This window comes from Calonectris borealis, chromosome Z, assembly GCF_964195595.1.
Source record: "Calonectris borealis chromosome Z, bCalBor7.hap1.2, whole genome shotgun sequence".
Classification (NCBI taxonomy): domain Eukaryota; kingdom Metazoa; phylum Chordata; class Aves; order Procellariiformes; family Procellariidae; genus Calonectris; species Calonectris borealis.
In genome coordinates this window covers 58,745,051-59,033,408 of record NC_134352.1, presented here as the reverse complement: position 1 = coordinate 59,033,408, position 288,358 = coordinate 58,745,051, and the positions used below count along the sequence as shown (strand labels likewise).

At 40.9% G+C, this 288,358-nt stretch overlaps 3 protein-coding genes and 4 long non-coding RNA genes across 22 annotated transcripts; 2 read left to right on the top strand and 5 right to left on the bottom strand.

Annotated features, from left to right (window-relative positions):
• Positions 1 to 46,527: 46,527 nt before the first annotated feature.
• LOC142075521 (uncharacterized) lies at positions 46,528 to 93,502 on the bottom strand. Its single transcript, XR_012670902.1, has 3 exons — positions 93,357 to 93,502; positions 70,408 to 70,492; positions 46,528 to 48,417 (listed from the first exon to the last, which is right to left on the bottom strand). It is a non-coding gene; the product is annotated as an uncharacterized LOC142075521 (long non-coding RNA).
• A 24,016-nt stretch (positions 93,503 to 117,518) lies between these two features.
• On the bottom strand, positions 117,519 to 121,185 carry LOC142075540 (uncharacterized). Its single transcript, XR_012670910.1, has 3 exons — positions 121,004 to 121,185; positions 119,331 to 119,535; positions 117,519 to 118,475 (listed from the first exon to the last, which is right to left on the bottom strand). It is a non-coding gene; the product is annotated as an uncharacterized LOC142075540 (long non-coding RNA).
• A 15,434-nt stretch (positions 121,186 to 136,619) lies between these two features.
• Positions 136,620 to 147,507, bottom strand: TMEM174 (transmembrane protein 174). 4 transcript variants are annotated; one of them, XM_075137644.1, is made up of 4 exons: positions 146,407 to 147,507; positions 140,822 to 140,885; positions 140,320 to 140,545; positions 136,620 to 139,358 (listed from the first exon to the last, which is right to left on the bottom strand). In XM_075137644.1, the coding sequence occupies exons 1-4, from the start codon at positions 146,455 to 146,457 to the stop codon at positions 139,256 to 139,258; spliced, it is 444 nt and encodes a 147-aa protein (XP_074993745.1). In that variant the 5' UTR covers positions 146,458 to 147,507; the 3' UTR covers positions 136,620 to 139,255. The 4 variants fall into 4 exon arrangements, 3 of the variants coding, with proteins under 3 accessions (XP_074993745.1, XP_074993744.1, XP_074993743.1); XR_012671022.1 differs by lacking the exon at positions 146,407 to 147,507 and having other exon boundaries at positions 136,620 to 137,125; positions 137,257 to 139,358; positions 140,320 to 141,417; XM_075137643.1 differs by having other exon boundaries at positions 140,320 to 140,885.
• A 144-nt stretch (positions 147,508 to 147,651) lies between these two features.
• Positions 147,652 to 160,955, bottom strand: TMEM171 (transmembrane protein 171). Its single transcript, XM_075137641.1, has 5 exons — positions 160,738 to 160,955; positions 154,840 to 154,968; positions 153,640 to 154,363; positions 151,770 to 151,911; positions 147,652 to 147,964 (listed from the first exon to the last, which is right to left on the bottom strand). The coding sequence occupies exons 3-5, from the start codon at positions 154,268 to 154,270 to the stop codon at positions 147,736 to 147,738; spliced, it is 1,002 nt and encodes a 333-aa protein (XP_074993742.1). The 5' UTR covers positions 154,271 to 154,363; positions 154,840 to 154,968; positions 160,738 to 160,955; the 3' UTR covers positions 147,652 to 147,735.
• Positions 160,956 to 160,997: 42 nt separating this feature from the next.
• Positions 160,998 to 195,411, top strand: LOC142075773 (uncharacterized). Its single transcript, XR_012671023.1, has 4 exons — positions 160,998 to 161,433; positions 170,464 to 170,564; positions 177,702 to 177,798; positions 195,044 to 195,411. It is a non-coding gene; the product is annotated as an uncharacterized LOC142075773 (long non-coding RNA).
• On the bottom strand, positions 184,025 to 277,633 carry FCHO2 (FCH and mu domain containing endocytic adaptor 2). Of its 13 annotated transcripts, none has more exons than XR_012671021.1 (28): positions 277,437 to 277,633; positions 265,516 to 265,607; positions 259,440 to 259,514; positions 257,922 to 258,063; positions 257,679 to 257,831; positions 253,472 to 253,576; positions 247,398 to 247,496; positions 246,185 to 246,281; positions 228,058 to 228,102; positions 226,831 to 226,903; positions 222,704 to 222,728; positions 215,123 to 215,177; positions 212,391 to 212,569; positions 211,804 to 211,818; positions 211,365 to 211,389; positions 210,569 to 210,611; positions 209,768 to 209,862; positions 205,592 to 206,101; positions 203,902 to 204,005; positions 201,272 to 201,401; positions 200,085 to 200,223; positions 197,384 to 197,495; positions 196,609 to 196,764; positions 194,306 to 194,438; positions 191,456 to 191,655; positions 189,218 to 189,282; positions 186,564 to 186,728; positions 184,025 to 186,326 (listed from the first exon to the last, which is right to left on the bottom strand). XR_012671021.1 is itself a non-coding variant. In XM_075137631.1 (28 exons), the coding sequence occupies exons 3-28, from the start codon at positions 265,566 to 265,568 to the stop codon at positions 186,304 to 186,306; spliced, it is 2,877 nt and encodes a 958-aa protein (XP_074993732.1). In that variant the 5' UTR covers positions 265,569 to 265,607; positions 276,593 to 276,809; positions 277,437 to 277,632; the 3' UTR covers positions 184,025 to 186,303. The 13 variants fall into 13 exon arrangements, 12 of the variants coding, with proteins under 12 accessions (XP_074993732.1, XP_074993729.1, XP_074993731.1 ...); XM_075137631.1 differs by lacking the exon at positions 200,085 to 200,223 and adding an exon at positions 276,593 to 276,809 and having other exon boundaries at positions 277,437 to 277,632; XM_075137628.1 differs by lacking the exon at positions 200,085 to 200,223 and having other exon boundaries at positions 277,437 to 277,632.
• A 130-nt stretch (positions 277,634 to 277,763) lies between these two features.
• Positions 277,764 to 281,920, top strand: LOC142075301 (uncharacterized). Its single transcript, XR_012670842.1, has 2 exons — positions 277,764 to 278,106; positions 278,213 to 281,920. It is a non-coding gene; the product is annotated as an uncharacterized LOC142075301 (long non-coding RNA).
• Positions 281,921 to 288,358: the final 6,438 nt, after the last annotated feature.

Here is a 288,358-nt window from a genome sequence, read left to right as displayed (position 1 = left end):
AATAAAGGCGAATCCAGCTGCAATCAAGATCCAACACAACGAAGACATTTTAATAGCACTCTATAAATTCCGGTCTCGGGTTGCAATAAATAACTTGAATGGCATATTGGGAACATTAGCATTTACATTCCACGCGCCCCTCCCCCCCCCAACTACATATATCAAACTTATCTGTATGAAACTGGCTCTATGTCATAAAAATTCCAAATCCTTGGACATTTAGCACCTTTGCCGTCCGCAAATGCCGATTAATAAATCATATTTCAATGCAGTTGGTTTTCTATGCACTTTTAAAAAGATTGAGTTATCTAAAGTGCTACACTTTCGGGGAGAGGGATGTTTTATTCCATCTCAAAGAGAGGAATAAATTGTTGTTTTCTTATCTGTACAATCTCTTGCAAAGATTCTTCTGAAATCTGCTTTCTACAACTCCAAATGTTGGAGATGTTTAGCTCAAATGAAATTTTTCCTTTTTTATAAAAACAGCAATAAAAACATCACACCTGAAGTATGCCCTAAAGCATGGGCTTTTTTTCCTCTGCAAAGGGGAAAAATCCAAGAGAAAGGTGATTAATAGAAGTGTGTGTGTGGGAGGGTAGTTGTTGAAGTGAAAAAATACTCCAGAGGAAGCAATATCGGCTTACTGTAGATAGATAAAGTTATGAATTTTCTGAATCATGCCAGGCAGGAAGGTCTCTTACACAGTCCATATGAGTTTCAAGTGCAGAAAAGTTCTGGATCTAATTTTGATTAGGCAGTTTGACAAAGATGTTGCCAAATTAAATATACTGGTTGCTAATCCTACAATCACTTAATTAACTCAGTTTGGTGTCAAGAATAACAAGGACTTTCCTCCTGATACGCTTTGGCCACTTCAGGCCTGCCAGCTCTTGGTACTCCTGCAGAAGACGAGGAGCATTTGGAGGTGGGCTGCGGTGCTAGTGCACATCCTGGAGCCTCCTGGCAGTGAGAGAGTTACAACACTTGCTTCCCAGAGCAGCCACTCAGAACCCGCCGGATGCACCCTGGTTTTATTTACCAGGGCTTTTTTGTTTGTTTAGTTTTCATGGTGCTGTGCCAGTGGGTTAAAAGAGTATGCATTTTTAATTAAGTCAGATTTCTTTACTGTATCTGAAGGCTCAATTATAGATGGAATGAATACCAGGCTCAGAGATGGAGCAGCTCCAGACACTCCTGTGTCAGTGGGTTATTGTGAACAGCAGCCTTGAACAGGACTAGGAGCAGTTACTGAAGGAACTGGACAGTCTTTGGGAAGCTGGACCCTTGGCTTTGCTCATGTGAAATTCTCACAAGTTTTTATTGCTGTTCTGCAGTAGGACCTTATCAATGAATAAATAATAATGCAATAACTCCTACTCTTCCTACTCTTTCAGATTTTTTATTGACACTATCTTAGACTGTGCTGCAAAAGTCTTCTGTGCAGGAACTTCATATCTTCTATGGCTATGGCCTCCTTGGGAGGTGCTTTGTGAAGTGTACTGCTCAGGACATGGTTTATGTGCTTGCCTCCTTGCTGGCGCCCACCAAAGATCCATGAACAACCGGCCAACTTGAGTGACTGCTGACTGCACCGAGAGTGCCTGGTGCTGAGCCTCGCATCCCAAAGTGGAGAGGGAAGGAGCTCCCAGGGCTTCTGTGCTGTAGCCTGCTCTGTGACTTGCTTGGTAGAGCAAGGAGGAGCCACTTAGCCCCTCTATCAGCTTCATTCCCAATGAATTGGCATTTCCCCCTTCTTTCTTACCTGCCAGCCAAGCTCTGGTCTGTCTTGCTCCTTACTTTGATTTTGCTCGTCCGGAAAGCTGGCTTGGCCATTGAAGCAGAAGATGTGTGTGTGTGTGTGTGTCCCTTCCCCGTTCGCTCCAGTGGTCCACGGAATGTGGATCTTCCTTTTTGGAGCACAAGTTCCAGGCATTTGCTGGCAGTGATAGTGACAGAGCAGGGAAGGGACGAAGGGCAACGCCTAACTGCCTTTTCCACAAAGTGGGATTCAGACTCAAAAGTCCTTTTCCTCGTCACACAACTGTGCTGAACCTGGGAAAAAAGACCTCCTGATAAGGCTACCTGGCAACCCCATCTCTTGTTAGTGCAGTGACAGGCAGAAACATCCTGAAGCACAGCTGTGCTGGGGAAAGGGCACAACTCATTTTCTTGGAAACTGCTGAAGATAGGACTAAAATTTGTGTTTCATTGTCCAGGGACATAACTCGTCTATTAAAACCAAGGGGTTAGTAGTTCAGTCCCCAGGGGAGGAGAGCTCAAAGAAGAAATCAGATTTATTCCCTTAATAAGATGAGTTCAGAGTACAGGGATATTTTCTTAGCATGGTTCCTTGCAGCCATCAAATCACGTGGGTGGTTTTAAGATCCGCTTTGCTCTCCCCAAGCTGTGCAAGTTCCTAGCGTTAGTCCAGGGCTTCTTACTGGGGAGCTTATTAGCATGGGAAAGCTATCACTGCAGAGGAGAGCCTGCAGCTCTCCATCCCCCAAGTACAATGCAGGGGGACAGCAGTCAAAGAAGCAAGGTTGCCAAAGAGTTACTGGCTCCCACCACCCTTTTCCATTAATAAAGCCCACCACAGTATGATTGGCTGTGGCCTCCTTTCCATTGTCATAAAGCTGGAATCAAAGAACGTGACTGCTTTTATAGGCAAAACTTTCACTCCATCAGTGACGTCAAAATGCAGAAGGCAGCTGACGGTTCACCAGCAGCTCAGCGCAGAGCGGGCTTTCTGGGTGAAAGGAGCCTTCTGTCAAGGACCCTCCTGAGACACTTAGGTTTAAGGAAATGTTTGTACTGCTCTAGAAAAAGAGCTGGCCGGGTGTTTTTCTTTTGTGCTTAGGCACTCTGAAAGGAATTCCTGTGGGCACAATTATCTCACATATGGCGAGTCAGAAACAAAACAAAAAAAAAAGGCCAAGGGAAAAAAAGGAGAGAGAAGAAGAAAAAAATCAAAGGTCACTTGGATACTTTGGCCGAGCACAGGAAAGGGGAAAATCCACGTTGGAGGATACAACTTACACAAGGAGAGCTGGAAACCCATGATCAAAGCAACAGGAAACTGAGAACAAGCAGCGGCCCAGTTAAAACCATTGAAACAAACCTCAGTCTCTGCAAACTGTAGGAAGAGGGTGTCAGCGTTGCAAATGAAACGGAAAGTGTATGTGTGTGTATGTGGTGAACTTCACGGGACTGTACCTTCTGCACCCAACAGCTTGTCTGGAACAAAACATAGGAATTCAATGGGGAAAGAGGTTGCTAAGGGGCAGCCAGCCTTGCCTTATCTGCACTACTACCTGCACTGTTCACAGCCAGCTGCTTAATGGGATCCTACGCAGATCTTATGTGATGTTGCACAAAACAGCACTTAGTCCTTGCAGCATCTCTCTGGCAAAGGTTAGAGCAAATTAAACCCTATGCGCAGAAGGGAAAATGAGGCTTTACCGCCAGCCAAACAGCCAGTCACAGGCAAGAAGAAAATCTACTGACTTGGCTCAGTCTCTGCTGATAGGAGGCAAAGCAGAATCAAGGAGAGGTGTTACTTCAGACAGATTACCTGGGCAGCGCAGTGGTACCAACTTGAATCCAGCAGGGACCAGTTCTTTTTCCCATGAAGAAGCTGTTACCTCTCTTAAAATTCAAAGATCCCACAATGTCTGGAAAATCTAAAACTTTTTTCAAAAAGGTTTTTAACCTTCATTTAAAAATGCATTGTAATTTTGTGATTAAGTAATTGTATATTAGGTCATAACTTGATTGATTAGATGCTCTCACTAATACTTGTGTTCATTCTTGGAGGATGGCTTGGCTACTTCATTACATCTAGCTTGTCATATGAACTCAAGTCTCTTCCTGCACTTGAATTCAAATTTGCTTTGTGTCCAAAGTGTTTCAATACCTGCCCACACTTCTGTGCAAACTCCCGGACTGGGAAAGGTGGGAGGAAACTCTGAACTTCCACAGTCTGTCAGTGCTGGCCACCATCTCTCTTGCTCCATATGGGCAACACCATCAGGCTTTTTCCTAGAGGACATTGATTGCGTGCCACAATGTACTGTGAGGCTGGTATCAACAGCAAGGGTCAGGGACCATGTCTGAGCCTGTTTTCTGGGCTGTGTTTACAGAATGGGTATGGATGAAGCCCTTGAATCAGAGCATCAGCAGATGCATAATGTTCTGCAAGGATATTTGGCCTCAGTGGGATCACACCAAGGATGAGGTGGTGTAAGACCAGCAGCAGGGAATCATGGTGTATCATAAGCCTTCCTCGGTATTAACTCTGCAAAGGACATTGCAGCATGTTTGAGTTCCTGCTCAGAGCAGTAGGGGGTGGATCAGACCACCAGCTTCTAAAGCTTCCAACAGAGCTTATTAGATTTGGTCAGTGGGGTATGTAGCACCTGGTAGATTATCAGTTTCTCTGGCATTTTTTCCCCCTGAGTGACAGCAAGGGCAAATCAATAGATATGGTAGATACTTAGACTGTCTGCATTTTTTTTTATTGTTTATTTTGTTATTTTCATTATAGGTAACAGAAAATCATGGATGTTTTTATTTGGAGAAAATATGAAACAAAGTGCTGACTCTTGCTACTTCATATGTGTTACCCCCCACTCCGCCAAAAAAAAAAAAGCCCTAGTTTGTGCTCTATAAAAACTTGATCAAGGGGCCAAATGATGACATATGTTTGTGCAGGCTCCCCCATTTCCCTAGGTCCCCCACCTTCAGGGGCACACTCCCGGGGTGTTGTTCCACTGCTGTGTGTGCCAGAGCAGACTGGTGAGCCCAGCCTCCTTCCCCTGCATGCCAGCTACTGCAGCCAGCCAAGCAAAGATGCAGAGAGAAGCAAAGCTGCCCTACCCTCAAATTCCCAGGAGATCCGGCGTGCAGCATAATGGCGCGCTGCTTGGACCCTCAGATGGGATAACGGCAGTAACCATTCATAATTCTTAGTCAGCTATGCCATCACAAAGCCCTGTGAAAATATTTTCATTAGGTCCAGTTTAGCTATGCCAAACTGCCTGTCACAAGGCCAAAAATCATCTCTGCTGTAACTACATTGACTTTGGGAGGCATGTGGTCAACCCCCAGTCATTGGGCTCGAAGCTGAGATAAAACCAGATAGCACACACATTTTTCCGCAGCTTTCTTTTGTCTGACAGTGGTTGTGTTCTTGTTTTGTTTTGATCCATTTTAGGAGTGTGAGTGTTTTATATCTCTGATCTCCTCAGTAAAGACCAGGGAAGACATGTTTATTATTATTTTTAGTAATAATTATCTGATTATTTTTATTCCAGTCATTACTTTCTGATCTGAGGAAAAAACTTCTGTGAGGAATTAAGCTGCATATAAGGAGTATAAATAATGAAGGCTGTGTGAAGAAAAGTCTATGGACTGATTCGTCTTCACTAAAGAGCTCTAATATGAAATACATGGGTTTGCATTAAAGCCTTTCTGTTATGATCACTAAATCTGTGTACCTCCGCTAGAAGTGCATTGGCTATGGTAGATGTATACAGATGCAATGGAAAGCAGAATTCACCTAATACTTCTGTAGCTTTGATCCTGTTATAAATATAAATTCCTTGGCTTTCAAGAACAGCCTCCCAGAAATCATAAGATTGTATCCCACATGTAACTACTGCGCATGTGTAGAGAAGTACTGTTTGTTTTTCTGGCACAGAGCTCACGTTAAAATGAGATTACTTAATTGAAGAAAACATTTCCTGACATGTTGCAAATCAGCATTTGAACCAAACCTTCTCCTTTTGCGAAAGGAGAGGGTGAGAGCACTCTAGCCTGTTTAATCCATGTGGAGCTCAATGAATTAATTTTAACCACTGAGGCATTTGATCGGTAAAACATAATGTAGCACAGTGTGAAGCAGTTTGCCATCAGTTAAACAGTTTTGCTCAGTCAGATTGCTTTGATAATTTTTTGTCTTGTGGGGGGTCTTCCATAATTCCTTCAGATAGGCTCTAGCTGCACAGAAAGAACGACACACCAATATAGACAGGGAGACTTGTTCAGACAGCACAGGTTTTTATAAACACCTATAGTCAATTGTTACCAAGTATATTGCCATTTGGGTATACTCTATATATGTTTATGCCAACTTTAAGTGTTTTCTAAGTATATATATACATAAAAATATAAATACATATAAATAAGTGTGTGTGTGTGTGTGTATGAATATATATTTACTAGAATCTCTTGGCAATAACATTTATAAATTTGGAATTGTGTTGGGTCATCTTCCAGACAACAGGAGATATCAAAAGGAGCCCAATTTATTGAGATCAGAAGTCTAAACAATATTAGAGTTTATTTTCTCTGGAGTCACTGCCAGTGAGTCAGCTATCTTCCATTTTGAGTTGTAGAGCAACAGAAATATGTCACAATTTGGAAAATATCCGGAGATAGGACGTGATGGAAATTGGGTCACCAAAAGGGATCTCAAGTCCTGAGTCCCAAGAGCATCCCTTGCCCAGGGTAATACCCCAGCATTTCCCTGGGTGCTCTTTCTGCTATCCTTTTTTCTGCCCCATGTTCCCATTTTTCTGAAGGACATCCTGAGGCATCCTGGTGTCTGAACGATCTTCCCAGTTGGGGCGACATTTTTGTTTCAGACTTGCCTTGTTTAACTGGTCATAAGATGGAGTCCCCAAGAAGTCACCTCTACTATCTTGTTTGTTATTGACTCAATTTTGAAATCTCACCCTTTCTGCTTCCCCATAGGGATGGCAACAGCCACACAGATCTCAGTGAAGGATCCTGATTGCTTGATTATAATCTTTCCACTACTCTGCCATGCCAGCATGAAAAAACAACTGACAATATGCATTATAATTTCAGCACATACCTTGTATTTTCTTCTGTTAACTGTGAAACAGGTGTCAATAGTTTTCACAATATAGTTTCTCTTGTTAGTGACGATAACCTGATTTTGTGAGGGCTTAATAAATGTTTATGGATAGATTGCTCTTATCCCCACGGAAGAGTCTAGTCAGCATTATTAGGCATCTCCACCCATTTTGTATGCAGAGGCTTTGCAAAGGTGGAGTCCAGAAGTCAGCCACAGAAGGCAAGGTACGCTGGGCATCAGAACAGGTTGCTAATAGAATAGAATCATAGAATCATAGAATCATTAAGGTTGGAAAAGACCTCCAAGATCATCAGGTCCAACTGTCAACCCAACACCACCATGTCCACTAAACCATGTCCCTAAGCGCCTCATTTACACGTCTTTTAAATACTTCCAGGGATGGTGACTCAACCACTTCCCTGGGCAGCCTGTTCCAAGGCCTGACCACTCTTTCAGAAAAGAAATTTCTCCTAATGTCCAATCTAAACTCCCTTGGCGCAACTTGAGGCCATTTCCTCTTGTCCTGTCGCTTGTTACTTGGCAGAAGAGACCAACACCCACCTCGCTACAACCTCCTTCCAGGTAGTTGTAGAGCGCGATGAGGTCTCCCCTCAGCCTCCTCTTCTCCAGACTAAACAACCCCAGTTCCCTCAGCTGCTCCTCATAAGACTTGTGCTCCAGACCCTTCACCAGCTTCTGGACAAGCTCCAGCACCTCAATGTCCTTCTTGTAGTGAGGGGCCCAAAACTGAACACAGTATTCGAGGTGCGGCCTCACCAGTGCCCAGTACAGGGGCACGATCACCTCCCTACTCCTGCTGGCCACACTATTTCTGAAACAGACCAGGATGCTGTTGGCCTTCCTGGCCACCTGAGCACACTGCCGGCTCATGTTCAGCCGGCTGTCAACCAGCACCCCCAGGTCCTTTTCCTCTGGGCAGCTTTCCAGCCACTCTTCCCCAAGCCTGTAGCGTTGCTTGGGGTTGTTATGGCCGAAGTGCAGGACCTGGCACTTGGCCTTGTTGAACCTCATACAGTTGGCCTCGGCCCATCGATCCAGCCTGTCCAGGTCCCTCTGCAGAGCCTTTCTGCCCTCGGGCAGATCAACACTCCCGCCCAGCTTGGTGTCATCAATAGCGGCAGTTTCCATTGGTTAGGCTACCTAATCAATGTAGGACATCTATATCCAGATTTAGTCAACTACAGAAGTTACTTTGTATTTAATTTCTAATATATATTTAGTTAGGGCTGTATTAAACACAAAGGATCTTTCAGCTTTTGCCACAAAGGGCAAAAGTTGGTTTTCAGTTATCTGTATTCAGAAGTGAATATTAACTTTACCTGACAGTATTGTACTGTTTATTTTTTTATAGGGGCATTCTTTCTACCAGCTTTTGTGCACATGGGCACTTTTATGCACACACATGTACACAAGCATGCACACAAATCATTCAGACTTTAGCCAGATGCATGCAGCTATGGGCTGAAGAAAGTATTTTGTTGGAATTCTGAGCAAACTGAGAAAGGAGAAGGGATGTTTTGTATTGAAATTCCTTTCATCTCTTCATATGGCATCACTAGTAAAAAAAATACAATCCCTACGCATTAAGTGAATAAAATGGATTCAGAAATATTCTGATATGCTAGGTGCAAGAGGGAAGAAGCAGTGAAGTTAGAAATGTTGTCCACAGTACAAAGCCGTAGAGGTTTTGTCTTCAATTGTACATTTTTTTCCTTTCTAAACTTTACACTAGATGATTGATTTCCTTAAGCATACTTTTTATTGATAATTCCATACCATTTCTGCAGCTTAAGCTTAGAGTTAACTTCACTGACAGAAACATTAAAATGTTTTACTGTGTGAACTCACTGAATACAGTACTTGCTTTACCTGTGCACATGGCATGATTGATACGATTTCCTCATCCAAACTCTATAAATCACGTCTATTGCACATTAAACCACCTCCAACTCTCAGTAAATTCCTTTACTAAAATGTAACTAGAAGAAATATAATCACTTTTGCCTTAAAATCTCCTGAAATGCTTCAGCCCATCTTCAGGAGTCTACACGCACACTCACTAACACAGGATCTGCTGAAGAGTGTCGTAATCATACCTTTTTCTTTGGAGAACCAAGAATTTGATGTTTCAGAGAAAGTTAAAAACTTCTGTGAGACTTCCTTTAGTTGAATAATTCTTTCAATAAAGAAGCTGGGCTTTCCCCCAAATTATGTACAGATCAATTGGTTACAGGGATTTTTTAAATTTCCAGAGCAAATTATAATGGCACGCAGGTAACACGCTGAAAACCAGCTAGACCAAGGACTCTTTCACTGAAGGCATAATTCAGTGGCAAATGTGTGGCAGGAACAAAGCCACAGTAAGTGTCTCCAAAGACCCAGGGTGGGGATGGTTCTAGAGAGGATTGTTCATGATGACTCAGATGCAACTTCTGGCTCAGGAAATCCCCAGGATGCTGGTTACCAGAAGATAAAGGATGCCAGAGGAGGATCACTTTATCCTTGCTCCGCTTTTCATACTCCTTTCCTCGGTATTTTCCCCCAGCCGGAAGCAGAGACAGACTCCTCTCTCAGCCATAAAAACCTGTGGGCTCATGCAGTACTGCACTTCTCATATTCATCTATCTAAATAGAATAAAATTCTGGACATTTTCCCTCCCTATTATAGATGTGCAACATTTCTGTGGTAACCAGAGCATTAATCTGCATATAAAAGTTGTTTTAGCAGAGTATGTATTTGTAGCTGTTTCTAATGCAGTACGTGTTTGATACTTCTTTGTATGTTTTCTTGCAATTTATTTTTCTTTGTTTCTTAATTTGCTGCTTTGGTATTGGCTAATTTGGTTTCTCTGTATCTCTCTCATGCCTGACTTGTTGAATTTCCCACTCTCCCTATGCCAGGCCTTACTTTGTGGTATTTAGCCACCCTGCATTCACTGGTGGCTTGAATCCCAAAAGCTGGCTCCACTCCTGCTTACTAACAATCCCCAAGAGACTGTGAAGCTGGATTCCATAGAGCTCCAAATTTATCTCTGCAATGATGACAGCCAAAAGCACAAAAGACAGCAAGAACTCTATGTTCCACTAAACCCACACCAGCTCCTAGCAAGTGGCTGGAAGTCACATGCTTGGAAATTGGCCTGTTGCTTGATGTCATGGTCCAGTCATCAGACCACAAGAAAAAAGAACAAGTATGTCAAGTATAATCCTTTTTCTTCTACCTCTGCTGATTTTGTAATATAGGGACAACATTTGTCTTGCGCTCTCTGATTATTTTGGGAGAGTCATTAATTAATTAGGAACTGAAAAATACTAATTGGTAATAAAACCCTTTCACATTTGAGACTTAAGATGCTTCTGCCAATGACATTTTCAGTTCCCAGCTGTGCCAAATGCAAAATAATACAATGTCATTGAGAGTCCTGTAATTACAGATATAGTACTTCTCGGTTTTCATGTGGCACATAATTTATAGGTTTAAGAGATATCAGTAATTGTAAAATGCATTCCTTACTTGTAGTTTGATGGCAAAAACACATAAGTAAATTAATCAAACCCAACCACTTACTGTAATGTGTTGACTAGCAAAGCACAAACCCGATACACAAACCTGTATAGCTCCCATGCAATCAATTATTGCTTCTCAGAGTTATGATGGTATAAGCAGCAGTAGAAAATGCTTTCTATAATTGTTTTCTCATCTTGTAAAATAGCATAACTCCACCTATCTCCTTACCCATGCTCTTGAAAGGCAGCCCTTTTGTTTTCCAGAACTTCACCAGATGAAGAGCTATGCTTGCTTATTCCATTTTACCTTCATGTTATTTGTATTTCTTTTCTTTGCAGATTTGACACACTGAAAAGGACTGAATATTCCAGCAGCAGGTGTTGGTTTTCTGCAGTGTCCTGAGACCTCTCAAACCTCTAAACTGAGGTTTAGAGCTTTCATCCTTTTGCAGGACACAGGCCAATGTTTGCAAAAATATCACAGGGTTTAATTTCTACCTGAAGTGTGATGCAATTACATCTTTTACCTGAAGTTTGTAATTATTCCTCCCTCTTTTCTTTCACTGTCTGTAACCATGCATCCTGATCAGTTAGCTATAATTTTTAGGGCAACAATGGCAATACCATCCAGCTGGCTATTGCTTTCTCTTCTAGCAGGCAAAATGGATCTCACACTCTCCAACCTCTTCTGTGTTTCAAGGCTTGAGTTCCAAGTCCAATTTCAGTGGCTGCAAGATTGATCAAGCTAAGTTTTGGGGATCTCTGTTTGTACTACAGTAATGCTTTGCATGAGGTTCTTGCTATACAAAGCACTAGCTGCAGGGAAAATAACAGACTTCACAACATTTGTAAAACAAAAAGACGCTTGTCTGGTTGTTTAGATGAGCATATGTAAAAGGTCAGAAACAACAACAAACTACACCTGTGGCAACACGCAGATGGGTACCCCAGTTGCAGTATTAGAAGCAATGGCACATGTTACTGCTAAAAGTCTCGGATCTGAAGACAAAGGTCCCTTTCTGACTTTGGCAGGTTCTTCCGTTTCTCATGCTGTTGATGGAAGACACGTCTATTACAGCATGACATAGCTAAAGCAAACACATGGTTTGCACCAATGTACATATAAGCTCCATACTGTAATTTGGAGATGTCCGCTTCTTGTTAGATAGGCTCTGTTGGATTTTCAAAGTAAACAGAAGGGAAAAATAACACTCCTTTAGAGTTACACCTAAGAGGGAGGTCTAGTACATCACTGGCTGACCAAAGCAAGCAGTTATGCTAGTGCTGCTACAGCCCTGACCAAATTTAGTCCTGCTAAGTCAAACTATCTCGTCATACACCCACTCCTGTAAGCAGCTTGTCCATGTGTCTCAGTAAAGAGATTGGAGGCCTTGGTGCCCTGTAGAAAACTCCCAGTTCACTGGGATGTGGGCATTGCCTTATCAGAGGTTTTTGTTTACGGCTTTCTCATTTTAACTTAAGCAATAAACTTGATAATCATTTACGTTTCTCTGCTTGGAATACACTGACAGTCGTGTTTGTGCATTGTGTATTTGTGTAAGTCCAAGATGTTAACCTGTAATTTCAGATCTGTAACCAGGGCTAGTTACTAGTGAGTACAAAGAAGGTGAGCAGAGAAGAAAGGGATTTTTTTTTTCATGCTTATGAAATACGAATTTCTAACAACTCCCGTCAGTTGCTCTCTTTTGTTAATTCATTTAAAAAAAAGACGGGAAAGAAAAGCCCTTTGTAAACTAGAGAAAGAGTACCTTCTCTCTCACTCGCTTTGTATTTCTCATTGACCCTTGCTCCAACAGCTTCATTTCCAGCCTCCATTTCTGTGTTAGACTGGCCAGCAGTTTGTGAAATCATGACTTCCTCAGAATTTTCTGATATCCATCATCAGTTGGCTAGGCAGTGGGTTACAAAAAAGCCAGGCGAGCCAGAGGTCTAAGCCTCAGACCAAGGTAAGTGAAGGAAGCTGGAGTTCCCTGCTCTGGATGGGAGGAGGATTTGCTGCGGGTGTTGTAACCGGATGGTGCAGCCCCGCTCCCCATCTGGTGGGAGGATCTGCTCTGAACCACTGCATGACAGCATGTTGACCTGCCACCGAGGTGCTGGCCTTGTCACCACAGTTAATTGGGGAGGTTGGGGAAAAAAGGGAAAACACATATGTTTATGCATTCACATGCACCTTTAACTTGTCTTTGAAGTGTAGCTTTGGCTTCAGATATGCCTTGAGAGACGCTGATGTGTAGGAGGCATAAATCTAGTTCTAGAGCCACATGATTTGAGATAAAATTAATACAATGGAGGTAACTTCCAAGTCCTTTAGCTTTAGCACCAAACAATGCTTGCAACTGAATACAAAAGCACAGAATGGTACAGAAGAGATTCACAGAGTCTGCTATGCTTAAGCCATGTTCAAAATGTTGCTTGGGCTTTCTTCCCAAAGACACCCACAGGCTATTCAGGAGGCCAGTGCAGCTGAAAGCTGAGACTGCCTGTGCAGGAGAGGGAGGGAGAGGGAGCTGGAGCTGAGAGGTGCTTCTTCCCTCTTTCATTCCATAGGAGTGCTGAGAGTGTTGCTTATGAATAGCAGCTCAGCCTTGGGCCAATCTAGAAAAAAGTTAATTAAAAGGTAACTTAGTCAGATGTGAACGTGAACTTGATTTCAGAAGTTACTTGGGATACGAGGTATGAAAATAAAATGAAAAGTGCAGAAGAGTCATGGTGTTAGAGGCAGGAATATGCATTTAGCTGTTTTGCTTTCACTGCCTAGGAGAAGGGATCTGCCATAGATTGTTTTTCCTAACGTATCTGCTACAGTCGAGTGAGTTAGGCCCCAACCCAATCTGTCTGGTGTTCTTGGGATAAAGTCATGAGAACATAAAATACAAGATTTACCCCGCCAGACCAAAGTCTGTATAGTCTCATGCTAAGGGAAGGGTAGGAGAACAAGGCAATACTCCCATGTGAAGCTCCTGCCACTGGGTTATCTGTGGAGGACCTAATGTGAGCCAGACTGATCTGTGAGGCACTCAGCTAGGTAGCTCACCTGCCAGGCTACATTGATCACAGCCTGCCCTGTGTTCAAAGGGTCCTGTCTCTGTGGTCTTTACAGGCAATCCAATTAGCCTCAAGTTTTGTAGTTGCTCTAGACCTTTCCTTACTCCAGTTCTGTGGGTGCCGTGGTCACTGGGATCCTCAGCACGCTGTTGAGGAGCCTCTGCTGGTCCCTGAGCTGTCTGGCCCTGGCAGGTTGCACATGTTTACATAAGCCCAAGCTCCTAGTTTTATAAGGGGCACTTGCTGGGTTTCACACGCTGCTCCTTCTGGCTTCAATCGTGTTTTTATTCATTTAATGAACGTGTTTCAGTGACAGGGTTAATAAGTAATCAGGTAATTAGGGTCTTTCTCACAATATATTCAAGGGGCAGAGTTAAAGTTGTGTGACCATTTCACAATTTGGAGTCTTAGGTTTAGAAACATTCTTTTAGCGTGACTATGCTATTCATTACTGCTGGGTCCTTTCTCTTATTTACTGTACAAGACACCACGGGGTCCATTGTCTCTAATACTAAGGAAGCTGGAAAAAGGAGGCTTCCTCGTAATATTTTTCCCTTCCTTTTTCTGAACTGCTTTCCCAAAACTATGATTGTAAGAATGGAATTTGTTTCTTGTGGGATTCCAATAGCAAACTGATGCACAGTGCGGAAGGCATGGAAAAAAAACGCCTCCAGCACAACCATCTTCAGCTGTTCAGTATTTTGCTCAGTACAGCTTCCACAGCATCTGAAGAGCCAACACAAATGAGAAAACCCCTGCACAAGAGTAATAATCCTACATATGACTTTTGACTGAACTTGTCTGACTAATGTGCTTTAAAGCAAAACCCTGTGCTTACCAAATCCAACTTGGAATAGTTTCTTTGGCCTCTAGTTCCCTGGCATTCAAGCACTGCAGCTTAAATATCACACTAAAGAACTCAAGTAATTCTAACTTGCAGCGGTTCCAGACTTCTAATGACAACATTGTTTTGCATTGATTATTTTTCTGAAAGACTGTTTCTCTAGGATATATTGAGGCCAAATGCTTCTATGGATTCAATCAGCACAGCATCACTGAACCCAGTGATGCAGAGCTAGTATGCCTCAGCTGATAATCTAGCACATTTGTATTCCTGTAATTCCATTTTTATGGGATTAAAGCAAATCTAGCTGCTCAGGTTATGGCTGAATGCCTGCAGATGCCAAGCCAGTCGACCACACCAGTCTAGGTCTTAAGGAACTAATTGGGGTAGCTTCAGAGCTGCTGTGCAGAGTGGTCAAGGGCACAAGGTGAGGCATAAAATACCCACTAAGTGAGAAAATACAATACAATAGGCAGTTCTTCAATGACTTTGAGTATGAGCTTTTGTCATTAGAAAAATATTCGCCTTTTAAAAGCTGCACCTGTAACTTTCTACGTCAAGATTTGCATCCTATTGGATATGGTGACTAGTCTAAAATTCAACTGCACAGAAAGAAGTGTTTGGTCAGGGCATCAGACCTGTCTTGTGAATGACATCATCAGTGGGAGAAAGGTCTTTGGCTTCAAATGAAGAAAAAGTCAATCTTCCACCAGTCATTTTACAACATAGACCTGGCTGTGGTTTTTTGGGTTTGTATTTTTTTTCCCTCTCTCTTCTGGTAACTCTTGCTCTAACTGTTTAAGGAGTTACAGCTCCCAGCTGCTCACTCCGCTCTGGTGCTGGAGGTTATTTCCCCTCTGGAAGAGCCAGCTATGTGCCCACCCCTTGACAGGTCCCCTACAAAGCCCAGTTATGCCACTGATGAAAGAGGGTTTCCCTGTAGGACACACAGCAGCAGCAGTGCCCAGAAAGCTGGTACCACAGCAGCGGTCTAAATTTCTCTGATGCCAAATAATATCAAAGATATTTGGTTAGATACTGTTGCAGTATCTCAATATCTCCATGGTCAGTCCTGGGCACCTCTCTGAGGCCAATTTTGTCTCTTTTCTGAGCGGCCCATCTCTGCCCTCCCTAGCCCCTGCTCCTCTCCACAGATGATTATAATTTTGGAGAAATTACTATTATGAAGGATTCAAGTGACACCACTGTTCCCTGCACCAGTCTGAAGAGGAGTGGCTGAAACCAGTGACAGCATCTACCTGTGCCGGCTTTGGTCTGGTATCTTGCACCAAGTGGAGGAGCAGTACCTTACACCTCCACAGCTTCAGAATGCAGCATCTGGGATGCCTTTCTGAGCTGCTTTCTAACAGCTGTAGGGAAATCCAGTGAACAGGAATGGAGAAATGAGGAGCTGGAATAAAAAAGATGAGAGAGAGAAGAAGAGAAAGAGAGAAAGGGGAAGAGAAAGGGAGAGGAAGAGAAAGACCTTGTACAGACTAGACTGAGTAACTTGTAACTATTGTTTTACTCATGCCAATTATTGGTCTCCCTTCTTCTCTCGGGGTATAGCTCACGCATCCGCCCCAATTTTTCTCAAGTTTGTCCATCGCTCCCAAGCACTTTAATGATATTTTTTGAAAGCAGCCCTTGAAGGAAGATTGTGGTCATCTCCACAGCTGTATCATGGGGTTAAATCAGCAGATACCTCCTTCTTTCTCATAGAGCATCTGCTTGCAGGAATTATGGTCTACTTCATCAGAGTGTTTGAAAGGGTTGGAAAAGCCAGCAAGATGAGGAGACAGGGCCTGGGCACAGGTGTCGGGTCACATTTTATTGAGTGGGGTTAGCACATTGGGCTGACGTCCTGTGCAAGACCAAGGGAGGCAGCGAGGAGGCAGGTACCAGCACCAGAAGTGCAGGAGTGGAGTGAAAACTGCTGTCGTCAAAGCTGAGCCCGTGCAAAAGGAAATGGAAGGGGAGGAAAGAAGGCGAGGAAGAACAAAAAAATAAGAAGACCATGTATTGCTGAAGAGAAAGAGGCGCTGAGTGGTCTGAAAAGCTAATAGTTTTCCCTCCTTTTCTGTAAGGTGGTTTTTATGGAGGCAGGGCAGCCAATTAAGAATGTGGGTATGAGCATGGAAATTTGCTATCTCTGAGGAGGAACATGATTCAGAGAGCACAAGGTGCTTTGGGAAGGGATAGTTTTTTCCTGAGTCCCCAAGGAACTGATAGGTGAGATTGCACTTCCAGGTGATGGGATCCTGAATAAGTGTGTTAAATCAAATCTGGTAGCATTTGCCCAGAGGAGAGCAAATGTAGTACATTTTTTTTTAGGAAAAGGGAAAGTGGTAATCTGGAAAACTAGCCCTTTTAGTCTGACCTCAGCAGTATGCCAGTTTTGCAGCAAATTTCTAAGACAAGAATAGTTACATATATGCAAGTTAGTGAAAAACAGGATTTGAGTTAGAAAAAGGCAAAACATGCCAGACTAAAATAATTACTTTCCTTGATAACTACATTACTAAACAGGGGAAATAAGAGTGATCTATTTTATCCCAACTTCAGTAAAGCATGTCACATGGTATTACATGAGAAATTATCGGTTTACGTGGAGAAGATATGGAAACTAGTGGAAGATCAACAAGACAGCCAAAGGAGTTATACAGAAAGAGTAAGCATCTGGCTGGCTGAAAGTTACTGAGAGAGCTCTTCAAGGATTAACCTTGAGCTAAACTTGTTTAAGCATTTAAACAATAATGACTTGGTAGCAAGCATGGGAATGTGCTAATGACATTTGTTATCAACACAGAAGAAGGGGGTATGGTGGTCAGCCAGAATATATGACAAGAAAACCAGAAATACTTTGGGTTTGAAGTAATAGAAATAGCATGACAGTCATTAGTGCAAATTGCAAGATTATGCATTTACTGCTAAGTAACAGGGATTTTGCGATAAAATTTAAGCTTGTCAGTTGAAAGTAACAGGAATAGAAAATAGATATGGGCATGATATAGCAATGAATAAGTCAAGTGTGGTTATAGTATGTGTCAAAAAAGACATTTCCATTAGATAAAAGGAGATCAATGCTAATCTCCCGGGTACCAGTGAGGGTCCTGAAAAAAACCGTACCTTTCTGGGCACTTGTATTTCAGGAAGAAGAAGTCAAACAGGAACAGAGGCCCAGAAGGGCTGACTGGAAGCACATTTAGGGGAATAGAGAACTGATCTTGCAAGAGAAAACTAGAATCACTCAGCTTGCTTAGCCCAGCAAAACAAAGGCTGAGAGATGATCTGCTTGCTGCTCAAGCAACCACAAGGGCTGGTGTATAAGAAGGAAAAAATAGATTAATGACAGCTTAATGGTATTCTTATCAGAAAGACACAAGTGTCTGAAACAGCTAGGAACAAGGCTAGACTAGGAACTGGAAGAGGTTTCCTCAGATTCAGAGGGATGTGGTGCTGTGACGGGCTCGTGGCTGGAGCAGGAGAACAGGACCATATCTGCTTTTGGGGGAAGCTTGCTCAGACCAAGAGAAGGATGTCCTGAGGTGCACCCCAAGACAGCCAGGGGTAGTCTGAGGAACTTTTTCCGTACTACTAAATCTGTTTGTTCCTACCAGCTGATGCCAACTGTTCACCTCCACACATAGGGAGCAGCCCTGGGGAAGAATATCTCTTAGACAGGCTCAATCTCTTTGGTTCTTCCTGTGTGGCCTTGAACTGCTCTCTATTTAGGGCATGTGGTGGAGCACCACAATCTAACCCAGGGCCTGTAAATGGTTTGCAAGAGGTTCCGTGAGAAAATTCTGTGTTTAAAATGTGAAATGTGTTTCAAATTTTCGGTGGGCACAGAGGTCATGTGACAACTGCTCTGCTTCCCAATTGGAGGACTGTACCTCCTAGAATTGGGTTTCTTTGCAAATACTTGTATTTAGGGCTCCAGCATTCATATTCTGAGAATATTCTGACCTATATTCTTCAAATTTGCTGCTTCCGCAAATATTCCTGCTAGCAAATTCATTCTCTACTCTTGAGCCAAAAGGGTGTGAACGCAGCATGAAGTAAAAACATTTTTTGTTCAAATGAATAGTCCTAGAAAAATTTTCAAGGAATACATTTAGGTCCGGGAGGGGCACAGGAAACAGAGTGCTAGACACTTAGGAAGAGCAAGCAAAGGAACAGAGAGAGACAAATTGCATGAGAGAGCCTGAGGCATGTCTGAGGCGGGCTTTAAAAACAACAAGGACAAATTTGAGTTGAATAGGGAACCAGCGAGGCTGCCTGAGGATAACATGAACATTGATCTCTGACACTTGTGAAGGAGAGGGTCCTGTGCATCCAGGCAAGGCCACACACAAGAAAATTCAGCTGTTGAACTTAGAGGAGCCGAGATATTACCAAGGTAGAATCCCAGGCTGTGGAGTAGAAGGGTGAGGTCCACAGCCGCTGAAAAACAGAGACAGAAGAAGGATTAAGAATGAGAAAGCATGCCGGTACAGCAGTCAGGAGGAGGTAAACCACAGGTGGGAGCTGAGAGAGATGGGGAAGAGCAAAGCTGCTCAAAATTTCAAAGTCAAACTGGAAAGCTGGCAAGATTTGTGTGGTTTCAGATTCAAAGCATGTAAAACCACTTGCACAGGACGTGTATCATTGAAGCAGAAAGCTTTTCAACTCTGAACTGAGTTTTGGGTTTTTGATCAAACCACAGACCAAGAAAGCAGTTCTGAGAGTGGGGGTGGGAAGCTGCATTTCATTGAGGAAGTTTCTCCTCCCTGTAAATGATGTAAGGGAGTGGAAAACTATGCTGGGCTTGTCTCCAAGCATTTTTCTGGATAGGATCCCCTTTATCACAATGTCTTTTTACATGAAAGCTTCCCTTTGCTTATGTCACCTCCAGTTATGAAACGCTTGCACTCTGCCCATATTCCCCCGCCGCGAGCTGGAGAGCTCCAGTGACCGCTCAGATTGCTTTAGTTTTTGTGTAAATCATGAGTGCAGGTTGCATTTTATTCCTCCTCAACTCTCTCGGATTGAGCCACTGGCATCTAGTTTCTCTGGCCAGCCTCTTTTGCACAGAGAGAGGGATCTTTAAGGATCTGAAGAAAGCAAGGGGAGGAAAGAGAATGATGATTAGGGACTTCTGAAAAGGGCAGTAAGGAATTAGGGACTACACCCTTTGAAAATTTGTGTGACACTCCTTAACGGTCCCTGCCTCATTTTCCACTTGGCTGCTTTATGACTGAACTGTAAACTAAAAATGACATGGGCTCATTAATTTGGCAGCAACTGGCAAGATGTGGCCATTTAGCATACCCATAAAGCTATTGTTTAAGGCTGGGTCATGTCAAAGGGCAAGCTAAATATGACCGAACCTCTGAAAGGCTGAGTCTAGGAGTCCTAGAGCCTAAACCTTCTCCCTAACCTCTGCTTGTCTTCAGCAGTGTGATCAGCTTGGGTTTTCTGGGGAAGGCTTTACGTAAAGCTGTCAAGTTACTAGCAATATTATGTCAGTTTGATTTTTTTTTAAAGCAGGCTCAATTATATCATCCTCTCTTCACATCTGACAAGCGCTGCAAAAAGTGTTTGCAATAGCGGCTTCAATGGAATGGAAATGCTTTGGTTGTGGGTTGCTGCTGCAAGTCCAGAGTACGAAGGGAATCTAAGCCCAAACACTTTAAAACGTCAGATGCCACAGAATCACTTCAGGACATTGGTCTGACTGCATTTGTTTGGTTTAGAGAGTAGGTGGTTAATCCCTACACTGTCAAAGAATTAAAGTGCATGGCAATTGGACAGATCTCATGTGCGCATTTGAGTTCCGTATTAAAAAGCCACAGCGCAAACTGCAGGCTGAGTATTCATACACATCTCTTCTTCAGACAAAAGAAGACAATGAGAATGAAAACAAATCAAGTAAAAAAGCAGCTTGTCCCCTTCCTTTCTCCCATTCCTCTGCACTACTGCCCCTCAGGTGCAGTGGAAGAGATTTTCTTTGTGTCTTTGGTGTGATGGTTTGCTCCCACTTTCCCTTGAGCTGACCCTGATAGAAAAGGATGACATCCCAGCCCACACTCTCCCTAGCCAAAAACTGTCATTTATTCAGGGGACTTTCAAGGAAGCCTTTCCCCAGCTGGTCCGTTCGTGCTTGGGACATCTACATCTGAAAATAATACCTCTGCTATTTATGCACGTGGTCCTGTCATGACCTCGTCTACTAGGATAGATTAACCGAATTTCTCCAATGTTTTCTTTACTTCCTGATGGCCACTATTGACTTTGCTGTGTGATGAAGGCTTTTGAGGGAGCTAAACATGCATCAGTGCAGGAAATTTGGCACGCCTGAACTTTGGGGTGGCTTGCTTTTCTGAGGGCTTTCAAATGTGATTTCTTCCCTTTTAAAATGAAGTCACAGTAAAGCAGAAGGGACAAATAACTTAGACTGGCATTTCCTCCTTGATAAGCAGTCATCTTAATGAATTTCACAGAAGGCAAACCACAGTTCTCAGGTATCAAAATTTAAGTTTGCTTTGTAACCAAAAAGAAAAAGGAAAACAGTTTGAAATTTAAATGTTGCAAACTGGCTTTGCCGTGAAAAAATATCTCATCCTGGCTTCTCATTATTGCATTTAAACTTAAAAGAGTGTAGTAATAATAAAACAACCTTTTTTTTTTTAAACTTCATATTCTGCTAAAAGTAACAAGCAAATGTTTTTCCATGCTGATTGGTTAAATCATCTTGAGAAAAAGCTCTTACTCATTTAAGTACTGTATAACTCAAAATCTGTTTTTTTTCCACTTCTGTGTTTCCAGTGATATTCTCCTATATATTTCTACTTTTTTTTTGTTGTTAAAACTTGTTAAAAGTTCATGTAGGGTTGATTAATTTTAGCAAGTTTCCAAAAATGAACTGGGCTTTTATGCCTCAAGGAAATTTTTTTTGACATTTAACAGTAAAGAAAACTATTTCCTCTCCCATTCAAAGCTAACCATGTTTAATTGGCCTAGAAATCTGTTGTAGTTTGGAAAATGTTTGTGATATCCCATCTGTTTTTTCATCCAGCCATTTGAGCGGGCCTGTGTTTACCATCTTGCTGGGTTTATATGTACAATGATGTTGATATGACAAGGTATTCCCTTGAAACAATGCTAGATCTTACAGGTTGTGTGACTCTTAATAATGCTTTGTTGCATAGGCAAAAACAACTCTGCAGTTTCAGTGATGGTTTCCTAAGATCTCAAGTTTATTTTAACTGCTTGGATGCATCAGCTGCATGAATAATACACACAACAACAGAGACATGCAGTCACACACAGCTGTGCTTTGGGGACCATTTGGAGTACTTAACAGGATCTGTTTGTTGGCTTCAGTGGATTCAAATGAACAGTTTCATATCTTTTGACCTCTGGTTGAAGTGAAATGGTTTAATGCAACAAACAACCTCTAAACTCATAGACTACCATTTGCATCTCCCCCTGCAGATCATTAAGAGACTTTAGACTTTAGGGTGACAAGCAATATATTTTGTAAAACAACAGGGATTTAAGATGCAGACATGTACAGATGTTGCGTTTTCCATACATTTTTGTGGTCAGATAGCAATGTTTGAAGATGTATGTGTGAGGTCATTTGAATTCACTTGGAGATGGGAGCTTCATAGGCACAGAGACCATCTGGCGATCAGATGTGGACTGCAGGTAGACCTATTTGTTTTTAACTGAAGTCACTGAGGAATGAAAATGTCAAGTACCCTAACACTGCAGAAAAATGATAATCACTAACCACCCAGCACAGCATCTGTTTAACCAGTCTCAAAAAAGTAATCCAGTCAATGAAGTAGGAAATTGCAGGCATTACAGCATTTTTTCTTTTCTGTGTGTGTGCGCACACGCGTATGTATGTATACAAGTGTGTATATTATGCCAAGTCCTTAATGGAGTGGTGAGATTTCTGGATGTCTGCTCACGGTGGTCCACACAAACAAAAAGACTGGTAATTGGAGAAATTGCTCTAAAATCACTTAGCCTGGAGTGTCTGACAAGCTGCAATCAGTCTCTGACATGTGCGTAAATCCCAATTTTTTGGATGTTATTTGACTCTGGTGGTAAAGCTTTCTGGCTAACTGCTGTGCTGTTGGTTTCAGAATTCGACGTTAGGCTGTGCAGGGATGTAATTCAGGATGTCCCTCGCACCCCTCTGCTTACTCCCCAACCCTGGCTTTCAGCTGTAGGTACTGGGATGGTGGCTGGGGGTATTGAACTGCTGCCACACAAGAGCTGATATAGGCTTATTTGCTTTCAAGGTGCCAGAGACCACATCAAAGACAGAAAAGAGTGAAACCACTGTGGAAAATGGGAATGAAGACAGCACCATGTTGCCTGAAGACAGGGACTTCCTCCACAAGCTTTGGATGCATTTTCAGATATAAAAATGAGCCTTTCAGACTTTCTTTGAAAGACAAAAAAAAAGGAACCACACAAATTTGTAAAAAATATTCCAAATGATGAATAACGTATGGCTTGGTGTGAGCACTTCCTGCACAAAAGTATAATTCAAAGCACAAAATCTGGCAGCCTGTCTTGTACCTACAATTACTTTAAACACCTCAATATCTTGAGAGCTGCTTGAAATTTGTGTCAGTTCACTAAATAAGGGTGACATATTGAACCCCCAGACCTTGTGCCACTCAATGTAATAGAATTTTGTTCTTTCTGGGCAAAGATTTCGTAATCACATACCAGCTGCTCATGGAACAGTGTCTATCCAGCAAAACCTGCAAATGGCACCCTGGTAATCAGCCTGGGCAAAGTTCAAAGTCTAGATGAGCACAGAGAACAAGCAGAGCTCTCAGACCTTAGATACATCTGCAAGACTTTGAGGGAGATACCTGAAGAGCTGAGCAAATGCTGGGCAAAGTCTAAGGCATGCTTTTTGACCCCTTGTGCAAGACACTCCTTTTAAAGTTATCTTGTCCGCAGGGAGCAAGTCTTACCCACCCTCTTTGTTCTCGCTCTCCCAGACATTTGAAATCCTATGGACACTTTTCTTTCTTTCTTTCTTTCTTCCTTCCTTCCTTCCTTCCTTTCTCTCTCTTTCTCTCTTTCTTTCTTCCTCTCTCTCTCTCTCTTCCTCTCTTTCTCTCTTTCTCTTTTTCCATCCTTCCCTCCTAACTTCCTTCCTTCCTAACTTCTTTGCTTTCTTTGCTTCCTTCCTTCCCTCCTTCCTTCCTTCCTTCTTTCTTTCTTTCTTTCTGAACATCCTTTCCAGATTTACCCAGAAGCTAGTGAGGGTTTCACTCCTTCTCACTTTCCTTCCCTTAGTCTACCTCCCTGATTCAGATCAGGACTGCATCTTTTTGGGATTATTTTTGTCTCGAGGAAGAGACAGATAGGGCACTGCACCCCTCCTTGTCTCTAGGATGCATCTAATCTTCCTTCATGTTCCATGTTGGAGTGAGGGTTCTGTCTAATCTTCCTCTGTCCTGGTGATTTCAGTGAGATTCATTTGTTAATTATTGATTTCTTCTCCAATTGAGCCTTTGAGCAGCATGAGGTTACCTCCAACCTAAACTAGAAATTTGACACCGTGGCACGTCTACTTCTTTTGGTGGAAGAGCTGTCTTGATGGCATTCATGCACTCTGAAATGCCTGACACTTGCAAGTCCAAAAAAATGTATTGTGACCTATATTATCACTTGGTGATAGATCACCAGGTGGATTATCAATGAACAAACCCCATGGTATTTCTCTGCAGAAAAACAATCTAGGGTATAGCACAGAAATTGCAGAGCAGTTTTACCATCAAAGTGTTGATTAAAAAAAATTAATTATCTACAAACACTTTGTGGAAAATGCTTTAAAAAGTGATTATGAAGCAAAAGAAAAAATATAGAGTTGATAAGGATCTAGGTGTTTTCTTATGTGGCTGTTATACTAATAAAAACCTGTCAAAACTCCAAGCTTTTAATAAATATTTTTCTTCTCAGAATGTTTGAGTCTGATTTTTAGGTGTAACTAGTTCTTATGCAATTAATTTTATTACTAGTTTTAAATAATCTGATTTTCTCTATGTGTAGTTGGCTAGTAACTACTTTATCAGGAGCAGACGGTAAATAAATGAGGAGTCTGAACATGCTCTCTCACTCTCTATTCTACCAAGTAAGGCCCCATGCAGCAGGAGTCTAGATCACTTTCCAGAGATGCAAATCTAGGCTGACCCTGTAACATAGCAATCCCTAATGGAGTTATTCCAGATTTATATCTGCATGATGACAAATGGAATAAAGCCTGAAAACCATAACCAACATGTTGTCAGGCAGCCGTCTCCCTAACTTGTGGACTGTGGTCTTGAGGCCTCCTTTCAGCACAGGATGATGAACATTGTGATGAAGTTTACAGGGTCTCCAGGCAGACTATCAGACTTGCTGATCTCTGGCTTGAGCATATCTACTGATCTGTCAGCCTAACCATCTATATCTAATCTTTGTCAGCTAAAACTAATAAGAGAAATACAAGTTTGTAATGAACACTGAAACCTTTTCTAAGTCTAGATCAAGAATTATTTGGTTTTGTATTCTCAGTTCTTTGTAGAAAGGGCATATTACAAAATTTCAACGCTTCAGTACAAGCTTAAGGAGACAACTCTAGATGTCTAGATGCAATAGAAATTATGTATAGATCTCCCAGGACTCATTAACAACAGTCGCAGTATAGGCAAACATGCTCTCCTCACAGGAAGACAAGAATATTATTCCTTCGGGATGATTTCTGTCTTGCTGAGGTTCAACTTGTGTCTGTGTGTCAAATTGGCTGATGCAGGACAACATGATTTACTTGAGACCTTCCCTTTGCTTTTGTGATGATCTGTGTTGGTGTGTTTGGCTGGAGGCAGGGTTTCTATCTCTGCATTTGGCTTCTATACCCAGCCTTATATAGTAATGCTCTCATCTGGCACACTTATTTGTACAGTGTGTCTTGTTATGGCTTTTTAATAAAGAACAAGTTTCCTGGCATTTTCTTTGCTGTCCTTAGGGTAGGAACAATGGACTGATCCTGAGTTTTCTCCTGTCGTTTTTTTACCCATGGAAGGCTACTTTAGTTGAGTTGATACCTGGCTTTCACTAGAGTATGTCAACTGGGACTACAGTCCCAATCCTTTCATTTCCATACACACTTATGATGAGTTTTAGGGTTTTTTTTTAAGCATTTGACTGTTTTACTTAGTAAGGGCACTGAGTTCATGAATAAGCTAATCTGAAAGAAAGTGCTGGTTTAAATAAACTGAAAATTAATAGCAAATGACACATGCCCATTTTTTTTAGGTTTTCTACAGGAATGAGTTTTAGGACTGGCTAGTAAAGCAATGATCCTTGATTGCATAAAGTGTTATTCATGGAAAGATGATCAGTGTATTTGCAGCTGAAGTTGTGTCTCATTAAATATTATTTGATGGATAATACAGAAAAGTAGGAGAAACATCAGAAGCATAATTTTCATTAACTGGGAACAGAAGCATTAACATGATCCCCTTTTGTAATTCCTTTGAAAATGATATGCATCTAAGCAAACATACCCATTATTGAAACATTTCCTCTAGGTATATTCCACTCTTCTTGATGTGTTTTGGGACTCTACCAGCATCCACTATTATTTCACCATGCTTCTTTTCCTCTCTTTCACACAGTCTGTGCATGGAACTGCCTTTTCTTTTGGACAAAGTGAGATGGACAGCCTGTTTTTGAAGCCCGTCAGTTCTGCTCTCTGGATTTGTCAGTGGAAGTCTGGGGATCGTGACACCAGGCCCTTCCTCTGCTGGACCTGGGAGTCAGTCTTGCCAGCAGAGTGCTGTTGTTATTAAGACACAGATGTGGACACAGATGTCCTTCTGCTCTGGCTCTGCTGTTTGCCTTCCAGCCGAGAAGAAAGCTCCAATGCAAAGAATGGCTGAGCACCTCCGGTGCAGTCTGCAGGAAAGCATTGGGTGCGTGGCAGGGCATAAGCACGGACTGCCCCAGACTGAGGAGGATGTGCAACCCATCTCTCTTCTTTTTCGGGAGGTTCACCAACCATCAACTATCATAGGAAAGGTGGGTGTCAACTCTTCCTTTTAGGCAGATTCAGGCGGAGGTCCCTAGTCACCACAAGAGCAGAGCTTATGGGATCTGAGCTACATGGCTGTTGCATACGTAGGCATCTATGGCTCCTTAAGAGCAAAGCAGTTGGGTGTGCTTTTGTGGTTAGCTCGCTTTTTCTTTAGTGCCTAAATTCTACCTAAACTACCCTTTGAGGGCTCTTCCAGGAAGCTCATTGTGACCTCCAAGTTTGACCCCTGGTCTTGAGCAGGCATTTACTGAGAGAGATATCCCACTGTAACTTGGTGACTTGTTTTAACCACCTATCTGTCCTTTCCAAATAAATACTGGATTGCTCTACCAATGCCCATGAACTCCACAATGCATTGTCTAGAAGACACTCATAGAAGATTATCCCTCAAGAAACATTTTGCTATATTCAGCAGAGCATCAGCCTTATTGCTAGGGAAAATTAGATATTCAAAACCATTTTTACTAAAGGAGGTATATCTGGAATTTTGAGGAACAAAGCTGCAGAAAGGTAAAACATGAAATGCACTATAATAGTAGGGATCCTTCTCGGCTGCTCCAATGACTCAGCCACAACATGTGGATAGCTAGTTCTCTTCTGCCAATAGACCAGAGCCAATATGTGCTCCTGTTGTTAGAGGTGGCTACCAGACTAACTGTTCTTCATCGCCGTGTCCCTTTCTGGTCTAGGTAGAATGACGCAGCCTTGTTCTTGCCTTTATCAGAATTTGTTTTCCTGTCATGACTGTGAACTAGAACTCCACGCAGGTGCACAGGGTTAGGTCATTTCCTCTCCCATCCTCACTGAAGTCTCTTGATTAATATTTCAGTTGTATATCTCAATGGGGACATCCCTGGCTCTGTTTCTTTGTTATAATCTCCTTAAAACGTAGTAGTATAACATTGTAAATTATGCATCATGAGAAATATTAATTGTATAAGCACCTTCTAAAGACTGATAATATTCAGTTTGCTCCAAGCTTTCCGTAAAGCCTACGTGTGTCCTGGAGGACAAAGGAGAGTTTTGAGGACGTACTTGCCAAGACTGCACATTTCCATCCTTCCCCTCCTGCACATACCCACATATGCATATACACACTTCATTAGATTAAGAGAAGTCCTGGGGGCTTCTCTGCCACAGCTGCCTACATCCTTTTCTAGTATCTAGCCTTCAGACCTAAATATGATAATACTTTGCACAAGCCCTGCCGTACCTAGAGAGCCTCAGACAAAAGATTGTGTTTTCTCCAGATCAAACCATTACTGAAGACACTGGAGTTACACGGCAAGAGCATGAAATCAGAATCAGGCCCAAACTTTCAAGGTTTGCTCTGAATTTCCTGGATTTTGTGGTTAGAATCCAGACCCTTAACATTATTTTAACATAGGTTTTGCATTTATATTTATAAACACAGAGTACTGCTGCCTATTTGAGTTTAGAATAGATTGTGGTATAAACATATTTCCTCTTTACACATTATAATCAGTGCACAATGGCCTGCTTTATGTAAAACATATCACAGTCTTTGCTTCTCTGCATGTGCTTGCATGCACATATAGCTTAAATTAACTAACTTAATATTCTCATGATGTGTTCAAAGAGGAGATCTGTGAATGAGGTAGGGAAAGATGGTCTTGCAGTTCCTATTTTGGAGTTTGAGATTAAACACTGTATTTAGAGAAACATTTAATGACGATTCATTTTAACAGACTTGGTTGATGACTTATTTATAATTTCATCAACCAAACACTTCCCTTGACAGAGTATGTTTTGGCTCACTGTTGCTCCTGACAGCGATGTAGAACAATCCATAGTAAATGTGTCCTTTGGAAAATTAGCCAAACATCATTCCAATGCAATGACTCTGTCGGCAAGAAGATGAAAATTATTAGTTACAGTTCATTGAATATTGCCCCAAACCTGTTCAAAACTACTGCTTGGCATAATCCCTGAGAAGGTGTTTTGGCTTCTTTCACAGCATCACTGAAACGCAGTTGAAATCAAAGTTGAGTTTTGTTTAAAGGGTGAATCAATAAAAAATTGGGGGCTGAATTTTGCAAGTGTTGTCTGCAGACTCTGACCTAATTCTGCAAGATATTTTGCTTAACTTGGAGCATGTGAATTTACTTTTTGGGGATTAATCACACTTTCATGTTTTTGTAATAAGATATTTTGGTTGATGCTCTTGCACAGTAACTTTACTTTCAGTGCAAACGCACAAACAGCAGCAGTAATAACAACACCAAAGCTACCTAATTCCCATATAGCATTTTCATATGTAGATCTCACGGCATTTGGCAAGGGAAGTCTGTATCATTATACCCATTTTAAGGAGAGAAAATGGAGACAGAATGTTTCCAAGACACTATGAGGTGTGTTGTCCAAGAGGTCCCTTGGACAACTGGAGGTCCCTCTCCCAACTGGAGGCAGAGAATTGAGGTCCCTTTAACTTCAGACCATGTCAGGACACCTTTACTCCAGTCTTGCTTCACTTGAGGTTCCCATAAGATGTAGCAAGTATGTTATTTGCTGACCACCAACAGGGGTGTTGGAACAGTGAAGTCTGTAGCTGAGGTGTCATCTACAACACACAAATGACGGCAGGATTGTGCACTGCTCATGTCAGGCACTGTGGTGCTCTCAGGCAGAGCAGTTGAAGAACAAAAATGCAATATCCTGTTGCCCTCTTTCAAAAAAGATCAAAAATCCAGAGGTTTTGGACAAAGTGTTTATTTATGATCTCTGCTGGGTGCCTATTCCCAGCCACATCTATTCACAGACTATTTGTAAGCCAAAAAAAGAACTGCACACTCTTTCCATTTTCCTAAGGACTGAACAGAGAACCGCAGTGCTGGGCGCTGGGCACACAGGCAGCTTCCCACTCAGCGACACCTTCTCCCCGCACCATCCCCCGAGTCCACGCCACCACCCATGGCAGCTCAGCACGACCGCAGGCTGCGGGGTCAATTTTGCGGTGCCCTGGGCTGCCCTCTGACCTGACAGAGGCTGCCATGGGCACTTGTGCTCTCTGCTGCTGCTTTTAGCAGCATTAATCCTGCTGCTTTCACCTGCAGATTGGCAACAAAAGGGGTCAGGACAGTGTTTTTCTCCTGGCTCGTTTCCCACCCAACCTTGGGTGCTCCGGGTGGCTTCAGGGACACAGCGCTACTTTCAGCAGAACATGAAGGGGGAAAGGTGAAGTCACAGAGGACATCACTCTTCCTCTTCACCTTCATCCAGCAGGATAACACTGCATTGTTCTGCTTGTCTGAACAAGACTGTGAAGATATATAATTTTTTTGTTTAAAATGCAGGAAAGATGTGATTTCCCAAGCAGTGGCTGACATGGAAGTTTGCATTATTATACTTACTTACATATGCTTTTGAACAGTATTTACTTTATTATAAACAGCAGTATATTTTTTTTACAAAATGCTCCACGGTTTTGTAAGAGCTGCACACTGTCTCCCAGTTTATAAAACTTGCAGCATGGATTAGGTATACGTAGGTCCATCTGCTCAGATTCTGAATCATTAGACAAGAGAATTTAACTCAATTCACTTACAATGCTGTCTTATTCCTTCACAGAGGTTTTTCTGAAGAGATGTCAGACTACTTTGGAGAGAGAGATATGCTATTAACCTCACTTTTCATACCCCAGACTGATGGGATTTGTCTGAAATCACTGCCTAAGTCAGCTGAAGAGCTGGGGTGAAAACCTCTGTCTTCTCAGTCCCGATATGAAAAATTATCCTCAAGTCAGCTTTCAAACTCAAACTGGTTTTAATGAAGATAAATGGAAGCCTTAAACCCTCTTAATACATTTCAGTATGTTAGCTGTAAGTCTCAATAGTAAACTTCCACCTGGGAAATTGCTGCATGTGAAAAAAGTGCAAGACAATTCCTCTCTGTCCTCTGTATGTCTGGAAATAAAGGGGTATATGGAGATCTACTCAGATGCAACGTACACTGCAGATACACTGCATTTTATTAGAAAAGTTACATTATTATCTCTCTCAGTAATTGACAAATACAATGAACACCTCATGTTTCATACCTGACTTTCTTTTTCTAAGAGTAGTTGTAAAACAAAATGTGAATAATTTCTCTTTTTTTTTCACTTTCACAGTGAGCTAAACTCTGTTCTCTGAGCTGTGCACTGTGTTGGTCCCCACCAATGGAGAAAAGAACAGGATTTGACTTCCCTTGCCCTCTGAAATTTAATCAGGGATTTCAGCATTATATGCAGAGCTGCCAAATTGTATCCCTGCTGAAAACTGTGATTAGCCACTGACTGCTCCCCTGCAACTCCTGGGTCCCCCTCACTTGTGTGCCAGAGGTGGGGGTCTGTGCCCCTGCGGGTCCTGGAGGGCTGAGGGTAGAAAGACTCGATCTGTCTGATGAAGTTGAGCATGGGATGAGTATGGATTTGCTGGGGATGTGAGAGGAGGCTTGCCTCCTCCTCCTCCTCCGAGGATTACACATGGTATCTCACTGTATCAAACAGCTGTGGCTGTGCAACCTCTTTAGTTAGACTGGGGCAGAAAAAGCAGGCTAAGTGGGAAGCTTTTAAAATTGCATCCCTCCACCACTCCCTTCGCATCAGGGAAAAAAAGGCATATGTAACACATGCTTTGTATATACCTGTGTCTGTTCCTGCCCCTTCTCTGAGTAGTAATTAATTTAAATCAGGGATGAAAGCTGAGTGAAATATAGTTTCTCTGAACAGTGCCAAAGATGCTCCAAACAGATGCCTGCTGTATTTGTATAATGGTTTAAACAAAATATCATAAAAACTCAAATTAATATCAGATCGATCCCTCCAGTGCTTAATGCACTCTACTACGGTGCTGAAGGCCACAGAATATCACAAATCTGGCATCGGTGAATGTAATAAATAGAATCTAATATTGTAAGAAGAGATCATACCTCTGCCAATTAATGACACAGAGCTGCTTCACAAAGGTAGAAAGTACCAGGAATTTGAGAGAGTCGTCAATATGGTGAAATGCACTAATTACTCTCAGCCAGATTCTTAAACACTCAGCTGCATGGAAATAACTGGTCTGAAAGAGAAGAGACCAATGTTAAGTCCCCATCTAGATTTTCCCCAGGTTTGCCCATGAAAGGCAGCCCAGGACTTCTCGGTAGTGTAGGCGGGATTGAATTGCTGCCCATGGATGAAGAATTGGACCTGCCAGGGGACAGGTTGCACAGCAAGGTTGAGGAGAGGGGCAAGGAAAGCAAGTCCTGGAGACCTCGGGTCACTGCTTTTGCTGCGCTTGAGGAAGGAGAGGAGGGAAGGGAGCAGGGAAAGGTGCTTTTGGAAGGAGCTTACCACCACCCCTGGCCCATGCCATTATCCCACTGCAACAACTGCAGCAGGAAGCCCAGCAGGAAGCCCACCCTTCCAGGACTCTTGCATCACTAGTGTAAACAGCTTAGCAGAGGACACTTTCTTTCCTGAAGGAGTCTTCTGCAGTGGGCAACTGCCTTGTTACCTGTGCTGAGTCAGCCCCACAATGAATTAGCATTTCTCTGCAGAAGTATCATTTTTTTTTTCAGGGAACAAGTAGGACAGAATGACTCCTGTTTAATTTCTATCTGTGTGTCACTCTTCTGCCATTCCTCTGCTGGTAAAATATTCCAAGACCTGCTATTGAATATAGTCTTTCAAACAAATAAGGGAGATAGATTGATTATTTCATTAGCAATAGGACGGGTTACATGAAAATGTTATTCCATCAGTAAGTTAAAGTCTTGCCACTATATATCAAAGAACCATTATGGGTCAAATAAAGACCATATGCGTCATTAAAATCTTGTTTTGTGAGCCTTGAAAAACAGTGTGTTTCACATTTTATTTTGGGGTCATTGTAGTTTATTTACTTAGCTGTAGATCTGGGGGGTTGGTTTTTTTTTTTTGGACAGGCATTCATCTGGAGGGCGAGCCTTGTGCCGAATGTGAGTCATTTGTATAGAAAGATTTCTTATGCAGAAATCGACCTTTAATTTGTGTTGGCTTTTTGCACATTGATTTAGCAAAGGCAGGTCTTGGCTTTGTTTTCTGCAAAAGTCCTAGGCTTTTCTTTTTATCTGGCTTATCTTTCCATACTTGTCTTTTTGAGCTGCAAGCTCCTTGGGGCAGGGGTTGCATTCACAGTGTTTAATGTGCCTTGCACAAACGGAGTCCTGAGCTCAGGCTCGTAAGTATCAGCTGAAAGCTAATAAGAAGAATGAATTCCGTCTGATCCAGCTCATTGCAGAAGCTGATCCTTAAACTCTAATCTAGTCCATTTTGCCTATAGACTTGCATGTTTAGTGACCACTATGGAATGAAAAAGGGAACATGATTTGAGGAAAACAAAATGTCAATAGGTAGCATTTGGTCTTCTCTGCAGAAAATGTGCTGCTTAAAGCAATCTTTCTTTTTTTATTATAGTTCTACAATAGGTGCTAGTGTTTGTTAGGACAATAAACTTGTCACATTGAATTATGGTAGTAAAAGAGCACAGATGCACTCAGAGCCAAAACCAAACCTCAGAGTGTTTTAATTCATTAGCTCAACAACTCATGTTTTAGGAAATAAGGAAGATGGAAAATTAGGAAATGGAACGGAGTCTTACGTGAGTGGAAGATACAGGAATCTGAATGAATCCAAACATCATTTATAGGGCAAGAAAAAAACTTGTGTTCGTTGCCAGATATTAAATCTTGTTTATCCTTCCTTAAACTAACCAGAAACACATTTTGTTCAAGTACTGTTTAACAACTGAGATGCTGCGGTTGTGCTGTAACTCTCCTCTGCTGCTTTTATCTTCTCTGAAAAGGGACCATGACTGCCAGGCTTGGAGCCTGGCTCCCCCTGCTTCAAATTCTTCAATGTGGGAAGCCCCGAGCAGTTCTGCCCATGGCCCCCCCTCAGGCTGAAGGACATCCCGATGTGCAACCAGTGGCATCTGAACAGATGTGTTATAAGCGTTTCTCTGAGCTGGGTGCAGTGTGGCCTTTTTTTTGTTAGAAGGCTGTGAGCCCTTGTCTACAAGATCTGAGTACTTCTGTTTATATTGCTGATATCTGTATCACAAGTAAAGATTATACTTTTATGAGGAAGGATCTGCAGGTTTTCCTTTCCTTGCTGTATAGGGCTATCTGTATATATTTTCTTGTATTACAGTAGGAAATTGCAGGTGTACATCTGATTTTGGATGCCAGCTGATGAGTAGGTAGCTTAAACCAATAGACACCAACATTCGAGACTAATGCATATGGATTAATATATTGCAATAATGTTTTATCTGAGGTATTGCTAGCTGCATAAAAGAGACACTCATCTCCTTGATTGACTTTGGAGTATCGATAAATAAAATGTGCAAAGTTGACTAGGAAAGCAGACAGCTATCTCTAAACAAAGAAAGTCTGAGCTGGTTCAGGGACCTGGAGAAGCCTTTAATATTTAGATGAAAATCTAGAGGCTCCAAAAGGAAAGCAAGCAGAATGCATGACTGCAAAGATAGGGACACGAGGGACATAAAGCTTGTTTTGTATCCCCTTGTTTTTGAGGCTGGCTTGCACAGTCGCAACTCCTATGAATCAGAGCAGCTGGTGGGAGACTCTGTTTCACACCAGCGGATATAATGGCTACCTCTCCTCCAGCACCAGCTTGTACCCTGTGCCTTTGGAAACGGCGTGACCTGGTAGCCTTTTTGTTGGCCGTGTGCCAGAGCCATTAAACTAGCACCTTCCATGATAGTCTTGGTCGCCTTGCCATGACACATATGGAAAGGCTCCTGTTTACATTACTCATATTTGTAAAACGGACAAACTATTCATGGTAGAACAAAGGTATTTCCTCATATTCCCCAGGCACTTCCTTATTAGCGCTTCGCTGCAGGCTACAGTCAGCCTATGAACAGGTCCTAACGGCAGTGATTTCATCTGGAGAAACCTGATGGAAAATGGGCTGCCTGGTTACAAGAAGGCTGCTCATCTCTTCTTTCTTTTCCTCCAAGCCAGAAATAAGTTTCAGTACAGACTTGGGAAAAAAACCCATCTTCATAAAAGCATAGAAAGTCCTTGATCAGGTTAAGGGAAAGGACTAAATCAGTTGACAGCACAAGAGGGGAGGCTTAATATCTGAACAATTTCCAAAAATTTCCTTCTGGATTATCAGATCCCAGCCAAAATGGTTCAGTGCTTACCCCTTTTTTAGTGTTCAGACCCCCTATTATTCTAATAAACTGCGTATTAGAAAAAGAGATGTTATTTTGTAAAAATAAATATCACTGTTGCAGCCTAAGGTTTTCAAGCTCACCTTGACTGCCAATTTGCAAAAGATTTTAGATCACTAGCTCAGGTTTACTGCATATAGTTTCCAGTAGCAGCATATGGGAGGAGCTGCATTTCTTTCATGCTAGCTTTGCAAGCTTAGGAGCCCTACTGAGCCACATGAGAGACATATCATTGGGATTTGACCAGGAAGCAGAGATCGAAAGAGGTACATAGAACGGCAGATTCACAGCTTAGTAATGGGCAGCACCTGTGGTCACGTTTTACTATCTTACATGCCTGCTAAAGGGGAATGATGCTATTATTCTAAAGAGCAAAGATATTATTAAGAGTAGATAAATGTGAACAGTCCTTATACAAGCATTCTTTTCCACTAGAACAGAGATATATCTTGAAATAATTGTGCAAAAAGGTTTTACGGTGTGGGTACTCCTTGTATATTTCAACAACTACTTCAATTACTTCTGAAATACAGCCAATGGTGAGGTGGAACATGACAGCTTTTTTAACAAAATGCAGCAACGCTACATAAGCTCAGGGCAGGAAATGAAGAAATATATCACATTTATGTATAAATTTTTGAAAAATTGTACATGGGCAAGTTTTAATTGCTTGAACAGGGAAATTGAGTTAACAACCTAGTTGTGGGACACTGTGTTCCAGGGAGTTAAATGATCACAAGCAGTTTGCATTTCATGTTCATGGCTTGTCAGACTGACAGTCTATCCTAATCAGCATCATAAAAATCCTTTTTTATCCTATCGAAGTATCAACTCAGTACTGTTTTTGAAGAATTATATTTTCTGAAGAATTAGACCAGGCTGGAGTAAAGTTTTGAGGGGTATTTAGAACTACGCAATTCTAAGAATGATTAGAGATGGAGACCAGCACTCTCAGCCTAGGCTGATTGAGCTGTAATTTAGTGACTGCAGTACTTTACAAATGACTGGTTGATAATGTAACTATGTCTGGTTGTAACAGATCTAAATACCAGAGCACTTGCCTGTAGCAGCTGTAAAGTTTTGTGAACACTTTTAAAAATTAATATATTTACACATTTTCAAGACTATGTTATGCGAAAGTGTTGAGATTTCAGTATGCTCCTTCCAAGGTGGAAATTTTCAGTCAAGACCTTGCTGAAAAATTGACTTTTTTAGGTTTTCTGCTTCCAACTTCCGCCAGCAACAATCACTGACTGTGTCATGCTGAAGAATCTTTTACTGTATTTATTTTGCCTTTTCCCCAGTTATCACTCTGTAACTTTTCAAACAAAATTGTGACTGTCTTAGTGCCATAATTTAGTTTTCTGTTGAAGACAGATCCAGAGAGAAGGGTGTTGCAGACTGAATCGCCATTACCTTCTGCTTCTGCCAGGCATTTTTCTTTTACAGGTGGTTTCCAAACAGAAACTGAAAAGACTCCTGCTGAGTATGCCAGTGTGTCAGTATTAAATCAAGGCATCCTAAAACATGACTAGGGGAGCATATTGTCATCTTTACCATGTTTCCGTGTGACACTACAAGTCACTACCATAATTCTGATTGATAGATATATAACTTCCTGCACACTCGTATTCCTGCTGCCTGCTCCCTACAGTTGTTAAAGGAAAGTTGTTCTGGCGAATTAAGTATGAAAATGTGCAGTTGCTTCTTCCAGAATCCAAAAATTTGGGCAAGGGTTTAGAAACCAATGGGAGCTGGGACACAGGCGGATACAGGGAGTCACTAGGACTTTGAGATAAGCATGTTACCTGAGTACCTACAAAAAGACAATCCATGGGGAAGTAATTAATACCAAAATATGAATGGTTATGGATAATTCTAAGATTCAGCTACTCATTCAGATGAAGGAGGCTGATCCATACCTCTGACCTGTTCCTTCAGCATTGTATTTACAGGTTCAGGGAGCTGATCTGTCAAGACTGTACACATCACAGCAGTTTTTAAGACTTTCTTAATGATTATGACTGCTTAACAAAACCTTGCCTTCTGGAGACTACCTCCACAGCTAGTGCTATGGGTAGACAACCATAGTATACAGCACTCCAAAATACAGGCTGATATAATTCATGCTAACTCCTTTCAGTTAAAGGCATATACATGAAGCATCCATGTAAAGAAAAAAGAAAAGAAAAGAAAATGTCAAGTAGTATGTCAAATCTTTAACTGCTTTATTACAAACTCCTGATTATTTGTTGGTTTTGTGATATTCAGTGAGATTTTTCAAGCCCCAGATGCTGGAATTGGGCAATTTGCAAAAATCTATCCTTTCTTTCTCCTTCTTTTAAGAAGAGACCACTTCCCCCATCCTTGATCCCCTTCTCAACTGTTCGTTGCACCAGCGAGTTACATCTTGTCTTAATTAGATTGCAAGCAGCTTCGGACTGCAACTATGGTCTTACCCTGTGCTATGTATTGGGGCCCAAACCTGAGTGGGGCTGCCGAGGGCTTCCATAACACAAACAAATATAATTATTTTTCTTTGTTCATAGGTGTCTCTCCTCTCCAGCTCCTACATAAACACTGTGGAGCTGTGGAGCTGAAACTGTAACTTGGCTGTCAGTGTGGGGAGCCAAGGGCTGACTGAGCATCCCACGAGATGAACAAATCTCTACCTTATGTGGAGGAAGAGAAAACAGCAGGGTTAACAGGTTCAGAGGTACTCAGAGTAATAAAAAAGCTCAGTATGGGTTGCAGACTCGACTAGGGATGATCAAGAATTTTTTGAAACTGTTTATTGACAGAAAATTCCTGTGCAGTTAAATGTATTATTTGTTTAAGTATCAGCTTTCTGTGAACAGTTTCAGTTTTTCAACAAGCTTTTCTCATACCCTATCCTACCCCCTAATGTCTGAAAATTGAAATATTTCCACACTGAAATGCTGCCACAAAGTTTCATGGGAGCTGTAGTTGGAAGCTGTACACCCGGCTCTCCTCTCTCAGCCAGGATCTCTGGTTACGCTTAATCTGCCAAAACGTGCTGCTGCCCGACTGACCTAAGCCACTGTCCCCTCCCCTCCCCACAGAGCAGGACCATCTCCCCATCTCACTGGGAGGAGTGGGAGAGGTGGGCTTGAATGCCCCATGCTCCGCCACGGGCTGTGGTGACAGTGTTTCCAGGTACAAAGAAATATCTGCCAATATTTTGGTTTTCAGCTCAGAGCTTTCCAGGTAGGGGGAGAGAGGGGTGGGAATACAAAGTCACCCTCTGACCAGTGCTAACCTCTGCCTGTGGACAAAGCATGGAGGTGTGCGGTGGTGTGAGCGCTCAGCCCTTGGGGGACCAGAGTGACAACCCTCTGGCAGCCAGCTCGTAAACGAGAGACTAAAATATCTCAACTGAGAAGGAGCAAATAGCACATAGGTCTCAATCATGGTGCTAAATGGCATACTTATATTGATTTTTACCTATTGACAAAGTGCCCTTTGTAATTCAAGCTATATCTTATAATATTTTATCTTCCAAGTGTCCTGCCATCTTGTCTGTCTTTTTCTCATCCATGAGTTCATTCCTGGGAAGATTGTGGGCAGATACTTGTTAATTTTGGTCGAGAGTCTAGGTAGTACCTCACTCCACAAACAGTCCAGTGTTTGCATAAGGCTTTTCACATAGCAACGTCATTTAAAAGGTGATATACAACTCCAGTGTCAGAGTCTGGCCCTCTGTCAGGAGAAGTGAGAACAGATTGTCCTGGCCATTACAGTCAGTATTATGAGATAGGCTGCTGAGTTTATTGGTTACGTTGCTTAATTATAAGTACAACTAATGAAATAATTATAAAAACAACTAATGAGCATTTTGTTTGCTTGCTTGACACATGAAATGATTCCTACCTGTTTGAGTATTTGGGTTGTCAGTGGGTATTTGTGAAAACTGCACTACATTTCGAAAGTCAAAAAGATCAATACCAATGCTCAATGATCTAGAAGCTAGTGAAAGAAATGTGTAACTTTGTGCTAAGACTAACAAGTTTTCCTGAATCCACAAGCATTCAACAAAACTTTTTGGCATCTCCTTGTAGCACACTGGAGCAAACCTTCATTGAGGTGATGCAGACCTGGATTTGGACCCTTGAAAGGAGACAGAGAAGGTCTAATTTTTCTCTCAGTGACATAAAGGCTAGCCAGGATAATCATGAAGATCCGTGGAAGTGCAGAGGACCACAGTCGGAAGGAATAGGGAGGGAGAAGTGCTGGTGTAATTTCATAGCACTACCTATTCGGGCCCCATGGCCCACAGCAGAGTCTACACTGTGCTGTCCGCTCTCCATACTGGTGCCACGAGCTTTGTGGTCCAGCTCAGAGGAGCACAGGTCGTTAAATAGTAGTGCCAACTGCACTGATCCAGGGGAAGCTTGAGGCCCCCTGCATTGCTGGATGGGATGGAATGTCTAGCACAAGAGAGAGGGAAAACTCTCAAATATCATGTCTTTCACTAACACTTGACTGTGCAACTCGCTCAGGAGGATGCTACTTGGAAAAAGTGAGAGAAAGAAAAGGGAGTGGAGAGTATGGACTTTCTGATACTTGGTTTCCCACTGGAAATTAAAACAAGACATTAAGCAACAGGGGTTTGCTTCACTCAGTTGACTTAGAACAGCTGCTCACCAATTTCTGCAGCACAGAGAGGAAAAGCAGAACTTTGCCCTGGGTCTGAGCAGCTTTTCAGAAGCAATCCAAGTCAAACTTCCACTCAATGACTTCATTCAAAGCTGGTTTACATCACGAAGAGAAACTCCGTTTATTTATTTGTAATAACTTCAGGATTTTATGGACCCACAAGAGGATGTAATTTAAGAAAACATCAGCAAGCTGTTTCAAATAGCAAGGTTTCAAAACGGGCTGTGCCAAAAACTCATCAATGGAAAGAGTTCATTATTAAAAATAAAAAAAAATGAAGGAAAATGTCTTTTGTAGATGGCTTTGAAGTAAAAGGTTCCAAAACTTGAATTCCATTCTGCAATAATTACATCTTTTTTATATGACTGAAGTCATATAAAGGAATGGACAGGCTTCCTCCAAGGGCACTGAACCAGCCGATGAACAAAATTGATAATTGTAAAACCTATTACCTCAAAGAAATGGCACAGCAAAAATGTTTTAAAACATCTCATCTCATGCAAACCAGCCAATAAAAAACCATGAGAGGTAACTTAACAATTTTAAACCTGGAAAGCATCAGTGTCTTAGTCTGATAATGCTTAGAAGCAATGGAAATTTTCTGCTGAGTGACCCAGGACAAATCACTCGGACTATCCATGCCAGGAGTGTAAAACAGGCTTAATAATATTTCCTGATCTGCAGCGGAGTTAGGAGACCCAATGGACCTCTGCAGATGTTCCATGATTCAGACATGACTGGAGGCTGCTGACTAGAATAAGGTCACCCATTTTATTTCTAATCCGGGTCTTAATTCACCAGGTCACATGGTATTAATTATGTCACTGGTTTGCCCCCTGGTATCACCCATTGCTGGAAAAACTCTGCAATACCTTTTGAGGTCTTCAGGCAGAAGACACACAAGTCGACAGGTTGTGGCAGCCTTGCATGGGGGAAGCAGAAGGTGGCGAGGTGACATGGGAGAGACGGGCTTGACAGCTGAGCCATGAGGACCCTTCCCCAGGCAAGGGATGTGCAGGGGCAGCATCTGCCTCCCAGAGGACCTCAGGAGGCCCCTGCATGTGTGCAGAGCAGAGGAGTGGCAAGAGCGGCAGTGGTGGATCAGGGAAGAAAGGTGGCTTGAAATAAGCCAGAACCAGGCTGAGGGAAGCTGGAAGATGGGGGAGGGAAGACTTTTGGTGGATTTACTGGATCCACATGACTAGCAGCTGCTCGGTGCTGGGAGGTTAAGAACAGAGGCTCTGAACGTGATCCTGGAGATTATAATGGCCCAGACTGAAGGAGAATGCTTGGCTGCACAGAGGGTGTTGATAGAAGGATTTTGGCTTCCTTAGCCACCAGCCAGTATGTTACAAAGGAGAATTGCTAGGCAGAAATGGGATCTCTCTGGTGCAAAGCTTCATGCAGGGCCAGGGTTGCACTGGCTTTGAGGGAAACTGCTGACATGAGCAAATGAGCAAAAAATAGAAATAGAGATCCAGGAAAAAGCTTAGAAGTAGGTAGTGAATGGGGGAAAATGAACACAAGAGGAGATAAATTAAGGAAGACAGCAAAATGCACTTTACTGATGCATCTCCAGGCAAATGCCAGGAATTTGAGGAGCACACTAAAGCAGGTTTCAGTCTTAATAAACCACCACGTGGTTCATGACAGCTGGGTTCACAGAGATGTAACAGAACATGGCAGAGAAGCGCAGAGGAGTTTGTATGGCTACAGAAGGACAGAGAGAGTGGTTGCTGAAAAATGAAGCTGCATTTTGTAGATTTATTTTAATTTTTATCTCTTTTTTAATTTAAAATTTGTAGATTTATCTGTATTATTTTGTAGATTTATTTTAAGAATGCAAGTATTAGTCCTATCAAGTATTGATATAAGAATTTAAATACTGGATATGTAATTATTTTGAAGTTCAGAGAGATGTATGAGGAAGCACTGTTGACTGTGTCTGGGGCTAGAAAAGATAAAATGTAACGGAAAGATGTAGCAGTGTTGTATTACAAACCATCCTGTTGGTGAGGAGGAAGTTGTGAAGTATATAAACCCCAAACCCTCCAGTATAGAAATATCTAAAGGACAGTTCCTACCACTAGTTTGCTTATCTGTTGCAAAAGCAAAAAGTCGTCCATCATGTTCCTAGCATATGTTGGAAATGGCAAGCCTTCTTCAGAAAATGCTTCAAGGGAAGGGACAATTATGGGGAGAGAGCGACTGGTTCTAGGGAAAAAGTGGTTGAGAATCTGAAAGTAAAGGAAAATTGACCATAGGATGAAAAGGAAGATTGAACAGATGGAAAGAAGTAAGAAGAGTGGCAGAATAAGGATACTAAATTTCAAAAAAGTAGATGATTAAACTGAGAGAACTGGTGCATCAGGTTTCAGGAGAAGATAAAGAATGAGGCAAAACAGTCTAGGCTGATGAAGTCATCTTAAAAGCAGGCTATGCTAATTCAAAGAAAACATATACATTGGATGCATTTGATTCATACTTGGTGTTGTATGGGATGCACCCAAGCAGAGCAGCTGTATGCTCAGAGTGGTTCCCTGTTTAGAGAAACAGAGCAACTGAAGTTGCTCACTGGGGTGCTGCCAGCAGCACATCCCTTGCAACGCGCGTGTGAGGTGGGCAGAACTTCGCTCTCTGCAAGTATGGTGAGCTCCTAGGACTGGTGACTGGCACAAATGTCATTGCTACGAAAGACATGACATGGCCATACAGCCCTGGGACTGTAACGGGTCACGGATCGCAGCATACGACACCTTTGAACTATGGCAATTGGTAACATACAGGCACCCTTTGGAGGATGTGGTCAGAATACAAAATAATCTTCGTAAATTGGAGAGACAGTGTGAAGTCTTCAAGATTAAATGCAATAAAGGCCAGAGAAATGTGTTAGACTTGCTAAGAAGAATCTAAATACACAGAAACAAGATAAGAAAGATTATGACTCTGCAGCAGTATTGTAGAAAGTAAACTGGAGGTCATAGACAATCACAAGAGCATGACTCGCTGATGCAATGTTAGGATAAAAGCAAATCTTATTCTTTGGTGCTTCACCTGGAATGTCTTGCCAGTGAAAAAAGTAGTAAGTATTCTGCTTTAGGCCACATGGGTAAGGCCTCAGCTGGTGTACTGTGTCCAGCTTTGGGAACCACACTTCAAGAAAGATGTAGACAAATTGAAGAGAGTGCAAAGGAGAGCAGCAAGAATGATCAGAGGTTTAGAAAACATGACCTACAAGAAAAGGTTGAAAGAACTGGGTTTGTTTAGTCTAGAAAAGAGAAGACTAAGCATGAGGCTCAAGGGAAGGGGGAGGAAGGGATAGCAATTTCCCAGTATGTAAAAGCTTGTTATGAAGAGGACAGTGATCAATCGTTTTCCATGTCCACTGGGGACAGAATGTGAAAAAGTGCACTACCTTGAGCAAAGAAGACAGATTAGACAATTCTTAACTCCAAGGCTAGTGAACAGGCTACCTAGAGAGGTTCACAGAAGAATCTTAATTTTTAAAAGGGGTTATCCAAACACCTGTCAGGTATGGTCTTTATGTACTTGAGCCTGCCTGCCTCATTTCAGCTATAAGGAATCCTGAAGTCCTTTCCAAATATTCAGTTCAATCTTTTTGGAAGTAATTTGCATGCTAATTTTCTAATCTGTTCAGACAGTGTGTGCTGAACACCTTTCACATGGGAAAGTGGGGCTGTCCCTAGCATTGTCATCATACAACCCTTGGAGCTTTATCACCAAAGATCCATGTAGTAGCCATGATAAATGTCTGCTGTTTGAAGCAGGTGAAGACTCCAAAGGTCACGTATCATGGTATTCTACCATTAAAACTTTGTGTGGCAGTGCTTCAGGATCCTTTACTTGTCACTACATTGTGGCTTTGCTTCTTGGGAATCCCAGTGTATACTCTAATTTCTTTAAAAAATACTTGGACATCATTTAAGGATGCTTCCACATTTGGTGCTTTTAAGTATGTCTGGCTTGACATAACTTGGACAACACCTTACTCCAACCCTATTTTGTATCAACAATATGTTTTGGTTTTTTTTATACCCTGCTAGCTGATCGGGTCTTTGTCTTTCAAATGGATCACCTCAATCTTCATATTCGTGCCTTTTTTGGGTTCTCTAATGTGGTTGCCATCAGGGCCACCAGTACAATGGATATCTCCTGTCTAGAAAAGAATAAGATGAAGATCAGTAATTTCACATAATCACTGAGATCTGTAGATGTTAACACTTGATCATGAATGACTTGACCTGTATTCCAACTAACTACCCAAACCTGGAAAAATTTGTGACAGCTTTCTAGTCCATCTGGTCTCCTGAAAGTGTCCTACCCTTACGTAAACTCACAAGTTGTATAAATAACTGGCTGCAGCTACTGTAGCTCAGTTAACTCAGACCGTGTAATAAGCTTGTTTCCTCTTACCAGATCAAGCAAACTTTGTGAATCAAATTTAGGTTTCTTGGTAATAAGGGAAGAGTAAAGGGGAATTTGGATGCAGAATCAAAATAGCTACATTTGTACATAGGAAGACTATATATGACATAAGCAGTACACAGAGCAAACTCTTAGTGAATCTTACCCATTGCATTAAACAAAATCATTACGCGTGACAGTAGCTCCAAGTCAGCACAAAGCAAGTTAGGGCTCCAGGCAGAGACTGCTTGCGGAATGAGATACATGTAGCCAAATTTCTAAAGTCAAAACAGATTTTTTATCTTATTTTCACTATTCTAAATCCGCTATAAATCACTTCTCCAAGTTTTTCTTTTACCATTTTTGGTAGACATCTCCCCGTGGTTTATATTTATTGGTCAATTAAATTCGCTGAAAATCCTATTTGTCAGCATGACCTGTTATGGTGGCTTTTACAATTCCGCAGCTGATGCACTTCTTCAAACAATTATTTGCATTTCACCATTTTTGGGACAAAAATGTCTGAAATTATATATTGATTTTAGACAGATTAAACATTTCTTCTTGCAGTTATTAACATAACTCCAAAATCAGTTTACTGACTGCATGGTATGTGACCTACATATGATAAATATTTCAGTAATATAGATGCAATACAGCTAAAGAAAAAGGTAATATTGCTAATTTCATGTTTGTTTTAGAATTACTTCTAAAGCCGGCCTGAGGCTTAGCTATAGAAGCTGCATCTCTTCTTGTTGCAGTGCACAGCTTTGCACGAAATGGTAAATGTAACTAGGATTCTGTTGGCTGTAATTACATCCAAGGACTATTGGACACTGAAATGTTTCCTCTCCTGGATCATTTAAGTTACAGAATTGATCCTACCTCATCTTTTAAACTGTATGCTTGACTGTTCTCTTCCTAAAGTAAACAGGTTTTAAGCGGTCTGGGATTTTTTTTTCCCCTGTGATGACAGCCAGAGCAATCATGGCACACTGCAGGAATATGTGCAGGTTGGGCAAAGCCAGCTGAGGGGCTTTCTCCATCCAATGCCTAGCAGCCGTTGCATACCCTGCCTACCTGCTTCTACCCCTGCCTGCAAACAGGACCCAAGGCGACACTGGGGACATTCCTGACTATGACATTCCTGATGCATCTCAGATGCTCTCATTGTGAATGACAGGAGCTAAGCCATCTTATAAGGCTTATTAGAGTTCTTCAAGGGGGCAGGCAACAGATGGGAAATGAATGGGTTCAGAAGCACTGGGAGAGATGAGTGGTGATACAGGCAGGGAGGCAGGTGGTAGAAAATAAACACTGCTAAACAGCAGGCTATTTTTTCTTCTGCTTTGTGATGGGAGAGAAAACCCCAGGACCAGCAGAAAGATGATTACTTTCTTGCAAATTACTCCCTTAAATCCGGTCAGAAGCCTTACCATAGTAATTTCCACAGCAGCATCAGATTTGTCAAATGCTGATGCAGAAACCCTCTCCAGTCCTCCCTGGGGCTGCTTGCAGACCTGTCAAAACGCACCTTCCAAACAGTGATGGGAGTACCTGCTCTGCACCATCCTGCATGCCCTGCCAGGCTGCAGGCAGACGCTCCTGCACTTTCCTTCCCAAGCTCCTCCCCTGCTGCTTTGGGACAGAGCGCGCAGCTTTCCCACTGGGATCTGCAAGGAAGCTACCTCGTTTGGGTTCGCAGGCAGGATTGTTTCCCCAGCAAAGCCTCAGCTTGGATAAGGCAGTCATATTATTCTTGAGCTTTCCGAGGCTTTTATTTTTCCATGCAAGCATCCCCCCACCCTTGAAGAGCACCTCACCTAGTGTCTGCAAGGCTTCTGCTTCTTGTTTGACATCCCTTATTTACAAAGCAAACAGAATGTTCCTTTTAACACACATCATGCTAAGTTTATTAATGAAGAAAACAATCCCAGGGGGTCAACCCAGGGGACCCTTGAAACCTGCCAGCAAAAACTCTTCAAACGCTCAACGCGTCAGATCCTCCAAAACGATATTTCACACAATGAAGTAAAAATAATATTTTTCTTTCGGCCTTTCCAGCCGCTTTTGTGGAGAGCAGACAGAAATTATTTTCTTACTCTGCTCCCAGAGCAGAGATCTGTATGAAGCTGCGTTTATTTGTTTAACACGATGATTTCATCCTAAATGTCTTGACAGCAAATAGTTGGTGGTTTAATAAAGGCTCTTTGAAAGAAGGGCCTAAGCAGTTATTTGTACAGGGAAAATGTGAAGTATGTGGCTCTCAGGAGGAGAGATAGAAATGCCTGTTGCGATTAGGGGGTGAGGGGAGGACCCTAAAATCCTCTCTGCCTTCCAGGGTAAGACGGTGACTCCCGTGGCTCTGTTTCCTTGCAGCCACCAAGCTGAGCCGGTGCATCAGACTGTGGGGATTGAAAATGGTCTGACCTTGTTATTAACAAGTGACTGATATGCCCTTTGCACTCCAAAGCAAATGCTCTTGCAGCACATAAAGGATCTGCTGTTTGTGCAGAACAGTTTGATTATGAAAGCAATAAACTAATGATAAACAGACTTGGAACTGGCTGGTGAGCCCCGTATGGTGGTCAGCAGGGAAAAATGTGTGCTGAGATGGCTAAAACTAAAGTTTGAGGGGACCTTTTCTTCATGAGCTGGATTTCCCAGCTGTCAAAGAGTCCCTGAAATGTCCACAGGCACCTGCTGTCTCTGCAGAGGCATCTCTTTGGGAATGCTTGGTGTGAAGTGGATCTCCCATACACTTTGTGTACATACATAGGTGTACATACCTACTGTAGGGAAGCTGTCAACACAGTTTTGGAAATGGATGCTGCAGGGTACCAAATGGGGAGCTTCTCTCCAAAAGGTGTGGCAATATTACATCTCAGTTGTATGTGATCTGGATTCTTTTCTTCAGCTTGTAAAATGTTTCACATTTGTTGTTTTGTTTTGAACTGAATGAATCATTATTCAACTGGTTCTTAATTTAGCATCTCTGCTGTTGAGCAAACATGTGTCTAGCCACAGCAACTGGCCCAAGTTCAAATCTGTATCAGGGGCTTGGGGTAGGCTCTGGTTTTTATTTATATATGCACTTTTAAGAGTGACAGATTCAGTGTAATTTTATTTTGGTCAACATTTCTAGATTTAGTATGTATAGACTAAAGAGTATAGACTATACTACATATAGACTAAGACTGCGGACACTATCCTCTAATGTTAATAGGTTTTAAAAATATTTCATGCAATGTATTTGCAGTTTCCAGTAGCTGGTGGTAACACTTATGGAGCCATATGGTGGTGCTCTGTTTCATATGTGTAAGCATCTAGTAACTCTGGTGAAGGTGGAGCCATAGTAGTGAAACTTGGACTAATTCATTACATGTTATGATGTTGTTGTTGTGGGCAGAGTTGTCCCACAGGTACCGCCATTCTAACATGATTTTATAATGAGTACAAATATTTTTATAATGCAAAAGAAAAAATATTTGTCTTCACAAAGCCATTTGTGAGTATTTTAATTGCCTTTTCTCATTCTACTAATGATATTACTTACACTAACTGTCACTGAAATTTGAAATGCAAAGTTAACTGGAGGCTTCAGTGGATTCAAGCTTTTATCCAAGGATCACAGGAGCACTTTGAAGTGAAAAATAGTTGTGGGCTGTCATTCATCTTCTTCAATATGGTCACATTGTGCAATGTAGTAGAGCAGGCTGGATGGAAGCGGGGAGGTTGCAAAATTCAATACTGGCTATGTAATATTCATCAAAACATATTACTACTTACAATTAATTAGTTATGATCTGAACAATAATTGCAAACAGAAAACCAGATAATTAAAAGAAGATATCCAAACAACGTGATTGTATTTAACTCTTAAAATGAGGAAAAACGCTTGATACATGAAATAAAACTGGAAATAGAAGGTGGAAAAAAAGGTTAAAAGATGGCACAGCTAGAGTGTAAAATCAGTGTGAGTTCTTTCCAAAGTAGACTGTGGACTATCTTCACGCTTTGCACAAAACCAGTGCAGCAGCACTCAGAATCTAGTCTCTTAATCTGAAATGTTTTTTAACATGAGCTATGTACTCCTTCCTCTGCAGATGCAAATTAGAATCAGAGCTTGCGGAACGCTACTAATTGGGCATTCAGATCAGCAAACGCTGGGGAGGTGAACTGTCTTGAAGAGACATTCAGCGACGTGTGTCTGGTGTTGAGAAATACAGAGTGTAGCAGAAGGGAGGCACCAGCTGCCAAATCTCCCAGCCACGTGCTCTGGCTCCCAGCCTGGACTGGACACACTGAGGTTGGTATAGAAGAAGCAATTCCGAACATCACTGAGCCTCTGGTCATCTCAGGTAGCATCCAGGGAAGAAGCATTTTGCACCTTTGCCTGGACCCACCGACAGACAAATAGCAGTCTGAGGTTACTGTCAGCTGTAGGTGATTTTTCACCGTCTCTTTCCAGTCTGTTTCCCACAGTGGTAGTAGCTGACTGTGTTTGTCCAGATTATTCAAATGACCTCCAAAGCTCTATGAATTGATGAATCTCGGTGAGGCAGAATATCACTGAATTGCACAATGACAAATTTGCTGAACATCCACATCCTCTTCTCCCCTCAGATCCAGATATTTCTAATATCAGCATTGCAAGCATCTAAAAAAAAAAAATCACTGCCTGGTGATTTCTATAACTCTTCTAACATTTTTACAGTGATCATCCCTGCATAACTGACAAAAATCATAGGGAAAGATAGTATTTTTATTAAAGAAGTTGACAATTTGGGCACACAGTCCCTTTATCAGACAGTAATTTAAGTTATGATATGTATGACTTCATGTGGCCAAATCGGCCTTTTTACTTAGGTTGTTACCATGCTGGAAAAACAAATCCTGCAAAGCAAGGCTGAGTGATAGGAAGGTGAGATCACAAGAAAACTAACCTGGCTGGTAGCATGTGCTATATGTCCTTTATGCTGCATGAAACTGCGGTTGATCTCAGGAGCAACTGAGAAACCCCACCACAATCATCATCATCATCATCATCATCATCATCGTCATCGTCATCATCATCATCATTACCCCAAGCACACACAAATACGCACACAATTTGGATCATTCAGAAATAGCAAAATTTTGAACAAGTCTTCGCTATTTCCCAGTTGTAAGCCCAGCTCAAATCAAAGTCGTTTCAGACAGGAGTGTTTCAAACATCTTCAACTTTTCTATCTGGAGATATATGCTGCATAAAAATAGATTTATCAGTTTTTAATGTCAGAGCTTACAAGTCCTGGTATATTGATGGAACCTTTGCAGCTTGGAAACTTTCCTTAAAACCTAGATGACTTTTCCTTCGCAAATGTAACCTCTGCGGTGATTTCCATGGTGGGACTTGCTTCTCCATTCTCAGCTCACTTTACGTCCGAGAACCAGAAATCTTGCTTTTCCTGAAACCTTTCATGGCATGCTGAAAGGGAGAAAAGCAAAAAATGTCCTCAAATCTCCCCTCTGTGGTTCTTTAACTAGAAATGCCCATGCCGGGAGAAGACACTCTGATCTCCTTACAAGGAAGAAGGTTGGCCATCAGATACTGCTTTAAATATCACCCGGTTCAGCACATGGACTAACTGATAAGCACCTTAAAATAGCAACAGGAAAGTAAGCTCTTCAACTGAAAAATCTGGTAATTTCTCCTTTCTGTTGCAGCCATGCAATTGGTGAGATTTTTGATTAGTGCACTGGGATTTGGCTTTGCATCTTTAACTACATAACATGAAACTGATACATATGTTCCATCTGTAATATAGGAATGAACAAACGAGTGCTAGGGGTTGAAAAGCTGTAAAATGTCAGTTATATGTGTGACACATTTCTTCACATGTTGATTGCACAGTCCTACCTAAGAATAGCATGACTTTCTCAGTAAAACCACAAAAGAATAAGTACTTACAGCACAATCCAAAATTTTTTTATTGTAATCAACACATTTAATTATTTACAGAGTTTTACACTGAAGCAAATGCTGAGGGACTCAGAAATCTGTTAAAAAGGTTGAAGATAATTAGAGCACAGAGAGTATTTCCAACAAGTAATGTGGACTATATTTAGCTGGACTGGGTTGCCTTACTTGCTAAATTTGCTTTGCACCACTCTGAAATTAGAGGGATGCCTGATGGCCTGAGGAAAAGGGAGTCACAGAGCTGTTGTGGCTCTCATTCCACTGCCAGGCTAGCCCCAAGGATCTGGCACCCACTGCTGAGTGGTTTAACCTCAGCCAGCAACTGAGCACCACACAGCCGCTCGCTCACTCCCCCCCTGGTGGGAGGGGGGAGAGAATCAGAAGGGTAAAAGTGAGAAAACTCGTGGGCTGAGACAAAGACAGTTTAATAGGGAAAGCAAAAGCCGCGCTCGCAAGCGAAGCAAAACAAGGAATTCATTCACTCCTTCCCATCAGCAGGCAGGTGTTCAGCCATCTCCAGGAAAGCAGGACACGTCATGTGTAATGGGTACTTGGGAAGACAAACGCCATCACTCTGAACGTTCCCCCCTTCCTTCTTCTTCCCCCAGCTTTATATACTGAACATGATGTCATATGGTATGGAATACCCCATTGGCCAGTTGGGTCAGCTGTCCTGACTATGCTCCCTCCCAGCTTCTTGTGCACCTGGCAGAGCATGGGAAGCTGAAAAGTCCTTGACTAGATAAGCACTACTTAGCAACAACTAAAACACCAGTGTGTTATCAACATTATTCTCGTACTAAATCTAAAACACAGCACTATACCAGCTACTAGGAAGAAAATTAACTCTATCCCAGCCAAAATCAGGACACTGAGGAACAGGAGACTCCTTTTTCCATTAAATGGTGAACATCAATCTGCAAAAGGATGTCCTACTGTGTCAGTGTCATCACAGCTCAAGGCTTGCTAGGCCACCATATCTGTGACTGATAGAATAAACATACCTCCAGCTGAGCAGATATGAAGACTACATTAAGTTCCACTAGACCAGGTTGCTCAAAGCCCCATCCAACTTGGCCTTGAACGCTTCCAGGGATGGGGCATCCACAACTTCTCTAGGCAACTTATTTCAGTGTCTCATCACCCTAATAGTGAAGAATTTCTTCCTAATATCTAATCTAATTCTATCTAAATTTAATCTAATCTCTTTCAGTTTCAAGCCATTACCCCTTGCTCTATCACTACATGTCCTTGTAAAGTCCCTCTCCAGCTTTCTTGTAGGTCCCCTTCAGGTACTGGAAGGCTGCTATAAGGTCTCTCCAGAGCCTTCTCTTCTCCAGGCTGAACAACACCAACTCTCTCAGCCTGTCTTCACAGAAGAGGTGCTCCAGCCCTATGATCATCTTCATGGCCCTCCTCAAACTAGATGTTCTTTAAGGTCCCTTCCAACACAAACCATTCTATGATTTTATGATTCTATGATTCGTGGCAGCTTAGATGAGTTTCACTAGGTTGTAATTTTTTCTGATGAAGTCAGAACATCTATTTTTGAATTATGATTTGAATCTTATAACATGTCATTAATTCTGTTGAGTGTCTTAGTGCTAGACCTACCCAACCAAGCCCAATGAATTGCTCTTCAGAAAGTAACTCTGACTAGGAAAAGTATCCAGCATGCTGTTTGACAACTGTTGCTGAGAAACCATCAAGAAAGCAGTCCAAGATTTACAGCCTTGGAAAAGGTGTATCTCACAATTTCTGTTGCTTTTTTTTGTTGTTTGGTTCCCGTCCCACCCCCCAAAGAATTGTAACTTTCAACTGTTCCACAGAGCAAAATCACTCAGGTCAAGAGATTCCTTTGCTGAGCCTATGTTCCTTGCTTTTCTGTGACTTCTCAGAAAGCCAAGTGAAGCTTGCACAATGGGCTTGTGAAAATGACAGAGATTTGGAAGGTCTCAGAAATTAGTTTAGGAGCCTAAAAGCATCTGGACAGCAATGTCGCATGCCCCAGGAAAAAGATCCAACAGGAGGTCTAAGCCTAAAGTGTATCCTCAGAACTTAAGACTGCAAGTAATGACCAGAGCTTACCCAAATTCAAGTGTCTTGGGTCCCAAGTTTGGGATGACTTACAAATTGCGTAAAGGTCTGTTGATGATGCTGTGGGTTAAGAGTGCAAACAAACCATATTGGGGATAAATAGCATTAGAAGGTAGTACTATCATTGTCAGCTACAGAGGCATCACATCCGTCTATCTCTATAGTGATGATTCTCTCTGAATTCTGATGATTTTTATTAGTACTTGATATATGCAAAAAAAAAAAAAAGAAAGAAAGATATGAGCAGCAATTGAACTCATTGCAACCCTTTAAAATTACTGATCATTAAAATAAAATAATCTCTTGGTCCTGAGAAGGAGTTGTAGACAGTCAACACAAATGAGGATTATTCATACAAGTAATTGTGAGATCAGTTATGTTAAGTACAGGGACCAAAGACTAACACATCCCCCGCAAAATGTTCAGGCTCCAACTCTAAATACTGTTTTTACACAGATAAATGGCCCTTTCAAAGCTCACACTGCTTCAAGCAGTATTCCATACACACACACAAAGTTGAGGTTTGCAAACCTCATGGACTTGTAAGTCCTTAATGTCTTCGGAGCAAGGTATCTATATAACAAAAGGGATGGGATTCACATCAAAAGCCAGCTCCATATTAAATGGACAGGCAGACAAGGCAGGCAAACCAAGCTTCTCTTTAGCCAAGCACTTAGATAGAAATGTAGCTGCCCAACATTTGCCATCCACGTTTGAGACGGTCTTAGTCTAATCATTCTCTTCAAGGTCCCCAAGGTAATGTTAGAGCAAAATTCAGACATAGGGATCCCTGGCTTTTACACCCAAACTGATACTATCATACCCTGTCACGCTTATGAAAAATTAAAAGAGTAAATAGAATATGATAAAAAAGTACAATTTTAAAGTGCGACAACTGGAACAAGTGTATGGTAGTGTGTATGGCAGTCATTAATACTTTCTCAAATAGCAATCCAAATGTTTACTATTTGTAGATTGTGTAACATTCTCTATTAGGTACATGAAAACAACTTTGTTTTACAACATGTTTTTCGTTGAGGTTTGTATTGTCAGTTAGCCTGATTTTTTGGCACTCATATAATAATAATGTAAGATTTCAGAAGCAGTTTCATTGCTTTAGCAATGATCATAATATAATAGACATAATATCTGGGAAAAAAAAAGCTAGTCTAAACCAAAGGGAAAATCATCATCCAGCCTTGTACAATTCATAAGAAAATCTTTCAATTTAATGCATTAATGCAGTTAAAGTAAGAAAGAAAGTTGAATTCTCTTCATTGCCTTGGCATGGTGAGAGATGATCTCTGATACTGTCTATGCTGCATCACTCTTGATTTCATAGTCTGTCTTCTGATTTAACCAGAGTTCATAATATAATAAAAGGATCAGTATCCTATCCATCGTTGCACAGCAACATATTAAGAGCATTTCTGGAAAAACAATGACACCACTGTTTTCAGAAACTGCCCTTCAGCAGTGCACGCATGTAAGCTGTTAGCAAACACCTTGATATAAACCATGGCACTTGCTGGAGAGAGAAGCAACCATCCACACAGGTGGTTTTAGTTAGGAAGTACATGCTTGTAGATGGCTGTGCAGAAGTGAAAGCAGGCTGTCATCTCATTTGAAAATAGATCTTCAAAGCATCTACTAGCCAACTGCATAAAAATCAATGGCTTATTCCACCAAGGATGTCTGTGTAATTGCACATGGATTAAACTTGGGTAAATAAAAGTTTTCACTTTTAGATTGCAATTCCGTACAAGAACAGACTCCTGTGAAGGATCTGTTGTCCCTTCTCCTGTCATTGGTGAACTCTTACAAACATCATGGACAAAATGCATCCTCTGTGCTATCATTTCAATGGCTTGAAAAATGGACAAGCTAAAAATTTATTGTATTTGAAAATATAGATGTCAAGAAAGTGTTTATGTGTTCCAGACAATATCTCTGTGATGGAGTATTCACTGTTCCTATTTCTAGGCTACAGAGAACTAAAATCTTAATGAGCTACTGCCCTGACACCACCAAAAGCTTTTTATTTTTGCAGATGTGATCTGGTGTCCGCTTAATTCCCCTGTGAGCCCAACCTTGACATTCAACCCAGGGTGATTATAGGATCTGGGCAATGTGTTGATTACAGATATTGTGGCATGATTCAAACTTGATGTACGGTGGAGGGAACCTGGCAGCTGCAGCTTGTGCCCCACTTGTGAGTGATGCTCAGGGTATCCTTATGTGCAGCAGGAGTGCTTTGCCCACCCTGCTCCTCTGTGACCCCAATACATCTCTCCCCATTGCCCCTGGGGCACAACACACCTACAGTAGTCTATTTTTGTTCATTGTGAAAATTAACCAAAACACCTTATGACTTAGATGATCAAATACTCCATTAAGTCCACAGCGTGATTTGCTGTTGTTATTAATGCTATGGTTGGTGTTGTGGTAGTGCTGAGGGAAAAATAGAGGGATGAATGGGTCACTGAATAAAGCATTGTAATGACAGTAAAGGGAAAGGAAAGTTGTGATTTGCAAAAGGTCAGGAGTGTCTATTTCCTAGAGAAACCTAGAAATCCTTCACAAAGGGTGAACACTTAAATTTACTGATGTATATGCAACCAATCACTAGAAGTTCTTCATGGTAATGTGCTGCTGGACTAACAAATCCGCTCAAGCTTCTTGACTTATATAAATTTGGGATTGCTACTATTTCAAACACCACAGGGAAAAAGACGTCTCTCAGTATTTGAAACCATGTTGTGAATTCCTGCTCATTAGATGCACCTCATCTGTAATCCTTGCTCCCCTCTCTTGTGTTCCCCCGGATTGTTTGTACTCTGCAGCTGAGCCATTGATTAGAACACCTTTGCTCTTATTTTCTCTGTATTTGCACAGAAAGAAAGGACTAAACATTAGCTGAACCATGGGGTTCAACACCCAGGAAGGTAAAAGCATAGAAGAGAGGGACAGGTAAAAGAAGAAGCAGAAGTAAAGCTGTGAAATAGTATTCCTTTCCCTAAAATCAATCAATTGCTTGAGTGCGTGGCAAAATGTGACAGAAACAGGCAAAAAAGAAAGTGGTTTAGAGTGGTTTAAATCTTGTCATATAGCACCATAGGCATGGCTCTATTTAATTACATCTTTTCTCACTTTTGGCTGTTTGAAAAGTGTTCCAGTTATTTTTTCTTGGTGTTTCTGTGGCTTTTTAATTATTGAGGGCTTTCTGACTTCTTTTTTTGTAGCTGTAAGGCATTTTGCGGGAGTAATATAGGTTGTTTTCCTTGCTGGTTTTCCTGTTAGGCAACTCTGAAGGGCCTCTTTGGTTTGGCAGCTTAGCACTGATTTTGTGGCCTATAAATGATTGCTTGTTTGCTTAGTTCTGACTTTGCCACTTCTTTGGACTTCTTGTCCTCTTCTGCTCTTAACACGTAGTTCTTTTTTCTCTTTCCCTGTGTATAGGCAATATCCCCCTCACCGCAGAAGTCGAGTGAGCCAGACTGACCTCACCTGCCGTGGGATGATACCCAGGTTCACAGGCGTGCCTGGGACCTAACGCTGCTGTGGGAACAAGTGACTGCCTGGCTGGGGAGCCTCACCCCGCCGGCAGCAGGCACTGGCTGCCGTGCTGACAGGAAGCAGACCCTGACTCAGACGGAGCCATAGAGCCAGCTGCCTGATGCCAAAACGACGTCTGTGTCAGACGCTCCCTCTGGACGTGCAGGCTGCCTCCAGTCCTATTCTTTGCCTTGGATCCTGCTCTCATTTCTGCGAGCTGGTTCTCTGTTTTTGGCTTGCTGTACAAACCACCAGCTCCTCTCACTTCATTTAAGTGACTTTCCTAGTATCATAGAGGAATTTTTTGGGACAGAGATGAACGACAGTGTTACAAGCTTTTTCAACCACCTTAACCTTGAGACCTTCTCTTTATAACTCTCCTGCCTTATTCCTTGCATGGTTTACAACTTCTCCAATCAATGAGGCAAGGGACCTCCTGACAGCAGGTTTCTTCAGTAAACAAGCCCGTTTTATCCCCCAAGTATCACATCGCATGCTCTGACTGATGCAATACTCCTGTGGGGTAAAAACCCAGCATGTAGACATGCAATTGGACCACCTCATCATTCCAACACATGAGGGGGGTGCATTAAGTTGCACAAGCTTCTTTCTTTCCTAGATTTTGAGTGCTTGGCTCTACAATCTTTATGTTTTATCAAAAGCGTAATTGCCTTTGTCTTTGAAATTAAGCCGACACCTTCCGGTTTGAAAAATTAATGGGACCAGACACTTCAAACCTTCAGCACAGAATCTTGATCACAAACCTAACGCAGCAAGCGTAAGGTCAGGCTGTCATCCTTTCATATGGGCTGTGCTATTGCAAGAACTGAGATGCAGGTTTTCCGAGGCCTTCACAGCCATTCTGCTGTGTGTGGAAGAATATGGGTGTTCAGGATTTCGTGACTCAATCGCAGCTTCTCAAGGAGAGTTTTTTTCCAGTGCTTATAACTCATATGCTCCTCTCCTTGCTTTTCTAATCTATTCATTCGTCCAACTCTTCACACACTAGTTTTCCCACTACCCTCTTCCTTTTCCTTTACATGAGTGGAATGAGTTAGTCTGCTTTACAAGTGAGCCCTGCCACATATATTTCCTAACTTTCAACAATCCTGATACTTTTAAATCAGCAGTAAACTCCAGGAAAAAAAAGCCAGTTTACACTGAGAAAGCTCAATCATAAAGCCATCTCTTTTTATATCTAGGCATCATTAGCCTGAACACCTCAGCTGACCTGTTGCTGTTGTGGATGTCTTCCAAGTGGCAGCGAATGAAAAGAAACATTAAGAAACCTGCAGGCATATATAATAACTTATATCGACATCTGTATGGCACAAAAATCAGTGCATGTCTACCTAGAAGTTTTTCGTTTCCCTTGTTGCCTCACAAATAGCCTTCAAATTTTTAAGAGGTGGATGCACGATTTTAGGACCAATGGCAATTGATTTATCATTTTATAGGGCAGGAATCGTAAAGCCCTTTTACATTGCCAATGGCAGGAGCAGGGAAGATGAGTCAGCAAGTGGGAAAGTGCCCTGTTTCCAGAATCAGTACTATTGCTAGGTCACTAACATGCCACATCGCCAGGTGTCTGAGCAAAGAAGAAAAGACTTCCTAGGAAATATAAAAAAGTTTACAATTATTTCTTGCCAGACAAAATCATGGCAGCCAGGTCATGTCAGGAGAAAGCTGCTTAGCCACCACACTGTCTTCTAAAGGTGCGGGGAAAATGGGACGGAGCTGCTGCAAGGGGTCTGTCTCCCTTACAACTTCGCAGGCACAGCCAGGTGCTTTCTCTGATCTCATGGTTGCAGTCTCCCGCAGTAAAGATCTGACTGGATTTGGTGGAAGTGTCTATTTTTTAACACAATTGTGATGTTGAGCAACCCAGAGTCACTGCTGAAATCAGTGTCCAGCACTAGGCAGGAGTCCAGCGCTGAAGGTGTGTGTCAATAGGCAGAGCTGCCCTAAATGAACATCTCTATGGCACTTACGTTCTTGCAAGCTCTCCACAAGAACTAAACCAATTGTTTGCCTTATCAGTAAGTATAGTAATTAATAGCATATTTAATATAGCTGGCTTTTTCCATAGGATCAGCAGCTGGCAGGGAAGGTACACTCAGCACCGTTCAACCAGTAGGTCCTACAGCTCACCAGCAAGTTCTCTGCGGGTCACCTGTGGCCTTGACCAGTTTTGCCAAAATCTGTGCTCTGCCCTGCACATGGGATGGGAGGACCCCTGCACCATATGTGGTCCCAGCTGCTCAGATGAGAGGGTACTTGAGGGAGGAAGAGAGACAGACTCAAACACAGATCTGGCAGAGCAACAGCTTGGCGCAGATCCTGTGGGCTATTACTCTTGAGGATGCCAGCTTTCTCTGTTTATTTCTTGATACAGACTGCCTCTCTTACAGCAATAGGATATTATTTAACAGCCTGTCTTCCTGCTTGAAACTGCTAGCGCTCATCACCACTTCCCTGCTTCTCCTCTGCCTTCACCACCACTCTTCTAGGCAGCTACATACCTTTTTCCTTCCCCAGAGGTTTTCTAGGTGGATCCCTCATGATCCTGTGTCTTTTACTGGTATCCAGCCACATTTTCTCCATCCAAGGCTCCTTTATTTGCTCTTCTCATTTGGAGTTTTACTTGAGTGATTTTACATAACATTCCAAATGACATTTTTATTGCAGTATTTGCACGGCCCAGCATAATTTGCCAAGGGAGGTGTTTTACAAATAATATTATTACTTTGAAGACTTAGTCCTGTGGAATCACAGAACATGTGGTTATGTTTAAATACATTTGTTTTCACTCTGTGTCCTCTATTATGATTTTGCCCTGCTGTGTGATATTGGTGCAATAAGTGCTATTTATCTGTGAGATACCAACATCGTGATCTGCTTCAAGTGCAACGTGTTGGCTTGTCTCCCTCTGAGACATGGAGGTGATATTTCAACATAACCTCGTCTGACCTTCTGGGGGGTCTTCTAAATCCAAGACAGAACTAGTGATCATACTGATTCAGGACAGCAGCCTGAGGAGGTCCTCATTATGTTTTCAGAACCAGCACTGACCAGGTGAGTTGGACCAGATCCTACTGAAGGGCCCAGTTTCTGAAGCCTCAGAAAGTCACCACATGTACTTAGGCCAGATTGAGCACCATGCATCCACAGGTATTATCTGTGTGCAATAAAAGAGCAAGTCACAGCAAAGTGAGCAGGGAGGCTGGCATGTCTCTGCTCAAGTGCTCTCTGCAAGCTGTATCTAGGTCAGCAGGTTTGGGGCTGCCGATGTGGGGAAAATAGTGATGCTGTTAACACACAGAAAGATTCATGATTTCTGTCTTCATTGGACTGGTTTTAACCATGTCACATCAAAGAACCATTACAGAGATAATTAGAATTAAATATGCACAAAAGACGGCATTGGCAATGGGCTAACTGCAGTTGAGACCCCAGGCCAGCCGGCTGCGGGGAGGAGGATGTAGAACAGTCTGAAGGAAGCTCAGCTGGGAAATAGTGGGAAACTTGTCTTCAGCTTATGCAGTGCCTCAGGTAAGAACAGACAATGACTCTGAGAAGGTTTCAAAGGCAGAAGGCCCTCCCTTAAATGGAAGGTTTATTCCTCTGGAAACAAATGCTCCTATAAAGAGGAATCTAAAAGGAATGGTCTATCATGACCTCTATTGCTCAGTTAAGTGTGCTTGGTGCTCTCATCGGGAATTTTGGTAACAGCCTTGAACCAACCAGTTAATTTTTTTGACCAGCTTGTGATCCACAGACCTATAGGTTTCTGGACTGTTTTAAAGCATCTGTGAAAGGTGACTAAGAAAAGCAGTTGTGCAGGATGCAAGGCTACATGTAGGGTTTAGTTATCGGCACAACCAGTGGAAATTTCTTTTTGGCACCACAGACTGAAAAAGGTCAAAAACTGTAAGAGCATGTGGAAGGTAATAAAAACTAATGGCTTATGTGCGTGTCTTCCTAAGGATATTGTGGTGACCAGAGCAAGAGGAGTATTTCAGCAAGGAGCTCCGTGCTCTCTGTGCAACAAACCTGTGCTTCCATGTATTTAAAACTTCCTAGCATGCATGCTGTTTTAAATTTGTTCAATGTTGTTGTAAATGATCACACTTCATAGATCTAGGCTTTGAGCCATACAGAACTCTAGATCCACTGAACACTTTGAAGGAAAAGAACTGATGTCTGGATATAATTTACAACTCTCTCCTAAAAGACCTCTAGGCCTCACAAAATGTATTTCTCTGGTGGATAGTTACTTTGACCATGTTTGGGCAGAGTTTCATCCTGTTCCAGTCTTATGAATAGTGGAACAATTCTTATTTAAATATCTTAAGCTCAGAGAAAATTAGGTTTCTCTACTATGGTGAAATATTCAAGGTTGCTTTCATTGTCATTTAATCGTGTCTGAACGCAAAGAAAGAAATAAGCATCTGTCTGGACTTCAAGAAAGGTATGGCTTCCATCAAAGGACAATCAGTTTCCTTTCTCCATCTTTGTATTTACAAAATCCCAGGCAGAAAATTGCCTGCTCCCGACACAGAGATGAACAGTTCCTAAGGCTCATCTGCAAAGGATGCTCACTGCTTCCAGAGACACTGCTGAAACAAAAACTCCAGAAAACCTTCCATGTGCATGTCCTTATGCCAGAGTAAAATGGCTTCTTCAGTTTTTCTCAAACCGTTTCCTACATACTATAAGGTTAAAAGAAGTATGTCAGAATACAAATATCTACATAAGGCCTAACAGTGATATAACTGTTTCCCAGCCCTAGCTTACATCTGGATAATTTACTTTTAGACAAGTTGTCACTCTCAGGAGTTGCCTATTTTCTTTTATATCAAAGAGCTTCAGAATGGATGGACTTCTCTCTGGTACCAGATCAGTAATGAAGAGGAACAAACCTCTGGAAGGTTTTATTTCCAGACATTCTGGGCACACTGCTGAAGTTACAGACCAGCTCCCCTATGCTTTGTAAAACCTGGCAAGCCGTTTTTCATGAATTAATGGATATCTGTGACTGTCAAGAGGTTATTTTTAAATGTGCTGTCTTTTGAGAAGGAAAAAATGTTTCCCAGTTCCCTTAACTTCCACTTTTTTGGTCTAGTTTTACATCAATCAACAGCTTTGAAACAGGAGATTTTGTTAACTCAAATATGAACTGTAGGAGGAATAGTAATTGCATTTGCTTATTCTGCTCTTTCTTTTATCTCAGCACCTTGCAATCTCTTCGTAGCCAGACTGCACACCAGAAAATCAGTGACATGCCAGTGCTCCACTGTCATTGCTTGAACTGCTCTCTCTCCTCCTTCATTCATGACTTTGTAAGTCTGTCAGTAGGTCCCAGAGTCCATAAATGAGCTCAGGCAGTTCCATCAATTGCAAGAGGTCATTGTGCTTCCCAACTCTTTGGTTTCACAAGCAGGGACACCTGAGATTTCTGCCTAGGTCCTCTTCTCTGTGACTCTGCCAAGGTTTATGGGAAAAACATCCTTGTACCAACAGTGACTGGAACCCTCCTCTTGGTTGCCAGAGGATGATCATGGGCATTTTGGGCCTTGCTGAGCTTCTGCTCCACTGCCTCTGTATTGTGAATGCAAGGCAGACCTGCATTACCACCAGTGTGTGGGAGACATGTCTTCTCTCAGACCTGGACATCTTACACCTGTCAGAGAAAGAGTCTTGGGCACGATCTGGCTGACACTCAGTCTAGACAAAAAAGAGTGAGCCTGGCAGGTAAGAGGAGACTTTAGAGAAGGCAGATACCCCAGGTGTTTCTATCAAGTTTTTGCTAGATGCTTGCTGAAGTAACAGCATTTTTTTTTTCTCAAGTCAAATTAAAAACTGGGGAAGGACATGCATTCTCGAAGTAACATTTCACTGTAACATTTCCTATTAAATTTAAATGAACCTGATATAAACCTACACTAAATCAAACCAAGAATATCCAGCTCAGTAAGTTGTATTTAATTATATCATACCCTTATGGTTTCCCAATGCAGTTCTCATCTCAGTTTCCTTTGCTTTTCAAACTGTCAGTGAGATTTTTGCAACATACTGTATTTAGGGAAGAACTTCCACTGAGGGGAAGTCTATTTAAATAATTTTGTCATGTCTTTCCATCTGTTGGTCCAAGTGTACACACAGTTTTTACTAAATATGAAGCAAACAAACTGCAATGTCCAAGGCTATTTTGCAGCCTAACCAATCTCTGAGCAGGACTCTGAGGTGCTTGGATTAAATAAGCTATTTAAGTATGAATTGTTATATTATCATTGTTATCAAGATGTTCCAAAGCAATCTCTTTTATACAGAGAGTAAAATGTGCCAGAATGGGAGGGAGAAAAGCATGAGGGCAAAGCAAGCTGAGAATGATACTGCCCTGCAATCTCCTAGCCTCCAACAACCGGCGCTTTAGGAATTTACTGCCGGGACAAACCCCTTGGTCTGTCCTGTCGTGAACTAAGCACGAATTTACCTCTTCGTTTTTTAACTTATTTACACTTCTGGGCTCCGAGGGCTCCTGAAGTGAGGAGTTCCATGTCTGCGCAGTGGAAAACAGACTTCTTGTGGGTGCTTCAAGCCCTCTTATCACTTTGTTGCTCTTGGACTCCTGAACGTTTCCCTATTTCCCTTCCCTGTGGTTTACAGGTGCCAGTGACTGACTCTCTAGACTCAAGACTATTCTCTTTCTGGCAGATGGTCCATACGTTGCTCTGTTCTTCTTTAGTTCTCCCCATAAGATGAGGAGACCAGGACTTCTGGCAATACCACGGCTGGCGTTACATGATGATGAGCACAGAGAGCAGATTAATTTCTGACCAAAACACCCATGTTGCACTTGCCCTTTGGCCAGTGCAGGACACCAACTAGACAACTTTGGATCCATCTCCCTCCACCACAAACCTACCCACCCCTTTTCTCCCTCTCTTTGTGATCGGCTTCTCTGTTATCTTGTGATAGCTTCTTATAAGACTTTTGATGAGGCCTGTTTTATACAACCACGTGCACTCGTCAGAACCTCATCACTGCCATCTGGTACTTGGTCCCCCAGGGACTCCTGTAGACTTGTGAGGCACCATGATCCCCCTCACACATTTAACAGGGCGCATCCTTCCGTGTTAATTACCATGACATCTGGAGGAAAAATAAATGTTTTCATATGAAAAAATTATATTCCTGAGAATCCATGACCACACAGCTAGCATCTGGGGAAATTACTCTCTCTGGGTATGCGGTTAGCATCTGCATGTGGACGTAAGCTGCCTCGCTGAAGATGAACTGGGGGTTTTGGGCTGGTCTGTGGGGAACTGCGGGGACCCAGCTGGTCTGCCCAGGTCTGGAGCCACCTGATGAGGCTCCCACACACGGTTTGGCTTTCTGTGACGTGAGCAAGCAGTCTCCTGCCTTGTGCTTTCCAGGCCAGCCAGGTGGCAGTGTGTTGGCATTGCAGCTCCCAGACGGAGTGACCCTGGACTTCAGGGACAAAATAAAAGCCTGCTAGATGGGCTGGGACTGGGGAGGCCTGAGCCTCTCTGGACCGAAGCATGGAGCTCCCTGGCCCCTGGGTGCCAGTCCGCTTTGTTCCCTGCAGGCAGGGTCCGGGTCAAGCTACACCAAGCCGAATGCCTGTGCCCCTCCACAAGCCAGCTCTTCGCAGGACCTGTCTGTGCTTGCAGGGGTCTCCTCTGAGCAGAGGATTTGCCAGCAGCACACCCAAATGGGGATAATCTCCAAGTCTCAGAAGGGGAGAAGACAGACCTACAGCTCTCCTGTCCAGCACAAAGCCGTGTGGGGTGGTCCAAGCCCTTCCTATGGTGCAGGGCACCTGTGCTGCTGTGTTTCCCCTCCACCTCCCAGAAAACGAGGTGTCCTACTGGGGAGGAAATACACAGTGCAGCCCCAAACACCAGACATGTCCCCATCGGGTAAGCGTCAAGAGCAGCTCACTGGCAGTGTGACAAGGGCCGAGCCTGCCCAGGGATCCAAGCTGACCCCCAATAAACCACTGGAAACGAGGGGGGAAGCGCCACCCCCTGACGAGGCTCAGACGTGTCTGTGCAAGCAGTGGCTCCTGCGCTGAGTTAGCTGGGTCTGAATTTCATGCTGGTCCTGGGATCCATCCACTGCCCCCAGGGCTTTGCCCTCCCGGTGCCTGGCTCGGTCCGGGCGGGCAGAGGGAGGCCGGCAGAGCTGGCTCCTGTGCCTGCGGGAGGCAGGGGGCAACCCGCCTGCGATGGCAGCCCGGCGAAGGGGAGTATACGACAGGGAGGGTCCCTAGGACCGTGCCCTGCTCCGGCCTAGGGCTTTAAAAAAAAAAAAACCCAAAACAAAAGCCCACCCAAAGAAACAATCCCCCTACCCCAGCAAAGCAACCATTTAAAAAAAAAAACAAACTGAAAAGTGAAACAAAACTTCCTCTCCCCGGTCTTTCCGGAGGGGAGCGGACCGGAGCGGGGCACTGCAGCCCGCGGCGGATCGGCGCTGGGGCCTCGGTCGCCCCGCGTGGGCCCGGAGGGGTGCAGGTCCCTCCCCAGGCCCGGGGGGCTGGGGCTCGGCCGGCGCATTGGGGCTCCGTGAACAGCCTGCGGACGCAAAATTAAATCCCCGTGCACAAGCCGCGGGGGCTCGGCGGAGAGCCCCGAGCGGCGCTCCCGACCGGCGGGGCGATGAGGGGGGCGGAGGAGCCCCCCGCCCCGCCGCCAGCGTGTGCAGAGTCCGGCGGGCGGAGGGGAGGGCGACTAATTCCCCTTTTAAAAACAGATTTGTCCCTGCCTGGCTCTTTTGTGCGGCCGAAGATGGATGGGGCCGCGGCGGCCGCCTCCCAGGTGACGGCTCGCTCAGCACCGCGGGCGCGGAGCGGCGCGGAGGGGCCGTGGTCCCGCTCGGCAAAGCCAGCGGCGGGGCTGGCGGTGAAAACTTGCGAAACCAGCGCTGGGTTTATTTCCTACGGAGCCGGGGAGCAAACGTCGCCGGCTGTCGGAGGGGACATCATTTTGCCGCCCCGGACGAAACGCAAATAAATGCGATAGCCCGAATTTATCAAGCGGTGCCCGTGACCGAGCATTTCTCATCGTGTGTTCGGTTTGTTTTTCCAGGACCTAAGCAATTTTTAATGTACTATATACTTCCCGCTTAATCCCCCTCGTTTATTATATAATTACGGTTTCAAAGTGATTATGTAATTAAAATCATGTTTCACTGCAGCGTACTTCAAAAGGAAGGCAACCTTCCCCAGCATTATTTGCCGGTGATGTCATAATTTCCCTGTGATATTTAAAATAAACACATTAGTCCAAGAATTCTAAACATGTCTGAAAGTATATAATGGAATTGATTGGCATAAAGCAACGGTGAAACCTATCACTAGTTTAATATATTTCTATGCTCCCATGCAGTGTAAATTATAGGATAATGGGGTGCAGGCGATGGTAAGCTCTGTTTATATAATCCATTTCTTCACACAAGTTCCCATTGCTTTTCCTTCCCTTTGCTGTATGTGGTGGTTCTCTGATCCTACTGACCTCAGCCATGTGTTTTCACTTTTTCTTCTGATCTCAATTCCATGACCAGCGGGGAATAAAATACAAATTGAATAGTAACCATTCACAGGCCACTCTTTTCAAACTGTTGTTAAGCCTTCTTTGTCTTGTCTAGCAATTGATAGATAAATGTGTCGTATTTTACCCGAGTCTTTCTTCTCTCCTTGTAAAGCTTTGTTGCCCCAAGTTCCTTAGTCCATCTTTCTCTTCTTTTTCTTTTTAAAGAAAATCATTTCATCGAGGCTTGCCCGAAAGGGACCGTTCCCTTCCTTGGCAGTACAAGGGGTGATGGTTAAGCAGCGGAATTAGACAAAAATATCAGAAGGGGGGGAATAAAAGAATTCTCCCAACATTTGGTCCCATCTATTCCCAGCACGACTCGAGGTTAATTTTAAATTTGACTTGTTTCTTCTGTACACGGTAAATAAAGTGCTCCCTGGGCTGCACGCAGCTCCTTTTTGAAAAGGGGAAAGTTAAGTACTCGAAAAGGGAAGAAAAAAACCCTCCTCTTTTCCCTCTGCATGCCTCTTTCACTGCAAACCTGCTTTCTGCGCTGTCAGGCGGGGCCGACGCTGTTTATTCAGCTTTTCTTGAAAATGAAAAGCAACTAAGAGAAGTTTAAACAATCTCTTGTTATTTTTGGGCTTGTTTTTCCAGCGCTCTCCTCCCCGGCTGCTTCTTTGGGGATATAATGCGAAAGAAAATAATTTTGGAAACCCATTATTCCATAGAGAAAAACATGTCACCAATCCCATGCCCTTTATTTGATCAAAAAACAATTGTCATGAAGGTTTCTTTCGTGATGATCTAAACTGCAGAACAGCAATGGTTATAATTATTACCAAACTGCCAACATGCTGAAGGCAGTTTGAGATTATTTAGCATAGATATTTTAAACAGCTTGTTTTAAATCTCCCTATCTTTTTTTAGAAAGGCTTACTCGATCCCTATAGCAAACCGGTTTTAGCTATTAGGAACTAGTTTAAAAGCGATGGTTGAAAAGAGACATCTTTTGTCATGCCCCTCTTCGAAAAACTCTTGGACATAAGCAAACATTTTGAAGAGCGCATCGGTCTCTAATCAAAATAATCCAGATTCTTGTGTGAAAGGTAAATATTTTGCAACCACATTACTGGAGCTGAAATAACTAAACAAGTCAGACACAGAAATCAGCAACGTGGCGAAGCGCGGGCAGTGAGAGAGAGCTGCAGCACGGAAGAGAAGCGCTCCTCTTAACCTGCCAAAAGCTGCCGAGGGTTTCTTCAGCGGAAACCGCTGCCATGAGGTTTCGAAGGAAATGCAGCTTAGCAGAAAAATAATTTTCGAAATTTCGCTGGGGACAACGACCGTCCGAGGCAAAGCCGCGTACCTGTAAAACGAGCCCCTGCATATCACATGCTTCATATTAAACTTTCATGCAGTTTTCCTTCGCTGTTTTTTTTCCAGCTAAAGGGTTCTTATAAACTTTCCTTCGTTTATTTAAGCCTGGTTTTCATTGCTGCAGTTTTGCATGGTTTGCCTTTGTTTAGTTTATTAACCCACAGGGTTACTTTAACTAAATATTTGGGCTGAATACTTTGGGGTTGGATTTCAACGTTTTCTAACAAAATTACTGAGTTTTTTGAAGCCACACAGAGAACTCTGTGTTGACTTTATTAGTCAATTTAACAGGCTATAAGGAAAATAAAAATAAGAAACATACTAGTGTATCCCCTCCAGTGAGGAAAGGGGTTGAAACTGGTCTCTTATTTAGTATTTCAGAGGCCATCGAGGCTGCGTTAACTTTACTAACGTTTTAATAGAAATGGCAAATGTACAGCACCTCTGCTTTGCCGTAAGCCTGCCACGTCCTCGCCCTGTGCTCGATGGCGACCGCGGAGCTATTTTTAAGGCCCCCCATGGGGAAAAAAAGGTGTGTGTGGGAACCCCAAAACAAACAAAAAAGCACCTCTCCCTGTGCTTGCCGCCCCACGCCTCGGGCGGAGGGTTAGGGATGGCCTGGCACGGGGTGGGCACGGGGGCAGGCAGCTCGCCCGGCCCCAGAGGGAGCCCACGGGGACACCGCGCCGCTCCGCGCCCGTGGGGGATCGGCGCGGCCCCGCTGCAGCACGGCACAGAGTCCGGGGGCTGGGGACCGGGGGTGAGCCCGGCCACAGGAGCTGCCCAGGGAACCTTCCCCACCCACACCCTGGCAGACGCTCCTGAAACCTCCTGTTGGGGTTGGCATGCTTTTTTGGGGTGCTTTTTGTTTTGTTTTGTTTTTTAATGTAAGCGCACTGCTGCCTGGCTGGAACAGAAAGTAAAACGCTAGCCCGGGAGATGGGAGCACTTGGAGAGCAAGCGAGCTGTAGGCAGTGATGGATATTGGGAAGAGGAAGCTCGGCTGCAGAAAGAAACCAAAGTCCCCCCGGCATGGTGCCACTTGTAGGACCACTGTGGCATTGCCCCCCTGAACAAAAGCAGGGTGGCAGCAAGCTGGCCAACCGCTTAGCGCAATGTGCTGTCAGAAAGAAACCAGGGGACTCCTCTGAGGTGCTGCTGTGGATACCAGCCAACAGTCCCTACAGGAACCCTCCCATGGCCATGGGTCTTCTTCATTAGGGCTCACATCTCTCCCAACAAGTAATTGTCCCAGCCCTGCACTGGGCACATCATGGACTGCTCTACAGACAGGGTCCATTGTGGAGTACTTGGGCTGGAGATGACTCAGTACTTGTACTGAGTACTCAGTACTTTTACTATTTTTACTTTTACTAAAAGTACTCAGTACTTTTACTATTTAAAGGCTAGTAAGCTCTCCCGGGCCTCCCCTGTGCAGCGAGTGATAAGTCCTTCACTGCTGACAGCTCCCATCCCCAGTGGTGATATGCAGCGGTGGATCATCTCAAACCCCAAGAAAAAGAGAGGAAGAATAGCAGGGTGTGGAGACTCTATGACAGCAATGAGACATGAAGACCAGGCTGGTGATGTCTGGTGCTTTAGAGAAACAGGAGCCAACAAAGAGATGTAAAGAGGGAAAAGGAGAGGGTCAAAGTGAGGAGGATCTTTGCAGAGCCCCTCTGAAGGAATAGGTAGAGACAAAAGCTGCATTTGTCACCACCACAGAAAAAGACATTGCAGCTTTCAAAATGTGAAACACCACAAACCAAAACGACAGCTATGCCTGTGCGGATGAATGAGAAAAACTCGATATAAAACCTGGATAGACATAACCAGGGAGTGAAAACTTGCAGAAAAGCCCAGTCAGAGCTACAGCCAGGTTACAGGCCTGGGAGAGACCCAGCAGGTCTGTGGACGAATATCAGAGACACAATCCAAAACTTTAGAAAAAGCACCAAAGTGTGGTGTTGATTCCCACTAACTACTCCAATAACTTTCCAAATCTCAGGCCTAGGTATTACAGGGGTGTGAGCTCCAAGACAGATATATATGTGCATCTATCAGGAAGATGGGCCTTCACTTGCTTTAGGCAGTTCTCAACCAGACTTAGAACAAAAATGCATCACTCTTACAATCCTTCTCAATCATAAATCAGTCTATCAGCGACGACCAACAATAACCCAGCAGCAAAAGTATGTCATGTCTGTCAACGGGATTAATTCAGTGCGAAAACGAAGTAGCCATTTGTGATAGAGCAAGTTACTGCCAATACACAACAGTGAGACAGTCTGCTGTTATCCTGATAATAAAACGTTAATATGTAACTCCCTAAAGCATGCCCCATCCCATCCCATCCCATCCCGTTATCATGACATGTTTTTTCTGATACCAGCATGAGAGGGTAAAAGAGCGAGTTGGTTTACTTATTTGCTTTGTTTTACTTACTTACTTTTACATCTTGCAAAATTTTTTGTGGTCTCTTGAACATAAAAGGGCAGTGCAGAAAGTCTGTGTTAGAGTTGGGCTTGGTTTTCAGAAGAAATATAAGCTTGGAGCTTAGCTAATAGTGAAGAAATAAGATAACTCTACAATAAAGGGCTAATAAAATGTTTACTCTGTTAAGCATTGCTATTATTTCTCCCTCTCATAAGTGATCTTGCAGTACTATTATGCCAAAAAGTTAGAATTACTGTATTAAAACCAGATTTTCTAGAGCTCATTCAGAATTTCCAGCAGCAGTCTTTTATTTCATTAAGTAATAAGAAGACACAAACTGTTACTTTGTTGTGAGAAGTTCCACGTTTTCCTTCACACAAAAAAGCAAAATCTGAATAACATAAATGATTGATAGTACCTCAGTCTGAGGTCTGGTGAAGTGTGGCAGCAATAACAAGTGACAATAGCAAACGAGAAACCCTGACATGCTGTGGAAAAGGGAAAGAATCAGGAGAGGAACAGATTAGAAGATGAAACGGGGAAAAAGACGCAATGAAGAAGAAAACAAGACAAAAGCTTTCTCCAGTAGCTGTGCAGCTTGATAAACTCTTCCATCACTATTTTATTCCCTGTTGGATATGGAGTTGAGAAAAACATTACTAAATCTCCACCACAGATTTGATGCCGTCAAAATCTTTAGATTTTGATCTCCTTGTTAAGGGTATGATACTGCAAAAGTCTAGGTCCCAGTTCTCAGCCCGAGCTCCCTGCTTTGCAGAGTCCCAAAACATGTACTTCAGCTCTGACTTCGTTCAATGTGTTAACTCCGGTTGCAGCCAACATTAATTAACAAAGGAAGAAAAGCTGAACCAGTTATTAGTTGACTGATGTCCCTGCTAGCCATGTTTGAAACCACCCTTAACAGCTATAGAACAAGAATGAAACAAAGAAGAGCATAACACTTATTATATGTAGGACTGAAGATATGTCTTCATGATATTGTGTATTAATTATTCCTTTTGATTTCAAGGATGCCCATTCACATCCCTTGGCACTATAATCAGTATTTAAAAGAAAAATCCTAACAAGAAGAACCACCCCGCAGCAGAACAAAACCCACACACAACAATAATAAATTACATAATCATCCAGTAATTTGAAGCAGCAATATATAGCCCACAAAATAAAAATTGTTCCCACACCCACTTATTTCTGTGTGCATGTGGAGGGGCGATAGATAGGCGCTATGTATATCCAACACGACAGAGCACTTATTCTCAGACACAGAGTAGAGTAAGATATGAGACTTTAACGCCCTGAGTATTTTCCTACAGAAAATTCTGGTTTTGGAGATGAGAATTCAGGCCTAGACTAATCAAACACATGGAGCTGTACAGAGTTTCATCAGTGCATTTTTTTTCTAGTGAATATTTTAGAGTGTTGAATATCTGTAATATTAATGCTTAAATATTTGTTATGTAGCTTTTTGGTCTGAAAACAATGAGAACTATGGAATATATGGTAGCACTGGTGGTGTGATGCAATGTAAAAGGTAGATGGGATTGACTGTCAGATGATCTGTGTATGATGACTCACATGGTGGCTATTTCAGAACAAGGCAGTTGTTTCATACATGTACCACGTCATCATTGCTACTTACTATACTTCATGTGCTAGTGGCCTTGATCTTGTCTAGAGGTTTCGATTGTTGTCGGCACTTGAGGATGTGGAGTAAGAGACAATCTCTGCAATTTAAACAGAGAAGACAGATGGTGAGTAAGACAGGACACCAGGGCACAGAGAGGTAAGTAGACCTCCCCAAGAGCAGGCAGCAGCTCAGTGCTGCCTTCCACCATTCTTTATTTGCCCTCACAGTAAACCCCTAGTTTTTTGTGTCTGAAAGCCATAATGAACTGTTTACATGGTGCAACACAAGAGGAAGCAATGCACAATTTCTGCAGCTGGCTTAATGGATGCAGGAGCAGAGGTAGTTCACTAGACAGCTGCCAATACTGTGAGGGTATGCCAGTGCCTTGAACACTATACTTCATATACATGACACCAGTGTAACCATCTTTACACAAAACATATAGGCACATTGACATTGTGGTTTCTTGTATAGTATTTTGTCAGATGGAGGGTTTATATCTGTTTGTATAAACACATATACATTCATAAATACACAGTGTATTGCCATCTACAGGGAAAGTGTGTACTGCTGTAGTTCCCCCAAACTTCTCTGGGTTGTAACACTCATTATTAAAGGATAAACAGTTGTTTCTGGGTATGTTCCATTAACTGGGTAGGAAATGAGTTGTTTGTGAAAAAGACGATGGCGGCACCATGTTTGGAGGTATTAGTGTAATCTCTGAGAGAATATTTCATTTTCCTGTGTTGTAGACATAATGTATAAGAAATTACTGTATAAGAAATTACTGTATAAGAAGTACTCTGGACACATTTTTATTTCCTTTTTTTTTGTGTGAAAGGGATACATTCACTGTCTTATACATAATCAGAGGGGGCTCCTGTAATACAGCATTGGTACTCTGATCACTTTAAAAAAAAATCACTGAACTTTCAGAAAAGCACTGTCAGTACAGTTGTGGATCTAGGTGGTCCAGAAGCTTGGCAAAGTAATTTCAACTGCTGGTTACAGGTTTTTACCTGCTTTATACTAGCAATCAGTGCTGATTTGAACCAATATTCTATAGTATATCTCACTGGTATTTTCCTATTGGTACTACTAGAGTTCTGCAAAAGTCCTCCTTTATAAAAAAGGTCTTCATTTAGGAGAAAAAAAAATCTTATGATTTTCAAAATAACTTTCCTTCATGTCAGTGTTGCGATGTGAATTACAGGCCTAGATTTACTCTGTTATACCTATGTGAAATGCAGTCAATTCCCAGTGTAATGACATAATTGACAGAACAGTGCAGTTCAAAAACTTGTGAGCGTGTATGAAATATTCCTTCTAATCTGTTAAATCTGCAACATAAAGAAAGACACAGTGAAAGCTGTCTTTACGTGTATCAGCTCATGACCATTTGGGAGGTGCTACCCAGCCTCCCCTGATTTCTAAGTTAACTTTATGAACACAGGCAAAATTAGGTACTACCACGTTTTCTCAGCCCAGATACTAACAAAAGGCAACATTATCCTCTCCTTCTTTCAGGACCCGGTGCTGAAAACCATCATCATCCTGACTGACAGAACAATTAGTGTTGTCAGCAGAGAAAATAGTCAGTGAACCAACTGAAGGCCAATGTGTTTATTTTCCCACTCAGAGACATAGTCTTCCCAGGTGGAGACTCTGAAAACATTCCTGCTAAAGCTGACATGGGTTTTACTTCAGTGAGGGATCGGTCTACTCTGAGCAGGAAATTAATCCAAACGTTTAAGAGAAAGCAATGCAAGCTGCACCGAGCGCAAGGGATACACAACTATACCACTGTCTCCACACAGAGACAATTCTCTCTCTTTTAGACCATTCACTTTTTCTGGTTGTTTATTTTCCAAGCCGAACACATGTAAATGATAAAACAGGGTGGTGGCTGTAAGGTTAGAAAAGCTGCATAAGGCAGCATGCAGTAATAGCCTACCGGAGAAGACTCGCAAATGGCATCACACAACCCTTTAATTAAGTTACAAAATGAACTCAGAGTTACTACACTGTCTAAACATCCTCTCTCACTGTTCTTCAGTTTCCAAATGCTGCTTTGGATAAACTACATATTACAAGTAACAGCACTGAGCCTCCTTTCTGTTTATGAAATGTACCTTTTCTATTGAAAACTATGTACAAATCTTCTGAAAATCAGTTCAGCTAAAAAAACCAGTTCTCTTTCTGCCACTGAACACTCTATTTCTGAAGCTACTTCTATTATATAGTATCATTAGATGTGATCAGAGAAGCAGCATAGGACACTGCAAAGAGAAGTTTCAACTTTCTTTTTTATACCTTTCATTGGGATACCACAGTAAAAGTGAATGCTCTGTGGTGTAGTGGCTTTACTTTTAGAAGTACGATCAAATGTTAGAAGGTCCTCCTGTTGTCATCTGTATCAGTAAGGACGAAGTAATTTTCCCTAGGGAAATCTGTAAGGAAGCATTAGCTAGAAGGAGCTAGGAAGGCATCCATGTATGAAAATGTAACCTGTTAAACCTGCAAAACAGTGTCATTTTGCAATAGCTTATATTTATCATTTGTCAAGATAGGCCCATACAGCAATGAGGAAGGGGTATCTACAGAAAAGACAAGGATTTCCACAAGCACAACCCCCTTCCAGAGTCTGTATTTGGTGGAAATCCTGAATACATAGAGGAGCTCACAAGTAGTCAACCAGCCTCTGTGGGCACATAAAGATATACACAATCTTAGCTGGTGGAATTTTATCCCCGCCACAGTAAAGCACAAGTGTTTGGGCACGAGACGAAAGTGCAGACAAAAACGTCATCAGAAGCCACTGGTGGCCCTGTGCTCCAAAAAAACCCCCTTCTTTATCAACTTTGGTAGAAAAACCTTCTTCCCTTGGTGGAAAAACCTGCTCAGGGAGGGTCTCCCAATCTGAAACGACTTTCTGAAATGTGTTGTTAGGGGTGGATTTGAAAAAAGAAAAATTTCTTCCTTCTCTCTTGTGACAGATGTCACAGATATTTTGTGTCACTGCTGTGTTTTGAGACCCCAAAATGCTGATAAAAAATAATGTTATACATGGGGCAATTCTCATGTTTTAAGATTGATGTGGGACAACTAGAGTGGATTAGGGAGAACACTGATAAGGAAAGCAAAATAAACAGTGTTGATTGTCTTCTGGCTGCTCAAAAGCAAGACAGCAGTCCCTCGCCACTAGACCCAGGGCTGTTCCCTACCAGATTCCTGCATGCCAGCTGCCCTGGGCACAGAGCTGCTGAGAGTTGGGGCCAAGGAGGGCAGGATACTTGGAGTGAGGAAGGCACCCAGTATGGGACGCTGAGCACTCATGTAGCTTTTTCACTTTGCTGGGAGAGCAAAACCAGAAAGGGCGCTTTGGCAAACTGTGAGGAAATCCTCAGTGCTTGTGGTGTTGCCCCATTATGCATTTTGCTTTGCAAGCAATAAAACATCTCTTGATTTCAAATGTTGCCTTCCACAGCTTGCCCACACCCTCAGCCCATAGTCTTAGCAGCGCTCGCCACTCTCCCCTGCAGCGTATACCCTCAGGTCTTCACTCTTTCAGAGGTGCTGATGAAAAAGAGTCAGCTGAATGAAGGAGAAATGCATTTGCCAAAAATGAAAAAGTGAAAAAAACCACCCAAAACAAAACTCCTCTTGTCTACAGAGAACGCATATGTAAAACTATTAAGAGACGTGTGCAAACATGCAGAGGTTTAAGTGAAGGAACCTGGGGTTAGAGGCTGAGATCACTGTGAATCCCAGCAGGATCTCTATGCCATGCCATAAAGCACTTCATGCACTCCACCACTGGCATGTCAGAGGGCATTTGCAAGGGCCTAGTGGATGTACAGAGAGCTTTTTTGTAAGATGAGTGAAAAGAGCATGTGAATTTGTCTTTAAAAATTGTTAGTGTGACTAGATGCATAAATTTCAATGATGTGGGCATGAAGAAATGACTACAGGTACAGTTCACCACTGCTTCTCTTCTCCCCATAGATGCAAGATTTCATCAGCATCATAGGACATTCATTGAGCTTGCTTGCTCTCTGCAGCCTATGACTTTGAGCATTTACTGTCTCTCCCCTCTTGTTGCTGTCCCTCCCTCCCACCCTTCTGTATTTGCCAGGAGATGTTCATGCTCCTCTGCGCTCCAGAGTGTGGCTACATCCTTGGGTGGTCCAGCTTCCCCCAGGGAAACCACAACCCCTTGAACAAGAAAATGGGAGCTGCAGGAAGGCAGATAAAGCATCTTTTCTTCCCTTTACTTAAAGTACAGCAGCACCAGCATAGTTTCCCTGCTTTAAACAATCTGGGGCTGGTGGTCTAGTCTGTCTGCTCCAGCAACTGAGCCTTTCTCCCCAATGCTGGTCTGGTGTGGGTACACATGCCTGTAAAATACAGACCAGCAATATGTCAGGAGCAGTGAGTAAAGCAGCAGGAGAAAAGTCTGTGTGCCGGTGATGGCATGTCATGTCTGCATGTTCCTGAGGACAGCAGGCATTTAAATGAGGGGAGAGGGGCATTAAGTGCAGGTCAATGGGAAAAGAACCCACAGCCAGGGAGATGTTGGTCCATCCTGCTGGGGACCACTCTGATGGTAAGCAGGTAATAATCACACTGGATGACATGATGGTGAGTCATGCCACTCCGGACCAATCATCCAAGCCCAGGGAAACCCAGTGAGATATGCTTACACAAGTCCTTAACACTAGGACAGAAGCAATGATCTGTGCAGGGTCAGTGGACAACCTGCTATCCCGGGAAATGAATTTGCTGTCCTGGGAACTGGGGGATGCTGCCCCACTCTTCTGAGCTAAAATTCATTTTGGTAACCCTTGGTGCGTTAGTTGAAGCTTAACACATGACTGGTGATTACACACAGGGCAGGGACACAAGCCCTTGCTGTACCGATGGCATTCCCCCTGGGAAATTAAACGTCTGGGTCAGTGGCTGTGCCTGCATTTACTTTCTCAGGACTGCTGCTACGTGGCCTGAGAGTGGCCAGCTCAGGGAGCCAGGCATGGGGGGATGGAAGGGAAAGTCATGCCAGGGGTATGGCAGTAGTAGAGCTGGGGCATTTCTCCACCTTAGGTCCAGACTGGGTTGTGGAGTGTGGTAAGTGCCCAGGAACTGGTGCCATGTCCAGAACAAAACAAACAAAACCTAAACAGGAAAGAGCAAGGGGCCTGAGAGACACCTGGGGTAGGGACTGAGTCAGGATTGCAGGATCTCCTCTCCTGCACCTTCCAGTGGCCTTCTTTGCTAGAGTGCCCTGAGCCCTCCTCTTCTTGCTCAAAAGTAGCCAACAATTTTCAAATCTCCAGTACTTGGAAAGCCAAAATCTCCCAGAGGGTCCAATTTGTATGTTTAGCATTCACGTCCTATTTGAAATGCAGTCAAGCTCCCAGCAGGAGGTTTCTGTCACTCTGATGCCTTGGGACTATCTCTTGTTGTCTGCTGCAGCTACACTTCAGTTGATAAATTTCAGTCTGGTGTGGGGCCTCTGCAATGTCTGGGGTGGGGGAACGACACTGCGGGTGGCCCCCAGAGATGGCTGCCAGCATGGGGCGGTGGTCCAAGGAGGCTCCTGCGCCTCTGCTGGGCATTACAGTGGCAGTGCCTGGGACCACGATGGCCAAGGATATGATCTCTCTTGTGGTTCATTTGTGTGTGGGGCGAGCCTGGTCCCTGGGGGTGTTAGTCTGATGCTGTCTTTAGTGGCTGGATGTTGATGTGACTGGAGGTCACGTGAAGAGCTTTGCAGCAGGTAAAGAGAAGTCCAAACCTGATAAGCATCAAAGTAAAGGAAAAAGTATGTGAGCTGAAACCACTTTATAACAGGGAGCAAAGGCTGCTGCGGGACATCCAGGAACCATGATTTCCAAGTACTACAGCAGGTTGGGAGTGAAAAGATCTGATGTAGAGACCCACAGACCACTGGGGGGAAGGTGGAGAAACAGTGAGGACACAGGAAACTCAGCAATTCTGCCAAAGTATTTTCCATTCAAAATATTCTGAGCAACACTGATGGGCAAAACTCACTGAAGCAAGGGGGAGCAAGACCTCCACAAGACCTCTGAGACCTGTCAAATCTCTAGTGTTAAGACTCCCATCCCCCTCATGTTCTCTCACAGCTAAGGTTGTCTTTCTCACATTAGTGCGTCGCAGTCCCACTGTCTCCCTCTCTGTCTCCCACAGCAGCTGTGGCTGCCATCCAGCTGTGCCCATCCAGCTGTGCCTCGCAGTGCAGTCCCGGGCAGGGGGAGTCTGCAACGCTGTGCCACCACCACGGGTAAGCCGCTGAGCCAGGCGCTGCCCTCCTCTGCTAAGCAGAGCATCCACCAGCTGCAGAGTGTGCCAGGACCTCTTCTTCACAATTTATCGTGATGTATCAGCACTCTGGGCTACAACATCATCTCACACTCTTGGAGGGAGGATAGCATTGGAGCGGTCTGCTCTGGGGACCTGGGCTGTAGTGTTTCCCAAAAACTAGCTCTGCAGAGGCAAAGTGGAGTGCATTGTTGCTAAAGAGGAGATAAATCCTCTATGGCAAGCTTTTGTAGATCAGTACACAAAACACTCGCTCTGTGCCTATCTGAGATATGGATAAGCATAACCCAGGATTGTGCTTCTGTGCTCATGGAATTTGCTGTGACATCCAGCTCTCATGCAAGAAATGTGCTCCAGAATCTAGAGTTTTGTTTCTATGTATAACACACATTTTTAGCCATGATGGGTATGAAAAGCCATTATTATGCAAAATCATTAAAAGCAGGAACCAAATGTAAATCTTTGTCACGCTGAGTTTGCAGGCAGCCTGGGAAAGAGCTCTGAAGTGCGTGAACTGTCTCATTCGTCTCAACAGGTTATTAACTTTGAAGCTTTCGGTCTAAAAGCATAAAAGCCAGTGCTATTAATGACTTACTCCCTGCTCACGTTAGCAGGCGGCTGTAGCCTGAAACCATCCTTTTCATTGCTTAGAGAGCAGCCATGGTGTTAGTTAGGCCTGTCTCCATATCTGAGCTTTTGCCTTAATTTGTGGCCCATCCAATCAATTAATGCACTGTTTTCCATTCCAGCATCCGCTGAGCACGGACAGATGCCTTCTGAGACCAGACCACCAGCAGAGAGCCCGCTTTCCTCCAAGAAGTTGTGTTGCCTCCATTAGGCGGGCTGGGTGGTTAGCTGTACAAACTCCAGCAGCCAGCCACTGAGGGGTGGCCAGAAGCACTCAGGGCAAAGGTAACCCTCTTTGGCTTTATGGTGGGACTGAACGGGAGTGCTCACACCTTCAGGGCTAGCAAAGATGCAAATGGAGATGCTTTTCCTCACTGCCTCTTGATTGCTGCCTAGGTGCACACCTAACCAACCTGAGCACAGGAGCAGGAGGAGAACAGGTATGCCAGGACAGGGAACTGACTTCAACCTATAACGCGGAGGTTTCTCTAGAAATACTGCACTGACTCTCTCCCAAGCAGCTGTCGTATCTCCCCGACAACATTTTTGATGCTGCAGTGCAGTTCTTATATTCAGACCTCCAGCATTTTGATCTTCAGATGGAAACTGACAGAGGAATTGAATGCTAGCTCATTGGCAGGGATGCTGCTGTTCATGTTCCTAAGACAATTCACCCCTCCCCACCCTCTCCACTTTCAGCTGTGAAGCTACCGTGGCATTTCTGATCTGTCTCCTCACACTGCCACAAACTCCCGGGTCTCTGCGGCGACACTTTAATGTCTCCTTTGGCAATGGGGAGAGAGGGGTCAGCGAAGGATAGCAAAGCAGGGGGGCACAGAGCGAGGCTGCACTCTGGAGAGGTGCTAAAAGGAAAATGGAGACTATTAAAGAACAAGCTAGTGTATCTTGAGGAGAGTCCATAGGGGACAGGAGAGTGGCAGAGGGAAAGGAGAAGAGCCAGAAGGGCACACATAGCCTGGGTTTGCTTAATACTTTACTTTCCATCCCAACCACAGGTATAATTAAAAGCATAGTTTAGTCCTGGCTTCCTTTTGCTCATTTTCTTTTTCTAGACCTGTTACACAAGTTACACATGCAAAGCATTTGAAATAACAAGGCAAGAGAGCATCAAAGAGGCTCATGCATATGAGGGGTTGCACAGGCTTTCAGCCGAGCCGTTCCTCGCCGCCGGGAAGCCCTCCGTTAAGGATTGGCCTGTACTGTGTGTGAGGCCCCGAGCAAAGAGCGGTTTTTGCAGACAGCTGGGGACTGGAATCAAGCTGCGACCGGCCTCCTCCTGTGCTTGCGCTGCTGGAGACAGGAACAGCCTGTGAGGAGCAGGGCTTTCACAGGATGCTAGACCCCGAGGAGCTGCTGCGTTTTAGGGACTCTCTGTCTGTCATTTATGTTGCGGGATTAGACCATGGTGGATAATCACCACACACAAAAAAAATAGTCATGCCGTGACTTATCAAACACACATGCAAGAACAAGCATGAAGCACTCCAGGCTCAGCAGTGGAGTGGATGTTGTTTGAAATGTAGGTGCTTGGGTAAGGAAGCACACAAGCAGAAAGGAGCAATACCGACTGCTGTCTAATTCCAGTGCAAGCTTCACATGCAGGTAGGGGACAAGGCAGCAGAGCTGCTCAGAGTTTGAGGCAATGATTTACTTCCGCTGTTTCTGAATCCACAGAGGCTGCGTAAATCATTCAGGCGATGGTGATAGATATCACAGGAAAGCTATGGAGGTTCTTGCTGCACGAGAAGCTGTTGGTGATAACAGCACAAGTGAAACCAAGAATGGCAACCTCAGAGGACCTGTAGGGCTCACCATCCTTCCTCCAGTGCTCCCAACCAGCGGTAAAGATGCTGACTAAAATTCGTGGAAAGGAGCAGGTGAGGAAATGATGTGTGCTGTTGGCAAAGTCTGAACAAATTGCAATTTTCTATTTTTCTTCTAAATCTGGCAATGACATTATTTCTCACCAGAGGAACATAGTGCTTTGTTCCTCTTTCAAACAAGTGTGGAGCCATTTCCAGCGACTTGTGTCAGCTGAGCTTAGGGCTGGTCAAATCATTTGCTCATCAAAGACATCCACTTTTCTGCTTATTGAGCACACCCCTGTTACAGACAACATTAAGGCAGGCTTCCTCTGGATCCTAGCATCCAGGAACTTGAGAGCAAACAGGTTTTTGTTTGTTTGTTCCAGAAAAAAATCTGTATCAGAATTTATCATGTTGGGACTTCCTTTCTTTTTTTCTCTGTTTTACTCTAAGGAATGTTCCTTATGAGAGTAAAATTCAGATCTTCTTGATGTCAGGAACTGCTCTACTGGGGGCTGCATTGTAAAGGGTGGGCAGCAGCAATGTTTCACCCCTTTGGCTATTAACAGGCACTGTGCGGCCCAGTCCTGGCCTGAGCAGCAGGTCAGGGAGTGTCTCATGGGCTGCGCAGGTTAGGACAAGGCTGTTCAACAAGAAGCAGAATCCACTCAAAAGAAACAAATCTTGTGTAAAAGCCAATGTGTTCTCGCTTCCTTGCCCACTCCCGCTCCCTTCAGCTTTCATGTCGTTGGCTCAGTTAATTAAAATTGCAGTAATAGGGAGACTGGATGGTTTAGCAGATTGGTAATGGGATATACAGCCTTTCACCTCTAGGTCAATGGTTCGACTGTGGCCCAAGTTGGTAGTGACCAAAAGTTATTAGCATCGAATGGCTGCTCAGTGACCTCTGTGAGATGCGTGGGTGATTTCAGTGCTCTCCCTCGCAGACAGGTGTCCACACCACAGGAACCACTTGCACGACTGGCACTAATTGGCACCTTCTTCGGCAGCCCCAGCAGCGCCTGGGGATGGCCTGGGCACAGTAGTGGCAGCAGTCCTCTTCCTGGTGGTCCTCTCCCCTGGGCTGCTGTGGAGCTGCTCCTCTTGCTCGTGCCTTGCTTTGTGGCTAGAGATGGTGCCACTACCCAGGCTGCCTGGGGATTACCTCCGCCTGGCAACAGAGTGAGTGTGAGCTGAACCAATGTGGTGTTTGAAGCAAGCAGATTTGGGGGAATGGTTGGCATTTTTACTCAATTTTTACTATGGGCAAGCAGTCTGGGGCAGTATACTTACTTTCTTACACAACAGAAAAGGCACCTGGCAGAGCTGCCTTCTGTCTGCTAGCGCCAGGCAGAAGATGCGATAGTCCAGGTGACATGAATGGCACGTAAAAAAAAACCAGCTGCAAGCCAGCAGGACCTGTCAGCATCCAAACCAACCAGCATGATGCATCATTTGCTTTGGGGAGGGCTTGGGCACAAGGCTCTGCAAAGGCAGGAGAAAGGGCTGGCCTGGGCAGCCCGTACTGAAGAAGAGCAGGCACGAAGATTTACAAGCTATTGCCTTTCAGAGCTCCACAGCCCCTGGGGAGGAATGAAGAGCAGAGCCAGGGGTGATGACCCATGCCAAATTCAGCTCTCAGTTTTCTGACCAAATTGCTATTATCTAATTAATACCTCATTTAAAATATTGGTATGGCCAAGTCTTCAGTGGGTGTGAGTCAGCAGAGCTGTTTCGGGCCAATTTACACCAGCTGGCAATTTTCCTCTCAATATTGGTGACTCTTGCAGTAGTCAGGAAAAATGCCATCCATGTTTCTATTTGTCATAGTTGCGGCATGACAGTTGAGAGAGGGAGGAGAAGAGCAGTGTTTTCTCCAGTTTCCCTCAGCACAGTACTTGGGTTCCCCACTCTCTGGCACATTTCAATCCTCACAACTCACTTGCAAAAGACTCCTTTAACAGACATGACATGCAAGATGACACAAGAAATATGGGGTGGGACAAGTCTTCTGATTCCCTTCTTGCCCCTCAGTTCTCCAGGAAAGGCCTATTCCAGTGACATCAGGAGTCCCGGTGGAACAGTTGTTTCAATATGGCAACCACAAACCTTTAGTAGTTTAGTAGTAGTTTAGTTGTGGCCGTGCCAGCAGAACCATTTCTGGTCCTAGACATGTGCCCAGAGGCGACCTTACACAGCAGCATCTGCCAAGCAGTTTACTGAGAAGGCAATACTTTTGGCTTTCTGTGTCCAGGACAATCTGCCAAAGCCCTGCCAAGGCAACAAATTTGCTTAGGAATTTGGCTCCCGCTCTCCCAGCACACATGTTGTTACTTGCAAGCAAGTGGAAACGTTTCCTTTTAATGTTCTTGCTCAGCTCCTTGGGGTCAATGCAGAGTCTGAGTCTGCCCCCTTTCTTCCCTACAGTTTTTAGGGCCTCGGCTCAGACTGCTGGCTCATTCATTCTACAAATAATGCCATCTGCTGTCACGTTTTATAGTTCTTCCACAGGTCTGTTTTCCCCTCAAAAGATGAGCCAACACTGTGTGTTGTCTGACAGACATTGTGTCTTCCCACTGCCTCACCGGTGAGTCTGTGTCCCAAAGCAATCCCACTCCCACAAGCGTGCCAGATGACTGGTGGTCTGATGGCCACCAGCGTGGTTGCTCTATCTAACTGCAGTGAGAGCTGGCATATTCCTGCAAGCTCTCATTCCAGCTGGTGATTGTCCCTGGTTCGTATTTCTGTAGGGCTGGGACTTGTTCCTTGCCAGGTATGCATGGTCTCACCTTGAAGCTTTAAGTACAGTGCCTCGTTGGCATCTTTCCATTGCAGACGTTCAGTTGTTAAGTTCACTTGCATCCTCAAGTGTCATTCCCAAGTATTTTTTAACTGTCTTCATTTTGCATTTGTAACTTCCTCCTTTTTTTGTGCTTTTACGAACAACTTTCCTCCACCATTTGAGACCCCGAACTCTGCTTGTAACCCATGCCTTTCCTTTGCTGGCATATTTCAGTGGAGGCTTTGCAAATCAATGGACATTTTCCATTCCTATGCCAGCTGCCAAATCAGTGGCATTGTTCCTTGTTCGGCATGAGCTTTCTTTTACTTTTTCATTTTCTGCAAAATGTTTTCTTCCATTTTTAGCTGTGGGGTTGATGATTGTATGTTGCATTTCAGCTTTTTCTGCTCCTTGGCATGAAATAATTGCCTTCTTGAACCTTGAGTCAATGTCTCTGAGAAGTCTTTCAAGACCTCTCTATTGCTGAACTCCAAAACTATTTGCTCTTTTACAAAGGACTGCCTCATATTCCAGATTTGCAAGAGGAGTTTTTTGATTTGAGGCCAAGGAAACACTGGTTCCATTTCTTTTCCTTCTTGAGACCTTGCCTGAAAAACATGTATTCCACAAGCAACAGCCCCAATACCTTCTTTACAGATCTTTTCCCCTTGGCCTAGCTGGCTTTCAGTGCAGTCTCAGAGCTCTTAAAAAGTTTTCTTCTCTTAGCTCTGGGATCTCAGACTTGGCTTGTAGTGATTACAGGGCTGAAGAATCTTAAAACACTTAAAATACACAGGCTTAAATACACACACACAACGGTGAAGGAGGAAAATATTCTCTGTTTAAAGAAGTCCCAAATTTGAATTATTATATGTCTGTACAGAAAAGCCAGAGCTTCAGCTTTCCACCATGACTTCCTGGAGGTACACAGAAGACTCTACATGCAATTTTCTCTATAGCCAGCATGTTAGTGCTGTAGTTACAGCGCAGCCAAGATTATCAAGTCAAGATCCCTTTTTTTTTCTTCAGAGATCTGTCATGTGTTACTAAGCTCCAATTTTATTATTAGTGCTTCAGCCTATTATATGATGTACATTGCTTAAGGACTATGGAGTGAATTTCCAAAATTAGGTGGACTCCACAAATTAGTAGAGTAAGAAATAATTTTTTATGAAAACCTTTCAAAAATGAAAAATAAAATATTCCAAAAGGTGGCTGTAGTAATCTTCAGTATTACTACAAATAACACCAAACAATGGAAACCTATAAAGGTTTCCAAACTTTTTAGGCCAACAGACCGTTACAACTCTTCAATGATAAGGGACCATTCTGCTTGCTTGTCATCAAACTTTTACTTGAGTATTTTTTGCTCCAAAACATTGCCGAATACTGTGTTTCCATAGACAATCTGCCATGTCCTCACAGTTCCCTGGTGATCCACAAATCTCAGTGTGGGAATTCTGTGGACACAAAGTTAGACCAAAAATCATAAAACTGCAGGAAACTACAAGAATCCCCCTGTGTCCTCCCTAGAATTCTGGCAAATAGAGATGCAGCTCAGATGTAATTAGCCACTCTTCCCTCATTTTGTTTAAATATATCTTATTTTCTGCTTACTTTGTCTAGTCTCCAGGTTCTATTACAAGCTCTTCAGTCAAGCGCTCTTCTGGCACTGTACAACACTGAGCACAATGTGATGTTGATTGATGAGCACATCGGTAACAGGGAATGCTGGCAAACTTCTGCTGTCTGTGTCAGAGCCCCACAAGTCTGTTACATTTCTGTCAAACAAAGATTTGTGTTTGCCTGAACCTGATGTTTTTGCATCTGTTCTTAACACTTCTCAGAGTTGGATTCCCGACTGAAAATTGTGGAAGGTACCTGCTTAATACGGCCAGGCCAGTGGGATTTCGCTGTTTCTTCTAAGCACTCCTTGGGAGGTTAAGGGAGGGATCCTGTACTCCATTTTCACAAATTTTAAGTACCTTATTGGAGTTTTTCCTATGTGCTCGTTTTGGCTGGGATAGAGTTAATTTTCTTTATAGTAGCTAGTATGGGGCTATGTTTTGGATTTGTGCTGGAAACAGTGTTGATAACACAGGGATGTTTTCGTAACTGCTGAGCAGTGCTTACACAGAGTCAAGGTCTTTTCTGCTCCTCACCCCACCCCACCAGCGAGGAGGCTGGGGGTGCACAAGAAGCTGGGAGGGGACACAGCTGGGACAGCTGACCCCAACTGACCAAAGGGATATTCCACACCATAGGACGTCATGCTCAACGTATAAAGCTGGGGGAAGAAGAAGGAAGAAGGGAGAGATTGGAATGTGCTAGATCAAATTTATAGCTGTTATTGCTGTTTAGCTATTAATTAGCAGGCTCCTGTGCTTGCCATGGGGCTTGCTTGCCTCACTATAAATTAGAGTCTAATGGTCGTTAGTGGCTGCTTTTTGCTTCTGCTGCTTGCTGTACTGCTGCACTGCTGATCGTCTTACTGTGCTGTGCCTGGGAACATTCTGATAACAGCAACGGGGATGCGCCTGGGCTGGCAGGTGGCCAGGGCATCGCTGCTCTTTCTGTGCTGCTGTACCGGGCAGGCTGGAACGCCACTGTGAACGCGAGTCGAAGGGACTGTGACCTGTGGATGAGTCCACGTGGGAGCAGGACACCCCGAAGCGTCTGTGGCCGTGGACAAGCCCATGCCTGAGCAGGTACATCTCCAAATGTCTGTGGCCATGTTATGTCCATGCCGCAGCAGGTATACCTCTGAAGGGGTATCCCAAGGATAAGTCCACACTGGAGAAGGTACACCTCGAAGCATCTGTGGCTGTGGATAAGCCCATGCTGCAGCAGGTACACCTTGAAACATCAGTGGCTGTGCACGAGGTCATGCTGGAGCACCTCAAAGCTTGTGGCCATGGATAAGATCACAACAGAGCAGGTACCCCTGAAGGGACTGCAGCCATGGGTAAGGCCATGGTGGAGCAGGTTTACTTCTGAAGGGACTGTGGCTGTGAGTAAGGTTGCTAGCTGGGGTTAAACCACAACATCCTATTATAAGCAAGTGTTTAGTGTCAGGTCAGTCAATGTAATTGTACAAAAAAAAGAAAGAAAAAATAAAAATAAATAAAATATTTGGTTTCATGATAATTAAGAACATCATCCCACTAAGCCATAATCTAGGTGTTTCCACCTGTCCAGCCTTATTTAGGGACTACAAACATTTTTAACAAGACAAACTCCTTCAAAAATAGGCAAAATGAAGTATTTTGTACTTTTGTAATCTGCAAAAGAACTGAAAAAACCCCACCTAATGCAAGCATGATTTTTAGCATCCATTTTAAAGAAAAGGCATCTAGTTAAAGATTCATGCAGAACAGCGAACTCAGTGTAAATCACCAAGAGGTTACATAATGGATGTAGTGAGGATCAAACTTGATATTACTAATATTGCGAAGGTAACAAATGCTCAGAAATAATATTTCAAAGAGTTTTCTTAAGGTTTTTTGATGCATCATAAAGAAACAAAACAGGATTGGGCCATTTTTTAAATACATATTTTTAAATCACCTTCAAATAAAAACTTTCATAGTTTGGAAATAGCCTAACTTTTCCAAATTCATTTGAATCCAGAGGTATGAGATTTCCTGGTCCTAGTTCTGTCTTGCTGTGACATGCCTGCAACTGGTTTATTCTCCCTCTGTATTGCATAATGAAATGGAGGGCAGGCAGAATTTCTACTTTTGCAAAGATGGAGGGAAATAAAAAGCAACTTTTCTAAATTCAAATCGATTTCAATTCATTCATACAAGTGGAAGTCCTGGTAACATCACTAATACTCAGAAGAAAAAGGATCAACTAACATCAAATACAGGCAGTATACAATTAAGTTAGTGTTTCTGCGAAGAAAAACATTATTTTAAGGGTGTTTTCTGCCAACTGGTGGTCACACATATCAGAGGTGGTCACTGAGCTGAGTCTCCTGTCCTGCCTGAACTGCCCCTCTGCGTCTCTGACCCACGTACTCTCTCATCCAAGGTTTGAAATGAAAATTAGCCGCAAAGAATTTCTGTCTGTAAGACACATCCACCGGTTTTGTGATTCCCTACAGGCTGCCTTTTGCGTCCCTGTAGGAAAACTGGAAAAATCCTCTTGCACCCACAGTTGTGTTGATGTTAACCAAAGGATAATCTGTGGCACAGTTGGAGCCCATCAGGTAGCTCAGTGCCCGCTCCCTGTTACAGCTCCCCTTCTCAGCAGCGTCAATACAGCTCTGCTAATCAGTAAAAACATACCATCCTCCTTTCATTATACACAGACTCTCAGTGCCAAAATACTCTCTCTTGTATCCTAGACTTCCAGTAACTCCATTGGCACAGCGAAACTGCAGTGTAGAAAATGAGAACAGAGCCTGGCCCCTGGCTGAGATCTCATTTTGGGGTAGACGACAGCTGTGGGGTTTGGAGCATCAGGTTACTCAGAGGCCAAGCTGAAAGCTGAGACAGACAAAGTACTGATTGCCATTTTTAAATTTCAATTTTTCATAATAAACATAGACACCTGCAACACAACACACAGTCTATACATACTGCTAATAACCTCTCAGCAAGTTGCATGACTAAGATTTTAGACATGTCTTGAAAGGAAAGATGGAATAATAATCATGATCTTATGCAGGAAACAGAGCATATAATGGGATGGATACATTACTCCCCAAAAGAGGTGTCATTCACCTCTTCCCTCTCCTTTTTTCCAAAACTGGAAGCAAACTGAATAGCAAAAGCCCCTAGATCAAACAACAGAATTTGTACCCCAAAAGAAAAAAAAAAAGTCTCTTTGTGTGCATTGCTCCTCAAGGTGCTGAATGGAATTTGTGATACTTGGAAGAAACACATAACGCTGAGTTCACTGCAGGCTTTGAATCTGGCTGCCTGATATCAGGCAACGACTATGAACATTTGATATTTTTCCTTTATTTCTTTAAATATTTACTTAAGTATGCTAACCTCAAATACTAAGCCAGCATTTACAAAGAAATATTTGGGAGTGTAAAATCATCACTGTTAATAAAAAAATAAATACTGTAATATAAGCATTGGAAACACTTGCAGCTTACTTTTTTCAAAACATTTTTTAGCGACTAACTGTTAAAAATGGAAGGAGAAAGAAAAGTCGGTCCTTCTTGTGAAGAGGACGTTGCAAAATATAGTTCTTAGTTGTTCATGAAGTCAGTCTGTTTTGCAGTTTATATTACTTACGATTTGCTGAAACTAAGTAAATTTTGCATTTTAAGAAAACTGAGTTAGATTAATTGAGTCCAGATCACCTGGATTTTCAGCAAGTTAAAATCCACAACAGATGCAGATTTAATTCTTATAATCCAGCGCTGCCTAAATTCAAACACAAATTAGCATACCGCAGGCTTTTTAGTAACATCTATTGCCATATTGTGGACCTGATAGATACCTCTAATTTTAAGGTATGTTAATGCCACACTCGTATCATATTCCCAAACCATTTTTCCACATCAGTAATGTGTATCTCATAAATTGTTTTTCGGGTCTGAGCGGCATTACATGGTTGCAAAATCAGGGTTGTTTATGCGGTCGCTTAGTAACAGCACAGTTAAGATCTCAGGTAAATACACCTGTCCTGACCTACTTGGGTCTACTTGTTTATTTGCCATTTCTTTTTAGCAATTTTCCTTTTAGTTTGTACCTGCTTTTATGCAAGCCCCATTATGGAAGGTTAGCTACTGTAATCGGTTCTGTGTTTTCAAAATTTGAGCAGACTGTCTCATAAATGTTTTAATCTTCTATTACAATGTGTGCTCGTGAGCCTGGTGGGAGTGCTGCGAAAGGGACGAGTGAGGATCTGTCTTATCTTCCCTGTCCAACCAACTACTGAACAGCATTCAGATATGGGGGTGGGAGACAGGCAGAAGCACAGGACAAAGAAGCTCATCTTAAGCACAGATGATGGATGGTAATGCAGTTTCAAAGTGAAACTGAAGCCCAAAACATAATGTTGTTCAGACTGTATAACATAAAAATGACTGTAAAAACCTTGCAGATCTTTGCTTCCAAATGTTTTTAATACCTGACATTTGGGATAAACCGGCTTGTACCAAAGAGAGTTGGGTTTGGGTTTTTTGGGGAAAAATTTGATTTACAGAAGTATTTTTATGAGTCCGTATGTCATTTCTGGCTGTGTTGGTTTAGCAGAGTCACAAGAGAAGGCAAATGCCATTAGAAATGATCCCAATCTCCAGTCATTTTAGTAGCAGGACATTAATAAAAGGCAACCAAGAAGCCCTCATGAGACCATTGCAGCACATCGCTGTAGCTTTAGTCTAAGTTTTAATTCATTTTTACACTTGTTAAAATTGAGCACTCAAAGAAAATGTTGCCGGATCATGATAGATCCACCTCCAACTGGATATCTGGTTTGACTTAAAGACTTAAAATAATGATTCTCTGCCATATGTTGAATATAACTTGAGGTTTTTAACAAAATATGTCTTAGATTAAGTGTACAGTATATGCCACAGCACCGTTGAGTTGTTTCTCTGAAGAGAAACAGCATTGCTTCTGCTCTCCAGTTGGGAGGACTTTCCCTTCAGGCTAAATGAGACAACAAATTAGGGGTGGGCCCTTCAGTGTGGTCTTTCACAAGTGGAAGGTGCTGCACTGTCTAACCAGGGAGGTTTCTGACTAGGGAGGTGTAATAAGGTTAGACAAAAAACAGCTGAAAATACTGAATTTGGTTTTACCGATGCAGCTGCAGACTGCTCCACTCCTGTGTGAAAGGGGAGGTCTGGGCACATCCTGAAATGTGCATATCAAAGAAGAGGAAAAGCTAACATGTACTTACATGTGCACATATGAACACACATGGCACATAAAATAGCTATGAAAATAATTTCTTTAATAATTATATTACTAATGAACACTACTTGGGATTTGAAATTTTTATATATACATAACAATTGTTTCAAATATTTGTAAACTTCAATAAATTATAACAGTTTCTTAATGAGCTATTGTATAAAAGTATACTTAGGTGATTTTGGAAAAGCATTGAATTCCCGTAGTGGTTGTAATGGCTTCAAAGGAAAGATTACTTGCAAGTTTGATGTTATTTTCCGTATTTTTGAAAACTAACTAACAACATTTATTACTCCAAATAGCATAATGTATATTTTCTAAACACTTCCAGAACACATCTTTCCAATTGTTGCTATTGCTTATTTCTAACATGGTGCCAAGGTACAACTACCTAAAAAACTTTTGTTTTAATTAATTAAAATATACGTTCTGACAACCTTAGCTAGTTGAATTAGCTCTCTCTAGTAATTCCAAGTGACTGCAGTGAAACCCACTGGCAAGAGCAGGGCAGACCAAGTGCAAGTTTCCTGTCTCTGTCATCTACGAGTCTCCTCTCGTGACTTCAGTTTGTTTTAATGAGAAGTTTATGGATCCTTCCCTTCCCCCTGTCTGCATGCAAACATGAACGTTGCTGTAATCTGGAGCCATACCATTATACCAGCAGCAAGTTGCTGTTGTAATCAAGGATGCTTTTATTGAGCAGGGGAGTGATGGGTCTAGAAAACTACAGGCTAGGTGCATTAGTGCATCTAATCTAGTGACCCCAGCCAACATCAGAGGTCACTGAGAGGGCACTAAAACAGACTCGTGACACCCTGAGCAGTACAGCCTTACTTTCAGAATAGCTGTGACAGCACAGATATATGAAATGTATCTGTGTCAATTAAAAAAGACGTGTGTGTGTTATATGTTGTGGTGGCGGTGAAGGCTGCGTGAGACTATTCTTTCATGTATACACATTACTGTAAAAAGGAGTATCTCCAAAATGCCTCTACATGGTCTTCATTTCATGTTGTCAACATGCAAGGGCAACAGACTTCTATAGTTGTAAATTTTTCTGGCAAAGTCTTGGGGGACACGAAAGAGAAGCAAAAAGAATTTTAAAAGAGTACATCACGCTTCTGCTGAATTTGTCCATTTAAAATCTACTCAGTAACAAGAACAAAAATGTTTTAAGCCTTTTTATGGCTCTTGACACATTAGATATGAAATACCATAGGCAGTTCTGTTTCTAAGAGTGTTGTGTTCCTTCAGGTTATCCGAGGATAGCAAACATCTCAGCATGTGATGCTGCATAAAGTGACACAAGATGCTGTATCTTGTGTCATCACACTGCACAAAAACCACAAAGAAACCAGGTTTTGTTGTTTGCTTGTTTGTTTTTAAAGTGAGTGGAAAAATGGTAGTTTCCAAAGATGACTCAGAACAACTCATATCCTTGTATGAACCCTTCCTTCCCTCTTCCTTACCCTCCAGCCCATAATTGTTTCTCCACCACAATGAACAGAAACAGGTAGCCTGTTTCAGGCAGCATAAATATCTGGTACGGGGAAGATTAGAATTGATTTTCACGATTTAAAGCTAAAATATGTAAACAAAGGAAGGCAAAAGATTAGCTATTAATCCCAATTCATGGGAAGGCATTGCTTTATCAAAACAAACACCAATTGCTTGAGATAACGTTATTAGTCATCATCACACTGACAAGACATTGTAATGCATCACATTTGCTGTACATCACAATTGTGCGTTCTACTTTATAGGCAAATCAAAGACAACGTCCCTATCTTGGAGAGCTTACAATGCTGGGGAGAGTGGGGAAGGTCCTGCAAACAATTATTTCCAGATGAAGTGCTTACAGAGTCATGTATCAGGCGCTCTATATAGATCCTAGGAGATACTTGAATATGAAATGATAATAAATAAAAAAATCATTTGTTTGTTTTGTTAGACCTTCACAATCTTTGAGACCTTCCTTCTTTTTTTTTTTCCTAAAGTTTCTGCAGCTGAAGAGGGGAGCAGAGAATTGTTTATTGGTTTGGTTGATGAATTGCATGTTTACAGGGAGGCTTAGAGGAAGCTCTGGAGGGAAAGAGCAGATGGAAGATATGGACTGATGGGGAGAGAGGCAGGAGGGGGGACGGTGGGGCGGGCAGAGTGGAGAGACGGATTGGCACAGGAAGATGAAACGCGACAAGGAGAAAAGCAGGCAAAAGCGATGCAGCGCAGGCCACAGAGATGTGAAACTAGAATTTGATGTGAAAAGCTAAAGAAAGGTACTGACAGGAGATGAAAAGGGCCGGCCAGAGACGGAGCACGTGTTTCCAAGTGATTCAGATGGGAAGACTGGAGGGCGATAAAGCAAGAGGCCTGGTAACTGTAGGTTGTCAAAGTTAAGGAATGAAGTAATAAGGTTTTGGGGCTGGGGGAATAAAAATAATAATGAATACGGAAAGGGATCAGCAGGTCCCAGAGGGCATGTGGAAAGGGAGGACAGCAAGGCCAGCGCAGCCACCCATAGCTACACAAGAGAGGAGATGTCCAATCTCCTGTGCACCCAGTCCTCACACTGACACACCAGGCCAAAGCCAAAATATGAGGGGACAGAAGGGTCAGGAACAGGTCACAGAATGAAAGGGAAAAAGGCTGAAAGAGACCAACATGGACCTCAAGTCTGTTGGCAGTGATCTGAAAGGAAGGTTGCAGTCAGCAAGAGGATAGTGGCTACCTGCCACCTGAAGCAAGCTGCGGCCACAGGTAGGCACACAGGCTGCTCAAGGGATGAAGGTAATCAAATGTAGACATGAGATTCACAGAAGAGAAGGAACTTCTTAATAAGAGATCCTCTAAACATGTCAATGAGAGGGGAAGAGTGTAATTCAGAGCTGGACACTTCTCACCAGTCAGGCTTGATTTTGGGGCAGAGATCCTAAATAAGATCAGTCCTTTAGGGGCTGGCAGATGAAAGGGAAGAGAACTGCTCCCTTTTTTTGGCTGTACCCACAGCCCAGCAGCCAGAGACCTCCAAGCATAAGGATGAAGGAGATAGACAGAGGGGATTCCACATAATTTCCTATATTGCTTTGTGAAATTAGTTGATGAAAGGTATCAGCAGAGACAAAACATGTCACTGTGGACGAAGGTGGAAACATTTTCACACTAGCATTCAGAAGGATATACCTGTGAGTATTTGAGATGATAGCTGCACTAGCTGCAGGTCTTCTTTGATTTTAAGTTACCTGCTGTTGGGCAAAGACATGCAATAAAAATTAAAAGTTCAGAAAGGTGTTCTACCATAGTCCATCAAAACCACCACCACTTGGTAATATCAATGCTGATGATAGCCAGAATAGAAATTCACTCTCAGCTTATTGATATCATTTTGGAGTGCTTTGAATATATACACTGAACCAGCATGTAGAATTAGCAATAGAAGGAAAATACTATGATGTTGAGCAGCTCCTTCACTTCTGCGTGCCTAAGGCATTATGGTAATGACTTGCTTTGTAAACTACTATGAGTTTATTTCCTACAGAGGAAAGCAGATATGTAAGTGCCATGTATTATTACAATACTGATGAGAAACGGAGCACTGCCTCACTGTCTTTTGTTTCTTAGAGAGGAGAATCATTACTCAAGAGGATGATCCTTTTTTTTTTTTAAGAACTTGCAAATGTTTAGTTAGTCATTTTAATTTATCACTTGTCTCTGAAGAAGGTGAATGTGGTTACCTTCCACAATGAAGACAGTCAGACACAAATCAAATTTATGAACTGGCCTGCTTTACAGTTCATAAGCCTCTGGCTTGCTCCCCCTTTTATGCAAAGGGTCAAGCAGATTATAATTCATATCCTATGCCATAAATCTCACTAGGCCACAAGAGGGAGCAGCTTTCAGAGGTGCAGGCAGACAGGGAAAGAGGAAAAAACCCTCCAATTAACAAACACAACCACACAGGAGATCCTCAGTCTCAGAAAAGAACAAAGAAAGAGTGGACAACTGGGTGGTATTTCAAAGTTTGTAGCCCATAGCCAGCAGGCTCAGCCTTCGTGCTGAAGTGGACAGCAGATAGATACTCGCTCTTCACAAGTGACTCAATTTAGCAGATATTCCTGTGTTCATTTCCAAACCTTTTCCTGGGTTAATATTAACACTTTCTCCCAGTAGAAGACAGAAGTTGCAGCCTTAACACCTCAAGCCAGGTAAGTGTAGGGTCACTTTTCTGAAAAAGAAGTACTCCTTTGGAGAACAATTGCAGGTGAAGCCAATGCTATAAAAAATAATCGACAGATGAAGATTCAGACCATGTTTCCAAGCCACCTGCTTTATTTCAGCACTTTCTATAACACCTGTACTTCAAGGTTGTTTTTCCTCTTTTTTAAAAAAAAAAAAACAACCACAAAAACATACAACTGCCTTCCCTGGCTTTCTCTAACCTTGGCGAAGGAATCTGTTCACTTAAGCAAATTGCTGTGAGTTGAAGCCTATTGCAATGGATCTTACCTCTTGCAGGAGCCATTAACACAGAAAGATGGATTTTCTGCATCAGGTGAACCTGCATGCCCAGGCAGACCACTGTCCCCCTCACTCTGCTGCACAGTCACACGCTGAAGCAACATTTCTGGGTCAGACAGGTAGAGGCACTGTGTTGTGCAATATCTTGAGGACCACACACTTATCTGGTAGAAGCAGATATTGGTCTCCCCTCATACCTTTGCTGGCACAGACACTTCTAATGGGATGGGGTCACAACACTTTTTTTTAAATCACTGATTAGTCCTCATTCAGTTCATAATGTGGTTTCAGGTGGAATTTCCTCTCTTCCCGGATTGCAGCTTTCTTTAGTACACATCAGAATATCAACAGAAACATTTTTTTCCTTGAATATTCACAAAGCACAGTGAAAACTCTGGAGGACATTTGTCTTTTAAAATGTCACATCAGTGTATCTGCAAACAGCATGACCACTTGTCGGACTGGTGTCCCTGCCTGCCACATGGCTGTAAAACCTGGTTTTGCAGTAGAGCACAGTCTCCTAACTGCCCACATGCACCCACATGTCAGTGTGCAGAGGGGCACTACTTTTGCCTGTGCTCCCTGACTCCTTTGGAAAAAGGCACCCGAGTGGTAGAAGTACCCGGTGTACACTGGCATCCCACCCATACACGCAGAGCAGGTCTTACTGCCACACCTAAAAGAAACACAAAAGCCTGGACAGTACAGATGCAGCCAAAGTGCACTGATTCAGCTGAAGAATTCAAGTTTTCATCAGGTGTTAAACCTAATGGCAGTGTCTAAAGACAATTATAATTTCCTGGAGCCCGTGTGGTCAATTTATGGAATCAGGGGAACAAGGGGAGAGATGACAAAGATGTAACACTGAGGCTTATGGTCCCTTTGGGATCCTCGTTCCCAAAGCAGCAATTCTCACTTCCCCTACGCACCATAGGAAGGGTTTGGTGTCTAAGAGAGACACTTTCCTGGTGTGAAATGCTACGAAGAGCAATGTCTAACGTATGCAGGTGCATAACTCCCAGCTACATACAACTGGGGTTCTCAGGCCCCTCTTTTGGAAGCAGGCAGCTAGGCTTCATTGCTATGGTGTTTCAGGGAGGAAGGCCTTTCCCTGTGCCCTGTTGCATGCACAACCAGACTTAGCTCAATGCTCCCGAGAGCAAGAGCTTACTTGAAGACAGAAAGACCAGCTTTCAAATTCTCTTTTGGCTTGATTGAGAGCAAGGATTTGGATTCAGGTCTCCCATTCCCCAGTCTATCCCCAAATGAGCTTTTCTTCTCTTTAAGCTATATAAATCCCTTTGTATAAATAATTAAGTGTTCATTGGGCCAGACAGGGGAATGGGAAATGTAAGGGAGTGATGCTGCAGCCTGCTAGTTAGCATGCTCATCTGGAGTGTGGGCAAGTCAAGTCCAAACCACTGCTGCAATGACTAGTTAATTATTCATACAAAACAGAACAGCTTCTATGGGAGAGAGGGAATGCAATTATCCAACAGATTGGCAGTGGATCTATTCTCCTGGGATGTGGGAGAGCTGAGATCAATCCCCACTCCAAATCAGAGTGAGGGAAGTTTTGAGAACGCCCTGTTACTTTGCAAGTTAGTGCTAACCATTTGACTGTTGGTTGGGGTGCATGCACACAGATAATTCTGGTAAACTCCAAATTCTACTCCCCTTGGTACAACTGCTGTCTTACCATGAAAACTCATGTATCAAGGGTGAGACTTCTTTGTTGTATAAAAATAGGTTGTACATCAAGCAAATAATCTAGATTTCCTTCACAGTAGTGGGAAAAAAAGATGAAGGACATTTTCTGAATGCAATTCATCTCACTAATAAAAAATCAGCGAGATGATAATTTCTTCACCAGAAGTTTTAGGTGATGGTAAAGGAGCCAGATGTCCAGTTTGGGTGCAGATCTAGGTCTTGGAGATATCTAAAGTCATCTGAGAGGAGCCTTACTCAGGTTTCCATGATGCATCTTGCGTCATGATGCAGCCATTCATGCAGCAATGGGAGTGCCCTGATGCTCAGCACTAAGCAGCAGCACAACCTCCTCTGGGGCCCGGAGAGCCCCAGGCCTCGCTAAGTGGCACATGCTCTCCTTGCAGTGCTCTCTCCATTAGCCGTATAAAATTGTTCTTTCTTCTTTGCTCCCTTACTTCAGTCTTTTGGGTTTTTTAATCGTGCTTGAAATACACATCACAATAGCTGCTGCTTTTTCTAGGGCTTACACCTAGAACGTTGTCAGCCTGCAGAGAGATGGTATAACTGAGCAGTACATGATTTGGTTTTGGTTTTATTCAGTTTATAAATTCCAAATACTGGGAAATCCTACTTTATATGGCAATGTCAGTTAATGGAAGGACAGAGTCCCTCCTTGGTGCTTGTACTAAAAACGCCGGTAGAATCAATGAGTGATCGTGTGCACATCCCACTAACATTAACAAGGATCTGATCCACCCAATATGCTTGTGGCAGCTCTCTCAGTGAGACTAGCTCAATGCCCTCCAGATGGGGAAGCCACAAGTGAGTAGAATTAAAATTTTTTCTAGGTTGTTTTCAAATTAGACAAGTAATAAAGTCGCATGACTCTGTAGCCTGACTCTGTAGCGTGCATCATGTCTTTAAATGCGGTATTAGAATGTCATTGTCATCTCACAGCAGATGGGACAGGGGTTCCTCCTCACAGTAAAGTTTCCTAGGGAAGCACGCTAGGGAGAACATTTTGGCAGGAAAGCCCCTGTATAGTAATGTCATCCAAACGCAGAGGTATTGCCGGGCGAGAAGCAGGGGAAATGCTTGAATCTCACCAGTGCCAATATGGATGTAGGACCTGGGTCAGAAAACACATTGGGCTTTGAGTTGTTGCCTTGTCTGACCTCCAAGAGACAGTGCACATGTAGCTAGAGGGACTAATGGGAAGGAGTAAAAAGGCTATTTTGACATGCAAAATGACACTTAGGAAGTACTCAAATCTAAGAAAATAATACAGAAAACCCACACTCCAGTAGCTGCAAAGCTTGTCTGAGCTTTGAGTAATTGGATACCAACTTATCCATCCTAAAATGTCCATGTCCAGTTCCTGGCGTGCACGGGATCTCATAGTTTTGGCTGTACAGTGGCTACGCAGGATGTATACTTCTGCAGCTGAGGTTAAAGCTCCCTCCTGACACTTCTCTGCACCAGAGTCTAAGAGATGGACCTCTCTCTTAAAAGGTTGCACATGAGTATGTCATTCTTTGCTCCAATGAACAAACTTGAAGGCTACCAAAAGACACTAGGCAGTAGCTTTGGTGGCTGTGTTTTAAAGAGAAGGAGCCTGACTCAGTTTGGCAGCCAAAGACTCTGAATCCCAAGTAAGGAAAGTGCCATGTTCCAGCAAGGAACAGCAGCTTAGACACAGCTTTGCTCCACACTTGGTGCTGGTGATGTCTCTGTAAGGACCTCCTCAATGTGTGTGTCATTGTGGCTCAGCTTCCTGCAATGCTTCACTCTTTCCAGACGCTGAGCCTAGGCTTTCATTGTGGGTCTCTGATTCACCCTGCTGGGGCAACAGGCTTCACTTTCAGGAACCCTGAAAAAACCGCCTTGCCTTGCCTTTGGTGATTTCTCTTCATCCATGCCATGCGAAAAAGCATGGAGCAGATCCATGTCTCTGATTCTGATGCTTGTGCTTGGGATCCCACACCACAATGCCCACTCCCTCAGTCACTAACATAGAAAGGGATGTTATGGCAACTTTCTTTCCTTCTTTGGTACATTTTTTTTCCCTCAAAAATTGTACAAGCTGTAGAAAGGCACAATACATCCTTTTTTGCCTTTGGAGCTGTATAACATAAGCTGCACAGCAGATGTGTTCAGGAAACAGTTTGCAACTTTGCTTAACCTACAAATTTATGAACATTGCTACACAATTTTTGTGGCAATAAATAGTTAAAATGAAAATGAACTACACAAACGCAGGAGTATGTGTACTTGATTTATAGAACTAGTATACATCTCTTTTCCTATATGAAGCTGAACACATTCAATTATCAGTGTAATTACAGGGCAATTCTCTCTTCCACATCATGCGATTTTATTTTAGATTTGAACAATACACATGTATGGTTTGTCTGGTTTTTAATCGCTACCATATTGCTCATCCATTCTGTTAGTTGTATAACTTTATTTAACATTCCCCATCTCCACATGGTTCTCAATTTATTTTTTTAAGTTTCCTCTTGAAGGGAATTGCCACTCATTGGTGGCAATTGTATTTGTTTCAACTCAGAGCTGATTTCCAAGTGCTGTTCTTCAAGCAGGCATGAATTGCCTCTAAAAGCATTCCTATATAAATGAAGTATCTCTTCTTACCTGGAGTGCACTAAGCTGGAATTGTGCATGGCATGACATTACCATTATGTTACGTTGTTCACAGATTTTTGCTCCGTTTACTCCATTCCCGGCCTTCAAAAAGCAGGGAAGGGCTTCTCTGTGCTTCCCAGCTGTACTCTGAAGGTGTTCTCTGTGGGTCCTACCTTAAGCTAGATCTGTCAGTGGATATTACCCCAAAACACCTGCCCTCAAGTACCATTGACTAATTTTTGCCCAAAGCATCCTGCCAGCTCACAAGGAAGATTTCTCTTGCAAATTCATCCTGCTGTTAATCTTAAAGTTTACTGCACTACAGTCTGAGCTACTTGCCTTGGTCATGACTGAAATTGTACTCATATATAATATTTAATCTTTGCTTTGCAGGGATTCACCTAGCAGGTGTTAGTGAAGGCAAACTCACCAAAGGAGAATGGGTTCTCACCATCCACTTAGAGGGGAATGATTCTAGCATGACATGTATATTTTTGCACAGTGATTTATTTTCTGGAGGGAAGATAATGAAAAAAGTGACTGTCAAATGCTTCCCCATAAAATCTACATTGCTTACCCTTCTGTGCACAAAACCTACTTTGGTTTGTTTCAGTCTGTATTTATGTCTTTACTTGACCTTTTGTGAATCATCTGTTATTTCAGCTGGTTTTGTCCTAGGCTTTTTTGCCTGTTTCCTGATCAATACCAATGATCCAGCTGAGTCCATGTCCAATGCCATGACAATATAAGCTTGGTAGTTTATTGTTACTGAATCTTAGCTGTGCTGGTTTTGACTGGAATAGAGTTAATTTTCTCCACAGTAGCTAGTATGGGGCTATGTTTTGGATTTGTGCTGGAAACAGTGTTGATAACACAGGGATGTTTTAGTTACTGCTGAGCAGTGCTTACACAGAGTCAAGGTCTTTTCTGCTCCTCACCCCACCCCACCAGCGAGGAGGCTGGGGGTGCACAAGAAGCTGGGAGGGGACACAGCTGGGACAGCTGACCCCAACTGACCAAAGGGATATTCCACACCATAGGACGTCATGCTCAACGTATAAAGCTGGGGGAAGAAGAAGGAAAGGGGGGACATTCGGAGTGATGGCGTTTGTCTTCCCAAGTCACCGTTACGCGTGATGGAGCCCTGCTTTCCTGGAGATGGCTGAACACCTGCCTGCCGATGGAAGTAGTGAATGAATTCCTTGTTTTGCTTTGCTTGCGTGCGTGGCTTTTGCTTTCCCTATTAAACTGTCTTTATCTCAACCCATGAGTTTTCTCACTTTTACTCTTCTGATTCTCTCCCCCATTCCACTGGAGGGGAGTGAGCGAGCGGCTGTGTGGGGCTTGGTTGCTGGCTGGGGTTAAACCACGACATCAGCACTTTCCAGTATCTGAGAAGTTCATCTGTACCTCTGCCAGACTTTCACAGAAACATCATTCTTTGTTCTGATTTCAGTTTTATTGCCAGTGGATGTAATAAGAAACATTACATTTCTCCTAGGTACCTATTACTTTTCCAAACTATTTAAGATTTTGCTGGATCTTTCTTTAGTTTCGCTCTAAAGACAGATGTCAAAAAGCATCCTTTTCCATATTTCCGTATTCAGTGTGGCACCCTGATAGCTGTCCTTCCTTTATCTATTTCACATCGTTTTCCATGCTTCCCCGGAAAATTCCATTTTTCACAAATAACCCATGTATACACATTGCACTAGAGAATGAAGTATTGCTTACAGCCATGCCCGAAGTCATTCAATCAGCCACAGCAAAGAAGTTAGGCAGTGAAATTTATTTCACTTCTGGCGCCACGCTAAGAGACGCACTCAAAAATACATTTGCAAGAAATAACAGCAGCTTTATTGAATCTACTATGTTATGAGCAATTCTGCATATGCTAGTAGACATTGCCATTTACGATAATAAATAATTATGCACACACAGAGCATACACCAATGCGGATAGCTGGAACTCACAAGACTACTGTTTCTTCCTTGCTTACGAGTGAGAGATTTCTGGCTGCTTACTCAGATTGTTAAAAAAGATAGAGGTCAAACAGAAAAATAGCGCAAACTAGCAAGAAAAATAACTGCGCCTCCTCTGGTGGCAGTAGATTACTGCAGGAGTTCTCATTTGCTCAAACCAGTGCTATTTTTAAGCAAATATCCATCTTATGGTGATAACATCCACCCGATGCCAAGTGACTTTGAAGCTAAGTTCACCATCCATCTAACTTCCTGCAGTTTTGGTCCAGTTTGGGGCCATTCAATTAGTTTGCTCAGGCATGCACTAGGTATTAAAACATACTCTAGGACCTGCTCTCCTGCACTGTGGATGAGCCTCAGAAGTGTCTGCCTGGCCAGTTACCGCCACGTGTCCTACCTGCTGTTGTGGCATTGCCATGACCCATGGGAGCAGAAAGACACTTGCCACATGGGCCACAGTGTTTGATAGCAGCCTGCACTTAGACTGTGCTTATGTTGTCCACCAGGACATTGTCAGGACACAAAGCAGGATTTGGGAATGCTTCATGCCTTTTCCAGGCTCAGATAAAATCAGGCATAGGCAAGAAGACCCAAAGCTAAATAAGAAGAGAAGCATTACCTTTGCTTTCTGGAACTGCCTCCTCTCCATCTTCACCAACAAAAAACCCCTGGATTTATGTTGTATTTCTATGAATAAAATAAAATCCCCTACTGTATGCACAGTTTTCAAACAAGCATATCATTGTTTGCTAGGATAGAGAGTATCAGCAGCAAGCCAAGACGGAGGTCCCTGGTGCCTCCCCAGAGCTCTGTCGATTTCATGTGTCCACTCGCACACATGCACACTCCCTAGAGGCCACCCAGACTTAGTCTGGTGGTAAACAATAACAGGAGATCCACCTACTCCACAGACATGATTGCATCTTTCAATGCAAAACACATTAGCAGTGATTCAATCTCCAGACACACAAATCATGCAGTGACTTCTACCTATTCAGGAATTTAAGTGTGGTTGAGTCATTGGAAACAGCACAAAGTGCTGTGACTGGCAAAACAGCACGAGACATCTTAAAAGTAATTGTATTATTTTCTTAATGTTTAAATTATGTGAAAAGAACTTCAGCCTGAAAAATAAAACAGTCAAAAATTGCCAAATTTAGAATTATTATGATGGCTTGTTAGGATTGAGCCATTAACTCCATGACTGACACCTTTCTCCACAGTCAACCCTGATCTTGAGGAATATTTTGATGAAGGGAGCAGAAGTTCTGACCACAGTGTCCAAGATCTACATGTCAGAAAGGTAACCAAAAAATAAGAATATTATTCATCTATTATTAGAGTGTCACTCTGTTATTGCAGTATTAGTCACCTATTACTAGCCTGCTACTAGAGATGCTGAACCCAGGTGCCAAGGTTACTCAGGAGGCAATGGAAAACTGAAATCAGTTTGCTTCATATTTTCTATCACCTCTGTTCAACACGAGCAGACCTCAATTTGTTTTGCACTGAACATTTCTCCTCAAAAATTTCTTCAGGTGTTACAATGACACACTGACATTTTGTGCAGAGAATTTAGCAGGCCTTTAATGCACAGGAAAATTTAAAGGCTTATGTATTCTATGCAGCCAGTTATCACAACTGACAACATTTCTGATTGACTGGAAATAATTCCCTGATGACATCAAAAAATCAGGGCTGCACTGTCAACCCTGGTTGAGTATATGGACAACCAGGGTTTGAGGTTTGGTTCAGCATCAGTCCGGAAAAATACCAAAAGGGTGCAAGGAAGTGATGTGAAGCACTCATGGCTAGGCAGAGCTAATTGTCTTCATTAAAGATTTCTCTAAAAAGACCACTCACAAAGAAAAATATTGGGTCAAATGGGCCTTGCATGTGCAAAACTCTCATTTGCTTCAGCAACCGCCTCTTAATATAAACCATTTCCACACATGGACCGCTCTCTCTACATCTGTGTTTTTAATACCTTGCCATTTGCACTCATGTTCCTTAAGGCAAAACTCTGCTTTTGGTTACACTAGTGGAAATGCAGTAGCTTTTCTCTGTATTAACATTAGCATAGTGAAGAGCAAGATTTGACCAAAAACTCTGAAACAGCTTTTATATGTATTTTTACTGGTGTGCCAGCAAAGTATAACAAATACCCTGCCAGCAGTCAGGTAAGTGGTATTTTCAAAATTCCATGGAAAGAACAAGAATACAAAGCTTGTTCTGAAAGGGATTGTTTCCAGCACTGTAACCAATTTCATGGCTGATAACACACACATCTACCACCAGATAAGCAAGGAAAATATGCTTGTGTGATTAACTACATCTCTGATGCCCTGCATGGTGCTTGAGTGGCACTTTTCCCTCCTCTTAACTTTAGAGCTACTTAACAATGCTGTTCCCATTGGATTCAACAAATTTCTATTAGCTTATTGTGAACAGGTCTTGATGCAACTAAGCATTTCAGATCACAAGATGTCAGAAGGGATGCCTGAAAATCCAGGGGGAGACTACACAAGCATTTCAAACAAAACATAGTTCTCCTATGTTCTTAATCTGGAGTCATCCCTAAGTGAAGTGCAGCATAAGCAAAGTTTTGGCCATCCAGCTCACAATAAGCAATTTACCAACACCATAAAGGTGCTGGTGCTTATACATGACAACTAAATTGCTTCAGCCTCTTCTGACACAATGCAGAAGTAGCACTAAGAAACATTCCCCAGTATCTTCTCAAGTTTTCTCTTGAAGAATTTCAAGAACATCACACATAATATTTAATCTTAATCCTAACTTTTTTCTGCATAAATCTCCATCAGATAGTGTAAAACAAAACTATCAGTAAAACTATGGAAGTGCCAATAAAAAGAAAGTAAACAGTTTTATGAATCCAATCTAAGAATGTCTTGCAGAGAAAGGGAGGAGTTTTATCTGAACGTACTATTCTAGTTTAAGCCCTTTTCCAATGACAATGACTTCAGAGAATTTCTGGTTTCGTGTCATCTCCAGATAGGCATTTTCCAGGAGGCTGAAATTGCTCCTACTGAAAAGGAGCCCAAAGAACAAAAGATCAGAAAATCCATACATACCATCACTTACGTTCCTTTGGCCAAAGATGGTGGTAAATTATATGAAAAGAGCTGACACATGTATTTCTCACAAATAATGTCATTCTCTGAATATACAAACAGGACTTTGTATGGGCAGCTTCCACTGAGGAAAACATAATATGTTGGTACTAATTTCTGCTGGATGAAACTATGTTTAGGATTTGTTGTCTTTTTTAACATTACATTTTGGAAAATATGCAAGCAATGTTTTGATAACTAACACTAATTATTCCTAATGTAGAGTCAGAAATGCCAGCCAACTAGTTTCTTGCTGATAAAGCCTGTTTTGGTCATGAAGATTAATATGTACAATAATAGTAAAAGCGCCTGTTAGTGGTTTAAGTTGCATCCGACAGCTCATTGTCAGCGGTACAGCTTTACCACCACTCTTGTCTGCTCACTTGTGGCCACTATAATTCTCCAACAATGCTTGCCTAGCACACACTTCCTATCACCAAGTAACTACCAGTGGCCCACTCTAGGGAAATCACTGCATTTCTGGAACACTTTCCTCACATAGAGCAGTGAGATCCCAGTTGCTGCTGTCTGCTACAGCAATACAATGCTAAACAAGAAGAAAAAATATGAAATAGGCCTATATTGATGATCTGATAGAATATATTTCAATAACCAGCTCATGAGCAATGTTCGTAACTGTCTGTCATGCAAGAAGTATGACAGATAACTGATTTTAAAATTATGCAGGACATGGGAGAGGTTAGGACAAAGTCCTGAGGAGTCCTAGATATCCCTGAATTTAGGCCAAAGTCAGACTTTCTGACCACGATGATCAATGCAATATATGCAAAAGCAGCTTGCCTTTTTTGAATCATCTTTCAAAAACAATAATAGGACATTGACTATATGAAATTACTCAGATCAACGCCCAATATGCTATTGGGTGAAACAAAGTGAGTCATAGCAGTTTAGAAAAGTTTTGGGCAGAAAGGCTATATCCACTGTAACCAGCTGAAACAAGAGAAAGAGACCAGAGAGGCAGAATATGTCATGTGCATGAATGGTCACAGTCTTATTGCTGTGCTTTAGCCAGAGATAACATCTTTCAACCGCGTAAGCCCATCTTCTGCAAGATTTTTAGGCAACTCACTTTTGGTGGGACATGGGTATCCAGGTACCTTTGTACGAGATAACCTCCCAGTACAGTTCTGAAGTATTGGTTTACTTACAATACCTGGAGACGAGTGCTGCTTGCTGAATCTCTCATTACCAGCTTAGTACAACCCAATAACTCTTCATTGCAATTTCTTCCCAGCCAGGCACTGCTCCACACTAAATCCATTTAAAGTTGAGACTAACAAGACCACAGTCCAGAGAAGTATTTGCCTGTTTCAATACACAGTGTGATCAGCATCTTTCTATGCTATCTCAAGAAACAGGGCAATATGTACTAAAAGATGAAAAACTGGTCACACTGCACTTGATATATTCAGACACCATACCAATGGCAAGGTATAAAAATGAAAGTACAATTTTACCAAGAAGGTGAGATTTATTGTAAGGTACACTTAGAGAGACTTTTATCTGTAGCAGATTTGCTATCCCTGTTTGCTCTCCCTGTTCTAAACAGTTTTACAAAGTAAAAAAGAAAAGGTGGAAAGACTATTATCCCTATCTTCAGGGTGAAGTAAAGTTCACAGTCCGTGATTCCTGCAAATATTTCCAGTTAGTGTAATCAATGATACAGAGACTGAGAGATATATTTGATTCTGGGAATGAAAGAGTGAAACATATAATTAGCTGCCTCAGATAACAGTTTCAGCAGATGGGTAGGAGAGCAATGTTTCTAATGGGCTTTTTTTTGACTCAAGGGAGGTTGGCAATCACTTTTGCTGACTGGATGCAGTATTAAGAGCATCTGGGAGATGAGTCTCTGATAAATGGCTTTATGCAGTTTGTCAAACAAGCACATTTGTGAGCAGCGTTTTTGTGAACATTCCCAGAAAAGAGTCACAAAGATCACTAATTGTTGTGAGCCACCTCTCATGTTCTGCCAAAGGCATACAGGTGTATGGAAAGAAATCTTCCTTTAATTCTCAAACAAATGCTGTATACCACCTCCTGTGTATAGATGTTTAGCTGTCATCTTCTCTCTCTCTATTCTCTGTAGTCTTTCCCCTCCTCCCTTTGTTCCAGTTATACTACCATTTTTAGAGGATCCCTTGTCTTTTCAGAGGTACATTTTGAAAGTTCCTTACATTTTCTGTATCTTACGTCTTACTTTTTAGTACTTGTCTTAAATGCGTCACAGGATCCAAGCAACATTTAAAGCCAGCTGTCACTCAGAAGTTTCACTTTACAGATTGTAGTGAAACTTTGAATTTTGTTTCCACACAATTAGAAAAAATAGATATTTTGAATTCCCTGAGAATCAGAAATGTAAAAATACTTAAACTAAAATTGTTTCTAAAAATGCATTTGCTATTTGATTTCAAAATAATTTGTTGATCAGAACTATTTTGTGACTGTCCTATCACTTGCTTTATTTACCTTTACTTCATGCTTGTCATATTTTTACAGAATAATAATCAAAACTTTATTTTAAATTTTGTTTTTAAATATACTAAGGGCAGCTGCTACATAATACTGACTGAACCATCTTATCTTATCTTTAGATCAAAGTGTCTCCAGTTCATGCAGTAATGGTAAATTTTGACACTGATATTTTGATATATAGAGCAAGAAGATAAGCATCCGGTGCACTAACAGGAGAAACAGCTGGTTTCAATATCTTTGAATACTTTTCTCTAGGACACCAAAAACTAACACAGCAACATCTGCAAACTGAGCATGCCTGTAATATTCTGCTTTCTAGGTTCTAATCTACAGCACATCATTACTGCAGCTGATCATAAATGACCTCATGTTCAACAATTATTTCAGAAGACATGCTCCAACTGCATTTAAAATGCTGACATCTGCTAAAGTAAATCCAATAGGATTGAGATAAAAGGACAAAATTCAACATATGAATTATTTTTTTAGATTATTCATGCAGTTAGCTATATATCAGGGTTCCTTTGTCATGCTTCTACAAAAACATTTGTTGGAAACTGAAATCAAAGACTGAAAAATTTTAATAGAAGTAATGTAGTTGTGTGAATCACTTCCTATTTTCTACTAGGAGAATTTTTGCTTTCCTGGTCCTGTAGGTCTGGTTTTGCAGTCTTGAAACTGGCACTGGTTTCACAATCTTGAAATTGTTGTTATCGATGCACTTGGGCATTTCTTTCTGGACCATGGACTATTAGAAACAGGGAAAGTGTTCTGTCGTCTTGAGGTAAATGAAATGTGACATGCATAAATGACAGATACGCATCTTAGTTAAAATTCAAGCATACAAGTATTTCTTTTTCTTTTTAACTATGGCCTTATTCTTGAGCTATATCTTCAGTGTTTCAAGTGAAAGTGTCTCAAATGTACAATTCATTAAAAAGTTTTGCCCAAACTCAACTGAAGAAAAGCATGTCATGTGTTATGGCTTCAGCTAGGAGCCTGCAAAGGGAAAATAAAGTATTTTTGCCCCTAGCACATTCTACAGCATATGTGTTCTACCCGGGAGGGTTGTCTTTTCCAGTTGTCTCCAAGACTGGTCACAGGTGGAAGCTGGAGTAAAGTCTGGGCTGGTGCTCTCAAGTAGCACAAAGAATGCTTCTCCTTTTTGCTGCTTGCTGTTGGATTTTGATTATATGCCACGATTTCAGATCCAGATGAAACTATCAGGTTAATTTGTCAGAAATATTAAGACTCTATCCCTTGCTTTTCTGCAGGGAATACAGATTGCCATGTCTACGTAAGAAAGTCAAAGCCTCCCAAGCCTGTGCTCCAAACTTTAGGCCAGGAATAAGCACCATCTCATGCAACAAGCTGCATGCCAGGACCTTCAGGCACTGAGAGATGTAAGACATGTATCACATGCTTCTGAAAGGAGGGAAACAGAGAGCACCTGAGATGGCAAAGGCTAGCTGAGGTCCCACTGCTCCACTGGGAGACATGGCTAAGCTGTATATGAAGCTACATCGCAAGATGACCTGATGGTTTTAGGCTCTTTAGCACCTATTGTCTTGCAGTTCATGGCGGATTTGGCCACAGCCAGCCACAGATCATGAGGCACAGGAACTGCACTTGCTGCTTACAAGCTGCACAGTTTGTGAGTCACAGATCGGTCACTCTGCTAGAAAGTCATCGGTTTCCAAGGTCCCTCTTGGAGGTTTTTCAGGTGTTATAATCGGAGAGAGTTTGACGTCTATAATCTCCTCTGAGTTCTCATTTCTGTGGGTATGGAAGCCCTGGTGCAGAGATCGTCTTGATTTCAAAGCTGCACCAGGATAATTGCATGCACAAATGTATTTCTTTGCCTAACCCAGCTAGCTGCATAAGCTTCCAAAGTCCAGCTCCACTTGCTGTCATTCAGCCAACCACTCACTCAGCACTTGCTGCAGCTCCTTTCTCAAGTCCTTGATGCTTGGATGCCCCTTGCATCCTATTCTGCTCTCACATGTGCCCAGAGAAATTTGCACAGGTGTGTTTTGAGGATGTGGGGTAAGAGGAGAGCGAGGTGTACTATCAAAATAAAAAGTAAGGACAGAAATAAAATGTCAGAATTCAGATAAACAGTTCAATAAATATTACACCCATTCAAAAAAACCCAAACAAACAAACAAACAAACAAACCCCAAAAAATAGAAAATGAAAAAACAAACAAAAACAAAACCAAAAACAAAACCCAAAGGAAAAATGTCTCCTACAGTCCTGGTGATTTTAAACTGAAAGTGCTTGTCATCCTCCCAAATTTTAAAAAGCAAAAGGCTGCTTAGCCCTATTAATCACTGCACAGGATAGAATGAATCTCTGAGAAAGCTAAGGCCCTCATGGTGACAAACCCTTCAAAACATCAGCCAACGAGTAAGATTCCTTTAATTAATCCCTTTAAACATGTGTCCCTCTTCGTGTCTATGTCCACCTGTGTATGGCCAGTAGAGACAGTATGTTTGGAGTTGAAAGGAAGGCTGTGAGTTCTGCAGCTGAATGTACAGGAGTGTCTGGGGGATCTGCATAGGCAAGCTATGGTATTGCATTTCAGGTAAATGGCAGGCTTTAGGGAAGATCTATGGCTTTGTGCTGGGAAATGAGCGTATTCTTTAGAGTGTGCAAGGGGAATAGATTTGATTTTTAAGAACTCTGTACTTAGAGGTATTTAAAAATCAGTACTATTTCACACAGAACAACAGTGGAATAATAAGTGAAACAACTGATAAAAATAATAATGTAAATAATAATATGGATTTAATTGAGCTATATGTAAGGGACATTAGCAAAAGATTCTGTACTAAGATTACTTTCTGATATGGCTATAGAAAGCAGAATAGTAATAGTGAGTTAATCCAAGCTTCTGCCTCTATGAAGAATACTTGATTTTGTACACTTTATTCTGCATCTTAGAAGGATAACCTATGGACAGCGTGCCAGAATGAACTAAGTACCCAACATCATGTCAGCAAAGGGTCTTTTAGCCACTGAGTGATGTCTGAACCATTGTTGTGCATCTTAACTTGCCTTTGCCTGTATTTTTTTAATGTCATTAAACTCTACTGGCTAGCATTTATTTCCCTTGCAGTATTTGCATGTAATTACTCTTTGTGATTTCTTCTCCGCAGCTTGTGGCACCTGTTACAGGCTGGAACATGTTTGCTTTTGGCTCTCATAAGCCATAAAAAATGGTCTGCTACAAAAGTCCTCTCTTAAGTATTTGCAGATTTCCTTGAGCAGATTTTTTTCAAATCCTGCTACGTTATATCAAGATATATAGAAACATAATTATCTTAGCTAGGAAAACTTTTGTTAAACAAGTAACAACACTCCAAATATTAATCTTTTACTTAAAAAAAAATAACCTTGCTATTAAAAAAAATGTGAGTTGAAAAACAGTATTCACTTACAGCTAAAAGAGATTTAATGCTTGGCAGCTAGGTTCCGGATACAAACATTGCTCTCTCTCTGCAACACCATATATGAAGTACTTGACACAGCAGATATGGTAACTATTTGCACTATTTTTCATTCTTTGATGGTAATAAATGTTGAAAACAATTACAGGGACCAATAGAAATATTCACAAGTAAGTAGTGTGTATAAAAATAAGGGCTGTGGGATCTGGCCCTTACAGTACTTTCACATAAGAGCTCCCCTTTGTTCCTGCTGAGCAACAACTGAAGTCTGATTCTACATGGTCTAGTTATTGCTTTGAAGAATGAAGCATTTGTTGACCTATGGCAAAGAATGATGCAGTGGAGGGACTGGACTATATAGCTATTAGTATGTGATTAGGTGGCAAATCTGTATGAGGAGAAAAAACAGTTATAGCCATGTTGGTTTCTGCTATTTAAGGGCTGGACAGAAACATGTTGGAAATCTTTCTGGGTTGGTTAGTTGGTCTATCTGACCAACAGTGGTCCTGTGATGTGTGGAGTTCATCTGGGAAATGTCTGAGTAGGAAATACTAATATGGCCTCCTTGCTGTAGGGAACAGGGACTCTTTTGCTGAGTCTGGAGAGTGAGAGCAAAGACACTGGAAGTCCTGGTATGAATGGGATGGAGAAGTATGAATGGGAAAGTTACTTATTTTGGCCAGAGGTTGCTAGAGCCAAAACCCTTCCACATGTTAAGAACACAGAAGCTACTGAGCCAAAATACCTTACTGATTCCAAAAACCTCGGAAGCTCCGCCATTGTATTAGACACTGTGGGTCTCTCTCCTTTGGTGAAAGAGACTACATCTGCCTGGGATGTTAGCCTGTGACCACGGCTGAGAGCTGGTGTGCTGCAGCTGCCGCTGGGACTGATAAAGGTGTTATACCACATTTCCACCATCTGCTTGTTGGATCCAAGTGCTGCTTCTCACTGAGCATATAAATTTTAAGGTCTTTGGGGCTGAAACCAGCCCTTTAATTTTACAAATTGGACGCACACTATTTTATGTGGCAAACTTTCTAGCTGTTCGGGACTTGCAGGCATTTCTGAAGTAGCAATGAAACAGCCTTGGCCCCAGATGTCTCTTCAGAGTTGCCAAATATATATAAAGCCACTCTATTCTATCTACTCTAACGATTACAGGTTCCTTTCATCCTGTGTAAGCTATAAAATCCACATTGCAGCTGTTTGCTTCTATGGAGAATATAAACTCTGCAAGTACATTCTTCCTGGCAAGTTTTGCAAAGGTTTAGTGATGATTCAGGCACTGTAACAAAGAAGAATGTGCAATGTATAAATTCTACTGAGACCCTGCACAGCCTGTGAACTCTCTAGGATCCCTTGCAGAACACTCCAACAATCAAAATAGTCAGAACAAGTAAAGCTATTATTACTCTTCCCAGAATCTCCACAATACTCACAGGCCCAGTCAACAGTAAGAACTGAATAAGCCAAAATGTGCATTTTGTAATTCCAGTTGTTGTTGAGATGCTGTTTGACAAAAGAAAACAAAAAAATACCCTACCAATTTTCAACTCAAAAACATATTTTCTAATTACTATCAAGCCTCTCACTGAATGATCTGCTGGCAAGAAACTTCCATGATACAGTACAAGCCGACTGAATCCCAAAAAACTTGGATTTTTGTGGCAATTTAATGTCACTTAAAAAGTAAAGGTTACTGTTCTGGCACTCATACACAGGCAATTGCAGTTTAATCATAATATTTTAATAATTATAGCTTAAGCTTCTAAATGAAAAAAAAAACCAAATATATTTGTCTTATGGCAAACACTTATAGGCATCAAAAAGGGCTGAGTTCACAGCCATGGAGGTTTCACTAAATTACATCGGCTCAAGCTTAGATCAGGTGCTGGGATCCCAAGGCATACCAGTAACCAACAAAGCACTCGAACATCAACAATGTTGCCTCACGCCCAAAGATTTTAAAGAAAGGGCTTCAAATACATGGAACATTATTGGAGATAAAAGGCAAATGTAATAAAATATCAATTTTAAAAACTGACAGCCTGGGTACTGTGACTACCAGCATGCAGCACACACTTCCAATAGCCCTGGACCCAAGCCTCCTCCTACAGCTGGAGCATTGGCTGAGGCAGCTAGCCGTAATGCCTCCACAGGTCGTTGTCCAGGTTTATGGTAATCCAGCTCCTGGCCACGCTAATCTCTTCCCTCTAAGGCAGTTTCCAGCTGTTTTACCATCAAGCTGTTTGCCTATCACCTTATTGCCACTACTTCCACTGCCTCTTCATTACCACTGCAGGCTACTCTGTTGGAGAGGGTAATCTTTTACTGTCGGCAACTCTCATAAAATTCTTCCATTCATATGCTTCGATATCAATGTTTTATTTCTCTCAGCATCCAACTGGCATGTCATTGGCATGGCCCAAAGTCTTAAGTAATACCCATATAAATAAGGTTTGGCCCATCCAAACGTCTCTCCTTGCCTGCCAGCAGATACCAATGTAGAGCTAAGTGTTTTTCTTTTTCCAGCTCAACAGCTTTCTGCAGTGGATGCCACACTCTTGTCAGTATTTCTCTTGAAGTGGATTGTCTATTTGATGGAAAACGTTTATCTCCTCCTCTACTTCCCGAAGATTTTCTTCTGTCAGGCCTTAGCCTTCCACAATTAAAATCAGAACCACATCTATTGTCCCAGAACTGCCTCTGAACAAACGCACATTCATTTATAAAATCCAGGGTGGATTAGCTCACAGAGGTTTCCTAAGCCATAAAAGCGGTGGCAGCAGACAGCTTCCACTTTTGCATGCAGGCTTTTTCAAAGTCCCCGTTCTGAGATCCTGGAAGAAAAAGCATTTAACTAAATGTGACCCAAATTTTGTAATTTTCATGACTCTTTACCAAGATGTGTAATTCCGGAGTCCAGGACACACACTTCAGACTGGTGGAGAAGAAGCAAACTCAAAGAAAAAGTGGCTCCTGTTTAAAGAGATCTTATCAAGGTTTCTGCTTTTCTTAAATATTACCTTTTCTTATACACACACGTAATAGTGACTGAAAGATCCACATAGCTCCTAGCTTTTCTGTGAATTTCCTCTCTCTTAATTCTTTTTTATATATGTAAGAGGGTAAATTATTGAGGAAATAACATAGAAGCATGAGTCCTTGGATTGCTATTGCAACCCCACAAAAGCCAGAAGCAGACATATGACAGGAGACTGCAGCAGAAAAGGATTTATCTTGCACTGGCCTGAGTGTTTATGGAGTTATCTTCTGTGGGATTAAGAAAATTTTCCTCTGGCTTCCCTGTAGTTCTCTGGCTGATGTTGCTCATCACCCTTGTGCGCATGGGGGTGTATCTCCGAGAGGATTTTCTGTTTTCTTTCTCCCACCCCTGCTAGTAATTACCAACACACAGTACCGGGGAATGAAGAAGGAGGGAGAGCTCTAAAGGGGCCTACCACCAATTCAATAGGGCTTTGATTTAACAGCTCCGAGTCCTTTGAAAACATTTGGCCAAGAAAAGCTTGCCATCAACACGTATAATCTCTTATCAGGGGCCATTGAAAGCCTGGGCTCCGAGGTTAATTCTCCCATCGCAACGAGTTTCAATCAGTTCAAAACTCACATCGAGATGAAAGCTACGAAGCCTTCTCGCCCGGTTTGCCCCGCAAAACCCACTGAGATCAACCGACTGGGGAGGATTAGGGCATGCTCATCTGCTGGCTCTCCAGCAGGACGGGCAGGCTCAAAAGAAAAACAATAATTAGGGATAATTGCTTGTGTCCAAACACAGGCATTAAAGCCCCTTTCCCCTTTGGTACTTTGTGAGCTGGAATGAAAAAGACACCCCCTGTTTTGACAGCTGGGCAGGCGAGCAGAGCTGGTGACAGATGAGGCGAGACATCCCCGGGCATCCGCGGCGCAGCGGGGCGGGCCCGGGCGGGCCGAGGGCGGCAGGGACCGGAGCGGCCCCGCCTCAGGCCTGCCCCTCCGCGGGCGGGGCCGCCGCGCCGCCCCGAGATGGCCGCACCGCCCGGAGGTGGACGCACCGCCCCGAGATGGCCGCGCCGCCCAGAGGTGGACGCACCGCCCCGCCATGGCCGCGCCACCCTGAGACGATGATGGCCGCGCCCTCGGGCCGGCTCCGCCCGGAGGCGCTGCCGTTGCCCCCAACGGCCGTAACGGCCGCGGGCTCGGCGGCGCCAGCAGCCGGCACCCGGGCGGTCCCCGGGAGACGTGCAGTCCCCGCGGCGGGGGTGGCGGCCCTGTAAAGGAGGAGGCTAGGGAAGAAGACGCGGGTTTAAGCGCTGCCCGCCGCAGCACCGCCGCGCTGCCAGTCCGCCGGGAGCCCGGCACCGCGGGCGGGCGGGGACGATGGGCTTCGCTCCGGAGGGGGCCGGCCCCGCCGCGCTGCCGCGGGGAGCGACGCCGGGCAGCAGGAGCCCGCCCGCAGCAGGAGCAACGCGTTGCACCTTTCCGCCGAGGATCGGGCTGGAGGGGCGGTGTGCGGCCCCGGGTGGCGGAGGGCGCGCAGCCGGGGCCGGGGCCGAGGCCGGGGGCCGGGGCCGGGGCGGGGGGTGCCGGTGCTCGGTGCCGCGGGGAGCCGCGTATCGGGACTCCTATCTACAAGTGTTACGTTTCTTGTACGCTTAACCGACAAATGCAAATCAGATGGGAACAGTAACGCGCTTCAAAACAACTGACTAAAATTACACTCTTGAGCTGTAATGTATACAACGGCATGAGTGATTAATTAGGGAAACCCACATCCGACAAGAAAGATTTTTGAAAGGAATCTTGGAAAACACTGCAAATACAGCTGGGATCCAGATTAATACACTTATCTAATAAAGCTCTTCCCGGTCGCCTTCTGCCTCTCGCCTGGTCCTGTCTCCTTCTTCTTCTGCCTCACATTAGGGTCGGCTCAGCCAGCACTTCCTTGCCTAATCGGACGAACTAAACTTTTAAACACGAGTAATATTTGTGTGTTAATGGCCAATATGATGGCGTTAAAGCGTTGGACATTAAAAGACCGGGAACAGCAGGATGCTTTGCTTTTCCATTTGGGAGGTAAAGCAAGGTTATGATCCCTCCTCTGAAAGCGGAGGTGGAGATGGAGCTATTGCCTCCAGAAGAACGAAGCGCAGCGAGCGTGTTTCGCAAACGAGGTCTGTAGCAGCAGCATCATCACTGCTGTGACAGCGGCGCCTGCGAACATAAATCAAGATGCATTTTTGGGAGTATGGTAGGTTAGGTGGTGCGGTACTAGTGCAGGCTAAACTGTAATGCGGATTATCACACAAAACTGATCTGAAGGGTGGCGGATAAAACGAGGCACGGAAAACGGTAACATATCTAATTCCAGCAGAGCAGACTCCACTGGTAGAGCTCACTTTCGTTAAATTTAAAAAGTATTTTTTTTTACATCTGTGTAAAATCCCAAACACCCAGAAGCTGGTTGACTTCAGAATACGCCAAGGAATAAAACGGATAGGAGGGTTTAAATCTCCCCATCTTATTTTACAGTATTATGACGACCTTACTAACGATAGTAATTTTCTTCACATTTATCCTGGACTTTAAGCATTCTTAGCAGCTAATCTAAATCTGTTTGCATAGACAGACTGTCTATACTTTACATAGAAAAAAAAATTTTAAACACATATAATAGTGTTGAGAGTATTAAAAAAAAAGTTACGATCTGTTTCCACAGCGTCAAAACACAGGGCAAGCGAGTTGCCCCCACTCGTGCTGCCGCGTCCCCCGAGCCGAGGCGGGCGCAGCACCAGGCTGGGGCAGGCTGCCTCCCGCCCTGCCCTTTCCTGCGCCGGCCACGCCGTAACCCCACGCAAAAATCAAGAGTGCGGACAGCAAACTCTGCAAGGAAACACGGTGTATCACACACGGGCAATGCCAGCGACTGCATCCTCGGGGTTATTTTTTGTTGTCGCTCTTTTCCTCAACTGCACAAAAATAATGTGCGGAAGTATGAATGGAGAAACATTAAAATAAGTACATTACAACACAAAATGCAAGCCCGGTCCCACGGGGAGAGACGGAGCACGTCTCTGTACTTTCTCGAGGCGGTTGCGGAGTTTTTTCTTTGACTAAATCTCCTGCTACCGGACGGGAAAATGGAACAATTATTAAACCGAGCAATAATTAGTTTTAAAGTATCTCTAAATTGGTTCAAAAGCAAGAGGCACCTCTTTGAGAGTGCCGGGGGTCCCCAGCCTGTAACAGGTTGTCATTTAAATGCGGTGTGTGTGGGTGTGTGGGTGTGTGGCGTGTGGTTTCTTTTTTCTTTCCCCCAAGCGTAAAATCTTGACAGCTGTTTCTCACGAGAATCTTTCGGTTGATTTTTATGGAGAAAAATTGACAACGTATCGGCTGTATTTCCCAGCCCAAATGCCCGCTGCAGCTTCACCAGCACGCTGGCATGGGCAAACCCAGTTCCACTCGATCCCTAATCCATCTCCCAGCTCCAAAGTTACACAGCGAAATCCCAATCCTTTTCCTCCCCACTTTCACTTCCTTTGATTGGACAAGTTTTGACAAGTTGCAGAGCCCTGGATAGAGACCCTACTCTGCCTCCGGCACTCGGAGGAGTCTACCCAAATCTTTTATTATGTTGCCGTACTGCGGTGTTCTCTGCTGCTGGATCGGTATATTTTATTGGTAGTCGTCGCAATATTTGTGGTTGTGAATATAACGGTAATAATTCGGTGACTTGCTAAACGTAGTTCGTTCTGAAAAGCTCCTAGAAATCATAAGTATAGTTATGAAAAAACCTAAGAGCAAATAATGCACTAAACTACTCCTGGAGAACCTTCCTACCCAGTATGGGATCAATCCCCAAATAAGAAACGTTGAACGTCGGTGTAGGCGGTAATCCGAAGTTTGAATGAGAGGCGCAGGAGTCATCTCGGTCTGCTGCAAAGCAGCCTCCGAGCACGAATGAGAGGACACCACGGGTTTCTCCTTCGGCTCCTCTTTTCCTAAAAAACTTCTGAAAAAATCAGTAAGAAATTAAAAGCGGAGAGGAAATACCACGTACGCTGGGATGGGATTTGTCTTGTGCGGGCGTAATTCTCTTCCGATCTTGTTGTACACGTTGCAAGTATAGAGAGGCGGGAAACTGCCCTTTAAAACGAAATTTGAACGAGTACTTTTACATTTCCTTTTAAAATGGGGTCACTTATTTTTTCACTAGAACTGCGTGGCAGCCCGCCGCGGGCAGGCGCCTGCACGCATCTGATCACAAATGTGCGAATCAGAACCGTAGGCTGGGTGCGGGATCAGCGCCGGGGGGTTTATCCTAAACGTTACACTTCGAGGTTTACGTCTGTGTTTGTCTAATACAATTCATGTCAGGTGTTTTTCTTCGAAATTGAGCAAGAGACGCCGATCGCTGTAAGAATTAACCTGTGACAAGTTTTAGGTGGAAAAGGGAATTTGACAATGCCGTAGTCGAACATTTCAACAGCCATTTACCACTAAGGAGCGCAGCTTCCAGAGTTATATACCTTGTACTACAGTTCATAAACTTGATTTATGATGAAACAGAATTGCTGGTTTTTACTGCTCTGGCCCTCCCAGATGGTAAGAGTATGACTGCAACATGTGGGATTTACAGTGAGTGAAAACAGCATTATATCGAAAGCTTCCCCTGCATACGTGATCCCAGTCAGCAGGTAATGGAAAACTCTGTCTTGCAAAACCACACACGTATTCAAAACCAGATTTTCGCGGTCAGATGATGCAAAGGAGGTCTGCGTGCTCCTCCGCTCCCAGACCTGCCCGGTGCCGCACGCACAGCAGAAGTGCCCCGGCGGTGCCTTTCAAGGAGCGGAGGGAGCCCACGCCGAAGACCCGGTCCCGGCCGCGGGGGCTGCCGCCGGCGGTGCGGACGGGAGCAGCAGCAGCGCAGGAGGGCGGCGGGGAGCCGACACGGCGGTTCTGCACTCCCCGCGCGCGGGTGCGCACACGCGGCCGGCGGCGGCCGAGGGGAAAGTGCGGGCGCTGAATTTTCAGGAGCAAATCTTCTCCCGAGCATCCGTGATTGTCCCGGTGCAATCGCATCGATGCAGTTCGGAGAAGGGGGTGGAATCTGTGCCACCTTAGCATGCTAATTTTTGTGCCTGAGATAAGCTGTCGATGTAGTCACGTAACCTGGTGTTATTTAATACAACAGAGTGGACAATATGCACTATTCGGTGTAAATCCCCATCTCCCGGCTCGGTCCCCTCATAAAATCATAGATCGGCGCAACGATACCGGGAAGGACGAGAGTGCATTATTAACAAAACGGCTGAGCAATCAAAACGCCGCCCTGCAGTTACCTCCGCAGCCCCCCACCCTCCCGAGGGGCGCACGGAGCTCTCTTTGCGATCGCTCCCCCCGCGGAGCCGCTCGCACCGTCAACCCCGCCGTTACCGGCGGCTCCGCCGATCCCTGAGGGGTTACTGGTGCCGGCGGCTGGCGGGAAAGGGAGCCCCCAGCCCAGCGCTCCCCCCTCGCCCCCCAGCGAGGAGCCCGGCTTTCCCCTAGCTCGACCTCGGGCTCTGGAGCGGCGGACGCTTCACAGGACGTCGCCGCTGCGGGGCTTCGGCTGTGCCCGCTCTGGGGGCAGCGGGCTTGCGAGGAGACCCGCAGGGCTCCCCATGGGCACATCCCCGCTTTTTGTCCTCCTCCGACCCTCTCCTTTCTCCCTACGGACCGCTCTGCAGCCCCCTCCTAAGATGTGCGGCGTCTTACCGAGGCGCTTGGCAGAGGGCTACCTCTCCGCTCTAACCGGGAAAAAAGGGTTTTCGAGGCTGTGTGGAGGACATGGGGTGGCCCAGGAGAGCGGCTTTCGCTGCCTGTACCTCGGAGGGGCTGCGGCGGTGGGAGCGGGAGTCTCTGGCACGGATCCGCTCACCCGCCGGCTCCGAGCACCGCGAAGCGACACCCAGGGGCATTTTCGTGGGTGATTTGTACGCACCCGTGGAAAGCTCGGGAGAGGGAGGGAGGGAAGTGGAAGAGATTTGGGAGAGTGCAAAACCCGTGCTGGAGAGGGAGAGCTCGGCTTTGGAAGTACGAAACTGTATCTTGCCAAGGTGATAATTGGAAAAATATCCCAGCGTTTCTATAGGTTTGGTTTTCTTTTTTTTTCTTTCTTTCCCCCCGCCCCGATATAGCACAAATTCATGTAAGTTTTCGACAGCTAAAGTCGTCAGAGTTTCCATCCCTCATCCAGAAAGCCACTAATCTGAGTTGCTTTTGCAGTGGCTATTTACAGGCAATTATAGGACAGGCATATGTTACCGAAAAGCAGGAACGAATGTAGTCTTTCGTCCTCTTTCATGCTTTTAATTAAATGGTTCTCTCTGTTCGTGCACACTTAAACACTTTTTTACTTGCCTCCAAAGCCCCTTGCTTAAAAAATACTGAAATACTGCAGGTTTTAAGTATTTAATTTTTTTTACTGTGGTCCTCTCTGGGCTAAATGAAAGGTGATGGTTTCACTTTAGACCATTCATACGCCGGCAAGAAGAGTCAAATAACGAACGTATTTCACTGCAGAGGTTCCCAGGGAAGGGGAGGTTTCGTTGCGCGGCCGGCCGCAGGCTCGGCTCCCCCCCACGCCCCGGCCCTCTGGGTGGGTGCTCGCGGGCCGTGGGAGCGTCGCAGGGGCGGAAGGTCCTGTGGAAATAAAAGGTGGCCTTATTATTATTATGAAACTTATTGACAAGCCATAATGTAAACAGGCACTCCTAGAAGGAAGTGAGCAACTTCTTGTTTCAGTGGTTTTGCGGGGTATATGACTACTCATACGGTCTTGGTATTTTAATTGTTGCTCCTCTCGCCGTAGACGTGCGGTCTTGACACAGCTGAGTTGTTAAGTCAAGAAGCCAGCAAGAGACAATCACACGCAGGGCTGTCTCCTTCGCTGAGAAATAATAACCGAACACGTTGTAAACCCAGCATTATAATCTCAGGAGCATTTTTAACTCATGCTCACCAGTGCTCGTAGCATAGAGACGCTACTCGTAAAAATTTCTCCATGGTGAAATGGTTCGTTTTCGTTTGAGGTCTCTATGCATGCCATTTCCCGATTTTCTGTGGTGTACATTCTTTGTTTGGAGTTCATAAAATTAACAAATCTGGATTTAAAAGCTCCGGAACAGTCCCTTGCTGAGAGTAAGTGTGGTGTTCTGGGGCTAATACCTGCTATTACAAAATATCGTTCTTCTTTTGCCCAGATGAACTGTCTGGGAAACAGGATATCAGGCAACTACTCTTCGTTTGCAGCGACATGGGGGAGAGGAGAATCCCCCCTTGGTAACACTGCCGCTGGTGACCAGGACATTCAGAAATCTTGACGCTGCAATTGTATTTTGTCTTTTATCTGAATCTCAGTGACTATCCCCTTCCATCCCATTTCTCCACACCTCATTTTTCTCTCTTTTTCTCAGTCCAGCCTAGCTTTCCTTCTCGAAACCCAAAAGTTCCTTTCCCCTAAAGCTCTCAAACCACCCCCCTCTTTTCCCTACACACCGTTAGGACCTTCTCCGTCATTCCTGAAAGACGCTCGTTATTAGGAGACATCCCCCCAGGGCGGTGCATTCAGCCTTGACCGCAGCCTGTGTGTCTCCAGTCTGACATACTGGGAATTCAAGAAGCACACTGGATGAAGGTCCAGATCAAAAGGAGACAATCCAAACGACGCTGAAGTTCGAGCTGCACCGTTTCCCCCTTCTTTCTAAAATATTTATTGAAGGCAACAGTTCATTAATTGGAGAAAGATAGGATAGCTCTATTGATATCAGTGGTATACCACAATTTATAGCAATTACAGATCCGTATCACAGTCAAATGTCAACCTAACAGAGGCAGGCACTTCAGCAAAGAAGAAAGCCTGTTATGGGGTTGGAGAGGAAGGGACAAGAACTAGAACTGGGACTTTTTTTGAAATCTAAAAAAGGAGGCAGATCTGATTCCATTTGAGGTTTGTGCCATTTCTTATTTTATCCTTGTGGTTCACCAATTCCTCGCAAAACAATAATAGACATTCCTACATAATTTGATATTTAGCTATTAAAACAATTCAACATGTGCTATACATAATTTAATTAAGATCCCACCTTAAATCAAGTGCTCGTGTATTACAAGCCTAAGTCCAATGTGGGACAATTGCTCTGCTGCTTTGAAGCCCCGGTGCAGTGTGTGCCCACGTAACGCGGGGCAATTCCTGGACTGTTTGCAGCCGGTCCCTGCGGGTCTGGGCCTTTCCCTTTGTTAGACATCTGCCATGTGATCCGTGCGGAGGACTGGAAAGGGCAGCCTTGTAACAACATTATTTCAGGAGGATAATAAGTAGCCATCATAAATTCCTTTTTTAATAGTTTATTGCCGGTTGTTGTCTATTGACAGTGCCTGTTTTATAGCATGGAGGAAAACAGTTCCTTGTTGGCACTAGTCACTAAAACTGTTTGATAGCTCTGGCCCTTTTTAGTGCCTTGAGAGAAAACCTAGTGTCTCATGAAATGAATCATAAATAGCTGAGTTGAAGCTGAACAAAAGACGGAAAGAGGGAGGAAAAAAACAGTCTTGCACTTACTGAAATATGTTTACTTTGGACAATAATCTATTAACTAGTTTAACAAAGATACTTTAAGGCTCAATCCTGCTGTCTTAGCTGGAAGAAAAAATAAATTCCATGAAGATTTTGTCTTGGGCCTTAATAAGGAGGCTGTTTAGCAAAGATTGTCTTTCTTCTAGCTGACAGAGTTGTACAGACAAAGCTCTTATGTACTAAACTGCACCTTTTTGAAAGCAGAAGCAAAGCAGTCTAATGCTTAGAGCTGTCTTGTTATCACTATCCTGTTGTGTAACATTGGACTATTTATGCAATCTCTTGGGGTAGGATACAATGAAATATATAGGTAATTTATTTAGAGGGCTGAGAAAGAACTGGATGCCCACTGGGTCCCGCAAAATCCTAACTATGCTGCTGAGTAACTCTCCAGATGTTTACATTTACAGTCCCTACCCTGAATCATTTTACTCTGAACCCTAAGACCATCACTCTTATCTAAGTCTGTTCAAAATCCAGAAACCTGGGTGTCCCAGTCACTACTGGGCGTCACTGCCCATGTAGAAGGGCTTGCAGTCTTTATGGGCACCATTGTACAATTTTGCTAAAGGTTACTTTAGTCTTTTTTACTTACAGTCTTTCTCTTTCCCCCTTCCGTCCCCAAGGGCTGATGAGTGCAATGTGGATACCGAGACTCCAGTTTCAGCCTGAAATATTAATTTAAATTTTTGCCAGTTTTCTCCCTAACCAGCCGATCCCTATGTGACCTGTCTGAGCAGGTGACTTCTAAGCTCATCCAGGAGACACCAGGGAGATCTCACTTTGGACCTAATTTATTTTGGATGAAATATGCTGCCAGATGCCAGTTCGAAAGACAGGACTAAATGATGGAGCCCGTTGTATATATAACACTGAAACAGAAATAAGAAACTTGGGTTCAATATCCTCCTCAGCCTCAGAGGCTGAAAAATCTTAGGTGAAATCTATGTTTCCCATTTGTCATGAGAGTATCTAAGCCACCGCCCTTCTTAAGCTCAGCTGCACTGCAGAAATTAATCCAAAACTCAGTGCGATGGAGCACGCTCTGGGTGTTTGGTTTTCAAGCATTCAGCTATATTTCTGGTACCTGCTTCCTGGTCTGCTAATACTTTTAATCTAATGCTTTTATTTTTAATTTCTCAGAAGAGGACTCAAAACCCCAGAAATCCCATGCCTTCCAAGTGATGCTGGTTATGAGGCTAGAGCGATGCTCCTTCACTGTGTTAGCCTAAAATCTTCACTCCATACAGCTATGAGGAATGAGGAACATCTGTGCTTTTATGGATAGAACAAACGCAAGTGTGAGCCACCAGCCACTGGGCTAAGATGGGAAATGAAGCCATCCTTCCCACTTCCAGAGAAAATGCTGTAATCCACTTCTTTTTTTTTTTAACTATATAGCCAGTGGTAACATTTCCTTCACCTGAGATAAACCCCATGCTCTGTGTGGACCACATGATTCAAAGGGGGTACTGGGCCATAATACTCATGTAGGTGAAGACAACTTCCTACAGAGATATCCATCAGGTGCGTAAACTGCAGAAGGTCAGGTAGCATTTCACATGCTCCCCTGCCCCCAGAATTCTTCGTTAGCCCATTCTGTACAGCTCTGTGCTTCATCTCATAACTGCCTGGGCGCTTTTCTTGGGTGTGTATGCACTGTATAGGAAACTCGGGCACTTTAGGCTGAATTCTGGATTTCAGTCCAGACTGACTGGTGTCACCCCTAGTTTGTGACAGCTTTCATTCCTTATTTTATCGCATCTCTTGATTTTATGGGGTGAGAATATGTGATTTTTTTTTTCCAGGTAGGTTCACATTGCTATAGTTATCCCTGCTTCACTTCAGGATTAGATTTCTCTTGAACCCTCTTTTTGGACACCCTTCTGAACATCATCCACTTCAACCTACTTCTCTACCAGACAACATTGTGCATATGATTTATGATTGGCAGTGGTTCTCAGTTTTGTCCTAGGGCCAACACAAAGCAATGGCCTTGTCTGATGATCTGAAATCTTGTCCCAGTAAATGCTTCTCTCCTCATGTCATCCCTTGAGTGTTGGCATTGGCTGAGGAAGAAGACCCAACATCTCTGGTTTTGGTGCAGGAAGAGAGAGGTGCTTTCTTCAAAAACTTTAGTGAAAGAGTCATGATGGTGGAAATCACCCCCTGTGGTATCTGGGGTAGACTTCTCCGAGGAGTGTACAGAGTCTGATTTGTTACAGAATGTGTTGGAAACCTGAGGAGGGGATAGGGAAGTCCAAGCAGAAGTTTATAATAAATATCAGATCACTCCTTCATTTCTGGCACTTATTTATTTTTATTCACTATATGCTTTGAGTAAGACCTAAGGGCTTTAATAAATGAAATAAATGTTGCTGTAATCCTGTCTGTTATTTGTCAACCATCTGAAACTGCAGATGAAAGATGTGATTGGTGCCAAAATGAGTATGCAATGCATACCTTGCCTATTTTTGGTATGCCAAGCATGAGGCTCATGTGAATGGATCGTTGGAGCCACACACAGGCCCAGTGAAACCAACTGTGCAGCTGTTTGCATGCAACAGGCTACAGGGTTAGGGCCACAAGTCCTGATTTGCATGCAGTTACACACAGGTAACTTTGCACTGATGAATGGTTTCCTTTATTTTTATTGCCTCCGAAGCAGAGATAATTGTCTTCCTTCTTTCATTTATGTTGTAGATGCGAAGTTGCTTGTTATCTTTCAGCGCTTGCAGGATAATAAACAAATAATTTATTTTATGTCACTGTTTCTTTTTAAGGATTCCAGTCACCTGTGAGCATCTAGTGCAACAGCCCGTGTTTTATTAGTGTGCTCTACCTTTCTCTCACTTGGGTTTCAAAGTCCACTTGCTAGACAGAGTCAGAAAATCCCTTTTTTCCACTGTCATAGGACACCCACAATTTTCAGAAATCTGCAGAAATGTCTGTGCATGGAGAATGAGTACAGTTTTTTTTTTTCCTGTGAGGTACTCCGCTTTACATATTTTGCCATAACATTTTATCTTTCCAGATGTTTCATTCACTATTTTATTTGATACAAAGTCTTCATCCTTTTCCCTCCAGCTTTGCCTCCTGTCGTTGGAACACAGTAAGATGTGGAAATGCTGTGCAATACTGACACCTGCCAATATCTGTCTGGAGAGCACTAACCAACTTACCAGTGTCTCCTCATGACCTGACTCTTCTGCAGGGAGGAAAATCCTCTTGACTTAAGCAATAGTTGGAGAAGACAGGCAGAAATGTTGGGGTCTTCTACACTTTTCTCTTAAAAATATTTTTTTTCCTTCAACTGGGGAAAGTAAGAGTAGGAAAGTCTTCCAAACCAAAGAGAAATTTAGAATCATCGAAGCAAAATACATATGCACCCAATCATTTTAGTGATACATTACTTGGCCTAATCATTAACTTAAAATGCCATATAAGAATTTGTAATCCACAATAAATCATTCGGTAAGAATGATTTAAATGTACTGCTGACTAATGTAAACCAGTCTAGTTTCCACACTCAGTTGGCTGCCAAACATTGTTTAAGAAAAAGGGGGGTGTGTGATCCAAGTTGACATAATTTATAGCAAATATAACGCTCCAATATAGTGGTGGTTTGCAGATTATTGGCTTTAAGAGATAGGAAGAAGATGACATATTAAGTACTGTGAGGATTGCCAGGCCTATTAGGCAATAATTAGTGCCTTAATTAGGATGCTTTGCAACTCTATGTTTAATTGTTCTCAAAGCCTGCTTGGAAAAGCCTTTATAATCATCTTATCTGCCATGATACTGGAGAAGTGAAATGCTGGTTAATTTACTAACACAACAGCAAAATAAAAAGGCTACTTCTATGGTAGAGGCACAAGGTTGCTCTTCTTAGTATGGAGGAGTTAGTGTTTAAAAAACAATTAAATCAAGCATACGCTGTGCTGAAGTGCAGAAGGAAACAAGGAGCAGTGATAGGAGACACGTCAAGTGGATGCGTTGTTGAGGAGGGAGAGTGGGAATGGCCTTGGGCTTAAAGAACAACGATGATGTGAAATGCAGCAAGCAGTAATAAACAGTGAGTGTGAGGAGACATCTTCTCTATCCCCAAGTCTTTTAATTTAGATTTTTCTTTGAAAAAAAGGACAAATGAAGGATATATAAATACTGATTTTAATGTAAACAACAGTTGTTTCAGTGAAATGCTTCCTATTCACTATCTTGTAACACATATATTATTTCCGCTGTCACAATAAAAATATTCTAGAAAATGAGCCACTTCTGGATTGGCCAGCATGTTATATCTTTTATCTTTCTTCAGACTAAGATTGTATCAGCACCACAGTGGTGCAAAGAGGGGGGAGAAGGTCTGCTCCACAGCCGCTGCAACGTGATGCAGCACAGCTGAAATCAACTGTGACACTCTTAGTAGTCCAGCTGTAGCATCATGGGTTAACTATTTGAATATTTACTCAGCTTTTCAAACAGTTTGTTCAGCCCTCCATGCTGCCCCTGCTACATGATTGCCAGTACCTGAGGCAACTAGCTCTAGCCTCGCTGGCACTTCTGCCTCTTGCGTTGCAGCCACAGCAGTGCACTAAATCCCAGCAATCTGGCAGGGTGCCTATGATCTCAGATCCTTTCGGTGCATTGGAAAACATCTACCCCATGGTGCCTGTCTGCAAATAACGCTGTCACAGCTTTGCTCTTGTGTGAGGTATGAGAGCACATTCCCAGCAGAGGAATGATAGGGAAATTAGCTCATTCTGCACAGTCATTATGTAGTTCCTGCAGACCTCCCCCCCATGCCACCCCCTCCAATGCTCCTTTTAAAGATACATCATGATCAAACGGGTGTAACTCTTCTAGACACTGTGCAGGGAACAGCCTTTGCAAACTCAAGTGTTAATACACCAGACAGAATCAATGGGTTTACAGAAGAGCAGAGATTAACGACATTGGGAACACTGCGTATAGGAGTATGGAAAGCAAGGCTATTCCCTAGGAAGTTAAAAAATCCATTTCATTCATATCTTTTGTAGCCTAAATGGCCACACATGACTAATGCCTTCTGAATTAATCATTTTTGGAGTACGCAGCTGTAATACCTTAAAGCTATGTGGTTTTCAGAGTGTTATTAAGCATTTTCTGACAATATCTGGTTGCTTTTAGGCAAAGGTACTCAAAAAGCAGATGCATCTAAAATTAGGGAGACAGCAAAGAGGGGAGGAGGCTTGTTAGAATATGTTTGAGAGTAGATGATGTTGAAGGGGGAGGGAAGGTTTCGTGCAGCAGAAATCAAGCCAGCCAGGCAATTACTATGAAACTAAGATAAACAGTTTCAAGAGAATTATTTGACCTGTTTGGACCTACTTTCTCCTGTGATTATCACCGACCAGCATCTGTATGCTCAGGGGTAACTTACCTCCCACATGGTGCAGCATCTAGTTCTGTGGAGCTTGAGCCCTCGTGCTTACAAGTCAGAAGCCCCCAGCAAGCCTTGCTTAATGTAAAGTTCGTTGTGGCCGTGGCTGGAGTAGCAGAGCAGAGCCCTGGAGAAGCAGAAGCAAACACGACTCCACCTGCAATATCAAGAGCTGCACTTGGACACAGGGACTAAGTATTAGGACAGATCCAAAGGAGAAGACAGCAGAGGACAGCCACTCCTGCCTTTGTGGCAATTATGTGTCAGGTTAGATCCACTGGTGTATGTGAGCATCAGTCTCATTGAGTGGGGGAGCCAGTCACCTTTTCCTCTGCTTTGGGCACTGCACAGCCACCTGATCAGGAGCTGGGTAATGGTAAATGTTCCATGGAAAGCTCCTGACTCACATACATGTTGAAGTATGAACTTGCCAGCAAAGTTTTGGTGCCCCTGCCTCCCCTCTCACTCTTCTACCCTCCACAGGTGATGATGCAGCAGAGCTCTGATCTTGGCTCGGCGAAAACTGGCCAATGATATCTGATAGGTCATTGAAGGTCAGGAATTGGGCATCATATCTGTATGCTACCCATGACTGTAGACAGATAGTGTCCAGTGGGAATGCCAGCTTTCGCTGCAGCAGAAGAGCAGAGACCCTGTTTTCCACTTTGGAGCACCAGCTCGGCTCCCTCCAGGTGTCTTGGGTTCAAGGTCTGCAGCTGCCTCCCACACCATCCCCTCAGTCCCTTTAAATCTTTTTTTCACACTTCCGTAGCTCCTGGCTCAAAAGGAAGCCATCCATGTAAGACAGCTTCAAGGCTCCTCTGCTTGAAATTCTTGCCTATCCTTTTCTGCCATTTCCTTTAATAGGGTGGCTGAACTGCCATAACATCTATCAGCAGAGGTTTGCCCTTTGAGGTCCTCCTTCCACCCCAGTGCGTCCAGCACCCGTGGCGCTCCTAAGTGCTTGGCCTGTCCCAGTGGTCTGTACTCCCACTGCTGAGGGAGAAAACCTTGCAGAAATGGCACCCTGGGCCACAGTTTTTCTTTGGCTACCTCAGAAAGTCTTGTCTGCTCAGCTGATACCCTTGTTAGCTGTGACAAAAGTAAAGAGTCATATCTGCATGCATGTGCACATCACTATTTTGTCTAAACAGCGACATCTCCTGACACCCAAGCTGCAGCTGTGTTAGTGGGTAACTACTCCAATAAAGTTGTTGTTGTTGTTACACACAGTAAATGGCCTCCCGAGGGCCACCCTTAACAAGAACCATGTCTGCTCCTGCGTTTCATTCAGTGCCAAGCATGCTGTCAGCACTTAACAGCTATTAATAATAACAGAAGGAATTACAAAGCTTCATGGGATAGAATAAAGCCTGCTTAAAGGCAGTTCTTTGAGGGCTGTTCTACTTTGCTTGTATTCATACATCCAAACTGGATCTATTTAAGATGATAAAGTTAAAATTACCAACGCAATGTAATTCTGAGTTTGAAGCTTTGCCAGACATAAACTGCTAAGACTATTTCTATAAACAAAGTGCAATTTCTAAAGGAACATTCACTTCAGCTTTTAACTGTGATTTCCTGGGGAAAACAGTTGTGTTGGTGAAAATTCAAATACGCAGTTTATTCATACATTAATTACAAATTGTTTATAAAAGCAGCAAAGATTTCTGTTTTGGGCATTTTCTGGCTGCTATTTGATTAAAACTGGTTTGAGGAGTTCATCATATTCTTTGGCTCCTATAGCTGGTTGGTAAATGGCAGCAAATACCTGATATGAAGATCATTATTTTTCAGATATATTGGACCAATCTGGCATAACTGGGAGCAAGTGACATTATTTTAAATGGTTGCTCCTAGGGAACCATGGCTGAATTTATTCCAGTATTGCAGGTAATGAGCATCTTAGAAGTTTCCCAGAGGGCTGAAAAACATATTCATGTATGAAGCATGAAATCAGTGTATGATTTTCCACTTTTGAAACAGATTGATTTCTCTCAGTTCTCTGTGGTAGGTCAGGCAAAGTTAGTCACACTGGTGAGAGGCAAGAGAACATAAAATTATGTTGTTGAGGGGCAACAATTTAGGATTAGATAGCTCTTTAGCGAATGGAAGATGGAAAATTTATCTGCAACCTACAAATTCTGAAATATTTTTATTATTATATAACGTATTGTAACAAAAAATGTTTTTACAGATATATTAATGACAAAAAGAGACCCACGGAGAATCTCCATGCTTTATTGGATGCGGGGAGGAACATTGCCACCGAGGACGAGGATAAGGCTGAGGTACTTAACGCCTTCTTTGCCTCAGTCTTTAATAGTCAGAGCAGTTATCCTCAGGGTACTCAGCCCCCTGAGCAGGAAGACAGGGATGGCGAGCAGGATAAACCCCCCATAATCCAAGAGGAAGCAGTTAACGACCTGCTACGTGACCTGGACGCTCACAAGTCTATGGGGCCGGGTGGGATCCACCCGAGGGTACTGAGGGAGCTGGTGGAGGAGCTTCCCAAGCCGCTCTCCATCATTTACCAGCAGTCCTGGTTAACTGGGGAGGTCCCGGACAACTGGAAGCTTGCCAATGTGACGCCCATCTACAAGAAGGGCCGGAAGGAGGATCCAGGGAACTACAGGCCAGTCAGCCTGACCTTGGTGCCGAGGGAGATTATGGAGTGGTTCATCTTGCAGGAGCTCACAAGCCATGTGCAGGACAACCAGGAGATCAGGCCCAGCCAGCACAGGTTCATGGAAGGCAGGTCCTGCTTGACCAACCTGATCTCCTTCTATGGACAGGTGACCTGCCTAGTGGATGAAGGAAAGGCAGTGGATGTGGTCTGCCTGGACTTCAGTAAAGCCTTCAGTAAAGTCTCCCACAGCATTCTCCTAGAGAAGCTGGCGGCTCATGGCTTAGACAGGTGCACTCTTGGCTGGGTAAAAAACTGGCTGGACGGCCGGGCCCAGAGAGTTGTGGTGAATGGAGTTAAATCCAGTTGGTGGCCGGTCACGAGCCGTGTTCCCCAGGGCTCAGTTTTGGGGCTGGTCTTGTTCAATATCTTCATCAATGATCTGGATGAGGGGATCGAGTGCTCCCTCAGTAAGTTTGCAGATGACACCAAGCTGGGCAGGAGCGTTGATCTGCTCAAGGGTAGGAAGCCTCTGCAGAGGGACCTGGACAGACTGGATCGATGGGCCAAGGCCAGCTGTATGAAGTTCAACAAGGCCAAGTGCTGGGTCCTACACTTCGGCCATAACAACCCCATGCAACGCTACAGGCTTGGGGAAGAGTGGCTGGAAAGCTGCCCAGAGGAAAAGGACCTGGGGGTGCTGGTTGACAGCCAGCTGAACATGAGCCGGCAGTGTGCCCAGGTGGCCAAGAAGGCCAACGGCATCCTGGCCTGTATCAGAAATAGTGTGGCCAGCAGGACTAAGGAGGTGACTCGGCACTGCTGAGGCCACACCTCGACTACTGTGTTCAGTTTTGGGCCCCTCACTACAAGAAGGACATGGAGGTGCTGGAGCGTGTCCAGAGGAGGGCAACGAAGCTGGGGAAGGGTCTGGAGCACAAGTCTTATGAGGAGCGGCTGAGGGAACTGGGGTTGTTTAGTTTGGAGGAGGCTGAGGGGAGACCTTATCACTCTGTACAACTACCTGGAAGGAGGTTGTAGCGAGGTGGGTGTTGGTCTCTTCTCCCAAGTAACTAGCGATAGGACAAGAGGAAATGACCTCAAGTTGCGCCAGGGAAGGTTTAGATTGGACATTAGGAGAAATTTCTTTACTGAAAGAGTGGTCAGGCCTTGGAACAGGGTGCCCAGTGGAAGTATTTAAAAGACGTCTGGATGAGGCGCTTAGGGACATGGTTTAGTAGGCGTGGTGGTGTTGGGTTGATGGTTGGACTTGGTGATCTTAGAGGTCTTTTCCAACCTTAATGATTCTATGATTCCTATTAAACTGAACAATGAAAATAATTTATGCTCTGATAAACAATGAACAATAACATCAACTTCTGAAAAATACCAGTGGATACTTTTTTCCTAATATTTCCATTCTTGCTTTTCAGTCTCCAGTGACTTAATACAGACGTGTGTTAATAGATTAAATCAAGATGTATGTATTGTAGGCATGCCCACATGTGCATATCAACTACATACACTCATGCACCCCAAGATGCTCTAAATGGGCATGTGACCTGACTCTGCAATCACACACTGTTTTCTGTCCTCATTGCTCGTACTATGCATGTAACTTGACTAAAATATGTGTCCCAGTGCAGCAGAGAAGCATACAAGCAGATCCTTTCTACGTTCAGGATCCTGTTATCATGTCTATGCCTTTGACAGTGAGTTCTTCAGACTAGACTATTTCTCTTGTATTTCCACATTGATTTTCATACACTGTTGGAACAATAGCAAAAAGTAATAGCCAAAATGGTATAGTCAATTTGCTGGAAGTATAAAAGCACATGATGAATCTGGCAACCATAACATTTTTCTTAATTGTTTTATGGGTTCTAAGAAAAATCTCTGATTTATATTGCTCTATGGCAGTTTAATGGTGTTGCTTGTTATGAAAAATTGAAGGACCTAATGCTCCCAACACGAATATAAGCAACTAAGTGCCAGATAAAATGAGCCTGAATTCATTAAGTCACACCTGCACCAAGAATACTCAGGGTGATACTCATTCTGAGCTGGTGATATTGCAAGTGAGTTATTATCTAGTTAGATCGCAAGCCCAGCTTTGATTATGAAGGCATGTTTATTCACATTAAGGTTTCATTATTTGTTGGGAAGCAGGGGCGTAGTTTTGCAGCTCATTTGTTTTTTTTTTTTTTTTGCTAAACAGATGGAGGAGAGCTTGTTTTTTGTGAAAATAACAGAAAGGTAACATAAAATACTTGAACACTTAATATAAAACTAAAACATCTTAGTAATGCCACCCTTTGGGTCACCACCTCCTGGTCTGTATGGCTTAACACATTTGTTTTTTGATTTTGATTAACCATCGATATTAAGTGCAACACACAGAGCGTGGGCTGAGAAGGTAGAGGCATTTAAAACAGGGAGCATAATGTATAAAAGGTGTTAATTCTTTTCCCCTAGCCGTTACCTGGTTCTCTCTTTTCTGCTATTTTGGGTCTTACTCTCTCTTCTTGACTTTTTCCTACCTTCCATTAATAGCAAGGCCAAATCCTAACTAATTTTAACATGCAGCTTGAACAATTTATGAAAGGGCTCGTGTTGTTGCCTACCACAGCAGGAGCCGTGCAAATCTTTTTCACTTTGGTGCTTCCTGTGCTGCAGCCTCTCATCAATTGCCGCATTAGTTCCCACTGACACAGCCCTACAGTAGGTGATTTTTAAGCAAGTTATTCTACCCTTTAAGTGTGTGCGCTGGCGTTCACGTGCATCTATGCTTGCATATTCTTGTGCTTCACAAACCTATCTAGCAGTTTTTTCGAATATAATGGAATTTATTCAGAAATGCAGTTCTAGGAGGAAATCTCAATGTGTTTACTTGGAAGAGCTAAGAAATTATTTTTAGCTGAAACATTGTTTAGGAAGGTGTTCACTTGCATCATTTGGTAGGGTGAAGAGTTCCCCATTTTTTTTCCCTCCCCATCACTGATTTGTTATGCTTGCTCTTTTTTTCCTGCGTTTCCTTCTCATTATCCAAATATAAGAATAGAATCCATCCTCCTCTGGCATTCCTGCAATTCCCCATTTTTCTATCTTCCCACTTTTCTGGACATTTATGCCTTTGCCCTGTGGCTTTCTTGAAGCTGGGTGGAACTTAATGTCAGTTAAGAGAAGTATTTGCAGATGCGATTTGTACTGCAGCTTCTTCTCTAGTTCCTTCCTGTTCTTTCCCAGCATATCCAGGTTTTAACAGGCTGAAAAAAACCCACAAACACACAAGAAGCATTAGACATTTCATACTACCGTCTTTATTCATCCTATCAAGCATTCTGTGCCTCTCAAGATTTGTTAGATGCAAATAGAGGCTACATTCAAGGATCTTAAAATACAAGAATAAAGTCGATATCTGATGTGATTGATTTGTAAAGATGAAGCATGTGCATATTTGCACAGCTTTTACAGACACAGCTGTGCTTATTCTGTCTGTGACAAAAGGCATCTGGTCAAAAACCAGCCCTGATGCAAAGGTGCTCTGTGCCCCTGTGGCAGCACAGTGCTGTCTGTACGTGTCCTGATCAGTCCCTGGCCAGCTACCTTGGAGGGCAAGGTAGGAACAAGCACCTGCATGTCTGCAAAAGACCAAAAAGACATACAAGACTGTATAATAATGCGAAATGTTGGCACATTGCAAAAACACTCAAGTATCTCTGATTTTGAGGGCAAAATCTGGGGAAGTGGGATATATAAGCCTTAATTGAGCAAATATGATAAAAATAATGTTTATTTTCGCTTAATGTTTTATCAGGATTAGTAAAACCGCAGTGTTGATGGATTACATATGTAAAAATTTGGAGCTATGTGACTTCACTATGTACAATAATTTCTCTTTTTCTGTCCCTTTCCGTGGAAGATTTTGCAAGGAACTGTTGTTTTGTAGCAAAAATCCTATTGCACCTTTGCAGTTCTGAAGCGATTAATTTCTGCTGAAGTCTTATTAATTTATTTTCCTCCCTCCCTTAAGATGGCATAAGCAGAGCAAGGCCAACTGATTATCTAAAGAATGTTTTTTTGAGAAAGGTAATGGAACAGTTATTATGATGCATATGCTGTGGTAACTGCTGTCCTTCTCTACATAAATGCGGAAGGTGGCATGTTAAATGGTGAAAAACAAACAATGACAAACAAAACCAGCAACAAGGTGCAAACCAACAGCCTTCTCAAGCTGCCAGCTTTTGCTAGGTCTCTGCGTGAGGCAACGCTGTGTGAGCCAACCACAGTGATGCGTGGCAGGTGCCTGGGGACACAAGGCTGTGACAAGCCAATGCTGCCTTGAATGCCAGTGTGGCCTGTTGCTGGCCGGGTTTGGGTTGCAGAGCAGCGGAAAAACAAGAAGGGCACCCCAAGCAGTGTCCGTTAGCATGGAAGCTACCACCAGCTTCATGGTTAGGAGTTTAAAATGCACACCTATTTCTTTTTTGGCAGCCACCTACTCGGAGTGCATTATTGTTCAATATTTCCTTAGGTATGTCTTCAGGCTGACAAAGGCTGAAGCTTTACCTTCAAGCTAAGTTCCTGATAGTACCACTGAACCGTAAGTAAAGAGGAAGCTGCAGCTATGCAAAACATGAAAATATCAGGCCATCTACCCAGGGTTGTTAAATAGCATACCGTGTCCCCTAAGTAGCAAGCACAGCGTTTTACACATAGACTGATGATTCACCTGGAAAAAAAAACCAAAAAGCATCCACTATCTTTTAAAATAATATAACCCAAACAGGAGAGCAATAATCTCATCCTAGGATTTTATAAAAGATGTACAGCAGCTACTCTACAGCACGTCCCATGGTGTTTGGTAAATAGTGTGTGTAGCTGCAATCAGTTGCTCATTAGAATTGCCACACATGGCACAGATACAAGCAAGCATGGCATTACTGATTTCCCCCTGACCCTGTGCTGTTATCACATACAGGGTGAGGTTCAGGAGGGCATCTTTTGACTGATCACATAAGCTAGGGAGCCATTTTTGCTTATTCCCTATGGAAAAACTTCTCATCACTTTGCAAATGTTGTTCAGTGCGTAAGCCTGCCACATCTCAAAATTAGACTCCATGTAACTTTAGAGGTGTTGACATTGTGCCCTGAGACCTCTCAAAGTAACCTCCATCGGTACCATAAGAGGTTCTCCCATGAGCTCACTGGTGTCAGGAAGCTGAGGCAAGCCTCTCATGTAGGTCCACATGGGTCTGCTCCACCACATGCAACTCCTGCAGCTGCTGCAAGGCACCCCATGCCTGTAGGGCATCGAGTGTTTCTGAATCAGGCACTTTCAAAGACAGTCTCCCTACAGTCCCCACTTGCCCTGTGAGGCTTTGCATCACATCACAGGTGTGGGCTGAATAATGTCTATTGGATGAAGCTGAACAAAAAACTACACCCTCGGAGAACAACTCGTCTATTTCAACTGCTAATCGGCATTCAGTCCACAGGACTAAGTCTGATATAAACCTCTCCAACATGCAGAGAATGTGGACAACGTGCTCTCTGTACCTGTGGTTTCACTTTGCAGACCCACTCCTGCTGAGCAGCGTGTGAGATTCCACCTGGCTGTGCTGTATGTTTCTCTGCAAGACACACTGGTGCACACTTGGGGATAGAGTGGCAATAGTGACGTTCAGCACGTCCTGCTGATGCCTATTCACGCTGACAGCTAAAGTGGAGCCAATAATGATACTTGCAGCAGGCAAAGATTATCTGACATGCTGTATACAAACAGCATGCCCTAGTTCTTTGCAAATGACCCTTGCACTCCCCCCTTCTCCTTCATGCAGAGAGAAGTCTATCCCATTAGATCACAGGGGTGAGGAGGAAGGTGCATGTGAGTGCACTGTGCAGCATCTCTCCCCAAGCTGAAGTCCTTCCAGATGTCCACTCCTCCTGTGAGAGCGGGGCTACACAGTTCTTCGGTGATTTCACTGGATCTTTCACCACAGGTACTTTTTTCCTTAAACAAGTCAACTCTCAGTTGTGTGGGAGCTCAGGGTACTTTCTAATGGCACCTTTAGTATTCGTAGTAAGGGAGAAAAGCTTCAGCTCTCCGGGCCAAAAGGCAGGTGGCGTACAACAAGGCAGCAGCTTAAAATGTACCGGCTCTGCATCCTTGCCACCTGCCAAGTCAGCGGGGACATTCGATCGCGTTAACGCCGTCCAATTTCAACTTGGGCGGGTGAGCAAAAGGGGATCCCCGGCGACGCCTGCCAGCTGCCGCGCCGCGATGCGGAGGCAGCCGCCGGCATAGCAGCTTCGCGGCCCGGGGCTGCTCCCGTCCTGGCCCCGGCCCCGGCCCGGCCCCAGCTCCAGCTCGGCCCCGGCCCGGTGCCACCGCGCCCCCCAGCCGCTCCGGGACACTGCGGCGCCCCCTGGCGGCGGCGGGGCGGCGGGACGTGGCGGGGGTCCACCGGCGGGGCGGGGCGCTGGCCGGGGGCCGGGGAGGCGTCCGGGCAAACCGCTCCGGCGGCTTTCGGGGTGAACCTGCTCGACCGTGGCCCAGCTGGGACAGGGGAGAGCGGCGCGACCCCGTGGGAGCGGAGGCTCGGGCTCCGCGCGGAATTGAGGGCGCGGCGCAGCATCCCCAAGCATCCCGCGGGGACCCTGTGCCGAAGGCCCGCCGTGTGCGTAACTAGGGCTCTCTGGAAAGGAACGAGCCCTACTTACTGGTTTATTTTTTCCCGAGACCCCAATTTCCTAAATCCCGATTCAGTTTAAAAATAATTCTTTGAAGGATTTCAGCACTACTACTTTTGAACACCTGCTTGTATGGGCTTTCTGCTTGGGTATGTGTATGCAGGCACTTGCACCGAAGCATCAGTGGCAAAACCAGGTACCTCTGGTGAAATTAGGCTTTTGTGAAAAAGTGCTACAAGACCAAAGCAAAGGAAACCTTGACTCGTGTATTCCTTTACTTCTTCACAGATACGGTAGCACCGATGTTAAAAAGCAGACTTCAGATTTAGATTTTATCTGAGAAGAATTCACACCCTGCAGCTGCATTTGGCATGTGACATTTAGTGTTTTGAAATAGATCCTTGATCTTAGAGCAGCTTTGTGCAGAATTTTTACTGCAATGAACAGATCATGCTCATATCAACAGACATGTCTCTACTGATTCCATATTTTAACCAGCTTATGGGCGAAATCTTATAAATTAAGTCATATTAGGAAAAAATACCAATAACCCATTCCATGTTACATAGCTGAATACTCACATATAACAGTCTGTCGCTATGGCTAGAATTTTAACTATAATGAAGCATCATTCTGCAGGTCTGCGGTAGCATTGCAGGCAATGTGGGAGAAGGTAATTTTGCTTAAAGAGCACTAGTTTAAATGAAAAACGGATTGAGCAAAATCTCGAATACAATCTTCCAGGTCCTTTGAGGACTTAAATCAGTATAATCTAGCAGAGCTGTGTCAGTTCACCTTGGTTGAAAGTCTGGCCAAATAGGTTTGTTCTTTCACTCACCAAGGGCAGAAAGAGATCATAATGCTGAGAGGTGAATTCATGTGACTGTTATATCAATGAAGATACAGTAACCGCTAAAGCAAAAAACTGCTAAATATAAAAAAATTGTTAAAATAGGAAAAAGGATGAAAGTAGAAGGTGGAAGGAAGAGGAGGAAGAAAAGCCTTCATAGAATATTGCTCTGTTCGTAAAAAGAGTAACCAGCAACCAGTATGGTAAGCAAATGTCATAGAATCATAGAAACATTAAGGTTGGAAAAGACCTCTAAGGTCATCGAGTCCAACCGTCAACCCAACACCACCATACCCACTACACCATGTCCCTAAGCGCCTCATCTACACGTCTTTTAAATACTTCCAGGGATGGTGACTCAACCACTTCCCTGGGCAGCCTGTTCCAAGGCCTGACCACTCTTTCAGTAAAGAAATTTCTCCTAATGTCCAGTCTAAACCTCCCCTGGTGCAACTTGAGGCCATTTCCTCTCGTCCTATCGCTTGTTACTTGGGAGAAGAGACCAACACCCACCTCGCTACAACCTCCTTCCAGGTAGTTGTAAAGCGTCGTCAGACTGGAGCTTCTTGAATATCTGTGCAGCGTGAAAAGACTCCTACAGAATTCAGGCAAAATTCATCTCATGGGTGAAGACCATTTTAATGCATATTTATTTAAATATATTTATTCAGCCTTCTCTCTAAAAAGGAACCCAGGGCTTTTTCAATGAACTTGGTGTCTACAGAAGTAAACTTTAAAACCAGTATGGAGTCCACAGTGCAACCTTCTGGATTTCTCATATTTACTCTGACAGTCTGATTTGATGTCATAAAAATAAAGCTATGATTATCCTACGAAACATGTTTATGCCACATATTTGGGAAAAAAAAAAAGAGCAGCAGCAAAAGTCTGTGGTTTCTGACTGAAGGAATTTTCTTGTTGTGAGGGAGGGTGATCGGGTAGAAATTTTGACCCTGGTCCTGCAATTGGATCCATCAAGCCTGACCTCTGTGCTCCTGCAGTGCTTGCTGGAGTCAGCAGAACTACGTGCTAAGTGCTGGGATCTGTCCATGTGGAACTAACTGGGGATTTGGGACCTTCCAGTTTCCTGCTGTGGAAGGAGGATGAGTTCACCTCTGTGTAAATTCTGGAAGAGGAGCAAGAGATTTCCATAAGAGAAACTTGCATTTATTTTTAGATCTTCTGTTCTCTCACTCAATCCCGTAGAGATCATGCTGCACACAGAGTGCCTGCCTTTCTCTAACTACATACGCCTACCTGCTAACACGAGGCCATTGCTGCTGAAAAACAGTGTGCCCCGTTATTTCTCTAGTGAGAAGAACCTCGCACATAGTTTGCAGTCACTGTCCAGTAACTGCTACTGCAGTTGCTAATCCAGTCGGTTTAAGTGTCCCAAATATGACCTCTGTCAGTGCCATGTCCATCACTGTGGAGAACAGTAGTTGCCTTGTGCCCCTCCAAAATGCTTTATTTCTTGGCATCCTTCAAGGACAGGGAGGTCCGTGCACACCTGCAGCTCCATGCAACTGAATAATGTTCTGAATGCACCTCTCCATCCAGAGCCACATCTTCTGATTGCTAGCGAGGCTGCATGGACACTCAGTGACTTCCAGCTGCCAGGCACATCCCGTACATGCCTGTGCTCAACACCAGGCTTCTCCGGCCCTCAGGAATGAGATCAATGAGATCAATCACAGATCGATGACAACTGGCAGGAGCTGAGACAGCTGTGTTGGCAAGTAAGAGAAAGTTCATGCATTCCATAATGGACACCTGCTTTTAGCCATGCTATTCCAGGCCAGAAGACTGACCTGCAGGCACATCAGCAGCACACCACTTGGTTACTTTGGATGGTGTCCATTGCCTTCTAGATTGTTTTGCGTGGTGCCTGCTCCAGCAGGTGTGGACTGAGAACAGCTTTTGGTTTGAACCTTTTGAGGGAGATGATAGGCAAAACTGATGGGATCCTGCATGAGGAGATACTGACTTGTCCAGCTGTGTCGGGGCACTTCTAGGCACACTCAAAAGCAGAACTTGAAGCATATGTGGAAATACAAAATAAAAATGAAAAGACTCATGGCATTTTCATTGCTCTGGTGTTTAGACAGCTCCTGAGCAAAGTTTTTTGGGACCTCCATTCTGGATTGCAAGATTTCAGAGCTTATGCACCTCATCCTTTGTTAGATATGGCTGTAAATCCATTTGTGTATACAATGCCTGGAACCATGTTGATCTTGAAATTTAAACTTCAACAGGAAAGTTCACTGCAGCCCATAATTGCCTGGATGCTCTAGGGGGAACCTACAGCCTGAGTTGTGTGCCTAGGACTCACATTCAAACAAGAAGAGACCTCAGAAGGGGTTCCATCACAGCTCTCTCATAGAGTAAGGGTGCAGCAAGGAGAAACTGTGATTGTTAAAGCCTTTAAAACTGGTAGGACCACACACCTCTGACAAGGCTTCAGAAAGGTGCCATTTTCTTTAGGGACGTTAATCTAGTAGTTGTTAGGACTCCTGGTGGGAGACAGTGCTTTGCATCCCATCAGGGGAAGGGAACTGAATTTGATGCATGCAGGATCTCTTAAAGGTCTATGTAAAAATGGGCAGAGGTCATAATTTGTATTTTCTCTGTTCTGGGATGCTCTGGTTCAAGCTGGGTGCTCCAAAAATGCCTACAGGGCTGGGTTGTACAGGTGAACCAAGCAGAGGAAGTCTAATCTGTAGGCTGGACTTATTAACGAGTGAACTAGTCTAAGGAATCAGACAGAATTAAGACATTATAGGCAGTTTCATGGATCAGAAATTGAGCACTTCTGAAGTTTCCCAAGCAATCAAGAGGGAAAATATATCAAGACTAAATCGTGTTTTCTAATGATGCTGAGTGTCCAGGAGCAATCATGACCTTCCACAAACATCTTGTGCATTCCCAGTTCACAGTGGTTTTAGCAAGTCTGAAAATCAGGCTTCTTGTTGGGAAGCCTGATATGGATTTAGATCCTTGAGTTTAACAGCTTTGTTATTAATAGTTTTGCTATTAAATGATTAATAGCTCTCCTATTAAACTGCGTAGCAAAGGGCTAATGAATTTTGAGGGAGAAAAAGAAGGGATTGGTTAAGTATCTTTAGTGATACTGAACTGTGTATCAGTACCAAGATCTTGCTCACACTTGCTTATCATGCAAGTGTTTAAAGAAAACATTCTTGGGGATTAAAAAGCTGGCATCTCTTAGAATTGTCGTCTGTCGTCCATGGTTCTTTTATGAAGATAGCGGGTATATTTCCTCATAACGTGGAGGTAACAAGTTATCACAGGCGTAGTCTTCCAGCAGTTCTTCTGGCTCATTGGAACTGTCCTCTGACCTGAAAATATTAAGAGGAGCAGGCGCAAAAAGAATTTAGCAAACATGAAGCATGTAAGTAACCTCAGTGCCGCATCCTGAGCCTTATCTGGGCAAAGCACTTCCTGACTTCTTGAGAAAATGCTATGAGATTAAGTTTTACTGTGATTCAACCGTTTGCTGTGTTCTTTTCATGAAGTATAAAAGTGTCAGGAGCTGACCTTTGTTTTCATGCTGCCTATGCCTGTCACACATGTTGCTGAGGACGATGGATCAGTCAGCAATTTTTCAGAGAGACTTTGATAAATGAACTAAAAGTGACTTGTGTTCTAGGAAGGATATAATTCTGAGTAATTCCTGTAATTAGAATATTTTTCCTTAGAGGAAAGAACTATATGAAATTATTTTGTGCCTGATTAAAGCAGTTTCATCCTGTTTTGTAATGTCAGCGATCTTGTTTATGCCCCAAAACTAGGAAAAGAGTAAGGGCTGGAAGGTTGCTACAGTGGGAGAGGAGCGTGTTGTGACCAGGCGTAATCAGGGTGGAGAGCATCCAGTACCAAACTGATTCTTGCATTGTCATAAAAATGCTGTTTGTGCGCTGATTCATGTGTTGTGATTGTGTTTGAGTAGAAGCCTCTGGCTGTACGTATAATAACCTTCTGGCCAACAGTCTAGTAAGATAAGTATAAAAAAAAAACATGGGCAGAAGCATATGTACTAATAACTTCAAAAATAACAGGAGATTTAGTGGACTGAAAATTGGAAGGGATTCATAAGTGAATTTAATTTGGATAAAAATGCTTTCCAGAAAAAGTATGTCTCCGCAGACTTTACTCAAGAAATATTCCTAACAGGAAAGGAAAAACAAATTTCTGAGGAAGGATAACACCCTGGACTAGCTTTTGTTTGAAACCACACACAGCAATTAAAACACCCAGAAGCCTGTATCCAAACACACTAAGGCATTTCAGAAAATGTACCTCTGATTCCTGATATTCTCTGCAGAATAAGTAGTGTAGTTCTCGTCTCCGGTAAAAGCCAGGTTATCCAGGGGGTAGGCAGGGCAGAAGTGAGCAGAGCCCGGGGCGGGAATCGGTGAGGCGCTGGAGGGGACAGGACCACAGCAGCTGAGCACCGGGTGAAGGTAGCCAGGACTCACAGCAATGCCTTCCTGGGCCGGGTAGGGCGGAGGGATGTACTGTACCACTGTGGCGCCGTGAAAAGTTATAGGCTGGTTAATGCCGGTGAAGACAAAGGACTGTCCACTTGCAGTCTGGTCGAGGTCTGACATATTTTCCTCTCTTTCTTTACAGGGCTTGCATGTAAGCATGTTAAATTTACAAACAGCAATCAGAATAAAAGTCACCCCGACAGACAGCAGAATAGGCCCTAGCAACTGAGTCCACTCCAGGTGAGTAACGCCATCGTATTTTATCCATCCCATCACGGTGAAAGTGATTCCCACGAGTCCCAAAAACACACCTGAAAAGAGCAAAGTGGCACCGGCTTTATCCCCATCTGACACCAGGACATCGGATCTGTTTGGCTGGTAAGGAGTGACAGAAAAGACATTCAGGGAGAAATCTTCTACATTGTTGTTGTTCTGCTCCATTACTGAGTATAACGTATCTTCTGCCTCAAGAGAAAGGGGGCTAGTAAGGGACTCGGCAGAGCATTTAAAGTTGAAGGTTCAGGTTAGTTATACAAGAACTTTGTGTGTGTATGGTTAACAGAGTCCATCATGTGAAAGAATAAACTTTGCTTAGAAGAATAAAGGTCTGGGAAGTGAAGCCTGAAGCAATCACTAAAGACTTCTTGAATTACCACCATCGCTTCCGAAATGCCTTCACCCTTGCATGGCTGCTTATGTCTTTGTTTATCCTCTTCTTTAATTTGGCACCCACCGATACTTCCTTGCTGTGCCCATGCCAGATAGGAAAGAAAGGAAGCTGCAGCCACCACAGCTTCTCCTAGGCCCCCTGCCAGCTGATGCATCCAACATATGGACAGCATACGTTTAATCAACAGCAGTGTGGCAACCCTCGCTCTCCTTGGGCCACCACTCCAGCAACTCAGATCTGCAGGAAAATGTGAGGCCATTGCTGGGAGTGCTTTGCAGTACCCTGAAGTGTGACATTTATAGCCACCCCTGGACCTCTGCTGCAGCTCATTCTGCAGTCCAGAGCTTCCATGGTTTAAAAAATATCAAAGTAGGCTTTCTGATATTTTGCCAAGGGGGAGCAGTGGGTGGGTGGGAGGGTAAGCGGCAACAAGGTGGTGAGTGCTGAACAGCCTGGGAGAGCTGCTGGTTGTGGGAGAAAAGTTATTTCAAGCCAGCGAAAGCTTTCCAGCTGTTTGAAGGTAGCATAACTGCTCTGTAATTTCCCCTTAATTGTGGACATTTTTTGTTGTGGAATCTCCACCCCTTCCTCGAAGTTTATACTGAATAAAACCCACATACCCTGAATAGCGCACCACTGCAGGAATGAGAAAGCATCTCCTGTAATGTTAAATCTAGTAAAGTGAGAGATCTTATCCTGTACTCAGAAGTACCCAGAATATTTTTGTTACATCACAATGAATTGTTCTGTTGAACGTATGTCCCATATATTAAACAGACAGATTAATTGAAAGTTGAGATTTTCTGTTTCCTAACAGTTTCAGACTAAAGTAATTGCTGTCGGAAGGTTCTGGTAGAAGTCTTTGTATAATTCCTTAAGGAGAAAAAATCTCCAACTACTGCATCTGTTTTGACTAGCCTGGCAGCGGAGTACACACAGGACAGAGATCACTCCTCAGGTGGTAGAACGTATAATGCTATTTCCTACTACCAGCAGCTCTGGGGAAGCAAGCTTATCCTGAGATTTATAAGATAAAAATAGCTCTAGAACTAGAAAACTCACCTTCCAGACTCCTTCTTCAAAATCAATAAAGGTGCCTTTAGTCTACAGTGCATTCATATCACACAGTGTGACAACAGCTCACTTCTGAAAGGGGCTGCTCACAGAATTTGGCGCCTTCAGAACTGATGCTGAATGCAATTGTAGATGTGTCTTTCTCATTTGCTAGGAGATAGACCTTGAGGAATATTAGTACTGGACTCCTTTAAAAAATATCTGGGAAGCTTCCAAAGTCAGTATTATGCCTCCTATTACTGAGGGTGCCAACAAAGTGTCTGACAAATACACTCAAGATCAGCCCTTCCCCCAGCACCAAGTCTGGTCAGGACTCTCTGCACCCCTCGAGCAAAGTGCTTGCAATGCAGTGGTTTCGTATGATGACAACTAAATTAGAAAGTGCTAAAATACTAGATAAGCTGTCCTTGTACTGGTAATTATAGCCAAAACCTAAGTGACCTCTAGCCTTACATTTGGTAAACTTAATGGAATGAACTTCTGTTACTGCTCTCTGCAAGTCAAGTTTTTCCATACCATGAATCATTCTTGTTGTTTGCTGAATCTTCCAAGCTTTCCAACATGCTTTAAAAAGCAGCATTATATCCTAACAGCTGTCTAACTAATGGTATATACAGATGTAGTGTCACCTTCCTCCTCTCATTCATTCAAGAACTCTGCAACTTTGCAACAGGATTGTGCTGGAGCACTTCCTTGGTCCTATGCAATGGTCCTTAGATGCTGGCTGGAGTCAGAGTTTTCCAAGTTGGGTGTTGCATCATCCCATGGCTGATGCTCTTTGCCTCTGGCCTAGGACATAACTTCATGGTGTTGAGCAAGTGCACAAGCAGAGCTGGAGAATACAGGTGGTTTCTTCCAAGGCTACTTGTCACTTGAACTTTGAAAATGGGATGGAAAACACTTTCTGTATGATGCAGTAGGATCTAAATTAAAATCACATCTCTCCCTGTAAACTGCCCCCTCTTTGTAAGATGTAATTTCCTCTAAGCCTCCCCACATTTCTTCCATTATTTCCCCAGACAGTGGTGATGCTGCGTTCAGGTAGCTGTCAAGGTCTTTAAGCGATTACCGGATCACACAGACTTTTTAAGGCCAGTACTTTCTTTACAAGTAAGCGTACATTCTGGGAACTCACTTAAAGATGCTGATTTACTAAATAAATCCCCTTTTATCTGGAATAACTCCCAAACAAACGAAGACGGTTTTGTGAAACCTAAGGAATTGGTCAGTGCGGTTTTCAGAATGGGTGCTGTTTTCAGATCTCACTTCAGTTTTGTTCCTGCTTCAGGGACCTTACCCCTGAACACAAGCACTGCTTTGCTTTCTGTTCCTTTACATAATTTTCTGTCACCAATGCAGTCTTCACCTGCAGCAGTTGCTGCTGGAAGCAGGTTTTCTATAGTGCTCTGCACCTCCTCAGTTCTCTAACCTGTTTCAAGAGTTATTCTAGTAAACACGGACAGGACTTCACTTAATCCTTTTCTCCTCTCCTTCTGCTATTAATTTTTACACAGTTGTTCACATTATCAGCCCGTTGTAGTGAGCTTTTATTTTCTCACATGCCTGTAATATAGTCAGAGACTTAGTCACAGAACATGCAAAATATGTCATATAAAAGAAAATTATACCATGGTGTTGCACACTGGTTGGCTTTAAAAAGAGTAGGTGCAAAGTATCACTCCATAATGAAACATTCAACTGCAGGGAGATTAAGGAGCCAATGATTTGACTAAGAGAGACTTTTTCCTAGAGAAAGGCAACTGTACATGCCATCTTTAGAGGAAAACACGAATTATGTATGTAAGAGCAATACCTAAAGAACCATCACGAATGGGCCTTGCACCCTGGGGCCGTGAACTGCTGCACTGCCAGCCTCAAAGCGTAAATAAGCTGCAAGGAGCAGGTTCAGCCAGCTGCCCACAATTGCATCTACCTGCAAGGTGGTTTTATATGCTCCCAGCGAATGTTGTCTTGTCAGCAGGCACACTAAATTGAAGGTATTTCCACACCTAATTACCTAGATACATGCATGTGTGATAGCAGGAGGAGCACAGATCTAGACGAAGGCTGACATGTTTGCTGCAGAAACGTGGAGGTATTTGCAGAAATGTCTGCCTGGACACAGAAATGCCCCACAAGCCATGACTCTGAATAGGTACGATGGAAAAGGGATAGATGGATACAGTGCTACCAACTACAAAGGGCAAGGATAGGGTGGATGCAATCCAGTGAGTGCTGCTATCCTAAAAACATAGCATCATTGCAGAGATCTGTGCAATCTCAGTTTTTCAGATGAGTTAGCTTTCCATTTTTTTTTAGCTGCTTGAGCAGGAAGAAAGACTTCTCTTAGAGAAGATGCATCCATTTTTTCATAAATCCTTCTCATATCCAAAGGATTGTAGTGTTGATGTTAGAAGCAGAGCAATGTCAGTGCAGGCAGCAAGGAAGAGAGACCTTAACTTCACTTATAGAGGACAAGCAATCCTTACCTCCCACTTCGCCTGTTTAAGCAAGTGTGAATCAGTAACCAACTTGATTTGCTCCCTAGCATTTGTCTGTCAAGCACTTAAGCTAACCTTAGGGCAGTAAGGGGGTTATAGCACCATTAGTGTGACAGTAAAGTATCTCACTTCCTCAGTAAAAATGCTATTCCGTATTATTTTAAGCTACTTTTATAGTTTTACGAGGTGTTGCTTCCTTTCTAATACAGACATTTCATCCCTATTCCCCACATCAAAAATTCCTCCCACTAATGCTGTTCATCCAGTGGTAGCCTTCAGTGGTGGAGGCAAATCTGCTGGCCTCTTACTCACATTTTCTGACCTTGCTGAAACAGATTTCGACAACACAGTAAGCAAACTGTTGCCCTGGCTATGTTAGCTCTCTCAGCGCTGAGCAGGGTATGGAGATGCACTCAGCACATCCACTGAGTTTTTAAGGAATGATTCTCCAAGTCAAAAATAGAAGATGCTAAAACAGCTGTACATGGAACTATTTCCTAAGCATCTTCTCAAAATGACACGAAGAGAAATTCTGTTTTCAATCCTTGTTTTCAGAGGTTAAGTAACATCTACCCTTCCCAGGAAATTCAGGTGCTGACTCCAAAGAGTCAGGTCAGCAGCTTTCTAAAGCATGCTTTCTGTGAAGACTGCTTTTTTAGAAATAAAGTGATCCACACTGCAGACTCTGCAGTAGAAGATCAAAACACAATAACCTTGAAGAAAAAAAAAGAAGATCATGTTTCAGTTCCAGAGGACTCAGCTCAGAGTCAACATATTCTACTCGATTTTTCTGGTCTCTTGGGTAGATCTTGAGAACAACTGATTGAGCAAATTGCAGGCAGCACAAAAGGGTAATACCTTTACAGTTAGCAATCAGATGTGACTGTATTTTTTTCTTTAAAAAGATGGTGACATATTTCAAAGTTTATTTGTTTAGAGTAAATGCTTTTTGATGTTTAGCCTTTTCAGCAAATGAGTGTTCATTTGTAATTCAAACAACAGAACATAGCCAACATGGGCCTTTGTTTGCATGGGATCTTTTAGGTAAAATACCCCAGCTTCTGTACTTGCTATATTATATCATGACAAATCCAGAGAGAGAGAAAAGCTCCTTCGACATGTGCAAGGCTTTGTATGCCTGAATCATGCAGGGCAGTGGGCACCACTGTTAAAAATCAGGTTAGAAACAAAAGCTTTAAAAAAAAATCAAAAAGATGGTAAACTGTAGCTTGGATTACAGAAGTCATTCAAGGACAGCATCCTTGAAAAACTCACTAGGTAAAAAACCTAGAGAGTGAGAGAAAAGAGGACAAAATGCCTGCTGGCTTTTGTGGATCCCCTTTCTTCATATAGACATTTCCCATGGCTGAGTCATGCCAGTTTAATCGGCTCCCACATACTAAATCCCAGTCTGTGCTGTGTTTGCTCATTACTCTGAATGCATAAGCCCCTCAGCTCTATTGCTGGCTAAATATACCTCCCTCACTGGCTGGCTTGTTTTTGTGTGGCTGCACAAAGAGCTGCCCTAGCATGACTGAGGGAACAAGCAGAGGTGGAAATAAATGGCCAAATGCAGGAGCTCCTGAACATCTTTCTAAAGAATGCTGCAGGTGAGAGGCCTGTTCGTAGAAAGATCACACGAGGCAATCACCTTTCCCCAGGCACAGGAGAGAACTCGAGTGCTTAATTCAAAGCTTGCCATTGCTACAGCCAGGTTCCCAAAAATTCAGCACGGCAGCAGACAAGTTGAGGTGTAGCTGAGGTCCTGGAGGATGCAGGTGTTCAGAGACTCAACTGAACAAGACAGAGATTGCTCTTGCAAGATGTTTTAATGGTGGTAAGTTCACCATGCTGAACCAAGCCCAAACAGTAGCTCTGTTTCTGGGCACAGAATCAGGTCTGTTTTTCTCAAACAGGGTTCAGAGCAAGTCGTAAAGCGTCAAAGGTCAGCAGCAACTCATTTCCTACTAATTATCCTTACCTACTACAAGCAAATCCTTCAGTTCAGGAATGGGTGCAAACTTTCGCAAAATAAAACTAGAACTTCTTGTCACTCCATCCCGAAGGCAGGCAGCTACCGCTAACTTAGGGTCTGCACAGCGACAGAGGGGCTAAGAGGGCTGTATTTCTGAAGGGTCTGTCACAGGTTGTGTCAGTTAAAAACATCTGTTGCATGTGTTTCCACGAAACGGCCTCTCCTGCATTTGCTGATAAGCAACGTCTGCACCTAGAAGATACCATTGCTGAGTGGCGCTTAAGTTCACAAAATAAGCACTCCTTGTAGAAACCATGAATGATGATATATAACAGCAGTATAATCCCCCTGAAATCAGTCATTACCACAGTTAAACTCTTAGCCTATTAACTACCCTCAGTGTTGCCTCAGGGCTCTTAACCGCTGGCTAAAACTGATTTTCATAGGGATTATACTTACATAAGGACCAGAGAGGGTCTAAATTAAGCTATGGAGTGTTTGTTACCAGGCAGGCCAAAAAGTAACCATTTAAGTTCTCCATAACATATTTGGTCCCAATCTTAAAAAAACCCTATTTGTGATGCTCTCAGAGTACATGCAAAGTCAGTAACTTTGAAAACAAGCATTTTCCACAGAAGTCATACAAAAACAGAAATAAAAACACTTCCTAATTATTTGTTTTTTGAAGCTCCAAAAAGATTTAATTAAAATAAGCAAAAAAAGTTGGTCTCTACTTAGCGCCTCCATTATATAAAGAACAACTAAAAATAGAAACTCAAGCTGTACCAGAACAAGATGAGCATTTAACATTCTGCAAGTCTGAATCCCTTCAAACTACTTGCTCAGAAGCCCAGCATTATCTAGTATTTCTTGAAACCCAAATTCATCATTTATGCTTTTTGATGAAAAATTAGACACAGCCAACATTATTGCTTTTATTACAAAATGTAAATAAATTCAAAAATTGTAAATCTGAGTTAAAAATGAAGTCTAACTGACAGTCCTCTATGAGCTGGTGTCAGATGTGGCTAAGGAAATAGATGAAGAAGATGAAGAAGAAGATGGAGAATATTCATTATTTGTTATTGATGCTTTTTCTTCATATTTTGGAGGTGATTCAGAGGAGACGTATAGCATCGGTAAAATATCTGAAGGTGAGCTGCTTCCAGAAATTGTATATATGGTTTCATAGTCTCTAACAGCAACGGTTCTTTCATCATCTGCAAGCTGTGCTCTATAAAACACAAAACTGCATATTAGCATAATTCATTTCTCTACAGTGAGTGAAATTCCACTTCACTTACATAAACACGTACGCACAGACTCCCTAAAAACCCCTGAAGCAAAGAACTTACATAAGCATTAGGATTTCATTCTATGGGCTACATTATGACTCATACGAAAATTCTATTACTTCAGAGGGGAAGGGCAAATAAGCTCCCTTCTAACCTTTCACATCACCAGTCACAGCCTGGCTTATGGGTATTAGCTGCTTCTGGCAGGGCTATCTCACAATCTTACTAAATCTTCTTCTGATCCTTAGCTCCTAATGTACCTTCCCTTTTGCAGTCTATCACATACACACTGTCCCCTTCCCCTACGAAAGACAGTTACTAGACTTAGAATTGCATCGCAAAAATTACAAACCTTAGCTATTTGAGATCTTACATGAAAGGCAACTTGAAACTTTCATTAAGCTTTCCAGCAACCCATGACAGACATAAGGTGTAGCATTCATGCTCAGAGCTGGAGAAACAGAAGCAACTGGACACAACCAGACTGCTAAGTTCCCAGCGACAGTCAAGGAGGGCAGCCAAGTACTCATTGCCCTGCTCTGACCATCATAACTGGATCCCAGCTGGTTGCATCTGCACGGTTCTGGAACCCTGCTCATCTCACCCTGGAGCTGGCCCTCAGCACATTGCTTCAGGTTGAGGTGTTTTGTCTGCTCCACTAGAAACTGCCCGAACAAGCTGGGCTACAAACTGCCTCTTTGTGTACATATGTTCACAAGACAGAGAAGTCCAGACAGGCAATCAATGATTAAGTTGATGGAATCACACACCAAGTTCAGAGCACCCGAACTGGACATTCTGGGTGGAGGCAGCTGATCCAGTTGCAGGGGATTTTGTAGGAGACTGGGTGAAAGAAGGAGGGGTCACCTGGTATGCGCACCAGCAGGTAAAGCCCACAGGAAGTCTGAGGAACTAGTTTTTTTTTGCCATTCCCCCACCGCCCTTTGTTTTTCCTTTTTCAGTGCAGGGTGTGCTGCTTGCATTCTTTCACACCCTTTGATAATGCACACATTTTACCAAGCAAGTGGGCAGGCAGCCCACATCTGAACTCAGGGCCTGAAATTATAGGGTAGAGAAGACTTGCAGCCCTCAGTTTTGTGCACTGTACTTTTACAGACAGGTGGTAAAAGAGTCACTCTGTCTCTCAGCTGCTTGTAAGGCTACAGCAGAACACAGCTTTCATGTGTGTTCTCATATTTCTCCCATCCACTCCAGCCTGGTCTTCTAAATGTATTTAAACTGAAACGTTTTTGAGGGTGTCCTTGGACCATATTTGAATTGGCTGTCTCAGGACTACTAGAGGTCCAGGTTCACACTCCGGGCAAGTCATTCCTCCACACACATCCATTTGCTTTGTATGTACATCTGGGATGTACATGCCAGAATTACAGTGTATGCTGGAACTGAGCACAGACAGGCTCAGTGTGGTGTCTAACTCCAGGACTAGCTGCAGCTGGTATGAAACACCTTCCAGCTGTGGATGCCTTCACCCAGCCCAATAAGAACACAGAGACTTCATGTAAATTCCTTCTTTCAGCAGCAGGAGTTTATTTTCTCTCCTGCTTGCTCTGGGTGTCCTTCGATTGCAGTAGTATAGCCCTGAGAGCTGATGTATTTCACTTGCAAGCTGAGAACAGGCAGAGACTTTTATACCTAACAAAATACAATGTTTCTTCACACAACAATTTGTGCCTGGTCATGAGAGCCACTGCTCTCTTGAAAGCACTTTTGCTCGATCAACCCTGACATCTTCTCATCCCCACATCTACCCTTGTCATTCTGAATTGACAGATGTTTAGGGCATGGAGTAATCAACAGATTCTCATCAGCTTTGTACAGAAAGTACTCTCTCTGAAACAATTCAAGTGGAAAAACAGCAGACTGAACGAATTATGTGTGTCTCTAGGGTATATTAGGCATTGCATCCCTCAGCACAAGTCATCCACCTCAAGCTGGACCTCAGTCAGTGGGAACCAAACACTGAGTGTCTCTCTTCCTTAGGTGGTATCTACATGATCATTTTTTTGTGTAGGGGCCAGTCCCACTGTGCACCACAGTGTTGCATAGTTGCCAGGAAGAGTGAGTAGGTTTTTTGATAGAGATATGTTTATTCTACATTAAAAAAAAAAAGACACTGAGGAAAGGCAGAAGGACAGTCTGGCTTGTGGTAACAGCAACAAGCGGAGGCATCTCCTGTCTCCAACAAAGATGGGGAGAAAATGTTTGGAGAAGGGCACTACAAAAAGGAAAACAATATGAGTTGTTGTTGATGGTGATTGACTAGAGAACAGAGTGCCTTGCACAGTGGGGTTGAGCCTCAAGAATCCACCAGGTATACTTCAAAGGATGACTAAAAACCCACAGACATGGCTGCACAGAGAGTGTGGTAACAAGAATAAGCACCATTGCTAACACAAGTATCCTCCTCCTGTGGCATTTAGCTCTTTGGGCAGGAAGAGGGTTCATGCTTGCTTGCTTCAAAGGGAAGATTAGCACTAGAGTTTTGAAAAAGTACCGACATCAGACACACAGCTGGTACAGCTGGTCATGGAACGCACTGCCTCATGTGAGTGGAGAAGTCTGGAGTATAGTGGAAAGCTATTAAAGCAATGGCCCAACAACTACCACAATTGGACACAGCCAGGCAGGCTGGGGCTCTTGCTGCAGTGATGATGCTTGGGATGCTGCAGGTACCGTTTTGTAATCTAAAGTCATCCAATGAAAAAGTCCCACACCACCAACTGACTGACAGATCAAAACCAAGCTGACATAGGACCTTCCAAAAGTTAAAGCAAGTCAATTTTGGATCATTAAGGGCCTGAAAATAAGTTGGAGGCTCTACACATGTGGCATCTAGCTCTCCTGGCCAGATCTAGTTCTGGCTCCTAGTATGTGGCCCTTGCAGTGACCTCTTTCACCCTCAAGTGAATAGCCCACTGGTGGTAACCCACATGGGACACATAACCCTGCCCGTTCTTGTGGTGCAGACAACTCTTCAGTTAGTCTGCAGTTCCTGCTCCTTGAGCTTGGTGGTGGCAGCATCTAGCAAATCAGCTGTACCCAGTGCATGGAAGAGTGGCTGCATGCGTAAGGTACATCATCTTGAGATGAATTTGGCATTGCAACCTCCCTTTTAAGCTCCTTGGAACCCCCTGCTCTTCTCCCGGCAATATCAAGGTATCCTTTTTTCTCTCAACACACTGCCACAACATGAACAACGCAGACCAGCACCTTGGACTTCCTCAAGGCAGTGAGATAAGGGAGAACAGAACACACTGAAGTGGCATTCCCAGGGTCACAGGGCCTGTGGATAGGTGTCATGAAGGGCTTGCTGCATTGGTTCTACAGAGGCTTCCTAAAATCTGGCAGTGTGGGTATCATGCCACTGGGGCACTGCTGTCAGGGGCACCTTCTCCTGGACAATCTGTGGAAGAAATCTAATTTAAGTATATTTAAATAAGGCCACTGATTTAAGACTTCCGTTTTCACTTCAGAAGTTCTCTTCAGTCATAATAAACTGGTAAGAATTTAACCCTCATGAAGGACACGCTGTGGTTTGCGATTCCCCTTTCATACTAAGATATTTTAATGCCATTTCAAGTAAGGTATCTGAAGTAAGTCGAGTGATGTACTAGAAAACTTCGTAGTGCCTAGTAGAGAGCTGATTCACTGTGACTGAAGAACATGGTTTTGGATACCTTGAGAAACATCTCACATTTCCAAAGCAGAAGAAAACAGTCTTACCCATCGCTGAAGATAGAGTGGTATGGTGGAGGATTTTCACTTCTAGGCAAACCACTTGACATAAGACAACGTGTCATGGTTGGTGACAGAGGGTCAGCAAAATAAGGAGGTGGTGGAGGAGGGAACACCATTACAGCATCACCTAGGAAAAAAAAAAACACCAATTACTACCTCTGAAAAATTGAGCACCACTGTTTATTCTAACTGTATCCTAGAATATTTCCTATCTTTGGAATTACAGTATTTTACTTGTCTACCTTTTAAGATAAACTGCAATGATCCCACATACAGAACCATTATATTCTCGGCTGTTAAAGTACATTGGAAGTACGTTCAAAACCAAAATTATCCCAAAATAAAGGTGCAGCATATTCATAAACGGAAGATTTTATTTAGAAAATACAGCTAGGGGACGGGGAGTGTTCCATCTAGCTAAGAGACATAAACCTCTTCACTGTTGGCTGTCTTCAGAAACTGGAAGCGCAAAGCATACTGTTACTGTTGGCTCACTTTAAGGGTAGGCAACAATTCAGTTCTCTTCACGTATCTAAAATAGGCCAGTTCAAGTTTTTCCACATCTACTGCAGCATTATAACAAAATTATTCAAGTCATTAATGGTTCTGATGACTGATTTTGTGTGCCTTGACAGTTTCCCTACTAAATTGCTCATAGCTGAAGGCACACTACTGACAGTACCACGATGCTATTGATACATAATTCACTATTAAGTGTACTGTGCAGCATATCTGCCAATTTCAACTTTGTAATTGAGGAGTTTCAAATTTTTTTTTTAAAAAAACAGAAAGTTCATAACAGTCACTGAGTTTGCATAATTTATTTAAACATTCCAGCTGCCTGGCACCTTTTTTCCTTTGTAAGTTGTGTGCCGGGTCAGGTCAGGGAGCACCAAAAATGTTGAATGAGGTGGGGGTGTTTTCTAGCAGATTCACCACTGTTCCAGAATGTCACTATACCAACCAGCCTTCAGCCTTTCAGTTTTACTTTTCCTGATGGAAGTATAAAAGGAATCCACTAATTTTGCTTTCTTGTCTTTAAAGACAATCTGAATTCCTTTCTGTGACCCTTTGATTTATCCCGGTGGCTGGAAAACTGACTTTAAACCCTCATGTTTTCTGAGGGTCACCGGGTTACAGGTCTGTACATTGCTTTGACAGGCAGAAGGAAAAAAGTTTTGCATAATGGATTTCAAGCCCAGTCAGTCAGATGGCAGTCAAGCAATGCTATGATTGACTCATTAATCCTTTCCAAGAGCTAGAAAGTTATCAGAACAACCTATGCATAGAATGTATTCATGGGGTATTAAAAGCAGTGCTATATGCAGGGGAGCATTCCCTGCTAACATACCACATTTACTCAAATACAGTGCAATTAACAGAAGCATCTTGCAATTACACCTCTGACTGATGGAAGATCTGGCCATGATTAAAAAAATACAATACACTGTTCATGAATCAGATTCTCCTGTTTGAGAGGTCCGAGCTCAAGGCTCAGGTAAATCTTAAATATAGTCACAGAAGTCATTAAACTTGTGATTTGCAGTGTCAGCTACACCCTTTGGGAAAGGAAGTGGGATTGGACTCATTTATGTCAGATTACATGGCTTCTTTTGCACAGACAGTCAGACCTTTCTTTTTATGCCAAAGGAGAGGTTTTGTCTTTGAGAGAAAGGTAACTGAACTGACCATACAGAAAACATACGAGACAAAACAGCATTTTTCTGTTTTGGCTGGTTTGACATGCCAGAACTGACATGCTTAGAGCTCAAATGACTAATATTCACAGGTCAATCAGTAGTGGGAAAAAACCCTACTAACTCTCAAATGTAATGTTCACACATTATTTACCCACCTACTGTAACCTGAAAAGATTCAGGGCTCTGAGGATGTTCTTCACTTTCGCAAGATTCTTGGTTGAGATTTAAGTTTTGTTTCTTTTTAACATGAGCTATCACGAAGAAACACAACCCAGTGAGCACAATCAAAGGTCCCATGATTTGAAGTGACAGGAATCCACAGCCCTGGAGGTCCACATCAGAACTGCCAGTGTGGTTGAGCTGTATGCTGTGCCAGCCGGGGCTGCAGCCAGGAACCCAAATGCCCAGGATGCTAATTAGCATTCCACTAGTTAAAAACAGGAATCCAAATATGAGAAACTGGGCAAACTGACAGCTCCCGCGACAAAAAACAAGGCTGTACACCTGCTCATTTTGCAATTGTCTTTGTCTTATATACAGCCTGGCCCTTGATCGTGCCAGTAAAACACAAACCAGTCCAGTCACAGCCAGCACGGGCCCAGTGGCCTTAAGGACCCCGTTACAGTCACTGAAGGTTCCAGATGGGCATGACTGGAGAATAAAGACTGAAAGCAGAAATCCAGCGCAGAGCAACACAGCTCCAAAAACAAAAAGGAAAAAGATAAGTTTTCCATGTTGTCCATTATTTCCTTCACCTCCTGGTGCAGGAACAGCCACTGGATACATTACAACAGAATCTCCTCAAGCAGATGAGTTGGGATTTTTTTGTGGGTTTTTTTTTTTCCTGTTAGCATTAAGTGGCAGAAAACTACAGTAGATCTGCGAACATGAAAATACACAAATCAAAAGAAGAAAAAAAAAAACAGCAGGACTAGCAACATTATAATATTTACTCCTGCATTTGCTACTCAGCCTATACTGTATACTCCCAGCGTATTTTCTGTTTTGTAGTACCTCCATTATGCACTAAAGGGCCTAATCAAGTTTGCTGCCATTGAATGCCGATGAAAAGACAGAACTTGCTTTACAGTTAGACTGAAAACAATTGTAATTGCTGTTGCACAGCTAAATGAATTGTTTCTTTATACATACAGTCTTATGATTAAGGGGACATGATTTTCAAAGGCTGAATCTTGGGAACAAGGACAGGCTAGCTTTCCCCTTGAAAACAGAAAGCTAGGGGAAATTTCTGTAGTGAATGGCAGGAAGTGACAGCTCCTGAGAGAAAGAACCTCAATGCAAATGAGTATTGATGACTACCGGACATTTTACCAAGTAAGTCTTCTAATACGTACCTTTTCAAAGCATATAAATCTTGCTTTTCCTTCCCCAGGCAATAAAGACTTTTCTGTTTCTCTCCTTAAATCAGCTTCCTGTCCTATACAGCTGCAAGAGCAAGTACACAGAAGATTTTCGGTTCCATTCTGAAAAAAACAAAAAAAAAAAAAACAAAAAAAAGAAAATAAAAAAGCCATACTAACGACCGTGTACTTCAAGTCTCACTGATTTTGTAGTTAGAGTCGGTAAGCATACTGCTCCCACACTTCCTTTCCACTTCCCCTACTCCTGAATCCTTTGTCTGTGCTCCAAGAAAGCTTTAAAAAGAAATATAACAAAGATAGCTCCCAGAAGGCTTCTGAGCCCAGAGGAGTCTAGATACAGAAGTAAAACAGAGGAAAACAGGAACTAGTGCCAATACAGAGGCCAATAACAGTCCATATGATAGTACGGATGACAAACCTCCTAGATGTGGACAAACTGGGGCAGAGAAAGCTTGACGGAAAGTTAGGACAGAGTGCCATTCAAGGAGCTCTATAAAAAAAAAAATTTCTGCCATTACCCACAAGGAAGTTTGTGCTTCTCTGACACTCTGGCTGACAGGAGTCAGATGGACACCTGTACTCCACACCATGGTGACTAGCAATCTCGGTCCAAGTGGCTACCATCCATCAAAAGCCAACCTGAAACCTGGAATTTCAGACTATGGAAAATAACAAGTCTGGATGGACCATGAGAAAGCTGTCCCCTACTAAGTGTAGGAGGTACTTAAGTGTGCCCACACTGCAGTGTTTTACCACTGCCCCCTTCCCCTCACCAGCAGTCTCCCATGACAGACAACTTTATCTACAACTTGGATATATCAGGAAGGATATATAGGGACTGGAGGAGTTTGTCACAGATGGAAGCAAGGAATCGGCTTAGTTACTGCTATTTGTTAGGTAACCTTCAGCCTTTCCTCTACCAGCTTACACTGCCCTGCTACTAATTCAGATGACTGGAAGCTAAAAGTCAAGTTAGATTGACTCCTCCTTACATATGCCTCAACAACAGATATGCCACAAGAAAAACAAAGTATTATGTGATTTCTGGAAGCAAAATGTTGAACATGTGTCAGCCACAACAAGCTTCACGTCACTCCCCAGTAACTGCAGCGCCCCACTGGGATGAAAACAAAACACAACCATAAAACCCACTAGTCACTCAAATACATAATTATCTGTCTGCAGTGCAAGGCAATCTATCCAGTCACTTTACTTAACCACTAGGACCCAATTAAAGAATTGGCTGAGCAGATACACAAATGATGAAGTTATTAGATGTTTTACTGCTAAACATCAAACCAGACCCCTAGCACCACAGGAGAAGGCAGAGAGCAGCATGCAGGTAAAAGGCACAATAAGCATGAGACTCGATGGGCAAGGAAACAGGCTGCACCACACAGCAAGAAGGCCACTGCAGGAAGCAACAAGTCTCCCAGCTGGCTATCTTGAGTAGCAAAACTGAGGGACCTCTCTTAATGCACCCCATTACTGTGGTCAGTTAATTTGTAGACTAAGTCTGCCAAGTGTTTCTTCACTGTTCTGAATGCAGTCTACCCCTCTACTAAGATCGGTTTGAAAAACTGCTAACTAAGGCTCCCTTGGCAGAAGAGTCACAGCTTCACTCTGGGAGAAAAATGGTTATAAAGAGCACTAAAGATAGGACAGTATCTCACAAAAAAGAAATTAAAGAAATTCTGGTAGATTTCAAACTGAAGACCTTTAGCCAAGCACGCTCTCAATACTGCATGAGTTTGAGCCAGTTTGAAGGCTCTATTTCTGAGCAGACAAACTGGATTAGGTTGGTCACTCCTCCTTCCTCAATTTCACTGGTCTTTCATAAGCTAATAAAATTGTTTCTCATAACTGCATATGCTCCCTCATGTCTAGAAATTTTCCCCATTTTCATAATTGATCTGAGGTAGCTCAGATTTACTGACTTACCAACAAATGCACAGAACTGAGTAAAGGGCCTCTGACATACAAAAAAAAAACCCCTGCAAAGCCCAGTTTCAGACACAACTGTCTTGAGATATTTTTCTGCCAAGGCACATTAACCATTATAACAGCAATACACTATAATTAGAGAGAACTCTGAATCCTTTCTTCAGAGTTCCCTCTAGGGAAGAAAACATGGAAATAAGTGCAAGTAAATTAGGACAAAAGGAAATAACGTGAAGGGGAAAAAAAAAAATCGAATGTTTAGCCCTTAAAAAGAAAAATCTAGAGATTTGTTCTCATTGCTTCAATACAGCGCCTGCTTCTCTTCCACCAATCTTGTTGTTATGAGATTAAGTTAAAACACACATTAGAAATTAAGCATGTGCATGTTCTCTCAATTCTTTCAGGCCACAAAAGAAGGAACATTCAGAACAGTCTGTTGTGGCTTTGAAGATGAAAGCCACAGATTTTATGCTGAAAAATCCAAGGGAGGACGAATTTTCATTTACGCTACCACCAAATTTTAATAGAAAACCCAATGCAAGATTAAGATTTCTTGTGTTTCAAGAAGTAGTATTTTAAAAAAGAAGCAAACCTCATATTGACCATGTGCTTGAAATTCTTCCGTTAGATCTGATATCTCCACAGGCATATTGACATAAGGGAATTTTCCATTCATATTGACCCTAAGTCTGAGAGCAGACATGGAAATACCAGGTCAGAAACTGCTAGAACAAAATCCAGTAGTGTGGAAGCAGTTAAGTATGATAGAAGAGGGAACTGGAAACATAGCTTGTAAAGGAAGTCTGGTTATGAGCTTAACTTAAACTTACCCTTTTGCAAGTCTGGCCCATGCCAGGTATATAGAACAGGAAATAACATCACAATTTCTTGTCATTTTTCCGTGTAACCCTTGTAATACAACTTTCACATTATGGACAACTCCAAGGATTTTAAAATACAAGTTTTAAAGATGAAACTGGGACTTTCTACTTTCTGTTTGAACCTTCAGAGTTCATATTTTCCAAGACTTCCACTGCAAACATCAGGACTATAAATTTACTCCCCCTTACTCATGCGAAATTTGATATCCTCATATGAATTCAGGAACTGAGGATTACAAGAAAAAAAGCACTAGAAGAATTAAAACACTGCTGTCCCTCTGCTTTGTGTTTCATGGAGCAGGCCCCATTCCCGCTCTTTCGCTTGGAAAAGAACCCAAATCATTTCATGCAGAAGGATCAGGTCTAGTCTGTGTTGATATTTCAAGAACTACAATACCCTGTCAGTTGTAGCCCACAATGGAAATCCTATTAGAAGTCAGAAATCAACCTTTACAAGAGTTTTCCATTTAAATGTTTTCCAATTTTTAAACTGCTACTGGGAAGCTGCCACTGCCATTCAGTGTTTTGTTTGTTTTGGTTTTTTTCCATTTTTTTCTTTTTTTTTTTTTCCTCCCAGGTTTCAAATTAAACCATGACTCCAGACAGGACAAGCCCTCTCAACTTCATTCAGTTTAATTTCCATGTCAAAACATGAATGGCTCACCACTTCCTCTTACTCCCTATATCTAATTACCTCCTTATTTCACATCCATGCCATTTTCTGTTCTTTATCATACCACAGTCTCCCCCCTGGATTGCACTCTTAACTTGACATTCAGCAGAACCACCCATCCATGAGCACAACTAGTTAAACTAAAGTAAATTGGAGTTTACCACCTTCATCCCCACACTCTTCCCTCCCCATGGTGTTTTTAATCACTAATATGAAGAGTTAGGGGGAAATGCCCGACAAAACTTTCAGTTTTCTACTTTCAAGCAACATTAAAACTGCAAGAACTAACAAGCTTTGAGATGCCAAATTTGGCATCTTGTGTATGCAGTCAGTATGCATCTTGTGTATGCATCAGTTTGGCCTCTTGTGTATGCAGTCTCTAGTTAGTGCCTGACAGTGCTCTTATATCACGGAGCATACAACTCTCATATCCCAGGAGAGGGATTTCCAAGATTTAGATGCTGTGTGAAAAGATCCCTAAGCAGGGAGCAGATGCCACAGAAAGAAACTCTGCCCATATGGGTTGACAAAATGATTTGGCAGCTAACAGCATAAGAAGGGTAACACCACGCTGTTATTTACGACTATTGCAGGTGGGGCAGGAGACAATGTCTGGAGAAGTGCTGGAAAGCAGCTGCAATAGGAATGTCCAGAACGTGGGATGAATCCAGTCAGTCTCCAGACACACGTGCACCAGGGATCCTTCTCACCACAAACTGGCAGAGTCAGGGCTTCTGACCTGTGCCAGACAAAACTGCGCCCTGTGAAGAAGCCGCCAACTACTATCCCTGTGGGCTACAAAAGAAAAACAGCTAGAGTGAAAGCTGGTCCACAAATGTTCCCCACTCACTTGGGCAGGGAAGAGAGTCCTGATGCCACGGTTGGATGTGAGGACTCCGAAAGGGTGTCTGGACACAGAGATGAGATTGCAAAGCAAAGTTTGGTAACCCATTGGTTGGACGCTATGCAGGCAACCAGGACAGCACCTAGATTCAATAGCGGGCTCTGAAGGGTGCCATGCATGTCGGTGGGATGCTTTTTACATGACACACTGGTGGCACACAAGAGCTGGGACAAAGCAGCTCCTATTTTCTGGAGTACTTGCAGGGAGACTGGGGAGAAGGTAGACAGACATAGTTAAAGCCACAGCTAACTTTCTTCAAACAGGTGACACAAGAAAGAGCGATTTCTGGGAAGGTCTGTCCCATGGGGCTGATGTACCTCAAAGCGGCAAAAAGCACAGGCAAAGAGACTTACAAATCTTTGAGAGGGTGCAACTGTGACCATCAGGAAGATGCAGGACTCCAGAAGCTGCCCAAAGCCTTTTTGCCCCAGTTTCTTGAGGTTGGCCTGGGGCATTAAACCACAGACAACTCATGGACAAGCAATTAAGCTCTACTCCATCTGGGGAAAGCAGTATCCCATGGTGTACCCCTCCTCATGCACCAGCCTGTCAGGCATGCTCTCTTCTAAGTCACTAAGTCTTTTAAGCCACATTGAAGTCTTCAACAGGATGGACCATGCCCCGAAAGCACAGCTCCGGTGTTTCGTGCTGGAGTGAGGAGCTGGGCAGGGCAGCCTGTCCACCACCTCCCTGTGAGGGAGCTGCACCTGGCCCGCATGGGGCCAGCCCATCACCCGAGCGAGAGCCTCCTCGCCAGTGCCTTCCCAGCCGTATGCCACCAGCAGCAACTGGAGCATTTTATGTCAGCAGAATAATCTGTAGAGGCCCCTTCTGCGACATCCTATCCTCTCACTGGGAAGGCATAAAGGTCACTGTGGGGAAGCACGGTGGGGAGCAGCAAGCTCTCCAGCGAGGAGATAAAGAGGCTTTTCTTACCCCAGGGCATTTATGCCCCGGATAACTGACACGCAGGGACACAGCCCCAGCCTCCATCCTTGAAGGGAGTGAAAAACACGGCAACGACTGCGGCCGAGCCGGCGGCAGCCGCGGGGGCACACGGCACATACCCAGGCGCCCGCCGCGGGCCTCTCACAGCGGGCAGCCGGAGGACGAGCCGCCCTCCAGCCGCGCCCGCCTCCCGACAGAAAGCCTGCCCGCCGAGGGTTCCCCCCTCTCCCCGCCGCGCCCTGCCTCCCCTCACACCAGCGCTCCCTGGCTTCCCCCCCGGAGGAGCGGCCGGGGAGCGCCCGCCATTTTCGCGCCCGCCCGGTCCCTTTCTTCAACCCGCGGCGGGAGCTGTGCTGGCCCCGGCGGCCAAGGGAAGCGCTCCGCCATGGCGGCACGAGCGGGGAGGCCTCGGCTCGACACGGCACAGCACCGGCCAGCGGCACCGGCCGCCCCTGGGGGTGGGCAAAGCGGGGCAGGTATGAGAAAGGGTCGACGGCGAAGGGCTCCTAGCGCCCGCCCCTTACCTGGCCGCGGTGCGAAGGACTGCCTCAGTACAGCCGGTGCCGCTATTTAAGCACCTGCGCCAGGCAGCGCGCACCTGGGCGGTGGCGGCGCGGGGCGGGGCAGGGCAGGGCTGAGCCGAGCCGAGCCGAGCCGAGCCGAGCCGAGCCCCCCCGGGGGACCATGGGCGCGGTGGTGGCTTCTGCGGCACCGCCTCCCCCGGTGCCGTGCGCCCCACCCGGCGGCGGCCTCCGCTGGCTGGCGTCGTCCCGCAGCCGCCTGGCCCAGCCCCGCCCCGCCCCGCCGCAGCCAGGGCGCTTCCCGCCCTCCTGCGGCCGGTGAGGGGGCGGGTCCGTCGCGTCCTGCCCACGGGCGCGCCCCGCCTCGGGGGACTGTGCCGGCGGCCGGCTCCGCGTTGGGGCCCTGCCCGCTACCCTGGCGGGTGGGAGGAGGAGGAGGTGCGAGGAGACGCCACGTTAGTTAACCCCCTCGAGGCGCTGAGATAACCCGCCGCCCCCGGGCGCTGAGGGCCGGGGTGAGGAGATCGTCCCGGGTGTTTGTAAGCCGGCTCCGCGGCTGTGCGGGTGTGTTTGCCGCCCACCCGGCTGGGAGATTTCCAAGCTGATGGGCTGGGCAGGGCTGTCGCAGGCGTCTCTGGAGCCGTGTGTACGTGGCCGAGGTGTAGTGTGCCCCTGCAATACCGGTGGCTTCGGGGTGAGGTAGGTGAGCATCCCTCTCAGGAAAGCTGCACCACATCTCCCATCTCAGGAGCCCTTCTTGTTGTTCTAGTCACTTTAACCTTACGAACGTTAGCCTTACTTCAGCACACTTGGGAACTTGCTAGGCATTAAAGGCAGGCCATGCCTAGATGTGACTGGTATCCTTCAACGGTGAGCCAGTTCAGCCACTGGAAATGGGAGAGGATGCTTTCTCTCTTGCTTGCGAGGTGCAGGCAGCGCGGAGGAGGAAGCTGGCTTTGGTAGTGGAGACAAAGAGAGCCATGAAGTGCAAGAAGCAGCTGTGTGAGAGGATGAGGAGCCAGGGGAGGATGTGCCATGTGTACGCGGGTGTAGCAGTGGTGGGACCTGAATGGCAACAGGACTAAAGCTGCCCCACTGGTTAAATGCAGCCTGGTAGCTGGTGAGGTGTGAGGGAAACAATTTGGGTTTATGTGAGTCAAAATGAGAGAAGCCAGAACGGGTGAAAGGTGGAAGGTGGAGTGATGCCCAGGAAGTATGTGGCAGGAGGAGAAGAAAGTGGATTAAAGTCTTGCTTGGCAGGGAGATAGTTTGGTTAGACAATGAGAGCATGAGAAAATGGGATGTGTAGGTTTTTGGAGGGGATCTGGATTTGGGTAGAGAACTAGGGAAAACTTGGAACTGAATGAAGAACCAAAGCCTGTATGAAAATAGATGTGGGGTGGAGGAAGGAGCTTATGGTGGGGTAGAAGGCTTCAAGCTTTCCAGAGTCGTAGATTCCTGGGTGTTGGTGACCCTTTGCTATCTTGACTGTTTTATGTCACTGCTATCTTGACTGTTTTATGTCTGGGGAACTACAGACCGGTCAGCCTGACCTCGGTGCCGGGGAAGATCATGGAGCGGTTGGTTTTGAGGGTGCTCACGAGCCATGTCCGGGACAACCAGGGGATCAGGCCCAGCCAGCACGGGTTCATGGAAGGCAGGTCCTGCTTGACCAACCTGATCTCCTTCTATGACCAGGTGACCCGCCTAGTGGATGAGGGAAAGGCAGTGGATGTGGTCTACTTGGACTTCAGTAAGGCCTTTGACACTGTCTCCCACAGCATTCTCCTAGAGAAGCTGGCGGCCCACGGCCTAGACAGGTGCACTCTTCGCTGGGTAAAAAACTGGCTGGACGGCCGAGCCCAGAGAGTTGTGGTGAACGGAGTTAAATCCAGTTGGCGGCCGGTCACGAGTGGCGTTCCCCAGGGCTCAGTACTGGGGCCGGTCCTGTTCAATATCTTTATCAATGATCTGGACGAGGGGATCGAGTGCTCCCTCAGTAAGTTTGCAGATGACACCAAGTTGGGCGGGAGTGTTGATCTGCTCAAGGGTAGGAAGGCTCTGCAGAGGGACCTGGACAGGCTGGATCGATGGGCCGAGGCCAACTGTATGAGGTTCAACAAGGCCAAGTGCCGGGTCCTGCACTTCGGCCACAACAACCCCAGGCAACGCTACAGGCTTGGGGAAGAGTGGCTGGAAAGCTGCCCAGAGGAAAAGGACCTGGGGGTGCTGATTGACAGCCAGCTGAACATGAGCCGGCAGTGTGCTCAGGTGGCCAGGAAGGCCAACGGCATCCTGGCCTGTATCAGAAATAGTGTGGCCAGCAGGAGGAGGGAGGTGATCGTGCCCCTGTACTGGGCACTGGTGAGGCCGCACCTCGAATGCTGTGTTCAGTTTTGGGCCCCTCACTACAAGAAGGACATGGAGGTGCTGGAGCGTGTCCAGGGGAGGGCAACGAAGCTGGTGAAGGGCCTGGAGCACAAGTCTTATGAGGAGCAGCTGAGGGAACTGGGGTTGTTTAGCCTGGAGAAGAGGAGGCTGAGGGGAGACCTCATCGCGCTCTACAACTACCTGAAAGGAGGTTGTAGCGAGGTGGGTGTTGGTCTGTTCTGCCAAGTAACAAGCGATAGGACAAGAGGAAATGGCCTCAAGTTGCACCAAGGGAGGTTTAGATTGAACATTAGGAGAAATTTCTTTACTGAAAGAGTGGTCAGGCCTTGGAAGAGGCTGCCCAGGGAAGTGGTGGAGTCACCATCCCTGGAGGTATTTAAAAGACGTGTAGATGAGGCCCTTAGGGACATGGTGTAGTGGGCATGGTGGTGTTGGGTTGACGGTTGGACACGATGATCTTAGAGGTCTTTTCCAACCTGTATGATTCTATGATTCTATGATTCTATGTCCTAATCTAGCTACCACTGACTGGAAAGTGGGCTTCAGTTGTGAAACACTTAGATACTGCTGTGAAGAGTCTTGCGGTAAGGAGAGACTGGGAAGTAATGATTCCTGTATTCTGTAAAGAGTGAAGTATTTCAGTGATGGAAAAAAGCAGGGAATTAAGAAAAGCCTGAAGAGAACAAAAGAAGATAAGCACAGTTTGTTATAAACACAAGCTGAAGCTGAAGTTTTGCAAAGAGTGAACGAGCATCAAAATGTATAATCAGACTGTTTTCTAATGTGTGACAACAGTGACACAAGGAGATTTAATTATGTTTATATGGCAGTTTTCTAATATCTGATTCTGGTTCTGTTGTTCTTTCAACATAGATCTTGAATCATTAAAAGAACCCCATTTCTGTGGTGCTTATTTCTGTATGAAGTATTTTGTCAGGCTAAACTTTCTTCAGTTGTCTGATACCATTAAATGACTGGACCACTGCTGTGATATATGTTCTCTCTCTTTTCCTGTTATGTAAATACTTTTTCCCTTTTATGTAAACACTTCTTTTACCAAATCTAACATGTCTTAAGAATTTCACTTTTTAAAAACAATAAAAAAGAAAGAGCCAGTCTTGACAAAAGCTAATAAGCTTGTTGGCTAGCATCTACATGCAAATGATTTCTCTCTCCAAAGCTTGTCATCAGCTTTTCCCCTCCATCCACCACATGGGTTTCTTGTAGTTTTGGGTTCAGGATTTGACACCAGTGATGAAAGAAGGGATTTCAGGAATATCATTCTTCAGTTTGTGAGATTCTGACTCAGCTTGGTTTGAGTTTTCAGTGGATTAAGTGGATGTTGATTCCTGTCATATGACTACAGTCATAAAAATGTAATCTTGAGCCCTATCTTGTGATTTAAGATAAGAATTATTTTTTTAACTGTTTTTTTCGAACATTTAACATAGTAACTGGTTAGCTATGAGTAATGCATGTTTTAATTCCTAAGTGGTAATATTTGGCAAAAATGGAGCTAAAGTGTTTTTTGCCGAACAGGAAAGTACTGAGAGAGTTGTTTGTGTTAAGTCCATACATAGCTGTATGACTGTTTTTTGGATGTTGGTGCTAATAGAGAAAATAAAGTATTTTGGACTTGCATAGAGAGCAATCCTAGAGCTATGGAAAGCTACAGTGCATTTGCACCAGGAGTGTGACAGGGAACCCAGAACTACCAGAAAGCCATTGCTTTTGAAATTATTTCTGGGGTCACAGTCAGTTACACTTGTGAAGACATTGACAAGAAGATTACCATTTGGGATGATAAGCAGAGAAATATAGTTGTTGATAATTTATTGGTTGGGAATTAGTCAAGGCTGTTTTGATGGAAGCCACTACTTACAGCAATAATCTCATGAAATATAAATGAAAATTACTAACTTTGCATTCCTCTTTTTTTGTTTTTTTTTTTTTAATTAGCAAACATGCTTGTAAGTGGCAGATCCATTTATATGGTTTGGGTTGTTTACCAAATGATGATGGTCTCTAGAAATGACAAGTGCGGTAAGAAAGACTAAAGAATGAAATTACACAGTGCAGAGGAGATGTTAATCTGTTATGAGCAATATGAGAATGGTCAATAAAATCAGAGCTTTTAGAGTAATTTTTCTCTTTTGAGATTAGACATGCAAAATACTGGAGGTGCTGAGATTGTGCTTCAGTTCAAAACACTAAATATGATCTGCAGAACCTGTTCAGATGTTTGAAAACACTGAGAGAATCCAGGCTGTCCTGAACTGTCCTGATGAGAATGTAGCTACTAGAGAAATATCTAGTGTTTATAATTCACAACACAGTTGGAAGCTTTTCCATTCTGTTTTTCTGAAATCGTACAAGATCCTTGAGTCAAGGCTGGTGCTACTTGCTTCGTTTCAGTGAGAGCTGACCTTTTATAGTATACTTTGAAGCAAGAGCTGCTGAAGAACACATGAAGGTAACGCACAGTAAATTTTACTTTATAAATTCCAACTTGCTTGCTGTGATGGTGTGGATCAAATGAGATGATGGCGCAGAAGTCAAGAGTGGCCCTGTTCTCCGAGTCCCATTAAGTTCTGTACAGCCAGTTCACAGCAAGCACTCGGTGTGCATAGAAACTGCAAAGCTCAGTTGAATAGCTAAGAACCCTGTGTTTTGATTTATTTAAGTTCTGGTAGACTCAAAAGAGCTATACTTAGAAATACGAGGATATAAAAATGTTTGTTTTATTACAGTTGTCAATTCATAGGCTCAGAAATGACAGAAGCATTGCTGCCAACATTCAGTAAGCTTTTGAACCAAACTTAATTAACCCTGAAATAGTTGTTCTTTGCAGTTTGGCAGATAGCTACAAAAGAACCACAGAAAAGAGTATCATGCGGCTATACTGGAAGGGAGGGTGAACTAGGCATTGGCACCGTCCCCCCAAAACAGCAGCCAACTGGGTCTGTGGCATTTCGCTCATGCAGCGTACCCTAGTGACCCATGAAGATCCCTCCTGCAGAAGGGATCCCTCCTGAGAAAGACGCGATAACAAAACCAAGATGACTGCTCTCTTCAGGGCGTGGGCATGCCAGGAGTGTTCATGGCTTGGCTGGCCGTCACTGCCTCCTCTTCACAAATCATCTTTCCCGCTGTTCCCCCCCGTCCCTCTAAAAAGTGTGTGGATGCAACAGTCTCATTGAATATTTCTGTTAGTAAATCATAGAATCGTAGAATAGTTTGGGTTGGAAGGGACCTTTAAAGGTCATCCAGTCCAACTGCCCCTTGCAATGAGCAAGGACATCTTCAGCTAGACCAGGTTGCTCAGAGCCTCTGCCAACCTGACCTGGAATGTTTCCAGGGATGGGGCATCCACCACCTCTCTGGGCAACCTGTTCCAGAGTTTCACCACCCTCATTGTAAAAAATTTCTTCCTTATATCTACTTTGAATCTACCCTCCTTTCTGTTACCCCTTTTCGTATTGCCACAGGACCTACTAAAAAGTCTGTCCCTTCTTTCTTATAAGCCCCCTTTAAGTATTGAAAGGAAATTAAGATACTTAGAGAGAAGTGATTAAAAATTAGTAAAATTCAAAGAGGTTATGCATTAACCCTAATAAAAATCAGATAGCTTTGTTTTGGCCAGGAGAGGTAGACTTTTATCTCACATCTGCATCTTAATTTGTTGGGTTTGCTTATCACGCTTCCATTTGATTTTTAAGAGAAAGGCATGACAGATACTTCAGCTGGTGGTGCTGGTAACCCTTAACCTGTGGCAGTGCACTGTGATGGCACTGGGATCAGGGAATGAAGGTAAGCCCTGTGAGTGCTCCTATGTGCTGCACCCGTCAGTACAGAGGCCTGCAGCAGACATCCCTTCCCTGGTTGAAGGCTGTGCTGCCTCTCATGGTCAGGAATTGAAGCCTGGAGAAGGGCAGCTTGGTCGTGTTGAGGAAGGAAGCAAAGAGGGATGCAAAGCAGGTGCAAAACTCTTCCATTTCTTCTCATCCAGTGCACACAGAGACCCAGTGGTGATTTGAGGAAACCTTTCCCTGTGTAAGCTGCACATTTCAAAAGCAGTCTTAAAAGACCTGTAATTTTCTGTTTAAGAGTTCATCATTAGTGCCCTTATTTAAAAGGAACACAAGGCCAATAGGTTGGGTATACACTTAACCAGGAGAAAATGCATGTTGATGGTGTGTCATTGACTGAGTTCAATTAATTTTTAAATGTAAATGAGTAAGTGGCCCCAGTCCAGAAGAAAGGACTCCAAGGGTTAGGTGTTCATTTCTAGGCTACAAGGTCAGACTGCTTACTTTCTGGGAGTCTTGTATTTTGGTTTGCCAGAGGTCTGCATCCAGGTGTTTTTGTACTCCAATCCTATTATATTTTCCAGAGCTGTAGGTGCTGGTTTTGTGCTTGCCGAAATTACAGCAGAATTTGAGTAGAAGAGAAACCTTGAACTTGTCAGACTGAGGGAAGGTCCCAGCTGGGAGGTTGTTTGCAGGTGAGGATCCATTTGAAAGTATACGATGAGATCTGCCGTTTTGAGGTTCGCACTACCGAAAGTGCTTGAGTTGAGTGGTCAAAATGTGCTGTTTTACATCAATCTTAGTGAAAGAATCAATATTTATACGAGAGAGATGGTGACACTATATTATCAGTGTGTGATACCAGAGCTAAGGATGCTATACTTAGCCCTTTTGGATTGACACGTGTTGAATGGGAAATAATATCTCTTTTAAGGTTATAGAGCAAAAGCTTACCAGGTTGTGTGTCAAATGTTATTTGCTTGATAAATATTTTAAGCACTCCTTTAATTAATCATCCTTGGATAGTATTAACCAAAATTACCTTCTGAGTACAGTTTTGGAAAATACTTTTTGCATTCAAATGTTCAAGTGGTGGTGCATAGCTGGTCATATTGTACTTTGTGTCTTCTTCTGTCAGTAGAGCACTGAAATTATTATGAACCTTTTGACTTATAAATTTATCTCTGTAACGTACACCTGTACAGCCTTTTGGCTGGAAAACCATTTGCAAAGGTAAAATTTTGCATTGTAGTATGAAAAGTGCAGGACTTACTGTTTATAATGTATTGAAGGCTTTCTGCACATCTGATGCATTTCTTAGCTAAGACTAAATCATCTATCGGACACAAAAAATTAAAGCATTTGATTTGATGTTGTGATACTGCAACTTGAGGAAGAACAAACTTCCTGGAGTGTGAAAATTTTTTCCTGGGGCAGGGGAATAACAAGTCTTAATGACTTTGTGATTAGTTCAGCAGTCTTTTTTTGGTTTTTTTTTGGTGGTTTTTTTTTTTTCTTATTACTTTTAATGAAATGTCATTTCTTTTTAGACAGAAGTTACCGGGCTATTATATCATCAGTTTCTTTACTTTTACCATAGTTGCCTGTACATTTTCCATCTAGATTCTCACTATTTCAGTGTCTTACCAGTTCTTTCACTGTCTATGTTCTGGGCATCCTAGGTGATGTTTAGCTTTGTTTTGATAGCTTCACTCATGCAGGGGAAAATCCTCTTTGAATTTGGTTTCACTTCTTTCGAAGACTGGGACTTCGATTTGAAGTATTTTGATATATTTGATATTTGAAATTTGAAATATATTTGATATTTGAAATATATTTGATATTTGAAATATATTTGATATTTGAAATATATTTGATATTTGAAAAGATAAACCTGGCTGACAGAATTGTGGTTGGGCGAGGTAACCGGGTGTTGTTGCTGTTGAAGTTGTGTCCCCCTGCCCTCTCCCCGTAGCTGAAGTGGGCGCCATTTAGGTGCCTAGCCATCATAACAGGTAATTCGAAGAAAAGATTTAGATGCTGCCAGACATATAGCATGTAAGTGGGACTTGAAGGAGATGCTGTCTTTTGACTTATGAACAATTTTTTCTCCAGTTCTTTACCGGTCTACGCCTTTTCTAAACTAATCCTGAGTTCAGAGCGAGCACGGGTTTTTGCGTGGGATTTACTGCTTCATGAAATAACCAAACAGTTAAGTAAGTGATGTGTGTAGGTAGGTTGCTCTCAAACAACAGAAATTTCTTTTTAACAAGCCTACTTAGTATTTAGAGAAGAGGACTTTTGTAGCGAAAGTTAGATTTCACTATGTTTCATTGAGCAAGATTAACTGGTTTTTGTGGATAAATAAAATGAGCTGTATAAAGTTCCGTTTGCCTGCTGATATCACCAGGCCATACATCAAATGAAGGCTTCTTCATACTGGGCACGCCTTCATGTAGAATGTATCCCTGAGAAGGTTTAATGAGCTGAAGGAAAAGTAAGAATTCTGTAAATAAAGTACTGTTTACTGTCCCTTATGCTATTTTGACATACTATGTCCTTCTCTTCAGCATTTTTTCTTGATTAACTTTATCTAAAGCAGACACATGTGCGTAGAGCGTAAGGTGTTTCTGTTGTGTAGGTAGTTGTTCCAAACTTAGGATGATACTTTCTAATACTGTTTATGTCAGTTTACAAGTTCTCTTTTTGGGGTCTTCAGTTTCAAAAATAAGGATGCATCTTCAGTTTCAAAATAAGGATGAACTGCATTCTGATGGTCCACAAGTTTAAAAAAAAAAACACAAAGAAAAAAACTTACAGGTATTATTTTTCTGGTCCTTCAACAAAGAAGTTACGGACCTGCAAGGATTGTTTATTGGAATTGCATTTAAGGTGGTTCCCAAGAATTGTTGTTCAAACTTACATCTTGTAAAGCACTGCAATTTTCTAGTACAGCCTGTAAAGTGCAGGACATTCTAAAGACCGTTTCTATATCACCTCCTCCTTAAATTACAGCATGTCTTAAAAAGTTACAGTCTTTGTTTTAAAATCAAGTAGCTAAAGAATCTAGCATAAGCCCTGTTAGTCATACCGAAGTTCAGTTCACCTTTCCCGTACCATGCTATTGCCATACATGGAGTGCTGTTTTTCTACTATGTTCATATCAGCTGCGATGAAGTGACTCCTTAGACTTTGATAATACAAAATAGACTCAAATCATTGCTGTCCTGTTCCACTCATTTTGCAAGTCCCATGGCCTTTTTTTTTAAAAAAATACTCTCCATATTGACTTTAAAGTAAGTTAAATGGAATAACATTATTTTCAATGTCTCTACCTCTGCATTTTACATTTTAGTGCATCTTGTTTAAAAATAAAAAACTAGAAACACGAAGTGTTAGCTTAATCATGGTCAGTACTTTCACATATGATTATAAATAGAGTAAGGGTTTTATTTGTAGAGAGACCTTGCCTAAGCTGATTCTTTTGGTAATGTTTTGCTTACTTTATCTAATTATTTTGCCATTACAGATTATGAGAATTCATTTCTGTGCAATCTCAAAGTTTGTTCTCCTATATTGTGGAATTCAGCATCATAGAAGAAAGGCAGGATACTGATTCTTCTGAGTGTCGTAAGTACATACCTGTGCACGGATGTATCCAGGCACTGGAGCTGAAAGCCTTTCTCTAACTAATGGTACCTATGCGATGCTACTGCCACACTCCTAAGCTACTTGTCTCCGGGGTGGTGGACCCAGCCGGCTAATGGAGTATTCTATACCATGTGACATCATGCTCAGTGTAAAAACCAGGTGTGTGTGGGGGCTCATCCCCCGTTTGTGACACGCGGTCAGCAGTCGGTCAGCAGTTGCATTGTGTATCGCCTGCTTTGTATATTCTGTTATTGTTGTTGTTCTCATTGTTATTATTACTGTTCTACTTTGTTTTATTTCAATTATTAAACTGTTTTTATTTCAACCGGGGAGTTTTCCTACTTGTGCCCTCCCGATTCTCTCCCCGCTCCCACCAGAGGGCGGGGGGGTGATCGAGCGGCTGCGTGGGGTTTATTTGCTGGCTGGGGTTAAACCACGACAGTCCTTTTTGGCACCCAACGTAGGGCAGCGAAGGGTTGAAATAACAACAGATTAATTAGAGCATATTAAGGAATTTATATCTGTTAACATTTTAGTTTGTTTTGCACCATGCTCTTGTTTTTACTGTACCTGTTAAAGATTGGAGTTGGGCTTTGTAGTCTGCTGTGCTCTACAGTGATTAATGATGTTTTGCCTGGGAGATTTGTTACTAAAACGCTGGCATTGGGGTTATTTGGTATTTGGGATTTGTAATGAAGCCGTTACTGTATTTCGGGTACCACCTCATGGAGACCATTAGCAATTATACCTTTTCCTCCGAGATATTTTTTTATGGAGGAAATAGAGAATGGCACCCTCGCTACCTTTCTCTATGATGTCATCTCCTTTGTTAAAATAACTTGCCAGTACCTTGAACATCCCTGGGTAGTTAAGATACATTTATTGGTACTCCTTGGGAATATTGTTGTGGTTTTATCCAAGGTTAGTAAGCAATTTAAGAATGTCATCCAGAGATCTGCCGCAAGGCTGGATAGTTAGGAATGGCAGGGTGAGTGGGATAGCATGGGCAAATGCCTAGGACAGTGGGCACCCCCGGTGTTCTGGAACTTCACCCCTGAACAAGTGCAGAACCCTGAAAAATTAGTAGAATATTTGGAAGAAGTATGCTGTCACCCTGGCCATTCTAGGGAGACACAAATCACTACAATGTGCTGGAGCCTGGCCCATGCCTATTGAGCCCTGTTTAACACCACTCAGAACCCCCAAGGGGAAGGAAACGTCTCTGCAGCTGATGACAAAGCAACAGGCCCTGTGGCTACTCCACCCCCCACGGCAAGCACAGCGGCTACCCCACCCCCGACAGCAGGCACGGCAGCTACTCCGCTCCCTGTGACAGAGAACCAACCCCTGCCGGTATCAGTTGCCCCTATACAAAAAGAAAATGCACAAGAAAATCAGTTCATTTAGTAAGGGATGGAAATGAACCAGGGCCATCATGAGAACAGGAGGAGGAGGAGGCAGAACCCGTAAATGAGATGGTGACCACCCGATCCCTATCTCTGGGTGAGCTGCGAGATATGCGAAAAGACTTCAGCCGTCGTCCCGGCGAGCACATCGTCACCTGGCTGCTCCGACGCTGGGATAACGGGGCCAGTAGCCTGGAATTAGAGGGCAGGGAAACCAAGCAGCTGGGATCCCTTTCTAGGGAAGGGGGCATTGACAAAGTGATTGGACAAGGGGCACGAGTCCTCAGCCTCTGGAGGCGACTCCTGTCAGGTGTGAAGGAAAGGTGTCCGTTCAAGGAAGATGTTATATGCCACCCAGGCAAGTGGACCACCATGGAGAGAGGTATCCAGTACCTGAGAGAATTAGCTGTGCTGGAAGTGATTTATGATGACCTGAACAACGAGCAGTTATCCAAAGACCCAGATGAAGTCAAATGCACCCGACCCATGTGGCGGAAGTTTGTACGGAGCGCACCAGCGTCACATGCAAACTCATTGGCAATAATGACCTGGAGAGATGGAGAGGAACAAACAGTGGATGAACTGGCTGGCCAACTCCGGCAATATGAAGAAAGTCTCTCTTCCTCCCTACAGGCCTGTGCCTCTACTGTGCAGAAACCATCTCAGGGGGTCCAGCAACTCAAAGAGGGTATGTCCTGCTCCCCACCTGCACGGGCCAATATCTCAGCCATTAGGAGCAGGCGTCCCTCTGCGGAAGAGAGGAGACATCGTGGGTACACACCCCGGGGCACTCTGTGGTTTTACCTGCGTGACCACGGAGAGGACATGAGGAAGTGGGATGGAAAACCTACCTCAGTCCTACAGGCATGGGTACATGAGTTGCAAGGGAAAACAACCACAAAAGGGGGTTCTTTCAGAAAAACTGCTGCTCCAGTCTCCAGTGAGCAGTTACACAGACAGAGTAGAAGGGCTGATTCCACTTCCGACCTTAACAAAGGGACTTCTGACTCATACTTACAAGAAGTGGATAGCGAATATGATGACCAGGACTAGAGGGGCCCTGCCTCCAGCCAGGTGGAGGAAAGGGACAACCGGGTTTACTGGACTGTGTGGATTCGATGGCCTGGCACATCAGATCCACAGGAATATAAGGCTCTCGTAGACACCGGTGCACAGTGTACCCTGATGCCATCAGGCTATAAAGGGGCAGAACCCATTTGTATTTCTGGAGTGACAGGGGGATCCCAAGAGTTAACTGTGTTGGAGGCCGAAGTGAGTCTAACCGGGAATGAGTGGCAGAAGCACCCCATTGTGACTGGCCCAGAGGTTCCGTGCATCCTTGGCATAGGCTACCTCAGGAGAGGGTATTTCAAGGACCCAAAAGGGTACCGGTGGGCTTTTGGTATAGCTGCCCTGGAGATGGAGAAAATTAAACAGCTGTCTACCTTGCCTGGTCTCTCGGAGGACCCTTCTGTTGTGGGGTTGCTGAGGGTCAAAGAACAACAGGTGCTGATTGCTACCACAACGGTGCACCAACAGCAATACCGTACCAACCGAGATTCCCTGATTCTCATCCATAAGCTGATTCGTCAACTGGAGAGCCAAGGAGTGATCAGCAAGACTCGCTCAGCCTTTAACAGTCCCATATGGCCAGTGCGAAAGTCCAATGGAGAGCAGAGATTAACGGTAGACTACCGTGGCCTGAACGAAGTCACGCCGCCGTTGAGTGCTGCCGTGCCGGACATGCTGGAACTTCAGTATGAACTGGAGTCAAAGGCAGCCAAGTGGTACGCCACAACTGACATCGCTAATGTGTTCTTCTCAATCCCTTTGGCGGCAGAGTGCAGGCCACAGTTTGCTTTCACTTGGAGGGGCGTCCAGTACACCTGGAACCGACTGCCCCAGGGCTGGAAACACAGCCCTGCCATTTGCCGTGGACGGATCCACACCACACTGGAACAGGGTGAGGCTCCAGAACACCTGCAATACATTGATGACATCATTGTATGGGGCAGTACAGCAGAAGAAGTTTTTGAGAAAGGGGAGAGAATAGTCCAAATCCTTCTGAAGGCCGGCTTTGCCATAAAACGAAGTAAGGTCAAGGGACCTGCACAGGAGATCCAGTTTTTAGGAATAAAATGGCAAGATGGACGTCGTCAGATCCCAACGGATGTGATCAGCAAAATAACAGCCATGTCCCCACCAACTAGCAAAAAGGAAACACAAGCTTTCTTAGGTGTTGTGGGTTTTTGGAGAATGCATATTCCAGATTATAGCCTGATTGTAAGCCCCCTCTATCAAGTGACTCGGAAGAAGAATGATTTCAAATGGGGCCCTGAGCAACAACAAGCCTTTGAACAAATTAAACGGGAGATAGTTCACGCAGTAGCCCTTGGGCCGGTCCGGGCAGGACAAGATGTGAAGAATGTGCTCTACACCGCAGCCGGGGAGAATGGTCCTACCTGGAGCCTCTGGCAGAAAGCACCAGGGGAGACTCAAGGTCGACCCTTAGGGTTCTGGAGTCGGGGATACAGAGGATCCGAGGCCCGCTGCACTCCAGCTGAGAAAGAGATATTGGCAGCATATGAAGGAGTTCAAGGTGCTTGGGAAGTGGTTGGTACTGAAGCACAGCTCCTCCTGGCACCCCGACTGCTGGTGCTGGGCTGAATGTTCAGAGGGTCCCCTCTACACATCACGCAACCGATGCTACGTGGAGTAAGTGGGTCGCGCTGATCACACAACGGGCCCGAATAGGAAACCCCAGTCGCCCAGGAATCTTGGAGGTGATCACGAACTGGCCAGAAGGCAAAGATTTTGGAATATCCCCAGAGGAGGAGGTGACGCGGGCTGAAGAAGCCCCACCATATAACAAACTACCAGAAAACGAGAGGCAATATGCCCTGTTCACTGATGGGTCCTGTCGCCTTGTGGGAAAGCATCGGAGATGGAAAGCTGCGGTATGGAGTCCTGTACGCCAAGTTGCAGAAACTGCTGAAGGAGAAGGTGAATCGAGCCAGTTTGCAGAAGTGAAAGGCATCCGGCTGGCCTTGGACATTGCCGAACGAGAAAAATGGCCAGTACTTTATCTCTATATTGACTCATGGATGGTGGCAAATGCCCTGTGGGGGTGGTTGCAGCAGTGGAAGCAGAACAACTGGCAGCGCAGAGGTAACCCCATCTGGGCTGCCACATCGTGGCAAGGTTTTGCTGGCCGGGTAGAGAACCTGGTTATAAAAGTACGTCATGTAGATGCTCACGTACCCAAGAGTCGGGCCACTGAAGAACACCAAAACAATCAGCAGGTGGACCAGGCTGCTAAGATCGAAGTAGCTCAGGTGGATCTGGACTGGCAACATAACGGTGAATTATTTATAGCTTGGTGGGCCTATGACACTTCAGGCCATCAAGGAAGAGATGCAACATATAGATGGGCTCGTGATGAGCGACGGACTTGACTATGGACACTATTGCACAGGTTATCCATGAATGTGAAACATGTGCTGCAATCAAGCAAGCCAAGTGGTTAAAGCCCCTCTGGTATGGAGGACGATGGTTGAAATATAAATATGGGGAAGCTTGGCAGATTGATTATATCACGCTCCCACAAACCCACCAAGGCAAGCGCCATGTACTTACAATGGTGGAAGTAACCACTGGATGGCTGGAAACATATCCTGTGCCCCATGCCACCGCCCGGAACACCATCCTGGGCCTTGAAAAGCAAGTCCTATGGCGACATGGCACCCCAGAAAGAATTGAGTCAGACAATGGGACTCATTTCTGAAACGCCCTCATAGACACCTGGGCCAAAGAGCATGGCATTGAGTGGGTCTCACACATCCCCTACCATGCACCAGCCTCTGGGAAAACCGAACGATACAACGGGCTGTTAAAGACAACACTGAGGGCAATGGGTGGTGGGACATTCAAGCATTGGGACACACATTTAGCAAAGGCCACCTGGTTAGGCAACACTAGGGGATCTGTCACTCAAGCTGGCCCTGCCCAATTCAAACCCTTACGTGCTGTAGAGGGGGATAAAGTCCCTGTCGTGCACATGAGAAATATGCTGGGGAAGACGGTCTGGGTTGCTCCTGCCTCTGGCAAGGGAAAACCCATCCGTGGGATTGCTTCTGCTCAAGGACCTGGGTGCAATTGGTGGGTAATATGAAAGGATGAGGAAGTCTGGTGTGTACCTCAAGGGGATTTAATTTTGGGTGAAAATAGCCAATGAACTGAATTGTATGATGTTAGTTACTATATAATACTGTATGTCATCACTTCTATGGTTACCATATGCCATATTAACAGTATTATAGTAAGAATCACCCAGACTAATGTAGGATGAACTCCGATGAAACTGAGCAAGGTGCAACGATGATAGAACCAGAGGAGCACCCAGAACTGGCCTCCGCATGCAGGAGCCCAACACCACACACCATCTCTCCTGCCCTGAAAGACCGTTATGACAGGTGGAACCTGAAGTCATGGACTAAATGAACTCAACGGACGTTTTAGAGGGATGGCCCATGGACTAAGGGAATGATATCTCTCTGTGTGTGTATATCAAAAGGCAGGAAAAGTAGTGGTGACTAATTGGAATGTATGGGAAAATGTGAGACCTGGGCATGATGTAGATGGTATAGAATAAGGGATGGATATTGTCCTGGTTCCGGCTGGGACAGAGTTAACTTTCTTCCCAGTAGCTTGGGGGGTGTGCTGTGTTTTGGGTTTGGTGTGAAAGGAGCGTTGATGGCCCATTGATGCTTTGGCTGTTGCTGGGTGATGCTTGCACCGGGAGGGGGGAGCACAGCCGGGGTGGTGGACCCAGCTGGCCAATGGGGTATTCCATACCATGTGACATCATGCTCAGTATAAAAACCAGGTGTGCGGGGGGGCTCGCCCCCCGTTTGTGACACGCGGTCGGTGAGCAGTTGCATTGTGCATCGCCTGCTTTGTGTATTCTGTTATTGTTGTTGTTCTCATTGTTATTATTACTGTTCTACTTTGTTTTATTTCAATTATTAAACTGTTTTTATCTCAACCGGGGAGTTTTCCTACTTGTGCCCTCCCGATTCTCTCCCCCCTCCCACCGAAGGGGGGGTGAGCGAGCGGCTGCGTGGGGTTTATTTGCTGGCTGGGGTTAAACCATGACAGTATAGTATTTAGATCAGCTTTGTGGGTAGAGCTCTTATTTAAGGGATAAGATCATTTGACTTAGTCCCGTAACATGTGCTTGAATCATATCAGACAGCTTAATTGTCCTTAAGGGCCTGGTAGGATCTGACAACAGACACTGGGAACAGATGGGTGGAGATTGCAGGAAGACCCTTGGAGAAAGCAACAACAGAAATGTATTCTGTCCAAATAAAGAAAATCTAAGCATGTTAGTATGTAGGGTAGAGTGTGTTGCTTCTGTTGTGGATGAACAAGATTTAGGACAGGATGTAGGGAGGGCTAGTTTGGACTAGGTGAAGCTCAGAAATTACCTTTCGGTAGGAACTTTAGGTCAGTCTGAAGTGAACCTTGCCTCCAAAACTCTTTTGTATAGGCCTATCTGTCACACTGGCCTACGTCTTTTCCAGTCATTCTATCTGAAGTAAAAGACACCAGATACCAAGTTTTATTAATGTGGAAAAGAGTAAATGAAAACAAAGGCTTACCTCACTGTTCCATTGAGGTCAAGAGAGTAAAATCAAGCTTTCTTCAGGGAACTTGTTTCTTCATTAGAAGAAAAACTTGAAGGAAGATGCTGAGAATGGAGCTTCAATCAAGTGGGTGTGAATACAAAGGAGGAAAAGAATAAGGTAAGAGTGATAGTTAAGTAGATGTTCACTGAACTAATGGAAGGTCCAGAAAGCCAATATAGCCTGGAGAACGTTGTACTGGTAAATGGGGGAAGGATTGGTTCCACAGAAATCACTCTTTTTTGGACCTTTTTGTTATTAAAACCTACATTGTGATCTCTGAAGAGTTCATTAGTTTGGTAAGACCTCAGTTCTTTGCCCCTGCTTTGAGCAGGCGAAATGGCTAGATGATCTCCAGAGTTCCCTTCTAGTCTCAGCTCTTCTGTCATCCCATGAAGATCTGCAGATTTGTTGTCAGCAGTTCTAGCCCCGGATCTCTTTTAAGAATAGTTAGAAAAGTCCTTAGTTATCCCAAAGTGATACGTTATTTTGTCCTTATTTTTTTGATCCTAAACTCTCTTCCTGCCATTTTGTGTGATGATTAAGTGGTAAAAACAGTTTATACATGAGATCTAGCTTATTTTTTTTCTCTTCCAGTCTTCTTGTCATTTGCAAAACTTCAGGTTTTTTAACACCAGGTAACTGGAAAAATATTATGAAGTCTGCAGGAATCCACCAGAAATGTGCTTAAAGTTGATTCCCTGTTTAGTTACATCTTAAGACTAATTTTTTAATCTATCATGTTCTTGCTTTGCTCTAGTTATAAACCAAAATGTTGTGTACTGCTAAATCAGGTATCTTACATACATCTTTTTTTGCTTTGACCCTATTACTCTTATGATCCAGATTTTCAACCTAATCCTAAATTAGTTTAAAAGACCTCTATTCAGTACTTCCATGACTGATACTAATTAGCTTAACTGTATTCTAATTTTCTTAACAAGTTCTATTTCACAGTTATTTGGATTGTCACCTTTCCTTTTTTTTTTTTTTTTGTAATGGTGCAGTGTTAGTTTTCCTCTAATCTTCTCATAATTCCCAGCATTTTAAGACTCACTGAAATAAAAATTAATGGGCTATAGTATGGTTTACTCAACTTCCTAAATTCTTGGATGTTGTTTATCTGATCTGCTGGTTTAAAAATATTTAGCTTTAGTAGATGATGTGTTAACATCTCTCTTTAGATACTGTTGGATTGCAAAGTATTTTCACCATGTGACTACATAATCTGGATACCCTTTAATAAATGTGGCAAAATATTTATCGAACACTTCTTTCTCCCTGTTTTGTGTTCTTACTGATCCTGGCATTTCCAGCTAGTATGGGTCCAGTAACACACTGGAAGTTAAAAATTTTTGTTGTAGTTTTTTGGAACAAAGTCCTTTCTATCACCCTCAGTTAAACTATCTACATGGACTTTCCTACCCCCTGTGTTTATTTGCTTTTCTTATCAACCTCTTACAGTTTATGACTTCAGGGTTTATAGCTACTATTAAGAGAAGTCTTCCATTATGTCACTAGAGCCAACTGCTTTTAGTTCCCCTCTCTGGCTGTGGTTTGGTGAACAGCTGAGCTGGGCTGATGATGTGTTGCTGCCAAAAAGGCGGAGATCTCAGTCCCTACTCCTCCTCTGCTCTTAGGCTGGCAGTTCCTGTGCCTGATGTTTGCCAGACTCTGCTGCAAGCTGGTTCTGTTGGCTTAACTTAGCATAAATATTTTCTTCTTTTTTTTTTTTTTCCTGGGTTCGATGTATGTCTGGTTGATGAGTTAAGCTGACTCTTAAACAGACCTGATGCATGCCAGAGCTTGTACAAGGTGTGGTGGGTGAAGATGGAGAGCATGGCCTATGTCTTTTGGCAATATTGAACTGTTCCACTCGCTCATCATGAAGCTGTAGCCTAAGCCAGTTTGGTTGGTTTTAATTAGTGTAGGCATCTCAATCATGGGATTATTGCTTTATGAGCATCTAGAAAAATCTAAAAGTTGGCCTTTGAACCTGATTATAAACAACAAATGCAATCAAGTAATGGTGACTCGATTGGTGACTCACTAATATTTGGTCGTGCGGTCCAGCCAGGCAGCTTAAGGTGAGGTATAATGTATGATTCTTTGTTTGGCGACTGCATCAGAGTGTTTCATTTATGTTTATTTCTTTCCACAACCTCTATGCTCCAACTTCCAGTTTTGAGCTCAGTTTGGGGCACTGTAAGTGAATTGCCCATAATCTGCTCACAGCCAGCAAGTGAGAGAGCTTCTGCAGAGTTTCAGACCCTCCTAGAGGAATGCAGCTGCTGTACAAAGTTATCAGAGCACAGAATTTCTGAACTCAGGAAAATGACAGGCCAAAGGGCGTCTCCAAGATTAGATATGGCTGACAATAGATCACTCAAATGCTAACAATATCTGTCTTAAGTCAAGGTGTGAGCAGACTGTAAGTAGTTCCAAGATGGTCCTTAAGAGCAGCCCTATGTGTTTCTGATTTAAAAGTACATCTTGACTACAGCAAGGAGGTCTCTCGCATCTCAGTGCAGCGTGCTTTATTCTGAAAGGATAGCACTAGTTTATTCACTACAGAAATATTCTCACATTATTTTTAACATATTCCTCGCTTTGACCCATTGCTACAATTACCATAGTTGGGTTACAGAGATGACAGTGGAGTGCGTAGAAGATGCTGAGAGTATTCTCTGTAGAGCCAGTGAAGTCTGGGGCGAACACTGAACGACGTACCTCATGTGGTCTAACATTCATTTGAATCATTATTTGCAAACATCTGGTTAGATCTGGTTCTGTATCTGTTGTAAACATACAATTCACATTTGTCTTTAAATATAGCTAATGGCAGCAAGAACAATAAAAAACCCTACCTTGGTGGGAGAGAGGTGAAAAGGCTTTGCTAAACATTCATGGTGGAGATACAGAGGCAAGTACAGAATGCTTTAAAAAGTCTAAGAGAATAGAAGACCCTTTAACTAAAGGAAAGTCTCCAGAAGAGACTTAACAACAATTTTAATGCAGTTAGATAATCCCTCTTTGGACTGGACAAATGGGTGATGGTAGATACCGTTGTTCACTATGAACACTAACCAAGTTCGTAAAAATATTCTACTGTTTTCTTAATTCCAGAAAAAAAACAATAGAAGAGATCACAGGACTGCAAATATAGTAGCAGGAGATTCCAAAGGTTACCAGTTAACTTTTACAGGGTTGATGTAGAAATCTGTCTTGTGTTCAAACTGTGTTGTATGTGGCACATACACATTCACGGTATGCTGTGAATACTTTACAGCTTCCATGAAGAGGACACAGTAGGCTACTGGTGCTGCTGGACACAGGAGCAAGGTATTAAGATTCGCTCCATATGCTAAAATAATGGCTTGTAGACTCTTGTGAGTAGCTGAAGTAGCGAACATGTCTTCTGGATAATACTGCTGCTGCTGCGTGTTGGTACAGACACACACTTACCTTTACTGATGACCTGAATAGGAGGTATAGCTGAGACTAAGTTCCCATGGGCTGCAGATGAGTCTTTAAGCGTAAAACTCAGCACAATTTTTGCTTAAAAACTGGTGTCGAGGTAACAGTCAGCACTTTAAGAAAGATGCAACATTTTTTGAAAGCTTCTTTTCAAATTGTGACAACTGTTGGCTTTTCCTAACCATCGGTAGCATGAAAAGCAGGAGACTGCACTGTTGCTGCCTACACGGGATGAACTGCTTCCTGAAACACAAATTATGGTTTTACTCTTTTTGACCAAAACCAGGTATTGTAGGACTGTTTTAAGCTGTATGATCCCTCGGAGGAAATGCTAGAAGATGCTATTTGCCAAAACCCTCTGAATTATAATGTGTGTTTTTGTGGCGTCTCTTGGGGATCAGCTGGCAAAAGTCCTGCCACCTTGAACAATCTGAAAAGGTCATAGCTCAGGGAAATGGGGGTACAGATTCCCCAGTTCTTCCTTTAGGAAACCTACTGTTGCCTGGAAGCAAAGGCAGATGCTTAAGTGAACTGTGCTCCCCAAGCTCAGTCAGCACTGAGTGCATTAGTACCAAATTCTAGCTCATAGCTACATGGACAGAGCAGCACTTCTTGCAGGGGAAGACACCCTGCATGCTCTCCCACAGTATTAAAGATACAACTTCAGTTTTGAGAATTATTATATAAGGAGTTTATCTAATTACAAAGCAGGAGGGGACATCTGGAGGGGAGAATCAGCAATTGTTGTAAAAATGGGCTGTTTCATTTAAGCACAATAAAAAAAGAATTGAGTCATCACTGAACACATTACCACCACTAACTTTCTGGAGCAGAAAACATGACTTAGGAAATGAGAACTTCAAGAAGGCACATTGGGTGATGCCAAGAGGAAAAGTTGAATCGTAATCAGAATGGTGAAGTTGGCATGATTTATGGCTTATGATTATTAACCTATGTTTTAAAAAATAAACAGCTGAGTTTTAATAATGAAAAGAAAAAGCTAAGTTACAGAACAAGGCTTTTTAAAAGAAACACGGCTGGGACAATGGCAAACAAAATCGTACTTTAAGTTATAATAATTAAAATAGCCATCCCAGATTTAAAAACGGAAAGAATGGATTCCAAAGTTAGTGAAAGCAGCTACAGAAAATGCAGAATTTGAGTATTAAGTGTCCAGAAGAGGCCCCATGTGTTTCTAAGATTATTTTATTTTTTAAAGACTGTATGCTTTCTACTGGTTACTGAATGAACTAAGGGAGAACTTAAAAATCAACATGTCAGGAAACGTGGAGGTCAAACTGAGTTGAAAAGGAATATTCAATAGTGTAATAATATGCAGAGTCGAAGATAAACATTAAGTTTTCAATTAAGAGGCCTGGTAATCAGTCCGATCAAGGGCACAGCACAGTAAATATGTTATTTGCTGCTTCAGTACCTTGAACTGTTTTTAGCTTACTCTATCCTTGGAGGAATTCCTGATTTTTTTCTTGCATGCTCTAAAGTAAAATTGCCCTTTCATGACAACTGAAATGGAAACCAATTATCTAGCAATTCCAAGAAAACAAAAGGTACACAGATATTAAGATGCTGATCTTAAGCTTCTCAAACACACAAGACTTGAAATGTAATCCTTTTTGGCATGATGCAAGACCTTCCTTTCTAGTTAGATAGCAAAACCCACCACACTTGTAACTCCCACGCTGTTCTGATTGGTAATCAAATATCTTAGCTCCTTCAAATACCCTACATAAATATTATTTGGCAGCGGCAGAGGTAGTCAGTTATCCCTGAAAAACTACCTGATCATTTACTTAGATAATCACAAACCTGCTTGAGCAGAATAAATCCGGTTTGTAGTAGTTGTGAGTAGTATGTGGGCACTGGCTTACAGTAACAAAAGTCAAATGTTAACAGAAGTGGCAGAGCAGTTCAATGAACGCTGGCAGAACTGAGCAGCGTTGCACCCTTTTACATCGCTAACCAGTAACTGAGGATGCTGGGGGAGCAGAAGGGAAATGGCTCCCGAGCGCTCTGTGCCACCGTCTGTTCTTCAGCCATTGTTGAAGACAGACTACTGGGCTAGATGGACCATTCGGTCTGACCGTTGGGCACTTGCATTCTTCACTCCTGCCTTCCAGCGGAAGATAAGAATCAAGCCCTTAGACTACTGCTTTCCAGCATGACAAGAATGGTACTTATTGCAATGATACCCAGCCAGCTGAGAAAGTCAGTAAGTCATTCCTTACTAAACTTACACAGGCTGTGGGATTAGCAGGAAGGAAACAGATTCAAACACATTTGTTCAGTTTCAACTTTTGTTTCTGTGCTTACAGCTTAGAAGGACTATTCTCAGACTGCTGAAGTAGTACTTAAATCGTCTACTTTTTTGGACTGGTGGAATGTAAGAAATCAGAAGGAATTACTTTAATCTTGCCACTGGTTTTTTTCCTGTGCACTCAACGAAATATAGGCTTATTAAGGAATTTAGGGAATGTACAGCATTTGATTGCACTATTTACAGAGAACAGCTCATGTCCACAAACTCGAGATTTTTCTGATAAACATATCCCCAGTTTTGCCTAATCTAAGTTACTAGTTAAGCATATCAATTTAGTAAAGGCATAAGCCATTGTAGACATCTCAGGCATTTCAGTTTAGTAAAGATGCAACTCTTTGCAGAAGTCATCTTTCCACACTCTGGTGTTTTTTAAATATATAAAAGAGTTCGTATATTATCTCTACCCCTTATCACTTAAAAATCAATTAATACTTGTAAAATGTTCAATACAGGCATAGTTTTGTCCTATTATCTTATTGCTTAGAAGCCCTGTGGGACTAACTGCAAAAGTACAGGCAATATAAATCAGCATTTAAATTATATATTACATGTTTATTATGGGTGCAAATTTTTTTTAAATTTACATTTTATGAAAAATCAGAAGTATTTACAATTTTTGTAAGATAAACTTGTATGCTTTAATTTACAGTCTGACATAGTAACAATTCATAAAAATTCAGATCCTTTAGAGTTGTGTTTACAAATTAATTTTCTTAGGAGGCAGCTACAACGGATATTGCTGTATACACAAGCAAGAACCAGCTTGCTACGTATGTTTTTTTATCAGATAGCTACATGTACTTTTTACATTGTTTTTGAATTTCTTTACAAAAAGTCTATATAAACTTGTATGGCTTCAAAATTGTAACCTGCAACCAATGCAAATGTACGTATAATCACCTGAATGAAGGCTAGTTTAAAAGTGCTGAAACATAACTACTTCATTTAATTTAGAAATGAAAGTAATACTTGATTAAAAATAGCAATACAGTTTTGGGTTTTCATTAACAGAATATTGTCATGTTAAACACAGTTTGATTGCAAAGCAGATTACAATTAAGATTCCAGTAAAAAGACTGTACCATTTTATGAGTTCGAAATTTACCATTCAATAAGATTAGCAAATTAAAAGCCAAATTTATTTTTCCAATCAAATCTACAGTACAGTATGTGCTTAGTGCTAACAAGGGAACTGTCATCTGCAAAAGTGTGTAGTATAGATTAGAATTTATGCAGCTTCTACAAAGCTTTATTTATTTTAAAGCTTCAGCAGTCCAATTCGTTACTGGTTTTGCATGAATTAGTTCAAGCACGTTTTATTGTTTTAATAGAGAATGTGAAATAGATACTAGGATTCAAAATGATCATATGAAATTCCCATGTGCAGGTTATTGAATTATTTTGCCCCAATACTTTTGATTTTGGCATTGAAAAAACACTTGATAATATAAATACACAGAAGATTTTCTAAATTAGTGACTTGCTTTAAAAAAATGTTACTAATGTGTTACACTTCCCTGTGCTTAGGCTGTGGCAAGCAGATTAGATGATGATACAAATATTAAAATTGGTGGTTAGAGAAAAAATTTGCACTAATAGAAATGGCAGTACCTGTCATCCTGCTGCCATAAAATACCCTTCTAAAATGCTATTCCTCCCGAAGCATTATGTTTACATTCACATCACAACCCCAAAAGCACTCAAAGTCCAAAGACTTGCAGTCAAAGTGACGGGAAATGCTGTTTGCTTTTAAAAGTTTGCTTTTACCATCTTCGGTGATTTTTCAGGATTCTCACCTTTGGTGACATTAAAGTTACTATCTCAAAGTTTCAAAGTCGTGCATGATGCATCTCCCTTTACTACAGCCACATTTATTGCAATTACCCCATGAGGAAGTAATCCAGTATTTTAAACCTCTTTTTAAACAATCTCCACTTTTTGCAAATCTGCCTTCTAAATAAATCCCAGTCAAAGGAATTTTTATAAAGTTGTATTATACAAACACCGTGCTTTCTTGATGAAGAGCCAAACTTTGAAAAAGGAAGTGAGGCATGTGAATAACAAATTGGATAGGCACAGGCTTTTTTTTAAAGGCACAAATGTTATGCAATTCATATAAAAATAAATTAAATCTACAGCATTAATTCAAACAATCACAACGCCCATAAAATTTACTAAATGCAGAAGCAAATCTCTGCTGTCTTTTGCAATTTTGTAACACATTGCACTTACTGAGGAAAAAAACCCTATATAAAACAACTTACATGTTAATAATATATGATACATGGGCATCAAGTTACATTTCTTTTATACATCTCTAACTCAGCTGGTTTTGTGGCATAAGTGGATAGAAGAACTACACGAGACTTTGCCTTTGCTTTCTTTAAAAAACGGCAATTAAAGAATCTGAAAAATGAATATTACTTATGGAAAGCTCAAATATTTCTTACTCGCTTTCCTACATTTTTAGGTTTAATGCTTACAGTATAACATACAATTTCATACTTTCATTACAACTATGGATTACTATTTTGACTTCATCTATATAAATTTACTAAAATTTCAACAAATTTTCCCCAATATTGCAGTTGATCATTTACAGACAGTGTTGAAGTTAACTTCAGTGCTATTATAATGTAATAAAAAGTTTGCAAAATGACTTTTAAAAGTGCATTTTCTGTTCTGTAGTTCAGCCTCAAAGTAGGTCAACATTTTGAAAAAATTAATGCATGTTAAAATAGTGTTTGAAAAGTAGAGGGGGCAGGGTGAGCTTCTTGCACTCCTTTGATCCAATGACTTTCACAGGCACATCAGCAGTCTGCCATATACCGTCCTGAAAAACAAAGGTAGGTTTTTTGCAGTCAGTAGATAAAACAGATGTTGTGAGTATTTTCCTGGGAGCAGTTTGAGTAACTAAGGAAAACCAAAACACCTGTGAAACAGTTTTCAGCCATGTTTTAATGAAAAGTAACTATTTATGTATAACTTATTTAACAGTTTCATATTTTATAATTCAACACTATAGAACATACAATATTAATTTGAACATATAAGCATGTCGGTGTCTTACCAGTGGCAAATCTCTTCTTAAGGAGGGAAAGCCGATAGCCAGTGCCTACAAGCTCTACATCTACTCCTGAAAGGGTGCTTCCTTCACTAATGAATTGCACTGCAAGTGTTGCTGGTTTACTGGGTCCTTCTGAAAGTTCAAATTTTGCTCTGAGGGATCCAGAACCTACAAAAATAACAAAACTGAAAAGCTGGTTGTTTTGCAAGAACAAGACGATCCCCCAAAATTTTTAGTAGTATGAAGGGAAACTAACGTGGCGACCTTTGAGATCCATTCCTAGCAGCAGTCCTACATCAATTTTCAAGAGAGATGAGAGTACAAGTCTGTTTTTTCCAATACGCTGTTTAAGACAATGACTAGTGAATGATTTAAAGAGAAACGATACACATCTCTGCAAGATTATACAGAATATGCGTATCAGACAGCCTGGTAATCTCTTATTACTTGAAATATCTGATTGGTCCCTATAATTATCATTTATGCTTGCTGGTCTGTAAATACTTAATACCATCTATCTCGTATGTAGTACTTTTCATTAGCAGATTTGAAAGTCCATCAGAATATTTAAATGTTGTCACGATCTGTTTGGATGAATGTACATGAACAAAACCATTAGAAGAAATGCAGCTATACCGTAATGTACCCAGAGGAAACAAAATTCTTATTTTTCTAATAAAGACAAGGTCTGATTAAATTCTTTCCCCCTACAAATTTCGGTTGATTTTTCAGAGACAGTGGTGAAGTGTCATGTAATAATAGCACTTCAGTACTATTATAAAGCAGTAATAGTTCAAAATCACTTTAAGTGCATTTCTGTAGTCAATGCAAGGCATTTAAAAAAACCCACAACATTGTTACTAGTCTCTATTTCTACTTCTTAAACAAGTCTCTTGTTCTTGCAAAATATACTGGGAAAATGAGATTTAAATAATTAGTAATGGAATAATGAAAGTAAAGTATTTTTACTTCTTTAAAACAACTTGCTATTCCTAGTCAATAGGAACTGCTAAATGATGAGGAAAGTTAGTAACTGAAATGTTACTGGGGTAACAGCAGGAATTAATGAATGAAATTGTTTTATGCAATGGCTTGTCCTTGATAAATTTGGCTTAAGGTCCATTTAATTTCTTCAGTAGGTCTGTCATAGTTTGGATAAATTGGAACTTCTTTTGCTCTAAGTATGGACACTCATATATTCAAGTGCTTTGAAAGTCTGTTCTGTGTTTTATCTCTGTCTGCAATTGACACATAATTGTGTTCATCCATAAAAAAGCCAAAACATTTTATGACCCTGTACAGCAGAATAAAGAAGACTGCAAGACATTTGTCCTAACATTAACAGTGTTTGTACAACTTCTCCTTTTGTTCCTGTAAATGTAAGACCAGCATAGTATTACTTCCTTTTAAACACTGAATTGTGAGTACTATGTGTTTATACTCAAAGAAAAGGGGAAGAAAGATGGTGGGAAGAGAAGGGAATATAGAAGAAGCAGTGGGATATGTGCAAGTCTACTGAACACACACAAAATGCAATCTGCATCACTGGCAACCCATTTTATGCTGCTCTGCAGGTGTACAGTAGCTCTTCATCTGGCTGCATTTGTGTTTTAGTATGATTTTTTTTTTTAAAAGAAGCTCCACAGTTTGGGGAAAAAAAAAAAAAAGAGGGCTACCCCTACATAATCATAATGGAAAACTGATGGCAAAGAACTATGAGGTCAGTGAATGACAAAGTACACCAGACTATAGCAACCACCTCTGTCAGCTAAAATTCTCACTGATTTTGTTTGAAAGATGACCACAACTTTGCCGCCTTTGCAGAAATAGAAGAGGTCTTCCCTTTCTGGGTCAGCTTGTGGTTTCTATATGAAACCAGTCATATTTACAAGCAAATCTGTGCTTTCATAATGCCCTTCACTAAATCCTTAACAGGGCTAAAGGCCTCTCCTTTAAGCACCACGAGTTCGTTTCTCCACAGAGGCTTTGAGGATGAGATGCCTCCCTTTGGCTCATTTTTCTGCTTCAGAAAAACATTGCACCTGCAGAGGCTGCAAGGGCTGTGACATCAAGCGGACCTCAGGGAAAGGTAGCTGGGCAGAGGACAACTACTGGTATCTTACAAAATGCTTTATAAATTACCACTCTGAGCAGATGTGCATAGATTCATTTTTTTCCTGGAGTTGTATATGGTCAAAACAAAGACCCTCAAAATGTTGGTCAAGAATCATCTATTGTTGTATCTATCTCAGTACAGGTCTTTTGATCCTTTTTTTTTTCCTTCCCCCCAATTCTTCCACTTACCTCTTTCTACTTTATTTCAATTGTCAGTGTGTGGAAAGACACAGATATTAAACATATTTTTATTTGAATAACTGCTCACTTCCAAATAGCATTGATGTAATAATTTCCTACCCAGTCTAAACTCTAAAGCTACTAACTGCTTTCAGGGGGCTTCACTATTTTTCCTTTTATAGCTAATCAATAAATTTACATTTTGACATCTCACTGTTAATGGAATCTCTCAGGAGGAAATTAATTGAGAAGAAGGTGAACTGGTAAACAGGATACAGCATGAGAAGACGTGTCAACAGGCATGAGGGCATAGAGCTAAAATAATTATAGTTAATAAAACAAAACAAAAGAGTGCAACTTGCCTCCATTCTCAGACTTTTCTGAAATGCTAGATATTTTCCAATATGCTTTCATCTGGTCTGCATTCCTGTAAGAGAATGGTAGGTTAGTTATAAGCACCAGTTTTAGCATATTATTTCCCTGTATTTACACCAGTGTGTTACAGACATCTCTAAATGGAGGTTTATAAAAACACTTGATTTTAAGGTAAGTTTGTGGAAAACTATGCGAAGCAAACAGGAAAAGAGAAGGGTGTGTCTGCGTTGCCCCAGAGTTCAGAAGTACACACCACCCTTTTATACAGTTAACACTGTCCTATGCCCCAGCTATGGCTTCACAACTCAAACTCCTCTGTAGTCTCAAAGGGTGAGGGCAGGCCAGACACCCTGGAAGCGGTTTTTTTTGGAAGAAAAAAAAAAAAGAGGGCTACCCCTACATAATCATAATGGAAAACTGATGGAAAACTGAAGCATGTCTTTATGCTTCATGACGATGGTATGAGGGAGAGCAATCAACTATGTGAGACTTCTGGCAGCATGAATTTTATTCCATTTCCATTCTAGTAAAACTAGTTGGCTTAAGTGACACAGGGTTTAAGCTAACTTCTGACGCCGTAAAGGGGCAGAAGAGGGTACCAAGCAACAGAGTCTCTAAGCTGACAGGCCATTTTAACTCCTGCAGCACTTTGCAGCAGTTCCACCAGAGGAAAGTGAACAACTTAAAGCTGCGAGCAACATGAAGTGCTGATAGGTTTGAAATTGCTTTTGGCATTGGTGTAGCATGAGTGAAATGCTTACACAAGTAGCACGGATGATAAAGGTTACTTCCAGGAGGTCAAGTTATAAACAATTTATTTTTAAAAAGCCAAAAACCCACCACCCAATCCACTAGACCAAACAGGTGGCACAATACAAATACTGGAGATGCCTGGGACATGACTGTTTTTTTTCTTGGCTCAAGGCTCAAAATTCTGGCCTTGGGTAGTTGCCTAGGTCAAGGAGAGAGAATCTGAGCTCAAGTCCCTTAATCTCATAAATCTGTAATGAAATTGTCACTAAGATTTGAGTCTTCCTAGCTAACACTAGGAGTTCCGAGTGGGTGTTCCTGCTCTCACTCAGGCTTCATTACAGAGGGGTTTGTGGAAGAAGCCTGGCCCAGGAGACTGGCTTCACCAGACGTTTTAGTCATGTTGTTCATGCAGATACTGAACCTGCCCTTGCTCAGAATAAGCTTAAGGTGACTTGGTTAAAAGTATCACTCCCTTGAAATACCAAGTCAAGAAAGATTCAGTCTTGCCAGGATTTTTTCTACTTAAAATGATACTGTATTACCACTTTGTCCAATTAACACATTTAAATGTATTGCCTCCAGAAACATCAGAACCTATCTGATAAATGCATCAGGTTTATTTATCTTCTGACCTTGCTTTATAAGGTAAACAGATCTGTAAGTAACAAGGTTAACAAAGCCTGACCTCCTTCAACTTGGTATTCTTTGCCCTCTTCACATTAAAAAGACCTTCTTGGAAATAAACAGTCTATGAATTACATTACAGCTGGGCAAGTACCTACGTGCTGCCAAACCACAGGCACAGTGGTTGAATTCTACTCACCTTTTGCTCCAGGGTTGTACTGCTCTGGCTAGTCCCACTACCCTCTGCTTGTTTTCACAAACTTGTAGAAACATAATGACCCAAGATACGTCTCTCACTTCCAAGTGCTACTGTAAATGCAGGCTTAGAAGGTGGTGGCAGGTAGCTGCTAGTCAGATAATCTGCATGATGCTTGACGTGAGAGACAATGCTACCTGGCTTATGAAGAGCTCCTCAGTTACTCAGGTTTGTTTTAAAACCATTTCAATTAGAAGCTAATTTTTAAGCTAGAACAATCAAGGAATCTTTTGAAGAACTGCATTTCTTCTACTCTATATAATCCATATACATATGGATATATTTACACACACACACACACGGTTTTTTAACCATTAAGAGACTTTGGTTTCAAATTACTATATTAAAAATGTCTATCCTGTCTATTGGCCAAAAAAAAAGCAAAGATTGGAAAGGGTGCATATTGTCTCATTTTAGTTAATGTGAATTGGCTGCATGTGATCTATTTCAGACCAGAAAATGTCCTAAACATCTGATACTACGCATTTTATCAAGACAAAAAAAATTAGCTGTTTCTTCCTGTGAAATTTTTCAGACTGTCTATGACATTAATGAATACACTGACATGAATCTGAAATAATAAAAATATTACCATTTTGCAGGTGGAAGTGATTGCATGTTTGTTACTCCTCCATCTACTGGTACCACAACCTGGACATTAGAAAGCATACTAGGCACATTCATAGACTCTGGATTGTACTTATAATCCACTCTCACATCAGTAGTGCTAGCATTACATTTCCAGTAAGTCGCAAGATTCAAGGGAGTGGACTGGATGCCATTTGAAGATACCTGTAAGAGAATAAACCATTGAAAGCAGCTTAATTAAAATATTCCCCTTTTAGGCAGAGTTAGGGAATGATGGTAATGAATACAACTCTAAATCCTGACAAAAGATTAAGAGAACAATTGACCTCTGGAACGCAGAATTCTGTTGCAGCCTAAAGTAATTTCTGTTCTTTTAATTTTAAATTAAAATAATTAAAGAAAAGGTTTAAACTCTCTCTGGCCAACAAGGCTTCTTCCTGTTCTGGCTTTTATAAGTCAAAATAGTTTTGTTTTAGTCTTGTGTTCTGCCTCACACAAGAAGCATGCTTGCGGCAAAATGACTTCATCCTTAGCAGTTGTGTGCCTTACCAATTCAGCTGACCAAGCAGCCAGCAGCAGAAGGCAATACCTGTCATTATGGGATAGGCAGCCAGCAAAGAAGCATTATCTTCCTGCTGCAGGAGGGCTGGGTACAGTGCTACTGCCCTGCTGCATCTCTACCACCTTCATAGTCTTTACAGAACTTTCTATATCCTGGTGCCCACTCTTGCCTTTCCTTGGCAGCCCAGAACCTTTTCTATCTGCCAGGGCGTCCGCATGCCAATGCCTCATTTTTCCCCAACAGTAAATATCTTAAACAGATATCATTCTTCCACAGAACTCATTTCTGCAATCCAGAGAAATGTTTTGTTCTTTCCATCTTTCTCAGGGATTCTGTGTACCTAACATGCGTTTTATAGATTCAGTATGCCAAGATTTTAAACTATATTGGGAGGATGTGGAAACTACAATAGCTGGACTGACAGGTTCTTTTGTTTTTGGATGTAGACAGTTGTCTCAGATGTTCAACCATTTCAATACAGGCCTAGCAAATCCCTGTTCTCCCTTTGAGGTGAGTCTGTGTCTTGAATTTTCATGAAGATTTTTAATTGACAGGCAGAACATCTTCTCACAGATTCACCGAATAGTTGAGGTTGGAAGGGACCTCTGGAGGTCATCTGGTCCAACTTCCCTGCTGAAGCAGAGGCACCTCGAGCCAGCTGCCCAGGACCATGGATGGAGAGACTACCACTCCTCTGAGCAACCTGTGCTCAGTCACCCTCACAGGAAAAAAGTGTTTCCTGATGTTCAAAGGGATCCTCCTGTGTTTCAGTTTGTGCCCATTGCCCCTGGGTCCTGTCACTGGGCACCACTGGAAAGAGCCTGGCTCTGTCTTCTATGTACCCTCCCTTCAGGGACTTATATACATTGATGAGATCCCCCCTGAGCCTTCTCTTGTCCAGGCTGAACAGTCCCCGCTCTCTCAGTCTTTCCTCATGGGAGAGATGCTCCAGACCCTTCATCATCTTTGTGGCCCTTTGCTGGACTCTCTCTGGTATGTCTATGTCTCTTTTGCAATGGAAAACCCAAAACGGGACACAGTACTCGAGGTGTGGCCTCAGCAGTGCTGAGTAAAGGGGAAGGATCACCTCCCTTGACCTACTAGCAATGCTTTGCCTAATGCAGCCTAGGAGACCATTTGCTCCCTTTGCAGCAAGGGCACATTGTTGGCTCATGTTCAACATGGTTGAACCTCCAGGTCCTTTTCTGCCAAAGTGATTTCCAGCTGGGTGGCCCCCAGCATATATCATGGCGTTGCTCCTCCGAAGGTGCACTTCCCCTTGTTGAACTTCATGAGGTTCCTGTCAGCGCATTTCTCCAGCCTGTCGAGGTGCCTCTGGAGGGCCGAATGACCCCCTGGTGTATCCAGAGGGTCCTACTAGTTCAGTGTCATCAGCAAACTTGCTGAGGGTACACTCTGCCCCACCATCCAGACCATTAATGAAGATGTTAAACAGGACTGTAAACTCAGTACTGACCCCTGGGGTATATGTATACTGCTAGTTACTGCTCTCCAACTTGATTTCATGCCACTGACCATCATCCTCTGGGCCTGGCTGTTCAGTCAGTTTTCAATCCACCTCAGTGTCTGCTCATCCAGCCTATACTTCAGCAGTTCTCTATGAGGATGCTATAGGAGACAATGTCAAAAGCCTTCCTGAAGTCTAAGTAGACGATATCCACTGCTCTCCCCTCATCCACCTGGCCAGTTATTTCATCATAGAATTTTATCAAGTTGGCCAAGCATGACCTTCCCTTGGTGAATCCATGCTGACTACTCCTCATGACCTTCTTGTCCTTCGTGTGCCTGTGAATGGTTTCCAGGGTGAGATGTTCCATTATATTGTGAGAGGTGAGAACGTCGTATGTTCTTATATATTACAATTCATCAGCTACAGCATCCAAAACTTACACAATTAGAAAATCAAAGACAGTACAACTACAAACTCAAACAACACCCCAACCAAAACCCCTAAATTCAAGGAAAATTTGGCTTTGCCAACAAATACCTAGAGAAGCAGTGTTTGAAGTTTGCACACATGAATTGGAGTTGAAGTGTGAGCAAGCTGAAACAGGTCATGAGCCCAAGGGAATGACTTGAAGCATAGTAGGAATGCACTAAGCCTGGGCACAGCCTATGCATTGTAAACAGTGACACACCCAGAACTGGTCTAGATGAAGGATGATAGTTCATCTGCGTGCTAGCAGGCAAAGAACAATTCTTTTAATTTCTGTGTAGATATCAAATCTGCCAGAGTTCCTTAAAAAATTCCAAAGGGAAGAAAGCGTTTACCTGATACTTTAAAACATCCACATTGTAATAGGATGCAGATGGATTCTGCTCTGATAATTTCTTGAGGTAGACAGTTATAGCTTGCATGTTCATCCAAAAATCCTTAGTACTGGAGTCACTTTGTGATTGATCACTAGAAAGAAAAACAAAGGTAGGAGTCAGAAAGCAACAATAAGTTTTATTATTTTGGATGTCTAAAAATAAAGATTAGATCTTTCCCCTTTGTCACTATTTCAAGCAAGAATTTGTTCTAATGCTCTATAACTCATAACTGTACCTTCCTAAATATTAAGACAAATAACTGCTTGTTGTATGTGGTAAAAATTCTCCTTCCAGGTCGTGGAGCAGTGAGTTTCCTCCACTGATGATCCACATCACAAAATGGAGTTAATGCTGAATTTTGATTTTACATTTAATAAAACTGAATTTTAATGCAATTAGGTGCTGTGAGGATGTGTTGGAGGTGGGGGTGAAAGTGGTATTTGAAAAGGAACATTACCCAATTTGCAATAAATCCTAAAATCATAATTAGCTTTGGTTATGACATAGCTTTACTAATGCACTGAATTAAGATTGGTGCTGTATGTGTCACTGTGTTTTCATGTATTTGTAGAAAGTGTAAGCTTTCAAAGTCTTTTCAATTAAAAGTCATTTTCAAATTATTATAAACAATTGTTTCTCAGATACCTATAGTTGCAATTCAATCTGAACGTTTTATTTTATCACTTCTATATGTAGGTAAGAGTGCACATGACTGCAGAAGCAAAATCCTTTGGGAGTGTGTGAGCTACTGGAGCATGGTGTTCTGCAGATCAAGAATATTTTCAGCTCTGATTGCATCAGGTTTATTTTGAATAAGGATGAAGCTTTTAAGAAAACTGATTCAAAACCAAGATTCAAATCACTTAATGTCTGTGGATCCAGTGAGGAACTGCATCCATCCCTAAGGAGGAGTGCAGAGTGTGCCTGCTGAGTGAGAGCTGACAATGAGCACCTGGAAGACACTAAATATGACCGCAGTGGGTCTTAGAACAGTGACTTGTGTACCAGTAGTCTGTCCAATTTACTTAGAATTTGGTTCTCAATACACTGTTGTGATTCATGAAATTTCCATTTTCAGTAAAATATATAGATAAACACTTACTTATCACTACAGAGGACTTCCACAATTTAAATAAATGAAACCAGTAGTAAAATCTTTCTGCTGCTCCACAACCAAGTGCAATTCAAACCAGAAATTCTGACATCAGCACAAATATCACTCTCATTAAAAACTTTAATTTCTATAAACACCAAGCAAATGATACCCTCTGCAGTATATGATGAAAAGTCAAATTATTACCATACGGGTTTAACTTCGTAAATATCCGTGACATGCATCCTTTCTAATGAGAGGTGAAGTGTTACAGCACTCAGACAAAAATACTAGACATTTTCACTTTTTTGCAAAATACACTTTTTCAGTATAATTCAGTCAGATACAGCTCTGCTAACGTTTCAGTTACAAACTGTCATGTCAAAAAATAAATTTAATTTTGTATGAATCATTGATTACATTAAGTATGAATGAAATTCATACTATTTAATCTCAAAATGAAATTAAATACAAAAGAATGGATACATATGGTTTGATTCTTTCTTTATTTTAGTAATTTAAAACATGTAGCATCTAAAAACATTTAACTAATTTTTAAATAATTTCCCCAATAAATGAAACTGCTCAGCTGAAACAGATCTCTGCTAAATATTTACAGCTTTTATAATTGTTTTGTTTTTTTTTTAAACACCTCCAAGTGCTGTGATTTCAACAATCATCCTACTCAATCAGCAGCCTTTTTCTTAAGAATTCTCCCAAGCATGCCGCTACACACCTGAGATACAGTTATGTAACGGATCAGATCTACTATAGAAATGATACAGCTTAAAAATACACCAGTAAGTGACAAATGAGATTAGGTGTAGCTCCTACTACTTGTTTTCCATTTAAGGCTACTGTTTCATCATTTAATCTTACCATTGTTACTATTATAAAGAAATCATTTATAAAATGCATGTAAAAACACAGCTACATTTACAAATTATTTTTTATGGCTCCTGTTATACTCAGCACAAGTTTCAAGTCCAGTAATCACTGAGATTTTTAATGGTGGCAGTGGAGAGAACTGACCTGAACAAGATTAATTCAGGAATTAAATTATGTATAAGCAAATCAACAAGACTGTAGAGAATTTTGATTTACATATACAACAACTCACATTTTACAAATCATGTAGTTTACTATTATATTAAAAAAAATACAAAACCTGTATACAAGTTGTGCATTTGGAAGAATCTGCTCTAGTTTGCTTGTGTTTTTTACCCTGAAGCAGAGCACAGCTGGAGATGGGTTGCTGGTGAAGACTTTAATAATCCCACTTGGGAATGATACTGTCATATCACCAGTAATCTTCACAATACATCTAGAAGAGAATGAAAACATCAGTTTCATTGCAACTCATTAACTGCCTAGTTTTAATATTAATTTTAAAGCAATCACTGTACTTTCACAATCTGATGAACTGAATTAAAAACAGAAAATCAATTTCAAATGAGAGTAATGTGGCACTGTGACAATGTACTATCACTTTCAACTTGGAAATCAGATGAAATAAGTAAAGAAAAAAGTTTAGCTGATTAAGCATACAGTAGTCTTGGTAGGTATTTTTCAGGCTTTGGAAACATGGCACAACTATGCTTAGGCAAGGCCTAAGTAGCATAGCAAGGGATATGACAGACAGAATGAGGTGCTTTCAGCTGCCCAAATTTACATGTAGCACCTATCTGACTATGAAAAAAACCCTTCCCATTTTCAGTGCTCTCATTGAACACATTTTTGTAAAGCAGGGATACATGAACTCCTATCGGGATGCAGGCCAACACAGAGCAATAAGCCACTGTTGTCACTTATACCAGAGAAAAAGACCCCTTTGAATCCCCCTTCTAAGGTATATACATTTTCTGCCAAAATATTAAAAGTAAAACCAGTGTGTTTACTTATTGTAACTTATTACATTCAAAACAGTTCACTATTTAACTAACTTTGTGGGATCTGCTCCTTTAAAGTAGGCGTTAACAGATTCAGTAAGGGCTACTGCAACAGGCAAGGTGTCCTGGTTTCCAAGGCTGACAGGGCTGGGACCACGTGAAACACCTAGAATACATACAGTGTATAGTTTTAATTTTCAAAAAGCTTAGCAATAGATTTCAGAACGGTTGACCACATCTGTAATTTTCCACAAGAGGTTACCACCATCAAGGTCACAGTAGCTTCTAAAGTATTACTTGAAAAGTGTGTAGAAAAACATGAACATAGTACAGTACAATCACACCATCAAAACACTGCTTATCAGCCTAAGAAAACAGGACTATCAGTATGACATTATGTAAATGGACAGACACAAGGAAATACATATGAGACAGAGGAACACTGCATTAAAATGGCTGCTAATGAAAGTGAAGTCAACAGATCCAATGGAAATTAGACATTGACTAGAATACTTTAAAAAAAATCCCTACTGTATGCTTCTTGTATGCAAAAATGTACGATAAAATAGTCACGGAAATGCAAAGAATTCACTTACAGTATGCATGAACTTAAATGCAAATACATTAATATTACCCCAGGTAAGAGAACATTCTTTTAACTATTTCAGCCAACAAAGATTACAATTCCCAAGCAGAAATTGTTGGAGAAGTCTTCACGGATGCCTGTGCCAACACAACACAGTTCCAATGCATAGCTATAAAAATCAACTTAGATCTCATGCTAAGGCTTTTTGAAATGCGTGTGTACAATTGACAAAACCAGTTGCCACAGGCTTTTACTTTTCACCAATTTATCTCATTTGTAGTCCCTCAAATACATCTCAGAGAAATGTATATACGTATATATAGATTTGCTTTGGTGTTCCCAAAAAACAGTAAAAATAGTGTTATTCCTAATAAATTTCACTCTTCAGTCAAGAAATCAGTATTTGTCTTTTACCAGTAGGTATATAATTTATATATTTGCAGTACTCTGCACGATTTTCAAATATCAATATAAAAATATATGCAAAGCCATTTTAAGTAAAAGATTTAAAAAATAAATTATACATCTGTAAACAATCTGGCATAATACAGGGTAATCACTCCTATCTGCTCTGCAATTGTTTGTTGTTCCTTAGTAAACTGGGGGGAAAAGGACAATAAACGGGTTGATCCCGTCAACCATAGTACCACATCCATTGAGTGCACATTTTGGCTTTGGTGGAGAATACGTCTGGAGTTCAGTATTTCACCACACAGAATTTCTGGTTGTTGTTAAATCATTATTTTATTGCACATTTGCTTTTTGAAATAATGATTTCTGGATTCCTGAGACTGTTGAGAATCACAGTTTTTATTGGTAGTTTTCAGGGAGAGAAAGAAAACTTTGGAAACATGACCTATGTATTGTCTGAAAGAATAAATAGAAACAACCTACTGGTCATATTGAAAAAATAAATAAATCAGTGTTTTGTCACCAGCATTATAATGTTTCGTTCATCTAAGAATTTTTGGTTTTGAACCCTTGTGACTAGAGTATCGCTCTTGATCTAAGGAGGCCTAAGTGTTGCACTATGATTTTTTTTTTTTTCCCCCATGGTGCTGAGAAGTATTCTGAACATTTTACTACTTTAAGCAAGAAGTCATGATGGAGAGTGAGGTATGAGGTAGCAGAATTAGACCAACTCCTATCTTTTACTCTCTTGGTTGGTCATAAAAAGGGCAAATAAACAAACCTGATCAAATGGTTTTAGTTCAGTTTAGGAACAAAGATTCAGACAATTTTAATATTGGCTAAATGGCCAAAGTAAAATTTATTTTAAAAAAAGATTACCTTTATTATATGTATCTTCAAAGATTTGTATTATATGTAAATATAAAAACATTTTTACCTACTTGTCTTATGAGAATAAGGATTGTCAAAGTAAAAATATATTCACTTTACTTGAAAGAAAGTAGTAATGACAAACCGAAGAAGCAAGACCAAGTTTCAGCTTGTTGGGGGCGGGAGGATAGACAGAAGATTACATTATATGAAAGTGGTTATATCAAGTTTTGGTGATTTCAGCAACCTATAACTTGTTAAGTAGTCGAGCTTTCAAGTTGAGCCAGATACCAGAAATAGCTGGAGAAACTTGTTTCAAAAGAAATACAATTTTATTAGGTGTAGTGTATTAGGATGATTAGTTAACATGTAACTCTGCTTTGAGTACAATACCTGGTGGTGTCTCACAAAGCTTTTCAATTGTTGGAAGATTCCCAATCAAAAGATCATCCTCTATTACATTTAAATGAAACAAAACATTGCAAGAAAACAAAATATTTCAAGCAAAAATAGATGTTAAAAAATCAATGTATCAATATATAAAAAAATCAAAACATACCTTGCAAATTAAAACAAAGCATAAAAGAAACATTCAATTATGTATGCCTTAAAGTTTGCTTGGAAAAAGATAATTAGAGTCAACTCTCCATTATTCAGAACAAACAGGGTAAGGGAAACACCGGATTGTGCAAAAGTCAAAAGAATACAGACAGTAGTGCAGAGTATATCCTCATGCCCAAAAGTCATTCAACCGTCTGCACTGTCCTTCCCAGCTCTCCAGTACTATTTAATTCATACAGTCAGTGCAGATGGAACTGGCCTTGTTTGTTTTTGCTAGGCCAGGTTAATAACCATGTCAAACCTTGGTGTCAGCACACACCTCCTTACCTCTTCCCTCACCTCACGATTTCTGTCACTGTCTCCAACAATACACACACACAGAGCTGCGGCTATTGATGTTGCTGCCACCAATTTTTGGTTCCTTGGCACCAGTGCTGAGGCCTGAGGATGTGAGCCTGGATGGGCTTTGGCAACCAAAATATCAGTTATCTTTCTGTGATGCTTCTCAGCATTTGGGAAACTGGTGGACACTGAACTGTAGCAGCTAAGGCTGGGCAGACCTTACTAGCTTTGGTCCTGCACAGGGTGGAAACAGCTGCACTGCTTTCAGTGCCGAACTCCCACTAGAAGCTGTGCAGATGCTCTCCTGAGCTGCTGAGCCTGGGCGAGGAATCCTTGGCATCAGTAACATTCACAGACATTTGAGTTAACTGGGTGTTAACTCAAGAATCTGATTTAACTTGGGACTAAAGTGGTAATACTATTCAAGAATGAAATACCTCAATTCTGCTAAAGAAACAAGTTAAAATGTCTTTAAACCCCACCCCCCTCAAAAGCCCCTAAGTCGTCTTCTTTTCATTTGTTGTAACCAAATACCAAAACTGAAGGACTTTCCTTTAAAAACATGAGAAAACCTGAAATTAGTAGCAACACATGAAGACTAATTTGCTTTTCATCTTCATCTTTTTTGTTTGGTTGTTTGTTTTGCTTTTACTAAACATCTGTGTTTAGCTTATATACTTCACTAACTTGAAGAAAAAGATGCATTAGTTTAATTTTTTTGGAAGCTGCAACTACAGGATAACAAACAAAATAAAAAGAACATAAAAGAACTCAATTTTGCGAACATTTATATTCATTCAAATTTATCAGTATCCCAAAATATTTCTGCACCTATACAATAATTTCTTCTGAACAAATACATGATAACACATTGTGCTTGATGAATGGCTATAAGAGCATACCAAATAAGAATTCATGGAATATTAATTTTGAAAAATATTTCCCTAAAGAACTTGCCATAATTGGATCTATAGTCTAATCTAATTAAATCCACTGTCCTGTCTCTCAGTGTCATTTAGAAGCAGGTGTTGCAAAGGATGCTTGAACTACCTAGACTGGACTCACATATTGGAACAACTAACTCCAATGAATGGTTTTCCTAACACTGGGTGGAACCTAGTGGCAGAATTATGCTATTTCTAAAATAAGTTAAAATGGTTAATTTAACTTACCAACTGTAGGTGTGTTTGCTGCACTGAGGGAAGCAGAAGAGGATATTGAGGAAATGCTCTCCGCACGTGCCAACGGAGCTGCAGGAGGTGGACTTGAGTTAGAGGTCAACGGAGGGCTGAATGGCCTAGGCTGAATAAAAGAGATTACAAGAGTATTACACAAAACTGGTTTTAAACAAGTGAAAACTGGTTTTAAAGAGTTTTAAAGAATTGTAAATAGAAGAGTTCTTCATTTCATGCCCCAATCGATTTCATAGTGTTTCTCAACATAGTTCCTTTAATGCTTTATCTACCCTAGTTTTTAGTGTAAAACAGAGAACCCACATTTTCCATTGGAATCAATTCATTATTTCATAGATAATCATTATTAATTTTTTGCCTGGGTAGTTAAGTCTAATCTATTTGATTATGTAGCAGCCTGTCAATAATTGTGCTATAACACAGTAGCAGAACCTAAGCCTACAGCCCTGTGTATGTGTGCAGCAAATGTGGATTTACAGAGCTAAAGGAGAGCTACTAACAAACTGGAAGTGAGTCCAGCAGAGGGCAACTAAAATAGTTGGGACTGGAGTACGTGAGAGAGAGGGACAGGCTGACGGACCTGGGTTTGTTCAGCCCAGAGAACAGAAGCCTAAGGAGGGATCTACTAGCAGTCTTTTACTAGCTAAAAGGGGGTACAAAGAAGGCGGAGTCAGGCTCTTCTCAGAGATGCGAGAGCTGCAGCAAAAGAAATTTCAGCTGAACTTGGGGAAAAAATTCCGTCTTGTAACCATGTGGTTAAACCCTGGGACAGATTGCCCGAAGAGATTGTAAGATCTCCCTCTCTGGAGATTTTCAAAACTCAGCATGTTCCTGAGCAACCTGATGCAATTTTGAAGTTGGCCCTTCTTTGAGCAGGAGGTTGGCCTAGAGATCTTCAAAAGTCTTTTCCATCCTAAACCTCTGGATGGTTTTATGATTCACTTAACTGTTAAGGTATTAAACTAACTAATGATAATTTTGGGATTAACCTATCTAAAAGTACTGGAACCCCTGAAGCATCTATTTTGGCTGGCTAACTGTTTTTTTTAATTTTATTTTATTTGTTATATCACACCTGTTGTGGGTATGTGGCTTTTATACAGACTATGGGAATTGGAAAAGGAGTTGATATATAATGAAGACAACTGACAATCTTTCACTTGTATCCAGATAATAGCCAGTTTTTAAAACAACAGTATAAAATGAATGTAGCTTTGTGCAGAATCATACTTTATAGCAGAACAGTACCAGCTAAATTCTTCTCTTTAATTATGATGACATGAAGAACAGATTCCTTGGTCTAAGAGCAGTTACTACAATTTTATATTGGAATGAGAAAAGAATCTCAAAATGAACCCTATTCTGACCTTATGGAAATGCAAAACAATACTGAGACGGGTACATCTGCCTATGGCTATGTCTGCCCTGGCTCCCCACCGACGAGCATAGGTGGCCCCGGTTGGGGTGCTCTGCTTGTCCCAGGCAATTGCAAAAGCAGCGGGGCTGGGGCCGAGCACACCCTCCCAATCTGGGGATTTCTGAGGCCTTGGTTTCAGTAGCCACAAAAGGAAAAAGCGTGTTATCTCCTCAAATAACACAAAGCAGTCAAGTTAATTTGAAAAATGTTCAAGCCTCTATCTTATCTCATCTTGCAGCTCCTTCTGCCGATATTTTATTGTCTGCTTCGTGCAGACACACTGGAATTAAAAGAGAAAAATAAATGATTAGTGTAATAGCATGGAGCTTACTTAAATCCAGGCGACTGAGATCTAAGGATGAAACTCTGTCTTTGGGGTACTTGTGATTTTGCCAGTTTAAAAATGTTTCCATTTTGTCAAAGCATAAGACCAGAATTTTGTCCATAACAAGAATATGGTGAAAATACCTTGCTACTTTGAAAGACAGTAAGAGGCTCTTACCACAGTAACATTTTTCGAAGTCAGTAAGTCAAATGAAACCCAAAGAATCCCAATATTCACAGAGGAGATTAAGCATGGCTTGGTCTGATACGCTGCCTGGGTATTTGCATTCTTTGCCACATTCCTTATCGGCAGGTGGACCTGCACTGCAGGCAATAAGCAGAGATGCAGGCAGTGTGCAACCTCTCACTATCCTGATGGGCAGCTGCTGCAATCTGCCACCTCCCTTCTCCACCAACCAGCACTAAGGGCATGGAGAAGTCACAGCAGGGCTACTTGTATCAACACGTGACTGATAAAGATCTACTTAATACCATTCATTCCCCAAAGCTTTGGTGATATTCCTAAATCAGTGGAGCTTTGTTTATAACTTCACTAGTATTCCATTTTGAACATTTCAATCTCATACACGTGCTATCCTTTCATTATCAAATTGTTGATTTGTTCAATTAAAAACATTCAGCTGATGCAAAAATTATGTTTTGGATCTTTGTAGTTCTGTTAGGAATTATTTTGTTATAGTAATATAATTATCATGAACAACTTCCATGCCTATCTGGCAATGGTGAAAATCTGCTTATGTGATTCCTTGAACACGGCTGGAAAGTAACTCCACTGTAACAGTGGAAAAAAATGGTATATCTGAAGTCAAGTTACAATGAAGAATTAAAAAAAACAATCAATACATACTATTTCATTAATCCCACTAAGTTTCCCAGTAGACAGCTTTGGTCTTGAAGCAGGCCTTGGAGGGGGTACAATGCTGCCTACAGAAAGAGGAGTTGTGGGCCTTGCTGGAAGAAAGCAAATTGAAGAAAATAAATATTAGAAAGGTCACACTGAACACAAATACGTGCTTACTTGAATAGAATAACTGGAAGTTAGTTTCTATTAAAAGTTCCTATTTTACAAGCTCAATTTTGTAAGATTTACCACTAACCATAAATGCTTTTAAAATAGGGCCATGTGATGCCTTGAAAAGTGACTCTAAAAATGGCATCATGGGCTTTCTCATTGCTTTCAAATGATTTTATACCAACTACTCTTGGAGGTTTGTATGTAAAAATATGGTTTTACCTGAGTTTCCTTTTGTGTATAATCTATATGGATTCAGAATACAGGACAGTCTTTCAACGTCTCACCACAAACGGAAAATTCAGTGGAAATTCATATTTAGTCCTGGCTGACAATGGCATAACTCTGTTTACACCAAATTTTGCCCACTGAAATCCCATTGACTTCAATAAGTTACACCAGTGTAACAGATAAATTACCCTGTTGATTGTAAAAACACATTAACTCCTTATTATCTCTTAGCTGAGCTATCAGAAGTAAAAAGCAGTTAAAAAAATAATACCGCACCCACTTCTAAACCTAACAGAAACAACCAACAGATGGTGACAATAGTACAAAGATGTCACTTTTACAAAGTCACTTTTCTGAATAGAACGAATAGAACTCCAATGAGTACGCCAGATCTAAAATTAACTTCAAAATAGACTGAAATTCTAAAATATTACTATGTTGTTGCAGCACATCCTATTATCTCCCTCAAATGATTCTGGATGGGTCTTTTATAATTAAATCAGTTAATGTTACTTAAAATACAACTTTTAAGTATGGAGTTTTCTCAGGCATTCAGCATAACTCTGCTGTTGTTTAAGTACGGGAGTTTCATCACTGACTTGGGGAGAAAGAAATTAGGCTAATACCAACCACATCCATCTTAAGAGTTGCAAACTCAAATGTCCCCAGATAAATGAACTTCTAAAATATCAGTCATTCCTTTAAAATTCTTATTATGCCCCAAGACGACAGGGCATGCTAAACACTGAGTAGTGTGCTGCAGTACCACAGGTATTCAGCGAGTCATGGCACACTTGCCCAAATGCACTTTTTCTTTGCCCTCTTAGTATGTAGCATTACCGTGATACCATCCACACTTCAAAATACTGGGTGTTAAAAAGGAACAGTTTTAAATCCAATTCATTTAACTTTATTTAATCTGAAAATATCTATACAAAGCCATTTCAGAATGGAATTGTTTTTGCAAATTCAATCACTTAATCTTTGAGATCTCACTGCTGTCCCCAAAAAATACATTCCTATCACTAGAAAAGCAAAATTCTGCATAGTTAAGACAAAGCAATGCCTTTAATTGAATAATTTGAATTTTTCTTCTTATTTCAAGGTGAATATTTACTTCATTGTCCTAACTTTCAAGGAAGTTGGTGTTAACAAGCAGTTTAGTACATTCTAAGTTACTGAGTTAATTTTAACATCAGGTGAGTGATAATAACAAAAAGAAAAATGAGTCCAAAGCTTGCTTTTTGGAGTCAGTTATCCGCAAAGAGCAGTACACAATGCATGCTTGCCATACCCTTATTTGTATGAGCACAAGAAGACACTAAACTATAGTCCAGTAGTGCTGAAGATGATGCGGAAGAAATTTCAGCAGGAGTGCCAGTTTCTTCAATGAATAATTGTTCATGGCATAGAGTATTATTGAAAAGGTCACTTTGATCCTCAGAAGCACAGCTGTTGGAAGAATTCCCAAGCAAAGCAGAAGAGGCAAGGCAGGCATTTTCAGTTTTAAAATGCAAGATTTGGGGCTCCTTCTTGTCTGTGCTTGTGTGTCTAATTGTAAGAAGTTCATCAGCAAAGGAAATCCACTGATTCTGAGACCGTGAAACACAGGACAAAGTACTGGTACTCCCTGATGGCGCTGCTGTAACACCAGATTTGCACAAAGTGCTAATGGTAAAGTCTGGTGAGGATGGGCTTGTAGACCCAGAGTCTGTCTGGTGTCGAAGCAAAGACTGAGATACTCTACACCCAGGTAAATCAGTGGTAGATGAGGAGGAGCTCCTACTGTGCTCTTTTAGTGTAGCTGAAGGAAAAGGGAACAATTGAAACTAGGACCAACACTGAAAAGATAAAAATTTCAATATTCAAAAAAGTATTCAATATCCACTGCACAAGGATTACTAGCCAGCATGAAAAATTACTGCTCTACTAGGCTAAAAATCCCACTACTTACAAATAAAAGAAAAAAAAACCAGATCGCATATCACGTGTACTTCATTCATACTGCCAACTATGTCACTTTCCATTTTTCAAGTAAGCCAAAAAGTAATTTATTGTGTTTCTCTCCACTTCAGGCCCTACTTCTCATGACTTTCCCTATTCCTTTAACTTCCTTCCTTCCTTCGTGGTTTAACTTCCTCCCATCTTTGTCTTTTCCTTCTTGTGTCCTACTCCATTTTTGTTTCCTCTACATAGCTTTCTGCTTTTCATTTCTTTCAAAGTTATTTAGTCAAAAGTATCCTATCCTGTTCCTTCCAAACATTTTTATCTTCTTCCCCTTAGCATTTGTAATGGGAAGGCTCAACATAAATGTCTGTCTGGTGAATGAATAAAGACAACGCAGTCATGAGATCCTGTTTGATATTCTTCTGTCTGTATCAACCCGTGTCTAATGTGTAACTATATGTATAAGGCATCATCCACACCAGTTTATTTCTTCTCTCATCCTGTAGTCCTCAGGCTGCTGGAAAACAGGAGTTTTCCACAAGTATTCCCTGCACTTGGCTGTTGTCTGTTGCAGCAGATGACAACAGAAGCAGAAAATGCAAGGTTAGTAAATTCTCACAACATCTTGCAGATTGGCAAAGCTAGAAGCATCAGCAGAGTCACAGACAGAATCAAAAACGAGAGCAATATGTTTAAAAGTTCAGATTAAAAGTGTAGGTGTCCTCTCTAGAGTGGTCCTTTTGCCATGAACAAGTACATTGTCTAAGCCCACACAAACAGAATTTTTACACAGCTTTCCCTTTCAAACAGGTATTTTAAATATCATTCAAAGGCTTTAAAATACTACTCTAAATCCTATTCAAAATGTCCAAACCTATTTTAAAAATATGTATGGATGAAAATGAGGAAGATAAATAAAAAGCATTTTTACAGTATCAATAGCTGGCTAAAAAATGTCTGTTGTGTTTGTTCAAGATTACAAAGTTAACTTAAACTTCTAATAAAGCAGGTTTATTCATGGATGACCAAAGTTTACTTCTGTGCTGCATAAACCACTGTCTGCTCAAATACCATGGTAGTTTAAGTGTTCAATGATTAACACAGAGTTACGAAACAATATCTAAAGAAATGTTTTAACAGTAAAAAGTAATCTGTGGGACATGCTACATCATGATATGCAGATATGTATACAAAACAACTCATTTATGTAATTTAAGTTTTGGATTGAGATTTTCAAAAGCTTTAAGCATATAAGCACCTATATTAGGTAAGCTAAAGTTGAAGATAAAACACTGATTTCAAGGAAAATACAATCAGATCAAAGTTGTGTATTTTTTAAAGAGTTTAGAACTAAGCTGCGGGTTAGTGAGCATCAGAACTTGATTTAAGTAACAATATGACTTACATCGATCCAGTTTTTTTTTTTTTCCCCAAATGTATTAGTAATTTGCTATACTTTAGAACAGTCATTTTCTACTTAACTCCATGGATCATTTCACAAGTGTAAATATCTTAGTTAACTCCTAGAACAACAATCCTTTAAATAATTATTTAGTAGATAAAGGTTGCCAAGGCACAAATGTCTTATATCTAAAATCGACCTATGCCCACAGGACACTATATTCCACCAAATTCAATGAAATGTAGGGCTCTGTGCATAGGCCTCTTTCGCGTATAAGGGCTTGGGTAGATGACTCCCTCCCAGATACGACTACAGAGTATGTTACAGATCCCAATTACCTGTCACTACTCATCAGCCAGAGACTACTTTCTCCACAGTTCTGCTGCCAGGAGGGACTGTATGAACATTCTCTAACCTGCTTTGTCTTCCCATTCAGGCGTAGCAATAAACAAGTGGATACAGTAACAACCAGCAGCACAACAAATTAAGTATCCTCTGCCTTCCTCTACAGACTCCCAACACCAGACCAAAGCTAGCAAAACAGATTATTTTGAGAAAGCACCACTTATTTTCAGCATATTCCAGTAATATGTACCTCTATATAACTTATCCTTAAACATGTTACAAATTTGGATCCACTAGCCAATAATCTTGACTGGTTACCTAAGTGAGGAAGTGGTAATCTAATGATTTCTGTAAGCTAGATTTGTTAAAAACTGTAACTTTTAAGGAACACGAATTTGTAGTGAACGAATAAGTTCCACTTAAAACCCAAAGGGTTACATAGCAATGCTGGTTGCTGCTAAAAGAACATTACTAAGGCCAAGAAGAATTAACACTAGTTGTGCAGAATTCCCCTATTGATATATGTATGCCTCCTTACTGTTCTTCAATCTGTATGATCAAGCACAGAGGAAAAGAGCTAGAAAGCCATGACTGTGAACAAAGAAGTGAGGTCTATTATAATTTTTGGAATATGAATACCTAGCTAAAAGAAACAGTGAACACTTCCTTTCTCAGGCATGTGGGAGGAGAAGAGTCTCTACATTAAGACAGCAGGGGTTGGCAAAGAGATACAGGTAAAGTAGACTGAAAAGAACTATAGAAACAGCATATCTGCTACTGTTAGTAAATAGTAGAGTCTGCTTTAAATCCCCCGAGATAATCAACTGAATAATACAAAATTTAAATGAATACTTCTAGTAAGCAGGTCCTAACATAGCCATATCTGGTTTTGTTTCGCTCTTTCCTTCCTTTTTCTGAACTAGTTTCTCAACATCTCCTACTCTCAGCCTCTTCAACACACACACCCACTCGTGCTATTTTGCCTCCCTCTCCTTCACTGCCTTCTGAATGTAATAATCAATATTGACTATTTTTGTGATTTCCGCCCCCCCCATCCCCCCAAAGCCCAGGTTTCAGGAAAGCCTGCCACACTAAAATCCTCCAGAATCCCGCACCCCAAAATTCCCACGCAACATCTGCCCTCCCCCTCTACCTCCCATACTCCTCTGCCCACCCCTTTCCTCCCAATACCCCTGCTCTCAGGTGGTGCCAGGAACTCCCCCTTAATTCTAGTTTCAGTCCTGCCATTTTTATCCATCTCCCCTTGGATTATGCCTGCATATCTCCTAACAGAATCATGGTTTCCTCCAGGAAACAAGTTCCTCACAGCAAACCTCCATGGTGCCTTTGTAGTACATAGCTCAGACTTTCCTGGAAAGAAGAAACCCATCCCTATTCACAGCGCAAGCTCAGCTTGTCTCACAGTTGCTGCAACAACTTCACTTAATCTCCCAGCCCTACCAGCTGAAAAAATAGGATTATATTCTATGTGGTGATCATTTTTTTGGAAAGTGAGATAAGGTGATAAAAAAAGACAGAAGCAAGATAGAATTTTCCTAAGGTTTCTAGTGTTCCCTCTTCCCCCTTGCTATCTAGCTTGAAAGCCTGATAATACTGCACCCTCAGTTGTGTATTACTTATTAGATAGTCTAGCGCTTTACAAAATTCTTTCGTTTCGATAGTCAAAGCATGTCCCCTTGCAATAACTAAAAAAGCAACAACAGAACATCCCGAAGTATATAGAGAAAAAACATTTTCTACTATCAAATATTTTACCTGAGGAGGATGAGGATGCCAAGGAAGCTGAAGAGGAAGATTCAAGAGAACTGCTGAAGAGTGGATCCCATGCCAGGAGGTCACTGTTCCCCTTTCTATATTACGAGTTACAATTGGAATATAAATGAAAGATGTATATACTCATAAAAATCAAACTAGAACTTCAGAAGTAGTTTGATAATATAATAAATATAGCGATATGATAAATAAATGTGATAAATTCTTCTTTATTAGTTAGTCTTTGCATCTACAAATAAAAAGTACTTACAAATTGCAGGTCAAGGAACTGATTTACACATCAGGAAACTATCTGAACTGACACCATGGTGCAAGTTTGTGTTGGACATGCTTCACAATGCCCATTAAATGATTGTCATTTTCAAGGAGACATACATCTTCAAATCTATTTATATCAGTATATACATATATAAGCAATGTATACAGACCTGTCCAAATCTGGGGCTTGTAATCTTAAGCAATTTACCATGGAACACTATAGAATAGAAACTAAACCTGTCTTATTTAAAACCTGAGATTTTAATAAAAAACAGTATTTTGTAATCATGAAATTATAAATATCAATTGAGACAGATCACAATAAAGCAAATGCGTTAGAAGGGGAAAACAAATTAATAGAGATCTCCATTGTTACATAATTATTCCTTAACTCTTACGATGCAATAGATGCCTGACTTAAAATAGCAGTCAGCTGACATTTCCAATGAGTTTCCAAGTATTAGATCAAAATAAGACCAAATTCCTGCAAAACTGCATTTGACAGAATTTTAAATTTGAACTTACTCATTGGCTGGAGCAGAAAGCTTTGATTTTGTTAACTCTTCACCTAAGCAAAAGACACAGTATTATCACCAAAGCTGATCACACTCTAAAATAAAAATTCCAGCTTCATTATAAAAAGATGAATTTCTAAAGATGAAACCATAAATATTAATGGTTGCAGTTTGAAACTAATTATGAATTATTGAAATGGAAAAGAGAAAATGCATTATTTCCAATAATATAAATTCAGATACTCCGGAAATACCTTCTAACAGGAGAGGACTACACAGAGCAATGCATTTCGGGAGGAAGTGTTGTTCACTTGAAGTTTTTTGCTTAAATTATACTGTTTACATCAATATTATTCTTCAGCAAGTCTGGCTTGGTTTACCACTGAAAAAACCCTACAAGATAGAGACCAATGCTCTGTCCTCTATCTCCGGGGCCACGTTTTATGTGTTTGACTACAAAATAGAGAAGTGTGCTTTGCTGGTTTGTAGATCAATCTAAACTTGAGCAGATGGAAAGGTTTTAAGAACTTGCACAGGAGTCTTTTCCATGGGGTGCCCCCTTTGGCTCTTGGTTGTGTTCCTCATCACTGTCACAGACAGTCTCATCTGTTTCCCAGAATAGGGAACAGCCGAGTATATAGAAAAAGAAGAGGTCTCTAGAACTGACAAGAGAAATATTTTTTTCCTATTTAAAATACAGATACTTAAGAAGTTTATTTCTTCAACAATTAAAAAAAAAAAATCTATTTTCATGGTATGTTAAAAAACTAGCATAAATAGACTAAAAGTTAAGGATTCACACTTACTGGATGAATTGCGATTCATTTGTGCCTAAAACAGGAAAAAAAAAATTAGGAATAAATTCTTTTACCAGCTGTCAAATAAAACGTTTAACGGTCCCAGGGTTCTTATTGCCACTCAACTTTCTATGAGATACTTTGCTTTCAATGCCAGGCAAAACATTCTGAGCTTGCAGAAAACCAGACCATGAGCCAGGACAGAGCAACCAGTGCACACCACTGCCACACCAGTAAGAAAAGGTAGGAACAAGCATTGTAGAGCTGACAAAGGGAGCAGTATTACTAAATCCCTTTACAGGCTGGGGCAGAAAAATTAAACAGCTTATACATCACATGGAATATATGAAAAGAAACATTCCTAAGGTTTTCCCTGTAACTCCCCTCACATACTACACTTACTTGGTTTTAATTTAAAAACATGAATAAAAAGCCATTCTGTACTTACAGGACTGTGTCTCTGCTTTCAAAATGTGGGGGAGAAAAGAGAAAAATCATCATTATTATTTTAAGATGTTATGCACAATATTTTCCTTAAAATGAGAGCCATTCTTATTCTGATCTGAATATTCTACTAGCATACTTTAATACTATTTATTTGTAATATCATCTCATGGTATAAAGAATTATTCTGTGGATTGGCAGAATACATCAATAAAGCTGCACTGTAAATGTTACATGTATCCATATTATATGATCTGTTTTAAAGGTTTGTATATTATCAAATACTAACTAGTAAACTACGTTAAAAGCCACGCTCAGCTAACTCCACAATGTATTCAAATGTCTCATGGTGGCAACTGCAGAAGGACAAGGACTGAGCACTCCCAGGACTCAAAAGAAAGTTAAAATCTGAGAAGGGAGAATTACTTAATGTTACACTGCAATAAAGTGTACCAAAGTGCACAAGAAAAAAAGAATCATTGAACTTGAACCTAGAATAAATTCTGAACAGTAAAATATATGTTTACGCTAAAGATTCTTTACCACTTTTCTCTTCTACATGTTAAAAATACAAGGAACAAAATAACTTACAGATATTGCTGGAGAAAGAGTGATGTTCCCTATAGATACTTTTAATTCATCCAAGGAAGGCATGGTATATTGAGAGCTATTATTTGGCTGGACAGGTTTTATTTCTACATGGAACCTCCTGGGTTCATCATCTTCAGAGTCAGAATCACTGGAAGAATAGAAATGGTTCTCTTTGGTATGTTTTTCTCAGTTAAGGTGGAAATACTTCAAATTCATCTGCTTAATCCACCTCATAATTACGCTCTACAAAATGCTCATATTAAGTGAACACCACAGATAAACAATGCTAACCTTTTTGTGCGCTTATACAGACACTTCAAATATATCCACTGTCCAAAATTCACAACTCAGTTAAAATCTAGTTTTTATATTCCATTCGTCTTCGTAATGGCATTTTGTTTGGAAAGGCACTATGTCATATAACTAAACAACTGCAATATCTGTCATATAACTGAACAACTGCATATTTGAAGGCATCAGGATAAATTAAAGACTCTACAATAGCAACACTTCTGCATGTTAAATTTATGATCTGTAAGACACAACCAGGGCTTCTAACACACGTATGAAACATGTAGCAATCCTTTTAAACCACGTGAAGGAAAGCCCTAGCCTTTTTAATTAGCAGTGAAATGCCCATGGTACCTGTACCAAGCATTAACAGTAGGTTAGAAGCAGCAGCAGCGGCAGCCACCATTACTTGCCCCTTTTGCAGAGGGGCACTGAAAATTTTGCAAGAAAGGATGCCAGTTACACAGAAGGCTGCACAGTAAGCTGAACAACATCAGCTGCTTAAAGCACTGTCATCCTTGGCGAAAAAGGAATCACAATGACAACTCAGCCCTCAAAATAAGCAAAATATACAGATGAATCTAGCCTTGGTTCTTTATATGCACAGGAGCTGCAGTGAACACAAGCTCTGACAGGCCTATGCTAAGTCTTAAAAGATGTATTTGTTTTGACAAGAAAGAATTTGAAAATTTTCCTCTACTTAAACATAAAAGTTTTGTACTACCCATGGGGAGCATATATTCTATACATTGCTTCTGTTATTTTCAGTTAGAAATAGGCCAGCCATTTGAATTAAATTTCTTCAAACTATTCCCTGACAAAGATTAAACCCTGAACCCTAAAGACATTCCAAATCCATTTCAACTGAAAGAATCCCTGAGTCATGGTGAGGACAAAGTCAAATGTCTTCATCTTACAGCCTCTCTGTCCCCCCAAATGGGTCATATCTAGAAAAGGAAGTTTCAAAGACAAATCGTTTTTCATTTCATCAAAAGATCTCGTCTTGAAAGTTATCACTGAGTTTCAAGATTAATTTCCTACAAATCAGGCAGCTCTTGTAAAGTGCTTTTCTAACACTTAAGACTGGACTTATTAAGACTGACTGCCATTATGGCAAAATAATGTCCTCCAACAAATCATCTCAAGAGTTCCCATCGACAGAATATTTATTCATTCTTGGAGGTTAAAGGAGGAAAGGAGGAAGGGAACTGATGACTTCCTGAATCTGGTCAACATTTTCAGAAGCTGAAATAGTACCTTGCTGACAGGGATTGCAAATCATTGAGCTTTTTCACTGAGTGTATGGCCTTTTCTATTGTTTCACAACAAAAAGGATAATGTAGAAAAGGATGCCCAGATGAATCATTTACAAAGCATGAATGTTGTTCACTCATCTCTCCCTTTCATAAATACATGCAAAGCATGAAATAATGCCCCTCTCAGAACTGGATAAGAGTCTTTCACTTTTATATCCGTTTTGTAAATGGGAGATAACACAAACTTCTTTTATCATTACAGGAGTCTTCACTGGGGGCAACAGAGGCATATTCTGCACAGTTGATGAAAACAGAGAAGCTATGATGATGGACTGGCCCACTTTAAGGTGCTGTTAACTGCCTAAAAGTTTTCACAATTTAAGATAATTGCAAAGTTTAAGTTTACCTTTTATCTGCAGTACCCAGAGAATTCAGTGAATACATTTCCAAAAATGAGCTATCTTGCTATATTAGGCTTGCTTAGATCTACAGCAATTATTCCCAGCTCTTAAGTAGAGCTTCCCTCTGTTTCTGATGGGAGGAAAAAACAGGACAAGAATTTTTTCCTTCAAAGGAAAAGCAGAGAAAAATCACGAGACTCCATAAAAAATGACTCCTAACTAAAATCTATTCTGCATATCAAAGCTATTATTAAAAAGACAATAAAAGCTAGAAGCACCAATTACAAATGGCATGTGGTGTAATCACTTCATTAAGTAACAGAAATTCTATTTCTAGACTGCTGGAGCTCCCTATCTTTTTAATGGTGTTATAAAAATGTGGGAGGGTGCAGGTATAGAACAGATAACCACTCCGCATGCTTAAAAAAGTTTACAAACTTTACTTTATAAACTTTCTGAGAGCTTTTCAAGGACAAAGATCTGCACGGTCACCTTAAAGCTTTTGTTCAGGCTTTTTTTTGTTTTATTTTGTTTTTTTACTGTCAGACAAAAAACATCCTCTTAAAGTTCCCAAGATATCTGATCTAATCTTTAACATTTTCACACAAAATCTAGACAAAATCTTGTACATTTTGCAAAAGCTATGAACATAAGAATACAAGGTTGCAACATAAGCATGAATGTCATTCATCTTCTTTTACTTAACGCTTTAATCGGTACTTTCTCTCTGCAAAGAATTGTAGTAACATCAAATAACTAGGCACAGTAATACTGAAAAGGATATCCTGTGTTGCTTCTGGTTTAATGCTGTATCCTTCATCATCTACATCAGGAATGTTCTAAAAACAACAACAAAAATTATGATATTGTCAAGTACCTAAAAAACCATATTGTTCTTACATCAGACTGAATTTTATATCATTGACAAGTTAAAATTTGATTATGACAGCTCATGAAAGTCATTTTTATTCACCATTAATTATTACAGTTGTCTCAAGTTATGATCTTTAGTTCAGAAGTAGCATGACAAGATATCTCAGGAACAGAAAACAACCTCCAAGTTTCCTACGAAAACTGGCAAGTTTGAATGCATCTGCTTTTACTGGTACTCTATCAAAAAGGTCAGAAACAAACAGAAGCATTTTAGCTTTGCTATTGAGTGTTAAATAAGCCTACAGTTCTCTCGGTCCCAAATATTTTCCCAATTTCTACTGCTAATTCTCTCAGCTGAGTCACTGGAGGCTCTGATGGTGCAGGAGCAAAACCTTTCCTAAGTACTACTCAGTACTTTAATATGTGAGTAAAAGCATTTCAGGTTACACAGGTTGCAACTTCCTTTCCCCCCTTGAAAAGACAGCAAGCCTGCACTGTTGCTTTAGCAAAGAATATCTTTATTTAAAAGGCATGGATGAAACTTAAATACAAGTGCTCCAAATCAGGTTCCAAAGCTTTTCTTTACACATCTCCAGCACCATCCTGGATTTTCAGACTTGTTCTGTTTTTCAGTTCTTGCAGGCAATTAAATATAAATTGTAACAGAATTATGTTAAAATAATTTAGAACGCTTAGCTAAGCACTTAGTTTCATAAAAAAGTTTTGGGGCAGAGAGAAATAAGTCTCTAATATAATAATCTAAATTTTAAAGATGTGCAAAAACCCACACGCGTGTGTATTATATATAAAGGGATAAACTTGGATACACAGCTACTTTCCCCATTCAGAACAAAAAAGCCCACTCATGACTTTGTATGCATAGCTAGTTTATGTGAACTGCTCAGATGCCTCAGTAAGTTTATCACAAAAAACCACAACCCAAGTGCCTTCAAAATGTAGTGATTTCACCAGTTATAAATTTATTATTAAAATGAACAAGATTCATATAAAAAAGTGATGTATTCTAGTGTACCAATCAGTTTATTCTACCAGAAAGTAGGTACTGGGAGGCAGTTTGACTAATAGAGACATGTGCAATATGGCCAACATATACGTTGCTGTTATAAGTCACAAGTTATAACAAAATGATTTACACTAGAAACTTCAAGTGAACTTGCAAGGAACCACTTGACTTCACCAAAAATTTGAAGCCAAATTTAAAGAGATATTCACTTTGAATAGCTTTTGAATTACAGAGGAAGATAAACATAAAATTGTAGCTGTCCCTCTATTCCTTTTACAGATATCACAAATGGGACTTCTGATATCTTAGTAATGATTGATTCTATTCTGTACAGCTCTCTAAATCTAGCACTCCTGAATTAAATGGAATGAATTTAAGCACAGGTCAAACTTTCTGCTAAGAAGAGAAATACAATCCTGTATAGGAGATGTAATACTGTATCCAATTAAATAGCACATCAAACTAAGGCCAAAAAATAATCTTTAAGCTCAAACCTTAAAATATGGAACATATAGATGTAATTTCTTGTAAGATTTGGACTTTACTGCTATTTGATTAAAAAAAAAAAAAAAAGAGAAAGAAAAAGAACTGAACAAAAAAAAAAGTAATAAGAGTAGGATCACACGGTCCAGTACCTTAGCTCTACTTGCTCAAATCAGGGTTCTTAGCTACGCTTGACCTCAGGCTGACCTTGTTTATGTACCAAAAAACACTAATGAAACTTGACATCAAAGTAAACAGAACAAAAACATATAGCTAGAGGGTAGGTACATTTTCCTACCATACCACAACTTCTGAATTCTGAAATTATTTTAGTTGTCATACCAGGCAATTTTCAATAGATCAGAATCATTCATGGTTAAGATAAATTGAAAACCAACAAAAATCTTTAAATATACAACATTTAGTTTTTCTTCCAGCTGGGCCATATATGTAAAGGATATTATTACTGGGCACACACAGCATGCACAACATAGCTGGCAAATCTGACGATTTTGATGTAAAATTGTGAAAGAACTTAGTTTGCAGAAGTTACGTTCATTGCATTATTTTTAATTTACTGAGTAATCTCTAGCATAAAGTAAATCCTAAGAAAGCACTGGAATCTTAAAGTTCTTAAAGTATTAAATTTCTTTGTGAATGTTTTCATGTTAATTATTTCGGATCTTGCAAAGATATTTGAATGATCTATTCCTCAGCAATGGCACTTTACCATGTAGCCTGTATTCGTAACTTCAGACAAAAAGTCCAAGTTAATACGTACATAACAGAGATGGATGCTTTACAGCTTAAGTTCTGAACACAGGAACTGAAAAATTCCTTGCTTCTTTTTCAGCAGGCCTACATTACCATGTTTTTCTAACACTGTGCAGAAAACTTGTACTTATTTTTTTTTTCCTATTTCTAAAATTTACATATATGTAATTTAAAACATCTGACTCTACACAGTGTATAGAGTCAGAAATCATCTAATACGCTTTGTATTTCCAGCTTTGTCAATGATTCAGATTGATCTTGTACCAATTTATGATCATTCTTAAAGCACCTTCTTCTTTCATTAATGAGAAACTGAATTTATATTTTTGTGTAAACCAATAGAAGAAAAGTGTGGAAGAGATACTTAATGTACCTTTGTATTGACAAAGACAAATCGTGTCACATACAAGCAAAACGGTACCTCAAAATCTTACTTACAAGTTAAGTAGTAACTTCAAAACATTGTTTTCAATATTTTGAACGGTTGAACAGGTGAACGGTTCTGCTTTCTGAAACATCAGAATTTTATTTACTAATCTACATTTTGTAAAAGTGCTAGAGGACACAGCATTTTGAGAGAGGTACATATTCACGAATCTGATGTTAATGAAGCCATTTACATTTACTTGACTAATTCTTACTCCGTTCTCCACACTCCTACAGTTACAGAACTATACATTATATTGTGGATAACAATGCGTCTTTTAAGTATAAGGCACACAATACGGACAGACCTGATTTGCCTACCATGCTGATCAGAGGAAAAAATACAACCTTCATGTATATATGTGTCATTTTTGAACTTCAACACAGGGGAAGATGATCTTTTGCAAACAAGTAGTTATTAATATGATGGGGATAAAGGTCTGGTCTAGTCCCCTACCCAAACACCCACGTCTTTGCAGTAAAAAAAAGCTCAATATGGATGTGAATTGAATTCTGTGGAAGTAACTGGAAAGGTGGACTTCCTTGGAAGAAGGTTTCACATTCTCAGAGGTTCTGTTAAGCAATTAAACATATATTTTCCCTGTGTTTGTAGATGTAATACATCACATTACTAATTAAGGTATTATATAGTCTTAAATGTACATTAAAAATTCAGGGCTTATAACTCTGTCTTTGCATTAATGTGTTCTATGAACTTTCTGGGGTGAATAATTTTTTAAAGAAATAAAACATAAGGACATAATAAATAACAAAGTAAAACTGCCTATCCAAAAAGCATGAGGAATAAGCATTCTATTGCCAAAACTTATTTTTTGAGTTTTGGTAAATACTTTGTCTCAGTTTTCTTGCTCTGTCCCATTTGTCATCCAAAAGCAATGGAAGAAGCCACACCATTACTGTGTTATTAATTCCTCTGGGCTATATACAAAGGACAAGAGAGGAACACGTGGAGCATATTGCAGTCTAGCTACTTCATTTGGCCCTTCCTTAGCAATGTTAGCACTGCTTACAGGTTGGTCATCGGTCAAGAAGCAAAGAACCTCCACTACACTTCAGCTTGATTTCTGTCTATTTTCTCTTCTCCTGGTATATTTACAGTGGTTATGAGAGCTCCTTATCAAGTTTTCCTCAGGGTTTGCTTCAAGATACTGCGCAGCTGAACAGCTCACTGTTTCTTTTTCTGCCAGATGAACTTTCTACCATTTTACTGAACTGGACTGACTTCCTGTAATCCAGATGAGGACCGAAGTGAACTCAACGTAAGCAGCTGAAGCTCGTAGCCTGGAACAAGAGAAAAAAAAGCCTCTCCACTTTTGATATATTTGAGATGTAAATTTTACTTAGGTATATCCTTAGGTTAAGCGGAGGTATTACATATTATCAGCCTGCTCTCCTTAGGGTACCTATTAACTCAAAAGACATGGAGGAAGAGAGTAGCCAGTCAGTTTCTTCCATTGCCAGAGATGCAGAAAGAAAAAAAATAAAAGGTATTCAAAGTGCCCCTGTCTTGTGCTGTGACTAGAGCCTCATACCCTGTATCAATGGCAGCTATTCAAAATATGCCAGAACTAAACTTTACAAAATGCAAATAAAGAAAAACATTTGAATTTCACTAAATATAAGGCTACACTTGTGTTCCACTAATTAGAGTTTGATGGTTCCAAATTCAATCAGTCCCCAGCAATAAAAATGGTGTAATTATGCTACATTCATATGTAAAGAGGTTAATGAAAAGTTTTGGATGCGTTGATATATTTGTTTGCATTCCAGTTTCCTATGAAAAAAAGTTCCAGTCTTATGTTCTGTGCATCTGTGGCTCCATTCTTAATTACTTTTGAACTTACTGGACAATTTCAAATGGATTTGACAGACAGAACAGAGGACTCAAAGATAATTACATTACTACAGTCTTCATGAAAATAGGCAGTCAAGTAGAAGAAGGAGATCTGCAAGTATCCCAACCAAAGGAAGGGTTGCAATCCAAATTTAGATCTTACTGGACACAAGTGGAACCTTGTAAATGCTTCCCAAAAGAAAAGTTTCTACTAGAGCTCGTATCTTCCTATAGACAATCCCTAGAGTCATGGCAAACCCATGGGAAACAAGACAATTAGTTCTGCCTTTAGAAAAACTTCCTAGGTAATAAACAGATACAGAGCCAGACGTCAGTTGCTATCTCTTTCTAGTGTACACACAGTTAACTTTCTACTTTTCTTAATTATCAAGGATTAGCTTAATGGAAGTTACATGTGTAGCCTGACATATAACAACACAGGAATTTTAAATCTCATGACATACTGTCATCTATATTTAAACAGAAACTGCTTATTGAATTGGTCAACCTTTTTAACAAATACCAGTTTTCAGTTCACAGCTGCCTTCCTACTCATGATCAGATAAAAACCTCTTATAGCAGTTACAAAAAACTATTGACAGGAATTAAATTTATTCAAATACATCACATTTTCCAATATATTTAATCTGGCAGCTACAAAAAGGATGAGCACAAGTGGATGGCTTGCCACAAGTAAATTTGCAAACTAGTGAGAAGGCCCTAATGGTATTGACTACACACTGTACGTTCAAAGATCCACAATATCATGTAGAACTGGTAGATAAAGTATTGAAGTCAGTTTTTACTGGATCCTTAACTTCTAAAATTTTGATATATTTACCTCAGTGCTTATAGTTCTAAATAATTGTAGAGTTGTTCTCTTTTACATTTCTTTCACACAATTAAAATTCTTGACAAATAAACAAAAGCCACCTTTTAAAAAAAGATCATGTTAACAATATAAAAGCCAGACAGAGATTTTCTGAGTGACCTAAGCTGGCCAAAATCGTAACTGGGACACCTTAAATGACTTGAATTTTCTGAGGGCTGGTCCTCAGTATTTTCTAGCAATCAAACACAAATGATAATTGCTTTCAATTTTTTTTTTTTTTGCAATAATACTTTTCCAAGTTCAATTTCTTGAAATGTGTAATTTATTGCAAAGATTCCTACAAAACAAATCCTCATAGAGATAACAATATAGATGGCTATAACTATTTAGATCAAGTTTGAAGAATTAAACAGAAAGAAAATCTTAAAGTAAAAGACAAGAAAAATGAAATACAGTTGAAATGGGACTTTCCAGAAAAGGACACCAACCTTAAAGCACTCTGAGGTGCTTGTTTGTAAGGGGTGAAATGACTCTCATTTATGGTATGCTGCATCATTTTTCATGAGAATGACAGTAATGGCTTCTGCTATTAAAGCATTCTACCATTCAGAATAATACTGTTGCTTGTAAAAAGCAAGAAGAAATGATAGAACAAATTTTAAATTCCAAATGCAGTCATCAAGTGTTGGGCATTACAAAAAAAAAAAAAAAAAAAGACAATGCCACGAAAGTATCTGTTTTGTTGTTAGACACTATGAAAGTTAAGTCTTTTTTTTAACCAAATATAAATTACATCTAGACAGAACAATTAACTTTAATGATCATATGGTGTGCCTCATGCAGCCAGAATGAATGTCAGACACATTTACAGTTGAATTTTTTTAACTAATTATTTTTAAAAAATGTAGAGACCAAAATAAGCAAAGAAGAAAATAAACATTGCAAGTCAAATCCAGTTGTAGTTCACTCCAGTGACTCAACCGAACTGTCAAAAGATATTATTTCTATGAAAAGCCTGATAATTATAGGGATAATTCTAAAGTTACTTTACTTTGAATGTACCCAAGAAAAGAAATTTGCTTTAAATCAAGATGGCTTTGCACAGGATATAACAACTGTCTTGATGATGCTTACAAGGCAGTTCTTACACATATAGTTCTATTATGTGGCAAAACTTACTTTTCTGTATTTAGAAGAATGGTTCTACTAAATTTTTTTAAAACAAGTTTCTCAAAAGAAGTTTTAATATTAAGTACTAAAATACTCCCAGATATTAAATGCAAAGAAGAAAATCCACAAAATAGGTGAACCTGGAAATTTAAATTGTTTAATACAATTGGCATCTAAATAAATGAACCAAAAAACAAATCAGTCTACAGAAAATCACTTAAATTATTCTGTAAATTATTCCCTACTATAGCTATAGGGACCTGCAATTCTGTTACATATAATTCAAGACAACATACATGTTTAAATAAAAAGAAAAGGCTCAATTAAGGAAATAAAGAAGCATTAACATACCAATTTAATTTGCAACTGTCACTTATTTGAATTTAATAAATAAAATTGTAAGATGTATCACCGATCATACTGACAGCAAGGCCATTAATAAAGTGCATCTAGAGATGCTGCATTTAAAGCCGTATTTTAAAAAGTATATTCCTACACTCTATTGCTAGTGATAAAGCCATTGATATTAGAAGGATTTCTCACAGAAAACAGTAGTAAGCACAGGAATATGATGATGCAAAGTTGGGTCCACAATAAACTGAACTTTTTTCTTACTTAGAACTTGTTAGTCAAGCAATTTGAATTATTAACTTGAAAAATAAAGTAGCAAGTTTTACTTGTAGTAAAAACACTTTGTTTAAAACCTAGAATTATTAGGAAATATAAATGTATTACTGACATATATTTGTATATAATGCTAACAATTATGTACTGAGCAAAATTAACACTTCAACTATGTTATCAAAATACTAAATCCTCTATCCGATAAATAAAGCATTGCAGGGACTGTATATAAGTTAAGTTTCATCAGACTGTAGTGCTTGACAATATTAGCATATGCATTTGTTTTGGAAATATGTCTACTTACAACTGAGTCTGCATCTGGACACTCCCTATCAAAAAAAAAAAAAGAAAATATACAATTATAAAATGTACAAATTATTTTATTCATACAGTACTGGTTCTTCCTTTAATATTTTCAATTAATTTGAAATATTGCATTTGACTCTTTTGGCTCTCAGACTCTGTTAAAATTTTCACTAAAAATAATCCACATTCAACTGAATGAGATTTAAATAAAAGCTGGAAGTTTATGCTCAAAACACCACAGAAGAAAAACTCAAAAGAAATGCTGAAAAAACAAACCCGCATCATAGTGGAAAAAAATAAAAAAATAATTAAAAAAAAATCAAGGGAAGCCAGGAGTACCACACTGTGTTCTGGATGAATATACTTTAAGACTCAGGTCTCTGTGGTTAATGTGCACAATAAGTTGAAGTCACCAATCCTAATGAAATAGTCCACATGCAATTGCAAGACATTATTCACAAGTGTTATATTTTTCCACTATAACTTCGATTTAAGCAGTAGTACTTAAAAAACATGAATGACACTGATTCTCTCTCATGTCTGCAAAAAGCAGAAGCAATTACATTTACAGAATGTGGGAATACTTGAGCAGCATACAAGTCCTCTCTAATTTCCATCCTGACAAATAAAGCCGTAAGTGCCAGTGTAACTGAACAACAGTGTTTTTAAATAATCAAACTGAACATCCTAAACATGCACTTATAGAAAAGAAGAAGAAAAAAAAATCAAATTTATTGCAATCTAAATCATCTTCTCTGAAAGGCCAAACAGGTTAAATGTAAAAACTACAATGTCTTTAAAAACAGGTATGAAAACTTGCTAACGTAGAAGCATTAATATGAAATTCAGTACAGCCTGTTAAGGAATTGACAGTGAGATGAAGGATCCTGTCCCTCTGAAAGGCCTCACACAAAAGAAAACATATGTGACCAAGTCTGTAGTTGATTTAAGTCTTAACTCCCTCTGCTGGCTAAACTGAATTCATAGCAATAGAAAGAGCTATTTTAAAAGCTATTTTACGGCTCAAAGAGACAAAGTATTAGACTTCTCTCAAAAGATATAACAAACAGATTTTCTGATCTGTGGTTTTAAAAAATGTCTGTACTCAAACAAGACAGCTTGAAGTCCATAAAAGTTAAGAAATGTGAAAGATGTGAGGCAAACTACAATGAAAGTAATTCAGCCCATAATGAAGATTTTCAAAATTAGTGAGCTAGCAGATCTCAAAAAGTAACAGCAGGTCTGGTGTCATTCAGAGGAGCATCAACAGCACCTCCCAGAATTCGTTCTCAAGATACAAAGGAAAACTCAATAGTTTGCAAATGCCGGTGAAGTGGAAAATGAGGACATCAGGTTTTAGACAGACATGCTAGACTAGATGCATGATCTTTCTTTTAAGAGTGAAGAACTAGGTCATGATTCTAGTATAAGGTAACATTTCAGCAAATGGTGATTCTGTAAGGGAATTTAAGGATTGTAGATAAAACCCAAAACAACCAAATCATGCAAAGCAGTGGTTAGAAAAAGAAGTGAAATCCTTGACTGATCTGTATAGCAATATGTAATAGAATACACTGTGTATGATGTTTCCCTGTACAAAATCATTACCAGACACAACATCCAGTTTAGATGTCAACACTTTAAAAACTGTATTGATAAACTGAAAAGCCTACAAACCATAAAAGTTTTTCTAGATGTGTAAAGCCTGCCCTACATGAACGAAACAAGTTTACAGCCTAATTTAACACGAGATTAAGAAAAGACTTGACCTCTATGTGCAGAGAAGTTTCTGATGATACAGATTTTTATCATGTACAGCCTATAGCAGGATCATCAGCTGAAGATGAAATCAGACAAAATTTAGACTATTAATAAATTTTTTAAAAGAGTTCATAAATAACTATTAGAATATTTTACTTGAGCACATAATGAATCCTCTGTTATTTATTTGAGATGTTCTAGTTTATTTAGAAGCTATGGATTAATGCAAGAATCTCTGTAAAAGCCTATGCCATGTGTTACATAGGCAGCCAATATCATGCCATCATACTTCTTTCTTTCTGACCTCAGAATCTATTCATTTTTGTATTGTGTGTAAACATAGAAACAAATAAAATAATATAAATCAAATTTCAGTCCAACTTGTTGAAAGCCAGGCAAATTTTTTTCCCATTTCAGAGTAGCTGAGCTGATTTATATGTTCTGATGACCTCATTGTGCCATGAAAACCAAAATTTTTTCTAGAAAGATACACTGATATTATCTTTCAATGTTACATAAAATGTGTCTGGGAAAAAGCAGCTTTTAGAAAAGTATTCAGATACTACAATGGATAAGCATACAAAGATAGAAAGTGTTTCACATAGTATAGAAGCCAGTTTTCAGCCCTCAGTGCCTAAGAAAATTTTCTTTCTGTTATAGGTCAAAGAAAAACATGATCTCTGAGTAAAGATACATTGAGTCATACACCTGGAAAGAGTTCATTTGGAGCTTCCAGGCCTTTACTGGCTCCAGAGAACTACTATTAAGAGCCCTAAGTCTTTGCTGGGGCCAGGTTACATTTCATTATCTGCCAAAGAATGGATGGAAGGACATGCCTGGTTTGCAGGGAGGCTTATAACATACATGACATGAGATTAGCCTGAGTAATAACCCATGTGGTGGCAAAATAATTATTTTGTTGGACAAGAAAAGCTGAGAGCTACAGAATTCAATCACACAAAGGTACCCAATACTACCAAAATCACTACTTTGCAATTAAGTAAATGCAAGACACAAAAGGCAAATGATCGAATATACTTTTTTGCTGCTATTTGATACTGCAACGGTTTTGCATCACAAAAAAAAGTGTAGTACATAAATTTTCAGAAAGAATGGATTACTTTTTAAAAGGGCGCTAAAGCTATTTAAAACACGAATATCATAAAATATTCACAATATTTTAATTTGATTATTTTAAACTCAACCTTCATCAGAAAAAATAATTCTTTGTAACAAAATAGTATTCTCAGATTACTGCTGACTGAAATTACTCTATATACAACACTTCTCTCACCATTTACTTCAGCCTAATAAAGTACAGAAGGGTGGGGAAGACTAAATTACAGAAAGAACAGAAATATAGAGCAATGACTTAAAAACCCAACACCTTGGAGCCCTAAATGTATCACGACAGAGAGAAGAAAAAGCATGGTTTAGAAGTGTATCACTATTAAAATTAAACACAAAAAGAAAAATAGCTATAAGGCACTTTGTATGTGCAAATAATTAGCACCTGCAGTTCTTAGGTCAGTAATTTTTCAGCATTATATTAAAAACTAAGGCTGGTAAAATATTTTTTAAAAGTAATTTTAAAAAGTATGTATGCAGATGTTGCCTCAGGGAATATTTCTATATTGCTGAATTTGTCAAATTGTAAGCCATTTTTTGTTAAATCAAATACTTCTATTGAGAAAACACATCTAGGAATTACGAAAAAAATACATTGGAATATAGCGACCATAACTACTAACACGTAGACTGCGATGACTCCATCTAAGAACTTGTATTCAAACTCACTTTCTGGAGAGTTTTAACTCCTGGGAGACAGAGCATATGCAATGAATATGGCAAAGGGTATAGCTGGGATATCAGTCATGAGTTAGAATAATGGTCTTTCAGAAATGAGTGTGCACATGATGTACTGAAAAAGCATTCAAAGATTTTTCTGTCCTTCCGATACTGTACACAGAAGTTTTTCTAATAAAAGAATAACTGAAGCTTCAATTCTGCAAACACAGGCATCCAGTACTTTTTCCATGTACAGAGCTGTTGTTTCATTAGGACTACACATGAGAATCACATTATCTACAATGTTCAAATGTAGAACAAGGGAGAACTACTTATCTATGCACAGGAAAGAATAAAACATGAGTAGACTACTATGAATACATTTACGTTATTTCCTTAAAATCCTTGGTTACAAAAATCTTAAATAGCTGTGATGTTTTCATATTCATAGCATTCCTCTAAACTTCTGTTATAAATCCATTTTTTTGTTAAACATCTCATAAATAACTAATGTTTATCCCCATACTTTTACTAATTTTCATACAAGAGAAGGCTTCAATATGGAAATATACTTACACAGATTCAGTATCTTTTTCTTTTTTCATTATTCCCGATAAACCAAAAGGCTTCCTCTTCCGTGGTTTTATCCCTATGGAACAAACACTTTTCATTTAAAGATCAAAGAGATAAGTACGTATTTAATAACGTTAAATTGTTAAATGGGTGCATACCAATACCAATACATTTTAAATGCTGCCACAAGCGCTACAAAAATCTAGCAGCAGAGATAAGTATGGAGCAAACTAAGGGAACATTATTCCTATTTGTTGTTAAGTAACAGATGAATCAAAAAATTAAATTAAAATATGGTTCAACACATTAATAACATAAGTCCTTATAAAACTGATTTGCATTGTACACCCAACTCTCCAAATTGGGCATGCAGACTGTCACGTTTTTTAATAGAAAATGAATGTGTTGCCAGTTTTGAGGAAAGAGACTCTGCTCGCAGAAACTCAACAGGAGCTATTGCTCTGGCTATTGATCCAATGCACTTGGATCAGAAACTGAACCCTGCCTCTCCCAGCTACTGCAGTTCAACACCCTGTTGTTATTTCCCTGCATGTTCCCGGTAGCTGCAAGCCCCTGTCTCTCCTAAGAAGTAGCATCTTGGTCCTGTAAAAAACAGAGAACGTCTCTTGGCTTTCCAGCTGATGTTGAGTTCATGATTTCCTAGTGTTGTAGCCACTGGGCTCCCACTGAGTCTGGAACCATGCCTCCCCCCCTGTCGTTTCTTCCCCATTTTTAGCACTGGATACATATAGCTATAGTACAGAAAAAGAGTTTGCTTATGCAAATAAAGCAGTTCTTAACCACTTAAAACAATCCCCTAAGCAAAATAAGCTACGCCAACAAAGAAAGACTTCGCGACCATAACACTGCATTAGGCTTGGTATAACTAACATGGTACAATGGAAAGAGCCTGGGCCATATTTTGACACTTATAAATTGAGTTACAACACAGTCATAAGTGAACCAAATCCAAACCTCTGCAAAGACAGGATCTTAGCCAAAGTATATTTATAAGAAACATTAAAATTCTCTGACCTTTGTGCATTAGGCTTATAAAGTATCATCGGTCTTATTGTTGTTGAAGTTTCTTTCTCAAAAGGAAAACTGTTTTTTAATCTACTGGAGTACTTTGAAGCTATACAGATTCACACACTGAATACCCTTCACTCCACAGTTTCAGGTCTTTATCCACTGCATTCTTACATAAATAACTATGCTACAACAACTTACCTTCAACTGCACTGGATGTGTTACATTCTTCAAATTCAATAGGACCTTAAAGAAATGACAATGAAAATAAATATTAAGTCAAATTTAATCTAAGATATTTTAATGACTATTAATATTTCATGAAAATACTAGATAAACTAATTATAAATTTAGGTGGTCACTGAAAAGCACAATTACTCTGCCAATGGTCAAACAGATTGTAAAATCATACATGTACAGCAAATCATTAAATATTTTCACTCTTTCATACTGAAAAATTAAAATATTAGTGCACACTGTTTAAATACAATTCAATTGCCTATGTTATTACAATCACATGAAACATCTCTAATTGGTGTTCTCATTCAAAATTGCATCTATAATACAGTAGCAGTGTAAAGTTTTCAATTTACCTTCTTTTAATGAACAAGAGCTATATAAAGGAAAATCAAAAGGGAAAAAAGCACAGCTATAGCCCTCATTTTGAGATTCACGCTTTTGCTAACTCTGTATTGTTAGTTCTTCTGTTTCTTCTTCATAACCAATTACCTACACAGTTAAAAGTGGCATGCAGAATCTTAAACATAGCAATAAAGAAGATAAAAAACTTAAAAAATATCGTTACAACTAAACAGGACAAAAAAACCAGAGAACACTAGTTAAGTTCTGTATCTAAATAAGTTCATTATTATGACACAAGGTAACAGTCAATTGTCATTGCAAAGTGAAGTCCTAACCCTCATTCCTTCAATCTGGCCAAGTCTAGAATTTATTTAACCCCACTATGAGCCATTTTAGGGAGCAAATATGCAGAAAAACTAGTGATTTTCTGTAGGACCTTGTTCAGCGAATGGCAGAATCACACCAGCACTTGTACAAGTGCTACAATTTGATAGCATTTCTCAAAACTGCAAATGAAAAAAAATTATGCTTATGTCAAACAGAGAAAGACAATTGAGAAGCTGATGTGTAACTCAATACTCACCAACGTTAAGCAAATTGAATTATTTTAGACAGATAAAATCTGTGAGATATTTTCTTTGAAATTTTGCACTTTTAATTTTTTTTTTTAAAAAAAGGTGTGCTCAAAGTAATGACTTGCATTTATTATAATTATAATATTTATTATAATAAGTCTACAAAATTTTCCCTGCCAGTAAAAAAAGATCTGAGTACTTGTAAAACTAGCAGCAGGATGAGAATCTGGGACTAGAACCCATTAATATCCCATTTATCATAATGTAATTGTTTGGCCTCCAAATGAAGCTCTTGAGAGCAGAATATCAAAGACCAATCTCAAACAGCAGTCTTAACTGCCCTTTAAATTTCAATTATTAAATAATTTCAAACGCAAGTCTAATTATTCAATATAACAAGATGAAATACAAATTCCTAAAAATACAAATTCTCTCTTATTCTACTAAATATTGTAAATACATGGGCATCTTAAGCTGTCTTCCAGTCCTTTCTCCTTTGCTCTCCACTAAATTCATAGTAAACCAAAGTCAGCGTGCTCCACAAATCAGCAAATCTGGGTATCCCACAAAACAAAACCAGGCAAAAAAATCCAGAAAAATGGATTTAGAGAACTATAGATGTCTACATCCCCACACTGATTTCATCAACATTTTATTTTAGGAGTTTAAACTCTATTGTTCAAAACATATTGAGCAAGAAATTCAGAAAAATACCATAAAACATAGAAGCTGAAGAACAAATCCATTACTTCTTCAGCACTACACTTCAGACAATACATTTTTCATCACTTTGCTAAGGATTCAACTACTTCTCTTTCTTGCTTCTATACATATTCCCATTTGGCCAGGGAAAAAAAACAAAAGCCAAACCAACCACAAACAATCATCCTCAAAACAAAAACAGAAGGAAAAAACTGTAAACAACACAGACTCAAAATATTTTTAGAGAAAAACAATACTCAAGCTTTTTCAGAATACCATCTTTTTATTTACCCTTTCCAGCTACTAAGACTGATCCCCAGACTTTTAAGACTTTTACACTAATCATTAAAACAAATATTCAAGGCTCAAGTAAAACTCATCCTTATTTCAGATCAATATCTTTAACTTTCACTTCTAGCACAAGCAGAAAGCAAAGATGTTCTTTAACAACACATGCAAGTTCCTGTATTTTGTCCATTACACTTGCCTAACACTTGTCTTTGAAGGTGTTTTTTTTACAGCTTGATAAACTTTTTATTTGAAGAACATTCATACTTAGTACAGAAATGAACAGATATGAAGATCAGATTAGCATTTTCAATTAGATTTAACAAAAGCTGGTTTAGTCCCCCCCCAAATTCACTTCATTCTTGCAACAATGTGTTCTTTTCTCATAGCGAAGACTTATAAAATGCAATCTGAACAAAATCTCAGTTACTGAAGAATTGCCCGAGATAGTAATGAGATGGAAGCTGCGCAAAAAATTTCAATAAGTAGCTCCCACTTTTCACTAAGATCTATGAAGTTAACTTGGAAATTTTAAACACACTTTCTTCTTAATGATACCTATTAGCTTATTTTATGCTTCACCAAAATGGGCAGAGTTATCACAGGAGTGACTTCTCCCCACATGTGCTCTCTTTCCTTCCCCTGCATCTACTAGCTGCTTTACTGCAGGAAAGATAAATAACGATTACGAAAAAAGCATTTCCTTATAACAAATTATGTGAATCAGTTATAATTGAAAGCATCTTTTGATCCTAACTTACTTTTCCTACTTAACTTAAATTTCTATAGGGCCCTTCATCCTTTGGAATCTCAGAAGTTCAAGATGCCAGTGACTGTCCCTAATGAATCTACAAACATTAAAAAATTAAATTCAGCATTTTCCTCCAATGCCCAAAGATGTTTGCTGGTTTTGTAAAATTTGTAATTAACCCGCATTATTTGCTTGCAGCAAAGGCAAATTCATACATTTTGCCCTTTTGAGTGGAGTAGAATGAATTTTATAGCAGTTTTTAATTTTCTTAGAGTTTTGTTCTGTAACCTCAGATCTCCCAACAGTTCTGCTTCCTATATGCCTACTGTAAAGAGTACCATGTTTTGCCTGGGGAGTAGTATTTTTAAACCAAAGTAACGTTACAGAAATAGACATTTTCTGTGGCGCTCTATGGTGAACCAATTTAGAAAACAGGATAGCTGTGATGAGCTTTTGGTAGCCCACATAACAGTGGGAGTCTCTTGTGGGCAGATGTCTTTGTGCCGAAAGAGGTAATAATACTGTACCCCAGCCAGAAGCGTGTACTGTGACCACATCGTCTCCTGCTAGAACCAGCTGCAGTCTCCTCACCAGCCAAAAGGCCTTAGGCACACATATTGCTATGGGAGCATAGCATCAATAAGGAATTCAGATGCTTTCTTAAGAAGTTCCCCTGCATTGTCGACTGTACTTGTATATATGGAAACAAAAGCATCTGCACTATCACTGCAAAAAACCCTCAAAAAGCTTTCTTCTCTGAACCACCATAACATCTATCTTTCTGATTCCTGATTCCTTAACCATTAGATGGTATAGTCAAAAACTCCCAGTGGGTTGGCATTAATGAAGATTGCCAGACAGGTGTAATATATAGATGAAAGTCAAAGCAAACTCACATGGTGGTATCACAATAACTTTTCTATCAGCTTCATGAAGATTTTAAGGTGGATGCACTACCTCTTCTCCATGAGGCAGAAAAGTTTTCTTAACAGACTTGTGCCCAATGATTGAAGTATACACAAAGGCTTAACAACAACAAGGATTTCAGCTCAAAATCTGGAAGATTATAATGGCCAAAATTTCTGAAGCAAGTACACAGATTCACTGTCCATTGCAACATCCAAAGGAAGAAGTATTGCTGATGTTGGGGACTGAAATCATTCCCTGAAGCAGCCTCTAGAGTCCCTGCCACATGGTAGCCCAAAGGACCTCCAAAAAGGACCATCTAGATGTTGCCATACTGCAATAATGGCGATAATAATGGCGATAATAATGGCGATAATAATGGCGATAATAATGGCGATAATAATGACATTCTGCAGTACTACAGTCAAAGCATTGAGATTTCCTTTGTTCTTTTTCTCATAACAAGACAAGACAACAATGTAAACTGAGAAGGAATCCTATTCATATGAACACAAAATAAAAGCAAATGCTAGAACTAAAGCAGCACTGTAAAAATCAAAAATACATTTTAGGACACTTATCGGAGTAAGTAAAAAGTTATAGCTGAGATCTAGTCCAATTCTTGCAAAGTCTCTGAACTAATGTTCTGTTGGGTTAAGCATAGGCTCAGGATAACTTTTTCTACAGTCTGGTCTGCCTGTTGTTACATTGATCCATAGAATGGTAACTATAGCTTAAGCACCTAAAATACCTGCACACAGACTTGAAAGTATTTGTAACTGTACACACACAGAACAAAAAAGAATACAGTGCACAAATGAAGGTTAGCCTTTATAACAGAAAGAGATATGAGTATCTAGTGGGACTTCAGTCACTTAAGGATACATACCTATCTAGCAGGATGCTAATGAGAATTTAGTATTCTATGCGTCAAAAATCAGTAAGCTCCTCTAATTGTATGTAAACATTCCCACCAGGCGTCATCCTAAAGCATTTTCCAAGGCAAGCTGCTGCAGTTCACAGCATTCTACCAGCTGGGTAGAATGTAGCCGTACCAGACACGGGCACAAAGAAAAGGCAAATGGATGATGGTTTTACAGACACATGGAAGCAAATAGCTGCTATTTGACAAGAGATTGAAGCAAATAAATCAGGAGTGGGTCAGTTCGTAGGCTGCTGAAAATGAGGAAGCTTTGGTTTACTAGAACAGAAAAGGCAAAAGGTAATTTGAATAAATAGAAATGTTTTATTTTAATTAATCTAAACTCTTACAATAAGTGACACTGGCATAAATTAAGCACCAGTGAGTCTGCAGCTTGGGATGTATCTCCTAGACTGTTCATGTAGTGTTTTTCTTGTTACAAAAGGCACGTGAGTATGTGGGCTTTTGTGACACTGAGAGGCAAAGTGAATGGCTAGCAATAAGGAAACACTGATCTTATTTAGAGATGAATGAAGGAAATCTAATTGCACTGTAAATTATATCACAGTATCTACTATGTATTTAGCCCATGTCTATGGGAACAGTATTTTCAGAGCATACACAAGGCAACTACAGAAGAGAGTTTATAAATAACAATCTTACACCTGCTACTTAATTAATCTACAAAGTAACACTAATTGTCTTGAAGACAGTCAAGTTTGTTGTCAACTACCTTGAAAGAGTTACAAAACCTATATCCACAAAACCATAGAGATAAGTTTTCTAACCTATCCGTATACATCTTACACAAAACCTTTATGAGGGAGACATTGAGAGAATGTTTTGCTAAGGTCAAAACAATAAAATAATTTGCACTTTCATCAATAGACGGGAAAAGAAAAGGTTTTACCGTTAGGATTCTTAAACAAACAAGGGAAATACAAAAGCCAACTACTTACTAGGAAGGAAAATACAGTATTATGTCATACCCTGAAAAAGAGCTCCCAGTAAGTATATCAATGAACTGGAAAATCCTGCGGAGCTAAAAAGGTAAACAAATCAAGAAGTCAACAAATCTGCTAAAAACTGCTTTACATTTGCATCTGCTTTTGTAAACCGTCTCCTTTCTAGTTTAAGGGGGATATGCATGACAGAAAGAAACGTTATCCCACCCAAGCATATATTTTTATTAACTACATATAATTTTCAATAACTGGAAACACTCTGACACTAAAAAAAAATATGGTCTTCCCCCCATCCTGAGGAATCAGTTTACACACACATGCATGCACGCATATAAACATTAACATATCTGTTTCAAGCAAAAGCTTTTAAAAAAACTCCATAAATCTGTACTTGTAGTTACAAATACGGTAACAAACCATATTCCTGTTTTTGATAAAAACAAAAGTTTGTCTCTTTGAGTGTAAATCATGCATGAAAGGAGGACAATTTTTTTTAAACTGCATATGCTTCACATGCTGCTTCAAATGGCAAAGCTTTGCGTGCCTGGCGCAGTGCCAGTTGACAGCTCAGCTTGATATCAATGCACATTCTGACCTCCCTTGCAGCGTGTCACTTCTGAATTGTTTCCGCAGTAGAAAGTTTATTCAACCTCTCTCTCAAACTCAGTGGACCGACCATCATTCTGCTATTTAATCATAGCAGAACAGGTTATTTTTCTGACAGCACTAAAGCCAGACAGCAATTCCTAATGAACAGCTTGATACAAGTGGAATTTCGACTGTTTTAGCCTCAATTAATTCTGCTGTCAAAACAAATGACTGCTTTTAGTGTTTAGATGTTAAGCTGCATCACAAAGGTCAACTTTGTATGTACACAAACATATAAGCAATCTTTTTCTTGCTATCATCTGATCCTGTGACATGTTTATCAAAAAATTTCAAGCTTTCAAACTTAGAAGCCAGGAAGCCAAAATATATTTTCTCAACATTACTGTTCCTAACACTAACTTCTCATTTTTATTGCCTGTCCAAAAAAGAGAAGTGATTTTATAAAAAGATAAGGAGAATTTTATTCTCCCCCAGAAAAGGACTTGTTATTCTAGATTTAAAAAAAGAGGAAACAAGGAATTCAAGCATAGCCTATTTGTGGGAATGCAGACTAAAGATGAATGGCTGTTACCATCTTTGAAGTAAATAACATATTTGTGATAATTTTATCACGCAAACAAATGTTAGTTTGTGGATTTGGTCAGCCCTACTTTGCCAAAAAGAGGATAAGGGACAGAAAATACAACTGGTCTGTTAAAAGGCCAATCTGAGGGAAAATATTGAAATAATACTGGTAAAACTGTATCCTTTAATTCTACAAATACACAGTGCCACCACAATAATAACTGAATTTCTGACTACTCTTTCTTACATACTCAGGATTATATATCAGCCTAGCTGATACATAGCCTCTAGAGATGCTTAAGACTTGACCGAATCCTCCTTTTTAAAAAAATTCATGTTGAAAAAAGAAAACTATAGCATAGTGATAGTAGTCCTTCTGAAAAAGAAAAGATAGAGGTGATAGTGGCAGCATAAATAACTACAATTATCAGTAGCAACATATGTAGCACTTCCAAGGAAAGCCTTTTTTTAATGAAGAAATTAACATATAAGGAGAGCATCTACTAAACAAGCAATCAATTCTAACCCTATTCTGTTACTAGGCTTCCAGCCCTGCACTCAGTTCACCGGATCAAAGGAAACATTATTCATCTCAGGCTCTTCTGGTACTGTGGGTACAAGCTCCGTGAGTATAGCAAGCACACTGCTCTCAAGGGGCAGTATATTCCCATGTGGCTTACAGAGCAAAAACAAAGCAGAAAAGGATCATAATCTGAGTAGCTTTGAAATAATTATTATGAATTAAGATGTTTATCAGCAGCAAGGAGAGAGAAGATTTTTCTTCTCCAAACTAAAAGGTGGCAAACATCTTCAGATACAAAGAAAATATTTTTTACTGCTAGATAACACAAGAATTTTCGACAAGAGACATTAAACACATACCCAAGGCAACATTTCAAGTTAGAGATCCAGCTAGCCTGCAACACCTGAACATGACAACAAACACTGGAAATTTCAGCCGCAACTCATGAAAGCATGAGGTCTGTGAGCAGCAAAATTAATGTCAGCTAAGAGACCAATCTGCAGAATGCTATGTTCCCCAAGTCCCGTCCTCCACAGCACTCCCAGCCCCTTTTCTCATCCTTTTCTACTCTTCTCCTGCTTTATACTTCAACTTCACCCCGTGTTTCCTTTCTGGCTGCATAAACAACAGGATGTGAGATGTGGCTGGTTTTGAACTACCCACAGGCTAAGTGGCTGGCCAACATACACACAAAGATACAAACATACACTCAGCTGTCTGCTGACTCTCCAAATGAGTAACTTGCATCATTACAACTGCCTTTCCCTTACATGGCGTGACTAGTTTGGGTCCTTTTTCTCTACCCGACTCCTCATTTTCATGAAGTCTTTGAAACCTCTACTTTTCCATCAAATTGGGTTGAAAGTAGCAATGTCTTGTGAAAGCTATATGGGTGTGTGGGGAAAAATACTAAGAAGCAGCAGAAATGCATAAGCCTAGTCTATAAATACAAGTATCTGTAACAAATGGCTCTGCCTGACTGCATGGTGAATGATTCACCTGCTGAAGGCAGACCTTGTAAGTATGCAGTGATGAAAGAAATGCACAGACACATGCAAGTAGTTTTCTTCTTAAGAGTCAGCTAAGATTTTGGAACACTAGTCATTGTAAATATGTTAAACTATAGCCCTCATCTTTAAAGACTGCTTCAGAGAATCATGTCTTTGTAAAAGTCACACATTGTCCCTGTAAACCAAGAGGGGTATGGTTTCTTACTGAAGTTCTGAACTTAAACCTATGAAATCATCAGAGGTTAAGATGTTTAATGGGATCTGTTTCCTAAAGAGAAAAAAGAGAATAATACATTTATATATGTATTGTATATATATATATATAGAATAATACAGAATTTTTCAGACAGAAAAATCTTTTTTCAGTTAGACAAAATCCTCTCCATGGGAATGCTTTCCTGCTTTGAGTACTTTGAAAGCGTTTTCCTATTTACTTATACAAAAGATTCATTTTGTGGGGAAAGGAAGAAAAGTATACGTGCTTAACCACCTCTCCACCCCAATTGTAAAATGGGAAGTATTAATTAGTGTATGACAGTTTCCACACATGCGCCATCAATAAGCAAAGAAAGTCAATGTGAAATTCTTCCTGGTGTGCTTTTACTGCAGCTTACGCTGAGTACAAGACACTTCTTTGCGGGGGGAGAAACTTGAAACCATAGGAATAACATTGAGAGATGTTATTAAGGATTACCACAAAATCTCCCTTCCCCACATTTATGTCCAAAGAGCTACTTGGAGCCCAAGACAGTATAGGTTTGACCTTGAAATATGTCTCAGCATTTAAAGACACAAAATATGCATACTATTATCCAATATTATCCATAATAGTATCCAAGTCAGTGGTTGCAAACAGGACAAATGCATGTGCGGGACCCCAATTTTCCACTCCTGTCTGTTCTTCCTGAACCAGGCTATCAAAAATGATACAGAACTACAAAATCCTCTGAAGGACTGTATCAGCTATGACAGTAAAACAGAGAGGGACTCTGTGAAACTAAATTCCCAAGGCTTAGGAAGAGGTTTAATGATAGTAATAGCATTTCTTATACTGTTTTTCTAGGTATCCCCTTTCCCCCGAAAAGAGCAACCAATAGAGAAAACCCTTCAAAACAAATCCATTTCAACATTAAATAAAGAATTTAAGTTACAAACACTATTAATAAAAGATAGGAATTTGAAATTTTATTGCTATAGTTAAACCTGGGCTTAGGTCTGTGCAGCTAGCTTGATTAGCTACTGCTTTGACATTTTCCTTTTTCCTACCCTCATACTATTCAGGCAACAAGTCAAGGGGTACCTCACTGTACCTCACATTGCCAAAATGCAGACAAATCAATATCCATCATTTAAAATGGAATTACAGACACAGAAGGCCACCCAGGTGATCTATAATGATTAAGACAACAATAAAAAGATAATGAAGACAAAGCAGAAAAGATCCTGCACTTCCTGAGAACCACCATGAACACACGAGGTCAAATAGAAGTCAAGTGAGAATTCATTTTCAAATGCCAGAATAAATATTTATGTTCAAGACCTAGTTAACCAGACAGTCAGTTCAACGCAGAAGTTGTCCAATGGTAGTTTGTCCTGGTATAAGGTACTATCACATTGAAGTATTATTGTCAATGAAATTATGAATCAATTAGAAGCGGGATGCTGTGCAACACAACTTAGTGACTGCTAATACTAGATAGACTATTATATGCACAGTTTAGGATTTATTTCAATTTCATTAGAAAGGTAGACTATCAGACAAGGTAGGTGGTTTTGATTTTTTAAGTCCAACCTTAGCTTCCTGCGTTTGCTTCCCTAATTTAAAAAGCACATTTTTCCTCAAAAAGCTTGTGTTACAAGACTCAAGCCATTGCTCTTTTGTAACACCGCAGTCTACTAAGAATGAATTATTTGTACAGATGTTTATAAACAGGTTTCAAAATCTTTCCAGATCTCAGAAAGTTTAATGTCTTGTAAGCTTTATCTTCTGATAACAAAAAAAAAACACAGAAAAGAATACACTACTACTTCTAATTCTGCTAAGGACGCTTCCTGTGAAAACTTCATGTTTGAAAAGGCCATTTAGTTAATGGCCTAGTTAGTTCTGCCCAAAGAACATTTCCTATCTTAAAAGAAAAATATGCCTCCAATAAATAAATTAAAACGCCCAAACTTTTCCCTTAATATTAATTCCATATACGGTTATGCTACTTTATGGAACTAAAGCACAGCTCTTATTTACTTTATTAGCATAAAACACATCTCAGTATGTTATTTCTATTCTCAGGTGTTTAAAAGTTCCTCAATAATTTTTTGTATTATCATAGTAGCACCTATTCTGCATACTACTGCATTTTCTGATGACTATCACCTAATTAATATCTTTTTCCTACTTAAGTTACTGAAATGGACATTGCTTTGCTCCCACAGCCCCAAAAAATTATTTGCCTCAGGCTGCAACTCTTTGTGTTTGTAGCACGAAAATTTCAAAAGGACCCAATAGTACTTCATCTTACTGAGTGTCAAAGATGATTCAGAACCCAGCTTTTGCCCTGTTGTATCTACAGATGTTGTCTAAGGTATGTTCATCAGTGCTACTAGTCTTCCACTTGCATTAAGAGACTTTTTGAACAAAATCTGTACAGTTATAACTCTCCAGATCATTAAAAATAAGTAAATCACAATCTAAAACAAGTTTGCAACTTAGGTATATGTAATTATTAAAAATCTGGCAGATGAGACTTCCTAACATCCACATCAGCTTTGGCAGGTTTGTTGTTTATGAAGGGACCCAATTTTTGCAGGCAAAATAAAATAAACATCTAAGAAAGGAATTAAAACACGTTTGTTGGTGCAGCTCTTGAGCTTGCAGCTCCTTCTTGACAACAGAGCTTTACAGCACAGGACCCTTAAATACTCCTTTATCTGCCTCAAGCTCAACTTCTCATAAAAATCATCAAAGATATCCACACTTAATTTCTTCTATTAACTTCTGAAATACAGCAATGGTCTGCCTTCCTTTACAAAGAATACTTTTCTGAATCCCTCAGGTATGTCAGTGTTGATAAACTATACTCATTCCTCAGTCAGCTTTCTGTGTAGATTTATGTGTGGGCACAGGCTTTGAGAAACTGTGACACTTCAGGATATTTATGCACCTAATCACAAGTATTGGCAGCATTAAAATATTCACAATATTTACAGAAAATATAAAGAAAATAATTTATAAAACATAAAATAAATACTTGCTTTGTTACACTTCCTTGTGGAAAAGAAGCTCAAAGATGTCATGCAGAGCTGTTCAAAAATTAGTATTAACCATTTTCAGTGTTTATTTATACTTTGTTGCTGTTTAGTGTCCTAGAAAAGCATTTTTATAAATGCTATAAGCTATTATGTTATCAAACAAACCATGGAAAAAATAAATGCCACACCCAGCACTGTTTCAAGTCTTTCTCTCAAAGCAGAGTTCATTATCCAAGCACATAAAAAGTTAGTAGCTTTAATCAAAGCAAGTTTTAATACTCCATGGCCCTTGTTTTGCCTCTCAATCTTTGGGAAAGGACTAACTTGTTTCTAAAATTTCTTAGCAGTAATACAGTTATTCTTAACCCTTTTTTTCTACTTCATCCTGTTCATCTTGTACATTTCTTCATTAGATAGAAAGCATATAGTATAACACAACACACTAACTAAATAGGAATATTAACATGGAATGAGCAAAACTGTGCATTTACAGTATTTGCACTAGCCATTTGCACTAGCTTCCCAGTTGTGCTGCAGCTCACATTAATGCTCTCGCACTCACTTTGGAAAGAACACATCGGGAGTGTGCTCCATAGGCGTTTAGGACTAAAATGCCCATATAAGCAATTAGAAAAGACCTGATAGCACATCATAAATTCACACCAAACTTTGCACTAACTTCCCACCACCGCCAACAGACAGCCACATAAAACATTATTCTAATCAAATGATCAATAATTCAGTTGAGTTCACTGAATCAGAAATCAGTTGAATTAAAGCCTAGGTAAAATTTGTTTTTAAAATGTTTACTAAATTGAAGCTTTAATGCTTTATAATTCTGTTAACAGCCAATGCTGGCAGCATTAATGAACTTGTAAGGAATCCAGATTAAACTGCTTTGCTTGCCATCCAAATAATAAACATTATGATTTATCAACAGTTTTGCAGCATGTGAAAAGTCCACGTTGCTTTCAGCAGGAATGCCATACCTAAATAAACCATTATTTTTTAAGATTTCAAAATACAAAATGTGTTAGCTCTCCAGAAACAGAGCTCCCAAATGTGTTTCCTCAGAATAGACAAGGATCACCAGCATACTGACAAGGATGCCAGGATATTTTTTTCTGATATGTCCTACCTTGTGAGGTAGTAGAGATCTTGACATTATAGCTGTCCTAAGCCACTGATAAATTTCTCAACTCTAGACTACTTGATAGCCTTCCCAGAAAGAATTTCAACACAATAAAAAAAAAAATCCTGAATTAATGTCTCCATTTGACATCCATAACCCTAAACTTTCCCATGACTGGAACTACCAGGAGCCTTGAGACAATTTTTTATGCATGGTCAAATAAAGCAAAATAGGTTTCAGCAGCTCCAAAAAGCAACAGACTAAACATTTTTTAAACCAGGGTTACTGATCAATTACTGACCAAATTGTCAATTTCTAGGTTTGGTGGAGGGAGGAAATTGAGCAGGAATTTTACATCTGTCCTTTTCTGAATCTTGTTGTCTGTGGAAGCACCATTTGATTAAAAGGACTTACACTGTTATTCCTAATATCTAAAAGGACAAGAGGGACAAAAGTAAAATACTTTACTATTTGTGCAAGAGCCAGTGATGGCTGATCAACAGCAATCATGGATAATAAACATTGTAATCATTTAATCATGTAAACATCTTATCATTTAACCCAAAGAGCTGATGGGTTGTAGGCACTAATTTTACAGTGTTTTAAAAAATGCAAACTACTTCTAGCCCATCCATAAAGTTTAAATTTATTGGATGGATAATGAAAGGAGACAAGAAGTATTTTTACGGGCTTGTATTTTCCACAGCCCAAGTTCTAGATGCTTTTACTGGTACAGTTAGAAGACAACTTGCATGTCACTATTCCTCTTTGCCAGATCTTCTCTGCCTACTTGTGTGTTGCAGTTGCAAATCATGTTCTGGCTTATTCAGATTGTGAAAGATGGATCAAGCTAGCAGAAAACCAATGAACTTTTTTTTTATTATAATTAAAAGATGACCCAGCACCTCTCTCACACTGAATAATGGCACAGCATACGTAATAATTGCCATCTGCAGATCATTGTTTTCTGGGAGGGCTAAGGAGCCAGCAAGGATTTTGGCTTTCCATTTTTGTCTGTACTACAATAAAAATCTTGATTTCCTCTTTATTAGAAGTTTTAAGAAAAAATGCAAAAATGAGAGGAAGAACTTAATAAATTACCAACAGCCACCAACAATGACACCAGAACAAATTAATGAAAACAAATCATCTAGATTTGGCTTTTGTTCCTGTTTTTTTTGGACAACACAGCACAGCTGCCTTCTCATTTGGCTTTCAAGGTACCTTCTGGGTAAACTATGTAGTGGGCAAAAACTAATATAGGGACAAACACACATAGTTAGTTCCCCATGTATAAGAAGAGGGCACAGTAATTCAGTAGCCAAAAATTAAAAACCGTTCATGACCAGCTATAGCTATATAGGCATTCACTAATCTCTTCACACACATTAGATGATATTCTGCTAAATTCAGACATAAGGTCTAGGAAGAACACGAGCTCATACTTTCTAGCAGTTTCTATTTCATGCGGCATCAACTTTTCATACTGGAACAAACTAATTTTTTCATAGATTATTAGAAGATTAAGTAAATAAAGCTAGAACTCATTGATATGTCATTAATCTGGAACAGACATCATCTCCGTTACTGATTTAACATATACTTTGGGTGGAAGAAAAGCAGACATTTTCTGCCATGCAATAAATGAATTTTCCAAGGAACATGGAGCAACAGTCTATCACAAATAGAAAACTGATTCATCAGAAGCGGCCAATAAGTTTTGACGAACACTGCAGGACCATGTCAGTGACAAAAGCATCTTCCAACCGATGGTGTCAAACCTGCTATTAGACCTAACAGCAGGAACATAAAATAGAATCAGTTTTAGTTGGAAAGGACCTTTAAAGGTCATCCAGTCCAACACCCCTGCAATAAGCGGGGACATCTTCAACTAGATCAGGTTGCTCGGAGCCCCGTCCAACCTGACCTGGAATGTTTCCAGGGATGGGGCATCTACCACCTCTCTGGGCAACCTGGGCCAGTGTTTCACCACCCTCATTGTGAAAAAATTCTTCCTTATATCTAGTCTAAATCTACCCTCCTTTAGTTTAAAACCATTCCCCCTTGTCCTGGCGCAACAGGCCTCGCTAAGAAGTCTGTCCCTTCTTTCTTATAAGCCCCCTTTAAGTATGGAAAGGCTGCAAGAAGTCCTCCCCAGCGCCTCCTCTTCTCCAGGCTGAACAACCCCAACACTCTCAGCCTTTCCTCATAGGAGAGGCGTTCCATCCCCCTGATCATTTTTGTGGCCCTGCTCTGGACCCGCTCCAACAGGTCCATGTCTGTCCTGTGCTGAGGGCTCCAGAGCTGGACGCAGTACTCCAGGTGGGGTCTCACCAGAGCAGAGTAGAGGGGCAGAATCACCTCCCTTGACCTCCTGGCCACGCTTCATTTGATGCAGCCCAGAATATGGTTGGTCTTCTGGGCTGCGAGCGCACATTGTTGGCTCACGTCCAGCTTTTCCTCCACCAGTAGCCCCAAGTCCTTCTCGGCAGGGCTGCTCTCAATCTCTTCATCCCCCAGCCTGTACTGATACCGGGGGTTGCCCCAACCCAGGTGCAGGACCCTGCACTTGGCCTTGTTGAACCTCATGAGGTTCATGTGGGCACAATTCTCGAGCTTGTCCAGGTCCCTTTAAATGTTAGAAATGGTTCAGAGAACACATTAAATTCTGACCTGAAGCCTTACTGGTTATTGCAGGTCCTGCCAGCTCTCTTTCTGTTTTTCAATGTTTTACATTTAAGTGATGGGTTTTTTCAGTCAAAATTAAAAGATTTGCAACTGATGTATATGGCTTTTTTTTTTTTTTTTTACACTGAATGGAAGTAAGAAAACAAATAATGAATACAACTTCTTCAAATACTGTATTATTAAAAATTGTAAACTAAAAACTAAACTAAAATTTAAAAAAATATGTAAAGTAAATTCAGCAAGAAGTAGGTGATAAAGCTGAATAGATAAATTGTTAGGTTAGCAGTCAAAAAAGAGTCCTGTAAAGAAGTCCATAAATGAAGTTAAAAAAACCTCACAAAGCATTACTGCTTGAAGGAAAGATTATTTGTACTAGAAAAACAGTGTTAAACTCTAGAAGCCCCTGTATATTATGACTTCAGGTGACAGAAATTAGCCACCAGAGGGAGCCCATATAATCCGGTACAAAGGACATCACTGTACAAAGAGAAATTTCAGTTATGCAGATGAGAGCTTCAGAAAATAATTGCCTATATCTAGAAGGCTTTACTGTAAATTGTTTACGTCCATGCAATAGAACAGCCCTCCTCAGTACTTCATTTCAGATTCATTTGTATTTTTACAGATGTAAATAAAAGCAAGTGAACTCTGCTATGAAGAACCATAACTATAGCTAGAATATACTGAAATAAACTAAAATACTTTGTTATGCATTACCTTTTTAGTTTATTTTGTTCTCAAAAGTCAGTATTTCAGAAAGTGGCCCACCATCTAACTTAGTATACTAGCCCACAAATAATATGGAAGGGAGAGGGCCTATACAGTCCTGGGAGATTTTGAAGTATTTCCTTCAAACAGATTTAGGACTGGAATCTTAAGCAACAGTGACGGCCATAAGACATTTTTTCTACATCTGTTTTGTATGCCAAGTCAGTATCATTTTTACATCGAATATTTATATTTATCTGAGGAACCATCTCCTTCTCCAGCCTAATTAATAAATACATCACACACAGAAAGACTTACAACATTTGCTCCATAAATACCTTTCTATTAAGAACAGTTCTCAAATGCAGAAAAGTATCTTTTTAATCAAGAAAAACCAGTCCTTACCACGCTGGATGTTTCCATTTCATTCCTAGAAGGTTGATACCTCACTTTGCCTTCCAAATCTTTGTAATTGTCAAAGCTATATGATTCTAAGTTAATAAAATGAATATAATAGAAGCAGTAACAATAATTAACATCACTAGCTGTCTGTGTTTCTAGTCTCCTATCTCTGATGCTTCACAACTTCTTGTGAATTTGTATTCTTTTACTGCTGAATTTGACTGTGCTTTCCCTCTGCATCATGACTGCTTTACAAAGTTGATATAATAAACATTGTAAAAGAAAATTCAAGGTGCATACATTTCCACACTAAACACACTATCTTTCCTTAGAATACTTTGCTATTAAAAGAGTTGAAGAAATGAAATTTGCTATGGCAAAAGCTTTTACTTGGCCCCAGAGAATACAAATGGGATGTGAAGAACTCTGTAAAGCAGCAGGTAAGTACAGAGCGTGTGTAACTTCTCCCACTAAATTAAAGAGTGAAAGGTTACTTTTCTTACAATTACTATGTTGTCTACAAAAAACCATATTAATAACATGGATGACTTGAAGTGCACAGTGCTCTAGGATACATTAGCCAGGGTCTTAGTAACCCAGGGAATCAGAATCCTAAATGCCAATGGAAATCCCTAGCCACGACATCTCGGCAATAGCTAGTCAAAAAGGTCTGAACACTGAATTTTCATGTGTGTTTGTCCCGATTTCAGACCAACTGAACTTGACCTCCTGAGGTTCATACTTCTTCTTTGTTAACCTTTACTGAAACATTGCAAAATACACAGGAAACATTTGGAAATTGTTCCACATACAATCTTACCTCAGCCCACTTGGGTATCAGCATTAGATGATCACAGAAAGCATATGAAACAATGTTAAACCTCACAGAGGCATTGTAAGATACCTCGTAACCATATTTAACAATTTAATATAAATTCTCAAGATCTACTCTGTTATGTACATCCTTGCTCAGAAAAAAACATTTGTGCTTCTATACTAGAAGACAGAGATGCTAATCAGGACTCCCAGCACTGAAGAAAATAGAAAACAGTACTATTGAATTCCTAATGAATACATACCTAGTGACTTTGTATTCATGTCCAAATATTAAAGTGAACACTTTATTTTTTCCTATAATGCTAGATACACAGTGAGATTGTCTTTTTATGCCAATCCAGGAAAGCCTTATACACCACACCCAACAAGCAGTACTTTCAGAAAGTACTACTCAATTTGCTGCTTAGTAAAGAACAATCTACACACAATCTATTAGAATGCATAATTTTGTAAGCTAACCAAATAAACTGATGCAACCGTTCCAACAGTTCGATAAGCATCTGTTCTGAATACATCCATAAATTTATATTTAATAAAGTTTTGAAATACAATTTATGCAGAAACACATAGCAGAAAACACATAGTTTGTGCAAGGAACTTCAGTTTCTTGACAAATTTCACTGATGTACCAAGGAACTGTATAGTTTAAAAGCTTCGTTCAAGGTCTACATAGAGGGACTCAGAACTACAAATTGCCGTGCTTTATGAACACAAATACTACATGTACATAATAAATTGTGTGTTAATCAATTTCTATGAATCATTTAATATCAAAGCTAATGAATTCTGAGAATCTGAAATTGTAAGTACATTAAAAATAGCACACATTAACAAACAGGAGTTTGACCTTTTATTAGGAGTGGAAATCTACAGTTTTAAAATTAACATTTCCTACTTTGTTATTTTTAATTCTCTTACCAGGTCTTTCCTTGCCAGTTCCCTTTGACTCAGCAAATTTCTGTATTAAACTCTCAACTGTTGTATTTGTCATGTTATTAATAAACTCTTCGTGCACCTTCAAAAAAAACCACACCACACACAAAAGGAATTTAAAAACCAGTAATTGAAAGAATGTAATTAACTTTAAAAAGTGGTTTTCTTTACACTTAAGGTTCAGAATACTTCCTTCTAAAATACGGGGCTTTCAGAAATCAACAGGCATTTTACAAGGAAATCCCTTCTTTGCTTCAGTAGTAGCAAGTGTGTGTACAATATGGATCCAAATTAGGAACGAAAGAATACAGCTTGATGACAGGTCTAGGATTTACTTCCATTTCTTCCATCTAAACAACTTGTGTATATATAATTTTCTGAATTTGTCAGCAACATGTCCCACTACAATGTCAGGAAAACAAGTAGTCTCTTAAGCCAGCACCAGTTAAGGGTGTGAACTATTACTACGGTATTATCACAGCTCCCACCTGCTTGAGTTAAAGCATTACTGTTGTAATGTTTTTGGTCTGACGAAGGACCAACCACATGTTGTTAATAAGAAGTTTTCCCATCAAGGCAGTATGTATATGCTTTAGAAATAAATAGCATGACCCTTGTGATCGTCATTCATTAGCAGAAAAACCTCAAAACTGAGGAAAGTAGCAACTCAAATTAAGTGTATGCAAATAAAACTACATGTCTAAAAATTATAAGCATTATAAGCAATTATAAGCATTATTAATTAAACCAATTTATATCTAAAGAAAAGATACTATAAAAGTTTCTGTTACGGAAGATTTTTTGCTTATAAAACCCAAAGTGTATCAAAAATTTGGAAAATTTTCAGAGCGATATAATTTCAAGTTTTTGTCAAAGAAAAGCACAATTATGTATGAAATGAGTGCTAATTTAATATCTAGGGAACAGAACTTTGAAATACATTAAAAATTCTTCAAATCGTCAAAACATTTTGTTTTCTGTTAAGACAAAACTTATTCAGACTTATTCTGTCAGATTTGCGATACTGAACTTACAAATGCAACAGGAAGCCATAAAAATTTGAGCTTATGTTGAATTTACCATCATTTGAAAGATGTGATTTTGTAACTACCACAAACACAGTAAGAAATGTTCCATTTAATAGTTAAGAAAAATATGTAGCATAATCCAAACAAACAAATGATAATATAAAAATTACCTCTCCTATTTGTAAATGAATTTCTTTTATGGTATTTGACAATGATTCTATAATCTCTTTCATACGAAGAAGATGCGTTTCTTCAATGTCTTGAAATTTCTGTAAACCAATACAAGCAATTAATCATAATGAAAATATTTCTTGAAATATTAAACCTTAAATTTTGGTAATTAAATATACTAAATGGAAAAAAACCCCAATTATCTTTTTCAGATCTTGATCATGGTAATTACAATGTTTAAGAAAGGGAGGTGCAGAATTTACAATTATGAAATAATGTACTTTAAAATATAATATATCCTTTTAGAACCACTACGCAATTTTTTCACTTACTCTTTAAACTTTCATCTGTCTTGATTTTTCAAAAAATCTGATATATTTCTACCAAAGGAAAATAGGGTTAGAGAGTGTTTAAAAAACATCTCTTTTTTCCATTACTGAAGAGTCTTGTTTTTTCATCTAAGCCCAGAAATCTTATTTCTGGATCTGTTTTGCACTTGCTTCTTAGCACCCTCTCCTCCTGCTCACAATATACACATGCTTTCTCTTTTTCTAGTCAAATCTGTATCTTTTGCTTCTTTAAATATGATTCATTTGTTTGATCTTTAAACTCATCGTAGATAATCTTTGCAGTTTGTTCCATTTCACCCAGACCTCCAGCTGACAGCCATTTTAAAATCACTTCTAATGTTTTCAATGACCTCTTCCTAGCCAAAGATCAGCACTAAAAATGTCCTCATTCTTCCCAACAACCATAATTGTCTTGAAATCTTTGTTTACTCCTGCTCTCTCCTACTTTTCTTCCTATTTCTGTAACTGCCCTTTCAAGTGTGTCCAAACTTTGGAGCACCACTTAATCCTCTCTCCAATTTGTACAGGGCTCTCTGAAAACCATCTCTCCACGTTTCATACCTCCTGCTTCTCTGATTCACAAACACAACTCCATACAGACATGTCAAATATCTCCAACTTCTAAACTCTCAATCTTTCTTTTGCCATACTTACATACCACTCTAGCCATCAATCAAGCAGACTAAAATTACTTTTTTTTCTCCGGTATCCTTCCTCTTAATTACAGAGAATATGGTCATCCTCTGTAGCCTATTCTATGATGTTAACTTCTTCTACTGATTGCCTTATTATATAAACTACATTATTTTACTTTCAAAACTATCTATGGTCCATCTTTACAATATCTGCTCTCAGTTACTATCAGGGTGTCAACACATGTACACAGTGTGTCCTCCCAATGTGTGCCTGGTTCCACTACCTAATTTTAACTTAAACACATGATATTATGACAACGATGCTTCCTTCATACTTGGTTTGAGCTTCCCGTAAAACTCTGCAAAACAGAGGTACCAGTCTCCTTTAAACTCTTCTCTATAATGCATATCAAAACAGTTGGCCATTCAGAGATTTTTTTGTCTCTTTGTCAGTGGAAAGCATCCCCCTCCCCCAATTGTTTCCTTACTTCTTGTTTATTGTTTTATAGTTAAGAGTTAAAGTCTTTGAAGTACAGCCATCTTGGTCTTGTACCGTACATAATACAAAGAGCTTCTGATCAAAGAATAAAGCTAGGTACCATAATACAACCACATAATTCATATCACAGCTATAATCATTAACCAAATTGTTTACTTTCACTTTTGAAAGATCAGTCCATTTAAAAAAATGTACTGAAATGTATCTGTAATGTTAATGACCCAACAATGCAAGCTACTTTTTAGTGTTTTAAGCTACGATACTAATGAAAAATCATCATTGACAGGATCTTTAGCTGTCCAACTCAGGATACACAGTTTATAAACCTTCCTTTTTATAAACCTGTATGTTTTCCTGTAAGTTTTACAACGTTTTTTAAAAATCAATTATTACTTGAACTGCATTTATATGTAGACTGCTCAAGAGCAAAATCATCCAAACTCAACTCTTCTCAGTTGTAGATAAGACACAAGACTTCTAAAGAATAATTTAGCACTTTCAGCCATTTCATCCTTTCCAAAAATTGACTGTGCTACAAGATTTTAAAAAAGTTTCTAGCAAGGTGGAAAATTTGGCAAATAAGACATGATGTTTTCTTAGCAACTGCATAGCAATTGCATAATACAACTATAACTTTACTCAGAAAAATCTTTCAACATAGGAATTTCTGTCAAATCCAATTTCTAAACAACTGTGAACTATATTTTCCTACTTTAATCACAATAAAACCTTCCATGTTATCAGAGCAAAAACCATAACTTGCAATTCAAGATTAGGAAGATCATATGTTTCAAAATTCAACCTCTCAAAATCACATATCATGAGTCACTTCACTTTGATAACTGCAGGTAAGATGGTAAATGACAAAAAAGGAAAAATACATAAAATTTATACAACAAGATTGGTGGAGTTTCACTATGAAAAGAGGACAGCTGAGTGAGGACATTACTACATGATTACCTAGAGTAACGCCACAGCAATTCAAGATGTTTGTCCTCAGAAAAGTAGTATGTGAACAGTGTAAGACATTTAAGCATTTAAGCTAAGCCCACTGATTTTGCTCTGAAACAGCTGAGAATGCTAACACTCCTCATTGATTTTGTTTTCAGAACTAGTATATTTCAAGTGAAATGTACTCTAAATTAAGATAATCTAGGATGTGCTTCATATAGAAGCGGGCTTCCACATGTTCATGGGCGTTGTTATTTTTCCTATTGCAACATCTTATAAGCAGCCCTCCTGCAACCAAACTATGGATGCAGCTACACCACTGTACTTGAAACAAATTCCACAGATAGGACTTATACTGGCAGAATGGCAGTTTTCATTTCCAATGTGGACAGGCGTGGAAAGTTTCCAGGTGTTCATTATCACGTTAAGTGAAAATTTAAATTTTAAGTAAAAAGGTTGTTGCAGTTAGGGAACTAAGGACATTTAGATGAGTGTGTTTCTAGTGACAGTAACTTCGTACCATTTTTGTATTGGGGAAAAACCGAATCCAAACCAAAAAGATCCTAACTGTCTCTCCCCCTTCTCCACCCCCAAAAAAAAACCCCACCAAAAACCAAAGCAGCCCAAAAGCATGGTCAGGTTTTCTCAGCTGTAACATCTGATGTAGTAAAAAGATTTTTTTTTTCTCTCTCTACATCTCAGCCTGGTTTAAATACATAATATGTACCTAATAACACAAATAAGAGAGCTGAACAAAGAGCATCCTCATATTCTGTCTCTAGATACAAAATATACTATTACTTTTCTCATTTTTGTGTTGTAATGGATTGTTCAAATGGATTTTTTTTTTTTAGTACATAATGAAAAGCCCAGCTAGTTTGCTTGCTGAAAGCCCCTACATTTTCCTTCGCTAATTCACGGACAAAAAAATCAATTTCAAGTACTCTTCATGTTTATCTCTGGCGGTTCTAAACAAGAACTCCTTTTCATTACTCACAGCCTTTTTGCTCACTGGAGGCAAATTTACAGTGCAATTTAGCAAGGCCAGCTTATTGAAGTCATATTTGTTAAATTTTCTCTTATTGTTTGAGAGACCAATAAGTCAACTGCTATAAACAGAGTCTCTTGTAAGATAAGGAACAGACAGCAGACAGCTTTTGTGAGACTAAATAAAAATCTAAAGCAACCTGACTGAACTTGCTCTGCAGTGGATCAGAAGCATTCACAGGATCTATTTCAGTGGGGGTTCAGTAACTTCCAGAGCAAGGTAAATAATAAACAGGGCAGGAACTTCTTGATCCAGAAGAGCCACACTTGTGTATGACTTGAGACAAATAAATGGAACAGTTCAGTATTTTTTCTGGTATTACTTGATTTCTTTGTAGCAAAAGGAGAGGTCTACAGCAAAAGTGAGGCTGCACTACAATTTATACAAACCACGCAATGACAGAGTTACTGGAATGCTTACTGAGCAAATACAATAGTTACACTAACAGGAACACTACAAAAAAGTTACCATTTTGGGTAGCAGCAGTATGTGTTCACATGTCAGTTTGATTCCACCTACTCTCATTTCTGGAAACTCTCCAGGAGGAATGTTACACTTCAATGATTCCTTTGTTGTTATTATATTATACTTGTTTCCAAGAATTGTTGTAAGATACATATTAGTTAAGTTTAAAAAGGCTGCCTAGTCCCAAAATTCTCGAGTGATCGTAATCACACATGCCAATTCCAGTCCTAATCCCAGTCAAATTGCCTAGGGATAACTAATATGCAAATATTTTAAGTTATAGTGAGAGATACACAATACTAAGGCAACAAATGTAAATGTGTAAATAAGGTGGACACATATGCGAGTGAGTCCAGGCCAGTGGCACTCGTTAAACCAGCTTAAAGATGCAATTCTCTACCCTTGGTACCACATTGCGTCTGCCTTTGTGCGAGCACAAATGCTTGTGTGATCTCTTAATAAACCAGACCGCAGGTCTCTTCTGGGTTAAAGCCAACCTTCCTTCATACATTAGTTTTAGCTGGATTGGTTCTACAGGATAGTTCCTTGCACAGATACTTGACAAAGGAAGAAGCATGGAAATAGGACAACTGCTACTTTTGACAGCAATACTAACTTAAAACATATATTGAAAACACAGCTTCACAGATCAGAGATGAGAAAGTACAACAGGCCTTATGGCCTAGACCACAGTACCCACGAATTTTCTTGTTGAACTTTCATTTTTAATAAAGCCTTTTTATGCCACTGAGTAACTGCAATCATCACTGTTTTACACTCCACAATAAAAAAAAAAAGCATTTAAAAGTCAGATTTTTTTAAAAGGAGAGAAAAATAATGTACATAACCTAATGTAACTCAAACTGAAAAGAAAAGCATAAGGAGTACAGCTCCTTCAACCAGAACCGACTCAGGATATGCACAAAAAGATGCCTTCTGCAAACTCTTCAAGGGAAGGTTGTCAAGACTCCTAATGTAACAGTTGTGTTAAAGCAGAATTTTGCAGTTGCATGCTTGAGCACTTTGTTGCAAATGCCTGGAGTGGGGGATGGGAGGAAAGAGTTCTGGTATGTGATATATGTGGTATCTCTCTAACAGCTGTGTTGAGTGTCTGTTCAGAGATGAACTAGATCAAATTCTAATGAAGTTCTCAAAGTAGGGAAGCAGTTTACAGTTTAGGATAGGGCAGCTTTTTACATGTTAGCCTACGCAATTCCCATGCTGTGAAATCTTAATTTCCAAGGAGTTAAGGAAAACCCTAACGCTTTCCCACTTATACGTTAGAAATACAAATATGACTGAATCTCCCTAATAATTCCATCTATGCCTAAATATTAATCTTTGAAGTTTATAAAAAAAGCAAAGAATTTTCAACCAAAAAGAAAATTCCTATCTTGTAAAAGCTTTACTAAACCAAGAAACACATACAAATAGATATGCCAACCAGTCCTCAACTGACTATTACTACTAAAAGCAGAAATGATGAAGCTTGCTTTTTGAACTTTGGGGCAGTGGAAAAAAGTCTGCTATCAACAGATTTGAAAAAGAAACTTTAAAATGTAACAAGCAGCAGCATAAGCAGTCATACAGAGAACTTGATATTCTCTGGAATACAGATTAAAAGTCCTTAAAAAAACCCAGAAACTTGAACAGATGTAAGAGCTTGTGAAAAGCCTCAGGTAAACCCCGGGATGACGCTTTAACAAGCTGTAACTGAAGTGTTTTGCGAGAATGATAATGAAAAAACCATGATGGATCCCAGTATTAAAACTCCTATGAATGAGTTCTGTGTGTCCAGCAATTCACAGGATTTCCCACATGAGCACAATGCATCTACAATACTTCCAGAAGTTAATTCTGTTTTCTTCCTAAAAATTTCTTTAAAAAGTCTTTCTAGAGTACTAGTGTTCAACTGTGTCATTCAGGGACAGTGTCATCACAACATACATGGTCAGTGTTTGCCCTTCAAACATGTTACTTCTGACATTACTGTTCATATCAATTTCCAAAAGAGATCACTCTATCTTGAAGCAATTTTTCAAAAGCTTTGATTTCAGATGTCTTCAGTGATGAAATAGCACGTATTAACCTATTTTAAAGGTAACTTATTTAATATAACACTTACCTGTGCAGTTTCTGTCATTTTCTGTTCAAAATCAGTTTTAAATACAGCATATTTCTCCACATATAGTTTATAGGTATCTGTAGCTTTTTTTGATTTAACTGCTGCCTGTAGATCAGTACAAAAAGGTGTCAAATGTCACACATACAATCTGATCCAAGGTTTTTAAAGCCACTATTAAAAGAAAGCCTAGGATGATCTGTAAAAAAATATTCAGGGGCACATCAAAACGGTGAAGTGTCATAACAAAATATCACCACCAAATAACTCAGATTCAAGCCATTAGAGATTTCTATTTAAAGCTATACATAGACCACATAAAAAAGTAACAAAGCAATTACCTCATTTAAATCCCTTCCCCTTATCAGCAATGGCTAATTTATAATATACTTATTTTGAAAACAAATTTGTATTGCTGAAGTTAACTAATTAGCTGTTGTGAAATATTTAATTTGCAACAGAAAAACAGGAAAAAAGCAGGGTTGGAATACAGAGCAAAGAGCTATTTGTTATTCTGAAAGAGTCAACAGCAAAAAAACCCAAAAAGGCACAGTTATCTATTAGAAATGAAGGAAGAAATTCAGGCGTTACACTAATGGAAATTTGAAGATTAAGAGATATTTGAAAGTGCAGTTAATGCAGAACATACTGATGGTCAGATTTTTGCAGCTCAGTGTTGTCTATAATAGTCCTTTTCGGCTTTATAACGTATTGATTTTTTTTTTTCATTATTTGTTGCTAATAAACCAAAATCATCTTTCTGGGAGTTTAATATTCTTAAAACAAAATACAGGAGAATCCCAATATTACGTGGAGAACAAAACTGAATGAAATGATTGTTTGTGGTAGAGAAAAAGTTGTTTTCAAAGTTTACAGCATGACACACAGGAGATGGAGTTTTTCAAACCTTTGATACTCTTGCTATTTCCAAGTTAAAAGTCGATGAAAATAAAAATTTTCTTGAACACCAGGTTTTTTTCTAGCTTTGTTCAACATGCCTACTTTATCTCATTGAAATTTCCCATCAGTTGTAACTCAAAAGTATTCCTGAATTGTTAATAACAACAGCAAAGACAGCTGTGTATTCTATTATTTGTTACGATAGCTCTCCACCCCTCTTTCAAATTAATTTCATCTGTCCCACAGTAAAAACAGAAACTCTTCCTCACTTGCAATGACTCGTAAAGCTGACAACTACCTATAACTTTCAAATGTATTAGTACAAAGATGCCCTCTGGAAAGAGAGAGTTATATTCTGCAATTTCCCAGAGAAAAATAACTGGAAATCCTGAGTAACAGTATAGTGTTAGCACTTGTTCACATGGCGAAACATCAACCAGGACTTTAAAGGAAGAGGAACCAAAGCTACAGTTCCGTTTTTCCAGTTAGAAAGAAAACTTAAGCAGATCTTAGTCATGCAGTCTTCTAAACCCAGCATACAGAGCCTGAAAATACTTCACTGTATGAAGAATATGGATCCTTCAGGCATTAAAAGGAGAGCTTGCCAGGTTGTATCAAACCCATCAGTTACTTGTCCTGAATTTTACTTCATGATTCTCACTCTTGCACATTCACACAGGAGAATTACCAAGGAGAAAACAATCCTATCTTGTTTCCCAAATGCCATTTACTATGCTGACAGTACAAGGTGCTCTATGAACTCTTGATTTTAAAAATAATTAAGACTGCTTTGCAATAAGATGATTCCAAACTTAACCATTGAAAAGGAAGGAAATGCCAAGTTAAAAGACTTCAAAAGTAAGTTTTTTCGTGAAGCATTATGTAATTGAACCCCATATGCATGGTATTTGACAAAACCCAAACATTCTGTCTCTTGTAATCATGTTTAACGATGAGCAGAATCTGAGTGTTATGTGCTGAAGAGCACAAAAAACAACTACTCGGCAGGACAGACAAAATGATAAAATGCATGAACAGTGTATGATTAACTAGTAATCTGCTCTGAAAACAGGATGTGTCTATTCTCAGATGCAGCAATTGCTAGAATTGCTATTTAGCAGATTTACAGTAAGTGAAAGAATAAGGATCAGTCAAGAATTTTTGTCAAGTCACTATAAATAGAGAAGTTTACATGTCAGAGAACAACAGGAAATTATTACACAAGTTAACACTAACTTTCAGCTGCAATGAAAATTGCAAAGTCTCAGATACCTCCTCAGATTCTCAATAAAGTACTTCTTTAAGTATTTAGCTTTGTGATAAGCTCTTAGCATATTGGTCCAGATCCCCTGCTTTCTAATAATTTTGACAGAAAACATTTTTCTTGTTGTGCTAAAAGTAATAAACCTATTGTCTGCCAAAGGGAAAATAAATCTTTGTCACCATGTTTCTGAAATTACAATGTAAATTTGAGTAAAGACATGACTAAAGAGATGTGATGGTCACAGTTACCTGCTCCCACTGGAAACATTTTTTAAGTACTTGCTGAGCATTCAACTATGGCCTGATTTTTCAAACAGCAGTATCTAGGCAAGATGCATAAAACAGTAAAAAATGCCCTTCATCCTGCAGTGCTTTCTCTTTCTCCTTTCTCGTGTAGACATCAGTCAGACCGAACATTTTTTTGTTTCCAACTGAACAAGAACAATCTTAAAAACAAGCCTTCCATCAAGTCAACTTTTCCTACGGAAAAGTTTCAATCTATTTACAAGAATTCAGAAAAATTGTACTTTGAATAGACTGGCAGAAAACATCTGTCAACCCACATATTTCTGATTCATGTCTAGAATCCAACACTGACCATCACCTGAGACAGAAGCTAGGAAAAAAAGTGAGATTTATATCAAAGATAAAACAATCAGAATATGGTAAACAGGATCACTTTTGTCATCAGTGAAAAGACAATAACCAACTCTATCTGCTCCATCAAGGTGGCAGTACAAAAGGCACTAAGACCATTCTAAGAAGAACAGAGTCCTACACAGACCAGGTAATTGAAATGGAAATAGGCAAGAGTATCAAGATTTAAAAAGAGAAGACAGAGACAGGGAAACTTGGCCTCTTTCCTCCACCACTTAGTTTCCTGAAAACAGGAAAAAATTACAGTGATGCCAGCAGGTCAAGAGAGGTGATCCTTCCCCTCTATTCAGCACTGCTGAGGCCACACCTCGAGTACTGTGTCCAGTTCTGGGTCGTCTGTTGCAAGAGAAACATGGACATACTGGAAAGAGTCCAGTAAAGGGACACAAAGATGACGAAGGGTGTGGAGCATCTCTCCCATGAGGAAAGACTGAGAGAGCGGGGACTGTTCAGCCTGGACAAGAGAAGGCTCAGGGAGGATCTCATCAATGTATATAAGTCCCTGAAGGGAGGGTACATAGAAGACAGAGCCAGGCTCTTTCCAGTGGTGCCCAGTGACAGGACCCAGGGGCAATGGGCACAAACTGAAACACAGGAGGTTCCCTCGAACACCAGGAAACACATTTTTCCTGTGAGGGTGACTGAGCACAGGCACAGGTTGCACAGAGAGATTGCGGAGTCTCCATCCTTGGAGATATTCAAAAGCCATCTGGACATGGTCCTGGGCAACTGGCTCTAGGTGGTCCTGCTTGAGCAGCACAGTTGGACAGGATGACCTCCAGAGGTTTCTTTCAACCTCAGTCATTTTGTGATTCTGTGAATGGATCAAACTCCCCCAAGACCCAAGGACAGTACTACATACAACATCAAGATACTCATCCTTTGGGTTTTTGGTCCATGAAATTGGAACCTTTTAAATTAGCACTGAAAGTAATGTTAACTTGTTTTTCTTCTCAGTGGAACAGACTTCAAATACTCGTGTAATTAGCTACTTTGTCTCATTGAAGGGACAACACAAAACCTCCTACTCTTTAATTCAGTAACAAGAGCATTGAATGTTTGCATATTACCTAAGGAAATTTATCCAAAACCACAATAGATGCTGAAACAATTATACATAATTTCTGTAAAAGCAACTGAACAAAATTATTATATGATCCAGGTATTTACAAAATAAAGAATTAGAACTGCAGTGCAGTTAGAACAGATAAGGAAGTAAGTGTAAACAACACATAACTAGGTATTCAAAATATCATGCACAACATGAAACAGCCACAACCAATATTTTTAACTACTTTTAGCCCTTTCTGAGCATTTCACTTACTAATACAAGGTGAATGTGTTCCTGATTGACAACACAAGGAATTAAAGTAAGATGTCACAGAACTACCTTATCAACTTCTCTCTGTGTTGCTCCTTCCTTTTTCAAACGTTCTTGTTCGACACACTTTGCATTGTAGTTTTCCTTTGATTTCTGTAAAGCCTGAGTGATACTTTGAATATTTTGCACTGCTTCCAATGTTCCTGAAACGTCCTCTTTAGTCTGCCAAATATCACACAGTTGTCAAAACCAAACCATTTCAATTTTAATGTTAACAAGTCATTGGACATGCATAAGAAAAAAATTAATAACCTTTTTATAAGCTTTGATTTGTTCATCTCCGTACTTGTGAACTTCTTTTATTAGCTCTTGTAATCTCCGCACAAGATCCAAGTGACAGCTTGCTAGTTTTTCTGTTGAAGTTCTGAAAACATCCCAAACAGGTGCAAATGTCCTGGATTGAGGAAAATAATACGTAACGTTCATCCGGATATTTTCCTTTTAGTTGGCTATGATTTTTTTTTTTTTAATAGTGCTGAAGTATAATTGATAAGTTTACAGAAGTTCAGTTCTGTTCCTAAAACTAAAACAAATAAAAACCCCAACAACTGCTATAAATTCTCATTAAATATGTTTCAAATGTACTTGGAATCCTACCTACTAATTCGTCATGTTTTATGTTTTACCTGTATTGACTCTAATGAGTAAAACACAGCAAAGTTCACTTAATCTTCTCTACCATCAGCACACAATAATGACAAGCGATATTCCTAAAGATGATGCAAGAGCAGCTCAAAATAATTTAACATGTAGAAGTATTTTTATGTGTATACTTGAATAGCGCAAACAAATCAGAAATTACTTGGTTAGTTAACTTTCTAGTTGTCTTACATAATTACAGCCACAAGATGCAGCAAAAAATATTGGCAAAGATGGTCTGCCACTGAAAGAGATGTACTGATTAACAGAGATTAACCGTAAGGCAAAGGAAGGTGGGGGACAAGTCATTCCTCAGATTCAGATTTCTACACTGAATGGACTTCTCCAGCTATTCTAAAGATACACTCCTACCTCAGTTTTCTGGTTAATGCTGCTGAAAAATCAATACTATACATAGCTTTTAAAGCATTGATGTTCAAACTAACATGCAGATACAGAACCTTTGAAGAGCAGCAACAACTGGTATCAAATTATCCACTAACGAAAGCTCCCCACATTTCTAGCTGCGATTACTACCAATAAAAAAAAAATCTAGCCTCATCTAAGAAGTCTGAGTTGTTAGCATAATCTTTCTAATGAAAAAACATCCATTAATAATTCCAATTTTTAAAAACGTACCCCGTGTATAAAATTTTAATTAAACTATGGAATAAATCTATTGAAAAGTCTCATTCTTAACAGAATAACACTCAGAACAGAGATAATACTCCAGAAAGCAGAAATAATACAAATAAATAAATTTACTGCCACATTTGTGGACCATATGTTCTCTCTTCAGAATAATTACCATAATTCTGTGCTTGGGAGCACAGAATAGAAAGTCACATTCTTTATTATGTCTGAAAAGAACTCAACCTTAAACACAGAGGAACAGACAGTTCCTCCGTGTTTGGGTTTTGTTTTTTTTTAAACTGCGAATAAAGAACTATACTGTCTTTTGTTTTTGTCATAGATGCATGATATTTTGCATAGTTGCTGAAGAACTAACAATCATTTTTAAATGTGGCAAAGTTATGCTACCTTCAACATTGTCAATAAAATATTCAGAATCAAACTTGATTCTTAACATGTATGCAGTTAATCATTTCTCTCTTATGTACAGTTACTTACCCAAGTTGTGTGTAATTGCTCGCTGATTTGGCTAGTTTTGTCATTGACCTTGAATATGCCTCCTCTATTGTAGCCCTGCCAAAGAAAGCCATCAAAAGCATAATCGAAATTTTGAAGATATTTGAAGACAGATGAATATGCATTCTAAAGGTGCAAAACAGAGGACTTCTTACTTTAGCTGAAAATGACTCCATTTTAGTGATGCCTGAAAAACTATATAAAAAAATCACAGAAGTATATTTAAAAAAAATAATCTAAGAATCCTGTGACAGAATGTTGCAGGGAACAGAAACAAGCAAAACCTAGGCACTCAAGACTTGAAAAAGATGATTCCTTCCTTCCTATGCTCTCTGCTGTTCCCGTTAACCTTTAACATTCTTTACTAACAGTCAGACCAGAGACGTAACTATCACCCGCCTAGCACTGTCTAAACACCAGAGATTTACAGAGCAACAAAATCAAATACATTTGTAAAGAAAACATTAAAATAAACAAACTGAATTCTTACTGAGCAATCACATTAAATAAAAGGGGGTCTTGTCCAGTCTTTTTGTAGGGGCTTTTTGGTGGGTTTGTTTGTTTGTTTGAAGTTCTTTGCATAGTCATATTTGAGTTTGGAAAACAGTAAAATAACATGCAATGAAAAGTATTCTGTCCTACTGTTTATACTAATAAGTCCATTCTGACTTATTTTGCATAACCTCTTCCCTACATAAAGTTTCATTATATTTTCCTGCACTCAAACCCACAATTACACTTGTCTTTTGGAGATTCAAAATCCAAGGGTCTGCACAGATTTCCTCCTTAGAGCCTCTGCTGGGGCAGTTGCCATGGAACAGCAGTCACACACAGCATATGACAGCAGTGACTCCCTGCAAGTCTTTCCCCCATCAATCTTCCTCACCCTCGTATTACTAAGGTAAAGATACACACTATTTTAATTTTCCACCCTAAATCAATATTTGATATGTAGTGTCAACTTAGATTTAGAAGCATCCTGAATTTGAGTAAATACTGTAATTGCCTTTTCTTGAAAATGCAAAAGCTTGAAGCAATTTCTTTCCTGCTGTGCAATACTTTTATTCAGGGGCAAAAGAGAGAAAAGAAGGGAGAAGAAGAATTCACCCCTCTCTCAAGTTATACCATGACTATAACCATGTATTGTTGAGGCAGAGGTTTTTATTTTTTCTTCACAGCTACACTTTCCAAGCAAAAAAAATTTGCTTATGAAAATATGAAACAAAGTAGCAGTAGTCACCTGAAACAGAGGGGCATGTATTTAAACCTACCGAACTTCCAAAATAATTATCCAGTCAGTTGGACAATCAATTTGGAGAAGGGTATTAAACTGTAAAATGCAGTAACTCAATAACATTTTAAATCCCACCTACAAACAACTGCGAAGCTATTCACCATAAAAAAAGTCAAATGACTTTATTCTCCTTCCACATGTGTAAGTATTTTTGATGATATAAAAAGTTTAAGTTTCCAAGGTTTGGAACTCTTGCTCACTGCACATATGCACAGACACCCAGAAGAGACACTGATGTTTTGTTAGTTACCATGATGAACAATATATTTTGTTTAATTATCAATAGCTTCTATCAAAGTTTTCTAGATTTGATAGCTCAGTGCCTCCCCCCTCCCCCTTTTTTTTTTTAAACACAAGATTTCTGACCAAAATCCACACCTCTCTTCTTTGGAACAATTTACAGCATACTTGCCTGAGCAATCTCCACAAAACTGGAGTTCCACAATTTACCCCACATTATCAACATACAACAGTCACAAACGCTAACAACCGAAAGATGCTGTTACTGATCAGTTGGGCACATATATCTACATTTGTCCTATCAAATGACTTCCCAGAGCAGTCTGATATACTGGTAACACACTATGAACGCCTCAGTAAATTAATTTTCACCCATTTGAAAATCTGTCTTTGCTTGGGATCTGTTGAATATTAAAAAGTTAAATGGGAATATATGCATTGCCAGTTTCTTCTGGTCAAGAAGATTCTTTTTATGATGCTTACAGGCAAGTGGTGCAGAAAAACGTTTGAAAGACTTCTGGAGAAAAGCCAATACAATACCTATTCAGTTCCTAGCTGAGCACAGTGGTTTCTTACATGTAAACAGTTTAGGTTAAATACACACAAACATAAGACAGTTCACCTACAAAATTTTCCCAGTATTTAAAGAAAAAAGATGTGCGGGGGCAGCCCAACCTTCTTATATTTTCACTTCTTTAATAACAAAATTTCTACATGCTTTATCAAGAACAGAACAAAGATATCTATCTTTCAGCAGACAGGTAGATAGATAACTGGCCCCACCCAAGATTTACCAACATTGTGCAGATTGCCTGCCACAGAATTCACTCTTTCAGATGACATATTTCTGAACCACAGATCCAATTGTCTCTCAGTTCTTTTAGTACTTTACCATTAACAAATGCTCAAAAACAAAAATGAAAAAGTGAAACAACACTGTTGAAAATTGAATTGGTATTGACTAACTGAACACAGCCAAGGAGGAAACCTTCTGCTCCTTCTAGGGATATGCAGTTGGAACAGCAGATACAGTATAGAAATATTGTATCATTACAAATGAACACATTTCAAACATTTTTGGTTCTTTCAGAGGAAACAACTTTGCAATTTCAGAAGGTTCTTCGAGAAGTTTTGAAAGAAAAATTTTTACAAAAATCCTTAAGCTGACTATAATTAAAAAAAAAAAACAAACCCAAAACATTTCCCAACATCCTATACAATTTTTTTTTTTCATTACTATTTCTAAGGCTGGAGAAAAGGGAATAATAGATTCTTCCCCAATTAGGCTGCACACAACCAAGACACTATTCTGAACAGCACAAGTAACAGAGACTGGCTTCATACAGACATAAGTCCTTTGTGCCTTAAGCAGTCTGTACATCCAAATACACTCAACCATCTTTCCTCTCTCTTTTAAATCACTCCATAAAAAAAGTAAATTCTCCGGCAAGTCCGGAGACTCCAGCAATCCTGGCTGATCAGGTGACTACTGTCAAACAGCACATACAAAGGTTAAGTCCTCTAACTTGTTAAAAGTATTACCACCAACTCAGACCTGTCTCCTCTACCTATCCAGCAGCTTTCAGTTTTCACTCTCCTGTGTCTCCACTTCTGAAAAAAAAGGCCAATACATTCAAAAGGAATGGAAGGATGGATGTGAAGAAAGTTCAAATATGTGTAAGTTTAGTTTTCATAGGGAACAATTCAGAAAATCAGGTACATAAAAGTCAGGGCATAAAAACACTAGATCTAGAAGGCTCCTAATAAGTGTTGTTCATCCACTTACATATTTCTAGCAAAAACAATACTGCAAAACAATACTCAGACTATACTCTGTGGAGAAAGGAGGGGAATGGATAATTGTGTGCAACACTCTTAATTTCTTTGCAATAAATAAAGATGCAAAATAGAAGATGGTCAAGACAATTGGACTGTTGTAAAATACTGTTGAAGTACTGCCCAATCCAATTTCTTTTGAGATCAAGAATTTGATCTGTGTGAACAAATGTGTGCTACTGAACCATATTTATTTCCTGGGAAATTCACTGAAATCCCACTGCAACTTCACAACGGTAGTGAAGGGCTTCACTGCTTAGATATGGACACTCAAACATTTTTAGTGAAGTGAGGGCACGAAATATGTAAGGTCCATCTATTTTCTTGAAACGACAAACTATATGCCACAAACTACCACTAGCTTAGACTGAAACTGATCAGTGATGCACCCCTCATTTGAAAAGAGGTACCTATTTGGCATTCAATTGCTTTTTTTAATGACAGCCTGCCATACTGAGATGCATCAATAAAGCAGAGCTAAAGAAAACACAATGGAACAGATAGGATACCAGGTTTAATATCCTGATGGGAGAAGGTCACTGGAAAGGACTGAACTTACTGCTGCTGGTCTGTATCACTGACAGATGCCTTCTAATCCCAGAGCAAGTTGCTCTTAAGGAAATATATTGAAGCCTTGTCAAATAAATTAAAATGTAGCACTAAGATTCTAGTGAACCTCGGTGTGTTAATGAGAACTGAAATTTTTCACATATTTTACCAAAAATCCTGTAAGATGGCTGCATATCCCTTTGACACATCCTGATCCATGCATAAGAACAGAAAATACATTTCTTAATCTCCCATTGAGGATAAAGTGCCCACATGGATCCTCATGTATTCCTACATGGTCATTAAACTTTAGTCTTAAATGTTATTTAAACTTGTTTAACTGGGAAAAAAAAATTGTCTCCTTCTTGACAAATCACTAGAATTAATTAGCAGAAACTTCAGCTGAAACATTTTTAATAAGTGGAGAAAGGTCCAAATATTTTATTTATTGATTGCAAAGATACGTCTCATTTAAAATTTAATTTGAAGGAGCTGACAGAGTGAAAAAAACTAGAATGCCACATTCTTTTTACTAGGAATTTTCTGTAGAATGAACTCTAAAGTTTTATTTATGCCACTGTAATAAAGCAAAGAATCCAAGCCAGATATAAGATCAAGTTATTTTTACCCATTTGCATTAGACCTTTCACCTTAGGAACAGTATGAATCAAATGGAGCATGCCCAAAGAATACAAAATAAAGGAGATAAGAAACAAAGTGAGTGAGAGAGCTTCTGATCTAAATATGGAGGTAAATTGAAATTCAATGGATGTAAAACTAAAAAAAAGAAATGTGTCTAGGTGATGTACAGCTCAGGTCTATGACTTACTACTATAAAACCTGACTGATTCCAAGAATTAAAGCAGGTTTCAAAGGAAAGATCCAGGCACTCACAAAGATAACACAAGGCAAACATTTATAACGGTCAATACTAAAAGTGCAAGCTTGCGAAGCCCTAAGCATTTCATACTAAACATGAACAGTGTGATATCCCTCTGCTCAATCCAAAGCAGGATTTCACTGGAACCCTGTCTGGCTTCATAATGTGTTCTCTGGAATCAGGGATTCTTGAAACATAGGATACCTTGGTTTGTGTAGTCCTTCCAATAGGAGACTGCCCATCACACGTGGACTCTGGAACTCACCCGTTTCTACTTAGTGGAAAGATTTTTGTCATTTTCTCTAATTCATTTGAAACTATGCAAATGTCAGTGGAACTGAGTACCTGTTGATTTTGTGATGGTTACATTTTGTGCAAATTTAAAAAAAAAAAAAATCTTTGTTAAGATCTGTTTGAGGCCAAAACTGAAATTTTGATAAAAAATTCCAGAAAAAAAAGGCTGGTTTTTTGGACAATTTTTACTGCAAGAAACCTTCACTGAAACAGGTCCTCAGTCAGTTTCTTGCAAGTTTTTTCCATGCATCATCTGGTGTCAGTAACTGAATTAAGACAGAATTCTGAAGCAGACATATAAATAATTTTGCCCAGAACAGAATTTCTTATGTTCAATGTACAGCAGCAGTCTTCTTTCACAAAGAAGAATTAAAAAGTAGGTCATCTGTTTTGGAAGTTGTCACATTTGCAGATTTCAGTTCTGTCCCTTCCATCCCATAGAGAAGAATCTGTGTTATTTTCTGCATATTATTTTCTTGTCCCTACATATCATGCCCTTTTGTTTAACAAACCTAGTTTCTCAACATCTTAATCTGAAAGTATAATTTTTTTAATATCATACTAGCAGTTGCTAATACCCTAATTGTACATCTGTGGTCAAAAACTTTGTAAGACTGATAATTTCTGCTACGCTAAATTATTGCTTTTCTTCCAAATATGATGAAAAATTGGGATTAATTTAAATAAACTGCTGGACACCTAATGTGATACTTCTACTTTTTACTCATTTTTTAAATTCAAACCTGAAAAACGAGAAGCTTGTTATTAATTGATGCTTAAGAGTCACTATTCAGTTCTAAGTGAATGGAATAAACCTAGATATTGTTGTAGGATGTAAGAGATATTTTAAAATGCTTGTCGATTTTTACATATTTTGCATGTTACTGTTAAACATAATAATAAACTTAAATAAAAACCACAAACAGTATATTAAAGAGCCAGGATTAGCAAGGATGAATACTTACCTTTCTCTTATAAAGTCTGCTAAGTCTTTTGTTGACAAATGTCCGTGTTTCATGTTGTGATAGAGGACATCAAAGCCATTGTTCCTTTCCCCCTAAAGATTAATAAAAAGAAAGTAGAACTATGAAACACAACACGCTAAAGCAACTACAGTACAAAGTATAGAACCTATGCATTTTAATAACTGATGAAGTTCCATGAAGTGAATGATTTCTAATGCTTCAGTTTTTTACCAGTTGCTGTTAGTTCCCTTCAATCCCCTATATGTAAAACAAACTAAAATCACCTCAGCAGCTACTAGTACCCTTCAAATGTTAACTCTTCTGTTACATATTTCTAGGCTATATTCAAAGCCATTTCTTTTCTAGATTTCTACAGGTCTTGTATTCTTTCACTTCCCATCTCATTAAACACATACTTAATGTTGTACTCCCTCATGAGAGAGATGATATTCTCTCACATCTTTCATTATTTTCCATGAACTAAAATTCACACTTTGGGATCACTGGATATCCTGCCTCCTCATTTCTTCACACTTCATGTATCTTCCTCTGTTTTTTGTAAAATTGGTAAAAAAAAAAAAATCACTAATCTTTTCCTTCTCACAGCTTCCCTTTGTCTATTCTTAAGTTTAGTTTTAAAACTTAAAACATTTTGCAGTGAGTAAGGTGTACCTCACCATTAAAACTGAGGCACTACCCTAAACACTGATTAAGTGATAAGCACACTTACCACGTCTGTCACTACGGTGAACTTCCCCCCCGACAGGAGAAAGCAACAATAGAAATGAAAGGAAGGCGAGGCAAGGCACGGCATAATAGCACCGCTACTATAAAAGTCTTCCTATCAAACTATCCCTTTCCCTCCTCCCTTCCAAAAGCTTCAGATCCGCAGATCTGCTGCTACAAAAGACACAGAAGCATGCCCTCTGGAAAACTGCATGCATGTTCAGAGTGGAAGGGAAAGAAGGATGGGAAGCAGAATCCTGGACTTCTCAAAACAGCACCTCTATACCTCCAGTGAGAGGAGCCTGAGGATTTGGTCATACACCCCTCCAAACATTTCTGTCCTTTTTGTTCTGGAAAAATGTGTTTGTGTAGCCATAAGGCGCACCTGATCAGGGAAATTATACAGCTGAAAAATAAAGCTGGCAAATAAAAATAAAGATCAATGATCCAGATCATTATGAGGACAGGAACAGCTGCATTGCTCAGCAGAAAAGGTGGGAGCAAGGAGGAGAAGGCAGGCAGCGATCTGTGAGCTTAAGTAAGCAGAAGCAGTCATGGGTGGATGGAAGAACTTTGCAGCAGCCATGGTATGTGAACTGTTAATTACACTAGATAATACATTAGTCTTATTAATAATATAGCCAGTTGCCTTAAAGGACACCATGCATAGACACATAAATTTACAAATAACAGACGACTGAAGGCGATTTGATTCAGATTACTAGCCAGGATTATTTGCTTTACTTCTTCCAAGCATTGGGGAAAACAAAACTAAACAAATGAAAATAAAAAACACCTACAAAATCACAGTTCCTAAAGTTGCACTAAGTTGTAACCTGGAAAAGTTCATCAAAATACAGATCAGTTTAGCATAAGTGCAATTACAAAAGGTCTGTAAAAAGTACAAGCAGAACTAAATTGAATACATGAAAATACAGCAAATTCTAAAAGGACTATCTACAGAACAAGGCTTTTATAAGTTTGAAAAATAAAAGAAGGATAAGAACACCAATGTTGTTTTACTCAAGTACCAGTCTAAACAGTTTCACTCCCCTTTCACTCCTATCTAACCATTTTTCCTTGTAGTTTGAAGCCCACAATAATTTTGAGTACTGTGCACTAATAGGTAGCTTATTAACTTTCTGTATTTACTCAGTATAAACCCTGAATGCTACCGCATTACATAAACACCAGAATAACTCTATAATTAAGACATTTTCAATTAGAATACAAAATACAATTCTTATTTAACTGCTCCAAAGTTGTTACTGTACCCAAATTTGGAGACAAACTTTTAACAAATAAGCATTAGGCATTTCTTCCAGGAAAACTAATTCTCCTTTATGAAATGTTCTTTCCCTTTGCCTTAAGGTGTTTCTTCTAGCTAAACCAACACATTGATCAAAATGTGCTAAATACAAACTACTTCCGAACTTTTAAAAGCAACTTTTCATAATGGGAGCTTTAATGGGGACTTTTCTATACTGGAGCTCCATAAATTTCCTGCCACTTTAGAAATACAGGAAGGGTAGCATAGCCATGACCCAGCCTCTGGCTGCAGCCTTCCTGATGAATCTATCAGAAATGTAACTTTGCAAACCTTTAGAGAATGGAATGAGCCAGAGCAGCTAATTCCTATTACCATCTTGTTCCCTAACTGTAACTGAAGGTTACTGCAAAGGAACTCATTTTTTCACTTAAATGAAGTTTTCTAATCAGTCCTACTCTTGTTCCTGACTTCTCATTGAATAGCAGAAAGCACAACAGAGAAACAGAACAGATATTTTCCTCAATTAAAAAAGTCTCCTGAAAGCCACATCTTTTATACATTACCAATAGTTATCAGAGGCTAAGAGGCTATGTGAAAAATATATTAAGGTTTAAACAAAGCAGCAAGTCCAAAGCAGACTCCCAGATTTGAGGGCCTATGTGGTTTAAGCTTGCACAACTAAAAGACATGTTTTCTCTTGTGAATATAATGCCAAGAGTAGCCTATCTTATCAATATCAGGCTCTACCTATAAGCACAAACATCTAGACTTCAAAACTGTTCAATAATTTACATAATCAAGAGTTCTGATGATTAACCTGATGACAATTCTATAAATTATCTTCTACTCATGTTTGGAGACATATGTGTACCTATGTCATATTATGTATGGTATCTCAGTGCTGAGAGCAGGCATTTTTCTGCTTAGGAAAAGCTATACAGCCTATCCACAACTCCTTCATTCAGTAGTTATTTTCATGAAAAGTAGCTCATATAACTCATACAGTAAGCATCAGAGTTAAGGCTCTGTATTTAGGATAAAGTCAGAGATTTATACTGTGGCTAAGAGGAAAAGTAGTTAAATATACAAAGTGTGTATCCTCTTACACACACATATGTCATCAACACTGTTTGTCTGTGTTTTGGTTGGTTTTCCTCAACACTGCCCCTCCACACACACATTGTATAAAATTCTGTACATGGAAATTGTGTGTCTAGCCAATTTATCTTCATTAAGTGTTTTTACCTGCTCCTTCCTGGTGGCAACAGTAATAGCTGGAATCACTAAAAGCCCAGTACTGGCCTACTTAAAAATAAATAAATGCAGCACATAGCAGAGGAAACTGATGAGACCTTCCACTCCCTTTCAGAAGCAATTACCATCCACTGCTATGACAGACATACAGTGAAGTCAGACACAGATTCTTCTAGAAATTGCATCTTGGAGAAAGAGGAATCTCTGTTATCATGTGTAACATCAGGTTCTACGCAACAGAATTCCAACTCAGTTTGAAAGACAATTCTAAACGTCATTTCACAGGTAAAATACCATCTGTTGAGGATGATCCTGTCATTACTCAAGAGAAAACAACTGTAAAACTGTGTAAGAGAATAAAAAAAAAAAATGTAAGTGGCTCCCTCTCCATATAGGCTCCATTTAATTACTTCGAAGTTCATTAGCAGTTTTCTTCTTCCCTAGAGCTAACAAAACTCTCTTCAGAAGCTAGTGTTTTGTTGAGGTTTCCCATTTTACACTGCTGTAAGAGAGCTCTTTTGTCTATATAATACAGATATCTCCTGACAGCAAGCCTTAAGAGGAAACAAGACTTCAAATACAAGTAAACAGTTCACTTAAATAAGCCTAACATGAGGCATTACTGATCAACTTTGCATACAAAATAAATTAAGTCATGGAAAGTGAGGGCAGACAGTCCTTCCATTTCCCTTCATCAAGAACTGCAATGATTTTCCCATGGAAATGAAAGTAACCCTGTCAGCAAACGTGAAGTCAGAATTCAGCATTTCCATGACTTGTGCATAACAGGAAACAGATTACAGGAACTCTGTTTTACGGAACTACTTAATAGACTTCTAAAATTTTTAAGAATAAGTTTGTTTGTTGCATATAAAGATAATTCTGAATTTAAAACCTACATTTGGTAAAGTAGCCAGAAATTTCTGGGTAATCTGCAGCAGTATTTATTTCCTACGTTTCTAATCAAATTGTATGAGTGCAAGCTCTGTCTACTTTGGACTAAAACTGTTCAACGTTAACAGCTATTAGTGTAAAATGTTAATACTCTCTATTATGGTACTCAAATTGAAATTGGCCAGAGATGTCCAAAACTGTAAGAAAGGGTTCTTCTGGTAAAAAAACCAAGCAGAAACAGAAGGAAAATATTGGCCCCAAAATATTGGAGAGGTGAATTAGTCACCAACAACGCTGAAAAGGCAGAGGTTCTCAACACTTTCTTCACCTCTGTCTTTACCAGCACTGCTGGGCCCCAGGCCTTGGGAACAAAAACCCAGGTTGATGCAAGCACAGACCCACCGTCAGTGAAGGAAGAGTTGGTACGTGAACTATTACGGGAGGTGGCTGACGTCATTGCGAGGCCGCTCTCCGTACTCTTTGAGAAGTCGTGGAGATCAGGGGACGTCTCAGAAGACTGGACGAAGGCTAACGTCACCCCCATCCACAAGAAGGGCTTAAAGGAAAATCCAAGAAATTATAGGCCCATCGGTCCTACTTCAGTCCCTGGGAGAGTTATGGAACAAATCCTCCTGGGGGCTGTCACAAGTCAGATGAAACACGTGGCTGGGAAAAGCCAGCACAGATTCACCACAGGGAAATTGTGCTTGACAAACCTGACAAACCTGATCGCCTTCTACGACAAAGTAACCTGCTCGGTTGATGTGGGGCGAGTGGTGGACGTTGTCTACCTGGACTTCTCCAAGGCTTTCAATAAGGCTTCCCACAGCCTCCTCCTAGAAAACCTGATGCATTATGGTCTAGACAAGTGGTCTGTGGGGTGGATGGAGATCTGGCTGACAGGCTGCACCCAGAGGGTGGTGGTAAATAGCTCCTTTTCAAACCGGCAACCTGTCCCAAGTGGGGTCCCCCAGGGATAGATATTGGGCCCAATGCTGTTTAATATCTCCATAAGTGATCTGGGTGTTGGGATCAAGTGTACCCTGATGAAGTTTGCAGTTGAGTGGGGAAGTGGACACTTGGGAAGGGAGAAGGAAGCCTATCCTGCAGGAAGACCTGGATAGGCTGGAAGAGTGGACTAACAAGAACCTTACGAAGTTCAACAAGGACAAGTGTAAGGTTTTGCACCTGGGAAAACATAATCCAGGAGTGCAGCACAGGCTGGGATCTACCCGGCTGGCGAGCAGCTCTGCGGAAAGGGACCCAGGGGAGCTGGTGGACAAGTTCCATATGAGTGAACAGTGTGCTGCTGTGGCAAGGCAAGCCAACAGGGTGCTGGGCTGCATCAACAAGGGCATCACCAGCAGAGATAAAGATGTCATTATCCCACTCTACTCAGCCCTTGCCTGGCCACACCTGGAATACTGTGTTCAGTTTTGGTCCCCGCTATTACAAAAAAGATGTGGACAGGCTGGAGAGGGTCCAGAGAAGGGCCACAAAGACGATCAAAGGACTGGGGAAGCCTGCCATATGAGGTAAGGCTGAGAGAACTGGGTTTGTTCAGCCTTGAGAAAAGGAGGCTTAGGGGAGACCATGTTCCAGTATTTAAAGGGTGGCTACAAAGAAGATGGAGACTCCCTTTTTACAGGGAGTCACATGGAAAAGACCAGAGGCAATGGGAACAAGTTACTCCCAGGGAGAGTCCGACCGGATACAAGAGGAAAATTTTTCACAATGGGAACAATCAGCTATTGGAATAATCTCCCCAGGGAAGTGGTGGATTCCCCAACATTGGACACTTTTAAGATTCGGCTGGATAGGGTGCTGGGCCATCTTGTCTAGACTGTGCTTTTGCCAGGAAAGGTTGGACCAGATGATCCTTGAGGTCCCTTCCAACCTGGTATTCTATGATTCTATGATTATAGCACTGCCTTTTTATCCAGTATAAACAAACGTTTCTCAATTATTAAGGTGATTCTAAAGTTCCCATAACTGATCAGATACATACTACTTGTTTAGCTAGTGTGAGAAGCAAGAAAAGGACAGCTGTAAATACTGTTTTCACAGCAAAACTAAGCATATAAGACAATAAAAGGCACATGCAGTTCTTAAACATTTTGATTTTGGTCAAATTTTAGAAGCTTGATGAGAGAAGTTCAGACAAAATTTAACTTTTTCTAACTAAGTTCAGCAAGTAAAGAAGCATTTGTGAATAAGTGAATTACTGTCATTTCAAACTATGCTTTTTGAACATGCATTAGCAGTGGCTAAGCATACATGACCATTCCTTCAACTCTTTAAATATGACTACATCACCACATTACAAAGAAGAAATGGAACAGACTTAGAAAACTGTACTTTTGATCATAAACGATTTAAGTCATAACCTGCCTAATCCTCTTCTTAAAATAGCCTACCAAACCCACAACTTATTCTCCAGGAAACAGGCAGACAAATATTCACACTGCAACATTTGGAAGTGGCACTCCAACTTAATTACAGGATTTCTTTTTAATCATGAAGAAGTTTAGGTCCCTAATTTACTTCAAGTTGTGATAAAATGAAAACTGGATAATCTCCAAATTAAGTTTCCAAATCCTAGTTAAACCTTACAACTGCCTTTGGTAAACATGATATATCAATGAAATATGACCAACGTCCCCCCACCTTGTTAGACAAATGCTAAATAGGAAAAGCCTAGAAAAGAATGAATGTAGGAAATAGAATCACTTCAATTTTTGGGATGAGAATAGAAAAATTTGTATCCTTTACCTCTTGTTTTGGTCAGGTCCAGAGAAGCTGTCCTACAGTTAGTTTTACACTTAAATTACTGCTCATGTTCCTCTGTCAGATACATGTACGGAAAAACCACACCCCTATCAACAGATTATGCATGCAAGAATCCTAATACAGGTAAATCATAATGGCACGAAAGTCTTTTTGGTGAAAAAATTTTCTATCAAGAAGATTCCAGAGTTGCACCGATATGCCAAGTAATAACTGTAGATAATCCATTAGTAGGGGGTGGGGGGGCAAAACTCCCTCATATCGGTGAAGTTCAGTATTTGCTGAAACTAGGTACAACTGTTCAGCAACTACAAGATTTGATTTATGCAGCTTAAAAGATATCCTATTTTCACAACTAATGTACAAATTTTAATGCAACAGAACAATAGAGACTGGGTGTTCATTCCCATAATTCTAAAATGAAAGTTCCAAATGCTAACCAAACCCAATCTTTTCTTTACCCACAAACTTAGGAAGACCTATACTATTCATTATCATTTGTCTATTTGTACTGTCAACTTCTTTTCATTCACTCAAAAAGAAGTAACACTTTTAAGAAATAAAGCAATGGAAAGTCTCCTAACTCCAGGGATATGTCAACTCATTTTAGATGCTCTGAAAAACATTGTTATCATTTTCTTTAAACTGTTACTCCTTGTTGCAGTTTCAAATAAATAACATCTGTTTCTTCCTTTCCACCTAGGCAATTATTTAATTTAATGAGCCCTGTACACATGAAAATACTCCTGTGATTAATATTACGGTGTTACATTTTTGAAAGCTAGCTGTCAGTAAATTCCAATTTCTGAGTGTCTGAAAGAGCTACCAAAAATTGAGAGCATCAAAACATGGAAAAATGTAGTCACCTGATGTTTACACAGGCAATGTATCTTCTTCAGTTACGAAAGTTTTGAGAAGTTTGAACACAAAAGCAACCCAGAAACTTCAATTTCCTTCTTCCAGCTTCAATAAATTAAATAAAGATCAGCTCCAGAGAAGCTCTACGCATATGAGGAAAGACAGATATTTTCCTCTATATCTAGATAATTAAAAATGTTTTCTGAACAAAAAGATGGAAAGTTGCCAGCTCATGCTAGATGTACACACGCAGAGGGAGGAGACTAAGTAAATGTTGCACAACAGCTCTCCTGAAACTGAGCATCCAACTGTATGCCAAGCAGAAGAATAGCGCTGCGTAAACATATGAATGGAACTCCAGATGGAAGCATGACAAGTCTCAGTGTCACTCATATCGCGTAAGCGCATAAGACAATACGTCTTACATTTACTAGAGCAAGCCTCTTCACAAAGCTAAGATTATTAACGCTGGATACTACCAGCCCTTGCATGTTAGGAATCCTCCTCACAGCCATTCTCAAAAGCTACAGGGAACACAAACAATTAAAAGGATAAAACAAAATTCGTCAAAGCCAATTTAAACACACATTTTTATATCCCAGAACTTCCAGAATTACCAAGCACAGAATTACACAGAGACCAGTTTCAGCTATACATAGAACTTCCAACAGTTTAATCAAATTAATTTAAAACAATAAATAAATAAACACTGACTGGCGTAGAAGTGACTTATTTTTGTTGACTTGACATAGTTTAATAGACTTACAATTAACAAGAGTATCACCTGCACCAGTCAGTTTAAATACAATGTCAAAGCTTACGCAACACTTCCTAAGCAGTGCTAGAAAACAGTAAGTCAATGATAACAAATGCTTTTCATTCTACTGTACCAGTATGAGCATACTCAAAGTGACAAAACATAGCTATGTATAATGGAAATAACTTATGAAAGTATTCCCTTTAAATTACAACATTGTTTTGATGTAGCACCTACATAGCAGTAAGCACCCAATGTTTTATGACAACATCTTAATTAGGAGTTGGGAATGTTTGGCCACGTGACTTGAATGCCTGAAACTCAGTCATAAGAATCAAAGCCATTTATAGCCTGTACAACTAGTTCATAATTTTTGATACCACAAAAAAATAACTGTATCCTACTGACTTTGAAAACTGAAACTGCTGCTCTAGAGTGCTCTATTAGCAGACCGTACATTTTTCAAGTGATAGTAAAATTTTTCAAGTGACAGCCCAGGTCTCTGTACTTCAACTTTACACATCCTGAAAATAGCCTTGTTTATCTCTCAATGGCCTCTTAGAAGCAGTCAACAGATGGCAGGCCCATAAAACATCCATTTTTCTTACATTCTCTAAGGAAAAAAAAATTACAACTATTCAAACACTTTTAAAAACAGTACAAGATGAAAGTCTGATGATAAGCTTCAAGACTATTACAACAAAGAAGCTAAGAATCGTTTTGTTTACATGAGCACTTTTAGGAAGTTCTTAAAAGACAGCAGCCTAAATAGTGTGTAAGAAATTGATACACATTCACATATATGATACTCCCCTTTTCTGAAGAAATCAGTTAAGTCCCTCAAGTTTCTGATGTCTTTTCCTATCAGTTACAGCAAATTACCAAATCAGGAGAGAGCATCCTACAGCTCAAGATCCAGATTTCCATTTCCAATGCATAATTTCAGCTGCAAATTGATGACAGCATGTACATCAAATAATAAAGTATTAATTAAGTTTTGGATTCATTTCCACATCAGTGCTTTAGAAAGTATAGTTATCCCATTCCATAGGTGACAAAAACATTTTGCCTGGTGTTACCTAGAAGGGCAAAGCAAAAGCAAGAAATAGAAGACAATTCTTCTAAAGTTCTACACAATACCACCTTTCTTTCTACTTATGGATTTCTCTTCATTATTTTTAGTGAGTATGCATTCAGTGCATTTTAAGAGCAATCATCTAATTTCCATCTTAACTTTCTCACCACATTTCAAAGCATATATAGATTGTATCCCAAGTCTTCCAAAGCAATAATTTTGAACAACAATCTATTCTGAAAAGTTAGTAGAAATGGAGAAGCCTAATGATTCAAAATGCACAAACCTATAATTTATGCTTGGTTGTGAGGATATCTAGAAACTCAATACTTTCTGACTTTAAAAATCCATCATATTTAGACACTACAGTTAATCTTGAAAGATATTTACCCACAACAGCAAAGAAGGAGCAGTCCCCGTTCCTTTTTATTTCACTTCTACACAAAATAAAACCCTGTCCATGGTATCACAAAGGTTTCTCAGTCAAGTTTTGCAAGTATAAGACCCTGCCTAATGTCTTTCTCATCATTACAAGACAAACAAGAAGAATACAGTTGTTCTCCTACTTTGTATCATTTTTGGAGGCAGGAGAAAAACCTCCACCAACAGAAGAAAACCTCCTTCTCCTGGCACACATTGCCGACCCACACTAGGAGTTTTGCCAACAGAGCTATAAGGCAGAGACTTTGTAGAGCAGAAAGAGAGAATGGGAAGTTTGTGTAGAGGTCTACTACCTCATATTTGCTGGCAGCATTTGTGAAGACACAGACAGGGAAACAGAATGTACGGGAATGGCCCACTGCCTTCACCGATTTAACAAAATTATTGACTTACTAACAAAATAAAATACAACCAATCAGACAAACAGTTAAATGAACGTACCATAGTACATAACATAGTTAAACAGGGAAGCATTTGATTTCAGTTGACACAGCTGAATAAAAAACTTCTATTTTACTTTAATCTTAGGAGGAGATAGTAACTTTTCCAATGAAAATGTGACTTTTTATATTAATTTAAACGTTATTTTTATGAAAGATAAAAAATCTCCACATATTAGCTTAATATTGATCTCCCACAATGAGGCTTCAAATTAAGCAGATTTGTATGCCAAGAGAGCAAATGTAATAACCTGTTTCATTAAATTTTAATATTCTGTTGAAAGCAAAACTTAGAGTCAAAATTAAACACAATGCTGCAAAAAAAACATGAAACCTGGCTTGAGCTATGCTTTACATTCAAGAATAATATACTGTATTTGGAAACATTAAGGATAAGTGTTGCTTACATAGAAAAAGCAGACATCCAAAACATACTTTGTTTTTTTTTGTTTCAGTCTCAACAAATAACCATTTATATGTTTCCATTAGTCGTTGGTAAAGATGCACATTAGAAATTAAACGTGCAGCAAAGAGGAGCAACATTGTAGCAGCCCGATGATTACAAGAACACTTACTTTAATGCTTCAGACCACCTACGGTCACAACGAAAACAAGTTTCATTTCATGCGAGGCTCAATAATAATCCAAATCCATATTTTCATTTTTTCTCCGTGTATATCTACCCACTTAAAAGCGTACATATCTGCGCAGAGAAGACTGGTAAACTGCGTTTCTAAAACAGACTGGGAAGCCCGTTGTTTCCCCAGCTGGCTGCTGTTCAGGCTGCACCTCCTGACATGCAGACAGACACAAGTTATGGGTACAGAAGCATGAAGCTCCGAGGGGCGCAGCTTTGCGTTTGCGGGACGCAACTGTTCAGTCGTTGCAGTCGGTGCTATTCCCCCAAACAACTGCATTGTTTGGGAGGCTGAACGAGGAGAGATCGGACTGCAGCCCGCGCCACATCCACGCACCACGGAGACCCCCGAGCGCAGGGTCTCCGCCCCTGTCCGCGCGTCCCTTGTCCCAGCGGCCCCTCTCCCCCGCCGTCTCTCCCCAGCGACCCCCGAGCACGGCAGGAGCGAAGGGCCAGGCAGGGGCAAGGGGCGGTGGTCCCCTCGCCCCGCCGCGGGCTGCCCGGGCGAGGGCAGCGGCGGCGCAGGCAGGTACGCCGCTTCCCCCACGGCCCGGCCCGGCCGAGGCGAGCCGCGGCGGGCGCAGGGGGCGGCCGCGGGGCGGAGGGGACGGCGGCCACCATCTCCCAGCCGCGCCCCCCGCGGCAAGGCCCCGGCCCAGTCCCGGGAGTGGCGTAAGAGCCGAGGCTGCTCCCGCGGAGGGGACCGCGGCTGCACCGTGCCGTGCCGTGCTCTGCCCGTTCCACCCGCGGCGCGGCGGAACCGGCCCGCGGCGCTTCCCTACCCAGAAGCTCTCCACGAAGTACGCCATCATCTCCCCGCCGCCGCCGCCCCGGCCACCGGTGAGCCCGGCCCCGGCCGCCTCAGCCGCCGAGACGCGACGGAGGAAAGGGGCGCCGCCGCGGCGCGCCGCCCTTCCCGTTACGGTGCAACCGCCTCCTTCCACACAGCTCCACCGCCCCCGGCCCCGCGCATGCGCCCTGACGCCGCCGGCCGCCGAGGCTCCTGCGCAGGCGCATAGCCTGTGTCTTCCGCCCGCCCCGCTTGGCGGGGCATGCGCGGACAGCTGGCCCCGCCGCGGCCGCTGCCGCCGTTGGGGGGGGCTCGGTCTCGGGGTTGGCGGCCTGTCCCACGCCGCTGCCTGCGGCCCCCTCGTACCCGGCCGGGCGGAGAGGCACCACCCGCCGCAGGCGCGCAGGGCCCGGCGCTTCCACCGCAGCACTCCAATCCACGGCGAGTGGCGGCGTGCCATCTCCTGGGCGAAGAAGCCCTGATGTGTGGAAACACGAACGAGTTGCAGAAGAGAGACTCCGAAATCTTGAGTAAAACCCCCTCAAACGCGTTCAGTAACCCCACGAGGAAACGGCCACAGCGAGTGCTGCAACGCATGGAGGAGAAGAGATTGGTGCTGCTTGAAGCGGCTTCACAACGAAGCATCCTTCCAGCCAAGTAGGGTAAGATTCTCCAAAGCAGGCGATGACTAGTCCTGCTGGGAACTTTGCTGATAAAGCGTACTTTACCCTCCCAGCTGCCTCCTCTCACCGCATTTTACCGTTCCAGTGGCATGCTCCTAAAAACGAGGCGCTTCATCTAAAGCCAAAGAGTCTGGAGAAACTCTTTACTTCAAACCGTCACCTTCTTCAATGACAGTTCGGTTTCCAGACCCTTCGTTCGCTTGATGTAAATTATTATATCAGCCAGTGGGGGTGATGCTGATTGCTGGACCAGAACACAGAGCCACTCAAGTGGTGTCTCTGGCCAGTCTGTACCCGGAGGGCTGCTTTTCAGTGAGGGTATCTTCATACATTCTTCATGGCAGAGTCAGCACCACTGGGCTCTTTCTGGGACCCCAGAGTTCTTATTCTACCTTAATGAGATGATTCATTGCCCAAGACAGCAGTTAGGTTTTCATTATTGACTGAAAATAGAGGGCCACATCTAAGCAGTGATGTGAGGGGCTGCAGCTTGTCCTATGCAAACATGTGCTAAGCGCTTTACGCAAACTTTATCTAGGGTTTTGTCAGCGCAAAACTTTATCCAAGATACAAAAAGTAAGAAGCTGATATTCTACGCTGGGTGTTCAAGGTCCTCCCTTACCCTTCATGGAAACTCTATCAGTTTTGGTTTGAAAATCTCACCTGCCTGCACCTTAATTCTGATGTCCTTTGGCCTTCATTCTCTAAGATGTTGGGTAAGGCATAGAGCAGAACATTCAAGTCATCCCTAAGAATGTGATGAATTCACCAACTTATGTCAAATTTATGCTGATTAAAGACTTCCCTGAAAGCCAAATTGTTAGGAAAAATGTAGTTCAGAAGTTTACAGAGCTATAGAATTTCATGAGTAAAAAAATACTAGCTAGGGCAAACAAGACAGCCAAATCTGTATTATTCATATCAATATAAGTCAGTGTGATTCATTCTGCACTACAAAATTTCAACTACCTTTACCAAAGATACTTTCATGGAAGATGAACAATATCATTCTGAACTGGTATTACAGTCATTTGTAACTGGCTGTAGATTTAGTCCACGGCTTCCTGTAGCTCCATGGTAAGTTTAGGAGTTCCTTTCCTTCTAGCAATGTTCTCCCAAAGTTTCAGTATATGCCAAGTGTGCTAAGTTGTCGATGCCAAGACAGAGAAAACTTCTGGCCCCCTTTCATAGTCAAAATTTCAAAAGTCCCAAGACTGTTACATCTGGATCTTTCTCTTTTAGTGATAGAGGTAAGCACATGTACCATAATTCTAAACAGTAACAGCATGCTATAGAACTACATTTAAGAAAAACTACTTTATGCATCTGTTTACTTGATATAAGTAAGCAGTCTGCATTATGATCTGAAGAAAGATGTGAACATAGTAGTTTCTGCAGTATGTGTTGCTATCTGTAAGGATGTACACCAGGGCAAACAGTGAGATAAAAGCTGCGTGATCAGAGCTGAAGGTTTTTATTCCATAAAAATACCGTTAAAATACCTTTAAAAAATAAAAATACCTTTCACGGGGCCAGATGCTATGCTATGATGGAAGGACAGTCGGGTTCCCTTCTACATTTCATAGAAAAGTTCCCATCTTCCACATTTTCAAACCTATATAGTACTCCCTTATCTACTGCTACATCAACATGTGAAGCAACTGCTGCATGTTGCTGTAGCAATTTACCATCACACAAACATCAAACCCGTCCTCAGGTTTTCAACAACAGCTTTCCACAAAAATTTGAGTGAAATGCAAAATCTTAGACCTGAACTTTAAGACATCCTGCAGCATAGGTACGGTTATATAGAAAACCACTTTGGTAGGGGTGATGATCAGGATCAATAGTTATGTTCTTAAGGCACACTGGAATTCTCCACAATAAAATTAATTTCTTAGGAGTGAACTTTCTCTTGAACTCCATATACTATCATGAAATGAGCTCTACCAGCAAGAAAGGGCAGTTCTTAAACTTTACCATCCTACATGCTGCATGCCAGTCTTGTCACTTATCCGCTTTTTAAAGTAGCACATACTGAAAAATCCTAAGGACAGTCCTATTATGCACGCTTCTCTTTGGAGACTGGCCTGGATACGAAAATCCTAGATTACTGATTACCTTGCTTTATGTGCTGTGGATATTACGTAGCGAGCATGAGCGAAGAATCAGTCCATGTACTGTGCCAGTGCCATGGCAATATCCAGTCAGTGTTTCTACAGTTTTTCAGTCATGCTTCTTGCATAATACCCAGCAGCAGGTGTTAGCAGATATCAGCGCTCAGTATCGTGCATTTGAATTTAAAATTCAGTTCAAAGAAGCATATGGAGGTGTGATCGGGAGGGATTTTATGTGCTGGGGTGGCGATTTTACGTGCTGGGTCAATATTCAGCCTGTTTATTAAGGTCATTCTAGGGGACAGACTCTATGCTGACACGCACATGAGATCTTGAAGTTATGGGACCAGCTAAATACACTACTTAAAAGCAGAGATTGATGCTCAGTCATATTCAAAACAAATTGTTAGACATATTAGGAAAGGAACAGAGAACCTCATTCAGTTTGTAAACCTGTGTGTGTGGGCACCTGCACCATGAATGCTGTGCACAGTACTGGTTCCCCTTATCCTAAAAAAAATCCCCACCCCTCCCCCCCAAAAAAAACCCAACTCCACAAACCAGAAAAACCCAGAAGACTGAGATAAAAGCAACAAAAAAGAATCCAAGATATGGGAACTAACATCCACCAAGTAAACTAGAATTCTTCAGGCTAGAAAAGAGATGACTGAGGAAGAATACGATATAGAGAACTCATGAGTAAGAATAGAGGTGAGTTAAAAATGAAAAATATGTCTTAATGAAAGGACAGGCAGAGAATTCAGTCAAGGTAGAAGGAACGGGAAACTGGACAAAGTTTCTAGGTTTCTCTAGATAGAGAAATCCATAGTGGATTACTAAATACTAAGACAATATCACTTATTCTGCAAGTCCCTGATCTGCAAATTAGTGAAGCCTGTGAGAATACTTTGCAATAGTATCATATATAGTACTTTAATCTTATCCTTCTCCCTAGGTATTGGTTGCCAAGGACAGGATACTGGGTTAGGTAGACTCTTTGTTTGACCCAATACAATTGTTCTTTTGTTCTCTTGGTGTAATGAGGGTGGACAGAAAGGAATGTTATTTTGATAGCCGTAACTACACAGTGAGTCCTGTATAATAAAACAAACATTCCCATTGCATATTTTCAGCAGCTTTCATGAAAGATCCAAGTAGTTTTCTGAATTACTAATTTTTTAGTAGAGTTTTAAAAAGCAATTCCTCTCCCATTTTTGCCATGTACATGAGTGTATGGTTAAAGAACCGCAACGACAAACCTCACAGGAAGGGTATGAAGAACCACAGAGACTTCTTGGCTATGCTAGTTAACAGTTATATTTCATTAATATAATCCTAATTTTTGAAAAATGATGCCATTTGGCATTTATGTGGGTTGCATATGTGTGATAGCAGGTATTTAGCTCAGAGTTCCCCTCTCAGAAAAGCACCCCTGATTCTGCAGTTTGCTCTCTGCATCTCAATTTACCCATCCTCTCATATTGCCAGCTTCTGGTTTTGTAAGCGTTAAGACTAATTTATTTTCACTAATAAGTTCTTTTAAAGGGTATAGATCATCTGAGATGTGGCATTATATACACCAAGTTGTTACTTGAAAGAACTTGTCAAATATGATGTGAAAGTGCATCTAGACTACAGACATTAATATGATTGAAAAATAAAAATTGTATATTGTATTTTCACCTGTAGTAACCGAGTTAATTTGCCTTATGTCTAAGCCATTGGAAAATGGATTATAAGCTCTAGGTAAAATAACTGCATTCAATTATTAGTAAAACCCTTGATACATAAACCTCCAACTGAATGTACTAATATTTTAAGATTAAAGAATCAAAATAATTGCCAAAAATAATTCCGATTATTACATTACTTAATATCATCATGAACTGCCAAAGAGCCCGCTGATATTTAAAGCTCTTTATAAATTAAAAATGAGTAAGAAACTGATTCAGGTAAAATACATAATCTAACATTGCACTTTATCTTTAAAGAGAACCTGAAGAAGCAGGTGGAGGTGGAGCCATTTTATATACCAGATAGATATTTCATATACCAGATTGAGGATATGCATTGAAAAATGCATTTTTCTTTCTATACTGTCATTGTTAAAAGAACTACACAAAGAATCTTGATAGGTAAACAGGAATTTATACTGCCAATTGAGGTATGTTCTGAAAGATTATGAGCACCAGAAGGAGACATAAAAAACCAGAGTTGTTTACCACTGTGGTGGAGAACAAAAGATGGGGAAAAGGAAGACAGAGTGAACTCTGTCCCTTTCAAGATAAGGGACAGGTAAGTCCCTTTCAAGAGTCATTTAACTTTGGTAAGTACTGTCATGTTACCTTGTAGGATTTAAAAAACACCAGAAGTATGTTCTAACCAAGCAAATGTACCTGAATACCTGCAGACCCAGAAGTTTAATAATTCACTTGCTTATGAACTACATGTTACCTTCATGACTAGACATTTATTGCAGCCTTTTTGTACAGTGTAATGAAATCGCTTAGACAGAAGTTAAAGCTAGAAAAGCTTAGGAAAAAAAAATCTGGCTAGGAGAGACTGTAACCTGAGCAGCAAATACAGCTAACTTGAAATAATTTATTCAAAGGGTATTTAGAATTCTGCAACACAGTCTTAAGACAGGCTAGGCCCTTTTCTGAAATACATGCACAAACTCGAATTGTGGTCTGATAAGAGATCACCGGTGAGATTATGGCCTACATTACACTTCTGGGTAGGATGGATGTTTCTAACATCTTTTCCGATTCAAGATATTTAAGATAAACAAAAATACTTGTGCACAGCGTTATACATAGCCACATTTATTACAGTAAGAGATAAACTGCATTTTTTTCAACTTGGTGCAATACCTCATTGAAGTTCTTTCAAAGCTAGTAATGATTCCTATGTTCTGTTGAAGATTTACAGCAAGTTTTAATGACACTGTTTTCAACATCCTTGGAATGATTTATTCCATTAGGCTCCATCATCTGACTCACTGTATACTTACATGCACACTTCTATTGATCTAGTCACCAAGCTTCATCACATGCCATTCATTACAATTACTTAAATTATGAACCCAACAGCATTGTTTTACAGTGAGTCACTTAGTGCCAATACTCCACCTTTATTACTCTTCTGCTCTGTTGCTGCCAAAAGCATGTTTCATCAAATCAAGCTTCAATCAAATGGAAGGATTAGAAAGCATTAGTAATGACAAACTGGAATAGTTTAATGGTTGTGGATTCCATTTTGACTTTTTCTAGTCACACTTCAGCCCTGCATGAAAAATTCTGGGAGATTTCTAATATATTCAGGAGGTGCATTACTACAGAAACACTTGTGGTTTAATCCCAGCCAGCAAAAATAAACTCCACGCAGCCGCTCGATCACCCCCCCCGGTGGGATGGGGGAGAGAATCGGGAGGGCACAAGTAGGAAAGCTCCCGGGTTGAGATAAAAACAGTTTAATAATTGAAATAAAACAAAGTAGAACAGTAATAATAACAATGAGAACAACAACAATAACAGAATACACAAAGCAGGCAATGCACAACACAACCGCTCACCGACCGCCGACCGCGTGTCACGAACGGGGGGCGAGCCCCACCCCCCCCGCCCTGAATTTTATACTGAACGTGATGTCACATGGTATAGAATACCCCATTGGCCAGCTGGGTCCACCACCCCGGCTGTGCTCCCCTCTCCCGGTGCAAGCATCACCCAGCAACAGCCAAAGCATCAATGGGCCATCAACGCTCCTTTCACACCGAACCCAAAACACAGCACACCCCCCAAGCTCCTGGGAAGAAAGTTAACCTTGTCCCAGCTGGAACCAGGACAACACTATACTGAGTTTTTCATCTATGTAAGATGGGGAAATAACATGATAAATTATTACGCTGTAATACTGCCAAGAATACATTCAATGGTTAGCTGAATTTGTACTGTTGATGCATCAATGTATTTGATATTGCGTACATGTTTTAGGCACTTACCTGCAAATATGTCAATCAATGAACTTGAAGCAGCTTCTTATTTGTAGTCAACTAGTAAAAATAAGCTAAATGAAAAAAGACTGAAGTATTTAAAGCATGTGAATTCAATGAAAGGCAAACAAACCTGAAGTGTTCAGAAGAGCAAGCTCTGATTCTATAACTTCACTTAGTACCAAAGCGCTCCATAGTACCTACCACACAAGCAAGATGTGGTGTCCAGATCAGAAAGATCTTCTCCATTCTGATTATAATACACAACAGAAAAGGTTACTGGTGCTAGAAGGGTCTGAAGTTAAGCTAATAAGATTACATGGTATCTCAAGAAAATATTCTTACTGTATCATAGTGGAATAAATGGTGCTTGTGTTTTTAATTAAACCAAATACAGCTTACAATTATTACTGTGCTAACAAAGAGGAAGTGCAAAGGCTTGGGAGTGAGTTTATGAAAGATAGTAAATGAAATAACGAAAAAGAAAGATATTAGTCTGGACTGATTTTTTAGCTGTCTAGGTAAGAAACAGCTATTTGAAATATTATGGAAGAGGTAAAATGATTTGGTTATACAGGTAGTTAATTAGGATTGCATGTTAAAAATCAGAATAGCAGTATGAACAGGATGGGCGGTGAACGGTTTGCATTTGGGCAGAAGTCATGCTGTGTGAAAATAATCCTCACCTTTGATTCTTCACAACACCCACAGATATACATACTAGTGCTTACTAATGGCAGTAACCAGCTTGAGCGGCTGGAAGAAAGATGTGAACTTCATAGTGTCCTTATCACCTTGATAAAACTCTTGAAGCCTAAGTGCTTATGAAGATGTGCAGACTTGTATTAGTAATGATTTAGAGGGCCTCCTGTCTCCTCACACATCGAGTAACATCCTGTTATTTCTGCCAAATTTGAAATGAAGATACTGAGGTTTGGGTTTCTTTAAAAGAAATGAAAGTAGCCAAGATGCCTATGGTTCTTAATTAGACAGACTAAACTCTGAGTTGTTACACAATTATTTGCCCAACAACCCCCTGTTAAACACTGCCATTTTATGGGCTGAACAACAGTTACACACATGAATGAATGAATGCTTGCAACAAATGAGCGCTGTGGTCCATAGTTCCAGCTAGCTTTTGTCCCAAAGAAGACAACAGTTTTGGTGTGTAAGGCTTACAATAAGGAAGATGGGGATAAGCAAAACTAAAATTAGCTACATCTTCCTGTGGCAGAGTATTGGAGAAAGTGATGCAACTATCTTACTCCCTTATGCTAAGGTATGTAAAGAATTAAAGAAAATGAATACTTGAATTCTTACTTTGTCATGTGATTCATCTGTTCTTCCAAAGTATTTCCAAAGCTAGAGGGAAAAGCTGCACATATTTACACACCTGGGGTTATTTTGGACATTTAAGCATGTACATTTCAGAATGAAAAACGTATATGCAAGACAATGACCATCAATGTGTTAAGGAGAAAAAAAACCCACCATGTAAGATGACTCAAAATTTCCTTTTGAGATAATGATTGTTAACAGAAGACACTGAAAGGTGCCTTGTGTCAAGATGCAGTTCTGGGAAGAAAAATACCACCTCAGAATTTAGTTGTAAAATAGTTTGCGTTTTTTTTTTGGTTGTTAGTTTTAAAGCAAATCCCTCTTTTTCATTTTTTTTAATAGTCTCATTCACTATGTTTGAGTTTTCAAACTATGGAACCCTTCAGTTTCTGTATCTGCAAGCCACCGAATCCCCTCAACAAGTCACCATGAATGTAAAGCTGAAAGATAGCTTGAGAAAACGGCAAATTAAATATGTCCTACGTGTAAGGGCATTCCTTGACAATCATTTCAAGGTAAAAGAACTGGCAAATTAACATTGCTTCTCATTGTGTACAGTAGTTTATCAGAGAAACAAAATTCTATTTGGCATTTGTATTAAGCACTTGGGGTGCTAGGAGAAATAATGGAAAATGAAAAAGTATTGGTATCAGTTATAGTAATACTGCAGTAGTTATGCATCCAGATTAACCTGTATGCTGTAAACACAGGGGAAGACTTTAAGTTCCCCTGTATATTTGAGGAAATTTATGACTATCCATTTTGCCAAGGGGCAATAAGAAAAGGAAAAATGGGTAAAACTGTCAGCATAACAATTAGACATGTTTTATTTCCATATATTTCCGTATATTTTAAATATAAATTAAGATTTGACAAAAATTATTTATACCTGAAGCTAAAAAATAAATACCTCAACTTTCACTTTTATTATTCAAATGACAGTCTGGCAAAAAAGAATTGGTGTCACAAAAAAATCGTGAAAAACTATACGATTAAAAAATAATTCCATATATGCCATCGCTTACACATATATGCATTAATACATGTGCAGTATAATTGCATCTGTTTTCCTTAAAAAGCGGACTGATTATTGGAAACAACCTCATTTTAAGTTTGCCAGTATTCAGATTAACATTTGGGTCTCTTCTGGGAAGTTTCGATGGTATATACTGCTCATTTTATTCAAAACAAGGGTAAATGCCTCTGAAAGAAATGCACTTTACATATTAATACTTTATATAAGCAGTATGTTTTATTGTGAGTCATTCTGGGATAACAAAAGCTACCAACATCTACTCTGTGAGCACTTAACATACATAAATTATTTTACACACACAATATTCATACTGAAATGCTGTGTCATTCAAGTATATCTTTAAAATAGATGTAATTTTTTTTTTAAAGAAATAGAAAAAAATCCATACAAAATCCCGCAGCAGAGTCCAAGTTCCGTATAAAGCTCCTAAATATAGTGCTCCGGATCAGATTTTTCTTAAGTTTGCAGCTGACATTCAATATTTTAAAGGGACTTTTGTCCGCCACCAACCTGGCTAACAGCTGAGAGCACAGACTCGCTCAGGGCTTGTTTTCTCCCCTATATTTCTCCTCCCTCTCTCCCTGATGGGAGTTGGGAATCAGAGTCTTTTAAAGGAAACAGATCAAAAGGTCAAGATCCAAAATGGGAAAAGGAGGAAGATTAAAAAAAACAAAAGAATAATAATAGCAACGATGATGATGGTGAAAAAAATGAATTCATTTAAATTTAAATTTTTTTTTTAAAGTACAATCCTTTGCACAATCTAGCCACAAACTTAGTCATAACATTCATTTCACTTATTCAAGATGCTAGTACTTAGTCTACTCATCTCGTTTGAATGTACAAGTAGTAATTAACCTCAGACTCAAAATTAGAGGCCGTTAGCTTAAGATCAGGCTCTAAGTGGATAGTAGGAGACTTGAATAAAACATCTGAGTGACAGCAGGATATTCTATCATAGGTACTCCACAACATAAGGGGAGTGGGGAGGGCCATTTGAAAGAAAACAAAACCTCCCCCATCCCCTCCCACACAGCCACTGGTGCGCTCAGCCAGCAGGAACTGATCTCTCTGCCCATCAACTTGGTCTCTACCCACCTACACTGCTGTTAACAGCTGTTCCATGGCCTTCTCCTCTTTCTGGAGGCAGAAATCCAAGTCCTTCATTAAGCAGATTTTCAGCTGAGTATGCAGCAATTAATTTCTACTATAAATTTTATTATAGTAAGTAGTTATATCATGACAATTTAATTGAATTTAATCATTACACTATAGAAGCTCTCTGTGCTAGACACACACAGTAATTGTCTAAACTGTCTCCGTGCTATTGACCAACTCTTAAATATTGGAAGTGAACATAAGATGTTCAAATCAACATGGGTGGATTTTGTCCAGAGACCTCCCACTGTCAGTTTCATACTTTCCTTTTAGAGACTCCTGTATGAGGAAGTTATATAAATGGAAGGACAGATCTTTAAATAGTTTGTATTATCACAGTCCCATAAAAGCTGGATAAAATTAGACTAAGACCACTGCAAGTTTTGGTTCAAGGTCTTGAATAATTTAAATTTATTTTTAGTTTACTCCTTTATTATTCACATTATTGATAGCACAAACAATGAGAATGATTTTTTTTTTTTCCTCTCCCATTTGGTCAGACTTAGCAAGCATCAGTTGTTTCAAACAAAAATACAGTCAATGTACCAGTTCTCAGTAGTAAAGCAGTTACCAGTATCACCCAACAGG

Coding starts and splice junctions, on each gene's coding strand:
- TMEM174 (XM_075137642.1), bottom strand. CDS start 140,951: ATGGAGCAGAACAACAACAATGTAGAAGATTTCTCCCTGAATGTCTTT. Junction 139,359..140,319: donor GAGAATATCAGGAATCAGAG/GTACATTTTCTG, acceptor TAATATTTTCAG/GTCAGAGGACAGTTCCAATG.
- TMEM171 (XM_075137641.1), bottom strand. CDS start 154,270: ATGTATCCAGTGGCTGTTCCTGCACCAGGAGGTGAAGGAAATAATGGA. Junction 151,912..153,639: donor ATCTTTTCAGGTTACAGTAG/GTGGGTAAATAA, acceptor TTTTTTTCCTAG/GTGATGCTGTAATGGTGTTC. Junction 147,965..151,769: donor CACTCTATCTTCAGCGATGG/GTAAGACTGTTT, acceptor TGTGTTTTATAG/AGCACAGCTTGCAGATGATG.
- FCHO2 (XM_075137628.1), bottom strand. CDS start 277,466: ATGATGGCGTACTTCGTGGAGAGCTTCTGG. Junction 259,515..265,515: donor GCAGACTTTATAAGAGAAAG/GTAAGTATTCAT, acceptor TTTCTTTGGCAG/GGCTACAATAGAGGAGGCAT. Junction 201,402..203,901: donor TTAGTGGGATTAATGAAATA/GTATGTATTGAT, acceptor TCTTTTATTCAG/CCTAGGCCATTCAGCCCTCC.